The sequence below is a fragment of the Phyllostomus hastatus genome, unplaced genomic scaffold, assembly GCF_019186645.2.
Source record: "Phyllostomus hastatus isolate PE091 unplaced genomic scaffold, TTU_PhHast_1.1 phas_scaffold_216, whole genome shotgun sequence".
Lineage (NCBI taxonomy): Eukaryota > Metazoa > Chordata > Mammalia > Chiroptera > Phyllostomidae > Phyllostomus > Phyllostomus hastatus.
This window is the reverse complement of record NW_025334018.1, coordinates 3,381,770-3,647,408: the sequence shown is the minus strand read 5'-3', so window position 1 is coordinate 3,647,408 and position 265,639 is coordinate 3,381,770. Positions and strand designations below refer to the sequence as shown.

General features: G+C 54.1%; 24 protein-coding genes, 1 non-coding gene and 2 pseudogenes across 58 annotated transcripts in view; 15 read left to right on the top strand and 12 right to left on the bottom strand.

Annotated features, from left to right (window-relative positions):
• SHC1 (SHC adaptor protein 1) overlaps window positions 1-5,474 on the bottom strand; it is a 10,288-nt gene extending 4,814 nt beyond the window's left edge. The window contains exons 1-5 of one of the 3 annotated variants that reach the window (XM_045817297.1): window positions 5,217-5,474; window positions 1,605-1,772; window positions 979-1,049; window positions 390-453; window positions 113-232 (exon numbers count right to left, since the gene is read on the bottom strand). In XM_045817297.1, the coding sequence (XP_045673253.1) occupies window positions 113-232; window positions 390-453; window positions 979-1,049; window positions 1,605-1,769 (420 nt within the window). In that variant the 5' untranslated portion in view covers window positions 1,770-1,772; window positions 5,217-5,474. Of the gene's footprint in view, window positions 1-112; window positions 233-389; window positions 454-978; window positions 1,050-1,604; window positions 2,422-5,216 lie in introns of those variants that run through there. The other 2 variants (XM_045817296.1, XM_045817295.1) reach the window with 2 other exon arrangements.
• Window positions 5,475-5,591: 117 nt separating this feature from the next.
• Window positions 5,592-9,342, top strand: CKS1B (CDC28 protein kinase regulatory subunit 1B). The gene is made up of 3 exons (XM_045817301.1): window positions 5,592-5,761; window positions 7,830-7,957; window positions 8,824-9,342. The coding sequence occupies exons 1-3, from the start codon at window positions 5,703-5,705 to the stop codon at window positions 8,874-8,876; spliced, it is 240 nt and encodes a 79-aa protein (XP_045673257.1). The 5' UTR covers window positions 5,592-5,702; the 3' UTR covers window positions 8,877-9,342.
• Window positions 9,343-12,172: 2,830 nt separating this feature from the next.
• On the top strand, window positions 12,173-18,177 carry FLAD1 (flavin adenine dinucleotide synthetase 1). The gene is made up of 8 exons (XM_045817142.1): window positions 12,173-12,309; window positions 12,770-12,994; window positions 14,620-15,364; window positions 16,058-16,205; window positions 16,672-16,770; window positions 16,852-17,041; window positions 17,790-17,863; window positions 17,965-18,177. The coding sequence occupies exons 2-8, from the start codon at window positions 12,914-12,916 to the stop codon at window positions 18,098-18,100; spliced, it is 1,473 nt and encodes a 490-aa protein (XP_045673098.1). The 5' UTR covers window positions 12,173-12,309; window positions 12,770-12,913; the 3' UTR covers window positions 18,101-18,177.
• A 150-nt stretch (window positions 18,178-18,327) lies between these two features.
• Window positions 18,328-19,295, top strand: LOC123804722 (lens epithelial protein). The gene is made up of 2 exons (XM_045817143.1): window positions 18,328-18,848; window positions 18,935-19,295. The coding sequence occupies exon 1, from the start codon at window positions 18,613-18,615 to the stop codon at window positions 18,796-18,798; it is 186 nt and encodes a 61-aa protein (XP_045673099.1). The 5' UTR covers window positions 18,328-18,612; the 3' UTR covers window positions 18,799-18,848; window positions 18,935-19,295.
• Window positions 19,296-25,627: 6,332 nt separating this feature from the next.
• Window positions 25,628-41,795, top strand: ZBTB7B (zinc finger and BTB domain containing 7B). Of its 4 annotated transcripts, none has more exons than XM_045816609.1 (4): window positions 25,628-25,846; window positions 26,265-26,365; window positions 37,984-39,149; window positions 39,554-41,795. In XM_045816609.1, exons 3-4 carry the CDS (start codon window positions 37,990-37,992, stop codon window positions 40,017-40,019), a joined length of 1,626 nt encoding a protein of 541 aa, XP_045672565.1. In that variant the 5' UTR covers window positions 25,628-25,846; window positions 26,265-26,365; window positions 37,984-37,989; the 3' UTR covers window positions 40,020-41,795. The 4 variants fall into 4 exon arrangements, with proteins under 4 accessions (XP_045672565.1, XP_045672563.1, XP_045672564.1 ...); XM_045816607.1 differs by lacking the exon at window positions 25,628-25,846 and adding an exon at window positions 26,046-26,107; XM_045816608.1 differs by lacking the exon at window positions 25,628-25,846 and adding an exon at window positions 26,055-26,090.
• Window positions 41,796-41,937: 142 nt separating this feature from the next.
• DCST2 (DC-STAMP domain containing 2) lies at window positions 41,938-51,489 on the bottom strand. Its single transcript, XM_045816943.1, has 15 exons — window positions 51,222-51,489; window positions 50,884-51,054; window positions 50,490-50,591; window positions 50,025-50,222; window positions 49,634-49,699; window positions 48,940-49,153; window positions 48,694-48,851; window positions 47,881-48,045; window positions 46,871-47,038; window positions 46,638-46,738; window positions 45,866-45,996; window positions 45,406-45,533; window positions 44,964-45,057; window positions 44,724-44,864; window positions 41,938-42,019 (listed from the first exon to the last, which is right to left on the bottom strand). Exons 1-15 carry the CDS (start codon window positions 51,487-51,489, stop codon window positions 41,938-41,940), a joined length of 2,187 nt encoding a protein of 728 aa, XP_045672899.1.
• A 316-nt stretch (window positions 51,490-51,805) lies between these two features.
• On the top strand, window positions 51,806-65,678 carry DCST1 (DC-STAMP domain containing 1). 2 transcript variants are annotated; one of them, XM_045817058.1, is made up of 16 exons: window positions 51,806-51,866; window positions 52,172-52,297; window positions 52,366-52,440; window positions 56,176-56,304; window positions 56,632-56,771; window positions 57,545-57,761; window positions 57,863-58,006; window positions 58,533-58,654; window positions 59,094-59,251; window positions 61,298-61,397; window positions 61,543-61,638; window positions 61,759-61,885; window positions 62,238-62,354; window positions 62,839-62,981; window positions 63,119-63,232; window positions 65,379-65,678. In XM_045817058.1, exons 1-16 carry the CDS (start codon window positions 51,806-51,808, stop codon window positions 65,628-65,630), a joined length of 2,121 nt encoding a protein of 706 aa, XP_045673014.1. In that variant the 3' UTR covers window positions 65,631-65,678. The 2 variants fall into 2 exon arrangements, with proteins under 2 accessions (XP_045673014.1, XP_045673015.1); XM_045817059.1 differs by lacking the exon at window positions 52,366-52,440.
• Window positions 65,679-66,048: 370 nt separating this feature from the next.
• On the top strand, window positions 66,049-76,166 carry ADAM15 (ADAM metallopeptidase domain 15). 9 transcript variants are annotated; one of them, XM_045816982.1, is made up of 23 exons: window positions 66,049-66,268; window positions 67,406-67,509; window positions 68,160-68,236; window positions 68,649-68,727; window positions 68,905-68,981; window positions 69,072-69,264; window positions 70,007-70,072; window positions 70,154-70,222; window positions 70,301-70,470; window positions 70,608-70,692; window positions 71,127-71,275; window positions 71,361-71,535; window positions 71,779-71,871; window positions 72,001-72,305; window positions 72,390-72,585; window positions 72,845-72,922; window positions 73,362-73,434; window positions 73,646-73,784; window positions 74,190-74,259; window positions 74,829-74,900; window positions 75,300-75,371; window positions 75,625-75,749; window positions 75,845-76,166. In XM_045816982.1, the coding sequence occupies exons 1-23, from the start codon at window positions 66,190-66,192 to the stop codon at window positions 75,885-75,887; spliced, it is 2,589 nt and encodes an 862-aa protein (XP_045672938.1). In that variant the 5' UTR covers window positions 66,049-66,189; the 3' UTR covers window positions 75,888-76,166. The 9 variants fall into 9 exon arrangements, 7 of the variants coding, with proteins under 7 accessions (XP_045672938.1, XP_045672937.1, XP_045672941.1 ...); XM_045816981.1 differs by having other exon boundaries at window positions 74,826-74,900; XR_006783183.1 differs by lacking the exon at window positions 75,845-76,166 and adding an exon at window positions 74,976-75,046 and having other exon boundaries at window positions 66,050-66,268; window positions 75,625-75,676.
• A 1,110-nt stretch (window positions 76,167-77,276) lies between these two features.
• On the top strand, window positions 77,277-81,290 carry EFNA4 (ephrin A4). Of its 3 annotated transcripts, XM_045816782.1 has the most exons (5): window positions 77,277-77,445; window positions 79,393-79,688; window positions 80,101-80,169; window positions 80,315-80,407; window positions 80,756-80,781. In XM_045816782.1, exons 1-4 carry the CDS (start codon window positions 77,333-77,335, stop codon window positions 80,398-80,400), a joined length of 564 nt encoding a protein of 187 aa, XP_045672738.1. In that variant the 5' UTR covers window positions 77,277-77,332; the 3' UTR covers window positions 80,401-80,407; window positions 80,756-80,781. The 3 variants fall into 3 exon arrangements, with proteins under 3 accessions (XP_045672738.1, XP_045672737.1, XP_045672736.1); XM_045816781.1 differs by lacking the exon at window positions 80,315-80,407 and having other exon boundaries at window positions 80,756-81,290; XM_045816780.1 differs by lacking the exon at window positions 80,315-80,407 and having other exon boundaries at window positions 80,591-81,290.
• A 9,096-nt stretch (window positions 81,291-90,386) lies between these two features.
• Window positions 90,387-99,171, top strand: EFNA3 (ephrin A3). Of its 2 annotated transcripts, XM_045816875.1 has the most exons (5): window positions 90,387-90,611; window positions 96,784-97,073; window positions 97,481-97,546; window positions 97,733-97,810; window positions 98,061-99,171. In XM_045816875.1, the coding sequence occupies exons 1-5, from the start codon at window positions 90,481-90,483 to the stop codon at window positions 98,189-98,191; spliced, it is 696 nt and encodes a 231-aa protein (XP_045672831.1). In that variant the 5' UTR covers window positions 90,387-90,480; the 3' UTR covers window positions 98,192-99,171. The 2 variants fall into 2 exon arrangements, with proteins under 2 accessions (XP_045672831.1, XP_045672833.1); XM_045816877.1 differs by lacking the exon at window positions 97,733-97,810.
• Window positions 99,172-119,977: 20,806 nt separating this feature from the next.
• Window positions 119,978-120,243, top strand: LOC123804578 (annotated as a pseudogene).
• Window positions 120,244-140,044: 19,801 nt separating this feature from the next.
• Window positions 140,045-146,069, top strand: EFNA1 (ephrin A1). Its single transcript, XM_045817342.1, has 5 exons — window positions 140,045-140,294; window positions 143,550-143,845; window positions 144,816-144,881; window positions 145,043-145,093; window positions 145,266-146,069. The coding sequence occupies exons 1-5, from the start codon at window positions 140,203-140,205 to the stop codon at window positions 145,376-145,378; spliced, it is 618 nt and encodes a 205-aa protein (XP_045673298.1). The 5' UTR covers window positions 140,045-140,202; the 3' UTR covers window positions 145,379-146,069.
• A 1,999-nt stretch (window positions 146,070-148,068) lies between these two features.
• Window positions 148,069-150,475, top strand: SLC50A1 (solute carrier family 50 member 1). Of its 2 annotated transcripts, none has more exons than XM_045816650.1 (6): window positions 148,069-148,256; window positions 148,560-148,637; window positions 148,757-148,880; window positions 149,454-149,615; window positions 149,882-150,001; window positions 150,083-150,475. In XM_045816650.1, exons 1-6 carry the CDS (start codon window positions 148,177-148,179, stop codon window positions 150,182-150,184), a joined length of 666 nt encoding a protein of 221 aa, XP_045672606.1. In that variant the 5' UTR covers window positions 148,069-148,176; the 3' UTR covers window positions 150,185-150,475. The 2 variants fall into 2 exon arrangements, with proteins under 2 accessions (XP_045672606.1, XP_045672607.1); XM_045816651.1 differs by lacking the exon at window positions 148,069-148,256 and adding an exon at window positions 148,267-148,428.
• On the bottom strand, window positions 150,324-151,470 carry DPM3 (dolichyl-phosphate mannosyltransferase subunit 3, regulatory). The gene is made up of 2 exons (XM_045816653.1): window positions 151,421-151,470; window positions 150,324-151,261 (listed from the first exon to the last, which is right to left on the bottom strand). Exon 2 carries the CDS (start codon window positions 151,254-151,256, stop codon window positions 150,978-150,980), a length of 279 nt encoding a protein of 92 aa, XP_045672609.1. The 5' UTR covers window positions 151,257-151,261; window positions 151,421-151,470; the 3' UTR covers window positions 150,324-150,977.
• Window positions 151,471-152,628: 1,158 nt separating this feature from the next.
• On the bottom strand, window positions 152,629-153,775 carry LOC123804326 (annotated as a pseudogene).
• A 12,520-nt stretch (window positions 153,776-166,295) lies between these two features.
• KRTCAP2 (keratinocyte associated protein 2) lies at window positions 166,296-169,545 on the bottom strand. 2 transcript variants are annotated; one of them, XM_045816867.1, is made up of 5 exons: window positions 169,391-169,545; window positions 168,884-169,038; window positions 168,697-168,760; window positions 166,680-166,746; window positions 166,296-166,448 (listed from the first exon to the last, which is right to left on the bottom strand). In XM_045816867.1, the coding sequence occupies exons 1-5, from the start codon at window positions 169,392-169,394 to the stop codon at window positions 166,328-166,330; spliced, it is 411 nt and encodes a 136-aa protein (XP_045672823.1). In that variant the 5' UTR covers window positions 169,395-169,545; the 3' UTR covers window positions 166,296-166,327. The 2 variants fall into 2 exon arrangements, with proteins under 2 accessions (XP_045672823.1, XP_045672825.1); XM_045816869.1 differs by lacking the exon at window positions 169,391-169,545 and adding an exon at window positions 169,301-169,386.
• Window positions 169,546-170,133: 588 nt separating this feature from the next.
• TRIM46 (tripartite motif containing 46) lies at window positions 170,134-179,348 on the top strand. 3 transcript variants are annotated; one of them, XM_045816851.1, is made up of 10 exons: window positions 170,134-170,196; window positions 171,578-171,839; window positions 172,083-172,426; window positions 173,112-173,255; window positions 173,375-173,470; window positions 174,159-174,412; window positions 174,683-174,804; window positions 175,759-176,061; window positions 176,915-177,212; window positions 178,234-179,348. In XM_045816851.1, the coding sequence occupies exons 1-10, from the start codon at window positions 170,134-170,136 to the stop codon at window positions 178,625-178,627; spliced, it is 2,280 nt and encodes a 759-aa protein (XP_045672807.1). In that variant the 3' UTR covers window positions 178,628-179,348. The 3 variants fall into 3 exon arrangements, with proteins under 3 accessions (XP_045672807.1, XP_045672806.1, XP_045672805.1); XM_045816850.1 differs by lacking the exon at window positions 170,134-170,196 and adding an exon at window positions 170,248-170,344; XM_045816849.1 differs by lacking the exon at window positions 170,134-170,196 and adding an exon at window positions 170,753-170,801.
• Window positions 179,349-180,217: 869 nt separating this feature from the next.
• MUC1 (mucin 1, cell surface associated) lies at window positions 180,218-184,842 on the bottom strand. Its single transcript, XM_045817304.1, has 7 exons — window positions 184,673-184,842; window positions 182,388-184,231; window positions 182,238-182,293; window positions 181,972-182,105; window positions 181,695-181,816; window positions 181,462-181,611; window positions 180,218-180,547 (listed from the first exon to the last, which is right to left on the bottom strand). Exons 1-7 carry the CDS (start codon window positions 184,731-184,733, stop codon window positions 180,479-180,481), a joined length of 2,436 nt encoding a protein of 811 aa, XP_045673260.1. The 5' UTR covers window positions 184,734-184,842; the 3' UTR covers window positions 180,218-180,478.
• Window positions 184,843-187,859: 3,017 nt separating this feature from the next.
• On the bottom strand, window positions 187,860-197,759 carry THBS3 (thrombospondin 3). Of its 2 annotated transcripts, XM_045816645.1 has the most exons (23): window positions 197,659-197,759; window positions 196,401-196,607; window positions 195,570-195,826; window positions 195,385-195,487; window positions 194,526-194,552; window positions 194,227-194,309; window positions 194,087-194,138; window positions 193,813-193,961; window positions 193,335-193,475; window positions 193,029-193,106; window positions 192,582-192,734; window positions 192,267-192,377; window positions 192,073-192,180; window positions 191,601-191,760; window positions 191,167-191,285; window positions 190,991-191,043; window positions 190,512-190,705; window positions 190,145-190,323; window positions 189,988-190,036; window positions 189,616-189,812; window positions 189,238-189,410; window positions 188,253-188,392; window positions 187,860-188,162 (listed from the first exon to the last, which is right to left on the bottom strand). In XM_045816645.1, the coding sequence occupies exons 1-23, from the start codon at window positions 197,735-197,737 to the stop codon at window positions 188,104-188,106; spliced, it is 2,871 nt and encodes a 956-aa protein (XP_045672601.1). In that variant the 5' UTR covers window positions 197,738-197,759; the 3' UTR covers window positions 187,860-188,103. The 2 variants fall into 2 exon arrangements, with proteins under 2 accessions (XP_045672601.1, XP_045672602.1); XM_045816646.1 differs by lacking the exon at window positions 194,526-194,552.
• Window positions 197,760-199,039: 1,280 nt separating this feature from the next.
• MTX1 (metaxin 1) lies at window positions 199,040-203,885 on the top strand. 2 transcript variants are annotated; one of them, XM_045816506.1, is made up of 8 exons: window positions 199,040-199,151; window positions 200,384-200,453; window positions 200,587-200,666; window positions 202,184-202,276; window positions 202,456-202,638; window positions 202,765-202,841; window positions 203,284-203,438; window positions 203,538-203,885. In XM_045816506.1, exons 1-8 carry the CDS (start codon window positions 199,071-199,073, stop codon window positions 203,750-203,752), a joined length of 954 nt encoding a protein of 317 aa, XP_045672462.1. In that variant the 5' UTR covers window positions 199,040-199,070; the 3' UTR covers window positions 203,753-203,885. The 2 variants fall into 2 exon arrangements, with proteins under 2 accessions (XP_045672462.1, XP_045672461.1); XM_045816505.1 differs by having other exon boundaries at window positions 203,284-203,885.
• Window positions 203,886-204,343: 458 nt separating this feature from the next.
• Window positions 204,344-218,785, bottom strand: GBA (glucosylceramidase beta). Of its 3 annotated transcripts, none has more exons than XM_045816501.1 (13): window positions 218,638-218,785; window positions 212,077-212,229; window positions 208,767-208,847; window positions 208,180-208,267; window positions 207,745-207,936; window positions 207,477-207,623; window positions 207,028-207,161; window positions 206,637-206,809; window positions 206,204-206,441; window positions 205,646-205,870; window positions 205,090-205,253; window positions 204,605-204,721; window positions 204,344-204,513 (listed from the first exon to the last, which is right to left on the bottom strand). In XM_045816501.1, the coding sequence occupies exons 3-13, from the start codon at window positions 208,791-208,793 to the stop codon at window positions 204,408-204,410; spliced, it is 1,611 nt and encodes a 536-aa protein (XP_045672457.1). In that variant the 5' UTR covers window positions 208,794-208,847; window positions 212,077-212,229; window positions 218,638-218,785; the 3' UTR covers window positions 204,344-204,407. The 3 variants fall into 3 exon arrangements, with proteins under 3 accessions (XP_045672457.1, XP_045672458.1, XP_045672459.1); XM_045816502.1 differs by having other exon boundaries at window positions 208,767-208,824; XM_045816503.1 differs by lacking the exon at window positions 218,638-218,785 and adding an exon at window positions 218,458-218,599.
• On the top strand, window positions 212,069-212,232 carry LOC123804882. The gene has a single exon (XR_006783232.1). It is a non-coding gene; the product is annotated as a U1 spliceosomal RNA (small nuclear RNA).
• Window positions 218,786-221,240: 2,455 nt separating the features above from the next.
• FAM189B (family with sequence similarity 189 member B) lies at window positions 221,241-226,620 on the bottom strand. 4 transcript variants are annotated; one of them, XM_045817346.1, is made up of 12 exons: window positions 225,822-226,620; window positions 225,568-225,624; window positions 225,261-225,371; window positions 225,035-225,154; window positions 224,786-224,893; window positions 224,062-224,237; window positions 223,833-223,932; window positions 223,434-223,503; window positions 222,645-223,190; window positions 222,022-222,090; window positions 221,668-221,921; window positions 221,241-221,576 (listed from the first exon to the last, which is right to left on the bottom strand). In XM_045817346.1, exons 1-12 carry the CDS (start codon window positions 226,044-226,046, stop codon window positions 221,403-221,405), a joined length of 2,010 nt encoding a protein of 669 aa, XP_045673302.1. In that variant the 5' UTR covers window positions 226,047-226,620; the 3' UTR covers window positions 221,241-221,402. The 4 variants fall into 4 exon arrangements, with proteins under 4 accessions (XP_045673302.1, XP_045673304.1, XP_045673303.1 ...); XM_045817348.1 differs by having other exon boundaries at window positions 221,668-221,888; XM_045817347.1 differs by having other exon boundaries at window positions 224,062-224,234.
• Window positions 226,621-227,201: 581 nt separating this feature from the next.
• On the bottom strand, window positions 227,202-232,454 carry SCAMP3 (secretory carrier membrane protein 3). 2 transcript variants are annotated; one of them, XM_045816707.1, is made up of 9 exons: window positions 232,206-232,451; window positions 231,791-231,868; window positions 231,044-231,163; window positions 230,841-230,961; window positions 229,357-229,485; window positions 228,742-228,901; window positions 228,539-228,640; window positions 227,903-228,020; window positions 227,202-227,648 (listed from the first exon to the last, which is right to left on the bottom strand). In XM_045816707.1, the coding sequence occupies exons 1-9, from the start codon at window positions 232,269-232,271 to the stop codon at window positions 227,502-227,504; spliced, it is 1,041 nt and encodes a 346-aa protein (XP_045672663.1). In that variant the 5' UTR covers window positions 232,272-232,451; the 3' UTR covers window positions 227,202-227,501. The 2 variants fall into 2 exon arrangements, with proteins under 2 accessions (XP_045672663.1, XP_045672664.1); XM_045816708.1 differs by lacking the exon at window positions 231,791-231,868 and having other exon boundaries at window positions 232,206-232,454.
• Window positions 232,455-233,026: 572 nt separating this feature from the next.
• CLK2 (CDC like kinase 2) lies at window positions 233,027-242,466 on the bottom strand. Of its 5 annotated transcripts, none has more exons than XM_045817225.1 (13): window positions 242,178-242,466; window positions 240,200-240,369; window positions 239,074-239,302; window positions 238,301-238,388; window positions 237,884-237,950; window positions 237,595-237,711; window positions 236,378-236,544; window positions 235,519-235,613; window positions 234,779-234,908; window positions 234,593-234,675; window positions 234,353-234,432; window positions 234,082-234,172; window positions 233,027-233,531 (listed from the first exon to the last, which is right to left on the bottom strand). In XM_045817225.1, exons 2-13 carry the CDS (start codon window positions 240,367-240,369, stop codon window positions 233,346-233,348), a joined length of 1,503 nt encoding a protein of 500 aa, XP_045673181.1. In that variant the 5' UTR covers window positions 242,178-242,466; the 3' UTR covers window positions 233,027-233,345. The 5 variants fall into 5 exon arrangements, with proteins under 5 accessions (XP_045673181.1, XP_045673182.1, XP_045673183.1 ...); XM_045817226.1 differs by having other exon boundaries at window positions 238,301-238,385; XM_045817227.1 differs by having other exon boundaries at window positions 239,074-239,299.
• Window positions 242,467-244,402: 1,936 nt separating this feature from the next.
• On the top strand, window positions 244,403-255,270 carry HCN3 (hyperpolarization activated cyclic nucleotide gated potassium channel 3). The gene is made up of 8 exons (XM_045816964.1): window positions 244,403-244,805; window positions 249,065-249,494; window positions 250,368-250,529; window positions 250,966-251,184; window positions 251,589-251,735; window positions 252,305-252,545; window positions 253,373-253,537; window positions 253,989-255,270. The coding sequence occupies exons 1-8, from the start codon at window positions 244,522-244,524 to the stop codon at window positions 254,687-254,689; spliced, it is 2,349 nt and encodes a 782-aa protein (XP_045672920.1). The 5' UTR covers window positions 244,403-244,521; the 3' UTR covers window positions 254,690-255,270.
• Window positions 255,271-255,504: 234 nt separating this feature from the next.
• PKLR (pyruvate kinase L/R) lies at window positions 255,505-265,061 on the bottom strand. Its single transcript, XM_045816962.1, has 11 exons — window positions 264,974-265,061; window positions 264,218-264,400; window positions 260,451-260,542; window positions 260,226-260,357; window positions 259,899-260,085; window positions 259,263-259,533; window positions 258,990-259,140; window positions 258,556-258,708; window positions 258,295-258,461; window positions 257,404-257,585; window positions 255,505-256,788 (listed from the first exon to the last, which is right to left on the bottom strand). The coding sequence occupies exons 1-11, from the start codon at window positions 264,978-264,980 to the stop codon at window positions 256,682-256,684; spliced, it is 1,632 nt and encodes a 543-aa protein (XP_045672918.1). The 5' UTR covers window positions 264,981-265,061; the 3' UTR covers window positions 255,505-256,681.
• Between the last annotated feature and the right edge of the window lie 578 nt (window positions 265,062-265,639).

Sequence of the window (265,639 nt, the reverse complement as noted above, 5' to 3'; positions counted from 1 at the left end):
CCATGCCCTCCTAATCTCCTCCTGCCCTACTGTCCTGCTGCTCCTAGTTTCTCACCCTCCCATCAGTGTTTCTGGTCCCCCTGCCCAGCCCTGCCAACCTGTCCCCACCAACCTGTTTGCAGTCTGCGGCCATGAGGTTGAGGCTGCTGGTGGAGACGGTGAGAGTGATTGGCATTCCAGCAAATTTCAGGTTACTCCTCCCCAGAATGGAACTGAGTGGGCGGCTACAGGGCTAAGGAAGTGCCCAAGGATCTCAGAGGCTGGGAGTTCCCAACACCCAGAAACCCCCACACTCCTGCCTTTTGGCCTTCTCCCACGTGTCCCACACTCCTTTGCCCTGCCCCTCCACATCTCCCAGCAGCATCCCTAGCCCCGTCGACCCCAGGTACCTTTCTCCTTCTTGTAGCCCCCTTAGCACCTGGCACAGCCTCACACACCAGACTGATGGCCTCCCTGGGGAAAGAAGGGTACTCAGACCCAGAGCCTGCCTCTCAATCCTCTCAATCAGCTGGAGCTGCCACAAGGCTGGGGGAGGGGAAGGCCAAGCCAGACTCCAGGGGCGCTCCAGGCTCTTTGTCGTGGTGGATTGAATTAAGGGCCTTTAATATTTGATGACACTGAGAAGCCGCTTCCTGGCTGATTGGGTTAGGGCCTCAACAGACTGGCCCCACCCCCTTCCAGCTACCAAATGTCCCATTCCCTTCCCAAAGGCAGCAGCAACCTTCCATCTACCCCTATTTTCTACTCAGCCGCCAGCTGCCTCTGCCACCTCCCCCGACAACTCCCGAGGCTGGATGAGTAAGAAGGATCCAGGCCAGAGTTGCCTCTTTTCACTCAGACTCAGACTCGCTCCCCTAACTTCCCCTCAACCCCCTTTACCACCCGAAGATGAACCACCGCTAGCACCAACAGCAAGTGACCCACCCCTCCTCCCCTCATGAGCCCCAGAATGCCCACATTCTGCCCCTCCCCACTAACCTGGTGACTTGAGTTCGGGTGTTGAAGTCGAGGGCGCGCATTGACTGCAGGACCTCCACACAGCCCATGTACTGAGGGGAGGGACGGGAGGTCATGGGTCAGCCACCTCCCCCCAGGCCCTCCCCAAAGGGTCCTAGGACTTTTCTCTACATGGTCCCTAAGGGAAGCAAAGATGAAGAAGTTCTGCCACAGCCCACAACATGCAAGACAACAGGGAATGAGCAGAGGAGGAAAGAGCAAGCTGGGAGGAACTCATGCATCTGGGAAGAAAATTTGGAGGAGTGACAGTCATTGGGTGGGATAAAGTGACATCTCTAGAAAGGGGGAGGAGACTGGAGGAACAATCAAGAGTCGCTCATTCCAACACTTACTAAGGGCCTCCCATGGGTTGGGCATTGTGCTAGGCATGGCAGGGTGGGGGTGGGGTGGGGGAGTCACAAGAAGAAAAGGGGGCCCAGGCAGAAGCTGGAAGGGGCTGCAGAATCAGAAAAGAAGCAAGAGAGATTTAGGAAAAAGGACACAGAAACCAAGGGAGTTGCTGGGGGAGAGCAGGAAAAAAGAGACTCCAGCAAAGCTAGAGCAAGCAGAGGAACCAGAGGGGTCTGGGAGGGAGGATGTTCACTCACCCGAACCAAGTAGGAAACCCCAGGTCCCATGACTTTGTCGTTAGGATGCAGCCAGCCCCTCGTGGGCTTATTGACAAAGCTCCCGTGGCGGGTCCACTCCTCGCCCCCCAGCTGGCCCCCTTCCACCCGAGTCCTGCGCCCGCCGCCTCCACTCAGCTTGTTCATGTCCTGGAGGAGGGGCAGGGGGCCTGAGTCTGGCATGGCTGCCCCTATAGTCCCCTCCCCATCCTCAGCAGCCCTGCCTGGCTCCCCCTTTGGCCCCGAGCGCCCCCCAGCCGGGTTGGCCAGCTTCAGGTTGCTCATCCGGGGGAAGAAGGAGCACAGGGTAGTGGGACTATCGTCGCCAGGCAGAGGTGGCAGGATGGGTCCCAGGGAAGAGGCTGATGGGGAAGGCAGTTCCTCCGGTGGGGTGGACCCCGAAGCCCCCTCTTCCAGCGATGACAGAGACTCATTCCGAAGTGGATTGTACTTGGGCTTGGGGGGCAGGAGATCCATGGCTGGAGTGAGAGGGAGGCTGCTGCCCAGCCTGGCCCCCCTGCCAGTCAGGGCAAGGGGGCCAGGCAGGGGGCATCCCCAGGCCCTTAGCCTAATTGGCTCTTTATGGCCCAGGGATCTCAAGGGTCCTGGGAAGGAAGAGGGACAAGTGTCTCCGACTCCTCTAGCTTCCCCAGCTCAGACCCAGGCTGTCTCAAGCCCCATCCCCGCCCAGCCCGGGGCCTCTTCTCTGGCTGAGCGAAGAACAGGCTGGACCTAGAGCTGCCTGGCTCCTCCCCTGGGGCGGGGAACTAAGGGGAAAGACCAATCCCAAAGACAGTGCTGACTCACAGGCTCTGAGGGGCTGAGCCCCCACCACTGCTCCAACCTAGAACTCTTGCAGAGGTAGAGCTACCCACCCCACCCCACCCCCACCCCCACCCCCACCCCCAAACAAACTAGTATCTGGGGAGGCATAAAGTGGGGGTGGGAGGGAAGGATGGAAGAGTGAAACGGAAAGGAGCGGGATAAGAGGAGGTCTGGCTCAATCCAAACGGGACAAGGGCAGGCCAAATGGAGCAGGAAGCTGAGGGAGGGTAGGAGAGGAATGAGGGAGGAAACAGAGGCAGCTGGGGGTGGAAAAGGGAGGGAATCCTTGAGCTCAGCATTTTCCTTCCTGTTCTGGTTGAACACTCAAATTCCCCCCTCTTCCAGCCCAGGCCACCCCACCACCACCACTACTAATGTCACACAGGGCGGAAGTAGCCCCAGGGAGCCTGGGCCATTAGCAACCTCTGCTTCCACGGCTGTGGACAGAAGCTAACGAAATGGGGAAAGGAAGGAAGTGATCCTAGTGGATGAAGAGAGGGGCCAAGAGGAAGGGCACAGCTGGTGAGGTAAGGGGATAAAGTCCAACCTGGGTGGTGCATCAGGGAGAGGAGCTGGAGAGGAGAAGGCAGGCTGGTAGGGCCTTTTTCTTTATGCACGGCACCTACCATGCCAAGGGGCAGTGGCCCACAGACAAGCACTTTTCTGCCCACTTTTCCACAGGCCTAGTTTGCAAAGCCAGCTGTCAAGGGTAGAAGTAGGAGCAGAGCACTGACACCAGGGTCTGCCCCCTGGACCTGCCAGGTATGCCATTCCCCTCCTTTTGCAGTGGTGACTGGTGAGGGTGCATGTGTCCACTGGGGAACATGGTTCCTCTCACATGAGGGGTGAAGTCTGATTGGAAGAAGTGGGAGAGTGAAATAGGTGGGAGACCATGAAGGGACAGAGAGGGCAGAAGACAAATCTGTGCGAAGTAGAGGAGAAAGGGGTGCCAGGAGATGGGCTTAGGCTGGACACAAGGAAACCATCCCAAACCCATTCCTTCCACCCACAGCTTTCTGCCACAGCTCTGCTTGAGGGAGCCACAGAGGAAGTGGGAAAGTGACCAAAAAGGAAGTAGTAAAGTACATACACCCCTTAAACTCACCTTGGAATTACCTATTTGCAAATTACTTCAGAAGATAAAAAGATGCAAATAATCACTTGATGATAGTGATTAACAATACCAGCACTCAAAACCTGTTAAATATTATGCTAAGCTTTCACTTCCCCTCAGTCCTCATCAGAGGAGAGCTCTGTCATTTCACCCACCACTCATGAATTCTATCACGCCATTTCCTAAGGCTCAGCGGTCAAGCACAGAGAGCGTGAGGAGAGGGCTCAGTCATAACCTCACACCCACAACACACGCCAACACACACCAGGATGTCTTCATCTTTACAGATGGGCGTTCTGTAGGAGTCTACTGCATTCAAAGGCTGGGAATGACCGACAGGTGTGAGCATTTCTAAGCAAAGAAAGAGGAAGAAATAGGGCTCGTTCTGCAGAGAGGGAGAGGAGCTTGGCGTACTGGCAGTGGGGGTGATTGATTGGGTGTGGGGGAGAAGCTGCATGTGCCTTCTCAGACCAGCAGGGAGGAGGCAGCAAGAACTGCGGGAAGTAGCAGGAAATGTCGAAAGCCTCAGGAATGTTTCCAGAAAGGAAGGCTGGGCAAGTGGGACCAGAAGGAATGTCCACACAAGAACTCTGGTTAGGGGGAGGGTAAGAGCCAGAGAAGTGGTGGAGGCTGAGCAGCCCCTTAAAACAAACAAACAAACAAACAAAAAAGCAAAAAAGTGACTGTCCCCTACACCCACCCAAGTCACTATTTTCTGGTGGTAAAAAACGTTTGCTCCTGTCACACACCAAATCCCTTGATACAGGCATGAAACATTATAGCTGTTTCTGGGGTGGGTCGATCCTGCGAAGGAAAACTCAAGGAGTGGCACCAGAATCTATGAGCAATCTCTCTCCCACCCTCGTGCCAAACCCCAAGTCCAACCTCCATCAAGTAGCCACCCTTGGAAGGGGGTAAGGGAGAGGAAAAGGAAAAGGGATGTCTCTAATCTCTCACTCACACTTAGAGATGGGAATTTTGACTTCCCATTTGATGGAGCATGGGACACTCAGGAAAACTGAGCCCAGCGCCCGAAAGAGCAAAAGGACAGGAAAATGTGAGCAGATGGAGTTTATGGGGCTGAAGGCAAAGCTTCTGAGGTAAAGACCTGGGTTCCACAAGGATAAACCTCCTGAGGTAGGGCAATCCCCTAGGACCGACGTTTTGGAGACTTATAGGAGGCAAGGCTTCTGGACAATACGACGTGGATTAAAGAAGGGGTGGTACTTCAAGAGGGGGCGGAGCCCCTAGGAAGGTGTGGCTTCAAGAATTCGAATACTGTAGTTTTTTGAGGGGGAGGGTTTTGCCCTTTTGGGAGGTAGGCTTTCTGATAGGCAGTAGTTAGCGGAGAATCGTCGCGCTGAGGCGGAGTTTCAGGGAACTGGAAAGACTAACGTGGAATTTCTTGTACTAGGGCTTGGAAGCATGTCTAGGGGTGGGACTTCCAGGAAAGCTGGGCGACAGGGTGGGGTCAGGGACAATAAATAGAAAACAAGTCGGGGTTCAGGGAGCCCCCTGAAGCTAGAAGGTGGGACTTCCGGGGAGGGGGTCTCAGGGGGCGGGACTTATAAATGACGGCCGGAAGTAGGGTCCCGGGAGAGGGGTTCCGGGGCGAAAGAGTGGGTCACCTCAGGAGAAAAACAGTCTCAACTTACCAGGGCCTCATGGAGTCTCTGCACCGCACCGCGGGCTGATTTGGTTCTGGATCACGCCACTGCCTCCTTGGGTCGCTGCTCCAACTTTCTCCCCGGGCAGGCCTCCCTGGAGGAACTTTATTTCACTCACTTCCGGCCTTGCTAACCCCTGACCCTCTACCTCACCGTCCCTCCTTCACCCGTCCCACTTTGCGGATTCAGCCAATGGCAGTGCGATAACTCGTGCTAGCCAGTAAGAGGCCTATTTTTCACCTAAGATCGTTCTTGAGAAACGTCAGAAGTGCGCTCCAATAAGGACTTGACGAGAAGCAAATTTAAGCCAATAGGTGACTTGAAGGTGCAGTTGTCCCGCCTTAGACTGAAAGGGCCAATAGGAAGCGCAGGCGGCGCGTTTGAAAGTGAGGCCAAAGAGGGTGGGAGCGCGTGCTGCTGGGAGTTGTTTGGAGGTTGGTGGCGCGGGGCTGACGGTCTTCAGGCGGAGCGGTCATGTCGCACAAACAAATTTACTATTCGGACAAATACGACGACGAGGAATTCGAGTACCGGTTAGTGCCGGCGCGGGGGCCATGAGGAGGTCGTAAGCTTTGACAAGTGAGGGCACGAGGAGTTAGTAACCAAGACTAAAGAGACAGACTCGGCGCATGCGCAGCAGGTTAACGGGAACGGGTGATCGTTGTGAGCGTAGATCGCATGCGCGAAGCGTAGTGGTAAGCCCTTGTATAAGTATAATAGCGAATTTGGAGCAAGCCCTCTGGGGGGAGGTGTAAGTGGGAGTGGTCAGAGTGTTAAGCCTGCTGACCACCTTCACACACCTTCACCCTTGGGTCCCTGGATCTTTCTAAACTTACTGAGCAGGTTGAACTTGCCTACTTGAGACTGCTTCTATCACGGCAATACCATGGAGTCACAGAGGCAACTACGAAAAGGCAGAGGCGGGGCTCGAATGTTCCTCGTCTTAAATGCAAGGGGAATTGGAGAGCCTGAGTGTCGCTCCTTAACTCTGGGAAAAGGGGCGTGCTTCTCTGCTTCTTTTAGGAAGAGGGCTTCGAGATACTGGAAAGTGCAATAATAAAATTGGCCAGGAACATTGAGAAAAGACTTAACGTGGATCTAATGGATACCCTTCAAATGCCTGAAGGGGATTTATTTAGGAAACCAATTATGGAGTGCTTATAGGTTTCAGGTGTTCTACTAAAGTGCAAGGGTAAGCATGGTCCCCGCTTTCAACAAACTGAAAAAAAATCTGTGGAAATAGTGACAGACTTCAGAAAGAAGGTAATAATTGGTATGAGAGAGATAGATATATACAGGTTGTGGTAGGAGCACTTAGGATTTGCCAAGGATTGTGAAGAAAGGGATCCCTACAGAGTCTGCATTTGATAAATCTTAAATTCATAATTCTAGATTGGAGAATTGGGGAAGACAAGGGATTCGACAAATGTTGGCATTCCAGTAATTGTATTAAGTGTAACACTTAAGACAACCTCCTTGTTTGTATCCTCTCTACTCAACTGAAGACCATACAGTGGAATCTTGCTTGTGTGTCTTCTCTAGCCTAGTACAGGGCTCTGGGCCCTGTGGAGAATTCATTGTGTGCTGACAAATACATTAATCATCTTTATGTCAGGTCCGCTAGAAAAGACCCCAGGTTCTGCTTGGACCCAGTTAACTTTCGTTCCCTCAGCTGTTTTCCTCTACAATTGAACGAGCTAACTAAAACTATGTGCTTATGACACACTGCAGTGCTAGGGAGGAAGTCACTAGTTTTAATCCTCTAGAAGATTTGGCAGTGGCATTTAGGTTTAAGAAAATCTTTGGGTTTTTGTGGGGGTTTTTGTTTTGTTTTTTGTCTAATTAGGTATTGAAGCCAGTCTTTGTGCCAGGGGCTTGTTGGAATTTAAGTTCTTTTTAGACATTAAACTGGAATTACATTTCTGTTTAGAAAAAAATTACGTTACTAGTATGATTTCATTGAGCATGATGAAGTCTATCTAGGTTAGCCCAATTCAAATCAGAGTAATATTTCTTGGCCATGAAAGTAGACTTCGCTTGGTTAGGAAAGCATGGAGTTTCCCAAAGGAAGTCTCACGGCACATCCCTTCAGAATTAGGAAAATGAAATTGAGAATAGATTTTAAAGGCTAAGGCATTGACATTATTTCATCCTTTGTGATGGCTTTTCCACACAGCACCTCATACGAGACCTTTCTTCATAAAAATTGTTTCCCTTACCAGTCCTGTTCAAAATTACCTTTAATTATTATTAACACCATGTGTGTTGCTGAGCCCCCATTGCATTGTTTTAGGAGAATCAACTAGAAGAGTAAGTTCCAGGAAGGTAGAGGCAATGTATCAACAATGCCCAGGGAATTTAGGTGCCCATTCACTTGAATTATTCATTAATTTGTACTTTTTTATTTACTTCCTTGAAGATCTATATATGTTGGCCTTTATATCTAGCTGCCTCTACCCCAAAATAAGATTATATAAACTCCCTGACAACAAAAACTGGTTTCTCTCTTCTTTTGTGTCTCGGCTTTGTATGCAGGTACTTGTCTAACAGACTGTACCCACTGGTAACACAAATGCCCTTCTTCCCATGTTTCTGTTACAGGCATGTCATGTTGCCCAAGGACATAGCCAAGCTGGTCCCTAAAACCCATTTGATGTCTGAATCTGAATGGAGAAATCTTGGTGTTCAGCAGAGTCAGGGATGGGTCCATTATATGATCCATGAACCAGGTCAGTGCAATGGCTGAAAGAACCATGTAGGGCTGCTTCACTGAGGGAGTGATAGATCATACAACCCAAAGAAATAAGGTGAAGGCGAGAGTGGTTTACTGTTTGTTTGTTTGTTTGTTTGTTTTTATCCCACCAGTCATCTAAAAAACTAGAGTGGCCAAAAATAAGAGTAAAGTATCCGAGAAGTTCAGAGACAAACTATCACTGAAAAACCTCCTTTAATATTGAATTCACTCAACGGGTACTCTCTTTTTAAGGCCACGTATATCCTGGGAGAGATTATGGCCCCTACTTCATTCCCCATCAGAAATAGAATTCTTGGATGTGTTCCAAATAAGCCAAGAAGCCCTGGTTGGTGTGGCTCAGTGGATTGCGTGCTGGCCTGCAAACCAAAAGATCGCCGGTTTGATTCACAGTCAGGGCACATGCCTGGCGTGCAGGCCAGGTCCCAGTTTGTTAGGGGTGTATGAGAGGCTACTGATAGATGTATCTCTCGCACATCAATATTTCTCTCCCTCTCTTTTCTTTCTCCCTCCATCCCCCTCTCTCTAAAAATCTTTAAAGAACCAAATAAGCCAAAGAAAGTATACTTCCTAATGAGACACCAAGCTGCCAGACAAAACTAATAAAGCTCCCTGCTACCCCCCACTCCAACCCTTGCTTCACAAACATAGCAGAAGAACTCGTTAATAATTCTATACTTGGCAGATAAGTCAGGTGTATGGGTTCTGCTTTAGCGTATGCTTAAATCTTAATTTAGTTATCAAGATCTGAGTGGGTGATAGCTGGAAAATGGGAGTAGGGTACCCTATAAATTGTGCACAGAATGGTGGAGTTTGTCTCTTAGGTTTTACTCACTCTTTCAGAGCCTCACATCTTGCTGTTCCGGCGGCCACTGCCCAAGAAGCCAAAGAAATGAAGCTGAGGAACCACCTTTCAGCCTCAAGCTTTACACAGCTGTCCTCACTCGCTAACATCTTTCTGATAACATTATTGTGTTGCCTTCTTGTTTCTCACTTTGATATTTAAAGGATGTTTAAAATACACTGTTTGATGTGCTGGTGACTGCTTTGCTTCTTGAGCTGAGCCAGCAGCACCATGACCCAGCCAGAGGAGTGCTCTCTGGGCTGTGCAGCCTCTGCTGAGCATGACCCCAGAAACACGGTGAGCTCTGTATCCGGCAGAACACACTTGGCAGATGGAAGAAGCATCTGAGAATAAGACCATGGCTGTTACAGGGAATTGTGTAAACTTGCTGTGTTGCTTTTTTCCTGCCAGGTGTATGTGTGGTGATTTATGTTTCAATGTATTGGAAACTTTCCATTTTATTCAAGAAATATGTTTTCATGTTAAAAGCCTTGATTAAAGAGGAAGTTTTTTTATAATCTAATTCTCTTCTTGTAAAGACTTTCCCCTCTCAGGGTGAGCATCACATTCAGTATCATGGTTCTAATTATATGCCCTTCAGTAGCAAAAGCCCAGCTCTTTGCTGATAATGAGGTTTATTTCAACATTCAGGTAACTGGTTTTTAATCTAATCTTAAAAGCAGACATGCTGTCAAACATCTACTGACATATTTTGATCTAACAACTGACTGAAGATAGGCAAAGATGGAGGTTATATAGGGGTAACATCATCTCATCAAAACAAGTTAACTGTTTCCCACAGTCAGGGATGCTGTCTTTAACGTAGTCCTGATATTTGAAGGGCACATGAAAATAAATGGAAAGGTCACGAGAGTATCAGCTAGAGGAGGCTGCTACTGTTCTCCACTTCCTGCCAAGCCTAAGGCCTGGGCACATTGTTTGGGGGTTGTTTTCAGTGGTTCTCACTTTGGCTGAGCAATGGAACCACCTGGGGGGCTTTAAAAGTACTGATTCATACATCATTTCTAGAAGTGTTGACTTAATTGACCTGGATGTGGGGATTTCAAGCATTCATGTACAGGTAGTTACAGCACTAACTTTAGAGAGAATAGGTATAAATTGTAGCTGTTCAAGAAACATTTCACCAAATCATAGTTTACCCTCTACTTCAAAAAATAGTAAATACTGGCCCTGGCCAGGTAGCTAAGTTAGTTAGAGCATCATCCCAATAGGTCAAGTTTGCAGCTTTGATCCTTGGTCAGGGCACACAGAAGATTCAACCAATGAATGCATAAAGAAATAGGAAAACAAATTGATGTTTCCTTTCTCTAAAATAAAATAATAATAAAAAGATAACTGGTAGTAAGTAAGGGAGATTCATCTACCACCTTTTACCTGTCTTCCATCCATTTATTCCAAGAGCCATAGTTCAGCTGTGGTTCCTGGCCCAAAAGCATCAACATCCTCTGAAAACTCATTAGAAATGCACATTCTTGGGCCTTGGCTGGTGTGGCTCAGTGGACTGAGCACTGGCCTGCAAACCAAAATGTTATGAGTTCAATTCCTGGTCAGTGCTCATGCCTGGGTTGCCTGCCAGGTCCCCAGATCGGGGCACATAAGAAGCAACCAATTGATGTCTCTTTCTCCCTCCCTTCCCATCTCTAAAATAAAAATTAAAATATAATGCATATTCGTGGGCTCCACCCTAGACCTACTTAAAAAAGGTTGGGCCTAGTGACATTTAACAAGCTCTCCCAGTGATTCTGGTGCATACTTGAGTTTAAGCAGCCCCTGGGAAAGGACTGGACCAGAGCTGCTGATGTTCAAGTTTTGGGAATTTCACTCCCCAATATTACCATTGTTACTAATAAAGATAATAGCCCTGGCTGGTGTGGCTCAGTGATTGAGTGCTGGCTTGCAAATCAAAGGGTCACCAGTTCAATTCCCAGTCTTGGGCACATACCTGGGTTGTGGGCAGGACCCCTGGTGGGGCGAGCACAAGAGGCAACCACACATTGAGGTTTCCCTTTCCCTTACCCTCTCTAAAAAATAAATTTTTAAAAAAGACAATGGAACACATGGCTTATGTAATGAGGCAAGTAAGACTAAATAAAGTCCTTTTATTTGGAAAAACTCCATGCTTATAACTTGAGAAAGAATAATCTCAAAACCTGGGTCTTCCATTCACTTTGTGGTGGTCGTGTGACCTCCCTTCACTTTTTGGAGCCTGTTGCCCTGTGTAAAACATGTGTCATATCTATCTTAGAGGGGTTTTAGGGAAGTCAAATGAGGTCAGGCATGGTTCAGCAGTCCTCCCAGTGATGAATGAATTTTAAATCATTGCCACAGAAAACAAAGTCCACAGGCCAGTAGCATTAGCATGACTTGAGAACTTGTTAAATGCAGCTCTCAGGCCCCACCCAAGGTCCCCAGATGAGTGGTATGAAGATTAAAGTTTAAGAAGTATTTTTAGACCAAAGGCAACTGAAATGAGAGTAAGTTAGTAGAGTGGTCCAAAGTGGACACATGGCATTCCCTTGCCTCTGCCGTCACTGTACCTGCGAGAGCAGTAACTGGGAGAGGTGATGTTTAAACCAAGCATCATCAGGGGCAAGGTGGGGCAAGGGTTTACCTTGTCAAAGAGATTTAATTAGCTTTATCATCTAAAACAGACAGCCCCGGATAGTGTGGCTCCGTGGATTGAGAACCAAAGAGTTGCCAGTTTGATTCCCAGTCAGGGCACATGCCTGGGTTGTGGGCCAGGTCCCCAGTATAGGGTGTGTGAGAAGCAACCACATTGATATTTCTCCCCCTCTCTCCTCTTCCCCTCTCTCTAAAAATGAATAAAGTCTTTTCAAAAAAGAGACAAATGAAAGTTGTACACACTAAAAGCTCACCTCCAGGATCTCCCTACCCCACAGGCAACGCTGACATTTCTTGCTGTCCCTCTGCTACAATATAAAATCCCTTCTGACACCAGTAGCAGCCCCTGACCCTTTAGCCTATAGTAGAGATATGATTAATCAAAACAGCCATGCAGACTAGAATCTGAATGTAGAACGAAGGTTAGAGTCAAGCTTTTATTTCCAGCAGCAGATAGGAGCACCCAAAAATCCTTAGAGCACCTCACTGCTCCTTTCGCGCCCCAGACCTCCCGCCACCGCACTCCCTTTCACACCCTAGTCTCGTCCAACTCCCACCACCTCCCCAACCTTGGCTCGGAGCCCCGCCTCCACATTTCCGGGTGAGAAGTGACAACGTGATTGTCGCTAATAACAACCCAGCACTGTTCCCACCCCCTGACTCAGGCTCGCGAGCGACAGTCGACTTCACCAATGGACGTGTGGAGGTAGTTTGAGCGACAGCTAAAATGACCAATTAGTATGAGGTAAATGTGGGTGTAAGGCGGGACTGTGAGTACGGAAGCTGCCCTGGGACAGAAGAAAAGGAGAGAGGTAAAGACCTGCTGAAAGGGCCAAAAGCAGGTAAGAACATGAAAGAACTCGTAGTCCGGAGAGTGGTGGGAAGAGACGGGATTCCGGGCTAGCAAGGGTGCCTTCTTCTGCAGCAGAAGGTGGCTGAGTTCTGGTCGGGGTGGAGGGAAGGAACGCATTTAAAGAGGCCCAGCCCCAGGAGCAGGTAGACATTTAAAGGGACAGGTGCCCCAAAGAGAAAAGACATTTAAAGATGCAGGTGCCCAAGATAGAGCAGACCTGTGGTAACGAGCTCCGCAGACATAAGACCTTAAAAGTGGTAGCTTCTTAGAAGAGCAGGACATTTTAATAAGACTAGAGTCATGCTTAGAAAACGTTTAAAGAGGCATGGGCTGGGATTTGAGAACATTTTTATTAAAGAGGCAGGGGATAAAGGAGTTAGTTGTCAAGGACCTGGTGAGGAAGACCATGCACTCCTGCTCTGCCCTATTGTCCTTTCTGGCTCCTCTAGGTTCCCTCGACCCCGGACCCCCTGTTCCCAGGCTATGGCCCCCAGTGCCCTTTAGATCTGGCGGGACTCCCGTGCTTACGACCCCTATTTGGGGGTCTGGGTGGCTACTGGAGGGCCTTGCAGAGGGGAAGAGAAGGCAGAACCATGGCATCTAGGGCCTCTGAACCTCCCCCAGGGCGCAGCGTGACGGCGGGCATTATCATCGTTGGAGATGAGATCCTCAAGGTGTGTCTGGGACAGAAGAGGCGGGAGGGGGGTTCTTCTGCCTTTAAGAGTCTGCTTCACATTGTGTTGAAAGAGGTGAACCAAGGTGCAGGCCCCCTTGCTGCAGTAGGATCCTGGAGTGAGTTCAGTATGGTGGAGGAAAAGTGGCCTTCATCTTTTCGATTATTCTGTTGGAAAACTTACAGTAATGTCCCCACAAATTGCTAGGGTGGAGGAGAGGATTTACAGAAATGACAAGGAGTCCAATGTGCAAAGGAGGTACAGGTGCATGTATTGTTTAAGTGTTAAATCCAACCTATTGAGGAATGACCCAAGGCACTCGGCTGAGTGAATAAGTGAGATAGAAGGAAAGTACTAGAAAGGAGAAAACCCTTCTGAATGATCCGGAAGTCATGGTCGATATCAGGTTTGTACTTGTAACAGTGGCCCCTATATTTTGAGTGCTTACTAAGGCCTGGCAGTGGTCTCATTACATTACATATGTGATTTTACTGATCCTCACAACAACCCCATGGCATTGGTACTTTATTATAAATCTTAATTAATAGATTACGAGACTAAGGCCCAGAGAAGTTGAGAAAGTTGTCCAAGGTAACACAGCTAGGAAGTGGAAGATGGACTCCCAACCTGATTCTCTCTTACTCCAGAGTCACCACTCAAACCACTAAACTCTGCAGAGCAGTAGCGGAGATGGGGTTGGAAAAGAAGATTGCATACACACCATAGACAGACAGCCTCTAATATCCTGCAAAAGAATTTGAACTTTATTCTGTATACGGTTGGAAACAACAAATGGCTTTTGAGCCCAAGGGTGATGCAATCACAGTGACACATTAGGAAGGTTATTCAGGAGGCACCAGGCAGAGCACTGTGGCTGGAGGCTGGGAGCCTGGCCAGGGGGCTGTTACAACTATCCAGGTGAAAGGTGCCAAGGACCTACTTGGAGGCAGTAGAGTCAGAGGAGAGAGCAGGTGGGGAGACATTTCAGAAGTAGAGTTGACAGCATAAAGGGCCTGAGTGGCTACAGACAGTGTCCGCAGATGCCATTGACAGCCAGGGATGGGGGAAAGATTCCCAATAGGCACTTGGAGGCAGGGGACCAAGACTGTCAGGTTGGTGAGAAAGCGGAGGAGTTGTCCACATAGAATTGATAATGGAGTTAATAAGTATAGATGAGGTCAAGGTCACTGTGCAGAGATGAAGGCACGAGATATATCATCCTTGACTCCACGTGGATCTTCCCACCCTTGTGCTCCATCCAGAATTCTTGGCAGCCTGAGGGGGTATTCCCCAGAGAGCAGAGACCCCATTATCAGGCAGATGCAACTTTCTTTCTTACTTTTTTAAAAAGATTTTATTTATCGACTTTTAGAGAGAGGGGAAGGGAGGGAGAAAGAGAGGGAGAGAAACATCGTTGCCTCTCACATGCCCCCATCCAGGAACCTGGCCCCCAGCCCAGGCACGTGCCCCAGGAATCGAACCAGCGACCTTCTGGTTTTTGGTATGATGGCCAACCCACTGAGCCACACCAGTCGGGGCAAGCAGATGCAACTTCTGTCCTTGCCCCCTGTGCCCCTCATCCCACAGCACTGACATTCTCATCTTCCCCATCTCATGTCTCCCAGGGCCACACTCAGGACACTAATACCTACTTCCTGTGCCGGACACTGCGCTCCCTTGGGGTCCAGGTGTGCCGAGTCTCTGTTGTACCTGATGAAGTAGCCACCATTGCTGCTGAGGTCACCTCTTTTTCCAGCCGCTTCACCCATGTCCTCACAGCAGGGGGCATTGGTCCCACTCATGATGATGTGACCTTTGAGGCAGTAGCACAGGCCTTTGGGGATGAGCTCAAGCCACACCCTGAGCTGGAAGCAGCCATCAAAGCCCTAGGAAGGGCGGGCTCGGAGAAGTTGTCACTGGTGCCCTCCTCCGCCCGCCTGCATTATGGCACAGATCCTCACACCGGCCGCCCCTTCAGATTCCCACTGGTCTCGGTCCGCAATGTCTACCTCTTCCCAGGCATTCCAGAGCTGCTGCGGCGGGTGCTGGAGGGGCTGAAGGGACTGTTTCAAAACACAGCCGTTCAGTTCTACTTGCGGGAGCTGTATGTGGCAGCTGATGAGGCCTCGATTGCCCCCATCCTGGCTGAGGCTCAGGCCCACTTTGGACACAGGCTTGGCCTGGGCTCCTACCCTGACTGGAACAGCAACTACTATCAGGTGAAGCTGACGCTGGACTCACAGGAAGAAGCGCCCCTGGAAGAATGCGTGGCCTACCTGACTGCCCGTCTGCCTCAAGGATCACTGGTCCCCTACACACCCAATGCCATAGAGCAGGCCAGCGAGGCTGTATATAAACTCTCCAAGTCAGGTAGGGGCCTCCTGAGAGAGGGGCAGATGCGCCAGACCACAGTTCTCAGGAATGCGGGAATAGGGGGTATCCCCCAGAGAGCAGAGTGCCCCATTATCAGGCAGATGCAATTTTCTTTCTTATTTTCTTTCTGTGGGGAGGCTTCCCAAAAATCCAGGAGAAGGTAGAGGATAGCTAAGTTGATTCATTCATTCTTCCAATAAATGTTGATTGAGTACCCACTTTCACCAGCACTGTGACAGGGGGTGGGGAGATAGCTCAAGAGGGCAGATGTATGCCCTACTTGATGGACCAGTAGTTTAACAGGAAAGGTAGGCACTAAACAGGTAATCATGCGTGAGATGTCAGCAAGAGATCAGCCTTTGACTGCAGTCAGAGAAGGCTTCTCTGGGCAAGTGACATATAAGCTGTGTGATAAGGAAGATTTGGCCACACCAGGAAAGGGTATAGAAGGAATTAACAGGAGGTTTAAGGGAATGGAAGGAAACCAGGACCCCGAACGGGAGGCACTGAGATGAGGTGTGGCTGAATGGCAGGCAGGGAGCAGACTCTGCAGGCCTACTAGGCAGCATGAAGGAATCTGGACTTTATCCTGGGAACACTTTGAAGATACTGAAGGGTTTTAAACAAGGGTGCTGTGACCCCTCTGCCATATGTGTCTGTCTGATGGTCTCTCCGCTACCTGTCCGGCAGGGTCTTCTCTGGGGAAAAAGGTAGCAGGCGCCCTGCAGACCATTGAGACTGCTCTGGCTCAGTACAGCCTCACCCAGCTCTGTGTGGGCTTCAATGGGGGCAAGGACTGCACTGCCCTCCTGCACCTCTTCCACGCAGCTGTGCAGAGGTGAGCCCATCCCCTGAAAGCAAGAGCCCAGAAGTACCAGGACACCTGATCTTCCCCATCGTCTCATTCCCCATCTTAGGAAGCAGGGAGGGAAGAGGGTATCTGGGTGGGTTCTGGGGAGGGAGATAGCCACAGTGACCTCTTGGTTCCATCCCCTCACCATGTTTATTGAGCATCTGACACATGCCTGGCCCTTGAGGACATGCAAGCCACCATCCTGGACCACAGGGAGGTCCTGGTCCTACGGAGGAGGGGATTCTCACCTGGAATGGGTGTGTGCTGTAGATTTGAGAAGTGAAAGATCAGAGCAGGCTTCCCGGAGGAAGTAGGTTCTGATGGATGGGAACGACAGGAAAGGGGAGGAGGAGAAGGTGTGCATCCCAGGGGCTGTGGAGAACAGCGAGAGCTCTCTGGAGAGCATTTCCCTGCCCATGATGGCAAGCCTGTGGTTTCTCCCCGCTCCCAGGAAGCACCCTGACACTCAAGAACCCCTCCAGATCCTATATATCCGTGGCATCTCCCCTTTCCCCGAGCTGGAGCGGTTTCTACAGGACACTATCAAAAGGTACTGGGGGCCTGGTGGCCTGGGCTCCAAGATGGGCTTGGCAGATCCCATTTGTTACCCTCAGCCCTCTCCCTTCCTCAGGTACAATCTGCAGGTGCTGGAGGCTGAGGGCGACATGAAGCAGGCTCTGCGCCAGGTGCAGGCACAGCACCCCCAGCTGGAGGCCGCCCTGATGGGCACCCGCCGCACGGACCCCTACTCCCGCAGCCTCTGCCCCTTCAGCCCCACCGACCCAGGCTGGCCCTCATTCATGCGCATCAACCCACTGCTGGTACTGCAGGATAGCACTCACTGCCCTAAGTCTCATGTCCCCTGTCAGTCATTGCACCTCAGCGCTCTGAGCTGAGGACATTGGAGCCTGAGGCGAGGATGTAGGGGCCTCGTCATCTAAGGAAGGTGTACTATTTGTTCATTCAGCCCTTTGACCAATGTTTGTTGAGCTCTGATTCAGTGGCAGGCACTGTGCTGTTTATGATGGACAGAACAGTGACTTAGACCTGTGCTATCCAATATGGCAGCCGTTAGCCATTTATTTACACTCAAATCATAATTGAAATGCAAATGACTAAAAAACCCCACTGAATTGTATTTCTTAAAAGGATGAATTTCAATGGCATGTGAATTATATTCAATATCTCAATTTTTAAAATTAAACACAATTCAAAATTTAGTTCTTCAGTTGCACTAGCCACACTTCAAGTGCCTGCCTTGTTAGCACAGAAAGAGAACATTTTCATCATCATAGAAAATTCTACTGGACAGCCCTGGCTCACACAGACATGGCCCCTCCCTGTCCTCTGGGAGCCGACATGCCAGTGGCGGGCGGATTGGGGGTGGAGAGGGCACAGGATGAAGGTTTCTCTTTCTCATTGCTTGGCCTACACAGAGCAAGATGTACCAGCGAATCAGATAGCAGGGCCTCAGAGCAGAAGAGCCCTGAATGGTCCTCTTCCCAGGCAGGAGGGGGTAGAGTGGGAGAGGGCAGTATTTGTGACTCTTCTCTGACTCTGACCTCCCAGGACTGGACCTACAGAGACATCTGGGACTTTCTGCGTCAGCTGTTTGTCCCATACTGTATCCTGTATGACCAAGGGTAAGGGTGTTGGAAGAGAATGGGTGTGGGGGGAATGTGTGGGTGCTGAGATAGGGAGAGCCATCCCACCACACACTCGCCCTCTACTCTCCTGGCTCCAGCTACACGTCCCTGGGGAGCCGGGAGAACACAGTGCGGAACCCAGCCCTGAAGTGCCTGGGTCCTGGAGGACAGCCCACCTACCGTCCAGCCTATCTACTTGAGAATGAAGATGAAGAGCGGAACTCCCGCATGTGACCTGCCCACTCCAGGAGGAGTGAAGGCTGCCCTGGGTGTAACCTCTCAGTAATAAACTGTGCCCCTCCTTTCACGCGCCTGCTGCTCTGCCTGTGTCTTCCTGCTTCCAGAGGGATGGGAAAAGCAGAGTGGGCCGTGCCTTGCCGGCTCTGAGCTGGCTGTACTCACTCTGGGGCTGGAAGGGAGTCCTCATTGGTGATTCTGACTGAATGCCAACCACTGAGGGTACCTGAGGTTTCTAGGCTCAGGCTGGAAGAAGGTAGCCGAGCTGCCCTGGCTGTGGAGGATGAAAGATGGAGTGGCCAGCCAGATCCCCCTCCTAAACCCACCCCTCCTCCATCTTCATCGCAGTGCACAGGGGCTGACTCAGCCCACTCGCCTGCCCAGAACCTTCCCTGTGTTAGACCCTGGGGCCTTTGTCCCCGTAGTCATGAGGCCTGTGGGGGTGGGAACAGTGTTGATAAAAGGCACCAGCGGCAGTTCCCACACCCTTCCTCAGAGTTGCTGCCCACATGCAGGCCCGGACACAGCCCCTAGCCCAGGCCCTACCCTTCTCCTTTGGAGGGACCCTGCCAGACCCTGGGCTCCGAGTGCCTGTTGTAAAGATGGGCCCCAGGTGGGAGAGCCTGCAGCGCACCCTGAAGGAAGTTGCCTACATCCTCCTCTGCTGCTGGTGTATCAAGGAGCTGCTGGATTGATGGCGGCAGAGAACTGCCTCCCCACCAGCAGCACAGCTGGTGTCGCCCAGGTGAGCAGAGTAGGGCAAACAGACAGGAGGCATGGCTGCAGCTTCTGTGGAAGAGCCTGCCTCTCAGCTTTCTTATTTTTTTTTAGTGCTCAGCCCAAACCCCATCCAGACGCCTGCGGCCAGCTGCGCTTGACTAAGAATGGGCCACAAACAAGTGAAGTTTGGATCCTGCTTGGAGTTGGTGCCATCTGTCAGATCTGCCTCGTCTGTGGGCCTTCGCTCCCAGCCCCCACTTCTGGTGGGCCTCTGGTGGGCGGGGCCTTGGCCTGCTGGCCAGAACCCCAGTAAGACTGCTGCAGGACCTGGCACTCCTCCAAGCCTGGCACAGTGAGCCCACTGGCCCAAGTGGCTGATCTTATATCCTCGTAGTGCCAGGAATGGGCTGCCCCCTAATATCTCTGAGAATCCCTGAACTACATGTATAATAAATAGGACTTGAGGCCGAAAGTTCTGTGTCCAAAAGGGAATCAGAAAAAGTCAGCACTGGAAGGGTGTTGAAGCCAGCGTGCTGACCAGGGAGGGAAGGAGGTTGTCCTGGGTGGAACTGAGACTGAAAGTCAGGTTTCCTGACTCACTGGTGCCTGAGCAGGGGGGGTGGAAAGGCCGGGTTCCTCCCAACCTGTGGGTAGGGAGGGGTCCAGCTTAGGTGGGGTCTTTTATGAGGCCCTGTGCATTAGGGTGGGAACACAAATAAGAGATCTAGCCTAGCCAGCTCCTGCCCCTGAGGATCTTGGAGAAAGCCCTGGGCTGGTGCTAGTCCCCAGCTCATGGAGGGGTGAGGCCCTGCTCCTCCAGCTCACAGCACTGCAAGAAGGGCCACACAAGTCAGGCTTATCACAGGACACAACCAGAAGGAACAGAATCAACTCTTTACCCCCTGGAAGTCACCAACAATTGTTTTCCTTGAATTACCCCCAGTGGTAGGTACACATGAGCCATTTACACTGTCTTGCGCATGCTTACTCATGGTTACTGACATTGCCACTCACGGCCCCTTATAACCTCAGAGCCGGCTGTAGGGCCAGTTCAAAGCATCCTTGGGATCTCTACCCATCATTCCCTGGCCCTGCTTGGGGCTCAATTATTGCCCCCCTCTCTCTCCTGAAGTGTGGGCCTGGAGATGGTGTACATAGCCTTCCCCTCATTCCCAGGGACCAGCTATTCCTCAGCCTTCTTCTTAGTTAACTCTTTTTCTCTGGGATTATTTTATTTTTCTTTTTGTAAAGTTAATATATGCCTAGAGTAAGGGATTCTGATAGTAAAAAGTAAAGCTCCCTCCTACACCTATCCTCCAGCCCCCAGTTCTCCTCCCTAGAGGTAACCATGGTTACCAGATTCTTGGAGAGCATTATAGAAATAGTCTATGCATATACTGCATATTCGTTCACTTAACAAATATTAAGCATCTGCTCTCTACCAATATGGGTGCTTTGAATACAGCAATGAACAAAAGAGATCCCTGTATTCTTGGAGCTTACATTCTGGTGGGTGGATACAGAAAATAAAATATAAAAAGTTTAGAGATGTTATTAGGCAATAGCTACTATGGAAAAAGGAAAAAGTTGAGCTGAGCAGATGCAGGTCGCAGAAGACCTAGTAAACCATGGTAAGAACTTTAGACTTTAGGAGGAGTTATTGCAGGGTATTGAGCATGAACTGATTTTTCATTTAAAAGGCTCTCACTGGCTGCTGTGTTGAAAATAGACTTAGTGGGAGCAAGGGTGGCATAGGAGAGACCTGTTAGGAGGTAATGGGCACAATCCTGGCCAGAGGTGTCGGTGCCTCAGAGCAGGCTTGCAGTAGTAGCAGTGGTGAGAAGGGGCTGGGTTCTGCATATGTTTATACTTTTAGTTCATAGTATACTCCACACACAGTTCTGTACCTTGCTTTTTTCCCTTAATATGCCTCGTTCAGGATTCCACATCAGTACATTTAAAGCCTGTCCATTCTTTTTTTTTTTTTTTTTTGGCAGTATAGTACTCCAAGTCAAGGTTATTTCTTATTCCTGGCAGTTCAGTGCCTCTTTAGGCATTCAGAAAATGCAGGTCATTGCTCTTGCCTGGTCCCTTCAGATCCCTGCACTCATCCCAGGGCACATAAGTGAGAGGGGTAAGGTCCTGAGTCCAACCAGAGAGAGGTGAGTGTAGAGGTAGACACAATTTATCTTCCCACCTGAATCTGGGGCTTACAACCTGTTCACTTCCTGGCCAGCTCCAGGCCTTCCCCGGCCTTCTGCCTCCTTTTCCTTTCTTAGGCCTCACTCCCACCATGCTGAGCAGTGCCTGGAGGTGGATCCTGGAGTCTGAAGGTTATGAGCACAAGGGCCTTGGCCAAGAGAGGGGAGGTCTGCCAAAGACCACTGGCGGAGTGGTAGGTGGAGGGAGTCAGGGCCCAGGGCTATGGTCTGTGGTGAGGAGCTGAGGGAGAAGATTAGAGACTTCCAGTGGGCCCAAGTAGAGTGTCAGAGCTGAAAAGACAGCCCTGAATGTGGAAGGACTGAGAGGTATGGGGAGAATAACAAAATGCTCACATACCATTCTGAGAGCCCTTTTCATACTACAAAGTGCTTTGAGCCTTACAAAAGTCCACTTCAAAAGTAGACAGAACAAAGATAATTATCCCATTTTAACAGTGAAGGAGACAGGCCCAGAGACTTAAAGTGACCCATCCAAAGTCATACCCACAGCACACTCTGGTAGGGAAGTCGTTTAGTAAATCCAGATTTTCTCACCTCAAATTCAGGGCTTCTCTCCATTAGCCTGCCCTCTTCTGAACTGGTGCTGGGGATGGTGGCCTAGGTGGCCTCAGAGGCAGGGCCAGGCCAGCAAAAGTATGGAAGGGACTGCCACCCCCATTCTATACCCACTCCATGCTCTCCCACTTCCACTTGAACCCTAAGCTCCCCTCATTCTTGGTTTCCCAAGCTCATTTGGGGGCTCCAGCTTCCCCATTTTTACCTAACCCACACAGGCCAGGAGATGGTAAACTCCCCACTCCTGAAGAAGGAAAAAAAGATGCAGTAGCTTCCCTGAAATGTTCTCTTTCCAATTAGAGTAAGCCCAGGTTTTGAGTGTCCAAACTCCTCTTAGGAACTCTCTAGAGAGTTGCCGGGAGAGGGCAGGGGGCGCTGTAGTGGGGCAAGGGTAAAGAGAAGCAGGATGCCAAAATAGAAAGGGATGGGTAAGATCTCACCTACCCCTCTGCTCCCTGGGGCCCTCTAATGGCCATAAGGGGTAGGGGAACGGATAGGGTAAAATGGGGAGTGAAACAAGGCAGAGAGGGAAGCGACCCCCAAGGAAGACTACCTTAAGGAGGAGGAGCCGCCTGATGCCAGGATTCCAAGTTGACTTCGTAGGCTGTAAGACCCTGAATTGGTCTACAAAAAGCAGGTGGAGAGGGGTTATAGCAAAACTAGTCTGAGAAGCCACGTGCAATAAACTGGATATTACAGTAATGTCTTGGGAGGGTTTCACGATTTCTCAGCAAGGCCGTTGTACAGGAGAATGTGGCTGTTGTTTTACCAGCACCGGAGAGCAGACCCCCAAAGCCATAGGCCCTTATTTGTGTCCCTATTTGCATCTCGTTTTCATGAGTTATTTCCCCTTCAAAAGGCATTAGTCGCCAGTCCCTTTCTCAGTTACTCCCAGCTGAGGCTTTGTACTCCGGACTCTCGGGAGCATACCCATTCTCCAGGTCATTCTGTGGACGCTCTGACCTCCAGCTAACCCTTCCATATTTCGCCTTCAACTCTTACCCCAGCTTCAAGGCTGAGCCGAGCCGCACTCTTAGCTGGGTTCCAGGAACCCCGGCGACCTGCGCCACCTGGTGGCTGGCCAGAGGGAAACTGAGTGCAGAGGGGTTCTGATTAGCCATCTCTGGGACGTGGAGTTTTGGAAAATGTTCCCCCGAGCTTCCTGAAGCTAAATTTATCTCCCCTGGCCCTGAGGGGCGCAGAGATCCCAGCGATGATTAGCGCTGCGCGACAGCCCGCTCCCGCGGAGAGAGGCCCGGAATAGGCGCCGAGTTATAAATAGTGCCGCCCGCAGGTGTGGGGGGAGTCGGCGGGAGGGGGGCAACCCTTGCAGCCACGGCCCCTTCAGGTGGGTTGGGCGGTCGCGGTGGGGGCGCCGGGGGGCGGCGGGCGGGGGTGGGGTGGGGCTGCGGTCTGAGCGCCCCCAGCGGTTTCCTGGGCGGCGGGTTTTTCGAGGGAAGCGGGGGCAGCCGGGGGAAGGGGGGCAGCAGGGAAGAGGTGGGCGCCTGGCGCAGGCTGACACTCCACTTACAGCTCGGCTCCCCACATTCCAGAACAGGCCCCCAGACCCACTCACTCAGGACCCCGCCCAGGCAGAACCCGGCCTCTTCTCCCGCCAGAAGCCCTCTCTTGTCCATTTTCTTCAAGCATCTAAATCCTCTGCGGATGCCCTTTGGAGCACGTGGCCCAGCCAGCCGTCACTCAGATTCGCTGTCCCCGGCCAGCCCCAGGTATCAGTCCTCCCTAGGAGGGTTAACTTCCAGCCGGGGCTTTCATCCTTCTCTTTGATCAAACACTTCCCTCTCCGGGTATTTACCCACCCTGCTACTTTCCCCTCCAAATTAAGGTTTAGTTGGTCGCCTGAAGATGTAAGTTAGAACGTGCGTAACTGGGACGCTCCCCTATCCCCAGGAGGCCCCTGCAGGCCAGACACCTGCCCTCAGTTCCCAGTTCCAGTCTGGGCCTGGGGGCGGAGTGGGGGTGGCGGCAGGCCCCTGGGGCCCAGCCCGGGTGTTGTGGGAGGGGGCGGGGCCCCCAGTCAGCGTTTCTTGGCCGCAGCTGTCTCGGTGGTTTGGCGCGGTGAGGGCCCGGAGTTGGGGGGTAGGCGGGAATTTCAAGTAGGGGTTCCCCCCTTCGACTTCTGAGCGAGGAAGGGAGATGTGTGGAACAGCATAAGAGAAACGTGGGAGAGGATCACCGAGGAACTTTGAGAAGATTCCAGGACTGTCGAGAATCAAGTGGGGAATGACATTTCGGCCTCGGAAAGATCCGAGTTGGGTCCAGCGGGGACGTCGGACGCTATCCCCAAAGATGACAGGGAGAGCCTTAAGCATTGGGCACTCTTCTCTCATCTGTACCTTAAGTCTACTGCCAAGAAAGTCACCCGCCCTTCTATTGCCTCTGGAGGCTCTAGTTCTGCCCTCCCTAGGGCATTCTCCCACCTTCCTTTCCTTCAACTCTGCCCCTCCTCTCCGAAGTAGCCCCCCTCTCCATTTCACTGGTGCATCTGGCACCACTTTCTTGCCCCCGGCACTGCTGTTCCCCCGACTAGCACGACCCGACGGCTGGAAAAGGGAGGGAAAAAGCCTGGCCTGGACCCCACCGGCTCTGGGCCCTCACCAACCGGGATCTGACCGGCGGGGCCAAGAAGAAAACCCGGAGTAGTGACCAACTTTGGGACCCAAGGGGGATAGGGATGACAGGAAAACCCGGAGCGGATTACCCTAGCGGAAGCATCCCATGCCTGCTGCTACCCCCTCCTTCCTATAGCCACCCCCCCCCCAATTCTCCAGTGAGATAATGTCTGGGGTGGGGGGCTGTTTAGTTTGGCCTGGGCCCTCAGGGGCGCCTCACACTTTCCGCCTTTGGCTGGGACGCAGGGCAGCGGCCCCGAGGCTGAGTCACGGCCCGAGAGAGGGGAGGGAGGGACCGGACTCTGTCCCTCCCCCAGCTTGGGGATCCCGGGTCAGCCCGGGTGAGGGCCAGGGCCACCCTGGCACCGCCCATTGTGGTCCAACAGGTTGAGCTGGTGTCCCGCGGAGCCACCTGCTGGAAAGGGAGGGAGCCCCCCTGCGGAGGGGGTTGGGGAAGAGAAAACGAGTCCCACCCAGTTCGGCTGCGGGTAGCAGAACCTGGCTGGAGGTGTCCAAATCTGATTCAGTTTTACACTAATGGGAGGGGCTCTTTGGGGTATGTAGCACTGCAGGCCCAGTTGGAAGCGTCCCTCATAGGATACCTTCCTCAGTTGGGGGGCACTGAAATTCGTATCTTCGTCCCCTCCATACCCACATCTCTTAAAACACCCAGGCTCTCCTCCCCATCGGGGTCTCAGCGTATCCCAATCAAAAGGTCCATTCTTCTCAGAGACTCAGTTTCTCCACTTCAGGAACCGGTGAGACGGAGGCGGGGAGCAGGAGCGAGCGCGCCTCCCCCTCCCCCTTTGCGATTCCAGCCCCTCCCCGCTGACAATGCCAAGGCCGCAGCGGCAACGGCTGGAGCGTAGAGACTGCTTGCCCAGGGCGCCGATCCCTCCCCGCAGGGCGCCGTCACGCGTGGGGAGGGACGAAGGGTGCTCGCAGCTCAACTCCCCCGCTCCCTCTGAGGGGGGTGGGATGGGGCGAAGGAGCTGGAGCCGAGGGCCTGGTGGCTCCTCCTCCCCCTACCTCCCGGGGCCCTGACCTGATTATAGCCCCTCACGAGACCCCCCGCCTCAGTCCCCTAAGTCCCCGCCTCACCCCCACGTAGCCTATCTATCATCTCTCGTACCCTTCCCTCTTGAAGTGCTGACCCTACAGAAGCCCCTCTTGGAGGAGTGCGAGCCCTTGATGGGGGTGCTCAGTTCTCCGGCCGCTGCGGACACTACCCCCTCCCCCTTCCCCTCCTCCAGCTTTCAGGCCAGCCCCTCCGCTCCGTCCCCGCCCTAGCTGAACGCAAGGCAGGACCCAGTTGAGATGGGCAGGTGTTAAGGCCAATGGACAGACGGGGCGGAGGAGTGCCCCGGGCTGGGAGGAGCCGCGGCGGAGGGCTGGATAGGGGTCCGGGGCGGAGCTCGAGTTAAGGTGGACTGCGAGATATGGGGGCTACAGAAGAGAGGGGCTAGAGGAGAGAGAAGAAGGGGAGAGGGAGAGACAAGACAGACAGACTGACAGACACGGGGGGGAGGGACTCCCGCCGCAGGTGAAGGGAAAAAGAGAGAGAAGGAAACAGGGTGGGGAAACAGGAGGGTAGGAAAGCGTCGGAGAGCAAAGTAAGAGCTTGGACGAAGGGAGCGAAAAAGGAGGGAGGGACCCATCTGCGCCCTGCGGGGACTGGCTGGACCAAGGGGTTGAAGTTTATGTCCTTATTGGGTGGAGGGAGGGGGGCCTGGGGGGGCGGGTGAAAAACCAGGAAGTGACAGAGGGTGTTGCTAAGGGTTGAGGGGGGAGTTTGGGGGGTGGCAGGGGGCGGGGGGAGGGAGGGGAGGGATGGGGGGAAAGCAAGCAGGAGGACAGGTGAGACAGCAGGACAGGTGAGGCGGGCCCTGAGGGGGGGGCGGGTGGGAGCCAGGTGAATGTACGGTTCTCGCGGCCGAGGGGGGGGGCGGGCGGCAGGAGGAGGCAGAGGGCTGCGGAGGAGGAGCCCCCCAGCAGAGAGCGGCGAGCGACTGACCGCGGCCTTCTGACCAGGACCGGAGCAGGGCCCCAAGCCCCCGGGCCTGGCGGGGGACACGCTTCTCCCCACACACTGTGCCTCAGCAGTTCCAGCCAGCGGACCCAACGGCGGAGAGGTAAGTGTACCCCACTTTTGTCTCCTGCCTCGGGGTTCCCCAGACCCCAGAGTACCGCAGTGCCCTTCGTCCGTCCTGTAAGTAGGACCCCCCCACACACATGCATGCAGACTAGGTTCCCACCACTCCCCTTCCCAGTGCCTTCCCAATATCCCGGCTCTTTGGAATTGATTTTAACTGGGAGGAAAGGTAGAGAAGGAACTGCGGCCGCTCCCAATCCGGGGCGGAGGGTCCCCAGAAACTTTCTCTGCACTTCAGAGATCAGGCAGACTGGCGTCTCCGGGATGCCGAAAGGGCCAGGCGGCGCCGAGCGCTCCCCCAGTCTCCTTCGTGACTTTAGGGGTAGACCCCCGACCCCACTGAGTTGAGGAAATGGAAATGCTGTCGGACTCTAACTAGGACAACGCGCTCCCCCCCCCCCGCGCCCCCTGGCGCTGTGGGTTGGACCCAAGCCAGTTTCAAGGGGGGTGGGGGGAGCGCAGGAGGAGCCGCGACCGGGGGGAAAGTTACCAGCTAGACTATTCGGTTTCTTGCGCTTCCAGAGCCGCGCTCTCTCCCGTAGTGGGGCTAAGCGACAACGTCTGAGCGACACAGAACAACCCCTCTCTCCGTCGTCCCTCAATTCCACTCCCTGCCTCAGGCTCTAGTCCCGCCGCCACCTTTTCAAAGCCAGCTCATGTCCTAGAACCCAAGGGTGAGGGTGGGTGACTAGGAAGGATTCTGTCTGCTACTCGCACCCCCACCGGCTCCGGCGCACCTGCCCCTACCCAGAATAGGGGTCGCTACTGTATTGTAGAGCCTACAGTAAGCGCTACTGGAAGAGGGCTGCCATTCAAAGGAGTTGGGGGGCGCTGCTTTCCAATTCCAGCTTTCTTTCCTCTCACCCCACCCCAAGTCAGCAAGCGACGTGTCCCGGCTAGAGGGGGGGAGGGTTGGCGGGAGTGGGGGAGCGGCGTGGGCAGCGGGTTGTGCCCGGACACGTGCCTGCCCAGGCGCCCCGGCCTCGCTGGTGTTTGGAGAGAGGGCGGGTCCCCTGCCCCCCGCCCGCACAACCCCCACGTATCAAAGGGCGGCTGAGACGTGGTGAGACCTCGGGGCGCCCTGTGGGGGGGCGGGGAGCCTGGGTCCGGAGCAGGGGAGGGGCAGAGGCACTGGTGCTAGCTGACCCACAGGAAACGAGCACTGCTGACCTAGTTTGGGACACCGGAAGTGGGTGCTGGAGAGAGGGGGAGACCAGCACGCTGTCCTGGCTTCCGGGCCAGGTGGAGGGCGTTCTTGAATTGACCCCCACCCTAATGCCTTAGAGACCCTTAGCTGCAGCTGAGAATGGGAATGAGTCAGCGCAGCTATTTCCCCTTCCCCCAACTTACTCCTTGAGGAGGGAGACAGTTTATCAGGGGCAGGGCAGCCAGATTGGGCAGTGATGGGTTAAACCAGGTTGGGAACTCTCTGTTCTCTGAGGATGTGTGTGTGTGTGGGGGTGAGGCCTGGAGGATTATGGGGTTGCCTTGTGCTCCCCCACACACACCAACTGGTTTGGTCACCCCTGTACCTGCCTGGCACTGCTGGGAGAGCTGGCACGGAGTGGGCATCAGGTTGGGAGGGGAGAGTGGGCACAAGGAGTGTTGTGCTGGTCTGGGAAGGGACATATTTGTGACTGAGCTTGGGAGGTAGTTAGTGTTCTTCCTCAGTGGTGCCTGGGAAGAAGGGCAGGGGGCTCCCTCTGGAGCAGCTGATGAAACAAGAAGAAATCTCTGTCACTGCCTCCTGTCCCTGGCCCCCGGGACCCCAGCTTCCCCAGCGTGCCTCTGTTACATGGTTGCTGTGGGCACGATGCAGCCTACTGGCACCCCCAGACGCTGTCCTCTCCCATGGGTATCACACCCCCCAGCCTTAGCGCAAGGGTCAGGAAAGGGTTAATGCCAACGCAGAGGGGCTCTGGGGAAGAAAGGAGGCAGTGCCCACTAGGCTCAGGTGTCAAGGAGAGAGGCCCGCTCTAATGGAGCACTCTCATCACTGCTCGGCTCTGGCTGATGTGCGCCCCAGTGTCTGGGACAGGTGCTGACCTCCTCTCCCTTCCCTGTGGTGCCCCCTGGCACCCAGGGCCCCCGGCTCCTCCTTGGCCTAGTGCCCGCCCCAGGAGGGCGCGGCGGGCAGCGGGGGCTGGGCTAACAATGCACCATCGGGCCCTTTGTGTGCTTGCACTTGGCACCCTGGGGAGGGATGGGGGAGGGGTCCCAGCAGGCATGGGGGACGGAGTGCCCCTGAGGGGACAGTGAAGGCTGGGGGAGAGACATAGAGAATGAAAGCAGGTGGAGAGGAAAGGGAAGTAGGTCAGATAGGGTGCTAGCCCCCCATTCCAAGTCAAGGCTGAAAGAAGCAGCCTCTGATTCTATGGCAGCCCAGATGGCATTATGCTGCCTGAGGCACAGCCAAGGACTGGGCATTTGGGGTCAGAAGTCACTGCCTAGGGGACTCTTGAGATAGAAGAGGCCTGGCCTGGTACTGCCTCCTTCTTGGTGGCTGAAAGACCCAGTTCTGGCCCAAGGCCCAAGATGGGCAGTGAATGGACTCCAGGCAGGGCACTGCCCTCTGGTAGAAGCCGCTGGGCCTGCTGCAGGGCTTCCTGCCTCTGGCCCGCTCGGTTCCCTGACCTTCTGCGAGTTAGGACTGCTCTGCCACCGGGCCTCGTGGCCTATGCCTGTTTTGGCGTAGGACTGAAGAGGAGGGTGAGGGAGGAAGGTGGGGACGGATAGGACCCTGGCATGGGGTGTGCCTGCCCTGGCCTCTTCCCCCTCCTTCTGCTGAGTAAACTCGTGAGTAAACTTGACGTTTTGCCCGGACAGTTTGAAGTTGCCTCGCGGCCCCCCCACCCCCAGTCCTGCCAACACACAGGCGGCCAGGCGCCAAAGCGGGCCTGGGGGACTGGGGGGAAGGGGTTAGGACTACTGTAGTCCACCAGCAAGGGCTTCCGAGGATCAAGAAAGACCCCACCACCCAGCCAGACTCAGGTCTTGACTGGGGCCTGTAGCATCTGTCTTAGAGTCTTGGGGAGCCCAAGCACAGTGGCCTCGAAGCAGAGCCTCTGTCCACTACTGACCTCCACTCCCACTAAGGAAAGGCACCCAGCTGCCACCTGGCCCCGAGTTCCCACCTTTAATGTTCACAGGCTTCCTGGCACAGGCGGAAGCTCCCCTTAGCAAATACCACAGGGGGACCAGAGAACTGCCCCCTTCATTCTGTCCCACAGCCCGAGGTGGGTGCAAGGTTGGTGGCCTTGGCATCTCAGTCCTCTCTTTGATGAAGCCTCCGGGCTGCCGTGGTCCCCGCCCCAGAGGATAGCGCCCTCATTCGCCAGCACAGTTCCTTGGCCTCACACCTGGGCCTGACCCCATGCGCACTTCACTCACTGAACTCCCTTCGGGCCTGGCCCCGGTCTCCCCCAGCCCCTTCCTCTGCCTGCCAGCATCCCCAAACCAGGTCGGCCTTCAGAACTCCCCGGCCAGAAGAGACCAGTGCCTGGCCCAAGGGTTTGGGCGCCCCAAGGAAAGAGGGCTGGTAGCAGGCAGACTGAGCCAGTGACCCCCTCCGCACACCATTTTGCTATCACTTGATGTCACTAATTCCTCTTATGCGTCCCTAGGCCACCAGAATGGCAGGGGAAAATGCCTTCCCAGTCCCTGCCAGGCCTCCGAGTGGGACTCCACCAGGCCCTTACTTTAGACCTCATGTCTCTGGCTTTGGTTTCCTTCCTGTTTCCACTGGCCCCCCCCACTCCTCCCCACCCTTATGCCCCTTTCAACAGACATCCTCTCTTCCTTCCTTCCTCCTTTCCTCCCCCTTTGCCTGGGAGCAGGGGTCCTCTCCCCGCACCATGGGCCTCCTAGCCTGTTACCTCTTCTAAACATAATCTCCTTGGAGATCTGTGACCAGATCCTCTGCTCTGCCCTCCCACCCCATCAGTAAGGCTCTGGGAAGAGAAGAGAGAGCACACGGCTTCTCAAGGGAACTACAACTCCCAAGGTACATGCAAAGCAATTGTAGTGCATACTGGGAGTTGTAGTCCTCGATCTCTCGATTTGGTTAAGTCTGGAAATGTTTCTGCATGGGAGTAAAAGCCAGGATTGGGATGAATTGGATCATGGGTACCCTCTGCATCCGCCCCCCCACCAGGTGCCCCAACCTGGTTCTTGTCATCCTGTTCCCCTGTGACACCAAGTGCCCATGATTGACATCCGTCTCACCTGCTGAGACATGCTACCCATTGTCACCTTAGGGCCGCACCCAAGGGATCCCCACACCCTGCCCTGCTGCCCCTGGCAGGGGTGAAATTGAGGGGCCCCATGGACTCCTTCCCTGTCCCCTGCCCTCTAGGCTTGTTCCCTCCTTTATGGGGATCAAAGGGCAGACAGCAGCCCCACCCCACTCCCTCTTAGCCTTCTGGCATTAAGGCTTTCGGGAATCACAGAGACTTTGGTGCCCCAGCAAATGCTCGGGCAGGGGGAATGCTGGGAGGCTGGCGCCTGGTGGCAGGGAGAGACACTGGGCCCTACCCTGGGGAGTGGAGCCTTCAATAACTGTTCACGAGGCTGACCGTAGCCCCCTGGGCTGTCTCTGTACAGGCCCTGACCCACGTGCTGCCTCTTGAGGAGATGGCTTGAGAACAGGGTCTTCGGCCTTATCTGTAGGACCTAGGGGCCTAGGCCCGCCTGGCTGGCACCAAAGCACAGGGGTGACCCTCCCCCACCCCAGGCCCACAGTTGGCATGGGGCACTGGGAGCAGGGGGGTAGGAGGGAGAGAGGGCACGACTGCCAGCATCCTGGTGGGTAGGTGCCAACCGGGACGGGAGCTGGTGAGGGGCAGCAGGCCAGCGGCATTGAGCCAGCAGCTGTTGGGGGGAAAGGGGAAGGGATATTTCGGGGGGCATTTCTGTGGTTTCTCCCAGACCGGCAGGATTTGGGATGGCCTAGGGTTTGGGGGACACTAGGGTACCACTTACTCCAGGAATAAGAGCCCCCTGAAGTTGTTGAAGTGGGGACTTTGTGGCCCACCCATCTCTGGGCTCAGAGCCCTCCTGAGTTGCCCCTCAGGCCCAGGCGGGTCCCACCCAACCGGCCAGGGTGGCAGCAGCTTGCTTGCGCAAGGGGTGGGGCTAGGCGCGCTTCCCAGCAGATGCCCCCTCTCAGCTTCTTCCTCTTTCGGTGCCCACAGCTCCCCCCATCTGCCCACCCCCCTCGGGCCAGTTCTGTCCCCCTGATCCCCTTGGCCATTGGGGGCTGGCACAAGTGCTGCCCCCTGGCCTGGTTGGCAGGGGCTGGCGCCAGAGCAGAGAACTGTGGTATGTGAGTGGGTTTGGGGTGAGGCATGGGGAGGGCGGGGTGCTGCCTTGCCCAGCCCCTAAGGGCCCCAGCCCAGTATAGGGTGGAGAGAATTCGGCCAGCTCCCAAGGGGGCTGAGAGGCCTACTGGGGTCTGGAGGGCCTCCTTGTGGTCCCCTATCACACCACATGCCCTGAGGGGCTGGGACCTGGGCACCTGTCACCCTTGGCACTGACTGTCCAAGGTTCCCCTCCTCCCTCTTCTGGCCACTGCCGCCTTCTGTCCCCTCCCCTCCCTTCTTCCTTCTCCCCAGTCCCACCTCCAGCAGCCTCTCCCATTGCTCCTCCTCACCTCTGTCCTCCTGGACTGTCCTAGCTCCTACCTTTCCTCCTGCTCACCTTTTTCCCCTTTTAGGACTAAGGACAGGCGGGGGTAGGTACAGCTGGGGCTTCGGGCACCACAGGCAGAGACTCTAGGCCGTCTCCCACGCTACCAGCCCTCTGGTAACCCCTCCCTCCAAGCTGGGGGGAGGGGGATAGCACCCTGAGGGTTAAGGCTGTAGGGGGGAGGGGCTGGACCAGGTCGTGGGCGGCCCCTTTGAAGGAGGGAGCTGGAGCGGGGAACAGCCACCCTACCTACCCCCCAGCCTGGCCCTCCTTCACCCCTCCCCAGCTGCTCCCCCCGGGGGCCAAGAGGAGTCGGTTGCCGGCAAGGCCCCTCGGCGTTCAGGTGAGTAGGCTCTGCTCTGCCTCGGGAGGTCAGGCCCTAGGGGAGGCTTGGAGGCCTAACTTGGACAAGGGTCAGAGAGGGACTGAAAAATGGGTGAGGAAGAGAGTGTCCAGACTTCTCTGGGGAGTTTAGGGAGCCGAGGTTCTGAGGAGGTGGAGCATGGGGGAGCTTCAGCGTCTTGGGGACAGGCCCAGGAGGGCAGGAGAGCAGGAGAGAGGCCTGCAGGAGCCGCGGGAGTGCTGGGCCGGGACAGGAGGCTGGACAGGCTGGCAGGGCGCCGGGCTCCGGGGATCGAGCTGGGGTGTCCTCTGGGGCTGGGGGGCTCAGGTTTCTGCTGTCGGCTTGGCGGGTGTGGGGTTACCAGTCGGCTCAGTTACCCGGCCAGAGACACTAGGCTGGGGGAGGGGGTGGGCACAGGGCAGACCCTGGCACCTTGTGCCACCTCAGGCCGTGAGAGGAGCTGGCGCTCCCAGGCGGACCCTGCTGGGATCCCTGATGGCCGGGTCTGTCCTAGCGCACAGTGGCCCGGCTCAGGGTGGGCACCTTCTGGGGAAAGTCCAGCAGCTTCAGGGCTGGAAACTCTGACGGGCAGAGAGGCCTAGGTTGTCCTCCCCACCCCACCCCACCCCACACATCCGCTTTCACTGTACCCCCTCCACCCATCCTCCTCGACCGGCCCCCAAATTTTGGTCCTGTGCTTCATCCAGAAGGGAGGCACAGGTGCCCTGGATGCGGCCACCCCATGGCAAGGCCAGGCCTCGGCGGCGGCAGGCTGAGCTCCTTGATGTACTTCCTCTGCCCCCCTCCACACTGAGCCTGCCTGGGAAGAAGAGCAAATATCCTTGGAGCAGGGCGAACTAGAGAAAGTGGGAGAGACCTGAAAGAGAGAACTGAAAGGGAAAAGGAGAGGCAGAGACGGTTTCTAGGAGGACTCCGGACACAGACGTGGTAGAGGAGGCCTGGGCCAGGCAGCGGCCAAAGGAGGGAAAGCCGAGGATGAGTCGTGGAGAGGGGACAAGGGTCAGAGAAGGCACTAAGGGGACAGAAGAGGAAGCCAAGAAAAGGGACCAAGGGTGGAGAATGGTTGATGGGCAGGGGTCCCCCGAGATAAAGGGAAGAAGGCTGGAAAAGAGAGAGATGCCCCCATTCCCTCCTCCGCCATCTTTCCTCTCCATCATAGTTCCCTGATGCGGGCTGAGGGCCAGGGCTGGTGTCACAGGAAAGAAAATGTGGGGAAACGCTGAGGTCCCCCTCACGTCAGGAGTCTAAGCACCAGGAATTGGGGATTTTGAGGCAGGAGCAGCTTAACCCCCACAGCACCGGGAAGCAGCCAGCTCCCCTTGCCTCCTTCCCCCTTCGTGGCTTGCGGTCTCTCTTCCCCGCCTAGGCCCCCAGGAAGTGTGAGTGCTGGGGGTGGTGAGGTTAGGAGGGGGAAGCGGCATATGGGGGATGGGGAAGTCGTGCACTCACTTTGGAGGGGCTAGGATGGGGAGAGGAGGGCTCTGTGACCGCCTGGCCATCCCCAGGCGCGGTGCGTGTCCTTCGAAGCCCTTCCAGCACACCAGGGCCGTTGCCTCAGCCCTCCAGCCCACCTTCCCAACCAGCAGTCCAGATGGCTTCAGCCCCTGGGTCCCAGAGGCCCTGAGGGGTGGGAGCGGCTGGGGAACTAGGGTTCCTCGGTCCCTGAGGACTTTGGACCGGCTGTCCCGTGTCCCCAGCCCTCTGATCCAGCCACAGGCCAAAGCCCTGCCTTCGTGCAGACTCAGTTCCAAAAAAACAGGAAGAGAACCTGAGGCTAGAGTTGGGGTGGGAGTGGAGGGATAGCATGGAGAAAGAAGCGAGGGGGAGGGGTGGCTGGCCAAGGTGCCAGGGCACCAGGAGGAGCCCCAGGTCTCTCCATCACCCCTGACGGGAGGATGTCACAGCCTGGTCCTCATGCCCCCTCACCCCAAGCTGCTGCACCTGGACAAGCCTGGCCAAGCTATTCTCAGGCTCCCTGGCGGAGCCTGGGGGGGGGCGCACTCAGTGTGCCTGTGTCTCAGGCCCATATCTATTTTCTCCACTGCTAATCCTGGTTCCGCCTGCTGCCCCCCACACTAAGCCTCACTCCCCTAATCCCCAGGGTGTAGGGAAGGGGGGCCAGCTTTACTCAGCTGCCCTGTTCAGGGCCTCGTATCCCTGCTCCTCAGCTGGCTCAAGCCAGCAGTGTTGGCCTTGGTGCCCCCTGCACTGGACACTGCCTGAGGTCAGCCCTGGAAAGAGTTCCGGCCTCCTTTTCCTTGTCAAGCTAGGGCCACTGCCCTCTACCTGTGGGTTCTTGGTGGTGGACATGCCCTGGCAGGCACCCGTGGGCACCGTGGGGTGGTTGACAGTGGCTCCCACCTTCGCTTCATCCCACCTTCCTCACCCCAGAGTCCTCCCGCTACCAACCGACTATGGGGCAGGCTTGACTCAGGGCCCAGTTTCAAGAGAGCTGCCCACTGGCTTGGCCGGTCTAGCAGGCCTGACAGTGAGGGGAGCCTGGGGGGGGTGACGGACAGGGGGGGTGATGGGGCGGGGCCCCGTTCTTCCCCCTACCAGGCAAACAGACCTCGCCTGGTGCCCTGGCATAGCTGCCCCCCCAACCACACACACCCATGCCCACAAGGTCTTAGCAAGAGGGGGCATGCCAGGCTGGGTGGGGATGGGCCGCCCTCATGGGGCGTCAGGGGGCTGGGCCCTCTGGGATGCAGAGGTGGGAAGGGTGCCCAAGGTGGGGTGGGCATCCTGGCACTAGTGCCCCACCCTGGCAGAAAGAAGGGGGAGGCCTCCACCCCACCCACCCCTTCCAGATGATGGGGCTAGGAGGGCCCCCTTGGCCTGGTTGGCACCAGTATATTTCCAGGTGGCACCTAAGTTGGCATGGGTGCCAGAGCCCTGGGTAAGGGCTGGGGGAGTTTCCCAGAAGCCAGAGACCTGTACGAATACCCGCCCTTCCCATGTGTGTCCTCTGCCTCTCCCCTCCTTCACTGCTACCTGGTGGCCATGGGCACTGGAGTTGGACCTGAGGGGTTAAATACCCACCCTTGCCTAAACCCTTGTGAGCTGTGTGGTGAACCAGCCTGAGTCTCTGACCTGACAGCAGGGTCAGCCACTCAGGGCCCCTACCACAACAAGTTGCCATGGAGATTGGCCCTGGGGTGGGAGAAAGGCAGGCTTAGCAACAGGAATGGGTGGGGTGGGGAGGGAAGGAGGGAGAGGGATGGGGTGAGCCATGTGCCTTCGGTGTCCAGCTCCTGGCCAATGGACAGCGAGGGCAGCTCCGCCCATCCCCCTGTGGAGGGAGACAGATGTCTGTGCAGGCCCAGGAGGGTGCCCACTGCTGCTGAAGTGGCCATTGCCGCTGCTGCCCACTGGGGTTTTATTTGTTCCAGAGTCCAGGAGCCATTTGTCACTTGAACTATTTGTAATGTACGTGCAGGAGAACCAGCGGGAGCTGGGAGCGCTCCCACACTGCTTGGCCTCCAGGGAGAGAAGTGATTTGGGGGTTTAAGGTGGGAATGGGCGGGTTATTCCAAGGGTACTTAGGTATGGCCTACGAGCCAGGGTAGATGCAGGGTGCTGCTCACTCAAGGCCTTGGTGCAGGAGTTTTGGTGTCGCCATGAGGGTGTCAGGCAGAGAGAAAGGCACAGACAATGCGGTTCTTATTTCCTAAAGAGGAAATGTGTGGCCCTTGACTCCACCACCACCACACCGACACCGCCCCCCCTCACCACCCCCCCCCCGCCCCAAAATGCCTTTACCCATGGATGACCGGGGCTGAGTAGCTATTGGGAGTGGCATACAAAACACTAACAAAATGTCAGTGGGACTTGTCCTAAAAATCATCTAGGTCAGTCTTTAATATTACAGCTGAGGAAACAGACCTCCTTGGGGAAAAGGAAGTGACTTGTCCAAGGTCATGTAGCTGGTAGTAACCTGACTCCCTGGGGGTGACTGAGGGAGGGAGGCAGACCTGTCTCCAAGCAGTTTTCCCAGCGGAGTCCGTCTGTGCAGTGGAATCTGCCCTCAGGCACGGCCTTGCCTCTCCCTCCCAAGGCCAGAAGTTTTACCGAGGCCCTGCTCCGGGTCAGGGCTGCGCCACACTTGGTCTCATCTGACCTAGTCGCTACCACCCTAGGAATCAGCTGGCATCATTCCATGTTATAGATGAGGAAGGAGGTCCAGAGATTAAATCACTTGTTTAAGGTCACAGAGCTAATCAGTGCAGGGTGAGGATTCACACTCGAGCCTGGCCCACTGCAGAGCGCGGGTCTCTCCAGGCCCCAACTCTGTCTCCAGTGTCAAGGCTGAAGGGCTGAGCCCTTAGGGCTTCCACTCCCACCCCGTTGTACAACTAAGAAGACTGAAGCACAAAGGGAAAGACTTGCCCAAGCCCATTCAGCCGGCTAGTAGCAGAGCCGGACCTGAAGCAAATCTCTCACACCTCCAGGCCAGACTCACTCCACTACCAGTTCCCCTACCTCCACCGGCCTTGGGATTGCAGGCAGCTGGCCCTCTGCCTTTGTGGCCATGCCTTTTGGGGGAAAGCAGAGAGGTTGGAAGATGGCCTTCTGGAGTTGGGGAGGCTCACCTGTCTGGCCAGGAGTGGGAAGGGGGTGGTGGTGGTGGTGGTGGTGGTGGTGGTGGTGGCAGCAGAGGTGGAAAGGGGTGGGACTGGAACTTGGCCTATTGGCAGTGGGGGAGGGGCGGGGACGATGCTTATCTGTGCGGGGGCAGGAAGCACCCGCGCCAGCGACACCCCAGCAAAGCACTGCTTCTCCTTGGCCCCGTGGGGGAGGGAAGGATGTGTGTGGGGGGACACGGGATGCTGGGAGCTGTGTTTCCCTTTCGGCCTCTAGAAGAGGGGATACAGAAGGAGAGATGCATTTTTAGTGGAGGAGGAGGGGAAGGAGGAGGAAGAGGGTGCTAGGAAGCTGCCTCTCCTCTCTGCAGTGTTTCATGGTGCTGGTGCGAGAAATGCTTTAGGGAGATAACTTGAGTTAAAGCACCTGACATTCCTCCAGCAATGTTGGTCAAGTGTGAATCTGAGTCTCATTGGCCTCTCTCTGGGCTGATGAGTTCCATCACAGACTGTTACCCCATTTTTCAGAAGGCTGAGGCTGCCTGCCATAGCCACCCAGAGTCCTTCAGCCAGTTCTTCATGAAACCTGGATGAGGACCCAGGCATCCTCTCTCCCAGTCCAATGCTTCTTCCAGGGGATGGGGAATGGGGCAGGCGAAGCAGATGGGTCTCCAGGCAAGGGGCAGAAGATCAGGGTGCCTGCCCTTACAGAGGCTGAACAGTGGCGAGAAACACGAACTCTGGGCCCTCTGCCTGCTTTTGAACCCTGTCCTGTTTAACTTGGAAAGTCACTTCCCTTAGCCTTGTTATGTGAAATCATTGTTACTGCAGACAGTGGTGTGAGAGTAAATGAGTGTGAAGGGCTTACAAGAGTATCTGGCATCCTAAGCCTTAGCCAATGCTGGTGTTCCTTCCTTGGACCCCCTTGCAGGGCTGAGTACCCTCTCCCTCTGTTTGACCCTGCAGGAGAAGATGGGGAGCCCTGAGGACGACCTGATTGGGATTCCGTTCCCGGATCACAGCAGCGAGCTCCTGAGCTGCCTCAATGAGCAGCGCCAGCTGGGCCACCTATGTGACCTCACCATCCGGACGCAGGGCCTTGAATACCGCACCCACCGGGCCGTGCTTGCTGCTTGCAGCCACTATTTCAAGAAGCTCTTCACTGAGGGCGGTGGCGGAGCGGTCATGGGGGCTGGGGGCGGGACAGCCATTGGGGGAGCAGGGGCTGGCGTGTGTGAGCTGGACTTTGTGGGGCCAGAGGCTCTGGGTGCCCTGCTTGAGTTTGCCTATACAGCTACACTGACCACCAGCAGCGCCAACATGCCGGCAGTGCTCCAGGCTGCCCAGCTGCTGGAGATCCCCTGTGTCATCGCTGCCTGCATGGAGATCTTGCAGGGCAGTGGGCTAGAAGCTCCTAGCCCTGATGAGGATGACTGTGAGCGAGCCCGCCAGTACCTGGAGGCCTTTGCCACTGCCACAGCCTCGGGAGTTTCCAATGGTGAAGACAGCCCTCCACAGGTGCCCCTCCCACCACCACCACCGCCGCCGCCGCCACCACCACCACCTCGGCCTGTCGCCCGCCGCAGCCGCAAGCCCCGAAAAGCTTTCCTGCAGACCAAGGTGGCCCGGGCAAACCACCTAGTACCTGAAGTGTCTGCAGTACCCACCCATCCTTTAGCCTACGAGGACGAGGAGGTGGCAGGCAGAGTGGGCAGCAGTGGGCTGGGAGACAGCTACAGCCCTCCCACAGGGAATGCCTCACCCCCTGATGAGGGGTCCCTGAGCTATGAGCCCTATGAAGGTGAGGAAGAGGAGGAGGAGTTGGTATACCCCCCAGCCTATAGGCTGCCGCAGGTCAGCGGGCCCCCGCTGTCCCCAGAGGAGCTGGGCTCAGATGAGGATGCCATCGATCCTGACCTGATGGCCTACCTAAGTTCCCTGCACCAGGACGCCCTGGCACCAGGCCTGGATGGCCAAGACAAACTGGTGCGCAAGCGCCGCTCCCAGATGCCCCAGGAGTGCCCCGTCTGCCACAAGATCATCCACGGGGCAGGCAAACTGCCACGCCACATGAGGACCCACACGGGCGAGAAGCCCTTCGCCTGTGAGGTCTGCGGTGTCCGCTTTACCCGGTGAGCACCAGTGGGAAAGGGGCCTAGCAGGGCCGTGTCATGGGAGATGGAGAGGGGAGTTACGAGACCTGAGATGGGGAGGCAGGTGGTCCTGGAGGGTCTGGTGGGGTACAGTTACCAGAGTGAGGAGAGAGACCAGGACAGCAAGACCCGGAGGAAAGGAGTCAAGAGGGGTGGGTCTGAAGCATGACAGATTTGGTGTCTGAGAAGGCTGTGCTGGAGACAGGGTGGGTGGTGGCTGGGCCCAGCTAAACTGAGGACAGACCAGCAACTGTGTTCTGGGGCAATAAAGGGGGAGACAAATGTTTAGGGTGGCAGTGGGACGAGGGCTGGGAATCTGGCCAGGACGAGCCAAGGACCCCATTCTGAACACCCCTCTTGCCCCTTACCCCTGCATGTGCCAGGAATGACAAGCTGAAGATACACATGCGGAAGCACACTGGAGAGCGCCCCTACTCGTGCCCGCACTGCCCAGCCCGCTTCCTGCACAGCTACGACCTCAAGAACCACATGCACCTGCACACAGGGGACCGGCCCTATGAGTGCCACCTGTGCCACAAGGCTTTCGCCAAGGAGGACCACCTGCAGCGCCACCTCAAGGGCCAGAACTGCCTGGAGGTGCGCACCAGGCGCCGCCGTAAGGACGATGCGCCACCCCACTACCCACCGCCCTCGGCCACTACCCCTTCCCCCGCTGGCCTCGACCTCTCCAATGGCCACTTGGACACTTTACGCCTCTCTCTGGCTCGAATCTGGGAGCAGTCGGCTCCCACCGGGCAACCGGCCTCCACCCCAGGGCCCCCTGATGACGATGAGGAGGAGGGGGCACCTACAACGCCTCCGGCGGAAGGTGCCATGGAGTCCTCTTAAAGAGGGATGAATGGCCAGGCTGGAGCAGCACCGGCCGGCGCCCATGCCAAGCAGCGGGAGCCTGCAGGATGGACAGAGCTGGGGTCAGAGCCCTGAGCCTCCCTGGCATCAGAAATCAGCCCCTTCTCCCCAGAACCCTCATTCCAGTTCCAAGCTGAGAAGGTTTTGGGGCAAAGGCTCCCCAGATTGGGGTGATCTCCCAAGGAGTGATCCATATGATATTATGTACATATTTAGAGCTCTATTGTAAAGGTGGGGTCCTTGTCCCCAGCTGTGCCTGGGGAGTAGAAGCAATAATGTATTTCTGATTTGTTGGGTCCCTTTTCGGCTATGCGGGTTTCTAGGGGGTGGGGGGCTTGGGACCAAAGCCTTGCCCTGCCCCCATGCCCCTTGGGGCTTTGGCTGTGTAAGGGGGAGAAGGACTGCCCCTCCCTTCTGAGACCCCTCCTTCCTGGTTTCTGTTCCCTTTTCCTGGCAGCGAATTATGCAAAGAGGGGCGGCAAAAGAAGGGTAGGTGGGGGGAAGCAAGGTAGAATCTTGAATGGCTGGGGGACTGGACCTGTAAGGAAAGAGCCATCCCCGTCCCCCTCCGCCCTGCTCCCAGCGCTGAGTCATGGGGTCCTGGAGAAGAAGGGGGCGGGGTGGCTAGATTGGCTCGCCTTCCCCTGGGGGCAGCGGGAGGGGCCCCGCCCAGCTAGGGGTGCTGCTTTGCTGTTCTCCTCAGCCCTCTCCTCCCCTCCCCTCCCGCGTCCCCGGGCAGGGAATGTCTTGTTCCCGCCACTCCCTCCCCGGGGCCAGAGGGCAGGGCGGGCCGGGCTGCGTCCTACCCTCTCCTCCTCCCCACCTCCTCCCCGCCCAGGTGCAAGCCACTGCCGCCCCTGACTCACACCGCCCCCGGGCTGGCGCGGTGCGGGGTGTGGGACCGGGTGAGGGGTTGGGAGAGCCTCGCGGAGCGCAGGCGAGCCGGCGCCATCTGGCGGCCCCCGTGGCCGCTTCTCTGCCTTCCTCACCTCAACCATCCACCGGCGAGCCGGCCCCCTTACTAAGGCAAGGCAGATGACTTCTTGCTGGGCCACTGGGAAAGTGTGCTGTGGAGCTGTGGGAAGGGAGGCCTTTTCCCAGCACCTTGCCAGCCAGGCTCCCTTCGGGTCAGGGAGAATAATCCCCTCGCTCTTCTAAAATCCAATCTGCCCCCTCCTGTACATAGCCTCTTCTGTCGGTCTTGTTGAAATCTAGTTTTAGAATTACCCAATTCTGCTGGGGGTAGGGGTATCTCCCCCTCCCCTTCCTCGCTGGGTGCTGGACCCTCATTGCAGCCTAGGCTCTGCCTTGCACTATTTTTCCTCCCTGGCCTGGCGGCCCCTCCCCCTCCTTAAAAGGGGCAGATTCAGGGGCCCGGTGCTCTCCCTCCTTCCATGTACCCCATGCCCATTTGCACAGCTGCCCAGGTACCCCCAACTGGGAGGGGGTCACAGGAAGGGGGGTAATGGGACCAGTCCCTGTATCTATTTAAAAAGTGATAATGTAATATATTCGGGTAGGGGGAGGTCAGGTTGTCCTGGGCCTCATCTTCGCATTTCAGGTGATAGGGGAGCCCAGGGTTGGGGAGGCTTGGGGCCTGTCCCCATGGAGTGAGGGCAATGTGGCCTCCCCCCTCCCCCCTTGCGGCTTCTCCACTCAGTGCCTTATGGGGGGAGGCAACCCCCCCTCTTCCTTTCCCCTACCCCCCACCTCTGGTGTAAGCGACAGGAAGAAATAATAATAATTTAAGATTCACATTGTCCACCTTTGGTTCCTTTATTTTGGGGTAGGTGGGAGGGATCGGGGGAGAGGGAGATGAGAGACAGAGCTTGGAGTTCCAAAGCTGGGGGCGGGGGGCTGCTCTGGGGACAGAGGGCTGTGGGTGTGGGCGCTGTGGCTAAGAGGGCTTGGGGATCCTGCCAGGTGGGGACTGCAGTCTGGGCTTCTTCAGCCAAGGACCCTGTTCCTCGTCCAGGTCACTAGTGAGGCAAGGGAGAGGGTGGCCCAGTCAGTCACCAGCATTCTGTTCTCACAGGTACAGTCCCGCCCCGTCCCATCTGTTCAGATTTGCCTCCTGTCACGCACCAGCCCCCGCTGCTCTCACAGCCCCGCAGGCACACCAGCCCATGGATGTGGCCGTTTGATTCCAGGCTGGTGCTGAGAGACCAGCGGGCAATGACTTGCCCAGGGTCACATGTTAGTGAGGGCCTGCTAACAAGTAATGACCTGCTGAAGCTCAAGCTGCCCCCTCTGGCGACTCAGCTTTTAACTTCCATGAGCCCTCTGGAGCCTCTAGGAGTAAAGCTTGTCTTCCCCTGCAACCTCTCCTCTCCTTGCTACTCCCAGCCCCCTTCACACGGAATGTGCCCGCTGGACATTCCTCCCAAGTGGAGGCTGCTTGTCTCTCAAGTCCCACTGGCCAATGGCATTTTGCAAAGCCCCTGGCTGCCATGGCAGCCACACCACTAGGGCTTGGCTGTCTCCCCGGACCTTCCAGATGCACTGCCACACCTTTCCAGGGTGCTCTCTCGGACTGGTTGCTTGTGTGGCCTAGCAGCCCCCTCATTGGTGGACTCCTCCAACTCTGGCCTTTCAACCCTTGACCTCCTTGCCCTAATGACTTTCACCTCTGCTCCCACTCAGGCATGCCCCTCACCTTTGGCCACCCACTGCAGTTATTCCATATGTCTTCCCTAGCTGTGGCTCATTGTCTCCGTCCCTCCTGGCCCCTGCCCCTGCTCTAATACACCCTGACGTAGATCCTGGACTCCCCCAGAGTCTCAGGCCCTTCTCTTCCCCAAGGCCAGTCACCTCAGACACTCTCACTGAAGAATCTCAATTCTCTCGCCATGTGTTCTCCCCTGACCCACCAAGAAAAAGCTTCCGACCCTTGAACCCTGTGCATGACCACCACGTTTGCCTGAAAAAAACACGTGACCGAGCACGCCACTCAGTCATCACAGGTGATGGCTTTCAGCATCATCTAGGTCTTTAACGCTCTCTGCAAATCCTTTAATCTCCCCTCTCGGTTTCTTTGCACACTCCCCAAAGCAGGTATTTCACTTTCCACCACCTTGAAACCTCTATTCCACTCCCAACCCCTGCTTTGTTCTCTCAGCAGACGCCCTCGCCTCCTGCTCCCCGGAGAAAATCGAGGCCACCAGACTGGGGCTTGCTTCACTCTGCTCAGGGGAACACACCTCTCCCGGCCCGCCCGGGGCAAGCACGCCCCACCCAAGGCAACCCCATCCCCCTGGCTCCTGTCCCCATCTTTCGGGAGGGCCCTCTTTTTTGAGTAAATACTCAGGTCTCCCTGTCCTTGGATGAAGAAAAATCCTCTAGTGCTGGGTCCCCTTTAAGCTCCTCCTGTGCCACGTGAAGCTAACTGCCCTCTCTTCACCGTCAAGGTTCCTTGTTTAAATTCAATGATCTTTAAAAAAATATTCTCAAACTTCTTGCAACCATGATGTAGAGCCTTGCACGCTGTTTCTGTTTGCGGGCCTTCTTCTGTACCAGTCACCCCTCACACCATCACGATCCGGTCTGGGCCTCGCCGGTGCCATGGGAAGTGTTCCCACCGGCCGCTCCAGTGGTCTGTCAACCACCAAAGTCAGTGGCTGGTCCTCATCCTGCTCGATCATCTCACAGCACGTGATGTACCTGGTTCTCTTACATTCTTGAGCTTCTGTCTCTTCTTGGTTTGGGATTGAACCCCTCGGGCTTCTGTCCCTTCTTGGTTTGGGATTGAACCCCTCGGGCTTCTGTCCCCGTCCCCTTGTCCTCTCCTGCCATGCTCTCTGCCGGAATGGTCTAGAGCTCATCCTCCCCTTCCAGTCTCTAAGTCAGCAGCCGCCAAAACAGACCTCTGGCCCAGCGCCCTGCCCTTTTCCAATGGCCTGCTGGGCACCTCCAATTGGTTTCCCTAAGACGCTTCAAGGCCTTGAACTGGGCCTTTCCTCCCTCCCCAGACCCGGCCCTTCTCTCGCCCCAGCACCTGCCCGTCCCAAGCATAAAGCCCCAGTCACTCTCAGTGCCCTGGTCCCGAGGCCTCCACTGACTGCTCCTAAACTAAGGCAGCCTCCCCTCTGCCTTCTCGGCTTTTTGTCCTAAAAGCCAGATTATGAACATGTCGCTTTCTGACCAAGGATCTCCAGATGGCAAGTCTTGCCTTCTCCCCTCTCTCCCCATTTTGACTACCAGCTTCACCTGTCAACATCCTCCGAGGCCCCCACCCAGACACCGCACGCCCTTCTCCCAAGTGTCTCACACTCTCCAGATGGGCACGGGCCCCACCCCAGACCGCTCTCCTCTGCCCCTCAGCCTGAAAACCACCAGGCTGCCCCAGCCCCACCTTTATTCACCCTTCTCTGAAGCCTTCCTGCACATGCCTCCCTTCCAGATTGGTTGTTCTCCCCTCTGTCCTGCCCAGCGCCTGCTTCACTCCTTGCCTGGGGCACTCTCCACACTGTTGTCACTCATCTATCTACTTTGTCCCCCAACCCCATTCAGTGGGCTCCTGAGGGGGGCGGTGACACAGAGTGAACACTCAGCCAACCTCCAGCCCTCTCCTCTTTTCATCTCCGTCTCCTGCTCTAGCAGAGGGCCGGGCACCCAAGGAGCCCTTTGCAAATGTGAGAGAACATGCTGAGGCCCCCCAAGCCCCAGCGCCTGCTCTCTGCTCACCTGAACTCAGAGCTGGACTCCGAGGAGAAGGTCCTGCCCAGTGCTTCTCGGAGCCGTTGCCGCAGTAACTCCTCCTGCGCAGGGCCCTTTCTTCGAGCTGCAGCCAGCCACAGCCGGGGGCCCTCCTCATCACTGGAGTCCCTGAGGAAGCCTCCCGTCTCAGTGCCCACAGAGGTCCTGGGGGAAGGGTAGCTGCCCCCACAGACTCCAGCCACTGGGGAGTCCTCGCTGGGGACTCACAGCTCCAGGTCCAGTTCTCCCTGGTAGGAGAGGGGAGATGCGCACACAGAGCAGGTGTTGTCCAAGAGGCGGAAGCAGGTGGGGCAGAAGAGACCTGGAGGGGCCCAGGAGGGGAGGTTCACCTGAACTTACCCACCCTCACCCATTGTGTTCCCTGGCTCCCACCCACCCACCCCCCGCTCCTGGGGGCACATCTTTGTCAAGCGGTGCACCCAAGGAATTGCTGCTATGCCACTTGCATATAAACTCTGGCCACACGTGGGAGAATTAAGGTGAAGGTGGAGAAGTTTCCATGTAAATGAAAAGAACATGCATAGTAATGAAGGGGAGGATACGAAAGGCAGGGTATAGGAGAAGTCCCTAAAGGAAGGAGCACAGTTGACTATCATATGCAAAGGCGGTGAGTCCGGGCAGGAAGAGGCACACTGCCCAGGAATCTCACCTCGGCAGGCCGGGGTACTGCAGGACACAAAGTTCTCTGAGCCCCCCTCGTTCTGGGGCTGTCCACAGCCCAGGCAGTAGGCCTGGTGCTGCCAAAAGCGGTCGATAAATGGAACCAGACAGGAGCACCTGAGGAGAGGCGTGCTGGACCCTCAGCGGGCCGGCCCAGCCAGCCTGACCGGCCACCTCTCCAGCACTACCCCCAAACCACGGGTGGGCCTTCCTGCAGCCTAACCTTTGTCCTTCTGACTGTGGCAGCAACCTCCCTGTTTCTGGTCCTCCTCCTCCCTCCCTCCCCACCACTAAGAAAAGCCATCCCTCTCCGTGTGAGACTGGCATGGAGTGGGCCTCCTCTTCAACCAGACCCCTGGACACTTAGGAAGGACGGTGATCCATTCTGACTTCTGGCTCTTTTCTGTCCCCTCCTGCCCCACTCCTATAAGGAAGGACAGTGGGCTCACCGTCTGGCCAGGACCTGGAGGGCACTCACGTGGCCCTGGTCGGCTGCCCGCCGCCTCACCGCCCGGTTCAGGTTAGCCAGCAGGCTGGTTCGGCGGCTCAGCAGGACGTTGTAGAGGTAGGAGATCCTCGCCTTGCGGAGGGCAGACCAGGGGTAGGGCCCCCTTTATGCTGTTTCATCTGCCCGGCATGCCCTCTGCACCCATCCTCACTCCCTGCCTTTGCCTTCTGTCCAACCCCGGAGACCCTCTGGGCTTGGCTCTAAAGCCCCTTCCCTGGGAAGCCCTCCAGACACCCCTAGGTGATACCCATTCCCTCTTCTGGGTTGCCATAGCACTTCATTCACTCCTTAATAAGAACACTTGTTTACTTGTAATGTCTCCTTAAGAGCCTATCTGGCCTGCCTGGAGACTGTGAGCCCTGACTGTCTGGTGCCCCTTCACATCCTTGAGGCCAGCACAGGGACTGGCCCACAGTAAATGAATGAGCAAATGGTGAGTTTCCACGCGTACCTCCACCCACATGCCAGCACGGTCCCTTCCCCCGCGGCTTCAGCAATGCTTCGCTTGCAGTGGAGGTGAGCTCTGTCTCTGGAGGCCCTGCCCCTGGGGGCTCTATTTATCCCAGCCCCGTCTAGCATCTGGAGATCTTCAGTCTGGGTAATTTGCTTTGGTGTTCAACCAGAGGAGACTCAAAGCTCCCCCAAATCAAAACAGACAGCCATGAGCTTAGCCCCCTGGGGAGGGGGACAGGGACTGGCTGTGGGCCTCTCACCTGCTCCCGGGACGGATAGTAGGAAGCGCAGATGACCCGCCGCAGCCGACTGACATAGCTTCCAAACAGGGTGATGAAGAAGCATAGGCCATACATGATGCCTGGGGCACAGTGGGCACAGCAGCCACTGCCGGTGGGCGCAGGTGCCAGCCGCAGACGCCCTCACCGGCCTGCTGCCCTCCCGCCCTGAGTGGGGTCTATCTCCCCAGGGCCCTCAGGGGTGTGGCTGTTACCAATGAGCACGTAACCAGCGGTGTTGGGTTCCGAGGGACGCAGGAGGCAGCGCCGGGACAAGATTGTGACGTTGCCTTGCTGCAGGACATCAAATGCCGATACCAGGTCACGGTAAATCTTCCCGGCGTAGCCATTGCCTTCCACAGTTATGGACACTAGCACAGGGCCTGGCACGGAGACTCCGTGTGAGGCGCTCTGTGGCAGCGGCCACCCCACTGCGCAGGAAAGGCTGCACCTTCCGGGGGTGGAGAGTGGAGCAGTGCGGGTCTGAGGGGCGGCTCAGTGCCCTCCACAGGTGAGTGGCCTTGATGCACCTGGTGCCCAGGACTGGTTCCATGGGGCAGAGGTGGGTGGACTGGCTCCTGGTCTGCCTGCCCAGGCCACCAGATCCAAGATTGCCTTAATGGTCAGGTGAGTCCATCGCCCACCTCCACAGCTGCCTGGAAGCATTTGGTTTAAAACATTTGTTAAACACTGACTATGTATCAGGCATACACTAAGTGCTTTATTGATATGGGTGGCTTTTATTTTTTCTGTTGGTCCCCTAGTACACAGGATTAAATTCATCATATTCTGTGGTTTTCAGCACCCTCGATCAGTGGCCTGCCAGGCAGGCAACACACTCAGTCTCATTCACGCCTCGGAGTGAGGGAGAGCGGCGGCTGCCACACTATCCCACTGTCCAGACAAGGAAGCCAAGGCTCTGGGAAGTTAAACAACTTGCTCAAGGTCACCATCTGGTAAAGGGCAGAGCTGGGATTTGAACTCAGGCCATCTGACTCTAGAGCATGTGACTTTAACTTCTCTATTATGGTATGACCCTGACCTGGACATAGGGCTCACCAGGCAGAGGCTGGAGTCGGAAGAAGGGTAAAGTCGGAGGCTGGTAAGTGGCAGGGACAGGGGTGGGGGTGCAGACATTCAGGCAAACCTCTAGGGCTGGGCAGGCGGAAGGATGCAGGAGCAGGCCAAGGGGGCTGCGGTGGGGTGGGGAGGTTCAGGTGCTCACTGCGGGCCACGACCTCCCCCTGCAGCTGGTGCCGGGCCAAGTCCAGCACCCAGAAGACGGCATAGTCCAGGAAGATCAGGAGCAGCACGAGGAGGAGGTGCCGAATAAGGTGGAAGATTGCCAGGAGGTAAAAAATCTGCTCCCACCGGGACATGAAGATGGAACCTGGGTGGGGAAAGGCTGGTCAGGAGGATGCTCCCGGTAGAGCCCAGACCCTGAAGGGGTCTCTCTCCTGCCCTTGATCGCGCTGGGACCCGCATGCTCATCTGCAGGGTGTGCAGCTGTGGGGGCCCCCAGGCGGGGTGGGAAACACTGTTCAAGGGCTGGACCTCTGTGGCTAGAGGTGGAGGCCTAGCCTCTGCACCTTGGCCTGCTGGCCCGTTTCTGGGGTTCAGGAAGCCTCTCTCCCACAGCATCCCTGATCCTCATGGCCGACCCCCACCTCGGACTGCCCCCCACAAGCTGCATCTCCTCCATATTGCCACATTCACTCTTCCTGCCCACCCCCAAAGCTTTCCCAACCTCACTTTCCTGCCTCTATATCTACTCCCCACCTCTCCTTCCTTCTGTTCTGGCATCAGGTGATCCCAGAAGCACCTTCTGCCCCTTCTCTGCCTGCACACTATCAGGGGCCCTACTTTCCCCTTTCACACTGTGGGCTTTTAAGGACGGAGCCATGTCTTCCCCCTGCCTGAAATTGCCTTAAGCTCTGGGCGGTCTCTCTCCACTCTGGCCCTGCCCCAAGCCCAGCCTGTGGATGGGGTTTAAGGTCCGGGCAGGGGGTGGGGGAAGCCCAGTCCTCAAGGCCCTCACCTGGCCGGATGTAGTGTCTGGCCTCATGGGCACTGAGCGGCAGCACCGTGGGCAGTCCTGCCGCAGAGCGGACAGCCTCCATGCGCAGGAATCGGCTGGTGATGTAGATATTGTCATAACTGTCCCAGTTCAGGTAACAGTACCGGTAAAACAGGGCTCTGGTGGAGCACAAGTGGGCTCCTCAGCACCCCTGATCGGACCCCACAGGGCAGAACCCCCCCCAACCCACCCCCACCAGCGCCTCACTGGAGGTAGAGAAACACAAGCAGCAGAGGTGTGGTATAGCCCATCAGAGCCAGGGCCTCTCGGACATGGTACAGCTTCATGCTGACAGCTTCCCGGAGGTCCAGAGCAACCTGGGACAGGCTCTGAGAGGCATTGAGATCCACAGAGAAGTAGTGGGTGGCTGTCACGTTGAACTCAAACTCTTGACGCAGCCGGTTAATCAACTTCTGCACAGCTGGAGCCAACAGGTCAGCAGAGATGTGAGCAAGGACAGTTAGGAGGAGACAGAGCCTCACCTGGGGGAGGAGACCAGCACACCCAGGAGCCACACAGCTCACAGACCAGCCAGGAGCTCCCAGGGTCTGGACCTGCGGTGGACTCGGGAAAGGACAGAGACTCCACACGCTCTGCCCTTGCACTGCGTGTTCAGAACCAGCAGTCTGTTTCCACAATGACCTGCCCGAGGGCAGGAGGCCCTGGTTCTCCTCCTACTCTACAGCCCAGCTTTGATGAGGCACCTCCCCTTCACTGGGTCTCAATTTCCTAATCTGTATAGCAAAGACGTGGACCGAGGGAACCTCCTGAGAGCCTTTCCTACTCTTGCATTCTCACCCACGGACTGGGAGCGCTCCCGGGCTGACAATCGCCATGCCAGGATGAGGGGGGAGACCTCCCAGGGGCACCGCATGCAACAGGGCTCAGAAGGGGCACTTACGGGTGCCGATAGTCTTGCGCAAGAAGGGTTGGATGTACTTGGGGATGATGCAGAACACCTGGACCACTGAGAGCCCAAGACCGAATATCAGGAGGATGGAGAGATGCAGCCTGCCTCTCCTGCTCCTAACATGCTTGTTCTCACAGTGCCCTCTCAACCTTTTGCTTTTCCTATTGGCCTCAAAACCTTTGCCTCAAAACTTTCTGGCTTCTCCATATGATCCCACCTTTCCACATTGGTTTCTCACTGTCTTCCCCCTGCCCTATGCTGGGCCAGCATCCTTATTGGCCCCATATTTGTCACCCCCTGTTGGTCTCCTGGGCCCACACTCACAACGGACCCCTACACTTGCTAGCCCCCAATCCTGCCAGCGAGCCCCTGGCTCTCTCACCGCTGGCAAGTCCACAGAGCACCAGTTTGAAGGGCATGAGCACGTAACACAGGTGGTAGGCTTGTGGTATGACCTTCATGCAGCTGTCCTTGGCGTCGTCGAAGACCCGTGCACACTTCAAGTAAGGGTTGCCCAGCTCTGAGTTGCACACATCTCCGATATGCAGGAGCCAGTACCACACGTTGCGCAGGGCCCTGGCTGGGGACAGCTGCAGGGCTGGTACCCAGGGCTAGAGACCTGCAGACCTGCAGCATCTTCTCGGCTGGGGGGGTGGGGGGCACGGGGGGACACCACCAGGATAGCTCCCAGAACTGGAGAGGCCTATGGTTAGGGGCCGGGCTGTGCTGCATCATTAGGAACTAGTTAGCACCCAGGCAGAGCCTGAGAAGTCCTGGAGAAGGGTGAGGGTGGGGAGATGGGGTGAATTTCGACCCCCCCCACCCAAATAGATACATTCGTACTGACCTACATGCTTCACACCATCCATGATAGACCGAAAGAACTTGCGAACCCGGTCAGCCACCTCTTTGGCCTTTTGGGCAATGGCTTTAATCTTGTTCAGGGCACCTGAGAGGCAGGAGGCAGGGGCACTGTGGAGTCTCCTCCTTTGGGGGCTGGTTCTTCCCATTTCCCCTGGGGTAGGTAGGGAATGGAGAGGGGCTGCCCCTGGGAGGTGGGAGGACTGGATGCTCCGTCTGGGAGGCACCTAACCTGGCACTGGAGGAGGCCGGAGAGCACGGATGAGGGGGTCTAATTGGGCACTTTGAGGTCAGGGCCCGGTGCCAGCAGAGAGGAATATAGCTGGAGGACCCTAGAACACGCAGGGCAAGGGGGACAATGGGGACACGGGAAGCCTTACTGACAAGGGGCTGCTTAGCTCGCTCCAGCATTTCGGCAGTCTGGTTCAGGGCCAGCTCTGCCCCACAGGCCACGGCCTCACTGGCTTGAGTGAAGTTACGCAGGGTGTTCGCACAAGGCCCTTGCAGCACCAACCCGAAAGCAGCCACCAACATCAGCGTCCGGCCCTGCTCTGTGGGGGCAGCTTCATCAGAACCGGGACCCCAGCCGCGCACTCAGAGCTCACCCAAGTCCCTTACAGAAGCCTTCAGAGTATTTCCCTCCCTCCTCCCCCTTCACCGTCCACCCCGCCCCAGCCCCTGTCCCAGGACTGCCCTTCCCATTGGATCCCAAGCTCACTGGAGAAGGCCTGGGGCAGCAGCAGGAGGACAGTGACCCGGACCTGGCGAGAGAATCCCATGCCCAGGCTGAGGAAGGCCGCCAAAGTCAGAGTGCCCACCAGGCAGCCCCAGGGGCTTTGCCCTTCCACCAGCAGCTCCAGGAGCCCATAGGCTGTGGCTAAGGACAAGCCCAGGCTGAAGCCCCCCAGACTGCGGACCACCGCCCGCGCCATGTTTGGCTCCTCTGCTCCCAAGGGGCGCACAGCATCCTTGAGGACTGCAGGCATGGCTGCTGAGACCAAATGTTTGCCTGTCTCCAGGAAACGCCCACTGGGTTCTGCGGCTCTTACAGGGTCCTGGAATTTCTCCCTGTATTCCAAGGTTCCGGGGCTTTTACTGTGTGTATGTTGGAATCCAGTTAGGAAGGGGCAGCTAAATCTCTAATTTCCATCCCCACAGCTCTGAGCAGAGGGGGGATTGGAAGACACAGATCTCAGAGAGGTTGTGGATGAGGCAGAGGAGACAAGACAGAGCAGAATCTCAAGTCTCAGGACGATCCTTGAAGAGACTTCTGGGCTGAGAGTGGGCTCCTCAGCGCAGCCTATGGATATGAGACTTCCCCAGAGTGGAGCAAAAGGGCAGAAGAGGGGACTACCCCACACCAGTGAGTCCATCATCGGGGTTCCACCCTTCCTAGCCCCTCCAGCCCCCAATCCTCTCATTTAATCTCTCTTCTAGGACCCCCTTTCCCGGTGCTTTGGGGCCCCCAACCCTCTTGTCCAGTGCGAGCCCTTTCTTCTCCTGTCCTTCGTGTCTGCCCCACTTCCTTCCGGATCCCTCCAGTTCCTACCACCCCCATCCAGGTTCCCCCAGCTTCTACCCCCTACAAACCCTGAACCCTAAAGAACCACATGCTGGGCAGAAGAGCAAGGTACTGGCTCTGATGGGCGAAACCCTTTGACCCCTCAGCAGTGCAGAGGCTGCTGAGCTGGGCGCTGCCCACGTGCTGCAAGCGATTCCTGTGGCGCCAGCCAGGCGAGTTTCCGGTCACTGCCGTCCTCCTGGGGGCAGGCACCGGGGGGCTCCTGGCCATAGGTGAGTGTGGAGCAGAGGTCAGGGGTGGGACCCCTCTTTTGCTCTTTGGCCTGACCCTCTCCCCTTAGGTCTCTTTCAGCTCCTGGTGAACCCCATGAACATCTGCGAAGATCAGAAAATGATGACGTTGTACAGCTTGGCGGGTGAGTGCTGGGCGAAGGACGGGACATCCGGGAGGCCTGTGGAGCGTGGCCCAGTCCTGAGTGCCCAGGAAGGGGTCTGAGCTCGTTTCTTCTGTACCCAAGTGTCCCCTGTGGTCTCAGCCTTGTCTGGGGCTTCCAGGGGAGATCCGGAGGGAAGAGGCCCCGGGCTGCCGGGGAAGATGCTGCCCTCACTCACCCTGTAGGAGTCTCCCCAGTCGGAAGGACTCCCCGTTACCCACAGGATGCAGCCCACACCCCAGGGCCTTTCCTGATCCCCATCTCCCCTCACCTCTCTGGCTCCTCTCGATAAGTTCAGTCCATTCATTCAACACTAACTGCACACCTGCGGAGAGCTCAGCCTTGAACGAGACTGACAGGCACTCAGCTCCTTTGGAGTTCACACTCATGGAGAGAGTTTCATATTAAATGAACAAGACATAAGCAAGAGCATTTCTGAGAGTGACAGTGGTATGAAAAATACCTAACCGGGGGCTCTGATGGAAAGGGGCTGGGGAGCCCCCCTGGCTGGAGCAGTCAGGGAAGGCTTCTCAGAGAAGGGGACATTTGAATGTCAGGAGGTGTTAAGCTGTAAGAACAGAAAACCCACCTAAAAGTGGTTTAACCATATAGAAAATGTATTATCTCATATAATGAGTTTCAAGTTAGAGTGGAATTCGGAGTTTCGGTAACTCAGCAGTTGGGCAAACGCGCCGCCAGGGCCCAGGCTCCTTCCGCCTTTTCTCTCCGCCGCCTTCGGCCCGTTGACCACGCCTCTCCGGGCTGTGACGGGGCGGCAGCAACTCCGGCGTCACAGTCACATCTTTGTACGACAGTGTCAAAAGACCAGAGCATTCCTTCCTGTCGCCCCTTTTAAGAACAAGGAAAACTTTGCTGTAAACACCCCACCCCCACCTCCACCTCCCCAGCTCCCTCTCCTGTCTGGTTGGCCAGCACTGTGGCTCGTGCCCCTTCCCGCCCGCGCCCCAGGCCAGCAGCGCAGCGCCCAGCGCAGGCAGTGCCATCGGTCTGTCGGTCTGTCGCACGAACTCATCTCTGTGGGGCACCAACAGGAAACTATCTCTGTGGGGCACCAACAGGAAACTACTTTAGCTCTAACCACTGGACTCAAACCTGTTCTTTCACTGATGACCTTTCCTGTAGACTCTTAGTTTTCTGGTTATTTTCATTTAGAAGACCCAGTCCCACTTCAGTAATTATGACTATTTTTAGGTTTAACAGATCCAATCCAATCTATATCAAAATTTCAATCTCAAGCCTCCTCCCTCCTTCCCACCCCACCGGCTCAGGCCTGACCCCTGGTGGGGGTCCTATAGTGGGACAGGGGAGGGGGGGAAGGTTGGGGAGGCACCGCCACTCCACTACTTTTTTCTCCACTTCCTTCCCCTCTGGTTCTCTGATGTCAGAAAGGGGATTAGAAGAATTAGAGGAAAAGGGACAAAGCCTGACGTCACTGGTACTGTAATAACTCCTCTACGTGGCGGGCACTCCTACCCTGGCTGTCTTGGGGCCCGTTTTCGGTCTCTGGAGGTTCTGTGTGGACCCTGCAGGGCCAAGGTGGCTGCTGAGGGCAGTTCTACGTAGCTTCTCTTGAACAAGACTCCCCCCAGTTCCTGCAGACAGCCCACAGCCTCTTAATTTTTGGGTGCCTCCCCTAGGCGGGTGCTGTCCTGGACGGAGAAACTCACAGGTGCTTGGAGGCCTGCCACCCTCCACAATGGCCACTCGTCCCAGAGGAATCTCGGGCTCTCAGCCCTGCCACACTGGGAAAGGGGGGCACCTCGCAGCCGCCCTCTCCCCTGCCAGGAGGAGCGCATGCACGGTTCTCACTCCACGAACTCTCTCCCTAGGCTCTGCGCTCTGGTGGCAGCCTTGGTTCCGCAGCTCAGCGAGGGTCTGGTCCAGGAAGGATGACAGGGGTCCCCTGCTTGGAGCGCCAGTCTCCAAGGGTCCTCCCAGAGCCTGTCATGTGATGTGGGGAAGTGAATGTCCATCCTCTTCACAAATCACTTCATGCGTCTACCTGCTCCAACCATTCCTCTCCAATGCCAGAGAATTCCAGTTTCTGGTCTTGTCTTTGTATAGACCAGTTGGGGTGGAGGGTGGAGACTAGCTTTGCCCTTTTGGGAGTCAAGAGAGGGGGCGACAGCCCCTTGGGCTCTTTTCAGAATGCAGGACAACTCTGTCAGCTATCTTCCTCAGCTCCAGTCTTTGGCCAAAAGGCCAAGACCACAGAAAAAGCCCCTTTCAATGCTCTGTTTTACCATAATCAGGTCAGACAAATCCAGATTTACTCCCAGGGACCAGAGCAGGGAGGTCCTTGCCTTTGCACAAAACTCAGGTTACGTGAGCACGAAAGACGGCGCAGAACAAACTGCTGAGTGGCGCCCGACGGGTTCGCAGCACGCCTGTGGGATAGGTGGGGCTGGCCAGGTGGAGAATAAGGGGAGGAGTGCTTCTGGCAGGGGGGACAGCCAGGGCAAAGACCTGAGAGGAGGGATGAGCCTGGCATGTTCTAGAAACAGCAGCAAGGCCTGTGTGGGTGGCCGTGGTGGGCGAAGGGCTGAGCAGCAGGAGATCACTGCAGGAGGGGGGCAGGGGCCAGATCACAGAAGCCTGTAGACCATGTCCAGGGTGTTTGGATTCGATCCCAAGTGTGATAGGAAGTCATCAGATGGTTTGAAGCAAAAAGGGGACATATCTGATTTATGTTTTTACAAGGTCGCTCCAGCTGCCTTGTGAAATCAGAGGGAGGAAGTAGAAGGCTAGTTCGTCCCAGTGGGAGACAATGGGGATCTGTGAGGGCAGTGGGGATGGAGTGAACCATAAAGACTTGGGATTTGCTTTGGGAACCCTTGGATGAACACTCCATCAACACAGGGATTTTCTAGGTTCCCTGACCAGCTTGTGCTGTTCCTTTGGCCTGGAATGCCGTCTGTGCCTCCTAATGACACTTACTCATCTTCCAGGCCCAGCTGACACATCACCTCCTTTGTCCGGCCCTCGCAGCCCCACCCCTCCCCGCAGAAATGCCCACTCCCTCCTTTGCTCCCACAGCTCTTCATAAGCACCTCCCTGTACACCGAGCTTGTTGTGCTGTCGTCATTTGTTTACTCGTCTGTCTCTCTCCCTGGATTACGAGCTTCAAGGAGCTCACTGTCTCCTTTCACAGACCACAGGGAGACACATGTGAAACTGCTAAACTTACCAGGAGGCACATGCTTAAGGGCTAGATCAGGAACGGAGATGGCGGCGCTGCTGCAGGTGTCAGAGCATGGAGACACTGAGGCGGCCCTGACCTCACTCCTGACCGCTCAGAGTGCTAGTGTGCCCGTTTCCAGAATTTGTCTCTTGTTCTTTCTGCTCCTGCAGCACCGGGGGTTAGTGTGAGTCCAGCCTGGACATGGGAACTATTGGCCCCTTCCCTAACACAAACACACGCGTGCACACACACACACACACAGTCACCGACCGTGGCTCTTCCATTTCTAGCCATCTCCAAGCCCTTCTAGAGACTGGCATGCAGCAGAAGTCTGTCAGTGGCCGTTGGATGAGTGAATGGATGAGTGGCCTGGAAGGCCTCACACAGCAGAGACAAGAGCAGTGTGGTGTTCGTCCTGGAAGGAAGTTGGCGGGGTGGGGGGGCACCCCCGGTGAACCTGGTAAACAAACCAGCTTCCTCACTCTGCCTCCCCACCTCCTGGGCTCTCCTGACAGGCTTCGGGGCTGTGGGCTGGGGGACGTCCCCTCACATCCGTTGTGCCAGCCTCCTGCTCATACCCAAGATGCTGGGCAAAGAGGGCAGGCTCTTTGTGTTGGGATACGCCTTGGCCGCCATCTACGAGGGTGAGTGTGCCCCTGGGTACCAGTTAGTGCTACTGAAGCAGTGACCCTAGGTGGGACACCCCATGGGAGCCAGGCCTGGAGAAGGAGAAAGGGTGGGAATGTAATCTCAGCTGCTCCAACTCACTGTGCATCCCCTCTCTGGGCCTCCTGAGTTTTCGCAGGTGAAGAAATCAGGGGTTGAGTGACAGGACCTCCCGCAGGCTTCTGGGCCCCATCATAAGCAGTTCTAGAAGGCAGTCACTGCATGCAGAGTGGGAACTAGGGGTGGGCTGAAGAAAGTCGTTTAGCTCTAGAGGAAAATGACCCATCAGGGCATCTTCCCCCCAGGACCAGTGGCCAACTTGCGGCACAACCTCAATGAGGTGGTAGCGTCGCTGGGCTGCACTGTGGAACTGCAGATCAACAACACCCGTGCGGCCTGGCGTGTCTCCACAGCCCCGCTGCGCACCGTGTTCAAGGACCTGCTGGTCAGCACCCTATGTGGACAGGCCTGCCCAAGGGCCCCTCTTCCCAAGGGGCTTAGATGACTGGAACTGTGATCTGTGACGCTGGACTGACACTCTCCCAGTGGGGCTGCTATTAGCATTTTTGGAGGACTGTCCCCAAGCACTGCAGTATGTGCCCTAGTCCCTGGACACTGAATGCCAGGAGAACCTCTGCCCCAGTCATTGGGACACGCCCCACACACATTTCCAAACACCTAAGGCGAAGTTTGGAAATTTAAGTTTGCAAGTTTAAGGAGGAGGTTCTTTGGGCAGCTGAACTACAGTGTCAGAAAACTAGGGGCCTTGGCCTTGAGGATTCTGAAGATTTGAAGACCAGGGGCTTAGACAATTGAGTGTTGAAAACTGGGGGCATGGGAGGACTGGAGAGCTGAGCTGGAGAGAGGGGCTGAGGTGCTTGGGAGACAGGGACGCTGGGGCGGCACAGTGGTCTGAGAGACCAGGGATGTGGGGTGAAGTCCAGGGACCTGACTGGCAGGAATCTGGGCTGGGAGACCTGAGGAGGAGCTGGGAGCCTGGGAGGTTAGCACAGCACAAGCCCTGGGGGTGAGGAAAGGGCTCCCAGGAGCCATGAACAGTGGAGAATTTGAGGTGAGGAGCTATCTCAGGGCCTCGGCTCCTCTAGGCCTGAGGGAAGAGCCCAAAGCTTGGCCAATGGACCAGAGGAAAGGCTGTGGGGCAGCAGGAACTCTAAGCTCCCATCCCTGACCCTTTTCTGCCCTTCTCCCATACCCCAGGGCAGCAAAGAGACACTGAGAGCTGAGACTCAAAACATCTCCAACTTCTTTGAGGACCTGGATGCCCAGGTGAATAGTGACACTGGCTACACTCCCGAGGATGCCACAGGCTTGGAGGAGACAGCCCGAAGTGGGGGGACCCATCGAGCCGTGGCTTCCAGACACCGCCTCTCCACACAGAAGATGTATGAACTGAAGACCAAGCTGCGTTGCTCCAGTGAGGGGTGTCCTCGGTTTGGGTGGGGTGGGGCAGGCTGTGGGGCCAGGGCTCCAGGTCAGGGCGCGGGCACCTCAGATAGCCCTTGCCCCTCTCTGCAGACATAGTGAACCGAGCCATACTCAGCTGCCGCCGCTGGTTTGACAAAAGGCACGAACAGTGCATGCAACGTATCTGGATCCCTCTCCTCAACCACCTGCTCTGCCTACCCATGAAGTTCAAGTTCTTCTGTGGCATTGCCAAGGGTCAGCATAATGGCAGGAGGGTAGGGAGCACTGGGGAGAGGAAGCTGAGTCCTTGGGGTGCATTGGGTAGACGTAGGGCTAAAGCAACCAGTAGGGGAGGCTTTAGGCTCTGAGGACACAGTAGCCTCAGAGCCGCCCCTCCACTGACCGGCTTTGTGACCTAGAGTAAGTTACAGCCAAGCTCGGAGCTCTGTCCCCTCCTCTGAAAGATGAGCACGACAACAGTGCTTATCCCATCCAGGGTTTCTGAGAATCTCAGGAGATAACACATGTGAAGGAGGTAACAGAGCTGGCACACGAAGGAGTTGCTGCATGAATATCGACTATCTTTATTGATATTTGTTACGGTTATAGACAGCTGGAAAGTGGGGGGGAGGCAGGCCTTGTTCCTGGGAAAAAGAATCCACAGAAAGTAGAGAGGGGATAGACTCAGGTGGCAGGAAGTCACGGGCAGAGAGGAAAAGGGCAGGATGAATAGGATCACCGGAAGGGAGGCCACCCCTGACCTCGCTCTACCGCCCACCAGTGATGGAAGTTTGGTGCCACAGTCGCATCCCAGTGGAAGGCAACTTTGGGCAGACCTACGACTCCGTCAACCAGTCTGTCCGTGGCCTGTATGGGGAATTTTCAGCCACTATCAACCTTAAGGTAGGAGGCAGGGGCATGTGGAAGGGGGACAGGGAGGGGGAGGAGGGCACAGGGAATAGGGCCTGTGGAAGGGCTAGTGAGGGGGCACAGGAAAGAGGTTACCAGGTGTGAGGGAGGGGAACCAGTCGGGGAATGGCACTGGTGTTGGTGTGGGGTGACGGGGAGAGGAGCAGTGGGCCTGGGCCTACGGTGTGCATGGACTCAACTTTGGAATGGAATGGCCACCCGGGCGTGAGGTGGTGGCAGCTCGTACAGGTGCAGGGGAGCAGGACTGTGTGAAGGAGGGTGTAGAACAGCAGGAAATGGCAGTTCCCGCAGGCCCTGCGACAAGCCAGATGACAGGACATGAGTGGGGTGCCGGGGAGAGGTGCACCGAGAGGCTGGGCCTGGACCTGTGAGGCCGCAGCAGGCCGGGCCTGCGCCTGTGCCCTCCCAGCAGGAAGAGAAGCAGGCCGGGCTGCTGGGCCTCAACCCCGGCTGGGAGCACGTGAGCACCGAGGTGCGGGACTACGTGAGAGGCCAGGAGGCCAAGCTGGAGCGGGCCCTGGGGCTGCTGCACGTGCTGCTCTCCTTCACCTTCCTGCTTATCCTCCACGCGTGAGCCCCGAGCCCCCACCCCAGTACCCCTTCCTCTGCTCTGCATGGGAGCCCTGCCCTGAGGGAGGCTGTAAGAATGGGCCGTCAGAGCCCACCGGCAACTCTGAACGGAAATGTTCTTGTGCCTTTAACTTTGCTGTTTGTAAAGCTGGGTTTGTTGTTTACATAAAGTGAAAGGGAACAGGGGCATTCTGTGAGAAGAAACATTACCCATGCTCCTACCACCTTAAAAGAATGATCATCTTCATTTATCTACCTACTTCCCGCCTTTATCCCAAAGCTGACTTTTCTACATTTTGCTTTGACTTTTGATTTTTTTCTTGCCCTTCATATTCCCCTTGGTTCTGACTTTGTGCCATTTTTATCGTCCAATTCTGCTTTCATTTTCTCCCGCCTGCTGCGTTGGCAGCTACTTTCTCTCCATTTGGACCAAAGTCCTCAACCCCACCCAGCCTGGCGTCCAGCCGGGCGGCCCTGGGCCTTGCTCTCTGTCCCCTGCTGACCTCTGGACCCTCTGTTTCCTGTTTCCACCCCCAAATGCCGGAGATGGCAGAGGCTGGGCTGGGGCTGGGCAGGGACAGACACAGGGGCTCCTGCTCCGTCTGCCCCTGTTTGTGGGGCCTAGGGTGACGGCTGGGGAGTAGCTGTGTGTGAGCCTGTGGGAGGAGGAAGGCAAGGGGGCCATATTCCCACCCTCAAGGAGCTCATGGTTAAGGGCAGGCAAGAGAGGCATCTGCAAAACGGGGGTGATTCAAGGGCTGTGGGGCAGGTGTGGGAGCAGAGGGGGTGCCCCTACAAGAGCCATAAATGGTCTTCAAAAGTCTGCAGTTGGGGAACCATGGTCTCAGGGAGAAAGGGTGTTGTTCTCTTGGGCAAGGATCCTGGCATCTGGGGCGTGGAGGGCAGAGGACTAGGCGGAATGGGCAGGGCCAGGACAGTCCGGAAAGCGCTGGGCCCGGCCCGGTTTCAGATGGACTGGGGCAGACTGGAGGCAGGAGCCCGAGGTGTGTCAGAGGTTAGGGAGCCTGGCTGGACTGGGCCAAGGCAGGAAGTTGGCCTGAGAAGGGCCGGAGGAAGGGAAAGGTGTAGAAGGTCTCAGAGATAGCTTAGGGAGGGAAGAAAGGAGGCACGGAGTCAAAAGGCACTTCCAGCCTTTCAACCCGGGTGAGGTCACTCAATGAAAGGGTAGCATTGGCCAGAGGGCAGAGCCCAGGCTCCCGAGGCCTTCGCACAGTAGCAGTAGGTCATTCCACAAGGGGGCGCTCACAATCTTTGTTTGCGTTGGTAGTTATTTCTTCCTTAAAGAGAAAGATGTATGGATTTTTACAAGGTTCCAGAACCAATAGCATTGGAAGTTATGTTTCACAGTTTACAGAGATTATTTAAGCTACTTTCATAGTTTCAAACACATTTTCAATAATTAACATTTTTTCTGCAGGAAACTGAACCATTATGTGGGACCTTACAAGACAGAGAGCAGAGTTACACACACAGGCGCTCGCACACACGAAAATACTGCTGGGCTCGAGGCTGTGTCGGAAGGGACGGGAGACGGTGGTGGGACGAGTTTTGCCTGAAGGGGCGTCTAGGAGATGTTTCGAAGGCTCAGAGGAGAGGCAGGGACTCGGGGGGTCAACGTGGGAGTCATAGTGGGTCAGTCGACGCCTGCAGCCTGAAGGTTTCCCCATGTCTGTGCCTTTGCTCCTGCTGTTCCCCTGCCTGATATTCGTCCTGCAAGGTCCACGCCTGGGAAACCTTCCCCTACCTCCCGTGCACCCACGGGCACTTGCATGCCCCTCCCTCTCGGACAGGCTGAGCGCCCCCGACCCCCCACCACATCTCCTCCTCACCTCTACTATGTCTTAGCCATGAAGATGACTTTCACTGGACTGCGGGCTGATGGAGGGCAGGGCAGAGTCTTCTCCTAGGACGCAGATGGTACTCAGTGCCGGCTGGCCAGTCGGTTGAGTGATGTGCCTTAAGGAAGCCCAGGTTTGGGGGTAGGTCCAGAGAACTGGAAAGAGATGGAGGCATCCTCACGCACAGGTCCTTCTCCTACATGGACCGCTATAATGGGGACATTCGCTTTGACAACATCTACATCAGCACCTACTTTTGTCAGATTGATGAACGCAGGAGGAAACTGGTGAGTGGGCCCAGCCCTGCCCAGAGGGGCCCTGCTGTGTGCCCCGAGTGGCTTCAAGCTCCAGGAGGGCAGAGGGGGACCCTTTGGTGTTGGGTCCCCTGGAGAGGGCCCTTGATGTTCCTCACCGTGCGGACATTTTTTCCAGGGCAGACGGACACTGTTGCCGCTTCGCAAAGCTGAGAAGAAAACCGTCATCTTCCCTTATAACCCCACTATCCAGGCCTCAGAAATGAGAAATGTGGTAAGGACGGCAGGGGAGGCAGCCACAGGCACAGGTCTGAGGGGAAGGCAAAGGCATCGGAGAGGGCACCATGCCAGGCAGGTGGCGTTGCCGTGCTCCACCTCTCCCGTTCCTGGGCAGGTAAGGGAGCTAATGGGGACACTGCCTGTTCTGCTGCTGCTGCTGGTGCTGTGTGGACTGGACTGGGCTCTCTACTCCACCTTCGACACCATTCGCCACCACTCCTTTCTTCAGTACTCCTTCCACAGTGAGCCTGCCCCCCAACCCCGAGACATCCCCCCCGGAGAACACCCACTCCCGTGCAGCCATCCCGCCCCAACTCTTCCAGTTTTGTCACTTCCTTCTGGGTCTCAGCCCCTCCCTATCCTCCTCAGGATCACATCCCAGCCCTGCAACCTGACAGCTGTTACTGGGGGCCTAGGTCTCCAACCACTCTCATATCCTCAATAGGAAAGGGTTAGTACTCAGCGAAGGGGCGGAAGGTGCAGCTGAGAAGGATTTGTATGCCTGGAACTCTCCCCATCCCCTTAACTGCAACCCTTTCCTAGCATACTCCCTACCCTCACCACCCACCCCATAGCCCCCAATCCTTGCCTCAGGCAGTCATAGGTTGGAGGTGAAAGTTGGGGGAGACTCCATGCTTGCCCGGCTCCTTCGGAAAACCATTGGGGCCCTGAACACCTCCTCAGAGACGATGGTGGAATCAAACAACATGCGTGAGTGCTGGGCTTTGGGGCCAGAGAAACTCAAGGCTGAGGGGCAAGGTTCTTTCCAAGGCCAAGAGTTGCGGGGCTAGGCCTTGGGTGTGGTGAGATGGGGGTCACCTGTTTGGGTTGGGGATCAGAGCATGAAATGTCAGGTCCCAAGGGAAGAGTTGGAGGGTGACAGACTTGGGCCAGAGGAGTCTGGGGGTGGGGCCTTAGGGCCATCGGGTCCCCGCCCTCTGGAGCAGCGCTGTCAACAGTGCTTTGGACTGTGATGGAAACATTCTGCATTTGTGCTGTGCTGAGCAAATAGCCACATGGGCCTAATGGCTACAGTTTGGATGACACAGCTGTTCAGCAGGGAGGGGAAGCAGGAGTAGAGCAGGACATCAGAGACGTAACCTGCACCCTCACTGGGAGGAGGAATTCAACCAGGGCTGCCCTGTCCCTCAGCTGGTTCTGGCCAGACCCCTGACAGGTCTCGCCTCGCCCGCAGCCTGTCTGCCTCAGCCTGTGTGCCTGAATGCCAGAGCCTATCTGAGGACTGGACTACCCGTTGGCCTGCTAGTGTGTCTCTGCCTGCTCCAGGCTTTCGGCTACAGGCTCCGGAGGGTCATCGCAGCCTTCTACTTCCCCAAGGTGCGCCCTCCCCTCACCTCTCCACTCCTACAGGCAGAACTCACACACACACACACACCAGCCTGAATGCGGCTCCCCACGGGATGCCCTCCCGTCAGCCCTGTCACTGTCATTGACCCCTGTCTCCCTGGCCCCAGCGAGAGAAGAAGCGGGTCCTGTTCCTCTACAATGAGCTCCTGCGGAAAAGAGCAGCCTTCACCAAGCTGAGGAGGGCGGCCATCATAAGGCAAGCCCGGCAGCAGAGGGCTCCAGTAAGTCCAGGCCTGGGCCCCTGTGGCTCCTGCTGGGCCTGAGACCTGTGGGCAAAGGGCACCTGCTGTCGGTGCCCCAGCCCCACTGAGGTCTTAGGCCTGCCGAAGCCCAGGGAGTTCTGGCATGAGTCATGCCAAGGGCCCCAGCCATCCAGCTCCAGGAGTCAGGGCTGTGTGTCCATCTCCACACCTCAGACATCAGTCCAGCCTGAGAGACTGAGTGGACCACCAGGAAGCAGGCAGAAAAGGGGGATCAGATTTGATACAGGCTGGTCAAAGGAAAGCAAGAGGAGTTTATCAGAAAGAAGGGACCCAAGGCAATGCCACAGCTTCTCCTGAGAGGGCTGCAGACCAGGAGTTCAGTGTAATTCAGAAGGGGGTGGGGGAGGGAGGCAGGTGGGCTGGGAGTTGGGGAGACCTCATGAAGGGACGCGTGGTATATGGAAAAAGTATGCAGTTGCAAGAACCAGGTCCTAGTCCTCACTCCCTCATTAAGCTGTGTGACCTTGGCCATAGTCCTCACTGGGCCTGTTTTTTACCTCTGAAGAATGAGGAGGCTAGACAGATATGAACGGTCTGCTCATCAGTGATAGCGTGAAGGTCAGGTGCAGGACTCTGGTGCCACAGGGTCTGGGTTTAAATCTTGGTTCCTTGCCTTGTTACTATGACAGCCATGTGATTGGGAGCACTTTTTTAAGTGCCGTGCCTTGGTTTTTCTCTTCCGTAAAATGGAGTTAACTACTCCGTTTGATTGTTGGAAGGATTAAATGAGTTTTGCTCTCATGGTGCAGGCACATAGTAAGTTCTATACATGTGTCAGTTACCATCGTGTGACCCCAGGCAAGTGGCCGCCTCTCCAACAATCTATTTTCTCACCTGAAAAAGAGAATATGCTGATAATAATATCTGCCTAATACAATTATTGTTTAAATTGAGTTAATTTAATTAGTTTCTTAGTACAGGGCCCAATATTATTCTTTACTTTTTAAATATTTTATTTATTTTTAGAGAGAGGGTAAAGGAGAAAGAAAGGGAGAGAAACATCGATGAACGAGAGATACCTGGATCAGTTGCCTCTCGCATGCCCCCAGCTGGGGACCTGACTGGCAACCCAGGCCTGTGCCCTGACTGGGAACTGAATCTTCGACCTTTCACGTCACTCCCGGCACTCAATCCACTGAGCCATACCAGCCAGGGCCCAACATTAATTTTTAAAACAATGAGTAGCAGCCATTCACATTTAATCAGTCTCACCAAGCTCATAATACTGAGACTGTTTGCTTAACTTTTTCCTCCAAGTGCTCAGATCCCCCACCCCTAACACACAATAGGGTCTGAGAGGATATGGGGGGGGGAGGGCGGGATGAACATACTATGATTCCACAACCTGGTCCCAAAGTAAACTCGACTTTGATATGCAGTTTCAAATGTGAAGGTCATTCCTTCCGAGCTGAGGGAACAGAAAGCGAAAAGACTTAGAATTCAAACACAGAGAATGCCAAGTGCCTGGGCTAACCTAGGGAGACTGGCACAGGAGATGTAAAGTTTAGGGAGGGGTAAGCTGGAGCAGAGGTGAGAAAGGGACCAGACTGTGGAAGGCTATGAAAGCCAAGCCCAGGAATTCTGCCTTTGTCTGGCAGGCAGTGGGCTCCCGGAGTTTTCTGAGCAAACAGTCACCTGAGAAGGTGGTCTGTGGAGAATTCCTGGCAAATGTCTGGAGAGAGGGTGGGAGAGCGGGAAGCATAATGCACCAGGCTTCTGATTTGGAATCAGAGTACCTGGGTCCAGCCAGGTTTGATTGTTTACTATCTGTGCGCCTTTGGGAAAGTCACTTAACCGGTAAAGTGCAGAACACAATAGTAGTGGTCTTATCTGCATTACTCCTCAGCCCCACCGTGAATAAGATGATTTATAGGAAAATGCAAATGATGGTTGTTGCTGTTACTAACTAGCTGGGAGAGTCTAGGCTGCATCCTCCCACTGTCCATCATGGAGTTCGGGAGGGAAGCTCTGTAAGATCTGCTTCCTCCAACGTGAGAGCGTTACCAAGCCTTGAGATTCAGACATGAAGCGCTGTTCAGTTCCCCTCGCGCCCCTTTTCTTGCCCTCTCTTCCCAAGGAGCTCTAAACCCTCGCCTTCCAACAGCGCCACCACCTGGCGGACATCCTGCACCACCGCTGCCCTTTTTTGCGCCCCTGGCTGCGCCGGCGCTGCGTGGTGTGCCAGGCACCAGAGACCCCGGAGTCCTACGTGTGTCTCACTCCGGATTGCGAGGCCGTATACTGCAGGTCGTGCTGGGACGATATGCGACAGCGGTGCCCAGTCTGCACCCCGCGAGAGGAGCTCTCCTCCTCCGCCTGCAGCGATAGCAACGATGACGCTACCTACGCGGAGTGAAGGGGCATTCTATTCATTCTTCGCCTCGCTTCTTCCTATTTAATAAAATGCCGTGTGCACTCCTGCCACCTGCGCTTGGAAGGGGTCTGGTACCAGGGCCGGGTGTGAGCCGGGCGCTGCCTGGCAGGCAGTCGGGAGAACAGGTCAGCCTCATCGCCGCAGGGCCGGGCAGCGTACTAGAGGCAGGACGGCAGCAACGCTGCTAAGAGGTCCGGACTAGAGGCCGGGTGGAGATGCGATTCTGAAGGCGGTCGGACTGGGCCAAGGTTCCCACTCCACACAGTAGCGGGAAAGCCGCTGCTCAGAGCAGAGCGGGAGGAGCTGGAGTCCGCGACTAGGTCCCGCCTTCTTTAGCACCCGGAGCGCGACGGGGGCGGGGCCTCTCCCGGGGAGGAGCGGCGGAGAAACCGGGCCTAGCCTGGGACCCATAGAAGGGGGACGGGGCGGGGCTTGGCGGCTGCGCTGCCCCACCGACTGCGCGAGGCAGACCTGGACGCCTCCTCTCCTCCGCGCGCCGCCCAGCACCTGCTACCCTCGGCTGCCCCGGGGCGCCGCTGTCATGCGGTTAGCTCTGCTCTGGGCCTTGGGGCTCCTGGGCGCGGGCAGCCCTCTGCCCTTCCTGCCGCTTCCAGATACAGGTGAGTTCCGTCCGGGGGAAGCATTGGAAAGAGGCGCAGGGAAGTCAGGAGGCATTGGGATACAAGGGTCAGAAGGAGAGCCTGAGAGACCGCAGCCAGAACGCGGCCGGCGCTGGTCTTCTGTCCTGGGCCGAGCGCCCGGTAACTGGACGATGGAGTGAAGAAGAAAGGAGAGTCATCCTCGGCACGTCCCCGCGGACACTTCATGGCCGTGGTACCAGGCGGGTCCCTCAGGCTCGTAGGAGAGGGTCGCCGCTCCGCAGGACTGGCATCTCTCTCCTTTGAAGCCTAGCTGACTGTTTTACCCGGTGCCAGGGTGCCGAGTGTACACGCTTGTAGGGTTTGGCGAAGAGGATTCTCCCCGGCACTTCCTCCTAGGCCTGAGCGGCCAGGCACCCGTCACTGTAGTGCTGATGCCGCCACCAGAAACCTGGCTGAGCTGGAGGGGGCCCGGGATGAGCCAAGAGAGGGGAGAATTGGCCAGGAAAGAGGCTGGGACACCAACTCCTCCTTAGAACTTTCACTTCCAGCTGCTGTCTTGGGCCGGGGGGTGGGGGGGGGGCGAGAGGGCAGGCGAGGGTGGAGTGTCCGGAGGAGAGAGGGCCATTGTGCGGGGGCGGGGGGGCGGTGGTTAGGGGGAAGGGACACAGGGAGGAAGCGGAGGCTGTGGGGAATGGGTGTGCCTGACTGGGCATGAGTGGTGTTTAGGGAAGGGGTGTTTGCACTCCCCACCTAGAAATGGGCGTTACTAGCATCTTCGTTGTGAGGACAGGGGAGGGTGAGTGGGCACCCAGCCAAGAGGCTTCCCCCAGTTCTCGAGGGGGCTTTTCTGGCAGGGGGGAAAATCGGGTGGGAGTGGTCAGGGAGGAGGGTCCCTAAGAGAGCTGGGATTGGCCTGAGGGCTGTAGGGAGGGGCCATAGGCTGGGCTTGCTGAACAAGTCTCTCTGCGATTTTGGGATGGGTTGGTGGGATGAAAGCACACTATTAGGGAGAAGCCCCCAGTATTCTCCTTTAAGTCCCAGCATGCAATGCGGGAGTCCTTCAGGCAGAGGAGGGCCTTGATGTGCTGGAAACGAGGAGGGTCAGAGGGGCTGAGTCCCTCTGCACTCTCTTGGACTGTTGCGGGGACCTTGCAGGTGGCACCAAGGAGAAGGCAATTCCAGAGAGAGCCCTAGGTGGGCCCTTGCAGCCCCAGGTCCTTCAGGACAATCTCACACTCAGCCTAGCAGAGGCACTTCAGGTGAGCCTCCCTCTCCCCTGAAATAAAGAAGTACACCCCCACCACCCCACTGCCCCATCCAGTCAGGTGTCTCAAGACAAAGGTTGGCTGAAGAGCAGGCAAGCAACCCTCACTGTGGCACCACCACCTCAGGTCTGGCTGCCTCTCCCCCAGGCCCCAGCACCTGGCTTCACTTATCTCCCTCTCCCCTCCATACACATCTGTCTGCTTTGGCCCCACCCCGCCCCTTCAGGCCACTGGGAAATTCTGAGGCCAAACTTGCTTTCTTGGTCTCACTCATTAGTTTTCTCTGGGGGGGGGGGGCGCTTAGACAGAGTCAGGACCTAATCAAATGCCCTCCCCTTACCCCCAATTCCAAAGCTGAGTCAGAGGAAGGGCTGGGGCCTGCACTGGGTCCTCCATGATGCTTCCTCTCTGGGCAGGAAGCCGAGAAGGGGGCGGCTCAAGACACCTTCCTTGACCTCCCTGTACAAGCCCCCAGAACAATGCCCCAGGCCACACAGGCCTTCCTGGCCCCTTCCCCTGGGACACCCCCTCCCCACCAGTGATCTAATCATGGGTACTCTCCTAAGGTCCTAACGTTTTCTGGTCAGGAAGAATAGGAATTTCGGGCAGGGCCAGGGAGGTGACCTGCTCTCTGGTGCCCACAGACCAGTCTGCCGGAGGCTTTGCAGATCCAGTTGGAATTGGATGGTGAGAGTCACATCCTGGAGCTGCTACAGAATAGGTAATGGTAGTGATGACAATAATGATGATAATGTGGCTAACAGCTTCCATAGCATTTACATGTGTTACGTACTAAGCGCTTGAATTCATTTAATCCTCATAACAACCCTATAAGTAGGTACAATTATGTACTGTTATTGTCCTTGTTTTATATGTAAAGAAAGCAAGGCAAGAGAGGTTAAGCGACTTGCCCAAGGTCACACAGCTAGTGTGTGGCGAAAGCCTGGTTGGAACCCAGACAGCTTGGTGGAGTCTGTGGCCCAACCACTACACTCTGCTGACTCAGTGGGAAGCAGGACAGTTGGAGTATTGCCTGGCACCCAGCTACCCTTCCATCACCTTCAGGCCTTGGGCTGGCACCACACCACTCTGAGAGACAGCTGATACTGCCCTCCTCTGCCTTCACTCCACAGGGAGCTAGTCCCAAGCCAGCCAACCCTGGTGTGGTACCAACCTGATGGCACGCGGGTAGTCAGTGAGGGGCACAATCTGGTGAGTCAGGCTCTCTTGCACCCTGTTTCTGGCCTGAGGGAAGGAGGGATGGGGCAACTGAAGAGCGCCTTCCTTGGGAGACATGGGAGGGTGCTGCATATCTTACCCGCCAGATGAGCCTCCTGGGCTGAAACCCTGGCCTGCTATGCAAGCTGGCACTGTCTTTCTGTGCCACAGGAGAACTGCTGCTACCAGGGAGGCGTGCGGGGCCGTGCAGACTCCTGGGCCTCCATCTGCATGTGCTCCGGGCTCAGGTACAGGGAGTGGAGTCCATGAAGGTAGTGGGAGTGGTAGGTTATGAAAATGGAGCTGAAAAGTTGTCTGACTTCCTTCATCTTTCCTAGGGGCTTGGTGATCCTGTCCCCAGAGAAAGGCTATACCCTGGAGCTGAGGCCTGGGGACCTTCAGGGTCCTCCCATCATCTCCCGGATCCAAGACCTCCTCCTGCCAGGACACACTTGCGCCCTGAGCTGGCGTGAACCTGCGCCCACTCGGGCTTCAGCAGGGCGCCCCCTGCGACAGCCTCGCATTCATCGGGTAAGGAAGAGTGGCAGGAGGCTGGCCCCGGGGCCCTTGGGGCTGTTGGTTCAAGGCGCCAGTAGCTCCTGCTAGTGCAGAGGTCTCTGCCACCTGCCGGGCCCTTTGGGATGTCATCTCCTCCACTTTGCCCGCAGCCCGGCGAGGTGGGTGCTGTTGGGAGCTCTGTTTTACTGAGACAGGTTAAGTGATTTGCCCAAGGCCATTTGACTAGTACCTGGTACATCCAGGATTTAGAGGTAGGTACTAGACTCAAACTCCTCAAGTCTTATGATCCCATATGCAGAGAGCTCACTTGGATCTAGAAAATACATAGTTACCAATCCTAAAGCAATAAAAACCAAGTTTTCTAATTTGCAAAATAGGGAATAATAAAACTACTTACCTGATAGGGTTGCTATGAAGATTAAATAAGTCAATATATATGTAAAGTACTTAGAACTAGGCCTGGCATGTGGTAAGTATTTGATGGCCTTGGCTATTATTATTTTTTTAATTTGGAGAAAGTTCTGATTGTGGAGCCAAAAAAGTGAGGCTCTTCTCCCCACTTCCCAGCCTACTTCTTGGTCCACCTTGGGCAAGTCCCTGGCCTCTCGGGCTCAGTGGTCCATCTGTAAAAGGGGTTCTTCACTCTCCTCTGTCTGACCACACCAGGTGGGAGTGGACGCAGCTTGGTCAGCCCTACATGGCTGCCGTCAGTGTGAGCAGCCAGTGTGCCTGATGCTCTTGTTCTTGTCCACAGTGGAGGCGGGACGTGGTGACAGAAACCAAGATTATTGAGCTAGTGATTGTGGCTGATCATTCGGAGGTGAGCATGCTGGCCCCAGCGTGCCCCGCCCCAGCCCTGAGTGCCCTGCCACCTTCCATGGCCTCCTCTCTTAACCCACAGGTCCAGAGGTACCCAGACCACCAGCAGCTGCTAAACCGCACACTGGAAGTGGCCTTACTCCTGGACACAGTTAGTGTCGGGCAGGGTGGCATCCTTATGGCCCCCTAACTATGGGAACCCGTCTCCTGAGCCCTGGCCCTTTTTCAGTTCTTCCAGCCCCTGAACGTACGTGTGGTGCTGGTGGGCCTGGAGGCATGGACCCGACACGACCTGATAGAGATAAGCCAAGACCCAGGTCTCACGCTACACAACTTCCTCCACTGGCGCCGGGCCAGCTTACTGCCTCGTTTGCCCCATGATAGTGCCCAGCTGGTGACGTAAGACCCGCAGGCTCAGTCAGTAGGGCCAGCTCTGCCCTGGCCTGGCCAATTTCACAGCCCAGCTCCCTACCTGAGGCCCTGAAGCTCTGGCCCTCTGGCTTGTGGCCTTGACCTTTGACCTCTCAATCCCACAGAGCTACTTCGTTCTCTGGGCCCATGGTGGGCATGGCCATTCAGAACTCCATCTGTTCTCCTGACTTCTCAGGAGGCGTAAACATGGTGAGCTATTTCCAGGTCTCTTCCCCATTCCCAGTGAAGATCCTCCCAGCAGTGGCACCGTTTATGGACTGAAACCCCCTACAAGTTACCTACAGAACCCCGAGCTGTGGGCATAGAGGGCAAGGGTGCGTGCTGTGGCTCCCGCTGTCAGGGCGCTGTCCCTGACGGCCCACTGTTCAGTGTACAGTCTTCACCTAGGGCTTCCCGTTCGGGGCGGGGCGGCGTCTGAGCCCCGAAGAGCAGAGGTGATCTCCCTGGGCCACACAGCGAGGGAGGGGAACAGCTGAGCTAGAACCCAGGTTTTCTGCCACCCAGGCCTGGGCTCTCCTCCTGCTAAGGAGGGAGGCGGTGTCTACTGAATGTCCGAGAGGTCAGATGAGGAGAGAACAGGAGCAGTTAGGCGGGTGCTGGACCTGGGATACCCTTTCCCACAGGACCACTCCATAAGCATCCTGGGAGTTGCCTCCTCAATAGCCCATGAGTTGGGCCACAGCCTGGGCTTGGACCACGACGCACCTGGGAACAGCTGCCCCTGTCCCGGCCCAGCCCCATCCAAGACCTGCATCATGGAGGCCTCCACAGAGTGAGTGACTGCAGGATGTAGAGGGTGGATGGGCAGGGGGCAGGGAGTGGTCTACAGCCCCAACCCTCCATGCTGCCCTCCCCAGCTTCCTGCCAGGCTTGAACTTCAGCAACTGCAGCCGACAGGCCCTGGAGAAGGCCCTCTTGGATGGGATGGGCAGCTGCCTCTTTGAACAGCTGCCCCGCCTGCCCTCCATGGCTACCGTCTGTGGAAATAAGATTTCGGGGCTGAGCAAGCAGTACAACTGTGGCTTCCCAGATGTGAGCCCCTTGCCCACAGCCTTGCCCCACTTACTTCTGTGCCCTCTCCAAGACTCCTGAGCCCCTCTCCGTTTCCGAAGGGCCCTTTCCTCCCTCTCCCACCTCCCTGTCTTTGGGGACAGCACATGGATTTGGGGGCTCTAGCTTTCACTTGCTCTGGCCGTCCTTTTGGGTTCAGGCCCTGGGCGGTAGGCTCTTAGGCCACCCGCTCTGATGCACCACCCCCTGTGCCCTGGCCCACAGCACTGTACCGATCCCTGCTGTGATTCTGTCACCTGCCAGCTGAGGCCAGGAGCACAGTGTACCTCAGATGGACCCTGTTGTCAAAATTGCCAGGTGGGCACAGACTGGACAGGACTCCTAGGGCTCACCTGCCAGGGGCCAGGGGGGAAAGGGTCATTCTGACCCTCCGGTCCTGGCTGCATTTGCTCAGCACCCACACTGAAGTTCACCCACTCTCCACAGCTGCGCCCGGCGGGCTGGCAGTGCCGTCCAGCAAGAGGTGACTGTGACTTGCCTGAGTTCTGCTCAGGAGACAGCTCCGAATGCCCTCCTGACGTCAGTCTGGGGGATGGCGAGCCGTGTGCTGGTGGACAGGCGGTGTGCATGCGAGGGCGCTGTGCCTCCTATGCCCAACAGTGCCAGGCTCTCTGGGGACCTGGGGCCCAGCCTGCCACACCACTCTGCCTCCTCACTGCCAATACTCGGGGGGATGCCTTTGGGAACTGCGGGCGCAGCCCTACTGGCAGCTACGTGTCCTGCGACCCTAGGTGAGTTAGGAAGTGGCTCCTCCCCTGGGTTTGTGGGAACCTTGGCCTGACCCCACTGACCCTGTGCTTCCTCCCTCATCCTAGAGATGCCATTTGCGGGCAGCTCCAGTGTCAGGGGGGCATGGCCCAGCCTCTGCTGGGCTCAGCCCGGGATTTGCACTGGGAGACACTAGAAGCCAACGGGACCTGGCTGAATTGCAGCTGGGTACACCTGGACCTGGGCAACGATGTGGCCCAGCCCCTCCTGACTCTACCTGGCACAGCCTGTGGCCCTGGCCTGGTGAGCAACCCGGGTGAGCGAGACCAGGTTGGGAGGGATATCTGGACGTGGTGAGTAGTACCCTGGTCTCACAGTCCACCAGTGTAAAAGGCACAGCCTCTGAGGGGAATTCAGATTCTTGCGATCGAGTGAAGTCCTGCTGTCCTATGTGCCTTGGTTTTCCCACCCGTAAAAGCAGGCTGTGGCTTCAGCCACGTTGGCCTCCAGGGCTAATAAGCTCTGCAAGAACGTGATCTTCGCTCTTCTTCTCATTGGGCAGGTGTGCATTGACCGTCGGTGCCAGCCTGTGGATCTCCTGGGAGCACAGGAGTGTCGAAGCAAATGCCATGGGCACGGGGTGAGGTGGTGTGGAGAGGTGGAAGGGGAGCAGGGAGCCTCCAGGGAGGAAAAGGGGTAATGGCCTTTGGAAACAGACATCCCTAGTTCGAATCCTTGCTCCACCCCTGCCTAGCTGTGTGACCTGGGGCAGTTTATTAACCTCTCTGAGCTCAGTGTTCTCATCTGTCCAATGGCCATAACAATGGTACCCACCTCCTGAGGTACATGAGACAAGTATGAAAGCTGCTGGCCCAGTGTCCCGCACGTGGGAGGCACTCACAGGGGTGTTCCCATCTGGTCTCCTCCGGCATGGGTGAGGGCTCCCAGAGCACTGGCTCTCTGTGCCCGTTGTCCCGCACACCTGCCACTTGTGCATATCTGAGATCTTGAGAAGCAGGGGACAGGGAAACATGCCCTCAGAGTACAGAGCCACTCATTGTTCAACCTGTACCTCCTAGGTCTGTGACAGCAATAGGAACTGCCACTGCGAGGAGGGCTGGGCACCCCCTGACTGCAACGCCCGGGTCAGAGGTAGCTCGGCCTGGGGGCAGGGGCAGCTGGGAGGGCAAAGTGGCTTATCCACCCCCGTTTTCTGACCCCTCCACTGAGGGTTCCCTGACTCTGTGTGAGCCCTGGTCCCCTCACTTTCTCTGTGCACTTGATCTCACTCCCTACCCCCTGCGCCGTGCTGGGTGTGGAGTTCTCAGCCCTGCCCACCTTCAAACCTGCCTTCACTCGGCAGCCTCCAGTTCCCTGAGCACAGGGCTGCCCCTCAGCCTCCTGTTGTTGCTGATCCTGGTGCTGCTTGGTGCCAGCTACTGGCACCGTGCCCGCCTACGCCAGCGACTCTGCCAGCTCAAAGGACCCAGCTGCCAATACAGGTACCAGCGTCCTTGCTACCAGCTCCCTCCACACCTCTCTTGAGCCCTGCCCCCATCCCCTCTGCAGCCCCTGCCACCTGATTCTGACCTCGAGCCCCTTGGGCCACACCACACACCCCTCCTTTCCCCTCCATGTGCCTCGGAACTCTCCGCCTCACACACAGGCCTGTAGCCCTGAGTAGGTGCGCTGAGATGCTAGGGTCACTTCCCCTCAGAAGCCCATGTGCTGGGGAACTGGGGCCCTTGGGCTGAGCAGCTTCCCCTCCACACCCAGTCGGACCTACACTCCACACGTGCTCCTCTGCGAGGAGCTGCAAAGGGTTAGCCCCACTCTAGGGTGGCGTGTAGGTGAGGAACATGGTCTGAGGCTGGGCCCTCTCCCTTCTTGTCTTTCTCCGTGCTCAGGGCAGCCCAGTCTGGTCCCCAAGAATGCCCAGAACCCCCACAGAGGGCCCTGCTGATGCCAGGTGCCAAGGTGAGTCCTGGATGCCAGAGAAGAGGGGGCCCCACCTTGGCCAGACATCCAGCGTGGGCCCTGGGGTGGGGGTATTGAAGACTCTAGACTGAGAGAAAGACTCACGTTACCCAAGAGTCAAAAGTCCAGCTTGGAGTGGGGAGGGACAGTCACCTAGAGGAGGGTCTGCTGAGCTCTTTGAGCCAGCCAAGCTGGTGGCTTTGAGAGGTGGTCTACCCCTGCTCCCAGCAGTGGTCCCTGGATGGACCGCTAGGAAGGGTGGGGCCCAGGTTGGCCTAAGCATGTGGGGACCTGATGAAGCCCACTTCACTGTGCGTAGAGGGCTGGTGAGTGCTCCTGCCCCGAGCCCTCTGGGTGTGACGACAGGGGTGTGTGTGTGGAGGTGGTCTCCATGCCCACCCTACCACTTCTCACCCCCTCTGCATGCCACTGAATAACGGCATGCACAGCTCCACTGCCCCTGGGGTCCTGGCTGCCCCTCCCTGGGCACTAACCCCTCTCTGCCCGCATCTGTCTCTCTGCTCCCCACCCCACTCTGTGCCTGTTTGCTCTTCCTGCTCTCTCAGCAGGCTAGTGCACTTGGCTTCCTGGCTCCCCCTTCCAGGCCACTGCCTCCTGACCCTGTGTCCAGGAGACTCCAGGTAAATCTGGGCCTGGCCCAGGGCAGGTGGGAGGCTTGGTACCCAACTGCAGTTCTCATCCCTGTTCCCTGCCAGTGATGCTCTTCATTAGGGGACCAGGGTGCCCCTCAGCCTTCAGACACTATGAGCCCCAGAAGCAGCAAAGGGTGAGCCTCCTGCCTTGGTTTCTACCACCATCTGGTGGTCAGTGGCGGGACTGCAGTGGGCCAGGGACACCACAGTGACCCGTTCCTTCCTCCCCCCAGACATCTGCTAGCATGCGCCCAAGCCCTGTGCACATGTCCCCGTTCTCCTGTCCTCTGGCTGATTTTGCATGTTGACCTGAACCCCTCGGGAAAACCTCTGCATGCCCACTGCCCCTCTCTGTGCTCTCAAGCCACTGCCCTTCTCTCTGTTCAGGCTGAGCTGGCTGACCGACCCAATCCCCCCACACGCCCTCTGCCCGCTGACCCGGTGGTGAGGCACCCGAAGGTAACAGTGGGGGGAGAGAAGGTCACAGCCTCTTCCACCACCCAGGGCTGTTGTGGTGGTGGCCATAACGAGATGCCCCCTCTGTGCTTGAGGGCACATACCCTGGTGGCATCTCTAATGGTGACAGGTTTGTTTGGAAAAAAAGGTAACCTCTGGGGCTGCCCCCGCACAAGCTGGCGTTCCCCAGCACCAGTGCATCCAGGGTGGCCAACATGACACCTTTCCCAAGCTGGCCTCCTACCTTTTCTCTCAGTCTCAGGGGCCTGCCAAGCCCCCACCCCCCAGGAAGCCACTGCCTGCTGACCCCCAGGGCCGGTACCCTTCAAGTGACCTGCCTGATCCAGGAGCTGGAAACCTACCCCTAGTGGTACCCTCCAGGTGGGCAAGGAAAGGCGCTGAGAATGGGTGGGTGGGAGGAGTGGTCTGGGAAAAGGGGACTTCTCACCTTTTATTCTCTGCTTCCGGCACCCCAGGCCTGCGCCACCGCCACCAGGGATGACCTCCCTCTACCTCTGAACTCTCCTGAAGTTCTGCCTGCCTCCAGGACTTAAAGAAACATGAACAGGTTTCCTGCAGTACACCCCCACACACACCCAGCAACGATGGAAGGAGCCAGCGCCTGGACACGAAGGAGCAGGCGTCCGAAGGCACCTCCACGAGTGTCGAGCATCACCCTGGGGACCAGCCCATGCAGTTGCAGCTGGGGGTTAGGGAGCGCTGGGCCCTGGACCTAGCTGAGGGAGGTGTGCACAGCCTGTCTCTCTGCTCAGTCATAATAAATGAAAGATCTCCGGAGCATGCCTCGGTTTGTTGGCTCAGGGAAGGTTGGGTTGCCTCTGCTGCAGCTCATCTGGCCGGCAGGGGACGCTGCCCCCTCAGGTGAACACAGAACAGAGAGAACAAGAGTCCAGGGCAGGAGCAGCTTCTGTCCCCGGGATGTTCGGACGCTTGGATGCTCGTGGCTCGTTTCTGCCCAGCCTGGAATTGCTCTCTGTGCAATCCAGTACCAAAGGGAGTTGTATGCCTTTTGCCATCCTGTCACCCAGCCCTCGCCCCAACGCTTAGGGGTGACCATTCGACAAACCCACCAAGTTGTTTTACCTGCGGTCCCCACCCTCTAACTAGTGGCTGGGAAAAGTGGATCTGGCTGGTATTCTCAGAGCCCCAGAGCCGGGGCGGAGCCCGGCGGCAGCTCCCACGATCCCAAGGCCAGGCACCTGCCTCCTCCCCCGCCCCCACCTGAGGGCTCGGGAACAAAGGTGCTTTGTACAAGCCGCAACCACCTCATTACTTCGTCTTCAGGGCTGGCGCTGCGCGGGCCCCCAGCCCAGAATGGAGGTGTGGGGCGGAAAGGGACAGGAGCCAAACCCCAAGGTGGGCTTCGAGCTCACCACTGCAGGCTCAGTCGGGGAAGGGGAAGTGGGGAGGAGGGGTGCCCCGGGAGGCGGTCTGTCCCTTCCCCCAGCGCTGTCTCTAGAGGTGCAAAAAACAAAACAAAACAAGGTGATGTGCTAAGGTGGCTGGACAGGCTTCGTGGGCCCTTGCCCAGGACTCACTTTACTCTTTCTGGGCCAAGGGCCTGTGCTCCTATTTAAATCTTCCACGCTTCTAATAACACCGTCTACAGTGTACTAATGCAGACCCTAAAGATACAACCTCTTTAAAAACCGTCATGGACAGTGGAAGGCGTCCCTCCCGGCCCCTCGCAACCCTGTCCAGTCCCTGTAGGAGCCTGGCTAACCTGGCGCTGGTAACCGCTCACAGGGGGTTAACAAGAGTTGGCGCTGGAGTGGAAAGGCGGAGACGCGCTCTGATTGGCGAAAAGTTATCCAGGGGCGTGGTCGATGAGTTTCCACACCCCACCCCCTTCCCCCGCACCCCCTCTTCTCTACTTTGTACCTTTCTCGCGGCCACGGCGAAGTGGGCCGGGCCGAACCAGACCAGACTGAACCGCGGGGGCGATGCGGCTGCTGCCCCTGCTGCGGACTGTCCTCTGGGTCGCGCTCCTCGGCTCCCCTCTGCAAGGGGGCTCTGGCCTCCGTCACGACTTCTACTGGAACTCCAGTAACCCCAGGTAGCCGGGCCGAACCCGGCCAGCAGCCAGCGGGGCCTATGCACTCCCGGGCTTGGCGCGCGTCCCTCCAACTCTCCCTCTCTCTGTGACTCTCGCTGTGTGCTGGGTGCTGCCGGCACCCGGCCGGCTGCACACCAGGGCTCCTTTGTTTGAGTCGGCGGGGAGGGGGGAGGGGCGAGGCGTGCCCCAGGTCTCCCCTCAACCCGCACGTGTCGGGGGACGCTCAGAGGACCTCAGTCCCAAGTATGGTAGGTAGTATCTTAAAACCGGGAGCTGAGGGGCCTTGGCCTGCGCACTCTGAGCCCCGCCCCCCTCTCTTCTCTCCTGGTGACCCTCAGCCTCCCTCCAGCTTGAGGCAGGCGGGAGGACTTGAGAGCGAGCAAGGGGACTTTCCTCTCGTGAAGGAGCATGGGTCACTCTCCTGCTTGCCGGCCTCCCCTCTGGCACTCACTGTCTCCTGATCTCTCTCCTTTGGCAAGTCTGTTTCCGTCTCGGTCATTATCTCCTTCTATTCGTCTCTAGTCTGGGCCCTGCCCTTCTAGCTCAGTCACCTTTGGCCAAGTCTTTGACATCCCCAACTGCTGCCACCCCCTCCCCAGTTCCCCCTGCCTCTCTCTACCGTCTCCATCTGTTTTCCTTTCTGATTTTGTACCTGAGACAACCTGACTCTGCAGTTATTCACTCACTAAGAGCATCCTGTGCACCCACCGGGACCTGTGCTAGGGTGCTGGAGATCAGAGGTCCAAAAACCTAGACTCTGCCCTGTGGGGGCCCAAAGACCCCCTGGGGAGGGCAGACCAGGCGGCTGGGCAGGCCATTACAATACCAATACCGGATGATAAGAGCCATTGTTGTCTTCTAACTCAGAATTCCTCTCTCTCTGTTCCAGACCAGTGCCTCTGAATCACTTGGAGGACTTGTTAAAAATTCAGGTTTATAGCCCCCAACTCCGAGGTTTCTGGCTCATTCATTCAATCCACACATATTTATTGAGCCCTGTCCTTGTACAAGACACTTTTCCAGGCACTAAGGATGCGGTGGAAGAAAGTATACAAAGGTTTCTTGTGTTCTAGTAGGTCTGAGCTGAGCCCGGGAATGTGCATTTCTAACCAGAACTCCTGACACTGGTGCCCCTTGGACCACCCATTGAGGGACAGTTGGAGGCCTTTCCTAAGTCAAGCTGCGTTGTGTGGGTGAGAGAGTGAGTGTGTGGGGAGGGGGCGAGTGTGGTCCCTGCTGTATTTGATGCCGTGGAGGGCAGTCTGCCCCGGTCCTTCCCACGTGTACTGGCTCCCTGAGGCAGGTCCCAAGACATAGGGGTGTCCTGAGGAGGCTGAAGATTGGGCGGTATGTAGAGGGGGCTCCCTTCCACTTCTGGGGCACAAAAAGGTGGGGAGCACCCACCATCCACTCCCTCATTGACAGTCTTTTCAGCGTTGGACTGAGGTCCGAAGGGCAGTCGCCCTCTCTGTGCATCTTTAGGGAGGTTACTGTTCCTAGTCTCCATCTCTGCCTCCGTGGCTGCGCCGTGGGCCTGCATCTCTGTCCCTTGCCTCTGCCCCAGCTTCTTCGCAGCAGCCATTCACCTAACGTTCACCTGGCACAGGTGCTGTGCCAGGCCCCGGCTGGGCACTAGGGCCAGAGAGCTGTGTGGCAGCTCCAGTGCAAAGGCAGGGCATGGAGAGAGGCCTTCTAACGTTTGAGCCAGGTGGTTGTGGGTGACTCCTTCACCTCTCTGAACCTGTAGATCTGTTGCCTCATCCGTTCCTTGCACTCTGGCTCTCAAGAGTTGTCAGTCTGAAGACCTCAGGCCTTGCTGAGACGTTCCCTCTCCAGAGGGCACGGGAGAGGTGGGCAGAGACCCTTGGGGAGGAGCATCCCTGGCCTGTGTGCCCCATGTCTGCCCTGCCACGACCCCCTCAGCCCACACCCACCTTGTGCCTGCAGGCTGCTTCGAGGGGACGCCGTGGTGGAGCTGGGCCTCAACGACTACCTGGACATCTTCTGCCCACACTATGAGGGTCCAGGGCCCCCCGAGGGCCCTGAGACATTTGCTTTATACATGGTGGACTGGTCGGGCTATGAGGCCTGCCAGGCACAGGGGGCGGGTGCCTTCAAGCGCTGGGAGTGCTCCCTCCCCTTTGCTCCCTTTGGCCCTGTTAAATTCTCAGAGAAGATTCAGCGTTTCACACCCTTCTCCCTTGGCTTCGAGTTTTTACCTGGAGAGACCTACTACTACATCTGTGAGTGAGGAAGGGCACACTGGTCGCCTCTTGGGGGAGGTGAGGACAGGAATGGGGTGCCTGGCTTTGCCACCAGTCCAGGTAGAGAGTCTGAGGTGAGGGGGGAGGGTGGGACTGGGAACAAGGCCAGACCTGGGAGCGGGGAGGGGCTGTGGTCCGCGAGAGGGGTTGTAGGGGCCCTGAGTCCAGGACTGGAGAAGGGGGCATCTAGAGTGAGTCTATGCAGCGGAGGGAGAGGACCTGGGAAAGGCGGTGAAGGGCATGGGGAGGGGCCACAGATGGGCCCTGGCACGTGGTTGGGGCCCAGAAAGAAGAAAAAGCTTTCCAAGGACCTGGAGAGAAGAGAAGCTGGGAGGGTCTGAAACAGAACCTGCAAACTAGCCCGTGCTAACTTTTTCCTCCCACCACGCAGCGGTGCCAACTCCCGGGAGTCCTGGCCAGTGCTTGAGGCTCCAGGTGTCTGTCTGCTGCAAGGAGAGCAGTAAGTGGGGTGGGGAACAGGGGGCAACCCTTCTGGCTAGGGGCCCTTCTTGGGGTGGAGGGAAGGCATGGGAGAATCTGAGATCATCAGACTCAGAGGGGTCCAGGCAGGGTTATAAGCTATGACCTCTTTTCTCCCCATTGAGCCTGTGGGAGCTTCACACTGGAGCCTGTCGTGCTGGGCCAACAGAACAGCATCTCCAGGGTCAAGGCCCTTGATGGCTTTTGCTGAACTGGTGGTGTGTATTGGCAATTTGGGGGGAACTTAGAAGTTGGGGCTTACAGGAGACTCAGTGGTAGATTACAGGGAGAGAGTGGCTGATTTGAGAGACCCTAGAGAATAGGCTGGAACAGCTAATGGGCAGAGCGAATGGAAGCTGCTGGGATGGAGGACACATTGGTGCTACCCCTCCTCCTCACAGAGTCTGAGTCAGCCCATCCTGTTGGGAGCCCTGGAGAGAGTGGCACTTCAGGGTGGCAAGGCGGGGGCACCCCCAGCCCCCTCTGTCTCTTGCTGCTGCTGCTGCTTCCCATTCTTCGTCTTCTGCGAGTTCTCTGAGCCAAGTGGACCCTTCCTGCCACCCCAGGAACCAGAGCCCTCCCAAGACACCCTGGAGGAGGAGCCCCACCTGAGCTGGGAGTGTCAAGCCAGACAGACAAGATGGAGGAGTGATGGGGGAAGTCAGAGGGTCTGAGGCGACCCTTGCGGGTGCTGGCCCCCTCATCCCAGGCTGAAGAGGAATTACAGGGGAACTGCGGACAGCCCTGGACATCTAAAGCCAAGGCAAGATATACGCAGAATCTCCAACAGCTGCTTTGATGGCCTTATTGCATCTCCCAGGAAGACTGGAATTTGTTGGGACTGAATCCTTGAGCCTGCTGGGGGCCAAGGCCAAAACCTGGGACAGGTGGATTTCAGGACCAGGTCAAGGAAGCAGCCCAGGCCTGCCATCTGTGCCCAGTGCCCCGTGGGCCCCTTCCCTGGGGCGGCACTTTTCCCTCCCAGGGGGTCACTCGTCTTCTGTGAAGACAGAGACTTGCCATGAGGCTGAGTTTCATATCAGTTTGTATTTTTATAAGTGTCTGGACCAAACCTTCAATAAACCACCCATCTTTTTGTTGCTCTCCTGGACCTCTGGCTCCTCCCCTGACACCAGGACTCCCTGTGGCCTCTGCTCTCAGCCGGACTTGGCCTGACCTCCACGCTAGCTGTGCCCAGGCCATCCGTGCCAGGCCTCCGTGGGCGCCCCTCTGGGCAGTGCGGGGTGGGTGCCAGCAGCAGCTGTGGAGCTTGGCACCTTCTCCCACCTCCCTAGCTGGCTTCCTGTGTTGAGGAGGGGGTGAATGCTCCTGACAGCCCACCCATCTGGGGCACTGCCCAAACTGTGGTAGCGCAGGCAAAGCTACTAGAAAGACAGCGCCTGGGTTTCAGGGTGTCTGGGTCCCTGAGAGCTGGGCGTCTCTCCCCCTCCCAAGGGCAGTCTGGGCGGTGCCTGGCCTAGAACCGGGAAGGTGGGGTCAGATCAAAGCCTCCATCCCCAGCGGCCTCTTTGTTCTTTGCTTTTACAAGAGGGTGGGAGTGGGGGAAGGAGGGAGGGCCCCCTTTGCTCTCAGCTCCGCACTGTCTCTCCCACCTGTGGCAGAAGTGGCTATGGTCCCCCCCACCCCAAGCCCAACTGGGCCTTCCTTCTGAATGATGTCCTGGATGGAGCTGGAGGATAGGGCTCCCCTTCCCCCGAAGCTGTGCTCTACCGCCCCGGGGGCCCGCAGCCTCCACAGGCACAGCGTCGGCCTGCCTGGCACTGAGCCCGCGATCGATAGGTGGATGTTGTGCTGATTAGCTCCGCGGCTGCGGCAGCGAGAGGCGGCGTGTGAACACGCGGTGGGGCGGGGGAGGGGGGGGGCGGCTAGAGACTGACAGACTGAAATGCTGGGGATTTCTAAGCTCTCCCCCAACCCCTGTGCGCCTAGGTCAAAGCCAGGTCCCTCTCGGTAAATTCCATTGCTCTGGCTGAGGCCTGGGATGGAGGACAGCGGGGCGGGCGGAGCAGACACAAGTCAACCCCTCCCCCATATGAGGCCACTTTCAGAAAATGTCATATCCGTAGGTATGCATGTGTCAGGGCCCTCACCCCAAACGGTCTTTAATGGGTGGAGGGTAGGGACTGGAGTGCGGAGGGCGTGGAATCTGAGCTGAAGAACGAGATATGGGCTTGGTCTTCTGGTCCTGGGTTCAGGTTCTATCTCGACTGCCATCCAGGACGTATGTCCGTGGAATCCGACTGCGCTGTTACCTCCACTGGTCTCCAGCGGAACCATAGACGGGGCAGGCTGGGGGCAACTGGCTAGTAGCCCCTGCCCCTCACTGAGAACTGTAGGAGGTCTCACCGCGGGCAGCTGGCCCAGATACACCCTCTTGGCTGACCAAGCCAAGCGAGGGAGCTCCGGAGTCCGGCAGGCGCTGCCGAGATAAGAACGCCGGTGCGAAAGAGACCCAGGCCCAGTGGGCTTTGCCCGCACTCCTACAAACGCCCTCCCTCTGGGTCTCACATTTGACACAGACGGACGCACAACCTCGCGGCCCGCTCAGCTCCTTGCGAGTGCTAGGGCGAACACCTAGGCAGCCGCGCACTTGTAGGGGGCGGGGACGGGGGCGGGCGGCGGTCGCAAACTCAGGCCCTGTAGGCCGCAGGCCTCAAGCCCAGCCAGCCTTCCCTACCCTCGCTTTCCTCTCAGCCTCTGCCCTGATTCAGTCTCGGGGCATGTCCCCATGGAAAGCGAGAGCCAAGTCTGCTCCTGGGGCAGGGACGGGCTGAAGGCGCTGGGAGGTCTTCCGGTGCAAGGCCCTACCTATCCATGAGAAACCCTCCGGGCGTGTTCCGGGGCACCGTTCCAGGAGGCTTGGGCAGGTCTGCAAGTTTTGGGGCGTCACCGATCTCCCCTAAACTCAGCGGCGCTAGGCAGCCGAGGGTGGGGCCCTCAATTTGCTGGGCATGCCCTTGTCTCCCAAACAGATGCAAAAACTCCCCTCATCTTTGCCTCATTCTATCTGTGTGTTCCGAGAGCCTGAGACCCCGAGTCTCTGCTACCGGATCCTGCTCCACACTTTCCGGGATTGCAAATCTCCCTCCTTCCCTAGGAGGCTAAACCCTGAAGTTTTAGCCTTATTGGGACCCGTCCCTTTTTTCTTCTCCTTTATAAATTCCTTCCTTTCCTTATTCATTCATTCAGCAAATTGTGAGCTCCCAGCACGCCCTTCTTTCTGTGGGCCACCTGGGGCTGTGGTGGTTTGGGAGGGGAGGGGGGATCCCCAGCTGTGATGCAGCTGGAGAAGGGCACTCTGGCTTCCAAATAGCCAATAGTATTCGGGGGCCTGGGGCATGAGGTCATCAGAGGTAATGCCTATTGGTTCAGGTCTGGACGTGGGAGGGGTCCCCATAGCAACCAACGGTGAGTCCAGGCATAACCTGGAGAGTTTGAGCTTCAGTAGCCAGCTTGGGTGGTGCCTGGGGTGGGGGCGGGGAGGCCGGGGTGGCTCTCAGCTTCCCAAGTCCTGCCTTAGCCCGACCAAGTTCTTAGCTTGCTTTCTTTATCCTTTTTTAAAAAATTGATTTTAGAGAGACAGAAAAAGGGAGAGAGAAATGTCTATTTGTTGTTTCACTTAGTTGTGCATTCATTGGTTGCTTCTTGTATGTGCCCTGACCAGAAATCTAACCTACAACCTTGTTTTATGGAGAGGACGCTCTAACCAACTGAACTACCTGGCCAGGGCCTAAGCTGGCATCATTCTCACTTTGAGTGTCATGATTAGTGCCACTCAACCCAGGAAGGTCAGGAGGGCAGTACTGGCAACAGTGTTGGGGTCCTGGGTGCAGAGCCGCTGCCACCAGGAATGTTAATTCTGAGATCCTCGTGTTCATCTGCATACTGTCTGCATCTCATTTGCATTCTCTTCATTTAAGGTCAAATTGGGCAGACATCTCCACATCCTCAGCTCTGTGGCTCTATAGCCCTGTTGCTATCTATATCCCAAATCTATCCCTTAGAGTAATCTCAGTCATCCAGTTCCTTATCCCACCCCTCTTCCCAGCCTCCAGTGTCTCCAGCAGTGGGAGGGGGCACAGCTTAGCTAAAGGAGAACAGACAAGAAGTCGGCCTCCCCCTCTGAATGTTTGGCGACAGATGGGGAAGACTGGTCTGTACTGCCTAGAGACTGAGTTGGCAAAGCCAATGGTGGGGGGAGGTGCCCCCGGCTGGGCTGAGGATCTCCAGGGCCAAATCATGCACACACCTGGCGGGGTGCTGGAACAGGAGATGCCTGCCTCCAGCCAGGGGCAGGCCTACCCACCGGTCTGGTGCCAGGGCAGCTTCCTTCCTCCAATTAAACCTTAATGAGGTGTCATTAACCCTTACCTTGCCTGCCAGTCCTCAGGTGGAGCACAGACTCATGGTCTCACACTGAGTGGAGAGACAGAAGGGCCTTTGAGGAGGCTGAGAGCCCAGAAAATCAGAGGACCACAAGATAAGAAGGTGAGGCCAGAGACATGAGTAGCATGTGCTTGGTGTCCTCTGTGTGCTTCTGAGGGGTTCTGTGGAGGGGGCCCCACTGTCTGAATGTATTTATTCTTTCATTTGTCAATCCAACAATTATTTACTAAGCACCCCACCTACTCCTATTAACTGAATACCAAGCTGCATGCTAGATGCTGGGAATAACACTTGCATAAGACAAGATCCCTTCCCTTAAGAAATCTTCAGCACAGACTGGTATATCTCAGTGGATTGAGCAGTGGCCTGCAAACTGACAGGTTGCAGGTTCAATTCCCAGTCAGGGCACGTGCTTGGTTTTCAAGAGGCAACTGATGGATGTGTCTCTCACACATGTGTCTCTCTCTCTCTTTCTCCACTCCCCTTACCCTCTAAATAAATAAATAAATAAATAAATAAAATCTTTTTTAAAAAAAGAAATCTTCAGGTTGCTTGAGAAGACAAACTGGCCAAGAAGTAATTATAATGTCAAGTGCAAGTCTATTGTAAAGCTACGCACAAGTGCTACGGGAACACAGGGTAAGGGGCTGTCAGGGAAGGCTTGGGTTTTGAAGGACAAAGTTTATCCCTCAAACCCAAGGGGGTTTGGGGAGGGGATGTGGTCTGACTCAGTGTGAGTCTGTGCTTAGCTGTGTCATCAGGGCGGCTCGTGCCCGTGCCTGTGTCTGCCCTCGCAGAGCTGTGTGCTTGCATCCGTGAACATGCATATGAGTGTGTCTGTGTTCTCTGGGTCTCTCTGTGTCTGGAATCCTTTCTCTTGAACACACATGGTGGTTTTATTACAGATCAATGTTTGCTGTGAAGTTCTTCTGCAGATTAGCCCGAACCTGCCCAGCCCAGGGGAGGGGAAGTGGCGAACCTATGCTGGCTCTTTGGGAAGAGGTGGGCAGGCACCATATTCACAGCTGGGGGCCCAGACCCCTGGCTCCAAGTGGCAGCAGAATGGCCAGAGGAGGCTAAGGGCTGGGCCCTAGGCTATGGAAGGGTGTGCCTAGGCTGCAGTCCCTCTGCCCCTAGCTCCCCCAGGGGCCACAGGGGTGACAGCCACTACTCCCCACCAAGAGCTCAGACCCCCTCCCCCAACCTGTTCTTCTGTCTGAAGAGGAGCAGGCCAGCTCAGACCTGTCTGCCGTTTTCTCCCGCAGGGAGCAGATCCTTTCCAGGGGACATAAGAGGGCCAGGGAATGCTGGGGCCTACTGGAAGGCCCCAGGCCCTCCACCCTGGCCCTCTGGCTCTCTTCAGTCTGGATTCTCCCCACCCACTCTGTGGTGTCATTTCTCTGGGTTTTGCCCAGACATAGCCATCTTTGCCAGAGACTCCCTTGGCTGCTGTAGGCAGAGGGTGGGGGCTAGAGCCCTGGCAGTGAGAATAAGCATGGGGGGCAGGAAGGAGGACAAGGAGATCATGAAGGGCTCTATTCTCAGAGACCTCTGCCTTAACACCCTCTGTCTCCTTGCAGCCACTCATTAGAACGCTAAATTTTGGTGGCAGAAACGAGAAAAGAGTCTGGATTGAGGTAGAATTTTAGGGGTTAAGGAGAGGCTCTGAGGTTAAGGAGCCCTTCTTCCACACTGTCAAGGATGGGGGCCTTGTTTTTTTTGTTTGTTTGTTTGTTTGTTTTTTGCTGTAACATTTCCTGTCCCTGATTCTAATCTTTTCCCACCCATGCCCACTCCCCAAGCCCTATGATACCCCTCCCACTATGATAGCTTTTAGAGCAGCTTGGAGATGGGGGAGAAAAATGGGAAAAGAGGTTAGTCCAGCTGGGTAGTCATCGGGAGATAACCCCTTCATAACAAAGACAAGAGGCCTCCCTCCATCAGACGCTCCACAGGCCCTAACACTGCGCTAAGTGCTTCCCAGACAGGGCTCTTAATCCCCACGACAGCCAACTCCTCCAGGCAGGGCACGATCAGCGCCAGCCACTTCACAGTCTCAGAGCCGTAAAGTGACTAGCGCCGTCAGTGAGTGGTAGAACTGGAATTCAAACCCAAGCTCATCCTGTTAACTGCTCAGCCAGACTGCCTTCTTTTCAGGTCTTCTTGAAGTGCACTCAGGAGTCACACACGCCTCCGGTGAAACACCCCGGAGATGCCTCCCAGATTCAGGCTTCTCAGGTTGCTGGGCTCATTAGAGGGATCACAGCATGAGTAGTGTCAGAGGTTATTACACCCCGACCCCACCTACCAAGCCCCATTTCCTGGTCCTGGACCACACATCCGAGCACTGTGCTCCTGGCTGTCCATCGTGCATGTAGTTCCATGTCAACTCATGGACATTAGAGCTCTGCGTAGCCGTGGGGGCACACACACTCGGGAGTCGGAGGACTCATGCATTGCCCTCCTTGTTAGCACCCAGGTGTCCACGCTCGGACCACACCAACCACCTGTCTGCTCTGGGGCACACGTGGGCCCCATGCAAAGTGCAGGACCTGTGAATATTTTATATCTGGGGCTGGCAGCTGCTTTTCCCCACTCACACAAGTGTCTGATCCTCCCTCTCACTTGCTCCTTGTTTGTTTTTTTAATGAATTGTTTGTTTGTGGCCCCCCCTCATCTCGCCTCCTGGCCTCCCCCTCCTCCAGGCCCCAGCCTCCATGAGTTATTGAACACAGCTCAGCTCTCTGGTTGCCACCTGATGCACTGGAAGCCGCCTTGGGCCACACAGCCTGAGTACTCCTTCTGCCGCCGAGCTGTTCAGCTCCCTGCTTCCTTGGCCCCAGGAGGAGAGGGGTGAGGCATCATGCTCAGAGAGCTCCCAGGAGTCTGACCGCAGTGCCCCTGGAGAGAACATGGCAGCAGCAGTGTACTGGCAAGCCTGAGGGTCCGAGGGACATGAAGGCAAAACCAGCAGGAGAGGAGCACGAGGCCTGAGACCCTAGAGAGAGAGGACCAGCCCGGGGAGAGAACCCCAGGCTCAACAGAGGCCCTCACCCTACAGAGAGGTGTTGATCAAGGCCCAGGACTTAGTCCCAGTGTTTCAAACTATAGCTTGTTACCCATTAGGGGTAGTGAAATCAAGAAATCAATTGTATGGATTTCAACCGGCTTTTTATTTTTTAAAGATTTTAAAGAATAGAACAGGAGGAAAATACCCAAGTGTATCCTCTGTAGTGAAGGTGAGTATTGTTTCATTAAAATTGTTGTTGCGGTTACATGTGAGTGCGTGTGCTTGTGTGTGTGTGTGTGTTTACTGTATTGCAAGTGCAAAATATACATCTCACTGTGGCGGGTCACAGTCAGGGAAGACTTGAGTCACAGTTATAAACAGAAGCTGGTACTGCCATTGATGGGAGCCTGGATACCTCCATGACTCAGATGCCACAGAAAGAGGCCTGCACCAGGTCAGCTCCCAGGCACGTAGACAGTGGCCCAGAGGTTACACACAGAGAACCAGTCTCTGGAAAAGCCCAAGTCCCATGAGTAGAGGCCTACAGACAGGCCTAGGCATCACAGCTGGAAGTGCATGTCCTACAGTCAGAACTGACACATATAGTTGTGCATTTTGGACAGAGCACAAAGGAGCCACCTTCAGGGGTGAGTCACAGCTTACATCAGCCCAGGTTCCCTCACTAAGATGGGGAGACTCATAGGGCCACCTTCTGCTAAAGGAAGTAGCACCTTTTGTTTTTGCACGTGGGCACCACTTGCCAAGAGATGCACTCTGAGGACTGAGTCCCTTTTCTCATTTACACAAAAGACCAAATCAGGCAGCTGATTTGGATAATGGTCCAGATAGGCAAAGCACCAGATCCTATAGACAGAGCCCTAGGTCCTTGAGAGAGTATATGTAAACCCAGAGGCTTAGACCCCTAAAAAGAGCTGCTTAAATCCTATTAAGAGGGGTCCAGATTCTACAGAGAAAGGCTCAGTTATCACTGGAGGGTAGGTGTGAGAGTGCTAGTTTCTGAAGAGGAGGGTCTGGGCCCTGTAGAAAAGGACCCACATCTATAAGTGGGATCCAGATTCTACAACCAGGGATAGATCTGAAGTCCTAAACCAGCAAACTCTCAGTCCCTGAATATGGACAGCCTCTCTGCCGACTGTGAGTCCCACAGAGAGAAGCCTCCGGGTGCAGAGCAGGGAGTGTGGGCGGCAGGGAGGTGGCTGGGATTTGTGGCACCTGCAGTAGGCAGGTTAGCATCACTTGGGTGAAACAAATCTCTCTGGGAATGGGGAGTCTTGGGGGAGTGCGAACTGTTTGTAAAGTCCTCCTTCCTACCCCAAGGGGCCTAATTTATTTTCTGGCTCCCGGGAAGGGAAAGGGTATCTCTTGGGAGGACAGAGCCTGCTCCTGCCTGGCAGCAGCTAGACACAGGGCCTGCTCTGGGACGACACTGCCCCTCCCCCAAAGCTGGCACCTGAGGTGGACTCGTGGTCAGGATTCCTGTCCTGTCGAGGGTGAGTGGGTGTAGCATGCCCGCATGTTCTCTCCCATTCAGTAAAGTAGAAAAACCATCATGTTTGTTTCCACGGACACAGGTGGTTGGCCTGAGTCCTGGGAACCTGGTCTGAGACCTCGTCCTCCTGCTCATTCAATCTCAGCCTCTATGGTAGTCTGAACACACCTTAGGTCTGAATTCTAGATCCTTTTCCTCAACTTCTACTTCCTAGGAAAAGAAAGGAGAGTGCAGAAGTATGTGTGTCTGTCTGTGTGTGAGTCATGTGTGCATGTGTCTCCCTGTATCTAAATGCCCATGTTTCTACAGCTCTCTAGTTGTCCGATATTACCTTTACCTGTGGCTGTCTGTGCGCAAGCGCAAAGGGGTATCTGTGTGTCTCCATGTTGTTGGCAGCCTCTGGGTGTCTGCCTTTTCTCCTCAGTGTGTGTGTGTGTGTGTGTGTGTGTGTGTGTGTGTGACGTCTGAGCTTGGGTGTCACTGTGAGGACAATGACTGTGGTGAGGGCTGGAACACAGGGTGGTCTGCCCCTCTGCCCTCTCCTCAGCGTTGATGACAGTGGGGGTAAAGATGCCTGGGGATGCCACGGCTGCACTGGGAGGGAGCCCTGCTAGAGTGTGAGTGAGGAGTCCCAGGAAAGTCTGGTCCGTCCTCCCCCTTGGGCCCTGAACTGCCGAAGTCCCTTCCAGCCGTATTGATGTTGCTGGGGGCTGAGCTCCTCTACCGCACCTTCCAGAAAAATAAGACTCCTACTCAGGTGGGGGCTTCAGGTCAACAGCTGTCAGGTCTTGGTGCCGGCTGAGGGCTTCTCCACACCCTCTACACCCTCCTGACTCTTCATTCACATGGGAAGAGGGGCATGGAGGGAGCAAAGGACCCGACGGTTCAAAAAGGAGTGGGGTCTAGTTCTACTGATCAAGAGGTCCTGGAGTCCCAGCTTCTTTTCAAGTATCCACTCCATCCCAGAAATTAATGTGCTCACTCGAGTTCCAGACCCCTGTCTTGGCCTCCCTAATCCTCCTGGAAACTCCAAACTGGGTAGCAGAAAGGCCAGGACTGGGGTGGTAAATTAAACAGAAGAGGGCGTGGCGCGCAGGGCTCGAGTTGTTCAGGAGCCGGTATCACTGCTCCAACCTCCCACGGGCCCGCGCGCTCCAAGCCCAAGCGGGGCGGGGCCTAGCGGGAGCGCGCTAAGGGCGGGGCTTCGGGAGCGTGCCCGGGAGGGCGGAGGGAAGGGCTGGGGGCGTGGCTTGAGGCTCGGGGGCTGGCGACGGAGGCAGCAGGGAGCTGGGAAGCGAGAAGCCGGGAGCTCGGGGCTCAGTCGGGGGGCGGCGGCGGCGGTGGCGGCGGCGGCTCCTCCGGGGATGGCGGCGGCTCCGCTGCTGCTGCTGCTGCTGCTGCTCGTGCCGGTGCCGCTGCTGCCGCTGCTGGCCCAGGGGCCCGGGGGGGCTCTGGGAAACCGGCACACGGTGTACTGGAACAGCTCCAACCAGCAGTGAGTCGGGGGCGCCCAGGGAGCTCGCGCATCCCGCGTCAGTGAAGGGGGAGCTGGAGGGCCCGGGAAGTCCTGGGGGAACCTGGGATGGGAGTCCTGAAAGAGAGCACAGCTGGGTGCTGGGAGGCAAGGGAGAGGGGGACACTCCATAGGCGTCTATGAAACTGGGGTGGGGGTGTCTGAAAGAGGCTGTTGAGGTATATAGTAAGGAGGCCTTGGCCGCTCGGAGGAGGCTGCTCAGGGACCCTCCCCACCTCACCTTGGCTTTTCTCCACACTGCGTACCCTCATTGCACAGTGCCCCCATCTTCACCCCCTTCGGCAGGCTGGGGATCGGGAGCACTCGTGTGCTAGGGGTAGGCCGCCCGTACTTGGGAGAGGGGGCAGGGATGACCTGTTTTCAGTGGTGAGGGTTTCAAGAGGCTGTCTTGGACTCCTGCTTTTGAAAGCGGGTCTGGCCCTGGCTGGGTAGCTCGGTTGGTTAGAGCGTCATTCCCATACGCCAAGGTTGGGGGTTCGATCCCTGGTCAGGGCACAAACAAGAAGCAACCAATGAATATATATAAATAAGTGGGACAAATCCCTCTCTCTCTCTCTCTCTCTCTCTCTCTCTCTCAAATCAACACATACATTTTTTTAAAGTGGGGTTCAGAGCTGAGGCGGGGAGTCCCACTGAGCACCTCCTCAGAACGAAGGCGAAGGTGTTGCCCTGGCTGTGCGGACGAGCCCGGCCGGGGTGAGCTGGAGCCGGGCCGCCGCGTCGGGGGGCCCTGAGGGTGTTGCTGAGTGAGAACGGGGACGCGGGGTGCTGTGCAAGGGAAGGAAGCAGGGAGATGTCGGCTTGTCACACAGGCGCGCGCGCACGCAGCCGGGCTGGGGACGGTGTGTGGCTCTAAGTGTGAGCGGGCGTGCGCGGCTGTCAGTGCGCGTGTTTGTCTGGGTGTGTGATTTGTGTGTCTGCGTTGGCGACCGTCTGAGGATGGGAGCGGGGACGGGTCGGGGAGGGGGCTGCGGTCGTTGTCCGCGTGGCCCGCCGCGTCTGGGCTCGGTGGCTGCCGGCGCCGCCGCGGTCTGGGCGGGTGTCAGGGCGGCCCTGTGGTTTCCCGGGCGTGTAGCGCGGCGGCTGGGTGCCGGCTGCAGGGCCAGGTTCTCATTCTGCTCAGTCCTTGCTGCCCTTGTCTTCTCCTCCCGGGCGAGCCGCCGTGTGGATCACCCCGGCCGTCTCTGTGTGTGTCTGTGTGTTGGGGGGTGATCCCTGGGGATGCGGGGGTCACTGTCACACCTGCCAAGGCGGCGGCGGCCGCACTGCCTCTGGCTCCCCACCCGGGAGGCGATTCGGGAGCCATGGCGAGGCCCCAGGGGAGGGGCTCCGGAGGCCCGGCGGCTGCGACCCCCAACCTCCCGGGGGAGGGGCTGCCGCTCGCCTCTCAGCTCTTTGTTGTTTGGGGCTCCGCGCCTCCCCCTCTCTCCCTCCTCGCGCCCAGAGTGTCAGACTGGGGGTGGGGATGAGCCAGCGACGCCCCCCTCTCGCTTCCCATGGAAACCTCTGGGTGGGGATGCGGCCCCTCCTCCCCGGAGTGGGACTCGGAGAACTCCGGGGGTGCCAGGGACTGACTCCCTAGCTCTCTCTGGCTCGCCCCCCTCCCCCAGACTCACACGTCCGCCCCCTGCCCCGCTAGACTCTGACCCGGAGTGGAGAGCGTGCAGGTGAGGGGCCAGGGTGCCCTACCACCCTTGGGGCACCCCGGGGTTCTCAGCGAAGCCGGAGCCAGAGGGAAGCGGGAATGGCTGGAGGGGTGGGGGTGGGGGATGTTGTTGATCGGTTCCCTTCCCCCGCATACACCTGGGCGCAGGTGAAAGCCCAGGGAGGAGATGGGGAAAGCCTCCTTTCAGTCTTTCCCGCTCCCCTCTCGTCTGGACCAGCAGAGGTGGGAGGGGGTGCGCACCGGGCCGTGAGGCCGCCGCCGCCCCCGCCTCGCATCCTCGGCCTTTGTTGCCGCTGCGCCCGGGCTCCCCGGCTCCCTCACTGCGGCAGCCGCGGCCCCATAAATCGTGAGAGCGACGTGCTCCGTAGCCGGGAGTGGAGAGGGCCAGGGAGCTGGGGGCGGGGCCGGGCCGAGCCACAGGCTCCCGCGCCCCTTTCCCCAGTCACGTGAGCCGGGCTACTGGCTCCCACCCCTAGTCACGTGCGGAGGGTCTCTGCCCCTTGGGGTCACGTGGAAAGGGTCTTGGGACCCCTCCTCTTGGGGTCACGTGGGAGGGTGCCGGTGGGACACGTGCGGCGGCCTTCTTTGACAGACCTGGGGCCGTGCCCTCCTCGAGGCTGGGATCTCGCCCCCTGCCCCCACTCATCCCCTCTGTTCGGTCCCCTGGAATAGGCGAGACCTGCTCCCAGCCTAGTCCAGAAACGGGCTGGGAGGGCTGCACTGGGGAAGAAGCATTAGCGTGTGGGGCGGGGGGCTCAGGTCCCCGGAGTCGGGAGTGGGAGCGGGAGCGGGAGGCCGAGGGCCAGACCCATGCGCCCGGCCTGGGCTTCGTTTCCTCGCGGCCCGGAGCGGAGGTGCTGCTGTCCGCCCGACTCCTGAAGCCTCGGGAGCACCTTCCTCTAGCGGTCTCCCTCCCTGTCTCTTTATCTCTGCAATGTTTCAGTTCTGAGCTGTTTTTCATTCATACATTCACTAACAAATGTTTATTGAGCCTCTACTACGTCCACGTTGGTCGCTCTCCCTTTTCTCCTTGTCACCAAGTAGACAGACCTCGCGCCCCTTCCTTGCCCCTGGCCACCTCCTCGCGTCCGTCTCCCCTGCGTGTGTGCCTCTCTGGGCCGGCCCCTCGCCTCTCCGGGTCTCTGGGTCTCTCGGTTTTCACCCCCTTCCCCTTTCGTCTCGGCTTCCGGGCCCCTCTCTTCCCCGGGGCCCCACTCCCTCTCCCGGGTGCCTCCGCGGACCCGGGCTCTGCTCGTCTCCCTTCTCGCCGTGCGTCTCGCTCTCACTCGGTTTCTGCGTGTCTCGCTTTCGGCGGGGTTCTCGCGCTTCTCCGCCGCTGCAGATCAATAAACCTTCGCCGCCGCTGCTGTCGCAGGGAGGAGGGGCGGGATGTGGGGTGCGCTAATTCTCTCCCACCCGACGCCAGCAAGTGAAGCTTGGGGCCCAGTTCCCGGTACTGCCCGACTGTCGGGGCGGAATGCCGAGGCCGGGCGAGCCGGAGGGGTGCGGGGGTGTCGGTGCGCACTAGCCGCCCGGTGAGCATTCCCGCCACCCACCCCCACACCCCCAGCCCGGAGCGGGGGACCCCACGCCTTACACACGTGGTCGAGCCTCGCCTGCAGGAGCGAGCGGCCTCGGGAGCGCGCGCTATAGGGGAGGAGATCGGGCCGGTGTCTTCACGTCCCTCCTCCACTTCCTTAGCTCTGCATTTCCAGTTCTAGGGGTGGTGGCAGGGATTTAACAAAGCCAGGGCCCTTTAGGATCCTCTCCCTACTCCCTAGTCGTTCAGACACCCTGTTTACCTGCTCCTGCTTGCCCCGGGATGGGGGCGGAGAGGTTTGCGTCTTCCCGCTGTCCCTGCCGCCCACCCACCAGGCTCCAGCACACAGAGCACCGAAGGAGTGGAAGATCGGGGTGGGAATGCACACGGGAGGCGAAGCGGTGAGAGCCAGGAGGGACGAAGTAACAGAGTGAGGGGCCACCCCCCACAGGTGGGGTGGGTCGGCACCCGCCTTTCTTTGAGAGAGGCGGGAGGGTAGTGGAGGATGATGTGAGGAGGAATAGAGAACTGTTCGAAGGGGCAGGTACAACCTAGTCCCCAGATCGCAGCGCACCCTACCCCCTGCTGAGGGTGTGGCTTTAAGGTGGGGCGGTGTGGCCCTGGGGGAGGGGTTAGCAGTCAGCTTCCCTGGGCCTAGCGCTGCCTCCCTCTTCACTGTCAAGACCGGAAGGATGACAGATTTAATGAAAGTACCCAAGCCAGCACACACCTCGGGATTCTGGCAGTGTGGCTGGAGATTCCTGGCACCCAGTCCACCAGATCCCAGCTGGGCACAGCTCTTTACTCCACAGGCAGGACTTTTTCTCCCATGCGCCCAGCTTTGGGGGCATTTCAGGGGCTCTGCCTGCCGCCCAGCCCCAGGATAGTAAGAGATGGCTTCTCTTCACTTGCGGTCACCCAGCAACCTTTATATAAGGTTAGTCCGCACCCCGTTGGGGAAACTGAGTTACCTGTAGGAATAGCTCTGGCTTGGCTTATTCCCTGCTGGTACGGGATGTGTTGTAAGAGGAGCTGGGCAGTGCCCCTAGGGAGGGGCCACTTCAGAGCGGGGCTGGGAACCTGGGTGACGCTCAAAGACAGAGGCCCCAGTGTGGCCATGCCGCTGTTCCAGGTCTGGCCCCTACCACTGGTGGCCTCCTCCTCGAGCCCTGTGGGGGACGAACAGTCAAGTTTGGGGTTGGGGATAGAAAGGCAAACCTGGGGTGGCACCTGGGGTTAGTCCCAGTCTAACCCGTTTTCCTGCTCCCAGTGCCCCAGGCCGAGACTCCTGCCCACCTGAGTGCCAGAGCCAGGGAGTGGCCTGAATGACCCATCACTCCCGTGGGAACCGAGTGGGGCTAGTAGCATTCCTGATGACTCAAGGAAGCTGTGCCCATTCATCCCGAGGTGCCTGAGCACCAGTGCTGTCTTCTCTGCCTTGCAGCCAGGCTTGGAAGGGAATGTTCGGGGAAGGGGCGGCACAAGCAAGGCCAAAGAAGCAGGGGGAGGTGAGGAGGGACCCTCAAGGCCCCACCCCCTGCAGAAGCCTCCGAACTACTTTTCCTGTAGATCTAGTTACTGTTTGTGGCACTGGAAGATGCCTGGTGGCAACCGGCAGCCATTTCCTCCCTCGGGGAGCTCTCAGGGACCCCAGCAGTTTGACATCTTGCCAAGTACCCCATGTTTTCCTGTGTCCACCCCTCCTTCTCTCACTGCCAAGAACTGTGCATTCCTAACCGAACGAAATGAGAAACTCCCACCTCACTCTCTGAGTTTCCTTCTCCATTCAGATGTTGTTCTCATCTCCATATCATTCAGCACCACCCTGGACAGTGGTATCACCATCACTGCACTTTGGTGATGACTAGTAAGGTGGGGATTACAAGAGACCCAGCGTCCACTTCTCTGTCCCATAGGAGATTCAGGGAACCAAGAGGCACAGCCATCTTGTCTGGGCACTATGCTCACTGCTTTTCCCAGCATCACTGAGGGGCAGTGGCGCCCAGGCTGAGGAGGGAGGCATACAGGCACAGAAGTGCTGGCTGGTTGGCCATGTGGAGCCTTGACAGTGAGTCCCTCAGCTCCCTGATATGGTGCGTCACATTGGGGACTTAATTGCCCAATCCTCAGCGTGGAGGTCAGTGGGACTCAAGACACAGAGACCAGCGATTCTGTAGAGGGAGCATGTGCCAGTGTGGGGGGTGGGTGGGAAGGTACAGGGGAGCAGAGAGAAGCTTGAGATTGCAGGGTCGACGGACACTGGCATGGAAGTCCAGCACACGTACAACCGGACGTTTCTGTGTGTCTGCCCTCTATGAGTGGGTAGTGGACATATTTGTGTGTGTGCCCTATAACTATGCATGTATGTGCATGAAGCCCCCATACATGCTTGTTGAGGGCAGGTCCTGGTGGACTGGACTTGGGGTTGGACTGGCAACCACAGGAAAGCATGCAGGGAGAGGCTATGGAGGGTACCTATCTATCCTAAGTGATCCCATCCACTTCCACTCCTTCCTTCCCTACCTCAGTCCGCCCGCCCCACTGGTGAGTTATGGGGGATGGACGGAGGAAATCCGGGCCTGGGTCTGGGAGTCGCAGAGGCCTGCGCCGTTTCTGTGGTAACCAAAGCGTGCGTTCTCTACTTCCCTCCACCTTTCTCCCCGCCTCTTTTCCTTGGAGGCCGGCTGGGCTTCCCTGCGCCTTTGCTGCCCTCTGGTGGCCGCCAGGAGGACAGAACGTGGAACTCGCCGGAAGTCTAGCTCAGGGTCTGGGCGGCACTAGGGTCCTGGGGTCTGACAGGCACGGAGAAGAGAGGATGCTCGAAAGAGCCGGGAAGCTCGAGGACCCTGGGGAAGGTGTGCAGAGTGGCGAGATGGAGAGCCGGTTGGCATGGGGGCTTCTCTGTGACCCGCTGTTCATCCCCGCAGCCTGCGGCGAGAAGGCTACACGGTGCAGGTGAACGTGAACGACTATCTGGATATTTACTGCCCGCACTACAACAGTTCGGGGCCCGGCGGCGGGGCAGAGCAGTACGTGCTGTACATGGTGAGCCGCGCCGGTTACCACGCTTGCAACGCCAGCCAGGGCTTCAAGCGCTGGGAGTGCAACCGACCGCACGCGCCCCACAGCCCCATCAAGTTCTCGGAAAAGTTCCAGCGCTATAGCGCCTTCTCGCTGGGCTACGAGTTTCACGCCGGCCACGAGTACTACTACATCTGTGAGTGACAGCCAGGGGTGGGGTCCCCAGGGTCCGAGGGAGGGCGGACAGGCAGTCACCAGGTCTCCGCTGGAGTGATATTCCATACCGGGTGTGGGCACTGAGGACCTCGGGATTTCAGCTCAGGCAGGGTCTCGAGGCTGAGGGAGGTGTTTGGTGACAGTCCTAAGGTCGGGTCGCAGTCAGTTTCTGTGGGACTTCAGGGGTCCGGGTTTCTTGAGGTCTGGGACCAAAGGGGCTTCAGGGGCCGACGGCAGAACCTTGTGACCAGTGTTGCAAAGTTGGGGAGCTACTGAAGGAGACTGCCCGGGAGGGGGCAGTAGGGGTGGGTGAGTGAGGAGAGTTTTTGAATGAGGGCTAGGGGTGCAAACCCTGAGAGAGCCACTCAGGCCCTGTCTCCTCCCCAGCCACGCCCACCCACAACCTGCACTGGAAGTGTCTGAGGATGAAGGTGTTCGTCTGCTGCGCCTCCAGTGAGTATAACCGGCTCCCAGCCGAGACCTCATACTTGGCTCCCCTGCTTTGGGGCTCCCCTGGCTTCCCGGGGGTGAGGGCGGAGGGCACAGGAGAGGAGGACTCGCTCCCCAGCTGTAACAGGGGGAGGGGATCCTGGCCCTGACTCTCCCCTCCTCTCTCCCCACCCGCACCTCACCCCGCAGCATCGCACTCCGGGGAGAAGCCGGTCCCCACTCTCCCCCAGTTCACCATGGGCCCCAATGTGAAGATCAACGTACTGGGTGAGTGCGCAGCGCCCTCTGGTGGCCACTGCTGGAACCGCAGTCCCCGCCCTGGTGCCTGCTCACCTTGCATGCCTTTCCCCTGGGTACACCGATCTCTCCTACCCACGTGGGTGGCCACGTCCCCAGCTCCCTTGCTACTGCTGCTGCTACTGCTGCTGCTGCTGCTGCTGCTGTTGCTGCCGCCGCGTGCCCCCCGCCGCGGCGCGCAGCCCAGCCCTCACCGGTTGGTCTCTTCATCTATCCACAGAAGACTTTGCGGGAGAGAACCCCCAGGTGCCCAAGCTTGAGAAGAGCATCAGCGGGACCAGCCCGAAGCGGGAACACCTGCCCCTGGCGGTGGGCATCGCCTTCTTCCTTATGACACTCTTGGCCTCCTAGCTCTGTCCTCTCCCTGGACTGGGGGGAGAGATGGATGGGACTGGGCCCCACTAGGGAGACTTTGGCCTCTCCATGGAAAGCCTAGCCCAGCAGCCTAGACCCTTCCTCCGATGGCTGGAAGTGGGGTCTGCACCATACATCCGTGTCCGCCCTTCTGCCCCCTCCCTCTGTGTAGGGCACTGTACTGGACCAGGCACAGGGACAGCCACGGGTCCCAGTGGCCTTGAGGTTCCGGTAATGTTTGGTACCAAACTGGGGGGCCATAAAAGGCAGTGCTCAGGACTCCCTGCCCCCGGGTACCTTTCTCTGTCCCCTGGTGCCCTCCTCTTTTGTCCCCCCAGAGAAACAAATATGCCCCAGAGAGCAAACCGAAGCGTGGGAGACACCCCATCCCTCTCTTCCAGGGGCAGAACATGGGGAGGGGACTAGATGGGCGAGGGGATGGCATCACCTGCTACCCCTTCCCCTGTTTACAGCAATAAGCACGTCCTCCTTCCCCCATCCCCACTCCCAGGATTGTGGTTTGGACTGAATCCAAGTTTACAAGTTAGACACCCCTGGGGGGGGCAGTGGAAAAGGGTGACAGGGGTGGGCATTGGGGTGCCAGGCAGGCATGTACAGACTCTATATCTCTATATATAATGTACAGATGGACAGAGTCCCTCCTCCCTCTCCTTACCGCCCTGACCTTCCTTGACTTCCCCTTCCAACTCAGACCCCTTCCCCACCAGGCTAGGCCCCCCCACTGGGGGCCCCCTGATCCCTCTTTTGTCTTCTGTGAAGACAAGACCTATGCAACGCACAGACACTTTTGGAGACCGTGAGACAACAACACCCCTCCCCTCCAGCCCTGAGCCAGGACCCAGCTCCCAGGACCTTCCCTGCTCACCCTCTGTGGTCCCCACCCATCCTCCTGGGCCTTTTTCAAGTGCTTTGGCTGTGACTTTCATACTCTGCTCTTAGTCTAAAAAAAAAATAAACTGGAGATAAAAATACCTGAGTGTGTGTGATTTCCAGGGGCCATAAGCCTTCTGTACACTAGTTTGACCCCCCAAGTCACAGGGCCTGTGTGGGGGAGGGGTTCTAGGGCCAAAGGGACAACTGAACACCCTGTTCTGTACCGTGTCTACCTTAAGAGGGCAGCTCTGCAGCTTTGTGTGGAGGGAGCAACAGGGCTCCCCAGCCCGGCCTGGATGATGCCGGGCAACCCATCCAGCTTCCTGAGCCTCAGGCGTCTCACCAGCAAGTCTGGGTTGCATGGCGTCTCGTCTCTCTGGGGTTAGTGTAAGGGTTGAGTGGCAGGAGCAGAAGGCTCCATCTGTGACAGTTTCCTCCTTTTCTTCCCACTCCAAGTTGTGGACCTAGACAGAAAAATTTTTCATCTTTATTTTTACTCACCTGAACTGAAATTTAACATTCTCATGTGTGTTTGGGCAACAAGCCACAGTGGTAATAATGCCTGTGACTTGGTGACCGACAGAAATCACAGGTGTTTTCAGGCTGCATCGTGGGTTTTGGCGATATCTTAAAGTGTTTGCTCTTAACACTACTTTTAAATGACTGTAGTTACTAGAGCTTCCTTGTTTTTACTGTGTTAATAAAAAGCATATACAGCCCTGGCTGATGTGGCTCAGTGGATTGAGTGCTGGCCTGCGAACCAAAGGGTCACCAATTCAATTCAGACACATGCCTGGGTTGTGGGCCAGGTCCCCAGTAGGGGGCGTGCAAGAGGCAACCACACATTGATGTTTCTCTCCATACACACACACACACACACACACACACACATATATATATAGCATATACATTATTATGCCACAAAAGTAAATGTTTTAATAACCGTTTCGATAAAATTAGTTTACTTTGTAATTTTATTTTATTTGTTTAAAATATCATGGCCAAAAAGGCTGGGAGTTCGCTGGTCCTGGGGCCGCACATACTACAGCACCCTGTATCCACCGAGGGGGGCGAGAAGACAGAAGGGAAAGTGGGGCAAAGTCCAGGCTTCTGAGGAGCCGTAGCCCTGCCCAGGCTGTGTGAGGTCAGGGCTGTGCAGGTGGGCACTTCATGGGGCGTGCTGATGGGAACCAAAATCTGCCCAGCCTTTGCTTGCCCAGCTGCTCCAGGGAGGTGTGTCTTTTTTTTCATTGCCAAGCTGTGCACCCTTGGGACTCCATCTCAGCCAGGCTCTCTAATTGGCATTGTGTGGGTAGGCTGCATTCTGGGTGAGTGGCCCTCCTGGTGCCTCTGTGGCTCTTGCCAGCAGCACTGTGGGACTCCCCGGGCAGCAGAGACTGTGTCTTCTCCCCTCTGTACTCAGGGGAAATGAAATGTCAGCTGTACCCTGGAGGGTGAATAGATGTCCCCCTGGCAGAGCGTGAAGGAGTTGGGGTGGGAGGGCAGGAGGGGAAAGAACCGAGGACAGCCAGTGCACCAGTCTGAGGCTCCCTCCCCCGAGGCAAGAACTCGGCTCATTCATCCGGTCATTTGTGGAGTCAGCCCACGCGTACTGAGCACCTGCTGAGCGCTAGGCTCTACCTGTGTACTGGGGCCACAGAGAAGACAGTTGCTACCCTCACCTAAGCTCATAATAAAAAAAAAAGACTTTATTTTTTTATTTTTAGAGAGAGGGGAAGGGAGGGAGAAAGAGGGAGAGAAACATCCATGTGTGGTTGTCTCTCACGCGCCCCCCTATTGGGGACCTGTCCCACAAGCCAGGCATGTGTCCTGACTGGGAGTCAAACTGGTGACTCTGGTTCACAGGATGCCACTCAATCCAGTGAGCTACACCAGCCGGGGCATAAGCTCATAATTTTGTAAAAAGATTTTATTTATTTTTAGAGAGAGGAAGGGAGGGAGAAGGAGATAAACATCAATGTGTGGTTGCCTCTTGCACACCCCCTACTGGGGACCTGGGCTACAACCCAGGCATGTGCCCTGACTGGGAATCGAACCAGTGACCTTTCAGTTTGCAGGCTGCTACTCAGTCCACTGAGCCACACCAGCCAGGGTGACAACTCCTATGAAAATTTTTTACATCACTCTCCCTCCTGGCAATGTCCCCACACTTTTCACTTCCCCCACAAGCAGGCATCTCCTAAACTCTAAGGGACCCCATGAGACTTGCAACCAGGGGAGCAATGGGCAGCGGTAGCTCCTTCCAGGCTAACTCCCTGACCCTGTCTCCAAGGTCCCCTCCTGTCTCACTTCCCAGCGAGCTAAAACAGCCCCACCTTGGCTGACTTCTTTCCTCTGACGTTTGCAGGGAACCCAGGCAGAGCGCTGCTTAGGCTCGCTCCTGGTGCTGCCTCCGTCCCAGGCCCTTCCACATCTCACTGTCCCCAGCTTTAATAAACGTGCTCTCGAAGTAAAAGTTCTCTGCAGGTTTGGGCGTTTCTCATCTCAGCACCTACAGGGGCAGGTGCTGGAGGACGCGCTGGGCTCAGCCTGTTCTCAGGCCCAGCAGAGGAGGCCCCAGCCCACCTCCATGCCAGAATTTCTCTTCCCCCTTCCCCCTTCTCTCCCTCCCTCCTGTTCTAGATACTAAGGGGTCGGGAGTAGACTTGGGCCCAGTCCACACCTGTCCAGCCCAGAGCTACTCAGCCCCAAAGCCTTATATGTTCTCCCTCACCCTCCTTATTCTATCCAGTTGGCAAACTTGAGGCCTGGGCTGGCCTGGGGGGTCATGGTCATGGGCTGGATGTGATGGTGACAAGGCTGGGAGGGGACCAGGATTGGAATGAAGGGACATGAGCTAAGACCGGAGACATGGACTGGGATGGAGGGACACAGGTGTGGATAAAGGACATGAGCTTGATAGGGGCACAGGCTGGCATGAAGGGCAGGTGGGAGTAGTGGGGACACAAGGGCGAGGTAGCCTGGGCCCTGGATGACAGGTCAGGGAGTGCGGCGCTGACTCAGGGAATAGTCCGGGGGTGCTGGGGCCAGGCCCCCCAGAGACACTTCGGGCCTGCAGCAGGAAAAGCAGCTTTAGGCAGAACCCGGGGTTCTCCTGGCCTGGGATCTGACTTGGGGGAGCCTGGCCTCTGACTTGGGCGGGCCAGGGGGTGCAGAGAGTGCCCCTCCCCCAAAGGATCAGCACCAAATTCTTGGCTTTTACCGCAGCGTCTAGCCCAGGCTAATTACAGGGCTGTTGCCAAGCCTGGCTATAAAAGGGTGGATGAACCCGCCCAGGGACCTGGGAGAGCTCTGCTTAAGTGGCCTGGGGTCCCCCAACTGGCCCCTGAGAGACTGGTATTGGCCAGGGGCACACTTCACTTCACACCCAGTCACATAACCTCACAACCTTCCAACCCCAGGCAGTCAATCAAACTCACTGCTGGGGCAGTGGGGGGGAGGCGAGGAGAAGACAGCCCTGAAGGGGCCTCAGAAAGGAAGGCAGGGGCTTTGTTTACACAGCTGAAGTGGAAGGGGCCTCGCCAGGCCCGAGGGAGCAGCCCAGGCGCCTCAGGCTCACAGTCCACCTCCACCGCCCACACTGCGGGCAGGAACGCTGACACACCCCCTCCCCACTTCTACATACACTCACACATGCATGTTCAACGCACTTCAAAGCCACACTCACCCATCACAGGCATCAGGCACACACAGGAATGTCACAGCATCTAGCACACTCAGTAGAGGGGCTCGTAGGCACCCCAAACCACACCTGCACCCAGAGTCACACAGGATGATGATGCACTTAGGAGCTGGCATCTGACAGATGACAGCCACCAACACAGAGCATGTTCACAGTCCCACCTAAACGCACAGTGTTTGTGTCAGAAGAGCAGCAGCCAGACCTAGTGGGCAAAGTCTGGAGTCCAGGGAAGTCTAGGGGAAGGAGGAGGCGGGTGTGGGGCAGAACAGTACCGCCTCCACGCCCCCTGGGAACCGACAGGTCATGTCAACAGCCACATGGAACACAAAAACAACTCCTAGGGTGCCAAGGACGTACCCAGACACAGTTACTAACACAGGGTGAGTCAGGGGCTCCTCACTCACACCCACACGTAAGCAGAGACGGGGCCACACCAGGTGGTAGTTAAACACCATGCCCGCCAGGTCCTCCCAGGCCCCTGCAGGCCCCTCCCACCCCTGCCCTGTGCTGGTGGAGGGGGAGACCATGAAAGGGGCTGAGCTTGGGACCAGGGAGAGCCCCTTTCCATACCACAGACATGCCTGCACACACACAGACACATACACTCTGGGCCTGGGGAGGGGACCCAGGGAGAGATCGAGAGCGCTGGCCTACTCCACGTGGGGCCACGTCCCCACGTCTCCCTCTCTGGGCAGCAGCATGGCCCATTCTGAGCAGCGGCCAACAGCGCCCCTCCCACCCCCCGCCCCAGGCTCTGGTATGCAGCCCAGAATAAAAGGACCATTTGGCTGGGCCTGTGAACAGGGCTGTCAGGAAAGGATTTTGGAGAGATGAGAGGCTTGAGGGATGGTTGGCAGCTTGCCGTCTGTGTGGGTGTTGACTGGGGGGACCAGGAGCATAGACAGGCCCCTCAGAGGGATGGCATGACCAAAAGGTCAGAGGCTGTTATGTTTAGGTTTCATAATACAAGCAGTCACAAAAACATTCACACTCTCAACAGAGCACACCCTTTTCACACAGGGTGCCTTTATGCACTCCCACACCCTCCTGGGAGTCAGTCTGTGGTCTCTGAGCCGCCCTGCAGGCACCCTTCCCACAGGATCTATGTGCAGGGCGCCCTCTTGAGTTTCTCTCACACATCTGCGCTCGGACTGAGGGGCTGCCGGTTGTGGGTGCCCACAGTGAGTACCCATGGCAAGTGGACCTCTTCTTCTCGGACAGGTGGCTGGGCAGCTGGGAGCACCTTCACAGCCCTGTGTTTTCTGAGCCTGGGGAGGGCGGGGTAGCCAGGAAGACTGGTGGCCCTGGGGGCTCAAAAGAGGCCAGATCTCTCTCTTTTTTTAGAGATGGATTCTTTTCTTTCCTTCCTTCCTCCCTCCCTCCTTCCTTCCTTTCTTTCCTTTCTTTTTCTTTCTTCTCACCCGATGACATTTTTTCATTGCTAGAGAGAGAAACATCCATGTGAGAGAAACATCAGTTGGTTGCTTCTCATTCACACCCCAACCAGGGATCAAACCTGCAACCCGGGCATATTTCCTGATCTGGGATTGAACCCACACCCCTTCGGTTACAGGATGATGCCAAACAACTGAGCCACACTGTTAGGGCCAGACCAGTTCTCTTTTAGCCAAAAGCACTTAAGCAGAGGCCTGAGTTCATGGCCACCATGAACAGATCAATGTTGTTGTTACAAGTGCTGGTGAGGAAGTGGAGAAAAGGGAACCCTAGTGCACTGTTAGTGAACATGTAGACTGGTGCAGCCACTGTGGAAAACAGTATGGAGTTTCCTCAAAAAATTAAAAATAGAAATGTCTCTCCCTGGCTGGTGTAGCTCAGTGGATTGAGCTCAGGTCTGTGAACCAAGGGTTGCAGGTTTGATTCCCAGACAGGGTACATGCCTGGGCTGCAGGCCAGGTTCCCAGTGGGGGGCATGCAAGAGGCAACCACACATTGATGTTTCTCTCCCTGTCTCCTCCCTTCCCTTCCACTCTCTCTAAAAATAAGTAAATAAAACTTAAAAAAAAATAGAACTGTCTTGCCCTGACCAGTGTGGCTCAGTGGGTTGGACATCATACCACGAAGCGAAAGGTCACCAGTCCATCCCTGGTTAGGACACAAGCCTAGGTTGCAGGTTTGGTCCCTGGCTGGGGTACATGCAAGAGGCAATGTTTGACTTTGGCCAAGATGGAGGCGTAGGTAGACACACTGTGTCTCCTCGCACAACCAAAAGAAGGACAACAAATTTAAAAACAAAAACAACCAGAACAGACAGAAAATCGAACTGTATGGAAGTCTGACAACCAAGGAGTTAAAGAAGAAACATTCATCCAGACCCATGGGAAGGGGAGAGACAGGCAGCCAGGTGAAGAAGACTCTCAGATTGTGGACCGTGTGGTCCCACATTGTGCGCAGATAAACCGGGAGGAACAACTGGGGAGCGAGACAGACCGCACAACCCAGGGTCCCAGCGCAGGGAAATAAAGCCTCAAACCTCTGATTGAAAACACCTGTGGGGGGTGAGGCAGCAGCAGGAGAAACTCCCAGACTCACAGGAGAGTTCCTTGGAGAGACCCACAGGGTCCTAGATTGTACACAAGTCCACCCACTGGGAACCAGCACCAGAAGGGCCTACTTTGCTTGTGGGAAGTGGGGGAAGTGACTGAAACCAGGCACAGAGCAGAGCAAGCGCCACTGTTCCCTCTCAGACCCCTGCCCCACATACAGCACAACATCCCAGCGACATGGGTTGCCCTGCCCTGTTGAGCATCTAAGGCTCTGCCCCTCACTACGTAACAGGCACATCAAGACAAAAAAAAATGGCCCAAATGAAAGAACGTATCAAAGCTCCAGAAAAAAATAACTAAGCAACAAAGATAGCTAACATATCAGATGCACAGTTCAAAACACTGGTAATCAGGATGCTCACAGAATTGGTTGAATTTGGTCACAAATTAGATGAAAAAATGAAAGGCATGCTAAGTGAAATAAAGGAAAATGTACAGGGAACCAATAGTGATAAGAAGGAAACTGGGACTCAAATCAATGGAGTGGACCAGAAGGAAGAAAGAAACATCCAGCCAGAAAAGAATAAAGAAACAAGAATTCAAAAAGATGAGGAGAGGCTTAGGAACCTCCAGGACATCTTTAAATGTTCCAACATCCGAATTATAGGGGTACCAGAAGGAGAAGAGGAAGAGCAACAAGTAGAAAAGTTATTTGAACAAATAATAAAGGAAAACTTCCCCAATCTGGCAAAGGAAATAGACTTCCAGGAAGTCCAGGAAGCTCAGAGAGTCCCAAAGGTGGACCCAAGGAGGAACACATCAAGGCACATCATAATTACATTACCCAAGATTAAAACAAAAAAGAGAATCCTAGAAGCAGCAAGAGATAAGGAGACAGTAACCTACAAAGGAGTTCCCATCAGACTGTCAGCTGATTTCTCAAAAGAGACCTTGCAGGCAAGAAGGGGCTGGAAAGAAGTATTCCAAGTCATGAAAGGCAAGGACCTACATCCAAGATTACTCTATCCAGCAAAGCTTTCATTTAGAATGGAAGAGCAGATAAATTGCTTCTCAGATAAGGTCAAGTTAGAGGAATTCATTATCACTAAGCCCTTATTTTATGAAATGTTAAAGGGATTTATCTAAGAAAAAGAAGATAAAAAATATGAACAGTAAAATGGCAACAAACTCACAACTACAACAACTGAACCTAAAACAAAAAAGCGAACTAAGCAAATAACTAGAACAGGAACAGAACCACAGAAATGGAGATCACATGGAGGGTTATCAACAGGGGAGTGGGAGGGGGAGAGGGGGGAAAAGGTACAGAGAATAAGTACCATAGATAGTAGGTAGAAAATAAAAAGGGGGAGGGTAAGAATAATATAGGAAATGTAGAAGCCAAAGAACTTATATGCACGACCCATGGACATGAACTAAAGGGGCGGAATGTGGGTAGGAGGTGGTATGCAGGGTGGAGGGGAGTGAAGGGGGGAAATGGGACAACTGTAATAGCATAATCAATAAAATATATTTTTAAAAAGATTTAATTTATTTAGTGTTTAGAGACATGGGAAAGGAGGGAGAGAGGGAAGCATTGATGTGAGAAACATTGCCTCTTCTTGTTTGTTTTTATTTTTTAATGTTTTATTGATTATGCTGTTCCCTGTACATTTTCCTTTATTTCACTTGGCATAACCTTCATATTTTCATCTAATTTGCAACCAATTCAACCAATTCTGTGAGCATCCTGATTACCAGTGTTTTGAACTGTGCATCTGATATGTTAGCTATCTCTTTGTTGCTTAGTTATATTTTTTCTGGAGCTTTGATCTGTTCTTTCATTTGGGCCTTTTTTTTTTGTCTTGATGTGCCTATTATGTAGCGAGGGGCAGAGCCTTAGATGCTCAACAGGGCAGGGCAACCCACGTCGCTGGGATGTTGTGCTGTATGTGGGGCAGGGGTCTGAGAGGGAACAGTGGTGCTTGCTCTGCTCTGTGCCTGGTTTCAGTCACTTCCCCCACTTCCCACAAGCAAAGTGGGCCCTTCTGGTGCTGGTTCCCAGTGGGTGGACTTGTGTACAATCTAGGACCCTGTGGGTCTCTCCAAGGAACTCTCCTGTGAGTCTGGGAGTTTCTCCTGCTGCTGCCTCACCCCCCACAGGTGTTTTCAATCAGAGGTTTGAGGCTTTATTTCTCTGGGATGGGGCCCTGGGTTGCGCAGTCCATCCTGCTCCCCAGTTGTTCCTCCTAGTTTATCTGCACGCGAATGTGGAACCGCCCAGTTCGCAATCTGCTGCCTCACTGGGTCCGCCAGCCACCTTGCCCACCCTGGTCATCTAGCTGCCACCTTGCTGAGAGTCCTCTTCACCCGGCTGCTTGTCTCTGCCCCTCCTACCAGTCTGGATGAATGTGTTTTCTTTAACTTCTTTGTTGTTGAACTTCCATACAGTTCAATTTTTTGTCAGTTCTGGTTGTTTTTTGTTTTTAAATTGTTGTTGTCCTTCTTTTGGTTGTGTGAGGAGGCACGGTGTGTCTACCTACACCTCCATCTTGGCTCAAAGTCCTAAGTAAATGAAATCTTTAAAAAAATAAAAATAAAAATGGAACTGCCTTTGACCCAGCAATTCCACTTCTGGGGTTATATCCTAAAATATCTAAAACACCAGTTTGAAAGAACATACACAGCCTTATGTTCATAGCAGCATTATTTACAATAGCTAAGATCTGGAAACAGCCCAAGTACCCATCAGTAGATGAGTGGATAAAAAAGCTGTGGTCTTTTTCTTTAAAAAAAAAAAAAGATTTTATTTATTTATTTTTAGAGAGAGGGGGAAGGGAGGGAGAAAGAAAAAAGAGGGAAACATCAATGTGTGGTTGCCTCTCATGCATCCCCTACTGGGAACCTGGCCTGCAACCCAGGCATGTGCCCTGACTGGGAATCGAACCAGCAACCATTTGGTTTGCAGGTCCACACCCAATCCACTGAGCTACACCAGCCAGGGCAAAAATAGCTGTGGTATTTACACAATGGTATACTACTTGGTCATAAAAAATAAGAAATTCTTACCTTTTGCAACAGCATGGATGGACCTGGAGAATATTCTGCTAAGTGAAACAAGCCAGTAAGAGACAGACAAATACCATATGATCTCTCTCACCCATATGTGAAATCTAATGAACAACACAAACTGAGGAACAAAATAGAAACAGAGGCATGGATGCATGGAACAGACTAACAGCTGTCAAAGGGGAGCGGGGAGAGGGGGATTGGATGAAAAAAGGTGAAGGGATTAGCCAAAGAACATATATACATCGCCCATGGACAGACAGCCGTGGGGTGACAGCCATAGGGAAGGAGGATAGGAGATAGATGAAGGTGAGCCAAGGGGGGAAAATGGGGACATATGTATTAGTGTTAACAATAAAAAACAAAATACAAAATACTTAAGGTTTTTCAATTTATCCAATGTTTTCATGCCCTGGCTGGTATGGCTCAGTGGATTGAGCGCCAGTGAATTCCTGATCAGAGCACAACTCAGCCTGGGTTGCAGGCTGAGTTCCCAGTGGGGGGCGCATGAGAGGCAACTAATAGATGTATCTCTAGTACATCAGATGTTTCCCTCCCTGTAGAGGGGCTCCACCCACAGGGCCCCCTCAGCTGCCATGGGTGAGAATAAATCTACCAAGACATGGTTTGCTTGGGGAGGAAAGGCGTCCAGTCTCTCAAAGGAGAAGGGCCAGGAACCTGTTCCTCAATGGGCTTTTATTGGGTTTAATTTGCATAGGAATACAGGGTGTATATGTAAAGCTCATCATTCATTGTCAGGTAGTAATGATCAAACAATAGATAACATTCAAAGAACTCTGAGGGCTTATTCTGAGTCAGGGTCAGATAGTTAAAGGGCCATAAAACTTTGGGGAACAAACTCATTTCATGTTTGGACCCTCATCATTTAAATTGAGGGTCTTAGCAAAGCAGGTGTCATAGGATTTTATGCATTCTTCCTTAGGCCTGATTGCCCCAGGGAACCTGCCCTTTCCAGCACAGGGCTGCACCCACCTCTGGCATTGTTTCAGGCTTAAGTCAGGTGGGGGAAGTAAAGTAATCAAGAGATTAGGAGACTTCCTGCAGACAGAATGAGGACTCAGGCTATGTCAAAGCCAAGAGGCGAGGGTCCATCACCCCCTTTTTCTATAGTCCCCCAAATCCTTCCCTTAAGGCCCTTTCGTGACTGTGCCTGTCTTAGGTCATCCCTCCCTTGAGGAATCTTACCCGTCATTGGCTAACTGGTCATCGCTGGGGGCCAAGCAGGGTGAAGTAAAGGGGGCAGAGGCAGCGCCCCCTACAAGGAAGATTAACTTTGTCTCCTTAGTGGCTTATGGCTCCAAGGTCTCTCACTCAGCCTTAGCCATGGGGGGTTACAGCTTCTGAAACCAGGCAGGGCGGTTCCCAACACCTCCCCCTCTTTCTCCCTTCCTTTCCCTCTAAAAAAATTAATTAATTAAATCTTTTTAAAATTTCACCTAATGTTTTGAAACTGTCTTAAGAAGCACTTTTTAATACTGTGGCTATATAATTCCATTACAATTTTCTCCTTTTTCTTCCTTAAAATAGTTTATTAACTTGAAATTGTAAAACTTGAAAGACTGTTGAACAGGTTTTGTCATTAAATTTGAAATATGCATTCACTATCTAAATAAATAAATAAATAAAATGGGCTGGATTTGCTGCAAGAAGGTGGCAGGAGAAGGAGGTTTTTTCTGACAGCCCAGTCCAGTCTGAACGAGTGCACTGCTTATCCCACCCAAACACTTGGAGGTTCTGCAGGACCCTGGGACTGGGAACCCAGCCCAAGCTCTCTGTCTGCAGGGTGAGCAGCCGGGGTGCCTCTAAGGGTGCCTGTAAGCAGGACTCCATATTATCTCCTTTGTTAGCTTATTAAGCTGTACCTTCATTTGTTCATGGTTCCTCTAGGAGTACAGAGTGCATCTTAACTTGTCATCGTCTCTCTCCTCCAATATCACTCCGCTGTACTCAGGGTGAGCCCTCGCTCCTGTTTCCCACCTCCCGAACTGCATGCGGTTGTTGTCCTGCATTCTGTTTCTAAATGCCCTTTGAATCCCACACACATTATTATTTTTGCTTTAATCCCTCAACTCTCATTTAAAGAGAATTTTAAATAAGGAAAAAAGTCTTTTCTTTACCATTTTTGGTGCTCTGTATTCCTTTGTGTAGATGGAAATTTCCATCTGGTATCATTTTTCTTCTGCTTGAAGCACTTACAAAATTTTCTTAATGTGCAGGTTGGCTGGTGATGAATTCTTACAGCTTTTGAATGTCTGAAAGCATCTTTATTTCATCTTCAGTTTCAAAAGATATCTTCACTGAATTTTAGGTTGACAGTTTTTATCTTCTACTACCTTAAAGACATCTCTCCATGGTCTTGCATTGTTTCTGACGAGAAGTCTGTTCTCTTTTTTCTTTCCATAATGTTTTTACCTCTGGCTGCTCTGAAGATTTTCTCTTTGTCACTGGTGTTCAGCATGCAGTCTTCTTCCTATTTCATGTGCTTAGGGTTTGTTGAGCTTCTTTGTATATGAGTTTATAGTTTTCATCCAAATTAGAAAGTCTTTTTACTGTTATTTCTTCAAAAGCTTTTCCGTCTCCCCTCGCCCACCTTTCTGAGTCTCTACACAGGTACATAGGCTGGTTGGTATTATTCCACAGCTCACGGATTTCCCCTCCTCCTCCTCTTGTCTCTGTGTTGAATTTTGGATAGTTTCCATTGCTAAGTCCTCCAGTTCACCGATTTATCCACACTGTCTAATCTGCTTTCATTTCCATTCTGTACATTTTCATCTCAAACATTGTCATTTCATCTCTAGAAGTTCAATTGGGGTCTTATTTTATATCTTTCACATCTATTCTTCTCATGTTCCTGTGTTTCTTTATCTTCCTGAATATATGGAACATATTTAATAATAGCTATTTTAAATCCTTTGTTTACTATCCTCTGTGTCATTTCTGGATCTGTTTTTTCTTTTTATTTTTTAAAACTTTTTTAAAAAGATTTTATTTATTTATTTTTAGAGAGGGAAGGGAGGGAGAAAGAGAGAGAGAGAAACATCAATGTGCGGTTGCTGGGGGCCATGGCCTGCAACCCAGCATGTGCCCTGACTGGGAATCAAACCTGCGACACTTTGGTTTGTAGCCCACACTCAATCCACTGAGCTACGCCAGCCAGGGCAAAACTTTTTTTTATTGTTGTTCAAGTACAGTTGACTCGTTTTCCCTCCAAGTTTTTGGGTTGTTTTGTTTTTGTTTTTTAATCTTCACCCAAGGACATGCTTATTGATTTTAGAGCAAAGGGAAGGGAGGGAGGAAGGAGAGAGAGAAACATCAATGTGAGAGAGAAACGTCTTTAGGTTGCCTCTCACACACCCCAACTGGGGACCAAACCTGCAACCTAGACATGTGCCCTGACTGGGAATCAAACCCGCGACCTTACGGTCTACTAGATTATGCTCCAACAAGCCAACCAGGGCTGGACCTGTTTTGATGATTGATTTTTCCCCCCTAATTTTGGGTTATGCTTTCCCTCTTCTTTGCATGTGTGATAATTATCAGTAAGATGCCATGTAACACTAAACAAAAGGAAGGTTCTACTCCCTGCCACCACAAGAGCCAAACCAATGAGGCAGGTGCTGGTGCAAAAGGAAAGAGGCTTTACTCAGACGACACACGACCTGGGAGAGTGGTGGGCTCCCTTCTCAAAGACCATCTCCACCTTCCTGCTCAAGCTCCAGGTTCTCATAAGGATAGGGAGGGGAGGACTTTCTCCCTACCCAATTACCTTTCTAAAACCTTTGACCACTTGGTTTAAGAACCACCCCCTCCCCCATTTTGGCCAATGGGTGAGACTCCTCGGCGCTCCGACTGACTGTTTACAGCAACAGCCAAACATTGTGAATTTTATGTTGTTAGATGCTGAATGTTAAAAAATTGCTTTGAACATTTTTGAGCCTTGTTCAGAGACAGTTAAGTTACTTGAGACCAGATTGATCCTTTTAAGACTTGAACCTTTTCAAAAAAATTTAAAAAAAAAGGCTTGATCCTTTTAAGTGCCAATTGGCAAGACAAAAAACAGCGTTTCACTTCGGGTTAATTTGGTCTGGCCACTGAGACAATGAGCTTCGGAGGACACTGCTTGATGTCCGTGTTTCACCAGCATTCAGTCAGGAGACGGGAACCACATGGCGAGTTGAACAGGAGAAATCTGGTCTACAGAACTATGGACTGCAACAAGAGATTTGCTAGCAAGAAATAAACAGAACTTGGAGAGCCTCTAAGAAGAGCAGATAGCAGGAGCAGCCACCACTTCCAGGGCTGAGACAGCGCTCCCAGGAACAGCCCTCCCCCAGCCGCGCCTGAGAAGCTGCCTGTGCTGCATAAGCTGAGCCAGGAGAGAGCACACCAGAGCCCAGCAGGAAAACCCCTTCCTCCTGCCATGCCTCTCCAGCCACCTCCACTGACAAAACTCAACGTTGTGCCCACCGGCAAAGGAAAAGTATTTAAAGGATTCATCTCCATTTTCACAGAGCAGGCAATGAAGAATCAATTTAGTGCTGAGAAGAAATCAATTAATAACTGGCACAAAATAATGACTAGTAGGTCTTTCCATGCCAGCTGTGGGAACACAGAGTATCGCTGTCCCTGGCTGAGCCCTGAGGGTTGCCTCCTGCTTTCCTGTGGCTCTTTCCCGACATGCACACACTTCTCAGCACACAGCTGAAGACTTGAGGGGCATGCTCTGCAGATACCCAGAGTTCCCTCTCTGTGCTGCTCTCCCCTCCCCAGTGACCTGCCTGGTGAACTGTCCACCTTGGCCACTCCCCTCACCCCCCACCCCCCACCCTCTCCCCTGCACCCCAGGCTCCTAGCTTCCTCCCCTCAACACTAGGAGATCCAGGGGCTCTCAGCCTGGTGTCCTTCTCTGCACTGCATCCTGAAAATCTTCTTCAGGCAACAGCCTTGGGCAGTCACAGAGCTCACTCCGTGTGTTTCCTCTCTCTCAGGGATCCCTGCCTGTTGCCCATGTGCAAATATCATAGTTTCATATAGTCTGTTTTTTTAGTTGTTTGATTCAGTAGGATAGAGGATGGTCCCTGTTACTCCATCACAGCCAGAACCAGAAGTTGGTCTATGATTTTGGAAGAGACTTCCCTGCAAACCTGACACGTTGGCATTTCAGAAAGCCCTTATTGGGTCTTCTTCGGTCCTTTACCTAACCTTCGTCAGCTGCAGTAACTAGCACAAGCATTCCTGTATGTCACATCCATAATATCCCTTGGTTCTAAAGGGGAGGCTTTATGTTGAAATGTATAAGCCATCCCCTTTAATTGTATGTAATTTTGTTTTATCACAGTAATGTATTATGTAGTTTAAGAAGTCAGATAAGACCAAACAGCTTTTGTGAAAAATGACAGCCCCTGCCACAGCCCTCCCCAACTCCCCATCCACCCTGGTTCGCAGGGGCACCCACCCTCAGACTTTCTAGTTGCTTCTTCTGATATTGTCCTTCCTATTTCTAAATGATCTTATTTCACTGGCACTGCTGTTTTTACCTTTTTTTTTCTTTTTAATTTTAGACTTTATCTATTGCTGTCTTCCAATGACAGGTGAGGATTTAGTTCTCCCTGTCCTGCCTCTCAATGCATGAACACACTCTTCACTCTATGTTCCTAGTACAGTTAAATACAAAAGTTTAAATCAATGCTTAACATTCAGACTGTTAAGAAACTGTTAGTGTCGCAGGTTCGATTCCCAGTCAGGGCACATGCCTGGGTTGCAGGCCATAACCCCCAGAAACCACACATTGATGTTTCTCTCTCTCTCTCTCTCTATCTCCCTCCCTTCCCTCTCTAAAAATAAATAAATAAAATCGTTTTAAAAATCATATTAAAAAAAAGAAACTGTTAACAATTATTCACAATTGAGTCATATAATATAGTATGATCCATTCTATTTCTTCAAAAACTTACTTATTTTTTTAAAGATTTTATTTATTTATTTATTTATAGAGAGAAGTGAAGGGAGGGAGAGAAACATCAATGTGTGGTTGCCTCTCATGTGTCCCTTACTGGGAGCCTGGCCTGCAACCCAGGCTTGTGCCCTGACTGGGAATTGAACGCAATCATTTGCTTTGCAGGCCCACACCCAATCCACTGAGCTACAGCAGCCAGGGCTATTTACTTACTTATTTTAGAGAGGGAGAAAGAGTAGAAGAGAAACATCAATGTGTGGTTGCTTCTAGTACACCCTCTACTGGGGACTTGGCCCACAACTCAGGCATGTGCCCTGACTAGGAATTGAACCAGTGACCCTTTGATTCACAGGCCAGCAATCAACCACTGAGCCACACCAGCCAGGGATCTTCAAAAACTTTCTATTTTCCTTGTAGTTAATAATTATCTGGAAAGGCCAACAACTCAGTAGAGAAATGGCCTAAGAACACGAACATTTCACAGAAAAGAAACACGCATTGCTTTTTAATTTTTAAAAAATGCTCAATCTCACACAAAAGACAAATGAAAATTAAAACTACATTAAGCCACAGCTGATGTGGCTCAGTGGATTAAGTACCAGCCTGTCAACCAAAAGGTCGCCAGTTCGATTCCCAGTCAAGACATGCCTGGGTTGCAGTCCAGGTCCCCAGTATGGGGCATGCGAGGGGCAACCACACATTGATGTTTCTCTCCCTCTCTTTCTCCTTCCCTTCCCCTCCCTCTAAAATAAATAAATAAATAATAAAATAAAATTTAAAAAACTACATTAGGCCTGGCCCTGACCAGCCCTGACTGGCGTGGCTCACTGGTTGGGTGCCATCCCTAGAAGGAAAAGTCACTGGTTCAATTCCCAGTCGGGGCACATGCCTGGGTTGCAGGTCAGTCTCAGTTGGGGCATGTTGTAGAGGAAACCAATCCATGTTTCTTTCTCACACCAATGTTTCTCTCCCTCTCTTTTTGCCCATCTCCCTCTCTCTAAAAATAAATAAATAAAATGTTTTAAAAACTACATTAAGGTAGGATTTTACCCTTATCAGCGAGGCAAAATTCCAAGTTTACAACCCAGTCTGTTGAGGCTTCAGGGAAAAGGCGTTTTCACATATTTTGCCAGTGAGAAGAGGGAGACTTGGAGATATCAGGCAAAGTTGCAAATGAATTTACCCTTTAACCCGGCAATCTCACTTCTGAGAACTTGTCCTGCAGCTGTATCTGCACACATTTGGAATTAGCTTATATACGGTTGTTCTCCGCACAGTGGGGACTAAGCCACTAGACAAAGGAACGAGGAAGTTCTCCGCGGAAAGAGCTCAGGGTACAAGGTAAAGTGGAAACAGCAAAGTGTAGAAAAACATGTATAGAATGCAAGGAAAGTAAGAGAGTATATTCATATTTAATTGTACCTTATTAAAAAACACTGTGAAACAACGGTATGAAATGTAGTTAATACTACTGAACTGTGTACTTACAAATGGTTTTGGCCCCGGCCAGCGTGGCTCGGTTGGTTGGGGTGTTGTCCCCTTCGTTGAAAGGTTGCGGGCACACACCCAGGCGGGTTGGATCCCTGGTCAGGGCGCTGTGGGAGGCTATCAATCAGTGTTTCTCTCTCACATCGATTTTTTTTCTCTCTCTCTCCCCCTTCCTCTCTCTCTGAAAAACAATGATAAAAATGTCCTTGGGTGAGGATTCTTGAAACAAGGTTTCGATGGTAAATCTTATGTTATGCTGTGTGTTTTTAGCACAATTGAAAAAAAACAAACGGAGTCATCCATGAGAAGCTAACCTAATGGTTGCCTGCCTGGGAGGAGATTGGGTGCATGAAGTCAGTCATTTGGCTTTTTATCTCATTTTGATTTTTCAACCATGTGAACCTATTACCTATTCAAAAATGAATTTCAATGTAAAATATCCCTGAGTTCTTTTATTTCTTTATTTTCTTTTTCTTATTGCTAATTTATCCCTAAAACTCTCAGATCAACCCTTCCTCTCAACACCAGGTAGCGCAGAAGTGCCCTTGTCCTTGCAGACGCCCTTCCTGGGGGCTTCATGCCTCTGCCCGAATCTCCCTTGGTTGGTCTTTAGTTTGGGCACAGAGCTGCCGCCTCCGAGCTTCCTTTCATGTACAGTCTGGGAATTCCCTCCCCCCCTTCCTGTGTTAGAGCCTGTTTCCTGGACCCCGCGTTTCATTTTTTGTGGGTGTGTTTACTTCTCCTTTTGTGGACATACTTCCAAGAGCTTTCTGAAAAACATCGCACGGGAAGGAAATGTTTTGTGTCGTTGAATGACTCAAAGTATTCTTTATCCTCGCCCCATTCTTCACTGCTAGTTTGGCTGGGGGTGTCATTTTAGGTTAGAAACATTTTCCCTAGGGATTTTGAGGCCTCCTTATTTCCCAAGGTCGTCTAGCTTCTGCTATCGCTCTTGAGAAATCCAAGACTCAGCTGATGCCTGATCCTTTGTCTAAATGCAAATTTCTATCACTCTCAGTCTAAAATTTCCATTCTTAGAACGTTTCTTGTATCAGTTGCCATTTTCTTCTACCCCCTGCATTATTCCTATTTTCTTGTGATTTCTTTTTCTTTGTGTGCTTTAGCTCTGTCTTTTTCCTATTGGAGGCTCCCCCAAATTCCTGCTGGTCCTTGGCTATCCATTCTTATTCCAGCACAAGGCACAAACGCTGTTGGGTAACTGTATGTACAAGTCGGGTCTGTGATTGCACCACACTGGAAATTCCAGATACTAGCTCTTCAAGACAAAGGCCTATGTCAGTTTTGTTTACAGACAGAGTCTGAGCACCGAGAACATTGTCTGGCCCATAGCAGGTGCTTAACAAATATTTGTGGAAGGACAGGAGGGAGATAAAGATGGAAGGAGTGAAGGATGGAAGGGAGACATACGAGGACATCTAGTGGCTTTCTCATCTTTTCGAAATGTCGGCCTTTTCTCTGGAACCATTCTCCGGGACATTTGCCAGAATAGTCTTCTAATCTTGTTCCTTGTTCAGGAAGTAAGCAGGAAAAGGGGCTGGGGTCTCACCACTGAGCGTGCACATTGTTATTTCTATCCATGTGCTCCCTTTACCTATTTTGTTTGGTTTTCCTGAGGCTGGATCATGCCCTTCCTATTTTACAGTCCTGTTACATGCCTGGCACTGTTCTCTAGAGTAGAGAACGAAGTCCACATTCCATGAAGCTTACAATCTACAGAGTAGAAACAAAATAGATAGACTATATCTTGAAACACACACTAGATATACAGATAACTATGTATATATGTGTATATATGGATATGGGTATGGATATGTGTATATATACATAAATGTCAGGTAGTGACAAGAGCTATGAGGAAAACTAAAGCAAAATAAGCCAATGAAGGGGTACAAGAGCACATGTGTGTGCTTGCTCATACAAGCTTGTATGTGCTACAGTCATCAGACATGACTTCTCGACAGAGCGGACATTTGAATGAGTCAAGTGTATGTCTTGGGGAAGACTTTTCCGTCTAATGTGTGAAGTGCAAATTTCCCGAGGCAGGAGTATAGTTGGGAGGTCAAGGAGGATCAAGAAGGCTAATGACTAGAGAATGGTGAGTAAAAAGAAAATGACGTGAGGTCAGGTGGGGGAGGGAGAGAAGGGCCAGACCCTGTGGGGCCTGGAAGACCACAGTCAGCCCCTGAACTTCACTGGAAATGTGACTGGAAGTTATTGGAAGATTTAGCCAGAGGATATCAAGATAAAATTTACATTAAAAAGGATCTCTTGGCTGCTGTGTAAAAATAGGGTTATAGGGGTATCAGTGGGAGCTAGAAGACCTGAGGGTCCTGCCTCAGTCCAGGTGAGAGGAAGGGCGGCCCAGGTGGTAGAGGTGGAAGTGGACAGCAGGACTTGGGATGAGGCTTGGATGCTGGCTCAGAGAAAGGACAGTCAAGGAACCAGGATGGGTCCTGTTTGTCTGATGGTTTTTGAATCAACCCTATAGCTGAATCTTTGGGTTGGCTGCACAAATTCACTTAGATATCCCCTTAACGCCTCCTCTTCTTCTGTTTGTAGCATCACCGCTCTTTCTGTGCAGCTTTAGATGGTCCTGCCTTTACTCCCGTCTTGGCATCCGGCCAATGCCACATCCCAGCGCCTCTTCCTCTCCAGGGTCTCTCTCAGTCAGCCTTTCTTTCTCTCGCTCACCCTAGCACTTAGCTGAAACCAGTGTAGCACTAAGACTTCCTGCTTTGTTCTTCTTCAGGCCTGCAACACGGACTTCTCTCTAAACTATTAAAATATCCTGGACACCTGTCTTCTGGTTCCAAACTTTTTTTACGTATCAGAATAAACTTTCAAAAGTACCACATGTATAATCATTTCTCAAGACATACCTGTATCAAATCATTGTGTTGTACACCTTAAACTAATACAACGTCACATGAAAATTTAAGGGTCTGCCCTGGCTGGTGTGGCTCAGTGGATTGACTAAAGACTCCCTTCTCCAGGTTTGACTGATTTTCTAGAGGTGTTCACAGAACTCAGAGAAACATTCTATTTACTAGATTATCTGTTTCTCTCTTTTTTAAGATTTTATTTGTTTATTAACCACCGATTTCTAATAAAAGAATACAACTGAGAAACAGCCAGATGGAAGGGACACATAGGGCAAGGTGGGGAGAAAGGGCATGGGGCGTCGGTGACTTCTCTGGACAGGCCGCTGTCCCCAAACCTTCATGTGTTCGCCAACCCTGATGCTCTCCGAGCCCCGTCCCCAAGGATGACTCCTGTTTTGATTTGGGTAATGAAGGGGTGCATTTTCTAAGATGAGGGCACTGGGGAGGAATGGTCTGGGTGGAGATCCTGAGTGCATTCTGGCAAGGTTGAGCGTGGGATGCGGATCGGAGGCCCTGGCAGAGATGCCTGTTGGACAGTGGACCCGCGAGTGTGCAGACGAGGGCAGCACTTGGGCTCGATGTCGACCTGTGAGCCCTGGAGAGCCTGTGGGTGGTGCTCACAGCAGGGAGCTCCCTGAGGTCTCAGGGAGTCAGTGCGCTCAAGGCAGTGGGGGTGTCCTGAGAGTAAATGGGCTGGGGAGGTTGAGCACACACCCCCTGGGAGGCACAGGGGCGGCAAAGGCGAGCGCGCAGTGGGGGCGCCGGGCTCCCTGGAGGTGGCAGTGGGCAGGAGTGTGGTTGCTTAGTTTCTGGGCGTGCAGGAAAGACACTGGGGGCTTAGCTGCCCTAGGTGCCTCTTCCCCAATCCCATCCCCATTTCTAGTGGCTACATCCTTCCTCGAGAGAAGCCTTATCTTCCAAAATCCCAAGCTTTCCCTAGGTTCTGGGGAGCCAACAGGCTGCCTTTTGGCAAGACTTCAGTCTGCAGGCACCCCACTTAGAGCTTCTTCCTCGCTCAAAAAAATCAGTCGAGCCCTGGCTGGTGCAGCTCAGTGGACTGAGCACCAAAAGCCTGCTGCTTCGATTCCGGTCAGGGCACACGCCCGGGCTGCGGGCTCTGTCCCCAGCTGGGGACGCGTGAGAGGTGAGGGAGCACACACTGATGTGTCGCTCCCTCCCTTGACCTCTCTCTAACAATAAATAAATAGCTGCAGATGGAATTGGAACCTCAGCTTCAGCGTGACCATGTTTCTCCAGCATTACCACAGCGAACAGGGAGACGGGATCTAAACTCTGAAGGAGTCTGGCCCTCCGGGACCACAGACCGCTCGGTTCTCCCCGCCGACAAGCCCTCTAGACACGGAATCACGGTCAAGAAACGTTTCACGGTGCTGATGACCCAGCAGCCGCGCCCGTACTCTCAGGGTCCCTTAAATTTCACGTCTTTCCTGCCGCCTGCGACCCCTGGGAGACCTTCCGGAACCCAGCTCTTCACTGGGTGTGAGCCTTGAAGCCTTCTGGTCACTGTGCCTTTTGGAATCCGGTGCCGTCATCGCCTTTGATCGTGCGTGTGCGAGGCAATCAGGGCAACCTCGCCTTAGAGTTTGAATCTGTTTTTTATATTTGACTCACTGTCAGGTTATTAAAATGATTTGAAAGAGCAATAAATAAATAAATAAATAAGATCTTACAAAAATCAGTTGCTGCTCTTTTACCTCCTGTCCAGCTTCCAAAACATGTTAAATTTTTCATGTGATGTGGGCTCTTCTCCTACCCTTGGGGAAGCTATATTATTATATAATGATTCACAGGCATTTTAATGTGGTTTTGAGAAATAGACATTTGTGATTAACCCCTCATGTTTCCCCAAGTCCTTTGAAGGACAAGATCAAGTATTACCATGAAACGAGCTAAGGATTCAAAGTCAGACAGACCTGAGTTCAAGTCCCTGCTCCACCATTTACAGGTTTGGGAACCTGGAAAGGCTTCTAACTCCCACTCTGTGCCCACTGTGGGTTGGAGAGGACGCCTGCTACTTTGTCATGAGGAGGAGAGTCTGGTGCCTGCGTACTGCCCACCCTCTTTTAAAGCCAACCACCTAGAGTACATATAAATTGGAATAGGGGTGGAAACAGACAAGAGGAGACCCTGACTAGTGTGGCTCAGTTGGTTCGGTGTTGTTCTGTAAAGCAAAAGATCTCTGATTCAATTCCCAGTCAGGGCACATGCCTCGGTTGTGGGTTTGGTTCCAGCTGATTGATGTTGCTCTCCCACATTACTGTTTCTCTCCCTCTCTTTCTCTCTCCCTTTTCCTCTCTCTATATTAAAACACACACACACACACACACACACACACACACACACACACAGACAAAAGGAGGATGAGAGGAAAAGAGCCAGCCAGCTGTCAGAGACAAGGCCCGCCCTCTGGCTCAGGTGCATTTGCAGCAATACCCATTCCTTCTCATCACGGTCACTTCTTCCTGTCCCAGAACCAAACATGCTCCACAAGATGCAGTTGTCTAACTCGAAAGCACAAGCAAAGCAGTGATATTAACATGATAATTGAGGTCCAAACAACAGAAGGAGCTGCATTTCCATTTAGTGACCATAAACTTATGCTGCTCCCACCCCACGCCCAGGTCCTCTGCACCCGGGTGGAGAACATCCTCGGAGACAGACATCGGAAATAACCCCTTGGTTATGCCTAACATCTCCTCAGAGAAGGACCACAGCTTCTTTCGGCTGATTTCCAAACTCAAAGCAAAACAAAGCCATAAAAGTATGGATGTATTTGGTCCAGGCCCACCCGCCTCTCTACCACACACCGCACACATACGCTGCGTCCCACATCACGCCAGGTAACAGGCCAGGTCAGAGAGGACTGTGCTCAGGGGTGGGTTTCACAGTACTTCCAGCAGCAACGCTGGAGTTATCCACACATACAGGCAATCAGCACCTTGGAAATATGCCTTTGTCAAATGTTTAGGACTCAGGAAATGTAGTCCCCAAGTCAGCTTCAATAGTGGTGCTGCAACTGTGGAACATCACTCTCTAGAACAGAAAACCCGAGCACAGGCCACTGTGGGCGGGGCGCTGGCAAAGGCCCGAGGCGCCGGACTGGGTCCCGGCCGACCCGGAGCTGCAGCCTGCGGCTCAGAGTTCGTCTTGAACACTCGAGCCTGGAGCATGCCGCTGTGTACCGGCTGGGTGACACCGACCCTCCTTGGGCTTCCATGAGGAAACTAATTTCAGCCTTGCGGTGCTACAGTACAGGTTAATAGGACAGGTTGTATAAAGCTCCTACGTGCCTGGTACTCATACAAATGGTTACTGTTACTATTAATAATAAGTAAAAGTGGTGCTGTTTCCTGGATGTGGAACAAGTGCCAAAGTCAGGAAGGGCTACAGGAGGTCGGAGGGTGGCACTGCTACTGAGTTGACTGGGGAGGCTTTCAGGAGGAAGAACTTGACAGGGAGTTGTCAGATAAACTACAGAACTCCCTGTTGAATTTGACTTTCAGATAAACAGTAAATACTTTTTTTAGTATAAGTATTGTATGCCCTAAACATTGGGTAGGAGGTACTCATATTAAAAAGGTATCCATTGTTGACCTGAAATTCAGATTCAACTGAGCATGACTTATTTTTATTTGCTAAATCCAGTAAGCCTAAACTTGGAGACAGGGCGACATAGAGGGCTGGGAGCAGCGGGTGGGGAAACACCCCGGGCCAAGCGGAAGAGCTAACCTGCGCGTGCGCGCACATCTGCCCGACCCTGTGCTGAGCACTTTGCAAGACCACTGGGACCGCGACCCCTGTGCGGCGTGTGTTACTCCTCACGCTGTGCTTCACAGTTGAGGGAACTCAGCCTCAGACTCAAGCCCACTACTGGCTGGCATCTAAACCCCTGGTCCACCCCACCTCTATGCACCTGTTTTTTCCCTGGTGCCTCATCCTTCTTGGGGCACAGGGAGCCGGAGGAAAAGGCGCAAGTACCCACCTTTATGCGAGAGCTCACCCCAGGGTCTATGCCGACACAGCCTCACTATTTCACCCCAAAGATCTATCGTTTTTGTGTGTGTGTGACCTTTTTGTTCTCACCTGAGGACATTTTCATTTGCTTTTTTTGTTTGTTTTAAAGAGAGAGAGAAAGGCAGAGAGGAAGAGAGAGAAACATTGCTGTGAGAGGCACGTGGGCTGGTTGCCTCCACACACACCCAGGACTAGGGATCATTCACGTCTGTCTGGGCCGGGGATGAACCCGCAACCTAGGTTTGTGCCCTGACAGGGACTCGAACCTGCAACCTTTTGGTTATAGGACAATGCTCCAGCCACTGAGCCACACCAGCCAGGGTGTGAGTGACTTCTTTTTAAGAGCTTAACACAACAGCTAGACTCTTAGATTGCCCTACCCTTTAACATTCCCAGGCTGCATTTTGGACACCTTTGAATTATTCATATGAATCAAGTGGTCCTTCCAGGCCCAGTTTTGAGTTCTGAAATATCCACCCCGGAATGCACCACAGGGAACAGCACCCAGTTATTGGGGTGTCACCATCCTCCCCCAATCAAGTGTGAGGGATTTTCATAATAAAGACTAGTTTCGCACAGATTATCTTGCCCCCCCCACCAAATGCTACCCCAAACAAAAGATTTCCTAACAAGACAGACATTATGTCTATTGTGTATATATCAGAACTGAATAAAATAAAATCACATTTTCTTCAAGTTACATCTTCAATTTTATTAATTCCAAATTCAGTGCAATTACGTCAACGCTCTAAATGAGGCAAAGTTCAAAAACTGAAATAAAAAAATGTCCAAATGTATGATGGCTTTTACCAAATTAGGTCTGTGCCAGTGCAGGATCTTCATTGTCTGCAAAGTAATGCTCTTAAAAAAGTTTCATTCAGCAAGCATTGCCTGAGAGCCCACTCCGGGCAGAGCTGCAGGGAAGACCCTGACAGCCCCAATACAGTCCTCAAAGGACGTGTGACGGGGAAGGGACACACATTCAGCTAAATTTCAGAAGAGAAAACAAAGCGAACGCTGTAAAAGACAAAATGCCACCAGGGGGTTTAGCGGTGGTGATGCCGAGGAGCTGACAGGAATCAGGGGCAAGAAAAGGAGTCTGTTGTCGCTCAGGGTGTGTGTTCCAGTGTTGGAATGTGAAATGTCTTTTACAAAGTAAACATCGTAAAAGACAAAATGTCCCAGAGAGGGAGTGATTAATTTGCACTGCGGGGAGGCGGTACGGAGCCAGCGGGATGGATGACTAGGACTTGGACAGCTGGCGAAAGCCTCCCCAGCGGAGGGAAGCGCTTGAGCAGAGATAGAAGGCCAGGATGTGCGGGAGGACTAATAACCACCATCGAACTCTGCAAAACGAATACTGTGATATTCTAAGTATTATGTTGTCAAATGTTATCGCGCCTACTTGCTTCAGAAGTAAAAATCACATACCTGCATTATTGCCCCTACAGGCCTTTAACTAATGATTTATAAGTGTAGTGGTTTTTTAAAAGATGCTGATATCACAGACTAAACCTCCCTCCCAAGTCCCGGGGCCCTTTACACGCATTCCAACGCTGGAACACACACCCTGAGCCACAACACACTCCTTCTCTCTCCCCTGATTCTCGCCGGCTCCTCGGCGTCCCCACCTCCACCGCCCTCGTTAATGCACGCTCCAGGCCACACATGCACACGTGTTACCAGCTCCCCGTCCACAGTGCCAGACAGGAAACACATTTGCAGGATTTTAAACAATTTTAAAATGTGCCTTCAAATTTTACAACTTGCTTTACTTGCCCGAGGGAGGGACCAAGCCCTTTGTATAAATATCACCCAAACAGGCCTGCTCCCCATCCCACGCAGCTCTGGGGTCCTGGCTTTTCTATGTGCGGCCAGGGTGGGTTTGGGGTTTTGTTTATTTTGATTTTTTTTTTTTTTCATTTCATCTGTGTCTTCTGTGGTCACGGGCTGTTTCAGTCGGGTTTATTCCGTGTGCACTCCCAGTAGCCCGTGGAGAGGAGGAGTGTTCCTTGCTCCCCAGAGCACCAGCCTTGCAGGTCGCTCAGGACAGAACCCAGTATCAGGCTCCGGGTGCACCTGTGAGAAAACACCTCAAGGACATAGTTTTCTGGCCATGAACCCAACAGCTCCAAGAATCAGAGCAACTGTGGGCAAAGGAAAGGCCTTCTCTTCCTAGCAGGGACTGGGACACACAAAGGTGCTAAGATGGACCTGCGGCAGTTCCCCAGCCCTTGTCCCAGTGCCCTTTCCCCAGGGGGCCTTCCAGGTGTCTGTGAGGAAAAGGAGGAGAGAGTTGTGTTGAAACCCGAGCCTGGAGAGGGATGGGAACCAGGCAGAGAAAGGAAGTCCTGGTTGTGTCCCTGACAGCTACCCTGGGGCAAAAGCCAGACAACCGGTTTTGATAAGGACTTTGGAGCCTCAGGGCCTGATTCTGGGCCTTTGGTGACTGAGCCCAGCTCAACCTGCCTCTCCTCTTCCCAAGGGCCCTGTTCTGTAGGTTCTGGGAATGTGGCAGCTGCGTCCTCAGCCACCTCGCCATTGTCCTTGGCTGCTCTCACCTGCAGCAGGGCTGGTCTCTCACTTTGCCCAAGATTTCTGCAGAGGGACTGGCCAGGCTGAAGCAGGACCCTTACTAAGAGTCTAATGATGTATGTACACTGGGGTTGAAACTCACCAAGCGGCCAAGAAGGGACACCTTACAGGACCTCCTGGCTGGCGGGGCTGAGGAAGCTCCCAAATGGCTCCATGGCAAAGTCCTCATCCTCAGAGAGGACTAGAAATCCCACTATTGTACAGGAAGGTGCAACGTGCAAATCCGCGTGCAATCAAGCCCCAAGGAAGCCTGTCGGGCCTCACAGATACAAGCAGCAGTGAATGAAAACGGAAGAGCTGACACACCAAACCATCACATGTGGAAACACAAGCAGTCTCACTCGGGAACCCCCAACAGAGGTGACAGAAGGGGAGAGGAAGGTTCGTGCTGCCACACCCACCAGAAGAAGAGTGCCACACCCAGCAAAACACTCGGTGACATGCCATGAGTGGTCCACTGAAATGTCCCAGGGGGACCATCAGCAATATTTGAGGGGGACTTTGTAGGAGCCTGGAGATCTATGTCAGCAGGTAGGAGCAGGAGCCGGTTGAACAGGAATTCATTACTGTCACTGTGAGCGCTCTGCAATAAAAATCATAATAATTACAATCATAATAGCTAATCCCAAGGTCTTTCCATGTGCCAGATGCAGCAGCTTTTCTAAGTACTTTACATACATTATCTCATTTCATCCTCACCGTGATCCTTTCTGTGGGAGCTATCATTATCATCCTCGTTTCACAAATGAGAAAGCCGAGGCCCAACATCATGTCCTAGCGAGTGAGGGGACTGGACCTGGAACCCCTGCAGTCTGTTTCCGAAGCCCAAGCTCTCGGCCAGGGCCTGGGGCAGCAGGCGGCCTGGGAACAGGTTCTCCCGACTTCCTTTCACCACTTCTCAGACCTCCCCACCTCGCTACCTGCCCCTCTCTGAGATCAGTCACACCCCTTCAATAAGGCGGACTCCTAGCCTTTTGTCTGAACCCTACCTGCCTCCACACCTTCCTTCCGGGGCCTATTTCTCAGTTTCCCAAGGCATCTGCAGCCTCTCTCCAATGGGTGTCTCCCCTTTATCTACAACTAGGCCCAGATTTTGCCATTCAAAAAAAAAGAGGGGGGGCTTTCCCTCCATTCTAAACCTTCTCAAGCTACCAATGTCTCCTGGCTGACATGTGCTTGTTTACTTGTCCATCTTCCTTTTCCCCTTCCGGAGACAAAAACCCAGTTTTCCTTGGGAACCCCTCATCCTCAGTCTACCTCCCAGGTCTGGTCTCCTGAGCCCAGCCAATCCCGGTTCAGTGGCCTGAGGCCCCAGGCATGGCTTTGGGAATGGGCGTGTAGCCCACGGTAGGGCAACGAGAGTCCTCTTCAGAATCTTGCTGAAGCAATGGAGGTATTCTCCTCCTTCCAGGGTGACAGAGGTGACAGAACACCACCTGAAGACTTTCTGAAAAATTGTTGACATTAAAAACATCCAAACCTGTAGATAGTGTTTATAGGAGTTTATTTGAGCCAAACTGATGACATATGCCAGGGAGCAAGATCTCAAATACTCTAGAGAGTAACAGTTGTTTAGCTTCTTTTATGCATTTGAAATTAAGGAGGTGATGTTACACAGAGGTGGGAGAAAGCAAGGTGGAGATTGGATTACACAATAGTTTACAAGATTATTGCTCTCTTCAGGCCCAGAGACACGTGAAAAGATGCTCAGCATCACTAACCATCATAGAGATGCAAATTAAAACCACAATGAGATAGCACCTCACACTGGTCAGAATGGCCATCATAAATAAATCAACAAAATAGTGTTGGAGGGGATGGGAGAAAAGGGAACCCTAGTGCACTGTTGGTGGGAATGCAGACTGGTGCAGCCACTGTGGAAAACAGTATGGAATTTCCTGAGAAAACTAAAAATGGAACTGCCTTTTGACCTAGCAATTCTGCTGCTGGGATTATACCCTAAGAGCCCTGAAACACCAATCCAAAAGAACCTATGCACCCCAATGTTCATAGAAGCACAATTTACAATAGCCAAGTGCTGGAAGCAACCTAGATGCCCATCAGTAAATGAGTGGATAGAAAAACTATGGTACATTTACACAATGGAATTCTATACAGCAGAAAGAAAGAAGGAGCTCCTATCCTTCACAACAGCATGGATGGAACTGGAGAGCATTATGCTAAGTGAAATAAACCAGGCAGTGAGGGACAAATGCCTTATGATCGCACCTTTAACTGGAACATAATCAACACAAGAAAAAAGCAAGCGAAATATAACCAGAGTCATTGAATATAAGAACAGTCTAACAATAGCCAGAGGGGCAAGGGGAGGGGACAGTGGGGAGAAGAGTTTTCAGGAACTACTATAAGGGACACATGGACAAAACCAAGGCAGAGGGTGGGAGCAAGGGAGGGAGGTGAGTTTGGAGGGGTGGGGAGAAAATACAGACAACTGTAATTGAATGACAATAAAATAATTTAAGTAAAAATTTTTAAAAAGATTATTGCTGCTTTCAGGGGTAATATTCACTTCCAGGAAGATTACTTCTTGTACTTCCCAGGTGTGTTAGCCTGGATACACAAGAACAATGAACAGGCCGGCTTAAAACCTTTCACTAAAGAAGTAACAGGCTTGAGACGTGACTACCCACCATGACCTTCCCACTTAGGAATTTAAGATCAGATCGCCCTGTGAGATTATTTTCCATAGAACCCTCCCCCCTTTTTTTTCTGTCCACACAAAAACACCTGGTCCTCTCACTCTTTTATGATTCCCGCCCAGCTCCCTGCAGGCACTCCGTCTGCAAGCCGGCTCTCTGCTCTCTCACGGCATCCCAGGGCCTCAAACCCAGCTCCCTGCTCCCTCTCTGTATAAAGAGGACTCGGAGCACTGTCCCCAGGTCCAGCACCTGCATGCAACGTCTCAACCCATTCCCCAGGCATTTCCCAGCACTTCAACCTGCTAACGTAGATCTCCCTGTCCTCCCCCAAAATACACACTGCAATTGACTATGAAAAATAATATAAATGGAGCTACTTCAACACGGCTGCCTTCCCAGAGGAGCTGCCTTGGATGCCTTTCTCCTCAAATCTTTGGAATGTTAAAACTGGGTGAAATAACCTTGCATTGGGCCTAAAGCAGCCCTGTATCCCAAACAACTGTTTGCAGAGATAATAAGAAGGCAGATATTATGATTATAGGCCTGAAGATTTAAAGTATTTTTTAAACTGATTTGAGAGAGAGAGAGACCGATTCGCAGTCCCACTCATTTACACACTCGTCAGTGTCTTCCTGCACGTGCCCTGACCTGAGACTGAAACCGTAGCCCTGGTGTATGGGGATGGCACTCTAACAACCAACTGAGTACCCAGCCAGGGCTTAAATTTGTAGAATTAGCATCGCTATGTTAACTTATTACAGAAAATAACCTCACAGGGTGATCTGACCATAATTCCTAACTGGGCAGGGCCATGGTGGGCAGTCATGCCCCAGGCCTATAGCTGCTTCTTTTTTTTTTTCTTTTTAAGAAAACTTTCTTATTTATTTATTTATTTTTAAAGTGAGGGGAAAGGAGGGAGAAAGAGAGGGGAGGAAAACAACTATGTGAGAGAGAAACATTGATCAGATGTCTCTTATACACCCTAAACCCAAAACCCAGGCATGTGCCCTGACTGGGAATCGAACCAGTGACCTTTTGGTTCACAGACCAGCACTCAGTCCACTGAGCCACACCAGCCAGGGCAATATAGTTTATTTAGTAAAAGGTTCTTCTTTGCCTTAAGCAACCCCTGTCCCTTTTTTCTGTGCATCTTTGAAATGCCCCCTCTCAGTCTATGGCCATGCCACCTTAAATGCGCCCGATCTTGTCTGAAATGCCCCCTCTCAGACCCTCTGTATAAAGGGTGACCACCCTCTGAAAAGCACATAATCTTAACTACCCTGTAATCCAACCCCCCACCTTGCTCTCTCCCACCTTCACGTAATCTTCCCTTTTTAATCGAAAATGAATCAAAGTAATGGCATAACTATCATTCTCTGGAGCACTTGAGATTCTACTCCCTGGAGTCTGTCTTCAGTTTGGCTGAAATAAACTCATAAAAACTCTCTACAGGTTCGGACGTTTTTTACACCGATGCTTCCATTGATGTCGTCGCTCCCCCTTCTCTTTCTCATCAACTCCTCTTGCCTCCACCTCCCAACCAGAACACCGCTGGGCTTCTGCCTGAGTCAGTGCTTTCCCAATAGCTATTCTTTTGGATCCCAAAGAAATGCTTGCCGGCCGTCACACCGGCCTTCATTTTTAGGTTGACATGATCTTTTCTGTCTCCCGGGCTTTCAGTCTTGCCACCGGCACTTTGCACCAGTCTGGGTTTCATCTTGGCAGCGACAGAAACTGACTCTAGGTCACTTAAAGCAGAAAAAGGATTTGCTGGAACTCCAGTAGTTCACACAATGGATAGAAAAACCAGGAACCTACCTTGGGAGATAGGCAGGGACCGAGGTACGTGGGGCAGCCGGAAGTACAGCCCGGATCACGTGGGAAGCAAACTCTAAGCTCCCTACGTCTCTGAGTCCTTCCTTTGCATTCGGAGCCCTGAGCGGAAGCATCTGATTGACTGAGCTGTAGCAGGAAAAGCCTGGAGAGCAAGTACTTTACCTTAGGCTTTTATAGCACTGCCTCCCACCTGAGCCTCTGATGCTGAAACAACCTCACTTGCTCCCATGTCCAAATGGCTGCTGCATCCTTTAGGGAGTGTTTCCACAATGCTCTTGTGCCTCTCTGTGTCCCCAGTGACCTGCACCCCAGACTAGCATTCACCCCACTTGAGGAACAGCTAGCAGCACACCTGGAGAGTACCGTACAGTGGTTAAATCTGGACTCTCAAGCCAAATTGCCTTTAGACTACTAGCTGTGTGACCTCAGGGAAGTTACTGACTTTTCTGTGCTTTCAGAGTTTGCTCATCTATAAAATAAGGATAACAATACTATCTATCTCCTAAGTTGATTGTGAAGATAAGTGCAGCCTTGTGCGCAAAGTGCTGCAGATGAGCCTGGAATGTTCTATTAATGTAAGCTGATGTTAATATTCCCAGGGCACCTTGCCCATTATCCGCTCTTGAGTCTCCACAACTTTCTTCTCTCTCTGCCTCCCCTCGCCTGTGGTTCCCTGATGAAATACAGCCCCTTGGCTGGTCTCTTCAGCAGCCCTGGGTGGGCCCGCGGGCCCTCCTCCAGGCCCGACTGGGACGTCCTCAGCCCTTTTAAAATGGGTCTCCCCGTGAGCATCCTCCAGGATATCTGTCCCCCACACGGGGGACCCACGCCCTCAGGGGAGTTTTCTTCTGAGTCCCACAGCACGTGTGCATGTCTCCTCCAAGGCATTTACCTTCAGCAGTCTCGTCTACACCACTCAAGTACTCCGGCTACTGTATTCTGGCTACTGCATTTGTATAGTCTTGCCCCTCCTCCCAGGTGGTTCCAACCCCCTCCTTATGCACACCCCCAGGCTGTGTTGCCCTTCCCCCACCTTCACATAGTCAATTCCTATTCCTCTCTAAGACCCAGCTCAGGACCCCTAGGACCTAGCAGTGCCTGGCCCACCATCAGGGGTCATTGATGACGCCAAGGCCATGTGAAAGAAAAAGGGGCCACATACTAAACATGACAAGCTTAGGGGAGGCCTGCACGGTGGGCCTTACAAACCCAGAGGCCAACATAACCACACAGGGAAGCTGGAACTTAAAAATTCTTAAGTAGCCCCGGCTGGTGTGGCTCAGTGGATTGAGTGCCAGCCTGTTATCCAAAGGGTCACCAGTTTGATTCCCAGTCAGGGCACAAGTCTGGGTTGCAGGCCAGGTCCCCAGTGGGGGGCATGCAAGAGGCAACCACACTTTGATGTTTCTCTCCCTTTCCTTCTTCTTCCCTGACCCCCACTAAAAATAAATAAATAAAATCTTTTTTAAAAACTCCTACCTAAATGTGAGTCATGGTGAGTAGTCCCTTCCTGGGCCTGTAGCTTCCTTGACAAAGGTCAATCTTTAGATCTGCAATTGTCTATCATCTTTGCGGGTGTAAGATAGCATACCTTTGAAACATCAGAGTAATTTTGTCACCCAAACCCTTGGAGGCATGACCACAGGCGGAAGAGCACGAGACCACACTGTTATCTCGTTGCCCACACACCAGCTCTGTGGGCTGCAAATGTTAACTATCCTGCACTTGCCAATGTAAAAGGGGTGTGTGTCCCTCTGTTTTACTCTTTATCCAGTCTCAGAGATTTCCCTGCTTTGCTTTTTCCCATCCTCCCCAACCTACCACCAATGGATTTCATGTAACTCTTCTCACATCTCCTCCTTTGATTCTAATGTATAAAATAAACAACTGTAAAACTGCCATCCTCTGAAGCGTTTTCTCAGTCCATTGAGATTTTGTTTCCTGGCAATTGTCAGTTTGGCTCAAATAAACTCTTATAAGACTTTTTTTTAAAGTGGATGTTCTTTTGACAACAGCCATGAGAAAGAGAGGGAGCTGACGGGATGAGGGAGGGGGCTGTGTGGAGCCGGTGGGGATGGGGGTAAGGAACATGGAAGAGGGACATCTGAGGGGCAGATTTCCTCCCCGTCTCCTTCACTGCACACCTGCAGGTCAGAGTGCGGCCACACCATTCCTCTGCACGTGAAATGACCTTGCCTGCCTGCCCGCCCGCCCGCCCTGCCTGAGAAACCCTCAGAAGTATTTCCCCCACTCATTTCTCTGCTCCTGTGGAGCCTCAGAGCTCCTGCCTTCCATGTCGCTGGGGCATTTATCAAGGACTACCTGTTGGAATAAATATTCATGTTCCTGGGGCTCCTCCTCCCTGCCTTCCCTGTATCCTGAAGTCTTCCCCTGCTCTCCTCCAGCATCAGCACAGTCACTCCTGATGAGCCAGGGGGCCGCCAGGCCACGTAAAGAGAAACACACACCAGGGCTCGGGGACAACCTCCCCACCCCCGGGGCTTAGTGCCAGGCCCTCTCAGCTGCCATTTCATTGGATCCCTACAGCAGTTCCATGAGGAAAGTCATCCAGCCTCCATCTCACAGATTAAAAAGTGTGGGGCGGGGGGAGGCAAGGCTCAGAAAGGTTGTATAACTTCCTCAAGTTTCCTCAAGTTCAAGCTGGGACTCGAACCCACATCTCTTCCGCATTCTCTCCCCTTCGCAGGTGGCCTTAGCTGACACCCCACAGAGCCTGGCAGAGAGCCTGGCACACACGCAAACTGACCGCAGGGAAAGTTTGGTGAAAAGTGGAAAGTAAGTGGTATTGAAGGTCTCCGGTCGGCAGGGACAGGCCGGAGTGGGCCTATGCCCTCCCCAGAGGGCTGCGTCTGAGGGGCCTGTCCCTTAAACCCCCTCAAGGCCCTCTGGGACCCACCCAATCCCTGTCTCTTCTCCTCCTCCTCCCCATGGATGGGCTCTGCTGCCAGAGGAACTGCCCCTTCCCTCTCCACATACACTCCCTTCCTCTGCCCGCAGAAGACTCACACTGTGAGCCACATCTTTCCTTTACACCCAGCTCAGCTGGGCAGCCAGGTATGGAAGGACCAGCAGACACGGTGCGGCCTGCTGCTTAGTCGAAGGTACCATCTGAGCTCGGAACGCCACCACTTTTCTGAGCCTCGGTTTTGTCGTGTAGTTGGGGCGGGGGGGGGGCATAATCCCCGCCTTTGCCCACCTCACAGTGTTTAGGAGTCTATAAAGGTGAACTAGTACGTGATAGAATATGCAGCTGAAAGCCGTGGGAGATCATAAAATGTTACACAACTGTAAGGGATTCCAATCTGGCCGTAACATGGCTATTAAACTCTAACCTCTCAAAGATATTTACCATAAAAAATTACAGAGCCCTGGGGAAAGAACCAAGAAGTGTGCTTGCTTCTGGGGGATATTTATTTGTCCTCATTTGTGCTTCTCCTAGTTTTCTGCACGAGGATACATTTATTTCTTCTGTAATCAGAAAAAAAGTTATACGAAAGAAATGCTTCTGAAATAACAGTATCTAAACTCCTGCTCTCTCAATATGTTATAGTGGAAGTCGAGCCAGTGATAGGAAGGAGGTTTATCACCTGCTCTGAGAGTGAATGTCCTCTGGCCCACCCTCAGCCTCACCCAGCTGGGAAGGAGGGATTTCTCCCCACTCAAAACCAAGGTCCTACATCCACCACGTTCTTCCTCGGCACCTGGAGCATGCATTCTAGAGGAAGCCCTCCCTGTGAGCCCTGAGGTTCACCACGACATCCCCAAGGGACTATTTTCCTGCTTCCCACCTTCCTGAGCTCCAGAACCTCGTCTCCAACTGTCCCAGGGCGACTCCGCCTGGGAGTTCCACGGGCCCCACAAGTGCCGCGCGTCTGCGGCAGACGCTGTTCAGAGCTCACCCCTGCTCCCAGGCTGCCAGGCACCAGTTCTCCGGGGAACAGAGTAGATCTGTCTGGGGGAGGTGGGCCCCAGCCCTGGCCCAGCAGAACCAGTCCCTTCTCCTCCCCCACAGGTGTGAGTGTAGCAACAGACACTGAGCCAGTTCTGTCCCCTAAGGGTAGGTTGGCTGGGAAGGTCCTAGAAAATTCTTTTTCTTATCAGACAAAAGTATTCTTAAGAGGAGAGGACCTTGTGCTCCCACCCTTTCTTCCTGTGACTCCCTTAGCCACCGCCAGGACGGCACAGAGCCAAGAGGTGGAGAGCACTGGGTCTTTGACAGCACTGAGGAGCTGCTGCCCCACTTCCGAAGGGCTTTGTTATGGGAAAAAATAAAATCTCTTGTTTAAACTGCTGGTAGTTGGGCCCTGGCTACCGTGGTTCAGTTGGTTTAGTGTTGGCCCGTGAACCGAAAGGTCGCCGGTTCAATTCCAGGTCCAGGCACGTGTCTGGTTGCAGGTTCAGACCCCCATTGAGGCACGTGTGAGAGGCAACCGACTGATGATGTTTCCCTCTCTTTCTCCCTCCCATCTCCTCTCTCTATAAATAAATATATATACTTTAAACTGCTAGTAGTTGGGTATTCTGTTACCTGCAGCCCAAATCATTCCAATTTGATACAACCAAACAGCACTCTTCGTTCCTCCTTCCCAGGTCTGTTCCTCTCCTCCATTTCCTATCTGCAAGTGGCACTTCCACCCACCAAACCACCCCACACTCCTCCCTGCCTCTTGCCCACGGCTCAGGGCTCCCCCAACTCTGCTTATCCTCTGCCCTCCCTGCCTCTGCTACTCCTCAGCTTTCTGGTCCTCCTCACTCCCGCCAAACTCCTGTAGCTCAGGCCTAACCAGTCCTCCCACCTCTGAGCTCCCTCCTCTACCCACATTCTATCACCCACAGTGATTTTAATAAAATATAGATCTGATCTTTTCCTATTTAAACATCTGTGGGCTACAGAATAATGTTCAAAATCCTGAGCATGGCATTCAAGGCCCTTGGCAACAAGGCTCCCACACTGCCTTCTGCTCTCATCTCCTGTCACTCCTCCAGACTTATTCTCTAATTTTAGCTGCATCAGAGCATTCACCGCACAGACTCTCACCCCTGTGCTTTTGTTCTTTGTTTCCCAATCCTTGAATGTGAAGGCCTACTTATCCTCCAACATTTGTTTCAAATGTCCCCTCTTCTGTGAAGCCCTCCTCACCACAAAGAAACATTCCTCCCTCTGTGAGCCCACAGCCTATTGTTCCACTTATACCTGTATTATAATTCTTATCTTATATTCTAATTATATATTTGCCCATAGACTAGATTCCTTTAGGGCAAGGATATATTTCACAGTCCCCAGTACCTCCCAGTACAGTGTCTGGCATGAGCAAATAGCCAACTTTTGGTGGAGAGGCAGCAGCACAAAACACCTCCTGGAACACAGTTCCATCCTCCTCACCATCGCCCCTCCCATCTCCCACTTCCCATCCTGCTCAGACTCCTCCTCCCTGCAGGGGGCTCCCAGGGGAGAGAGTTTCACCTCTTCCCATGGAGGCTGGTCCTCTCATAGGTTGGATGTGTGGGTGGGGACAGATCCACTAGGGTATGGTCACTTTGACCCTCAGTAAAAGAACTGAACTAGCCCTGACCCATGTGGCTCAGTTTGTTGGGCATTGTTCTGCACAGTGGAAGGGTGCCAGTTCAACTCCTGGCCGGCGCACATGCCTGGCCTTCAGGGTTGGTCCCAGGGTGAGTGTGTAGGAGAAGCAACCAACGGACAAGAGGTACCCGATCGATGTTTCTCACATCAATGTTTCTTTCTGTTTCTTTCTCTGTCTCTCGCCTTCCCCTCCCTTCTCTCTAAAAATAAATAAATAAAATCTTTAAAAAAATTAAGTATTGGCCCTGGCTGGTGTGGTTCAGTGGATTGAGTGCCATCTAGGTCAACGGTTTGGTTCCCAGTCGGGCACATGCCTGTGTTGCGGGGCCAGGTCCCCGGGGGGGGGGGGGGTGCACGTGAGAGGCAACCACACAGTGATGCTTCTCTCCCTCTCTTCCTCCCTTCCTTCTCCTCTCTAAAAACAAATAAATAAAATCTTAAAAAATAAAGAACTAGACTAGACTAGTTCTAGACTAGTTTTTGACATTATAAAAATAATATCAAAAGCATTTTCCTATATCTGTGAAATTCTCCAAAATCTAGAAAAGCAGATGCCCAGATTTCACCCAAAACACAAGCTCCATGAAAACCAAGCACTCTCCTATTGTCCTCCACCAAGCCCTCAGCCCCAATCCAGAGTCCAGTCCAGAGTAGGTACTCCATAAATATTTGATGAATGAACATCAACCTCAAGTTTATTTCTAAGTTCTAAGAACCAGTGAACTAAAGTGCTCAGCAACTGAGGAGAGCCTGAGTGTGCATGTGGGTGTGTTGATCTGCACCCACCCTGCATCACTACGATGGCAAACTGAAACACTCAATGGAACGTTATGCTGCCATTAAAAATATCGTTTACAAAGAGTCTGCAACATGGAAAATGTCTTCTGTCATAAAGGGGAATAAAAGAAGTACACAATACACATTTATCACACTAGGTATTTATCACACTATGTAAAAGCATGCAACCCCCACCCTCTAACTCCCCCCCAAAATCTCACAAGCAAAAAGCTTCCAGGGAAGGAATGAAAATGTTTAGTGTCTGGTGGCTCCTCCTCCCTGTTCTCCTCTTTTGCAACTTCAAATAGGCTCCTCCTATTCTCCTGTTCTCTCTTTTGCAACTTCATACACACTATTAATAAAGTGGGAAATACATATTAATAATAAAGGGGAAGCATACAAAACATACCCTTAATTTTTTTAATTTTTAAAATATTTTATTTGTTTGTTTTTAGACAGAGGGGGAGGGAGGGAGAAAGAGAGGGAAAGAAACATCAATGTGTGGTTGCCTCTCTCATGCGCCCCCTACTGGGGACCTGGCCCACAACCCAGGCGTGTGCCCTGACTGGGAATCAAACCAGCAACCCTTTGGTTTGCAGGTGGGCACTCAATCCAGTGAGCCACACCAGCCAGGGTAAAACAAACACTTTATTTTTCAGAATGACATTGAGGGATTGGAACAATCCATTGTCTAGAGATGCCATCAGGGGCTGGGCGGGGCTAGCAGGTGCCCCAGAGCCCTGTGGCTCTCTGCCACCACAAACCACAGGGTGCTCAGAAAGAGTAGCAATCAAGCAAGCAGCTCTGCCTGTTCCAGAGTAGAAATGGCGCCTCCAGGCCGGCAGTTCCCCCACAGGTGGAGAGCACTTCCCTCCAGAGGTCAGGCCTCACCCAAGGCATTCAAAGGGTTAAACCTGTCTCGGGAATTCACAGAAAGGGCTCACGAGGGGAATTTCCAAGACAGGCAGACAGACAGACACCTCAGACTAAGCACAGATGTTTGCCTGGGGGGTAGCAGTATTGAGAGTCTTCACAAGCGCACAAGTTTGCGGTGAGCGATAACTCAATGCCAGAGCCAAGGCGAGACCAGCCTGGGCAAGCTGGGGGCTGGGGTGGGGGAGGGGACAGGACCGGGGCTGAGTTGGTCATCAGGTCGGTCTCTGAGCCGACTTTCTCTTCCGTCGTCTCTGTCTGGATTGTACAGTACCGGCAACTCTCCTCTCTGTCCAGCAGGCGTCGCAGCGGCTCTCGGAGTGTCAGGGCAGTGAGTATGCAAATTGTGGGTCAGCAATCTGTGCTGTGACACTTTAAGGCAAGTTTGTTGTATAAATAAATGATGGTTTGTCTGTTTCCCCTACTGGTCTGAAGGCTCCCCAAGGGCAGGAATTTCATTTTAGACGCAACCTTACCTTCATTGCTCATCACAACACCCGACCCTTAGGTCTCTAAACACAAAAAATATGTAGACGTAGAAAAGAAATGAGATTAAAGCCTGAAGTGAGAATGCTGGGGACAGCGCCAAGGCGGAGGAGGGTTCGGTGTCTTCGTGCCTCGAATTTCCCCCCACCTTTTCTCCACCCGGCCTGCCCCAACACTAGACGCCAGCAGGGCGGGGAACGGACGTGGCCCCGCCGGGTTGGGCCGAGCTAGCCTGAACCTGCCCGGCCCAGTGGCGCAGCCCAGGGACCCCACACGTTCCGTCCCGCAGTCCCCGCAGCCACAGAAACGGGAGAATATATCCCAAACCGTCTCCTCCAGGGGGCAACCCTGGGCCACCCTCTGTTTAGAGCTACCACCACCAATCCCCTCTCTAGCCACTCTCCTGTTTCTTCTCAGAGCAGTCTGTCGGCAGAAATCGAGTACCTTCACTGAACAGTGACGTCACCCACTCAACAAATATTTATTAATCAGCTACTACGCGTATTAAGAGCTGTTCCAGACGTTGGCAATACAGCATAGAATCAAAGTATTCCTGCCTTCGTGGAGCTTTGATTCTGTGGGACTCGTGCGCAGGGACAGGATAATCTAGCGGGGGGCGGGGGGGCAGGGGGCGCGTGATAGGCTATCGTGGATCTTGTCCGCGGGTAGACTTCGGCCCGGGTGGGAAGGGCAGGTTGTAAATCAGGTAAACTCCGGGCTGGGCACGTCGCCTGGGGCAGGTGCGCGCCAGAGGGTGGGGGCGGGAGGGGGCTGGAGCGGGCGGCGCGCAAAACCAGACTAGACTGTAGTGGGCGCTGGGTAAATATTTACGGTCCTCACAGCGAGTCAGACCTCAATCAATTTACGCCCCGGGGATGGGGGCCCGCCTGGGCTCTCCTCCGCTCCAGGCTCCTCCCCTCCGGGTCAGAGCCTGACTGGTCCTGGCGTCCGGGCCCCGCGTAATTACAGGGGCTGTCTCCAGGCCTGGCCGTAAAAGAGGAGGATGAAACGGCCTGGGAACCGGGGAAGCTGGGCCCGCGCTGGCCAGGGTCCCGGAGTCTGCGGCTTCTCGCGCTGCGCAGCCGCATGGAGAAGTGGCCGCGGGGCGGGGGGCGGCGCACACTGTCCAACACCAACTCAGCGCGCGCGCTCAAACTCGCGATCTCACACACAAACCACCAGACACCCAGGCACACAGCATTCGACCCTCTCGCGCCAGACACTCTAACCCAATCAAACACCTGCCCGCCCTCTCCACTCCGCAAGCTGGGAGGCAGACACCCACCAACCAGGCCCCCTGCACAGGACGGTAGACCCCCGCGGGGAGGGGTGCCCCCAAGAAAGAATTCCAGAGGGTTTGTTTACAGGGTGCGAGAGAGGGGAGCTGAGCTAGGTTCTGGGGCCCGATGACCGGGACACCCAGCTGCCCGGCCCCGGGACGCCACGCAAACAGTCCTGCCCCCACTCCACATTCCCTGCTCGCCTGTGCACGTTTCCCTTCCTCTTCACACAAACATTAGCATACACACGTCAAAGTTTCACACGCTCCCCACACGCGGCTGTGGTAGTACTCACAAATGCTCTCACACTTGCACGCCATCACACGTATCTGCACATGCCAGCTGTATATGTGTGGTTTGTCACCCTTCAAATGCTCAGATTCTCACAATCTATATTCAAAGCCCGTTCTCACGGTACGCACGCGTGTTCACACACACACACACACGTCCTTAGCGCCCTTTGGCGCTCCAAAAACAGGAGCGAACCCTCTCGCGGGCCCAAGATCCCAAGTGTCTCTCCCTGTCACACGCACAGAGGCATGCCCTTGCCCCCGGCCGGCCACACACAGCACACACTTGGTCACTCAGGGTCGCACTTTATTCCCGGCATCTAGGCGATGACACAGTCTCCCGAACAAAGACAACATTGACAAACCCAACAAAAACAAACAGCGTGTGTGGGGAGGGCAGCCAAGCGCAGAGTCCGGGAAGCGCTGGGGGGGTGCGGCGTCGAGGAGAATGTGGGAACGCGGCGCGGGAGCCTTGTAGTTCGAGGCTGGGGAAAGGTGCCGGACCTATCAACAACCTTGCACCGTGCAGGACCCACGAGGAAAAGTCGGATCTCGCCACCGCGTGTTCGCAGAGCTGCTGCTGGAGTTGGTGCCCCTCCGCCGCACGCGACTGCGCGGGGGAACACAGGCCCACCACCCCGCACAGCACAGAAAGCGGCACGCGGACCCACAAGAGAGCGATCACGCAGCACCGAGCGGCTCAGCCCGGGCTAGGTCGCGCGATCGGCTCCCTCCCCTGCGCATCCCTCCTCCACCTCCCCAGCCCCCAAGCCCCAGGGCAGCCGCTCGCCTCGCCGGGCGGGGCTGGGGGCGGAGCGAGGTGTCGGGCGGCCGTGGCCCAAAAGGCGGAGTCCACAGGCGCGAGAGCCAGATCAGGGAGCACTGTGCCGACTGCGCCTCGGAGAAAACCTGCGGGAACCCAGACCCCACCACGAGCCCCTCGTCCTCGCCCGGCCTAACCAGGCCCCACGCTATGGAGTTCCTCTGGGCCCCTCTCTTGGGTCTCTGCTACAGTCTGGCTGCCGCCGACCGCCACACCGTCTTCTGGAACAGTTCAAACCCCAAGTAAGCCCCGAGTCTCCGGCCAACAGCCTGGGCGTTCGGTTGGCACTGTCCCCCACCATGCTAGTTTAACTATCCAGGCCCGCCCCTGGCCGGAGTCTTAGCGAGGTGACCAGAGGCGGGAGGGATTTCTTGGATGTTCTCCCCCTCGCTTCTCGCCCCTAACTGGGAGTAGGCCACCCCAGACTAGGTGCCTGCCTGTGTCTGCTTGCACAGGCGCTGGTTCTGCTGCTTCTTTCTTTCCCTCTGGCACCTCTGCTTCTCCGAAGTGAGGAGCCAATGCTGAGCAGTCCCTGCCCCCGGCATGGACCACCCTCCTTGGCCACCACGGCTCTTATAGGTCCTTCCGCCAAGAAAGCCTGTGTGCCTCTCCTTGTCTGGCACTCGGGCACATGCCCACACTGACAGGTACCTGATGTGACATCTGGAGTAAGCAGAGTGCTCACCGTAATCCTAGAAGGACCTCTCAGGAGGGACCTGGGCTTTGGGCAATAAGCATTCATTCTGTGTTCAAGGTGACTGTGGAAAGCCCCCCCCCAAGGGATCTGTTGTGGTGACAGGAGTGAGGCACTTTGCTGTACTTGAGTAGGCTAAGGTATCACCCGTTTATGGGGTTCCAGTAGTAAAACTGAAGACACAGGGGAAGGTGGTCACGGGAAAGGTTCAGAAGGGAAGGAAGGGGTTAAAGAGTTACAAAGGGTTCTGGGAAGAAAGGGGTTAATTTCTCCTGGGCAGGTTTAGGGCTGTGAGGCAAATGGTACTGGATATAAGAAGCTCCGTGGGACTCTTTGTTCTTGCCCTTGAGTTTTCTGAAGTTATGGGAACAGTATTTGTGGAAAGACAAGAGAGGGGGTTACGAAGAAGAATGGACAGGAGGGCTGGACAGCCTGGGGTCAGGAAAAACACTATACTCAGCTGCCACCCCCAGCACTAGCGTGCCTGCTCCCCACCCCACTCGAGAAGAGCGCGGTGCCAGCTCCCTCTGATCCTGTGGCAGCCTTGCCTGGTAAGGGGTCTGTGCCTGTGGCGCGCTGGGTGGGGAGAGAGCAGCTAGCTGCCAACCCCAGAAGGCAGTGCCCTCTTGCCCTGGTTTAAAGGGGCAGCCCGGGCAGCCCTCCCCCACCCCACTCCTTGCTGCCTGCTCTTTGCTTCCTGAACCCAATCTTGTCCTAGTGAGAGAGAGAGCAAAGTCCCTGTTTATGCCCATGCCAGGTGTTGGCTGAAGGAGGAGGAGGGGACAGGAAGCCGTGAATACGGAGGGGGAACCCTGGCCTTTTCCGTTCCCAAGCTCCCAGGTTTCCTCTCTTTCAGGAAGGAGCCTCTTCCTTGCCCCCTTCCCCGCCTTCCCTGACGCCACTGCCCCCCTTTCCCAAATGCAGAGCAAGAGTCAAAAGGACCCTAAAGAGTCCTTTAATGCAGAGCAGATTATACCCCAGGAAGGGGCCGATGGGTGCCTTCACCAAGCAGAACTTCTGCCCTGTTCATCTAGCCACACCTAACCATACCCAGGGCTAAAGAGAGGCCAACCCCAAGTGGGGTCCACAGGCAGCCAGACCAGGCACAGCTCGGGGGCAAAGATGAAGTCGCAACGAGCTGGGCGAGTGTGAGGCTGGCCTGGGTGACTCAGGGTAGTGGGCATCTGCCCTGGGATCTTAGGGGAGGCAGCGTGGGAAGAAGGGTGGTACCACTGAGAGCCGGCACTGGTCTCCTTGGTGCTGGAGGGGCAAGTACTGTGCCCATTCAGACCTGCCAGCTCCCTTTGCCTGGAGGACAGTATCCTGGGCTAGTGGACACTGTGCTACCCTGGGGTCCTAGGGGGTATCCACATTCAACAAGGTGAATTTTCACAGGCTTTCATGATTGCAGGGCGGGTGGCAGAGGTGGATGAGGAATGAGTCAGTGCCCGTCACTGGAATGGGGGAAAGATGCCAGGCCCAGAGCTGAAATACCTGTTTTGAAATGGCTTCTGTGTTTATCTCTCCAGAGAGGAATTTTAAAAGCCTCTCTCTGCTTCTCTCTCTCTCTCTCTCTCTCTCTCTCTCTCCTGCCCCTCTCTCTTCCCCAGGGTGGGGGAGGGGTGCTGGTAAGCCTAGCTGGAGAACTGGCTTGCTGCAAGGCCAGGTTAGAAGTCATGCTGACTGGGCAGTGGGTGCCCACCTGAGGCCTTTAAGCCTAATTCCTGCCCCTTCTCCCATCACCCATGCCCAAGGGCTTTGGTTTGTAGCAAGTTGGCAGCCAACCATGCCGAGTGTCTAGCTGGCAGTGCTCAGGGGAATTCAGAGAGGCTGACCAGCTTGGGGAGGGAGGTGGGGAGGCACTTTTCCCCCTACTAGGACCCCACCCAGACTGGAGCCAGGTGTCTGGAGCTGGGGGGAGGAGCTGGGGGGCAGTCAGGCTGGAGCCTGTGGAGCCTGGAGGGAATGGGCTGGGGGAGGGGAGCTAGCTCCACCTTGGGAGGAGGGGAGAGGCAGCCTCAGATCTGAGAACTGCTGCATTTCTGGAGCTCACTTCACAGCTAAATATGTAGCTTTTGGAGATAAAGGGACAGTGATGTTTTGGGGTGCCTTGAGGGAAGTGGACAAGGAGAACTGAGCATCATTTTGAGGAGTTAGAAGGGAAGATTTGAGGGGAATGAATGGATTGATGACAGGGATTTAACCTAAAGGGTTCAGGCATTATCTGCGGGCTTGGGTATACTGGGGGCTTGGGGGGAAAGGAAGCAGAGAAATGTGAGACAGACTCAGTGTGGGGGGGGGTGCAAATGAAAGGAGTGAGCGCAATGAAGACATCAGATGTGTTCAGGCTGAGTGCCAGCCTGGTAAAGAGGAAGGATCCTAATAATAGAATTAGGGTCTCAGACTGAGCTCTAATAGCATGAAAAGGAGCACCTGGTGGAATAGGTTTGGGAAAATATGTGTGGCCAGGAGAGAATGGTGAGTGAGCTAAGGAAATATTTAGAAGCTCATCCTTGGGTAAATGTCAGGGGGTTATGGAAAGTGCTTTGTTACCTGAAAGATACTAAGTGGGTGGGGTTTATTGAATTACAGGAAACAATGAGGGTGGAGGGTATTTGGAGATGGTGGAAAGATATTTAGATCAAGATCAGTAAATATTGGGAGTTGAGATTGTCACAACATCTTTGTGTGGGGGTCCAGTGTGAAATGTGAGAGGTCATGTAAACCTTTGGAGACTCAAGGCTCTGGTCTGGCTTCTGAGTGACTGTTTGCTTCCTTCCCCTCTGCGTACACGCGCATGCAGGTTCCGGAGTGAAGGCTACACGGTACATGTGCAGCTAAATGACTACCTGGACATCATCTGTCCCCATTACGAAGACGACTCTGTGGCAGCCGCTGCCATGGAGCAGTATACACTGTACCTGGTAGAGCTAGAGCAGTACCAGGCGTGCCAGCCCGAGTCCAAGAGCCAGGTCCGCTGGCAGTGCAACCACCCCAACGCCAGGCATGGCCCGGAGAAGCTGTCCGAGAAGTTCCTGCGCTACACACCCTTCACCCTGGGCAAGGAGTTCAAAGAGGGACACAGCTACTACTACATCTGTGAGTGCCTTGGAGGCAGGCGCAGGCGCAGAGGTGGCCCGCACTGGGGGATGGAGCCACCTCGATGAGTGTGCCTGAGAGCGTGCTCAGTGGGGAGTCAAGCAGCAGAGGGCCTCCAATCCTGGATTCTGTTTTCATTCCTTCACGTGACAAATATGGAGTGAGCTTCTACTGTATTCTGGGAACACTGCTTGGCTGTACAGGCACAAAGAGAAATAAAACACTACAGGGCCCCTGTCCTCAAGGAAGCTGGGAAGAGACACGCATTGGTCAACAGACCGTTAGAACAGTGTAGTATGGTAGGCATGAGTGAGCACAGGGGCCCTGGAAATATGACCTTGGGACCTTCCAGATTAGGGGGTTTCAGAGAGGGCTTTCTGGCTCCCCGGAGCTTAGGACAAGCAGAGGGCTTAGCCATAAATGAAAGGACATGTGCAAAGGGAACATGACATCTTCAGGGAACTCCATATGTTTAGCCTGGCTAGGGTAGGAGGGACACTTTGAAGTGGGGAGATGGGAGCTTGGAGAGATACACAGGGCAGATCACGGAGACCTAGAAGTGCTAAGGAGTTTCTCCTTAGGGCAGTGGAGAGCCACTGGCGGGTTTACAAGAGATAAGATCAGCTTTGCATAGAATGCATCCAGACCTCACCCTTTCGATGTGCCTGGGAGGAAGAGGGTGTTCCTCAAATTTCAGCTAGGAAGAGTAAAGGATGGACTCTGAGGAGGGGACAGTGGCTACGTTCTTTTTGCCACCATCTCCAAGGCCAAGGGTTATTCCAAAGGAGGAGGTTGGACTGAACACAGGGCAGAAAGTGGGCAAACCTAAGGAAGGGAAGAATCCAGGCTTGGAAGAAAGTGGTTCCAATGAGCAGGGACTGAGAAAGCGGGGCCAGAGGCGTTTGCATTCTGTTTTCTTCCAACAAAGTTTCCTTCCCCTTCTTTAATACCTTGTGGGTATATCTTGCAGCCAAACCCATCCACCACCAAGAAGACCACTGCTTGAGGTTGAAGGTGACCGTCAATGGCAAAATCAGTGAGTGTCCCGGCCCTGTGGGCCTCCTTCCTCCCTCCCTATGATGGGCCTGGCCAATGACATGGGCTGGTAGAGAAGTTCCGCTGCCTGGCCCAGCCAGCACTCCCATCCTTCTCCCTCCCTGGTACAGTGCCTGACCTACGGCTACCCCTGTCTTTTAGCACACAGTCCTCAGGCCCATGCCAATCCACAGGAGAAGAGACTTCCAGCGGGTAAGTAGCTGGAGCAAATTGGGACTGGGGCAAACAGGAGGGCCCACTTAAGGGGTTGGACACAAGAGGAGGCTCCTTTGCCAGGCAGGGGCTGGGGCAACCTTGTTGGACTGAGGGCCAGTGTCAGTAGTGGGACTGCTCACCTGGGAGCCTTTGCCCTTCCACCTTGCAGATGACCCAGAAGTGCAAGTTCTACATAGCATCGGTCACAGTGCCGCCCCGCGCCTCTTCCCACTTGCCTGGGCTGTGCTGCTCCTGCCGTTTCTGCCACTGCAAACCCCGTGAAGCCGTATGCCACATCTGGCCTAAGGATTGAATCTGGGCTGAGGAGGCAGAGGCAGGCACCCCTCACCTGGCCTGGGGTCCCTCCCAAAGCCCCAGTCCTGGCAACCATCCAGCCACATCTATAAGCTGCCACCCAGCAGCCTCAAAATGAGTCAGTATTAAGGGTTTTAACCCAAAGGAGGTGGGCAAGCCTGGTAGTGCCGTCCCTGCCTCCACCTCAGAGGGACGGACAAAGTGGGGACGGTACTTCCCCTGCCATTCCTACCTTTAAGCCAAAAAAAACAAGCTGTGCAAATATGGACTCTTAGGAGGGACACTGTGGGAGCTGAAGAGGTGGTCTGGGGTCATGTGGGTTGGACACTGAGCTTGGCAAAGTTGCCCCTCCCACAGAGAGCCAGGATGCCAAGATGAGCTGACTGAAGGAAAAGCAAGAGACAGTTTCCTGCCTGGGAGACAGGGACCGGAGAGGTGGTGTGCTTGGGCTGACCCAGCATCTCCTGTCCTGGGGCAGTGCTCCCCAGGGCTGTGCCAACAGGGGGTACGCCAATCTATTCCTCGAGTGGAGCTGTTAGGGCAGGGCCCACATGTACAGGATCTGTATATAAGTTTGCTGTGTGTCTTTGCTGATTTCTATAACTGGCTCTTTTTTATACAATGTTGTCTGAAAATAAACCTGTTTTTTTGTACATACTCTTCTGCCTCTCCATACTAACTTACAGCCATTGAGTTCCTGCTATGGGAGATACCAGTAGCAACTGGGTTTGAATTTTTTTCCCTCTCTGGAAAGAATTCTTACCCCTCACTAACCCCTAATGTTACAGAATGGACCCATGGAGGTGGGGAATGACATACTATTATCGAATGGACCCCCCCTTCTCCCAGGGTCCCCCTGTACTAAGTTTGCCTTGCCCACTGCCAGGAAATTATAGGTCTCAGTGTCAGAGATTGGTGAAAAGGAAAGGAATTATTTATTCCAAAAGTTGTACAGACTTGAATAATGACTTAATGTCTTCATTAAGATCTCAGAGTCCCTTAAAATACCCACAAATGCACACAGTCCTTCCCCCTCTGCCCAGTCTCAGAAAAGAAATAGAAGTCTGTGGCTCAGGTCCCCCCCAGTTCTTCCCAGTAACCCATGCTCTGCTGGCTGGCCCCCCGCAGTTCCCAGCACTAACAGGCATGTCACTGGGATCTCCAGTTCTTAATCCAAATCCGCGTGGCACCTTCTCCTGGCCCACCAGCAAGAGTCCTTTCACTCCTTTCCTTCTCACAGGGTCTCTCCTGCATTCTTCCAAACTGCTAAGGGAGAGCTCTGCATCACTTCTACATCTTGCTTTCTGGCTTCCTAAGCTGAGTGACAAAGGGAGCCCCAAAGCCACGTGGCTCCCCGCTTCCTTGCCAAAGCTGCATAGTTCCCTCTCTTGCATGGCTGCCATGCCTGGGTTTCAATCCCAGTGCCAATCTTCCTCTGCAGCCCCATTTCTGACTCCTCCCACAACCAGCTACACCTGCCAGCATTCTATTTTTCCAGCTTTTCTGGGCTCCCATAATAAGTCCGGGCAGGTGTGGCCCCATGGCGAGGAGCCAATCATTTCCAAGCTCTCACACAGGCACTGTAACCAGGGAGAATTGCCTCCCAGTTACACCCTGGGTGGAAGTCACTCCCATCCCCCTGGCTCAAAGCGTGGCCACAGCTATTTAACATATCCAAGAAACCAGTTAAAAGTCATAGATATGTGAAATGATCATGCCTGAGGCTAGTTGCAAAACTGTTGCTATGCAGTACAACTCTCAATGGGCCTGCTCCATGTGCCCCATCCCCCAGTTCAGACTTGTGGGAGTGAGGATATCATATATATAAATATATATATTTATATTTATATTTCCTGGACATCCTGAGTTCTGGACCCCATTACAAATCCCTCTTTGGAGGTCCCCCTGGCTGCACCCTGTTATACCCACACAGTCTCTCTGGTTTTAGGCTAACCTCACTCTGGAAGTTCTTCCCGTTCTCACCTCTGCCCCATTCCCACCCTCGCAGCGCTGGGCTTTGGGTTTTGGCATACCATGCAAGTGCTCATAATGTTGGGTGGGTCAGGGAAGCCCTCAAGGGAACACTAGCTGAGGCATCACCCCGATCCACCAAGATATTTGGGAATCTGGGATGGGAACTTCCCTGCTATGAGTCAGGTGGGACTAAGGGGTCATCAAAGTGCTGGGCACTTCAGGTGGACCGGCCAAGTTGGTGGTGTGGCTGAATGGGGAAGACACCTGACAGAATCTGTCATTTCTGGCAATTCCTGTAATTTAGGGGAGAGACTGGGAACAGGTTTCAGCAAACTGGGAAGAAAAACCCTCCCAAGTCCTGGGCCAATGAGGTTCTGATCTGGAGCTGTGGATGGAAAGCGGGTTGAAGTCTGGCTGGATCCAGCAAGCTTTGGTTTGAGATCCACCATGTAGGCTCGTGAGTGGGCCTGTGGGGGAGTTGAGGCTGGGGGGTCTAGGTAATCTAAGGGGTAAGCAGAGAGCGGTAAGCAACGGGTACCGGGCAAGTCCGAGGAGCCCCAGGATGCTGACTGACAGAGACTCGGAGGGCGACGTCAGCCCGGGAAAGTTGGCGAGCCAGCCATGCTGGGGGGCGGGGCCTGAGTTCCCTCCTTACGTCCGGGTTCCGGTTCAGTTTCCGGGTGACAGCCGAGCGTGCCTGGGACGCGGAGGGGCGGGGCTCGGCTCGGACCCCAGCTTGCCCTGCCACCAGCTAGGCTGCCCTGCGGCGCAGGGAGCCTGCTTTGAGAGGGATGGAGACAGGCGGCGTGGCGGACACACTCCTTTCTGGAGCTTGCGTGATCTTTACCCTCGGCATGTTCTCCACTGGCCTGTGAGAGCGCTGCCGGACCGGGATAGGGCAGGACCAGAAAGTCAGGAAAGGAGCGAGAGGGGATGGAGACGTGGCTGCAGCCCCAGGCTGCTTCCGGAACCTGGGATCAAAGTGGAGTCGGGTCGAGGGGAACGGGGTACCAGAGCAAGGCTGGTCACTTGACCTGAAAAAGGCAAGGGAGCTGAGAACGGGCCCTGGGGTGTACAGTTGTTAGGGGAGGATGACAGACATTAGGGGTCTCCAATGCCCGGTAGCCTGGTTCTCCCTTCCCCTGTCATCCCTGCCTTCTCGGCTCCGTTACAGCTCCGACCTCAGGCATATGTGGATGACCCGGCGAGTGGACAATATCCAGTTCCTGCCCTTTCTCACCACGGATGTCAAGTGAGAGGGGGGAAAGCTGAGCGGAAAGACTGAGTGGGTAGGGTGAGGTGGAAGAGACCCCTCGGGTGCCCCTCCTACACTCATCCCCATGGCGAATGTCTCTCCCCTCCACCCTGCAGCAACCTGAGCTGGCTGAGTTATGGGACCTTGAAGAGAGATGGGACTCTAATCATTGTCAACGCTGTGGGTGCTGTGCTTCAGACCTCATATATCTTGGTGTATCTGCACTACTGCCCTCGGAAGGTAGGGACCCTCCCTTGCACTCACCTCTTCTGCAGCATGTCCTGCTTGCTGGCAGAGCCAGCGGTAGTTCCTAGAAGACTGGAACAGGCTGGCACTGTCAACTTTTCCTGGAAGGCCCCTCCAGCATTGCAGTCCTCCTTCCTCCTGAATGCCAGCCTTCTGATACTCACACATGGCCCCCTTTCTGGCAAGGCCGATAGCTCTGCTTACCCTGATGAGGCCTCCTTGCTGCCCAATAAGCTGAGGGTGCTTTTATCTCCCATGATTCCTTCAGAACCAGGGTCAGTGGCTGAGAATGAGGTCATTAGCTGTGTTCCCATTCAATTATACAAGCGTTTATTGAGCTCCTCTTGTGTATACCAAGCTCCCCCCAAAAGATATCTTTCCCTCTCCTAGAAACCTCCCGTGTTGTGGGTGGATCAAGTCACTGGTGGAGAAAAAGGCTGTGACAAGTGCAGTACTGGGTCAAGACAAAGAGTGGCTCCTCCACTGGTGCATGAATGAGTGAATTCCAGAAGGGATCAGAGAGGGCTTTTGGCACATGTAGAAGTCAGGCTATTCTCGCCCCTGCAGCGTGCTGTGCTCCTACAGACAGCAGCCCTGCTGGGGGTCCTTCTCCTGGGTTTTGGCTACTTTTGGCTCCTGGTGCCCAGCATTGAGGCCAGGCTTCAGCAGCTGGGCCTCTTCTGCAGTGTCTTCACCATCAGTATGTACCTGTCACCACTGACTGATTTGGTGAGTGGGGGTGTCTGTGGAGGTTGGGGAGATGAGAAGGGTTGGGTCCCGTAGCTAGAGACTGTAGCTTACACTCCAGGGGAAGGGAAGATTCAAATCCTGGGAGGAGGCAGGGCAGAAGAGGTGGGTGAATGGGAGGTAGGAGGGAAAGGCTGGGTAACAGAAAATCAGGGAGGATATTTGACCTTTTTTTCTGAGGAAATTATTAGGCAAGGTAGGAGCTTTACTGTGTCTGGGCTAGGAGTGTCTTTCATCCTTTTCCCCAGGCCAAAGTCATTCAGACTAAATCAACCCAGCGTCTCTCTTTCTCACTGACCATTGCCACCCTCCTCACCTCTGCCTCCTGGACTCTCTATGGGTTTCGGCTCAGAGATCCCTGTATCATGGTAAGCAGCGCAGGGATGGGGTGACAGATGTGCAAAGTGGAAAAGCAGCTCCTCTTCTCATCGCAGTCCTTGGGATTTCAGGTGCCCAACCTTCCAGGAATCCCCACCAGCTTCATTTGCCTCTGGCTTTTCTGGAAGTACCCTCAGGAGCAAAACAGGAACTGTCAGCTCCTACAAACCTGAGGCAGTTCACATGACCACAGGGCACCTTAATGCCAACTTGTTACCAAAGAGCTTCAGACCAACCTGTTTCAGCTGTGCCGGATGACCAGCCCCGCAGGTGCCATGGATTATGGGAAAGAAAAAGAGACAACTTTGGGAATCTGGGGACCAAGGAAAGAGCTTTACTTAGAAGATTGGATGAGACCCGGGAGACAAAGCACTTATTTTTTAGAGATTATATTTTGTAATTTTGGAGGCTGGGGGTGAAATCTTTAGAATGTGCCTTAAAATAAACTGTTCCCTACCCCTGCCCATTGAAGCTCATTCTCTATTCAGTGATTCTCAGCCTGCCTGGTTTGGCGAAGGGCAAAGGTGCACTGCATGGTCAGAGTCATCCTTGGGCTGGGAGGGCTGGCTCAGGAAAGAGAGCAACCAGAGAACCAGAGCAACCTAGGAAAGACCCAGGAAGGCCTTGGCAAGGACAGGGCTTGGATGTTATGAAGAAGACTAAATTAGGCTTCAAGAAGTACTTCCTGACAGGGTTAAAAGGACCAGAGAAGTGTAACATTTCCATCCTTAGATCTTGAGAAGGGGCCCTCGCCTCCTTTGAAATAAACAGGAGGAACACCAGCAGGATGCAAAGATAAAGGCTCAGATGACCTGAGGAAGGTGGCTGGTCGGCCTCTCACTTCTAGACAGGTGGTACACACAATCCCCAATTCCCATTCTCCATACTACGTGAAGTTAGTAAACTTGCTACTGTTTAATGGGGGATGGGAGGGAGGGGCCGTCCAGCGGGAACTGGGTCAAGGTGTCAGAAGCGCATCCCCCTGCGGGATAAGTCGGCTCTGGCCTCCTGGATCTGGCTCTGCAGCTCCCGGGCGGCGTCCTCGCAGTCGTGAAAAGTGGCCACACGATAGCCTACAGTACCCAGTGCATAGCAGCCAGCAGACACCAGCAAATAGGCAGGCAGTGGCCACAGGACCTCCCGGCAGGTCGATGGCAGCTCCAGGCCTAGGGCCCCAGTGGTCAGAGCCGCCCAGGCGGAGCCCAGGAGCGCCAGTGCCCAAAGCCACTGCGCTAATTTCGTCATGGTTGCTGGGGGAAGAGAAAGCGGAGCTGGAGATCTTTCAACCCCATTTCATTTGAGACCCATCTGTCCTCCTTCCTCACCAGCCCATTCCATCTCACTTAGGCTCAGGGCTGCGCACGCTTTCTCCCTCCGCCCAGTCCATTTGGCCCTCAACCCACACGTACCTCTGCCCCGCGTTTCCCGGTTCTGCGCGGCTCTGACGTCGTCAGCGTGCGGAACTCTTCCAGGGCTGCGCTCGCCTTTGCGCTGCTTTCTGGGAGTTGAAGTCCTAGCGGCGGCGCCTGTTGGGCTCGCGCGGCGGTCTTCGCCTCAGCGGAGTCCAGCAGTCTGTGCTCAGAAAACTGCGTCTTGGGTCGCCTGGGGGTCGCCTGGGGCTTCGGTGCTGCTTCTCTTCTCTCCTTCGGTGCCATAGAGAAAGCCACCTTGCGATATGGTTCTCCTTCAACTCCACTTATGCACAAAAATCCCTTCTGTTCATTCATTTATTCACTCGTTCGTTCGTACGTCGAGTGCCTTGATAAACTTTAGAGAAATAAAGATATCAAGACACTCGGCCTCTCCTGGGGTGGAGGGGGAAAAAGAAGTCAGGAAAACGGAAGCATTGACAACTAACCATGATGCTTTCAGATAGGTGTTAGGACAAAGGTTGTCTTTTTTTTTTTTTAACTGTAGCACTTTATTTTCCTCAAAATGACATGTTGCTAAGGCCTAATGTTCTCATATGACAATAGAAAAACAAAATTTGTCATCTCTTAAAGAATTGAGAATTGTGTGCAAAAACCTTACATAAATTAAAAGGATGAATAAATTTACAGGTGGAAATACAACCCAATTTCCAACTCAAGGCAAGTAACAACACAGATGTTCTGGCAGGAGACATCAGCTAAGAGAGGAAAATGGGTCCTGACGCTGGGAGCCTCCCAAACCCGTCAGACTGGCAGGACAGAAATGACAAGTGGTTCAAGACTCCTGCCAGCCTCTAGAGAAATCCTAGAATAGGCAGCTCCCTCATGTCAATACCCATTGGGAACCACAGTCTTGTGGATTCTCATCGAGCCACTGGATTTCTCTTGCAGAAGCATGTTCTTGTTTAGGCCACCAAGTGATCGACAGCATGTACAGGGGTTTAAATCAAAGATGCGTGCAGGGTATTAAACAAACACCAAGGGAACAGTTAACTTGAATACAAGGCCAAAATCAGCAACCAGGTCTATAATCCAGTGCTGAGATCAGATACAAGCTTCAAGAACAATTTCTGTTCGAAGGTTTATTCCAGTTTCACAAGATCAGCACAAGATGTGTACATTTGCCAGGGCAAACTTAGACTTGATCAATTCGTGCAGCAAATGCTACGGATCTGCCCACAGTCCATTTAGAAGCATTTGTGGTGGACGATAGAGGGGTCCAACTCATCTTACTTCTGCTGACTGGTCCACACCTGCTGGGAGGTGGACAGCGAGGCCAGGATAGAGCTGCCAATCCACACCAAGTACCTGAGCTCCAGCAGGGCAGATCCTGACCTTCATCATGCTGCGAGCCAGGGCCATGACCCCCTTCTGCACCCTGTTGGCGATGCCTGGATACATGGCGGTCCTACCAAACATCACTGTGTTGGCATACAGGTCCTTTCGGATGTCAACTTCACACTTCATAATGGAGTTAAATGTTGTCTGGTGGATGCTGCAGACTCCATACCAGGAGTCTACCAGAGGGCTGGAAGAGCACCTCTGGACACTGGCACTGCTTGTTGCCAATGGTGATCAGCTGCCCATCAGGCAGCTCTTAACTCTTCTCCAGGGAGGAGGAGAAGGAGGTTGTGACCATCTCCTGTTTGAAGTCCAGGGTGACAGAGAAGAGCTCTTCCTTGATGTCAACCACAATTTCCTGCTCAGTGGTGGTGGTGAAGCTGTAGCCTCGCTCCCTGAGGATCTTCATGAGGGAGTCTGTCAGGTCCCGGCCAGCCAGGTTCAGACGCAGGATGGCATGGGGGAGGGTGTAGCCCTTGTAGATGGGCACAGTGTGGGCGACCCCATCCCTAGAGTTCAATGCCAGTGGCATGGCCAGAGGCATACACAGAGGGGCGGCACAGCCTGGATGGCCACGTATATGGCAGGAGTGTTGAAGTTCCCAAACATAATCTGAGTCAAAAACAGTTTTAAAAATCACGAGCTGAGTCATCTTCTCGTGATTGGCCTTGGAGTTCAGGGGGGCCCCAGTCAGCAGCACTGGGTGCTCCTCGCAGGCCACAGCTTGTTGTAGAAGGTGTGGTGCCAGATTTTCTCCACGTCGTTCCAGTTGGTGACTGTGCTGTGCTCAGTGGGGTACTTCAGGGTCAGGATGCCACACTTGTTCTGGGCCTCATCACTTATGTAGGTATTCTGCCCCGTGTCAGGGGTGCCCTGAGGATGGAAGCAGGGAACATGGCCCAGGAAGCATCATCCCCAGCAAAGCCAGCTTTGCACATATATACCAGAGCCATTGTGGATGATGAGTGTGGTGATCTCTTCTTCCATGGCCATCTGGGAGGGTGCGGAGGAGCAGAGAAGCAAGAGAATGAGGAGTGCAGGCCAGCTGCAGTGAGAAGGTTGTCATATTTTAAATTATTATTTTTTTATCCTCACCCGAGGACTTTTCACCCCATAGCTTTTAGAGAGAGAGGAAGGGGAGATGCAGAAATGTCGATGTGAGAGAGAAACACATTGGGTTGCCTTCTCGCGTGCACCCTGATGGGATGGATCAGCAACCATGACCGGGAGTGGAACCCGAAACCTTTTGGTCCACGGGACAATGTACCAACAAACTGAGCCGCACCAGCCAAGGCAGGTTGTCATATTTTTAAAAAGAAATGAGGGGAGAAATCAGACTCTTGGAGCCAGGGGACGAGGGGCTCTAAGAGGTGCCTTTAAGGGGAAAAGTGTGGGACCAAGGAATTACCCAATGTGCTTAAGGCATTGAGAGAAGGTGTACATATCTTTCAGAGAGTTTGGGGGTGAATTCATGATAAGTATATAGAAAACCAAGTAAAAGAAAAGGTCAGGCAATTACCAACTTCAGGGAAAACAGAGTTATAAAGAGGAACATAACTGTGTGTCAGCCAGAGTCAGGTTTACCAACTTGCTGCCGTGAGAAGGAGTACAAACCAGAGGAACTACATGGAGCAGCTCATCAAAGGAAAAAGCAGCGTCACCATAGGACATGGGAAAGGCGGAATTTAGGTAATATTTAAATAAAGCAGTGTTTTGATAGATTCAAGGTAAACACGGATATAAGTGAGGGAATCCACAGCAAGCCTGGGCTGAGAAGTGGACTAAGGGTCCACTGGAAAACTACAAAATTAAGATAACTAACTTTAGATAATTATATATAACAGATAACTACATAATTAAGATAAATCTACTGTTGTGTCCCAAACCCCACCATCTGAAGTTTTGACACACAGAAGCATTCAGGGATACTTCTCTGTGTCGGAGTAACCCACGCGGCTCAGACCTCTGGGCAGGGGCGGTGTTCCACCCTCACCGATGGATTTCAAACAGCAAAATTCGTGACTGTGATTTTAGAGAACGCAGTTTCTCAGCTTAATGTGCCTTATGTTAATAAAAGCAGTTTTTACAGATTTGCAGAGTCTTAGTACAAACACTACATAGCTCAGCTGTGAAGAATATTCTCGCAGACATAATAATGTAAACGCTGTGTGAGTACTGACTTAACCAAAAGCTGGAATATGTTTTCATTGAGAGGATGGGGTGGGGAGCACATGAGGAGAGCAGGATTACAGATAACCATACCTTCATCTTCCGTGGCAGACAGTAAGTAGATTATATCTAACATATAAAGCAGAGATAACAACAAAAGCAGGTTATTTAGAAATACAGAGGCAGGTACCGGAAGCAGGGCCAAAGAACGCGCGAGTGCTTTACGCAGGAGCGTGGGTCAGTGGAGGGCGCGGCGCGGGGGTTGTTTTCAGTAAATGCGTTGTAGAACTAGTTGGCTTTTTAAACTATGCAAATGTCTTTGTTAAAGTAAGAATTAAAACAGAATAAAAACATTTTTTAAAACCTGCTGTGTGAACTTCAAAGCCCCACCCCCCAGGCCCTTCCCCATGCCCTCTTACATCCTACAGGTCGCTTGCTCAAAACCTCCCTGGTTGCAGCGACCTTCAGCACAGAGGCGGGGCTAGGCATGGATTTCGCAGAGATTCTGTTTTATTCACGCACAGTAGACCAGGCTGTGAATGATTGACACTCCCCATAAAATTTTTGGGGGAAAGATAATGAGAAGGGCTACAACACATAAAGACAGATAATAAATTATAACGTTGTAATAATCAGCAGAAGAATAAACATTCAGCTGATATTGTCACGTGTAATAGTCACGGCATGCTGCGGTAGATACCTTCATACCCGCACTGTGAGTGAGGAAACCAGAACACAGAGACAGACAGTAAAAGATAAGTAACTTGCCCAGGGTCATGCAGACACTAAGCAGCAGAGCTGTCCCATCAGCTCAAAGCTATGTGTTCAGTAATTTCAGCCTCCTGGGTCACTGGTCCAGGAATGGGCAGATAGGGATCACTGGAGTGCCTGCTGTCCTTTGGTTGATCGCTCTGTGTCGGGCGGGCGCTGCAATGAGCACTTTATGTGCATTATCTTGTTCCATCTTCACAGCCATTATGTTAATCAGGTGCTATTTTTTTAAACTAGGTGCTATTATTATCTCCATTTCACAAATGAGGGAACTGAGGCACACCCTAAATAATCTGACTTCAGAGCCTGCAAAGTTTGCCACTACAATATAATGCCTTCTTTCTGAGATCAGTGGGACAGAATAAAACATGAAAATACTAGCGCAAACACACACCAGTTTAGTATATGATAGATATGGCATCTCAAGTAAGTGAGGAAAGATGAATTATTTGAAAACCTTTTGCAACTAGCTTACCAACTGAAAAAGTAAATTTAGATTTCAACCTCTTACCTGATATGAAAATTAATTCCCAGTGGGTTAAAAAAATAATGTGAAAAGTGAAACCCTATATATGCCACAAGAATATGTGGATATAGCCCTGGCTGGTGTGGCTGAGCCGATTAAGTGCTGCCCTATGAACGACAGGGTGAGCAGTTCAGTTCTCAATCAGAGCCTGTGCTTTGGTTGCAGGCCAGGCCCCAGCAGGGGGGTACACGCGAGGCAACCAAACGTTCTCTCCCTCTCTTTCTCCCTCCTTTCCCCTTTTGGTAAACATAAATTCTTCTGTAAACATTTTGTAAAATAAATTTTTAAAGAAGATTCTCTTCATTTATTTTCAGAGAGGGAAAGAAAGGGCAAAAGAGAGGGGGAGAGAGGGAAAGAAACATCAGTGTGTGGTTGTCTCTCACGCACCCCCTACCAGGGACCTGACCCGCAACCGAGGCATGTGCCCTGACTGGGAATCGAACCAGCGACCCTTTGATTCACAGGCCGGCACTCAACCACTGAGCCACACCAGCCAGGGCATTAAAAAATTTTTTTTAACTTTTTTTTAACTCTTAAAAAAAAGTATGTGGATATATATTTCTCTCATGCTTAGTTCAAGCATCATGTCCTCCAAGCAGCCTTCCTGGGACTTGACCCTGTCTTACAGGGTTGCTCACTATCTTCCCCCTCTGAGCACCCGCTGGCTCTCTTTTATAGACAGCACTTAGCCTGTTGAGCTGTAGGGCGTTTGTTTCCTTGCTTGGTCTGCCCAGGGCCATTGTGTCTCCAGGAATAAGGACAGTGTGGCAAACCCAACAGGCCTTCTATAAATGTAAGACGAGAGACAGAGGAAAGGACAGGCTAGCATTTGATGGTCTCAGGGAAACCGGCCCAGCTTTCCTGGTCCCAGGAGACAACTACTCCAGAGACCAGTATCTTCCAGACTCGGGGTCTTTGGCCTTGGATAGCACTAGACAAAAGCCAGAAGATCTTGATGGTCTAACACCTTGCTGTCAATCTTTTTGCTGAGCATCGCCTTTCTGATACCACAGCAGGACACAATACATGTGGTTATTACAGGGCATGAGAGGCCATACAGCTTGGGGGTTAAAAATTTCGGCTTTTAGAGCCCATTTGTCCAGAGCTTGGGTCCTGGTTCTTTCCTTTACTTAGCTATGTGACCTTAGGCAAGTAACTTAACTTCTTTGAGCCTTGGTTTTCTCAGCTGTACAATGGAACCAGTAGTTGATCCTCTCGTGGGATTACACTCAAGATTAAAGGAGATCTGTAGGTGAGGTGCTTAAACCAATTCATGGCATTTGGAAAGCACATAGTGGGCGTTAGTTACCCTTGCTGTTGTTATGAACAGCTGTCATTACTTACATCTCAGGGCTGAGGATGCACCTTGGCCCCTGGAAGCACTTCCCCAGACCCCCTCCCATCAGTCCCAAACCATCTTCGGAAGTAAATTACTTCTACAGATTGATAAGCTCATGTTTGTTGGGCTTTTCTGTTTTTGCAAACTTTGGTTTCAGATCTGGGAATCTGCATTCTAAGTGCATGGAACAACCTTGGAAGGTGCCTAAGTTGGTGGGAGCATTGTCCCTGTACACCAAAATGTCACTGATTTGATTCCAGTCAGGGTACTGCCTAAGTTATGGGTTTGATCCCCAGTTGGGACACATGCAGCAGGTAGCCAATTGATGTTTCTCTCTCTCTTTCTCAAATTAATAAATATATGCTCTAGTGAGGATTCAAATAAACAAATAAATAAACATAAAGTGCACAGATGAAGAGCAAATATATGCAAAATTGCATATAACACAGAGGAGGGAAGTGATGGGTGCAGGGCGGGAAGGCTTCACAGAAGCCCTGACACCAGAGCTGATACTGGGAAGATGAGTAAGAGTTGTTCAGGTGTGGGGGGTGGGGCATGTGAGGCAAGGGAAAGTCTGAACGAAGGCACAGAGGCATGAAAATCCACGATGAGTAATCCTCTGTGGCTATTTCTGTGACAGAGACAACTTCCTGGGGGAGTGGCAGGAGAAGAGGCTGGAAAAGCAGGCCAGGCTATTAAAGACCCCTTACAAGTACTTGTGTTGGGGGGTAGGGTTGGTCCCTTAGGTCAGCGGCTTCATAACTTAAAGGACTGGGTGACCCCCACCTGTACCTGTGTGTATCATGTCAGGTAGTGGAGCTTTCCGTGTGCCCACAGGTGCCAAGGTGATTACTGGTCCTTGGCAAAGGTTCCAGGTGGTCAGACTGTGTTGACTCCATCCCTGTCCTCAGGGCACCCATAGTTCCACTGGGCAGACTGGATGGACACAATGTAGCCAACAAGAACACATAGTTAAAAAATTACAGGCAGGCTTTAGGAGGAAATGGTATATCAGAGATCCTGTTGCTGATTGGAGAAGGGGCTGGGTGAGTCGGGGTTTCCTGGAGAAGGTAAGCTAGAGGACACCTTGTCCCAAGGTGGGACAAGAAGATAGCCTGAGGGAAGAGGGACCAGGGACAGGCCTGGCAGCTGAGAGAAGCATTTGGCCGATGCTGGGGATTCAGTGATTTGGAACTGTGGCAGGGTGGAAGTTAAATTTCAGCAAAGAGATCCAAGTACGACAGTGCTGAGTTGCTAATGGGGTGAGTGAGAGTGAAAAAAAAAACACAAAAACAGAAAAATTCTCTGCTTTCAGTGAAGTACTGAGAGACAGACAAGAAACAATCAAATAAATATGTAATGTATTAAGTAATGAAAGTTCCAGTCAAAATGGAGGTGTAGGTAGACACACTTTGCTTCCCTGTGCAACCATAGGAAGAATTACAAACAGATTTCAAAACTAGTAACGCCAAGAACCAGCAGAAAACCGAGCTATATGGAAGTTGGATGACCAAGGATTTAAAGAAGTCACATTCATACAGATGGGTAGGAGGGGCGGAGTCAAGGAGACCAGGGAAAGGTGGTGTGGGGGGGGAGAGGCAGCAGTGGTGGAACAAATGGTCCCACATTCATGCATGGTGAATAAAAATTAGGAGGGATACCTTAGGAGAGAGTGATCCCAGCCTGAGGCCAGACTGCACAGACCAGGATTCCAGCACCAGGAAGATAGGTACCATTACTTCTGTCTATAAAACCAGGGGAGGTTGGGGTGGCAGAAGAAACTGCTAGAGTTTCACTGCTTAAAGGGCCTGAACAGTCTTAGAATGTATGCAAACCCACCCACTCTGAGATTCACCATAAAGGCAGTAGCTGGCAGGGGGTGAAGTGACTGGAAATGGGGTAAGTGTCAGCTGAACATCCAGAAGGCAGGTGGTAGCATTGTCCCTTCTCTGAGTGCTCCCCACATAGCACAAAGTGGGTTACCCCACCCTGGCAATTACCTAAGACTCTGCTCCACACAATTCACAGGTGCCTTTTCTACACAGGCCATACTACTAAGACAGAGAGTAAAAGCACCTCTACTTAGTACACAGAAACAAACACAGGGAGGCTGCCAAATTGAGGAGACAAAGAAAAATGGCCCAAATGAAAGAACAGAAAAACATTCAGGAAAAGAACTAAGTAAAACAGAGATAGCCAAGCTATCAGATGCAGAGTTCAAAACACTGGTGATCAGGATGCTCAGAGACCTTCTTGAGCAGGGCAAATAGTAATAATAATAATAATAGTAGTAGTAGTAGTAGAAGATATGAAGGTTACACTAGTGAAATAAAGAAAAATCTACAGAGAACCAGCAGAAAAGAGAAGGAGGCCAGGATTCAAACCAGTGATTTGGAACATAAGGAAGACATAAACATTCAACTATAACAGAAAGAAGAAACCAGAATTTAAACAAAAAAGGATAGGCTTAGGAACCTCTGGGACATCTCCAAATATGCCAACATCTGAATCACAGGAATGCCAGAAGGAGAAGGGGAAGAGCAAGAAATTGAAAACTTATTTGAAAAAATAATGAAAGAAAACTTCCGTAATTTGGTGAAGGAAATAGATGTACAAGTCCAGGAAGCTCAGAGAGTCCCAAACAAGGTGGACCCAAAGAGGAACACACCAAGACACATCACAATTAGAATGCCAAAGGTTAAAAATAAGGAAAGAATCTTTAAAAAATGTTTTAAAGATTTTATTTATTTATTTTGAGAGAGAGGGGAAGAGAAGGAGAAAGAGAGGGAGAGAAACATCAATGTGTGGTTGCCTCTTGTGCACCCCCTACTGGTGACCTGGCCCGCAACCCAGACATGTGTCCTGACTGGGAATTGAAATAGCTACCCTTCTGTTTGCAGGCCAGCACTCAATCCCCTGAGTCACACTAGCCAGGGTAAAGAGAGAATCTTTAAAGCAGCAAGAGAAAAGCAGAGAGTTACCTACAAAGAAGTTCCTGTAAGACTATCAGCTAATTTCTCAAAAGAAAATTTGCAGGCAAGAAGGGATGATGAAGTATTCAAAATGATGAAAAGCAAGGACCTACAACCTAGATTACTCTATCCAGCAAAGCTATCATTTAGAACGGAAGGGCAGATAAAGTGCTTCCCAGACAAGGTTTGGGAACTCTAAAAGAGTTCACCATCACCAGGCAATTATTACAGGAAATGTTAAAGGGACTCACCGTATTTTGCCATGTATAATGCGCTCCTGAGTGTAATGTGCACCCATATTTTTGACCCAAACTTTCAGGAAAAAATCTTTTGTTTTAATTTTTTAATTCAATTATTTATTTATATTTAGAAACAAAACCAATTATATTCCAGGGTATTATTTTGCATATGGATATCATTATTGCTTTCTAGAGTCACACTTTTAATGCATAAACATAAACAAAATAATTAAAAACACTTATAGATACAGAATTAGTACTACCCATGTACTTATGAGTATCCTTATTTGTTCCTCAAAAATTTGGGCAAAAACATGCACATTATACACCGCAAGATACAGTATTTAAGAAAAAGAAGATCAAAACCATGAACATTAAAAAGGCAACAAATTCACAGCTATCAACAACTGAATCTAAAAAACAAACAAAGAGAGCAAACAACCAGAATAGAAACAGAATCACAGAAATGGAGATCACAGGGAGGGTTACTGGCAGGGAGCGGGATGCGGGAGGATGGGGGAAAAGGTACAGAGATTACGAAGCATAATTGGTAGGAACAAAATGGACAGGGGGAGGTTAAGAATAGCATAGATGCCCTGGCTGGTATGGCTCAGTGGATTGCTGGCATATGAACAAAAGGTCACAAGTTCGATTCCTAGCTGGGGCACGGGCCTGGGTTGCAGGCCAGGTTCCCAGTAGGGGGCCTGTGACAGGCAACCAATCTAAGTTTCTCTCACATATTGATGTTTCTCTCCCTTTCTTTCTCCCTTCCTCTCCTCTCTCTGAAAATAAATAAATAAAATCTTTTAAAAAATTCGTTAAAATAAATAAAGTAATGAGAAGGAGTATGAAGAAAAAGAAAAATACAGCCAGGTGAAGGGCCAAAGGGTGACAGAGTGGCTGTGTCACACAGCACAGTCAGAAAGGCCCCCTGAGGAGACGTTTGCGAGAAAACCTCAGTGAAGGAGGGAGAAGGATTGCAGTGCAGTCCAAAGGCCTCCTGCCGAATTCCCTCTTGCTCTGGGGGGGTCGGTCGTTTGTTCGATGTGGGCCTTCAGCGGATTCGGATCCAGTGAAGCTCAGCCACACTGTGGAGAGCAATTTGCTTTACGCCGAGTCCCATTCAAAAACACCCTCACAGAAACACCCAGAATAATGTTTGACCAAACATCAGGGCACCGTGGCCCAGCCAAGCTGAGACATAAAGTTAGCCATCCCACGGAGTAAGAACAGCAATAAGGGCAGCGTGAGGGCTCAAAATGAGGACATCTGTAAATCACTAAGTACACTGACTGGCGGGTGGCAAACGTTCAATTAAAGGCATTGTTGCTGTCATCACGTAGGGAAATAGCCTCCATCAAGTGCCCAGTGGGCCAAGCACTATGCTAGGTAGGCTCTTCCACATCCTTATTGACCTTGAATCTTCCCTACCATAATTTGACATGGGTATTTTTATTCCCATTTTATAATCGAGGAATATGAAGTACAAGGAGGTCATTCAACTTGCCCAAGGACACTCACCTGTAAGGTTCAGAGCCCAAAGGAGACCTAGGTTCTTCCCACTCTTCCACATGCTGCCTAGACCCTGAGATTCATCTGGGTCAGGAGAAGGCCCTGGTCACAGAGGCTGGGAATGGGGTCTAGGGGCCGAGAGTAGAAAGGCGAGGGGTCTCCCTAACAGGTTACTCCTAGTACCTACCACAGGCGTACACACACACCTCAGACCCAGGAATTCCCTCGAAGTAGCCAGAGGTCAGCCCTTGTGGCAACTCTTGTCTCAGAAAAGGGGTGAATGGAAGGTGTTTTCTTGTGGGGTCCAGGCCTGGACTGACAGGACCATCAGTCCCTCTCGACAATGCAGCCCTCAGCCTAAATGGGTAGAGGACCTTTCCCTGCTCTTCCAGCTGGTTGGGGTGAGGGTCTCCCAGAAAATGGTTCCTCACAGGCCTCGAGGGCCACGTGGGTCAGGCCCTGTTGTCACACGGGCCTCAACTTCAGACTTCTGGCGCCATCTCCAAGTACAGTTACAGACCGCCACGCTCACTCTCTGATGGTCAGAAAGAAGGGACTTATCACACAAGAGATTTAACTTTTACTGGGCAATTTTCAAAGACGTACAAAAGTAGAAGGAATCATACAGTGAATGCGACATGCCCATCATCACAGGACTTTACATTATAAAACATGGTCCTGTAGTTCCCCACGAAGGAAAATTTCTAGAAATCCTGTGATGATCTTGTCACTAGCATATCATTACTTTATGATTTTGTGTTAAAAAGCATTAATCTGTTGAATCTAAACATTTCAAATATGCCTCAGTTTTTCTTAATTTTAAAGCCCACCCGGACGCTCCGTAGTTGAAGGGAGCTGGACCTCTCTGGATCTTTTGGTCGGAGGGCCTGTCTCCAGGGCGCAGTTGCTGAGAACTGGGGCCCGGTAGAACAGAGCTGGAAGGAAGGGCGCCAGCCTCCCCGCCCCGCGCCCTGCTCCCAGGTCCCAGGTCGCAGAGCCCGGGGTGGGAACAGCTGACTCTGCACTGCAGAGGGGAGCTCTGCACTGTGCCAGCGGGCAGGCCTGCGGCCCGGGATGGGTGCCTCACTCCAGGACCAAGCAGGGCCTCTCCCCATCTCCGCAGGAACTCAACCCCACAGCGTTAGGGTGTCTACCTCTGGCCAGTTTGCTCTCAATGATGTCTGCTGTCAGGTGGGACTGAGATCTTGGCCTGTGTCCCTGAGGAACTTCCCATCTGCTGGGAGGCAGGCAAAGAAATGTATCTGAAGCAGAGCAATTAAGTGCCACCAACTGTGCCTGCACAGTGTTTGGGTCATTGTTTGCTTAGGAGGCGGCTCTGTGGGTGATCCAAATCAAGGAGTGCACCCAGGGCAGGCCAGCCGGCAGTCCCTGAGGGCAGGGCCTCCAGCTTCCCGTTCTGCTGTGGTTCCCACAGTGCCAAGGGCCCGCAGGGCTCACAGTGAACTTCAATGCTGGCTTTTGACTGAAACCTTCCCCTTTGTATTTGTCTCGGTGTCTCCAGCATCTCTGTCTCTAATGGTCTCTGGCTTGCTCCTGTTTCCCAACATCCTTCCCGATGCCCTGGGGAGCAGGGCTGGCGAGGGGAGGCAGTGGGAATGAGACTGTGTCCTGTTCTCACCAAAGACAATAAGGGCCGGAAAGGGCTGGCCTGGCGCAGGCTCCCCTCCCTGCCTGCCCTGAGCTCCTTCACCGGCCCTGACCCCCTGCCGTGCCCTGAGTGCCAGGCACCCCTCGTGCCAGCTCCAGGGCAAGGGGAGCCTGGCCCCTGCAGGCTGGGGGGCCTTCTCGCCCTGCTCACATTCACACTGCCCTCTTGGTGGTGGTGTCACTTCCTGCCCCAGGGAATGCCCTGCTGGGCCAGCTTCCCCACTCCCCTCCCCTCCCCCATAGTGTTTACTCTTGTTTCCTGAGCGGCACGGGAGGCATGGGTGCAGGGCCTTTCGCTAGAGAGCAGGAGGCAGGAGGAAACATCTGGCTTCCCTCTGTCCTCCAGGGCTGGGACCGCCCCTCCATCGCCCAGGCCTCCGGTCTGAGGGTGGAGTAGAGCCCCAGGAGTCAAGGGGCCAAGAGGTCAGTACGTTTGCCCTTCTCACCTTCGGGTCTCCTGAAGCCAGGATACCTCCCACCCGCTTACTTAATGATGGTGATCAGGTGGCTGGGATACCTCTGCCAGGGTTAATTGGTAGGTCAGATACAGGCACCCTGCAACTAGGCACCCTAGAGATAGGCTGGGTGGAGGGCCTAGGTCGGCGCCAACCTGCCTTGTAAATGCATTCCCTGAGGAAGGGGTCATTATTTCTGGGCCACCTGCTGTCCCCGGTGCCTACACAGCGGGTACCCTGGCACCTGCTCTACAGCTCCTCCCCACCCTCCCCTAGTTTGGCCTCACCCAAGCTCTCATCTTGGGAGGTCAGCTGCCCTCAGGTGGCTAGATACCCCCAGCAGTGTCTACTGTCATCTGGCCTGGGACATGGCCCTCTGCCCACTGCTCCCACCCCAGGTCAGGACGAAGTCAGGAGTCCCAGATCCAACCCAACCTCCTCGCAGGTCCCGGGCCCATTTTGGACAACCTCCCCTCCTCCCTCTGAGGGTCCGACACACTGCAACCCCCCCAAGCATCACTAGTAAAGTTGGAGCCTAGAGCAGCTACTCCCTCTCAGCAAGGCTGTGGTCTCCACTGAACTCTTTGCCTCCCCTCCCAGCCTGAGCGAGCAAGGAGACTTCCCCCAGGCTACAGCCCTCCCAGATCAGCTAGTCCTTTGGGTCCTCTAAGGCTGGCGCCCACTGAAGATCCACACGCAATCCTCCCCAGCCCTCAGGGTGCGTTTGAAAAGGACATTGTTGCTAGCCTCCTGGAGACGTGAGCTCACGGCGCCCTCTGCAGGCCTCCTGGGTAAGACTGCATCCGACTCCCTCAGCCTGAGCACAGGAGCAAGGGTTTGGGATTCCCGCCACACACAGGGGAAGTGAGTTGGAGTGGGCCTCTAACTAGAGGAAGATGGGGAGGGGGCCTCTAATTCTTGACCAGATCTCCTTTGACTCACTTCTTCATCTTCATTAGGTCTTCCTTCCTCATTTTGGCACATCCATGTACAGGATTTTGTTCTAGAAAGGCAGGTTCTTTGAACCAAAACACCGGTCTTTAGCGCACCTTACACGGCACTGCAGAGAAAGCAACACCGACCAAGGCACTGTGCCCACCCTAGAGCCCACACCACCCAGCAGGAGGGAGGGTGCCTGTGCCCCAAAGGAAGGGTGCTCCGGACAGAGGTTCCTCACGGCAGATCGCAGACAGAATAGAACCTGGAAAGCCACATCTCTCATGCCTTCTCTCTATTGTTTTACGTACTTTGCTAAAACTTAGTAAGTCCCTAATCTCTTGGCTACTACACAGAAAAAAGTGAAGGCACCAGAACAAAGGGGATGGAGCAGTGATCAACCTCGAGAGTCTTGCCAAACACAGGCGTATGCCCATCCTGGGGCAGAAGAGGGAGGCAGCATCAGTAGGGAACCCTACCCCAGACTAGGAGAGGGGGCCAGGGGCTAGTTTGCTGAGTGGGCAACTGGGAGTAAGGAAGCCCACACCAGTGTACATGGACCCCCGTGGGGAGGTATAGGGGTGAGGAACCTTCCCTTCCCATTACTCTTCTGTTCCAAAAGCTATTCCAGTTCTGCAGAGCTTTCTTGGCCTGCACACTTTACCCCTTTTCCCAAGGTCAAGCCTGCTGATGGCTGGTGCACTTTGCTTCCACGATGAGACACAAGCCTATGCCATTCCAGTGCCTGGCAAAGTACCTGGCCACTGATGGCACTTCATAAAATATTTGGTAAAAATGAACCTTAGTGGAAGAAAAGCCCCACCACCCCCAAGTTCTAAAAACAGCAGGTACCCATGGGCCCTAAAGTTCTGTACACCGCCCCGGCATCGCAGGAGAGGGTCACAGTTTATCACAACTCCAAGAGCTACAAAGAATCAACTTTATTGGATATTCAAGGTCAGTTTCTCTTTTTGCCCTTGCCAGTGACCTTGGCCGGCGTGAGGACTGGCGCTGTCGCCTGATACAGCGCGGAGGAGATCTTGTTGATGTAGTATAGGCCGACCATGGAGAAGATGAAGCTGCGGGGCAGAGACAGAAAGGTCATGGCATCAGCGGGCACCCTGCCAGCCTGGCGCTTCCCAGGGCAGACGCTAGCATCACGGAAAGAATCCAGGCTCAGATTTAGGAAAATGGGGAAGGGCAAAAGAGGGAGAAGAGAGGGGGAGGGAGGTACAGGAAGGATGGGACCATCACAGGAGGATCGAGGGACAAAGGACAGGATATCTGTTACCTCGCTATCAGGCACTTACCAGGTGGTAACGCAGACTCGATGGATGAGGCCAGATGCAAAAAGAGCCAATAGAAGGCAAAGGAGAACTGGGGAGGCAAGAGGTGACATGCAAGGTGGAAGTCAGAATGGAAATACCAGGTATTCATATGTCAAGTCTAGGAGAAATCTGGGGCTTTCTGAATCTTGGGGAATCTGCCCGGAGGGATACGGCGTGATAACAGCAGAGCCTCAGATGGCCTTACTGATGCCCAGGACATGGAGGCAGGAGATACATGCTCATCACCAGCTCTGCCCCAGATACCATGTAACTTCCCTGTCCTGAATTTCCTCCAGAGAAAAGGAAAAGTGATGGCAGAGTCTGAAGGGCAAGGCTTGCTCCCATTTGGGGAAGAGGGTCGAGGCCTTTCCAACAGAAGCCAGCCAATGGGGATCCATTCATCAAACTGGCCAGTGGTGGAAGCCAAGGGCCTCGCTCCCTAGACACAGGTTGGAGGGCAAAGTGCCTGCATACATGTGCCCATGGGCACAGAAAAGTACCGTAGGCTGGCTGTCTAGATCGGGACTGGAGAGAAGGTGGAGGGCAAGGCAAACCCCACTGGCTGGTTGGGGAACAGCAGGGCAGGCAAAGAAGGTCAGGAACCCTGCCCCACAACAGAGTTCTTTCACAAGTTAAGTGACGACAGCTCACAGGGAAATGAGGCCGGGGTGGGGGGGGGGGCTGCCTGGTGGAGGGAGCTGCGGAAGCCTGCACAGGGCTGGGTGGGGAAAGCAAGACCCAGAGGGGAGCGGCCAACAGTGACACTCTTTGTCCCACCAAGGGCAGGCTTCGAGAGAGATGGCATCTGCTGTCAATTCTTTTTTCCTTTTTACCATTTATAAGATATACTTACTATTTTAACCTTGAAGGTTGTCTTGATTTCTTGGAAACCCATCAATCAAGAATTGATCCTTCTGAGCATCAGCAGCCATTGCTGCTCATTGGTGGCCATTGTCTGATGCGCAGAAGGATCAATTCTTGATTGGATCCATTTCCCTCTTTAAAAAACTGAGGGTTATCTCAACTGGCACAATCTTTCCACCTTTAGTGTACTTTTCAATGAGTTCACCAAACTGTGAATCTGGGATTTTCCTTTCATCATCAAGTTCTCCTACAGAAAGGTATGTGAGGCCACATTTCTGGACGATGCAGCAATGCTGGTTCCCCCTGCCAGTGCCAGGACCCACGAGGATTACAACCACCAGCTTCCTGAAGCAGTCAGGGCAGATCCAGCGGGAAGCTAAGGCCCACGATGTGCAGCAGCCTGGGCCACAGCCAATGGGGATCAATTCATCAGACTGGCCAGTCGTGGAGCTGACGGAGCTGACAGCAGCCTGACCAGCAGAAGGGAACTGCCCGGGGCGGGGCAGGGCAGGGCTCCTGGCCACCCGGTGTCTGCAGCTGAGACACCAGGAGGGGTCTCTGCCGTCAATTTTCCAGTATGTGGCATTCCTGGTATGATTGCTTTATGAACTTAATTCTACCATCAAATCTCAATTACATGTGCAATAACGAGGATCATTCCAAACAGGAAACAATCTAAGTTGTTCTAATTTGGTCAGGATTCCTGCTAACCTAGAAACTTGGTGTATTAGGCTCTTTACAATCATCTCAGATAGAATTCACTAATATTGGGTCAATTTCGTATCAGAACCCCTCAACGAAATCAATCCTTCCTGCCTGCTACTTCTGGTGGAAACAAAGAACACCTCCCCATTGGTGTAGGCAAAATAGGTCCGAACTCATCTGCTCCCTCAAATTTCCCCTGGGAACTGTGCAGAAGGCAACTGAGTTTCATGCTTTCAGAGGCCTTCTCTTCCAGCTCCAATTCCAGGCGCTAGCTGAAGTCCTGGATCCAAAGTGTCATCCGTGTCCCATCTTACAAACATATTTCCTTCTCCTAAACCACCTTTACCTTCTAAGCACCTGGAAATTCAGTACTGTGTTGGGGGAGAATAGAGGAGAGCATTCAAATTCTCCAACCCCAATTTTCACTTACTCTCAGGGAAGATCTTTGCTTGGAATCCTTTGCCGAAGAGAAGATTCTCCAGGTTATTGAAGGCCTGGGTTGAGGGAATTAAGGAGCAGGGCAGAACTCTGTGAGCAACGGGATCGGCACAAGCCTGCGGGGCCCTCCACCCTTCCCACCCTCACTCACTCTCCCCTCTCCCCCCGCAGGAGGATACAGTGAGAGAGAAGACGAAGAGCCCGGAGCCAAGCAGGCCCCCCTGGATAGTGAGCCACTCGGTGGAGGCCAGCTGGCGGCTGTACATCTGCATCCCAGCGAAGAGCAGCAGGGACAGGAGGGAGGACAACGCCAGCGAGGTGCCCGTACCCACCGCTGGAGGGGATAAAAGCGGAGACCCGCAGTCAGGACCGGTCCTCCCGGACTGGGAGCCGGTCCTCCCGGACCAGGAGCCGCAGGCAGATTCGGCAGGTCCCGGAGTTCCAGGGCCCGACCATCCAAGCACTCCCGGGCCTGCAGCCATACTCCCCAAATCCCCACACTACACGGCGACCCCCAGGAATTCCTCAGCCCAGAACGCCCGGCACCCTCCGTCAGGTCCAGTGCAAACTGGCCCGCCCCCTGGGACCCAGGACACGTCAGCTCTGACAGAAGGGGACCAGGAAAGCTGGTCCGCCCCAACCACGACCCCCACTAGTCCGTCCGGGGTATCCCGCTGGTCCGTTACCCATCACGCCCCGCCCGTGGGTCCAATAGACGTCTCCGGCCCAGAAAGACGGGAGACGAACCGGATGCGTCAGCACCTAGCGCAAACTTGCTTCCCCCACGTCTTCCTCTTTCTGCCTCTGGGCGCGTGTGCGTGGCGGCCTCTTCCGGCGGGGAGGAAATACTGCGTCAAAGAGCATCTTGAGCCACCGCCCTAGTCCCGGATCCTTACCCGCACCCTGAGCAACTTCTGCCTCTCAATGCAAGCTGGCTGCACTTAACTCTTCAAGTTACTGGGACTATGGCCCACAGCTTCTTACTCACCTCTGTCTTCTTTGTCACTTATGTCACCTCGAATGCCTGTTCTTCAAACCTCCTTCCCACTACGGGGCATTGCCTGACATGTCCCATAGACTCTCCGCCAAACCAAAATCTAGTCCTGCCATCCTGGGGCCCATCTTTCTCTAAAACTATCCTTCCGTGTCATGTGAGTAAGATTAGGAACGCGAACATAACATACGCGAACTCAAACACCATTCCATGTCACACTGCTCCCCCCACCAACGCCTTCTGAGAACCACGTGGGGAAAATGATTTCCCACCTCCTACCCTGGCTGGCGCTGGTTGAGGCTTGTCCCTGGAGCATGCGCAGTGATATTTTACCCCCACCCCTCCCCACACCCCCACCGGGCTCCTGCATTAAGCCCAGGGTTCTCAGCTGCTGCCCGGATCGGGCACCCGGGGGCGGGCGGGCAAAGTAGGGCCATGGCCGAGGGTGAGGATATGCAGACCTTCACTTCCATCATGGATGCACTGGTCCGCATCAGTGTGAGTTAAGGTGGGGTCGAGGGGAAGGGGAGGTGGAGTACAGTGGTCCAGGGCAGGCCGGGACCTCGAACAGGTGGAAATCCGGCAAGATGCTGGGATGCAGACGGGGCTGGTGATGGCAGAAAGCACTGGGAGGGTCGGGATGTAGGTATGAGAGGGTAATCCCGGGAGCAGCCGGGAGATGAGTGCCGTGAAGGCGTGCATCTGCTGGGGTGTGAGAAGCCAGGAGCTGCCCGGACGCGGCGGGTGGGCTGGGGTAGCAGCCGACGGGGCTGGGGCTGCAGAGCAATGGGGCTATCCTGTGAGGAGGGGGCGTTTGTGAACTTGGAAATTTTCCAAGAAAACCGAGGACAGGTGAAGGTGTTGAAGGATTCGCCCCAGGGTGTAGTTCTCAATTTGGACAGCTCCACGAGACCCCACCCCACCGCACCCCCACCCCGGGCTGCCTCCGCGCCTCTAGCAGTTGTCATGGCAACCCATGCCCGGCTCTCCCAGGGGCGGTGCCAACCCTGCTCTCCCCCCTCTTTCTTCCCCCTCCCTCCGTGTCCCTCCCTCCTTTGTCAGCTGCGCCCCTGACCGGGATGGCTGCGAAGAGAGGGACCAAGGTGAGGTGAGGGGGTGGGGCATAGCTTGAGGACCCTGGCCACTAAGAAAGGGAGGAGTACTTCCGGTGGGGAGGGGGCAAGTGGGCTAGGCGTTTGTTTACCCCTTGCTTGTGGAGGGGTATGCGGCTATCCCGGGTTATGCCTGGGGAGGGAGCGGAGGTCCAGATGGTGGGGGCGAAGGAAAATGGGTTAGTGTATCGGGGAACAGGAGGAGACGGCTGGGGAAGTGAAGGATGGTGGATGGAGGCTGGGGCGGCCTCGGGCCGGAGTCGCGGCAGGAAGACTGTCACGGCGAGCTGGAGGATGGAGAAAGAGCTGTGCCTCCCTTTAGCGAGGAGTCACGCGGGGTGGGGGGTGCCAGAGAAGGGGGCAGGGGTCCACACCTAGGTGTTGAATTGACTGTGTCCTTGAAAGAAGTGCCGAGGCCGTAGCAGAGGTGGGGGAGGGGGCAATGGCCAGGTGAGAGGGGCTGCAGATCCTGCTGGGCAGACGGAGTGGAGGGGGTGGGGTTTGACTCTGGAAAGCTCGAGCTCCAACCAGGAGCTCCAACCATCCCTCCTCCTCCGTAGGCCTATAGCTCTGCAGGAGGGGAAACGAGGCAAGAGACAGAGCTGGGAAGGTCTGTGAACCAGGCCTAGTCTGGTGCTGGGGGAAAGCCATAGGTAGTTTGCCTTGTCCCTTCCCAAGACCCCCTTGGGTCTCTGAGGGCAGCTGAGAGGCCTGACAAGATATGCCCAGGTGTGCAAGCTCTGACTCAGCCTCCTGGTCCTCCACAGACAAGCATGAAGAACATGGAGAAGGAACTGCTGTGTCCAGTGTGCCAAGAGATGTACAAGCAGCCACTGGTGCTGCCCTGTACCCACAACGTGTGCCAGGCCTGTGCCCGAGAGGTGCTAGGCCAGCAGGGCTATGTAGGCCATGGCGGGGACCCCAGCTCGGAACCTACCTCTCCTGCCTCCACCCCTTCCACCCGAAGTCCCCGCCTCTCTCGCAGAACTCTCCCCAAGCCAGACCGCTTGGACCGGCTGCTTAAGTCAGGTGGGCCTGGGGCCTGTGGGATGGGGATAAGGATTCTGGGATGCTTATCAAGAAGGTGAAAGGGGTGCATCCCTGGCCAGGGGCATCTGTCTGTCTTTCAGGGGGTGAAGATACTGCTCATTTAGGCTCCAATAATTCAGTTGAGCTATGTCATAGTGAAAATTAGTTTTTTAATTGAACAGACTTTCCCCACCCCTAGCCAGCTGTAATTTTCAGCTCTCTACCTCTCCTGCCCATCCGCAGGCTTTGGGACATACCCCGGGCGGAAGCGAGGAGCACTGCACCCCCAGGTGATCACGTTCCCCTGCCCAGCCTGCCAGGGCGACGTGGAGCTGGGGGAGCGAGGCCTGGCAGGCCTGTTCCGGAACCTGACCCTGGAACGTGTGGTAGAGCGCTACCGCCAGAGTGTGAGTGTGGGCGGTGCCATCCTGTGCCAGCTGTGCAAGCCCCCGCCACTAGAGGCCACCAAGGGCTGCACCGAATGCCGCGCCACCTTCTGCAATGAGTGCTTCAAGCTCTTCCACCCCTGGGGCACCCAGAAGGCCCAGCATGAGCCCACTCTGCCCACCCTCTCCTTTCGCCCCAAGGTGAGCCAGCACTTGCAGGGCTTGAGAAGGTAGCAGCATGGTGGAGCTGGGTGGGTGCAGGTGCCTGGCACTGTGGGCCTCCAAAAGCAGGTGGCCAGGAGTGCACCATTGCAAGCTCCTTTTTCTGTGACAACAAAAAACGCACTATCTCTGGCTGGTGTGGCTCAGTGGATTGAGTGCCGGCCTGGGAGCCAAAAAGTCACCAGTTTGGTTCCTAGAGAAATCTCTGAACATCTCTGAGCCTTTATCTCATCTACTGAATGAGGTGGCTACTGCGTGCCCTGCAATATCCACACCCCCAGGGCCGTTCAGAGGATCACATGATAAATACTTATCAAGCACCTAAGTGCCTAGTGCTGTTCTAGGCAGTGTGATGTGACAGGAAACAAGATGGACAAAGTTAATTATTAACCACAAGGCTGAGATTAACTGTCACCATTATTATTATTTCTACACCTTTCCTGAGGTAGACGAAGGGAGGAGCAATGCTGCTGCCTGGAGGGTGCAGGAAAGGCTCTCTTTCATGCCAGTATGTACCACCAGGTGGCACTGCGGAGCACCACCAGCTGGGCTCCCTTCCACCCCCATCTGGTCAGTGGAGGAGGGCACCAAACTGCTCAGGCCGCCGGTCCGCACCCTTATGCACACCATTGGCTGATTATGCCACTGCTCTTTCTCTTCCCAGGGCCTCATGTGCCCAGACCACAAGGAAGAGGTAACTCACTACTGCAAGACATGCCAACGGCTGGTGTGCCAACTCTGCCGGGTGAGGCGCACCCACAGTGGGCACAAGATCACACCGGTGCTCAGCGCCTACCAGGCCCTCAAGGTGAGGACCACCCCCGGCACACACCCTCAGCCCCAGGGCTTACTCACTCACACCTCCTCACACCTCTTAACTGCTGGCTTCTGGAGCCGGGTGATTGCCCACCTTTTTTCCCCCCTCAGGACAAACTGACAAAGAGCCTGACATACATCCTAGGAAACCAGGACACAGTACAGACCCAGATCTGTGAGCTGGAGGAGACCGTGAGGCACGCTGAGGTGAGGGAGGGCATCGAGGTGGCCCTTGGCCCTACCCGGGGGTGGAAGCCTCGAGGGGGCGTGGGTAGGCATGGCCCAGTCACCTGGTTGCAAGCTCAGGAAGCCAGTGTGGGTTCCATGAATGTGTCACGGTTCTGGTTAACCCAAGTTGGCAGGGACACCAGTGCCCCAGGGCAGGCTGCACCTGGAGCTACAATGGGGCCAAGGTGGCTATCGCCAGGACAGGGGATGCTTGCAAAGCCCCAGGGACACAGCTCAGATGCCCTGAAGCTCAGTTGCCTGCTGAGGATGGCACTTATTCCTGGAGCTCAGGGAAGGTGAGGGTTCTGATATCACCTTCCAGATTGAATGAGTCAGCTGACACAGGGTGGGGGGTGAAAATGGCGTGGACGCTGGTGGGTGCCAGGGCCACCCCTGTGGATGTTAGGGCACTCATGATTGCCTTTCTTTGGGGGAGTCCTTAGGGATTATGGTGTGGGCTCCAGGAAGGTTGGCACAAGTGGTCAGGAGTTGAGCCCATCTGGGTGTACAGGTGCCTTTGGAACTATAAGCCTGGCCCCACTGAAGTGGGTGGGTAGGATTTCCCCAGATTCTCTGTGTAGTCAACGGTGTAGTCATGGTGTAGTACCCTAGGAGGCTGGTGCAGGCCCTGCCTTCAAGAAGATAGTAAGTGTTGCTCTCTGGGCAGGTGAGTGGTCAGCAGGCCAAGGAAGAGGTATCCCAGCTGGTTCGGGGGCTGGGGGCTGTGCTGGAGGAGAAGAGGGCATCGCTGCTTCAGGCCATAGAGGAATGCCAGCAGGAGCGGCTGGCCCGTCTCAGCGCCCAGCTCCAGGAGCACCGGAGCCTGCTGGATGGCTCAGGTCTGGTGGGCTACGCCCAGGAGGTCCTTAAAGAAACAGACCAGCCTTGCTTTGTACAAGCAGCCAAGCAGTTACATAACAGGTACATCGGGGCACAGCTTAGGGACACAGGTTCTTGAGGGGCAGGGGCATCATGGGTGTAGCTGATGTCCAAAACAATGTCTCAAGTACCGTCCGATGGAGAGGTGGGCCCTGAGGATTTCCTCTAGGCCAAACCAATGTCCAGCTTGCCTGAAGGGTTAAGAAAAAGACCCAAAGCCAAAGCCAGGGCTCTAGGGGCAGGCAGGTGGAATCGAGGAGAAGGATGGCTGCCCAGATGGCAGTGCCTGACCCTTGGGTACCCCTCTCCCAGGATTGCCCGAGCTACAGAGGCCCTCCAGACTTTCCGGCCAGCTGCCAGCTCTTCCTTCCGCCATTGCCAGCTAGACGTGGGACGTGAGATGAAGCTGCTGACAGAGCTTAACTTCCTTCGAGGTGAGGAGATGGCCAGACCCCACGCCCACTTAGAGCCTTCCTCCCTTCTTCCCCAGCAGCGGGCCCGGGGGGCAGTGCCCACCAGGGACCTCCCAGCCTACTGCCCGGCCTGGCCAGCAGCCCCTGCCACCTAGCCCACCGGCCACCCGGTCCCACCGCGCTCAGCGCTGCTTCTCCCTCTCTTTGTTTGTAGGCCGTGGCCACCGCGGACTCTGCTCCGGAGCACCCCAGGCAAGTCAGCGGCCCGGGCCCCCTGCTCCACCCCGCAGCCCCCATGCAGCTCAGCCACCCATTCTTTGCTCCCGTCTCTGCCCTGCTTTAACCAGACTCCTGTCCTCCCCGGGGCCTGGGCCTCCCTCCGGCCTTCCTTAGGGGTTTGCCCGGTCCTTGCCCTTCTGACCTCCTGTCCTTGTGCCCTTGTCCTCTAGACTTTTCTGCTCTTTTCCTTAGCCTTGTCCCCCGCCATCAAGCTTTTGCTTGCCCTCTGTGGTCCCCCACTTTCTGTCTTGCTGACTCCGTATCTCTCTTCCTCCTACTCTGTCCCCTCCTTCCTGTTCAGGGCCCTCTTGCCTGGGTTCCAGTGGCCTTTCCCTGCAGCTCCTCTTTATTCAGAGAATAAAAAAGGTCATAGAAAGAAGCATCCCCATCTGGTCTGATGCCCTCATTTGTCAGAGGAGGAAACTGAGGCACAGAAAGGGGAAGTGACCCACCTAAGGCCAGTATGGCAGACAAGACTAGCGCCCAGGCCTCCCGCCTGCCTAGCACACACCTGCCTCTCTCCTTCTCCCTTGGGCTCCGCCTGCCCATCCGCTGCCCAGTGCCCAGATGGGTCCCTTCCCCAGTCCCCCTCACCCACACTCACCCCCCCGGCTCCCGCTGCTTTCCCTTCCCTGCCCACCCTCCGTGCGCGGCCAGCGGGCAGGCCCTGAGTGACCCCGCTCTCCCTTCCCACAGTGCCCGAGGCTCCAGTCATCGACACCCAGCGCACCTTCGCCTACGACCAGATCTTCCTGTGCTGGAGGCTGCCTCCCCACTCGCCGCCTGCCTGGCACTACACCATCGAGTTCCGGCGCACAGATGTGCCCGCCCAGCCGGGCCCCACCCGTTGGCAGCGGCGGGAGGAGGTGAGGGGCACCAGTGCCTTGCTGGAGAACCCCGACACAGGCTCTGTGTACGTGCTGCGTGTCCGTGGCTGCAACAAGGCGGGCTATGGCGAGTACAGTGAGGATGTGCACCTGCACACCCCCCCGGCGCCCGGTGAGTGGGCAGATGGTGGGCAGAGGGTGGCACAGAATGGGGCAGGGCGCTCTGGGACCCAGGCACTAACAGCTGGGGCTGGCTGAGCACGGGAGAGACTACGATGCAGTGGATCACACTAACTCCGGAGCTAGACCTCCTTGGGTCAAATCCCAGCACCACTTCTTGCCAGTTGTGTGGCTTTGGGCAAGTTATTCACCCTCTCTGAACTTCAGGTTCCTCTCCTGGAGAGGTATCTACAATACTTACCTCACAGGGTTGTTGTTGGAGTTCATTGAATTGACGATACATGTAAAGCCTTAGCCAAGTTTGCACCTCAAATAAGGGCTCAATAAATGAGAGTAAAGGGGCTCCCCAGAAAGTAGTGCGGACCCTAGGATGCAGGCGTAACAAAGGAGCATCACCCCACAGAGGGCGCAGAGAGGTGTGGGTTGGGCGTAAGGACCAGATGTGACCGCCAGAGCGTGGGCAGACAGTGTAGGCTGGCTGTGGTGGGCGGGAGTCACCACAGGGAAGGGAGCAGTGGACTGTGCAAGGGGCCAGCCACGGGCGGGGTGGAGGAAGCACTGTGAGTGTGAGTCACCTGGGCCTGGACGGCTGGTTTCTGTGGCCATCGGTCATCACTAAACTCTTCCTGGGGCCCATGTCCATCTGGAACACTCCCTCCTTTTTTCCTTACCCACCTCGCCCCTGTTCCCCAGGCCCCGTTCCCGAGGCCTCTGGCCTGTCCCCTGGCAGCTTGTGCCTGTTCTGAAGTCTCCCAGTGTCCCATGCTAAAGCCTTGCACGCAGTGCCGGGTGCTGATGTTTGGCTCTAAAGTCCTTCCTTTTGTCTCACCCCTCCCCCACTCCAGTCCTTCACTTCTTCCTGGATGGCCGCTGGGGCAGCAGCCGAGAGAGGCTGGCCATCAGCAAGGACCAGCGAGCCGTGCGGAGCGTTCCAGGGCTGCCCCTGCTCTTGGCTGCTGAGCGGCTGCTCACTGGCTGCCACCTGAGTGTGGATGTGGTCCTGGGCGACGTAGCCGTGACGCAGGGCCGCAGCTACTGGGCCTGCGCTGTGGACCCAGCCTCCTACTTGGTCAAGGTGGGCGTCGGACTGGAGAGCAAGCTTCAGGAAAGCTTCCAGGGCACCTCAGATGTGATCAGCCCCAGGTCAGGCTACTCTGGCAGGGATGGGGAGTGGGGGCCCTGGGCGTGGGGGGCTGGGGACAGGGTGGGGTGTCAGGGGGAGCGTAGACTTACTGGGGTGGAGCTGGGAGGAGGCTGGGAGGAAGCAGGAGGATAATGGAAGCCAGGCCAGGGAACCTGCGGGATCAGTGGAAGGCTTTGAGGGTTGGATTTTGGAGAGTGTGATTGGGGAAAAAGATGGCAGAAGAGGGAACCACCTCCACTTCCTTCCGTCTGCCGCTCAGGTCTGATATGCCATCTCTCCAAGCCGCGTGTCTTTCCCCTAACACCGCATTTCCAACTCCCTTTCCCCACAAACGCTTCTCTCCCACACCTTTCCAACCTTATCTTTTCTTAACCCCCTGAAATCCTTTCCTTAAACTTTCCATCTCCAAACCCTCTCATCCCTGACGTCTACTTAACACCCCCCCCCACGTTGGGGGGAAAGTTTCTTTCCCCCCAACACTTCATCCCAGCACTCCACCCCCCAGGACCCCACTTCTTCCCAATGGTTTCTGTCCCCCATCTCCCTGACATGTCTCATCGGTGACAGCGATACACCCTCATCTGTCTCCCCCCATTTCCCTTCCCAGCACCCTGTCTCTACCCTTCCTGTCACCCTGAACCTCAGTCACTAAACCGCATTCTTCCAGCAGTCTCTGCCCCACGGAGCCCTCTCCCCGCGTGGGAGCCCAAACCACACTTCCCGCCACCCTCCCACCTCGATAAGGCTGCTTTTCTTCAGTGTGCCTCATCAGTACCTCGCCTTTCTTTGCCCCAACACCTCTCTTGCCAGTGTGATGTCCCTTCAGTACCCTTTTCCTGCCAAACCAAACCCCCAACCCTATGGTCTAACTCCTGTCTCTTCGACATGTTTTTCCTCAACACTCCAAATCCGTATTGCAACTGACATTCCACACCTCCGATGTCTCAGCGCTCTGGCGCGCCGCCTCCCACCCCCTTGTTCCACCCTCCAACACCTCCTACCCAATGCGCGCTCCTGCAGGTACGACCCGGACAGTGGACACGACAGCGGGGCCGAGGACGCCACGGTGGAGGCGTCGCCACCCTTTGCTTTCCTCACCATTGGCATGGGCAAGATCCTCCTGGGGTCCGGGGCCAGCTCAAATGCAGGCCTGACCGGCAGGGATGGCCCGGCCGCCGGCTGCACAGTGCCCCTGCCGCCCCGCCTGGGCATCTGCCTGGACTACGAGCAGGGCCGGGTCTCCTTCCTGGATGCTGTGTCCTTCCGCGGGCTTCTGGAGTGCCCCCTGGACTGCTCGGGGCCCGTGTGCCCTGCCTTCTGCTTCATCGGCGGTGGTGCTGTGCAGCTGCAGGAGCCGGTGGGCACTAAGCCCGAAAGGAAAGTCACCATCGGGGGCTTCGCCAAGCTGGACTGACCGTCGCACGCCCTGCCTGGGCCCTGGCCCTGCAAGCTTCCTGGAGCCGGGTTATTCCTCCGGCAGCTTTTCCCTCAAACTCTTCCTACCGTGTGGTCCTGTCCTTCACCTCATGTCTCTGTCTTCCCAGGACCTTCTCTTGACCCAGGGACACTCCTCTGCTCACCTCTCTGGGTATCCCCCTTTTTCCCCATCTCCTGTTAGCCCAGACCGCCAACCCACCAAGTTTCTGCTCCATGCTCTGCCCTTGGTATCTCACCCAAGTCATGGAGGGAACCCCTTCTCCGGCCACTGCCTTGTGCTCCTCCTCAGGCCAGTTGGGAGAGAAGCTCCTGGAACCCTGGGCATGATCTCCAGCTGTGCCCTGCCGAGCGCCCTGCCGCACTGATGCGGACCTGCAGCCGCAGAGCCGGAGGCTCTCTGGTGGGACACCGCCCGTGCAGTCCCTGGGGAGGGGAAGGGCCCTACCCTTTGTCCATGTGGGTCCCCATGCCCTTCCGCCGCATGCCTCTGACGTTCCCCTTCCCCCTCCTGCATGCTGTACTTGCCCCGCACCCGTGCCAACCTGCCGAGTCTCCTCCTGGGGCCCTGGCGGAGACTGGATGTCCACACTGGGTTGGGCCAAGCAGGACCTCTGGTGCCCACTGCTGCCCCCTTGCAGTAAGGACTGCTAGGTCTGTGCCAAGCAACAGCTGTCGTTTTCACGGTTTATAAACAATAAACTGTGGTGCCAGGCCTGTCTCTGCCTTCCCTGAGCCAGACCATTCCTCTCACTTTCCGTGCCGGGTGTGGGCGCCCCGAGGGACCCCGGGTCTCAGCCTCTGCTCCGGGCAGGGCTACCTGGTGGGTATGGCACCTGAGGCACGGAGGTCCCCGAACCAGGTGCTCCCCAGCCTCCCACCAACCCAGCCCTGGCCAACAGGGGGCGCACAGTCACACCCCCCGCCCCCCCCCACACACACACACCAGGAGGCATCTGGGCGTGGCTCCCAGACCGGGAGGCAATGTGGGGAGGGGAAGGCACTGTGCCTGGGCCCAGAGGAGCAGGGAACCAGAACCACTTTCCCGTTCCCTGGGCGCAGGGAGCAGACCCCAGAGCCAGTGCGCAAATGGGGCAGCCCACGGCCAGGGAGGGGCGGGGCTGGCCACCAGCCCCGGATCTAACACTTATCGTGGCTGGCTGTGTTGACTCTGAGGCTGTTATCGCAGCCTAAGGACTCTCTTCACAGCTCAGAATAGAACCACCTGAGGGCATGGTGCCAAGGGGAGGGAGGTGTGGCTGTCAGCCCCCAGCTGGGGTGAAACCAGGGCCGAGCCACAGGCATGCAGGCCAGGCCGGAGCCCAGCCACCTAGGTTTCGTTTCCTCTTTCCTCTTGTGCCGCTGGCGATGGGGGAGAGGTGACTCAAAATCTTCCAGCCACCCCGGCGCCCCAATGTCATCTTTCCACGCGCCCCTGTCCCTGAAATGAACCCTGGTCCTCACCCTCTTTCCTCCCTGTCTTCTCCCCCAAAGGCCCCTTCCAGAACCCCACACACACATACATTCTGATCACCCCTCCTATCTAAGGTCACAGATGACACGTCGGAAGTTGGCAGTAAGAGCAGAGCGGGCCCACAGTTTATTCAGCCTTGTGTGCGTCCCCACCCCCATCTGGGGGCATGTTCCCCGGAGCCCTGCCAGGCTCCACTAGGGCTGGGTGGGTTAGGGAACTTGGTGGGGCCTGCGAAGGAGGCCATGAGTACCCACTCGAACTCCCAGCTAAATGGTCCAGAGGTCCAGAGCGGGGAGGGGGCGCTGGCAGTGAAGACCATGCGGGAGGCCACTGGCTGGATGCTGAGGCAACTTGCCCCTACAAGTTGGCAGAAGTGGCTGCTGGGTTCATGTAAGAGAGGCTGCTGCCACCGTTGCCTGCAGACACCTAGGTGAGGGGAGGAGGAAGCCAGGCTGAGGGGCAGAAGCTTCCCTGGGAGGAACTACCAGGGCCCCTGGATGGCGGGCACCAAAGCATGGCCCTCGAAGGGTTAATTTGGAGAGCACCTGCCGGTCAGCACCACTGGCAGCCAGGTGACTGTAAACAGGGCCCGCCCTCCTCCTCCCCTCCACTCCCTCCCCTCCACTCCTGTCAGCCCCCTCCTCTCCCCTCCTGCCCTGTCTCCCTCCATTCCTTGCCCTTCTAGCCCTAGAAGGTGTGCATGCTTATCCGTGTAAAGCTGGAGAAGGAAGTCCCAGAAAAGGGAAAATGGGGTCAAGAAAAGGAAAGTCTCCCTCCCCCACCTGGAGTTCCAGCTCCCCGTGACCAAAGTAATTATTTACTAGGACCTGCAGAGAAAGGCTGGGAGAGGAAAGAGACTCCTGAGAACCCCACCCAGGCTCACCTGGTTTGGTGAGACTTCTTCCCCTGGACGGGAGATCCTTCCCCCGCCCCAGCCTTTCTCAGTCTACCCTCCGTTCTTAGGACGACATTGGGAGCACAGGCGCTCACTCCTTGTGAGTCCTGCATGAAGGGCTCCCCCGGGCACGTCGCCCACCCATTTACCCTCTAGGCAACCCGGCCACGGCAGTGGCGCCAGTTCAGCCAAACAGTGAATGCTGTTCTGGAAAAGTTAGTAGTGGGGACACTCCCTTCTGAGGTCACCTTTCTTCCGTGGTCTCCTCCCCAGCCCTTTCCCCAAGAGCTCTTCTGACCTCTACCCCAGTTCTTGCCAGGCCCTCACTGGTTTCTTCACATCTCCTCTCAACCCTTTCAAGTTCTTTGGGCTTTCCAAGTACCCCTTCAGAACCCCTTCCCAGCCAAAGCCTCTGTCTCTCTCTACCTGTGGGACCCATCCTCACCTCCTCATGAGGACTACGCTTGGTACTGCCAGGAGCCACATAGCGCCCATGGGTGTGGTAGGTAGGGTACTCGCTCATAGGGTGGTAGGCATCTCGGGTTGGAAAGATGTCCAGCTGCCCACAGTTCTTTCGGCGGCACTGACATACAGCCTGGGGAGATAGGAGGTTATGGGGGGCCATGGAGTCCCTCCTAGCAGCGGGGCTCCGGTTTGGGCTGAAGACTGAGCACTTACCAGGGCCATGAGATAGACGATGGCCAGCGCGACCAGGATGCACACAAGCACCAGCAGGGCTATGCCCCAGCCGGGCACCCCCGGCCCAGACCGGGCAGAGGGAGGAAACGACACATCACCAGCTGAAAGGAAAAGCAGTGATCAGGGCAGTCTCCCAAAGGAGGTGGCCCTCTGGCACCTGGCGGGGGGCGGGGGAGGGGAGCAGGAATCCAGACGCTGCAGAGAGAGGGGCCCTGGAAGTGTGGTGCTGACCCAAAGCAAGCAAGAAAAGCCTCACCACTAATTCCTGAGATGTCCAGGTTGTACTGAGCTGCTTTTTGTATTTGAAGAACAAACTGTGCCTTTACGTCATTGCCACTGGTGGTGCCCTCTCGGAAGGCCAGAATGGAGTCCACCACCACAGATCCTGGCCTGCTCCCAGGGAAATGGGCCATTCAGCTGCAGACCCAGCTCTGGGCACTTGCCCCCAACCTCAAGTGTGCCAGCCCCTCCCCACAGCCACGACCGCATCCACCCACTCAGAGTCCACGCCCAGGACTGTACCTGAAATTCACATCAGAGGAGCCCAGAAAATTGTCAGGTGCATAGACCTGCAAAAACTGGGTGGGAGGGAAAGCACTGAGGATCGGCACAGGTTTGAGCAGTTCCGAAGGCCGCTGCGAGGGGGTGCGTGGCAGAAGGGCAGCTACTCACCAATTCAGTAATGTTTCTCTGCAGCTTCTGGTAGTAGTTAGTTCCGGGGTCCTCCAGGGAAGAGTTAAATGGGAGATTCAAAATACGGAAGGACAAGAAGAAAAAGGAAATCCTACGGCTGGGGAAGGTGAGGGGCACTGTGCCACCGTTAGTGCTGCTGACAGCGGTCCTGGTTCTGGGGCTGGCAGGGGTGGTACGAGTGTCAGAGGGGTGGCTGGGAACTGAGGATGGCGTGTCCTTGCCAGATGGTGTGGTGGTCGCCTTGGCAGAGGTGCCCTCGTGTAATGGAGTGGCAGCTGAGCTTGAGGAAGGACTTGTGACCGAGGAAGGGGTGGCACCATGGAGTGGAGTGGTGGCTGAGCTTGAGGCAGAGCTGGTGGCTGGGGATGAAGAGGAACCGTGGAGTGGAGTGGTGACCAAGCTTGAAGCGGAGCTAGTGGCCGGGGAAGGGGTGGCACCAGAGTCTGGAGCAGTGGCCGAGCTTGAGGCAGGGCCGGTGGCTGAAGAAGTGGTGGCACCGTGGACTGGACCAGTGGCTGAGCTTGAAGCAGAGCTGGTGGCCGGGGAAGGGGTAGCACTGGAGTCTGGATGGGTGGCCAAGCTAGAGGTAGGGCCGGTGGCCGAAAAAGGGGTGGTACCATGGACTGGAGCAGTGGCTGAGCTTGAGGCAGAACTTGTGACCAGGGATGAGGAGGAACCATGGACTGGAGCAGTGGCCGAGCTTGAGGCAGGGCTGGTGGCCGGGGAAGGGGTGGCACCTTGGTCTGGAGCAGTGGCCGAGCTTGAGGCAGGGCTGGTGGACGGGGAAGGGGTGGTACCGTGGACTGGGGTCGTGGCCGAGCTTGAGGCAGAGCTGGTGGCCAGGGCAGGGGTGGCACTGGATTCTGGATGGGTGGTCCAGCTTGATGCAGAGCTGGTGGCCGGGGCAGGGGTGGCACCTTGGTCTGGAGCGGTGGCCGAGCTTGAGGCAGAACTTGTGACCAGGGACGAGGAGGAACCATGGACTGGAGCGGTGGCAGAGTTTGAAGCAGGGCTGGTGGCCAGGGAAGGGGTGGCACCTTTGTCTGGAGCGGTGGTCGAGCTTGAGGCAGGGCTGGTGGCCGGGGCAGGGGTGGCACCTTGGTCTGGATGGGTGGCCGAGCTTGAGGCAGGGCTGGTGGCTGGGGAAGGGGTGGCACCTTGGTCTGGAGCGGTGGTCGAGCTTGAGGCAGGGCTGGTGGCTGGGGAAGGGGTGGCACCTTGGTCTGGAGCGGTGGTCGAGCTTGAGGCAGGGCTGGTGGCCGGGGCAGGGGTGGCACCTTGGTCTGGAGCGGTGGTCCAGCTTGATGCAGAGCTGGTGGCCAGGGCAGGGGTGGTACCGTGGGCTGGGGTCATGGCCGAGCTTGAGGCAGAGCTGGTGGCCGGGGCAGGGGTGGCACCTTGGTCTGGATGGGTGGCCGAGCTTGAGGCAGGGCTGGTGGCCGGGGCAGGGGTGGCACCTTGGTCTGGATGGGTGGCCGAGCTTGAGGCAGGGCTGGTGGCCGGGGCAGGGGTGGCACCTTGGTCTGGATGGGTGGCCGAGCTTGAGGCAGGGCTGGTGGCCGGGGCAGGGGTGGCACCTTGGTCTGGATGGGTGGCCGAGCTTGAGGCAGGGCTGGTGGCCGAAAAAGGGGTGGTACCATGGACTGGAGCAGTGGCTGAGCTTGAGGCAGAACTTGTGACCAGGGACGAGGAGGAACCATGGACTGGAGCAGTGGCCGAGCTTGAGGCAGGGCTGGTGGCCGGGGAAGGGGTGGCACCTTGGTCTGGAGTGGTGGTCGAGCTTGAGGCAGGGCTGGTGGCCAAGGAAGAGGTGGAACTGTGGACTGTAAGGAGTTGAGGGTTGAGTGTGGGGATAAATTAGAACAAGGAGAAAATACATCCTCTAGCATTTGGAGAAGTAATGCCAGGAGGACTTGGGGAACAAACCCCTGAGTCAGCCCTTCTCCTCCTTCCCAGCTGGCAGCCTCCCTCTCTTCCCACAGCCCTCAGCTCCGGACTGGCCATTGTCCATTCTTAAGGTTTACCTCTTCTGTCCCCTCACCCCCACCCCAGACTTCTCTTCAGGAAACGTGTGTGCCCCAGCACCCACACTCCTGAAGCAGGGGGTCATCTCTTCTTCACCTATCCTTAGCCTTTCTCCTTTACTCTGGCACAGACTAGGCCACCCGTCTGCAACTGCTGCCTCACAGGGTGCCATCTGTCAGGAAACAAAACGTACAGAAAGGCTGTGCAGAGCAGCCCCCACCCCAGCTCGTGCCCCTCACCTTCAAGCACCGGGAATAGCAGCAGCACAAGGAAGAAAGGGGCCTGGACGCCCGGAGTCATGGTGGTGCTGGGCCGGGTGGGGAGGGGGCAGGACAGACTCGGGCCGGCACTGCGTGTGAGGTGGAACAGGCACAGGCACCTGCTGCTTTATACTGGTCCTTCGCCCGCCCTAGGCTCAGCCAGAGCAGGTGACAGGTGACAAAACCCCGCCCCTTCCCCCACTCCCTACCTCCTATCTTTTCCTCCTCCTCCCCAACCATTCCTGTCCCCTCGGGTAGGGCACATGGGCTCGAATCACTCAACCCTCTGACAACCTGTTTGTTCTCCAGTTGGCCTCCCCCTTTCACCAACCACTCCTTGGCTCCAGAAGGCGGTGTGTATAGGGAGAAGTGGGGAATCTGGGACCTGGGTCCCCAAAGCTTTAGTTTTAGCCCCAGGGCTATGGCCAAGGTGAGGAAAGGAATAGAGTAAGTGGGTAAGTTAGGGCTGGGAAGTTCATATTGGTCCCCTATTACACTGCGCCCAGGGCCCCTTGAAGCCCCACTCTGGGAGCTGAGAAGAAATGAGAAGGCTTGTTCTGACTGGCATGGTCCGGTGAGATGGGCATTGTCCCACAAAGGTCTCGAGTCTCGGGTTGGTCTCGAGGTCTCGGGTTGGATTCCTGATCAGGGCACGCACCAGGTTCCCAGATAGGGACGTGTGAGAAACAACCCATCTATGTTTCTCTCCCACATTGAAGTTTCTCTCCCTCTTTCCCCCTCCCTTCTCCTCTCTCTAAAAATAAATAAATAAATATTTAAAAAGAAAAATAAATGGGAAGGCTTGATAAGGAGTCGACTAGGTGCTAGTTTTGGACCCCCACCCCCTGCCCACTTCCCGGAATAGCCCCACCTAGCTAACCGCTCCCTGTCCTGTTCTGCACGCCGTTCTACCCTGAAACCCTTGGTCTCCCCCGCGCGCCACCCCCCCACCCCGCCGGACTTTCCAGTAGCGTAAGTTCCTTCCTTGACTTTCTGCTGAGAAGGGAGTGGGAGAAAAAATTTCCACTTAACGGATGAGACCTGAGTTGCCAAACCCTAGGGTCTTTCCTTTCCAGTCTACCTGGCAATGACAGGCAGTCCGCCGGGCTGCCCATGCTCTCCTGCCCTCTAGTGGTCACCGGGAGCCTCACGGCACCTACCCGGGCTGGTTGGGACGTTGCCGCTGCGTGGGGAGAGGAGGTTGGAAGGCACTGCCTAAGTAGTGACTGAGAGAGGCTAGGAGGGGCAGCAATCCCAGCGAGACGGGTCAGTGACTTAGACCCAGAAGGGGAGGAACGCACTGTGCCATCGATGGAGAGGCTGGGAACTTATGGAGGGGAAGTTCTGGGGTGCGTGGGGTGGTGTCTGGAGGAAATGGTGCTATGCGGGTGGAGTTCTGAGGTATGTGGAAGTGTCGGCGAAGTACGTAGCAGAGCACATCGGAATGTGGGAGGTGGTGGGACAGGTTACGTATTAGGAGTGAGAGGGTTGGTAGGGCCACAGAATGGTATTGGGGGGGGCAATGAACTATCTTTCGGAGAGCAAGCGTAGTGGTATTTGGGACAGGCAGGCACGGTAGGGGTGGGGGCAAAACTATGTGAAAGTGCATAATTTAAAAAAAGGTTTATTGTATTTCTCATTTGAGAGAGCGGGGAAGGGAGAGAAACATGTATGTGAGAAAGACCAACCAGCCACCTCCTCGCGGCCCAACAGGGGGTGGAGCTAGCAACCTGGGCGTGTGCCCTCACCGGGAATGGAACTGGCGACTCTTCGGTTACGGGACAATGCTCCAACCAACTGACCCAGCCAGCCAGGACATGGGTCTGAAATGTTGGAGAACCGAGAGATATTTTGAGGGACAGAAATATTTGGGACCAGAGAAGTATATGGGGTCACAGCAGCACGTGGAGCTTAGGGTATCGGGCCCCATCCAGAGGTCCTGGGTTGCCGTATGGGCCGACAGAAGCAGTTACGTCCGCTTTAAGAAAACAGTTCCTGCCCTGGCTGGTGTAGCTCAGTGGATTGAGCCCGGGCTGCAAACCAAAGTGTCGCAGGTTCAATTCCCAGTCAGGGCACATGCCTGGGTTGCAGGCCACGGCCCCCAGCAACCGCACATTGATGTTTCTATCTCCCTCCCTTCCCTCTCTAAAAATAAATAAAATCTTAAAAAAAATAAAAAAGAAAGAAAACAATTCCTAACCCCGACAAATACAGATTGAAAGCTGAACTTTAAAAAACACTTCGGTGGGGCGAAGAGCCCGGGACCACAGCTCCTCGGCCTGCAGCTCCACCTTGTTGGTGCTGCTTTTTGTGGCGCCCGGCGGCGCCGGGCAGGGGGCGTGACGTCAGCTCGCGGGCCGAAGAGGCGGGGAAGCCCTGGACCGGCCAGCTAGAGAACACGGAGTAACTAGATGGGCGGTTTCAAAACTTCAACCCCCGCCGTTGCCAGGCAACAACCCTTTCGCTCAGTTGCTAGGATATGCACTACCATGGTTACGGCTACGCGCCAAGCAGTGGGAGTATTTAAAGAGCAAGCGCGCAGCCCGGGCGTCAGAAAGTGGCCTTCCGGGGTAGGGACGTTGCCCCTCCAGCTTTCCCCCCCTCTTCCGTACCATTCCTTTGACCCTCCACGCGCCAAGTCACTCTAGCCTCCCAGGTGAACTCAACTCCCCAGCGTACCCCGGTCTTTGGGATAATCTTGCTTCAAGCGGTGGGGAGCGGGATCCCGGGCCCCGGGCGGGCGGGAGGGACGGGACGTGGTGCAGTGTTGTTCTTTTCCCCGCCAATATTGCACTCGTCCCGGCCTCCGGCCCCTCCGGCCCCCCGGCGCCCCCACTCACCACGAGTGGGGAAGCCCCAGCTGTCCTGACTTTCGATCCCGGCAGATTTAAGATAGACTGGAGTGTCGCCGCTGCCATCGTGAGTAAGTGGGACTGGGAGGACTTTAACCACCCTCCGACCAGCCCTCTCATCCTTCACCTAACCCCCCCATCCTTTACCTAACCCTCATCCAGCACCTTCCTGTGCCCCAAACTCAGCCAAACTTTCTCTAGATCTCTAACTTCCAACCTACCAGCCCTCTCTCCCTTACCCGTCTCAGGTCCCTTCTTGCTCCCACTCTACCCCCAGAAAGTCCCTAAAATAAACAACTGCACTAGCTTAGAAAACAACTGGAACTTTATGGCAAGGTGCTGTTATCTTTCCTGGGGTTGGCGCCTGAGAAATACCCCTTGAAAACTTCCCATCTCCTCAACAGTCACCACCCTCTGAGGCTGAACTCCTGATTGGCACCAGGAGAGGGTATGTGTTTGGCTGAGGGGCTGTCGATTAGACCAGGGTGGGGGGCCTCCAGGATAGACCCCAAGGTCAGAGGGTCTAAAGTCAGGAATTTGAATCTGGTAGCCATTTCTTCACACTCTTCCCTGGAGCAGCTGCCTCCGGAATGGCTCGAAGTCCTCGGGAACTGTGTCTGAGGAAGGAGAAAGACTAAAGTCAAAGGCGTGGCTCTTCCCTGAGGGCGAGAGAGGTCAGGCTGGTGCGGGTGGGTTGAGAGCCTCACCATTGCATCGGTACTGGAGATTGGACCAAATGATGTTTTCTTGGGAGAAGCAGAATACACCAAGACGCCCCCCGCGCATGGATGTGTCAATGATCACCCCAGAATCCGCCACTAGCTGAGGACCCTCATAGAGCTTCACTCTGTCCAGGATAGGGATTCCATTGGTGCTAGGGTACCGATGGGCACTGTGCCACTATGCTGGGGCCCTGGTCATCCCCAACCCCCCTCAGCCTGAGAGAAGGAAAGAAGGAAAGGGGATGGAAGGGGGTGCTTTTCTCAGGCCTGGGGCCCCAGGCTCTTTGTCCAGCCCCCTTTGCATCTCAAAGCACCACAAAGCACCAGCCGCATTCCAGGCGAGGATTGGGTTGCCATGACGATGAGCACAATGGACTGGGGGTGAAGTCACCCGCTTCCCAGGCTTTAGTCCACCACCCCTTATATTCTGCCCTGGCGCCCCACAGCCCAGGCACCTTAAAGAGGAACCAACAACCCAAGTGCCTAGACTCTGGGCTCTGGGCCACTTCCCTTCCCTTCCCTGTCATCCCCACCAGCTAGGGAATGCAAAGTTGTGGACAAGTGCTGAACCGAGGCCTCAGCTCAGCTGCAGAGAGCTGTGAAGTTTAGGCTTTGGTGCGCATGGCAGTAAATAATGGCCCCTTCCAGGTCAGACGCCTTGAGGAGGAAGGTCCTGGGCTGTAGCAGTGAAGGGCCTGAGTTTGGAGGCTCCCAGGGGTGCCCTTATTTTAGAGAGGGGAAAGACGGAACACAGAAAAGGAAATGCCTGCCCAACAGTGCCTATCTGTCCTCTGCACCAGAGCCCAGGCCTCCTTGTCTGCGGTGAGAGGGGATGGAGAGAAGTGGTCCCGGTCCAGGCCCATGGCACCAAAGCACCAAGCAGAGGGGTCTCTGGTCAGTCCCAGCTACAGGGGAAGGAAAGACCGGGCCAGAACAAGATCCCTCAGGAGGGCTCGACCCCTCCCCTCACCGAATATAGCCAACTTGAGGCCGGTGCAGCAGCTGCCAGCGGTAGGAGGTCTTGTCACGCCAGCCCACATTCCGTGGGTCGGTCCACAGCAGTCGTACCTGATCAGGGGTATGGCCAGTATGCCACAGGGCATTCCGGAGGTGCTCACCTGGGCCAGACACTGATGTCACTGCCTGGGGGGCATTGACAAAGACAGTGGGTCAGCCACAGGTTGGTAAGTACAGGGTGGGGAAATAAGTTGAGGTGGTCAGGAGAATGTTCTGGAGCCCCAGGGAGCCAATCTCTAGGTCCAATGTCTGAGTAAGAGGGCTCCCACTCAGGTAGGGGGAGAGGTTTTGGGAAAGGGTCTGGATTGGGAAATCTGGGCAGCTGCGGGACCTTGAGCTGCAGCCCAGGCTGGGCAACAGCCCGGAAAGGCGTGGCCTGCCAGTAGGTCTGCTCTGTCTGCTTCCACATGACCACGTAGAAGCGGCCACTGTCCTGGTAGCTGAAGAGGAAGCCTGCATAGTCATCATCGGTTACTGTGTTCACATGGAAGGTTCCTTCAAAGTCCACACCATTGAAGGCTGTATATCCTAGGGGAAGATGGGCATATGGGATCAAGGTCAGGGGCAGCAAAGCTACTTGTGGCCCATTGTGCAGTGGGGGTGGGAAGGGATGCCTGCAGTATGTGTGGCCAGCTTGCCCCCCAAACTCTGCCCCTATCTGATTCCTGTTTGAAAATTATTGAACAGGGTATCCCCTACATACCAACTGCCAGGCCTGGGTCACTGTTCATGGTCTGAACGATTTCCATGCCCTGGTGATGGGCAATAAAGAAGAAAGACCTTTTCCAGGTGCACTACCCACCTTGGCCCTGCCTGGGAGTCTGGTCTGACAGTACCCACCCAGCCCACTGCCCTAGTACCTGGTTGAGCACGACCCAGTTTGGGTCAATCTGAGCATCCCCCTCAGGGTCCAGGACGACGGTCTGATAGGCCCGAAAATCCGTGAGGGTTACCTCTGCACTTTCAGGACACACATCCAGGGGGTCGACCACTGCATCATTGTCAAAGTCATCCTCACACACATCACCAATGCCATTGCCTGGGAACAGTGAGGCTAGGCACTCAGGAAGGCCCTAACCACTGCCACTAGCCAACATCACCACTTCTTGGGCCTTGCATTCCTGACCTCTCTCCCCAACACGCCCTTTCTAACTCCCCGGCAAGGACTGCCTCCTCTCCGTGAGTGAAGCCCACCCAGACCAACCTGCTGTGGGACCCCAGTCTTACCATCTGAGTCCTTCTGATTGGGATTGGGTACCAGGCGACAGTTATCAGGACCAGGAGGCACGTAATCTGGGACACCATCATTGTCATCGTCCCCATCACACTCATCTCCAAGTCCATCATTGTCCGAGTCTAGTTGGGAACTATTGGGTAGTTGTGGGCAGTTGTCCTTGGTGTCCTGATGTCCATCTCCATCACTGCCCGTGAGAACAGGCACTGAATAAAGGCTCTAAAGGTACCACATCCTTCCCTTGTCTCCTGGTTAGGAGTCTCTGAGGTACACCCTCCATTCAACCGGACCCCTTGCAGTCAGCCAGATGAGTTGAAGGTCCAGCAGTGGCAATGGAGGGTAGACTACAGGAATAACTTCCTGCTCAACCGTGGGGAAGAATTAAGGTGGAACCATAGACAGAATTGAGAATATACTAGAGGAAGGTAAAGCATCCCTTGTAAGATCTTCTATCTGTTGGCCAAGACCCTACCTGTCTTCATTGGTGTCACAGACATCCCCCACCAGGTCACTGTCTGCATCTGTCTGAGAGAGAGGGGCCTGTTCTCACCATCTCCTCTTGATAAGTGAAGAGGGTGGGTGACCTGACCACTTTCCGTCACCCATCGGCCCCCCCACCCCTTCCCTGCCCTCTCCATTCCCCTGTACCTGTGTAGGGTTACTCATTTCTGGGCAGCTGTCACAGGCATCTCCCACCCCATCCTCATCCCTATCTGTCTGTAGAGGGTTGGGGACTTTAGGGCAATTGTCCAGTCCATTGGGGATGCCTGGAAGACATGGGGACATCAGAAGGTTGTCACACTCTTCTAGGCTGGTAAAAGCCCTGAGCTCTGTCTCCCATCCAGAGGGTGGCTGTTCAGGAGACCTGCCTGTACCAGGTCTCACCCTTTGCCTGCTCTCTCCCTGCCTAGCCCTACACGCTACCGCGCACTCCCACTGCCACCTGCTGCAAGCAACCTCTCATCCAGGCTGACTTCCATAGGAACACCCTTCCCCGTTCTCAGGCCTCCCAGCCTCCTTGCTTCATTCCCACTGCGTCCAAATTCTGACGGGTCTCCCACCCCCTCAGCCCAGGTCTGCACCATCCCCATCCACGTCGTTGTCACAGGCATCCCCTTCCCCATTGCCATCTGTGTCCTTCTGGTCATTGTTGGGAACGTTGGGACAGTTGTCACAGGCATCACCAAATGAATCTGTGTCTGAGTTTTGCTGGTCTTTGTTGGGGAACAGCCGGCAATTGTCCTAGGGTGGGAGGGAAAGAGTCAGGCCTCCCTAACACCACTGGCCAGCTAGCATCCACCTTGTCTTTGTACCCCTGTCTGCGACCACCAATCCTGTGGTGGTCCACCTGCTTGGCACAGCCCCACCCACCCAACCTCCAGGTAGTCCACCTTGTCCTGGGCAGCAGGCTTATGCCTCCCTAATTTGTAGTACTGGAGCATTCCTGCAGAGTTGCCAGGGGCTGGGGGTAAGGGGAAAAGGATTATGGGGCCAGGCAACAGAGATAGGGAGGAAAGCACAGGCGCAGGGAGGATCAGGATGTCTGGGGACCACCTCGACATTCTTGATCCCATCCCCATCAGCATCGTCATCACACTGGTCCCCGACGCCGTCATTGTCAGCATCTTCCTGCCCAGAGTTGGGTGTCAAAAGGCAGTTGTCCTAAAGGTCCGGTGAGGAGATGGATGGGTGAGTTATGGCCTGCGCCGGCCTGGGGCGGCCCTGCTCACGCCCTCCTGCAGCTCTACCTGCTTGCAGTGCTTATTGTTGTCCATGCAGGGCAGCGCCTGGTCCGGGTAGCCGTCGATGTCCGTGTCAGGCCCGCACACGTTCCCGTTCCCGGCCCAGCCCACGTTACACTGGGCAGCACACAGGGTGAGAGTCAGTGGTCTGGGCTGGCTCCCCACCACCCCACCCTCTTCCCTGCTTCAAGTTCTGTTCTCACCACCCGTTCCTGAGTCCTTTCCTGTGAAGGCCCTCATCCCAAACCCTAAACATGTTCACTAGCCTTACCCCCTCCCCCAGATTCTCCCTTTTCCTTCCAAGCCCTAGGCCCAGCTCACCGAGCAGGACACTGCTCCATTACGTTCAAAGAGACAGTGAGCGTGGACATGGCAGGGGCTGTGGGCTGGGCTATGGCAGGTCCGCGCTGGGAGGCAGCCCTGGCTTTGGTTGCCCAGGAAGCCCAGGCGACAGGGACCACACTTGAAAGAGCCCTAAGAGTAAGGAAACACTGTCTCAGGAAGGAGAGTCAGCCTACCAGGCACCCTGGAGCAGCACCTGAGGGTTAGAGGGTGGGCACTCAGCTACATGCCGGGTTTGTCAGTTATCTCCTTCAGGGTAACTTGCTAAAGGTCACAGCTAGTGAGGAGCAAACCAGAATTCCAAACAGGGTCCATGTGGAACATCTACTACGTGTAGCACCCTGGGGAAGGAGGAGGAAGGAGGAAGTCTGAAGAGGGTGCTACATACTCCCACCACCCCAGATGCACTCCGGGTATTCAGCTCACCACTGTGTTGGTGCAGATAGAGTTTGGGTCACAGCCACCGTTGTTCCCGTCATTGCATTCATCAACGTCGTTGCAAACCTGAAGGGGCAGACTTCAGGTAGAACCAGACTTGTGGTGGGTCTCCTCACATACAGGAGAGGGCACTGGTATGCCCTTACCTGTGAACGTTGAAATGAAGCCCAGCCCCCCAAACCAACGCAAAGCTAGCAGATGAGCCTCATTCCATTTATCCCAAGGGCCCCATGGCCCACCCAGAAGCCCCTGCAAGGCCACACTGTCTTAGCCACACACTCCACCCAACCTGACCTGTTTGCTGGCTCGGGCATAGTCGATGCCCACACCGGACACCCGTGTGCCCTTGTAGCCTTGAGGACAGGCCTCACAGTGAAAGCCAGGCATGGTGTTGATGCAGCTCGAGCCCGGGAAACAAGGGTCAGCATGTGCACACTGGAGGCCGGACAAGAAGGAAGATGTCAGGCCCCAGCCTGTGATCCTAGAACCACGGCTCTGGCGTCCCATTTGCCGTCCTTCCCACCCAATACCACTGCTCTGAGCCCCGCCCCCAGCCTCCCTCCGGGTTCCCTCCTCACCAGACATCTCCAATTGTCCCTGCCACTCCGCCAACACCTTCCCTGTGTGGCCCTTCGGTCTCTGCCTCAGATCTTCTGCCTCTCCTAAACCCCAGGCTCCTCTGCTTCAGACCAACATTCCCCCCACCTCCTTGGGCCTCTGCTAACTCCCTCCCCACAACTTGCTGTGTCCTTTCAGATTGTACCCGCCCCACCTCATTGATGTCAGTGCAGTGGGTGCCGTTGCCCTGCAGGCCAGGTGGGCAGGGCCCACAGCGGTAGCCAGGGTACTCGTACACTTCCATGCAGTCTACACCTCGGAAGCAGGGGTTGGGACTGCAGTGGGAACGCTGCTCATGGAAGCCTGGGGAGAGGACACAGCAGAGCCACCAAGAGGTCACCATTCAAATCACCGGAACTGGAGGCCCAAATGGTGGGGTAAGAAGCACAGTGATACCACCTGGAGCCCTCCTCTACTCTCCCACTCACCGCACACCTGACACTCCATGATGGTGTTTCGGATCAGGGACATTTCCTTCACCTGGTGGACATAAGGATGGGGAGGAGCCAGCTCTTAGCATCTGCCACCTTGCCCCCGAGTCTGCTACCCTCTGAAGGCCCACTCCAACCTGGTCTCGAATGTCATCCCGCAGCTCCACCAGGATCTGGTTGAAGAGGGTGAGTTGGGTGACCAGCGCCTTGGTTTGCTCCCCTGTCAGGGGCCAGGGTGCAGAGGGGCTCAGAACTGGGACACCAGCCCTGGTCCCTCTTCAGATAATAAGCTAGCTCCCGCCACTACTGCACCACCCCCCCCCCACCTTTAAACTCCACCCTGTTCCTGGCTGCAGAGGACTTAGTCTCAGGCATCTGCCAAAGCCTGGGACCTCCCCTCCACCTTCATGCCCCTTCCTCACTGTAGCCCACTCACCTAGGATGGAGTGCAGTGCACTGGTTACTAGAGAGAAGAAAACACAATCAGAGGGTGGAGATGTGAAGGGGGGCCTGTCTCGTGAAGAGGAAGGACAGGGATGGGGAAAAAAGGACTGGAATGAAGATGGGGTGTTGGATGGTAGGAGGTCAGAGGTGACAGGCAAGCAGTCCTAGCCCTTTCCACAGGGTGCAGGACCCTGTAAGGGAGCTGCCTCAGAGGGCCAAAACCCAAACCCTTCCGGTTCCCAGGCGTGATGGTGGGAGAAGGGGTCCCAGGAAGGTGACCCAAAGCAGGGCCAGGGCTGCAACATGTTCCATCTCCTCCCTCACAAGCTCCTACCTCAACAGCACTTTCTTTGAAATATCTGGGAGAAGCGGTTGTTTTATTTAGGTAAGAGCCTCTGAACATCTGTGTCGGAAAGACCAGGCAGATGGGCAATGCTCAGAGAAACTGCTTTTAGGTGACCACCACCAACAGAGATAAAAAAGAGACCCAAGACCCTGATCTCAGGCAAAACCGAGGCCAAGCATTTAACATCCTCACCACACTCAGAGTCCTTCAGAGTTCCAGTCTCGTCTCTCGTGGTTGTGTGTTTCTGGCCACCCTGGTAGGCAGGATGGCCTGAACGGGGAGATTTTCTGACCCACATCTTTTGGTGAACCTTTTGGGATGGCTTTATTGTTTGGAGATCAGAATCAGAGGTGAAGGAGATTTGGGGTAAACAGGGTCAGAGCCCCAGGAATAGGTAAACCAAAGTAATGAGTGTTAGGGGGAGGTCAAGAAGATGCGAATCACCAAAGACCACAGGATATGGCCTGGGCTCTGGGGGTTTAGCTAACAGAAGTCTCTGAGTTACCTGCACTGTGGATGGACTCATCCCCCTGGAATGGACACTCACTCAGGGCTCCAACCCGGGCCATGGACCCGCCTAGAATCATTTTCATAGATTCCACGAAGCCCTGGGGGCATAGGAGCAGAATAGGGTGGGAGGACCTACCAACTCCTCCCACTGGTGCAAACTCTGTTTCCACAGAAACTCACCTGCATCCTCAAATAGGCCTTTTGTCCAGTCCTAATCTCCAGTCCATCGACCTCTGCTGGAGGGATCGGGGCCAGTGCCGGGAGACCAGCATGTTGATCACCCAGTTTGCAGTCCACATAGAGCTGCAGGCCAGGGCTGGGGTGGGATGGGCCTCGGAGTCGCAGGAGTGCTGTGTGTGTGCGCCCATCGGCCAGACCTGCTTGCTGTAGGTTCACTGCATGGACTTTGCCATCCTCCCGCTGGTACCGCACCAGCACTGCCCAGGAGGGGAGGTCAGTATGGGCACCGTCCCCCATCCCCTGTCTCCCAGTTGAGCCTTGGATCAACTCTTCTGGATGCCACATCTAGGGCTATTATCCTGTACTCGCTATGTACCTCTCAATACCTTGTCCACAACAGGCACACAATATATGTTCTTTTAAATTGTTTCAAAGACTAGGACTTTCTTAGTCTTCAGTGGCACCAGATCACTCAATCACCTGCAAGGTAGCAGCTGGTTCTGTACCTTCTGAACTGTCCCACGGATGTGAGGGATCTCTCTATACCCCCGCTGGGGCACAATGTCATGCCTTCCCCCTCCCCCAGGGCATCCCCAAGGACAACATCCCATCCCTACAAATATCAGGCTTCACGCTAGTGTTTTCTTGCCTGTCTTTCTGAAGCACCTCCTAAGCACCCCATACCAGGTGGCCCCTGGTGCTGGGGCACAGCCTGATAGGTCCATGGTCCCCAGTGGCGCCCAAGGAAAGTTAAGAGGGATGTGGGAGTGGGGATAAGGGAGAGTGCTCAAGGGGTTAACCCCTGCAGGAAAGGAGATGCCCACCAGTCACCTTTGTTGATCTTGCCCACAACAGAGGCCTCCAGCCATCGTGTGTTGTCCTGGCGAGAGTAAAGGCCAAAGAGGACACCGCCCTGCTTAGGAGGTAGGCGGAAAGTGGACAAGAGGTAGATGTCCCCAGCAGTGAGCAGGGCTGTCCGGATCTTCTCTGCCACAGCTACCATCTGCCGGGACTCACCCACAGTCAGCAGGTCAATCACTGGCCAGGCAGGGATTATCAAGGTTAGAGAAAGGGGTTAGATGCTAAAGCCTGTCCACTTCCCTGCACCTCCGGTCGGGTTGGAGGGGGCATCCTTCATCACTCCCTCCGCTCCCACTACCAGTGTGAGTCACCTCAAAATCCAACCCTTACTGCTATTAGAGGACAAGGTATTATGCCTTCTTTTCCCTCATCACTTGACTACTGCCATCCTCTTGGCAACCTCCAGGCTTGAGGCTCATTTGGAAACGCAGAAACAGTGCCCTACACACTTGAGATGTTCCCACCAGGTGGCGCACGGGAGTCACTGCTGATTCCAGGCAGCAGTAGCACCTGGTGCCCACAGCACAGAAATTGGAAGGCGGTTTCTCTTTACACTGCTGGCTTTGACTCATTCTACATCCTAAAGCCCCTCCTCCCATCCTGGGGGCTCAGCATACTGACTCTGGATGAGAACAGCTGCCCACTGAGGGCTCTGACCCTCCCACTGTCTGGCTCTCTCCCTAGGAAATGTAGGACCCAGCTCCTCTGCCTCCTGTGTCCTGGCCAATCTGTGGTTTCCCTCTCAGCCAGTGAAGAATCTGTGCCTGTGTCATCTGCTCCAGCTACCTCTCCCACACCCATAGGCCCATCCCACCACCAGACCTCCCGGAGAGCCCAGACCTCTGGGTCCCAACCCCCACCCTGGCCTTAGGCAGCCAGCAGCCCAGGGGACGAAGAAGCTGAGGGGACCACGCAGTGCACCCACCTTCACACCGCTCTCCCAGACTCCTGGGGGGCTTGGGGGATGCTCAGACACTGACCCAGCCAGGCAGCCCTACCATCCAGCTCCTGAGTCCTCTGCCCTGATCTCATGCTTGCTCTGGCCAGTTCCCACTCACCTATCACCCTCTGGTGTTCACTCCTTCCCACAGGGCCGTAATGCACCATTTCTTCACTCTGGCTCAATTTCAGGACTCTTCCCTTCCCCTTGCCCACATGTTCTCTGCTACTAGGCTGGGGGCAAATGGGGAGGAGGCAGAGGGGTAGAAAAGGCTGGAGACAGGCTTACCCTGCAGGTCCTGACTGGCAGATGTGAAAGTGCAGAGGAGGAGAAGAGCCAGGGCTCCCCGAAGTTCCTGTGTCTCCATACCGCTCAGCCGGCTCACTAACCCTGGCAGGCAGGCGGCTGGGAGGGGAAAAGGCTAGGCGGAGAGAGCAGGGGGGGGCGGGGGGGGGCGGAGGGACTGGAAGGGGGAGTTGAAGGGGGGCAGCAGGCCGGGTGAGGGGGGGCTGAAACAAAGAACTGCCAATCACCCTGAGGCATCCCCAGCTCCAGGAACCAAGGACACTGGGGACGAGTGTGGAGGCCTCCTTGCCTTCTGCCTCTCCCAGTGGTCCTCTCATCCTGCTGCCTCCCTCTCTTCTGACACCTCGTTGTTGGGGGCCACTACCAAATGCTGCTTTCTGGAAGTCAGTTGGGGGAAGCAGAAACCTCTGGCAGGAAAGTGCCCGACAGTGGGCATTATTCCACAGCTGGCATGATAAGAAGCCAAGGGAGTGGTGGAAACGAGATTGCTCTCGTGCCCAGAGGATGCCCACAGGGAGTGAAGTGTGCTGCTCTGACATAGCAAGTGCTCTTTATTAGGGTAAGGGTCCCCTGACATGTACCCGTGCCTCCATTTTCCCTCATTCCTAGGAAAACCTGGAAGGGTCCAATGGGAGAACTGGAAGGAAAGTCTAAAACAATGGTGAGTGAGGTCGGACTGAAGAAATCAGGTAAGAAGAAAGACAGGAGTGGATCAGGGAAACGGGGCCAGACTGGGAGCGCCAGGGGGTACTGGCTGACAGTCCATGACCCCGACGAAGCGGAGGGGCGCCTCAGTTCTGTTACCAAGGCAACAGCCCGCGAGCCCCACCTCCCCTCCCCCCACTCAGTCCCTAGCCCGGCCTCGCTCTGGCGGCTGCCACCGCCCCTGTTTTGTTTCCATGGCGACAGGCGGCGCGGGCCTGCTCCAAGCATAACGCGCTGTGGAAAACATGCGCCTCGGGGGGATTCCCCCCGCATCCCCGGCTCAGGGCCAAGGCCTGAAGGGCCCTAGAGCAGCCCAGGCCACGTGCAGATTTGCGAGACACCCCCAGGGCCAGCCCAGGCGCACGAGACCCCCTTCTCCCAGGCCTGCCACTCTTTCGGGGGTTTAGGAATCTCCTCTCGGCCCAGGCGTCTAGACCCTCCGAGGCGCCCCAGGTCGAGAGCCCCTCCCCCCTTCGGGAGCTGTCTCTGGATAAGGCGGTGGCCGCCGTCCCTAGAGGCCCTCAGCTCCGCCCCCGCCACCAGGCCTCCTCAGGGCTAGGAGAAGACACACCTCCCCTGAAGCTACCCTCAGCCCTCCTGTAGCTACTCTCGGGGCGGTAGGGGGCGGGTCCGCGCAGGGGCTGACAGAAGTGCAGAGGGAGGTGCTTCCGGGACAGAGGGCGGGCAAGATGGCGGCGCCCATGGAGCTGTTCTGCTGGTCGGGGGGCTGGGGTTTGCCGTCAGTGGACCTGGACAGCCTGGCGGTACTGGTGAGGGGTGGTGCCGGCGCCCTCTGCTGCGCCCTGGAGGACTAGGGAAGGGGCCCGAACTAGCTGGTCAACTGAATTTTGCCAGGGCGCCTCCAAACGGGCGAAGTGGGAGAAACTGAGGCAGTCAGAGCGTCCAAGGCCAGAATGGGCTCAGTGCCCTATGCCTTAGAAACCTAGGTTTTGTGTCGCCATGAAAAGAGGGCTAGGCGGGGGTTCAGGATATATGGTTTTAGTCCTTGCTTTTCCATTTACTGACTGTGTGACCTTGGGACTATTCCTTCTCCTCTCTGGGCGTTGTTTCTTCATACAGATCTTTACTAAAGCCGAACAATCTCAGGGTTCTCAGGCTTGGCATTCCTCTCTTTCTTCCTCCTCTCCTTCTTCCTCCTCCTCCTCCTCACTAAACAGTATTTATTGAGCTTATTGTTTATTGAGCCAAAAGGCCCACAGCAGGGTTCTGTAGAAAGAGCTTTGGAGTCAAACTAGTTCATTTCATTCATTCACTCCTTCATTTAACAAGCATGTATTAGCCCTCTTCCAAATACCAAACACTGCCATGCAAAAATAAGTAAGACTTGGTCCCTCTGGTATTGTTTACAGAAAGGCAGAAATGTCAGCAAATAAATGTAATAAAACATTCAGGTGCTAAGGTGTAAGTACAAACAGGCCACAGAGACTGCCCAAAAAGGGCACTGTCAGTTTTTCCAAGAAAAGGGATATACTCATTAGAAAACCTTCTGAGGATAAGTTTCACCAGGTAGATGATAGGAGAGGAGATGGATTTTCCTAGCTGACTTGTGACCATGGACAGTCCATAATCTCTGAGCCCCGTGTTGCTCGTTGTAAAGTGGGCGCAGTAAGGTTCACCTCTGTGTGTATGTGTGTATCAAGTACTAAGCATAGACCATAGCACAAAAGGTATTCAATGTTATTTCTTTTCTTTAAAAAAAAAAGATGTTTACTTATTTACTTTTAGAAGGAGGGGAAGGGAGGGAGAAAGGGAGAGAAATGTCAGTGTGTGGTTGCCTCTCGCGCACCCCCCACCAGGGACCCAACCCACAACCTAGGCATGTGCCCTGACTGGGAATTGAACCAGCAACCCTTTGGTTCGCAGGCCAGCACTCAATCCACTGAGCCGCACCAGCCAGGGCTCAATATATTATTTCTTTTCTTGATTCCCCTGTGGGGCCATGTCCCTGGCCTCTCTCTGCCTTCTGCTTCCTTCCCTGCAGACCTATGCCAGATTTACTGGTGCCCCACTCAAAGTACACAAGATCACCAACCCCTGGCGGAGCCCTTCAGGTACCCAGTGCCCAGGGGGGCGGTGAGGAAGGGAATGTATAGGGGAGAAACAGGAGACAGACAGGAATGTAGTCTAAATGTGTATGGATAGATAGCTAAGGGTTTGGTGGGCACACTTCTTTCTCAATGTCAGGGACTTTGCCTGCCCTTCGAACCAGTCATGGAGAGGTCATCTCGGTACCACACAAGATCATCACCCACCTTCGAAAAGAGGTAGGTGGCATGGCTAAGGGGGCTGCCAGGGAAAAAAGTTCAGTCAATTCAATGCAACACATTTATTGAGTACCAAGTATATACCAAGCTAGATGCAGGCGACCCAGTGCTTCAAGGAACACAATGCAGTGGGGGGAAGGGCTCACATGTTGTAGGTATGATGCTATAAGTAGTAGGCCAGAGATTAAGCTGGGGCACTTTGGGGGCATCTGGGGGCCTTCTGCTTGCCCGGTGGAGAGGGAGAGATAAACAGGCAGGTGACACAAGGAAGGAAAAGGAATATAGAAGAGAGCAGTTGGCTCCAATGAGACCCTTGCAAGTGAGACTATTGCCTTTTTTCAGGGACCAGGTCAGACAGGACATGGGGCTCAGGGTGGACAAGGCTTAGAGCCATGGCAGGGAAGCTGGAGGAGCATTACAAGAATGGGGAGGCCTAGGCTATGCCCTTCACTCTCTCTTTGACTTGTGTGACCTTCAGTGAGTCACTTAACATCTCAGAGCCCTAAGCTCCTTATTTGTAAAACGAGGGGCATTAGCTAGGATGCTTTCCAAGGGTTCTTCTAGCTTTTAGGGTCTGATTCCAAAAGGGAACATATTGTCAGAAGTGGGACCCTCTTCTTCATTTCTACTTTCCCCAAAATGAAGGAGCTGGGGAATTAATGCAGGCTTGAGAAGCATGGAGAGAGGGGATCCAGGTAAAGCCAAAGTTCCTGGCAGGGACTGGGACACTGCTGTTTACTTACATATAAGCACAACTTTTCCAGTTTTCAGAGTTTTTCCCTAACAGAGCCACATTGAGAGAAAGAGATTAGTACCCCATCCCACAGGGGAGAAAATGAGGCTTAGAGATTTAAGGATCATGCTCAGGAGGTCATCTGGGGACAAAGCTTACTCAGGATGTGGAAGGAGTTGCTAAGCAACAGATACTGGAGCCTAGAAAGATGAGGCAGCCCGAGAGCTGGGGGTACAGTTGGAATGTGTGTGTGGTGGTGGTGGGGCCTGGGCCAGAGAATGAAATAGAGGAAATAGCCAAGATGGACATTGAGAGAAGAAGCCAGAGGGCCCTGGGCCTGGCTTCACTGGGTCCCAGGAGCATGAGGATGGTGCCCCTAGTTCCTGAGGCATGGATGGAGGCCCAGCCTGCCTCTGAGCTCCACTTTGCTGGCTTTGCGGTGCCTGGATTGGGGAAGTTACCGTTAGAAAATTGCTGTCGGCAGGCATGTTGCCACCTTTCCGTGGAAACTCTGGGAGCTGCTCCTGGTTTGCGGCTAGGCCTTCTTTCCTCCCCGCAATGGGCGTAGGACCTTGACAGCCAGGAGTCTCTAAGGCCCAGGCTGTCCGCCAACAGCAACAGGCTACTAGCTGTGCCCAGGCCAAGGGGCCTCAGCAGGAAAAAAACTCCTTACTCTACCTCTGCTGCACTCAGAGGCCAGCGAGGGTGGTGCAGACAGGATGCCCCTGGGAAAGTGCCCTGGAGTCCTTCAGCTTCCACCTCATTATGGACATTTCTCCCGCAGAAGTACAATGCCGATTATGATCTGTCTGCCCGACAAGGGGCAGACACCTTGGCCTTCATGTCTCTGCTGGAGGAGAAGCTGCTCCCAGTGCTGGTAAGTGTGCCCAGACCTCCCAGTGTTCATGGCCAGTGGGGTAAGGGGCCAGGGACACACACACCCAACCCCTCACCCCCACCCACAGCCTTGGAGCAGCACGGGGATCAGAAGCCCACCCTGTCAGGTAGGTATACTAGTTCATACTTGCCTATTCCTTCCTGTGTCCCCAATCCCAGGTACATACATTTTGGATAGATGCCAAGAACTATGTGGAAGTGACCCGGAAGTGGTATGCAGAGGCCATGCCCTTTCCCCTCAACTTCTTCCTGCCTGGCCGCATGCAGCGGCAACACATGGAGCGGCTGCAGCTGCTGTGTGGGGAGCACAGGCCTGAGAATGAGGAAGAACTGGAGAAGGAGGTACCTCTGGGATAGGGAGCTATTGTATGAGACGGGCCCTGGGGCTGATGGCCAGGAGCAGGAGTGCCTGGAAGGGGAGGTGGCATGGTGCCGGAAGCCACAAGCCTACCTGTGTCCTCCCTGTAGCTGTACCAAGAGGCTCGGGAATGCCTGACCCTCCTCTCTCAGCGCCTGGGCTCTCAGAAATTCTTCTTTGGAGACGCGTGAGTCTGACTCCAGGGGAATTAGAGGTGGCTTGGAAGAAGATGAAGGTTCAGATGTAGCTGCAGGGACTGGGTGGGCTCAGCTCTGGACAAGAGGTCCTCGGGATAGACACTGGGTCCGGTCACAGTGGGGCTGTGTGTGGGGCCAGAGCCGCCTCAGTGGTACAGGAGGGTGGGAGGGCCGCCAGGCACAGGAGGGGCCTGCAGGGCTGTGGGGCGCTCAATGTGCCCTTTATGCAGCCCTAAAATAGAGTCCCATTCAGGGCCAGGCTGGCGCCACCTAGGGGCCCTCCCCACACAAGGCCCAGAACAGTGTCCTCTCCCACCCTGGTGGTCCCTGCTGCCCAGAGCCTACCTCCCAGGGCCAAATCTTCTTCCGACCATCTCTACCCACTCTGCCAAAGTCCTCCTCCTCCATTGTATCTCTCTCTTTGTGCTTCAGCCCCGCCTCCCTGGATGCCTTTGTCTTTAGCTACCTGGCCCTGCTGCTGCAGATAAAGCTGCCCAGTGGGAAGCTCCAGGCCCACCTGCGGGGGCTGCACAACCTCTGTGCCTATTGCACCCACATTCTCAGCCTCTATTTTCCCTGGGATGGAGGTAAGGGGCAGATCGAGGGCTGTGGGTGCCAGCCCTTGGGGGAGTGGGCAGGGATCCAGGCACTGGCCTCCTTGCCCACCTTTCTTCCTTGTCCCTCAGCTGAGATGCCGCCTCCACGCCAGACATCAGTAGGGTCAGAGACTGAGGAGGAGCCGTACCGGCGCCGGTACCAGATCCTATCCGTGTTGGCGGGGCTGGCGGCCATGGTGGGCTACGCCTTGCTCAGTGGCATTGTCTCTATCCAGCGGGCAGCGCCTGCCCGGACCCCAGGCACACGGGCCTTGGGCATGGCTGAGGAAGATGAGGAGGAATGATTTGCCCTCATGCTCCCAGGAGTGATTTTTCTACTGTCATGCATTCCAGAGGTCCCTGTGTCTCCCCGTTGTCAGTCCAGCCAGAAATGGGTCACCCACCCGCTCACAATAAACCTGCTCACGTTGACTGGGATCAGTCTGTCCTTTAAGGGGCCACTGTTTCCTAGCTGGGGGCTAGGGGCTCTCGGGGCACCTTGACTAATTAGCTGCCTGCGCCCTGATGCTGACATTGCTCCTGCAAGGGCCTAGTTCTGCATCTCCAGGAAAGACAAACAGTCCTCAGTTCTGGGTCCAGCTTTCCTAGTCTCTTCCTTTCCTTACCCTACCCCCACGCCCATCTTGAGTTAATACAGACAGTGAGCTCACCCTGGGCTTGGGCCCAGTTTCCACAGGCAACCAGCACAGAGCACACACACAAGCTTAGGGGTTTGGATGGGGGGTGGCACCAGGGCTTCCCAGTCCTTTCCCAAGGGACCTCCGGGCCCTGGCACCAGCTAGAGGGGAGAGTGAATCACCCAAACCACTGCTCCTGGCCTTACGTCAATTAAGCTCACCCCAACCCTTCTGTACCCTCTTTAGCCACAGACAGCATGTGAGCTGACTGTCCCTTTAATGCCCAGGTTGAGCCCAGGTGTCTGCTTGGGCATCTGCTCCATCACTGGCGACGCCACAAATAGGTGTGAATGGAGTAGGCAGGTGAGATACTCTCCAGGAAGCCTACAGCGGGATCCTTGATGGTGAGAGGCACATCCTTGGAGGAGCTGGTGAGGGGGAAGGAGAAGCTGAGTGTGACCCTGCCAAACCCACCATCCTGTCCTCAGCCCAGTCCCCAGGCCCTGCTGCCACTCTCACCGGTTTAGCACCACCACAACTGCAGAGCCGTCCGGACGCACCAGTGCCACTGTATCCAGGTCGTTCTTCTCACTAGCAGCTAGCCCCACTCTCTGGGAGCCCTCAGGAATGAACTTGCTGCAGTGGAAACAGGCATGATCAGGGACCCCAACCCAGCCCCTCTGGCCCCGAGGGTAGCTCCCATCAACTCAGAAGCCATCCCCTCCTAAACCTTGCCAAAGCTCTGCCCTCATTCTCCAGGTCTCAAGTACGGCTGCTGGCGTGCCCTGCCCTCCTGCCTCCCAGCCCCAGCGTCGGCATTCGGTGTGGCCTGTCTGATGCCATCAAGTCATTTCCTGCCCTGATGGTGCAAGAGGGACAGGTGTGCCTCTCCCAGGGTTCCCACCCTACACACCTTCCTGTCCCTCATACGGGGTGACGTAAGGCCAGGGCACGAGACGCTAGGCCTGGTGTGGAGTGGGGGTGCCCGCCCACCACTCACTCACCTGAAGTGGCCAAGGTGGTAGAACATGGGCTGTTTGTAAAACGTGTCCTTGGCGATGTCCACGATGATGGGACTGTCGACAAAGTTGCGCACCCAATTGGGTCCCCCTTCAGGATTCAGGGCGAGGTTCCAGTCAGTCCAGCCAACCACATGGTAGAGGAGATTCTAGGGCAGGAACAGGGCAGAGACAAAGGTTCCACACTGGGTCCCCAGATAATGCAGTTAATGAGACAGGTGGGCTACAGTGCCTCAGCACTGTGAGGAGTGCTCTATATCCGTAATATCTAAGGAGAGAGGTTGTGAGGAAGGAGACATCAAGAGAGAAGCTGACAAATCTGAGGCAGCTCTAACTGCTTGAGACCCAAGCATTTAGAAAAAGGGTGATGGGACGTACAGATCCGTGAAGGGAAGGCAAGATAGGGAATCATGATATCCCAAAATGTCCCCAGGAGCAAGCCAGCTGGGGAAAAGTTGGAGAGGAGGGCCTGTCTTCAGCCCCCGGTGAGACTCGGAAGAGTCAATGGCCTGCATTGCGCACAGGGACACAGGCGGCTCACCGTGATGATGCTGCGGCTGTACTGCATCCCTCGATCCCAGGAGCCTAGCCGCACACTCTGCTCCCAAAACTTGGAGCCCACACAGGCCTCAGAGGCAAAGAGCATGGTGTCAGGGAACAGGCGGTGTGTCTCCCCCAAGGTGGCTTTTGCTGGGGCCAGAAAGTCCAGATACCAATGTACAGCGATGCCATGAACATACTTAGCTGCCTCTGGGTCTGCCAGCACCTGTAAGGGAAGGGGAAGGACAACTGGGGAAAGGGAGCCACTGAACCTGACCCCTGTGCAGAGGGTTCTGGAAGAGTCACTAGGGGACCAGGGAAGTGGGCAGTGGATAGATGCAACTAGAGGAGGTCGAAGTAACAATCCCGAGGATCCCTGGGACCCTGGAGATCCAGAGGGGGTCACCACCACCCCAACACTCCAGGGGGTGGCTCCAGCCCAGGGAGCTCGAAGAATCCAACTGAGAGTTGGGGCAGGGAGGGCCTTCTGTTTGAAGCCAGTCATTGGGATTCTGAATTTGAGGGTCACTGGTGTGCCCATGGAGGTCCTGGGCCTTACCACCTGGGCCCAGCGGGGCAGCAGCAAGCGTTGGTCATCCAGCATGAGGAGACGGACATTGCGGTGTGTACTGTTGGCCAGGGCGGGACCCAGGTCTCGGGCAATGAAGTCTCGCTGGTGTTCAGGGGTAAAGCCCAGGCACTGGAAAGGGTACCCGCTAAGTAGCCCAGCGGAAGGCTCATTCTCAGCCGTTACTGCCCAGAACTTTAACTTGTGCTCAGCATAGGCATCCAGGAACCTGGCAGGGGAAGAGTATATTTGACTATGACCAAGAAAGGGAACCAAGACCCTGAGGAATAGGAGGCCCGATGAGGTGGGGAAAACTAGGGGTCCAAGTCTGAAAGGCACAGAAGGTAGAAAGGTGAGATGAGCAGGGTCAGGCTGAGACACAGACCCTGCCAATACGGATCCCACAGCCTTGCTGCTCCCTTACTTGACAAAGTATCTGGCCCAAGTCTGGTGGTAGAGGTCGCCTGGCCGACCCTTGAGCGACCCCCTCCCATTCACTGCCCCATTGGTCTTGAGCCAAGTGGGTGACGTCCAGGGACTGGCGAAGAGTGAGACAGGGCGCTGGGACATCTGTAGGGCTTGATGAATCAGGGGTATCTAGAAACAAAGGTAGTGAGGAGAGAGACACACAGAGTTGGAACATAGGCTGACTGGCCCGACCAGTGCATCAAGCCTAGCCTCCCGCCCTCCCACCCCCAGCACAAAACAGAAAGAACAGGGGCCAAGTTCTGTCTCTCTGCAGACTTCTCTAGCCTGAGGCTTTTCAAACACTGGGCATCAATGCCACCACGGCCTGAGGAAGCCAGAGTGCTCACCTTAAGCTTGACATCTTCCTCTGAAAGGCTGAAGTTGTGCAACTGGAAGTCGTCAGGGGTGTCGGCATAGGTGTAGGTGCGAATGGAGAAGTCACAGCTGGCCATGGGTACCCGAATGATGTTGTATTCGATTCCTGCAGAAAAGACCAAGGTCTGGAAGTCTGACTCAACAGAAGAACGTGGGACCTGGCCCACCACTCACCAGTCCTAAACTATGTCTGGGCTCCTGGGTTGGAGCCTGAGGTGCCAGGTGATTCTGTGTTTCACCTGGGTGAAACACAGGCCTTCTGCGCCTGCGAGTCCCCGACCACTCGGTGGAAGACGGGTAGGACAATCTCACTTATTTGAGCATTAAGAGAAGACCCAAATGTCAGGGATGGGTGTAAGTCAGGGTCCAAGGACATGTCCAAGTCAATTGCACTATGGCACCTTGTCCCTCTCCTCCTCACCTTCTTCAGAGAAGTATGATTTGAGTAGCAAATTCCGGGCAGGGGGTGACAGGGCAAGGATATTGAGAGCAGCAGCATCTGTCATGGCCCCTCCAAATCCCTTCACTTTCTGGAACTTCTGATCCGACTGCAGAGTCAGTAACAGCCCTGGGAACACAGGCAGGAAATCGAGGATGTCAGTGCACAAGGGAGAAACCCCGTGACCACTGGCATGAGTCAGCTTCAGGAGGACCCCAGCCTGGTTCAGGGTGGAGGGTGGAGTGGGTACCTGTGCCTGTTCGGTTGGCCTGGATGGTCCCGAGACTCAGCTCCATTCGGCGCCCGCTGCGTGTACTCTCATAGCGTGTGAAGGTGCCGGGGGCAGGCAGGGTCAGGGGATCAAGGGAATCACAGTACGTCGCATTGCAGACACAGACCACGGAGCTGTAGCCAAAGCTTTTAGGGCTGCAGGGGTGGGCGCCTGGGAGGGAGGGAGAGGCAAGTCTTGAATGACAAAGCTGGGGGACAACACACTGGTCAGGAGGGACTGAACATGGATTTCAAAATCCTCTTGCTGGACCCCCATCTCAAGTTCATTTCCGTCACTCAAAAGCATTTGCTGAGCACCTACTGAAGCCCACCACCAGTTTGCCAGAAGGATACCAAAGTACCATGAGGCAGAAGGGAGCCTTGGTGCTACCTCTCTCCTCCTTGACTCACTCACCTGATGCCCAAGAAACTGCCTGAAGTAGAAGCAATCCTGTGAGTCCCGCAGCCATGAAGCCTGCCCTGCCCAGGGCCTTAGGACATTCCTGGGAACAGAATGAGGAGTTCCCACCTTTATTTATTTATTTTTTAAAGATTTTATTTATTTATTTTTAGAAACGGGAAGGGAGTGGGAGGGAGAGAAACATCAATGTTTGATTGCCTCTTGCACGCCCCCTCCCAGGGACCCAGCCCACAACCCAGGCATGTAGCCTGACTGGGAATCGAAACAGCGACCCTCTGGTTCACAGGCCACACTCAATCCACTGAGCCACACCAGCCAGGGCTCCCACCTTTAATAGGGAAGGAACAGGCCCTCTGCTAGTAACAGCCTTCCCTCTAAGTGCTCTGTTAGTGATAGCCTCTGTCCACCCCACCAGGACCTTCCTACTCCCCTCTTCCCACCCATTTCTCCCTTGATCTGTCCCTCCATAAAAATGCCATGATGGCCTGAGTTGGAGGAGAATTTGTCATTCATTGAATTCCAGGACGTGGATGGCTAGGATGCCAGAAGCAGAGATCAATTGGGAGCTCTGGCCCACTCACCTTTCTGGAAGGACTTGAAAGATCCATCACCAGATGCGCAGACTACAGGGTTCCCAAGCTGCAGAGAAGACAGGGAGTCCTCTAAATAAAAATAGGGATACAGGTACCTGGGTAGCTGCAGACACGGGATTGGTCTTACTGGTTAATTCCGGCATAATAGAGTGGATGGGTCATGTGATGACTATGGGAGAGTCACATGATACAGGAAGTGAAGCAACTGCAACCATATTTGTAAAGGGCCACTGGCTTCCTCCGGCTGTTGGTAATTATACACCCTGTGAAACTCTGGAAGGCATGCGTGGATGACAACTTTAGGAAGAATTTAGATCAAAGACCTGAGTGGAGGACTGGATAGAAGCTACTGAATTCCAGAGGATGGGAACCACAGTAGGCACATTGCTTTCTTGAGAAAAAATGTTAAAGTAATACTAATAAAGTTGATACTAATAAAAGGTTCACTGCCCTGGCTGGTGTAGCTCAGTGGATTGAAGGCTGCTGGCCTGTGAACCAAAGGGTCGCCAGTGCGATTCCCAGTCAGGGCACATGCTTGGGTTGTGGGCCAGGTACCCATTAAGGGGGTGTGAGAGGCAACCACGCATTGATGTTTCTCTCCTCCTTTCTCCCTCCCTTCCCCTCTCTCTGAAAATAAATAAATAAAACCTTTTTATAAAAATGAAAAAAATAAAAGAGGTTCATTGTGCAAAATAGTGTAGCCCAAATACTAAGAGATGTTTAAAATAACCTTTGCCCTATAGAGGCTCGTGAAGCAGGGGAGTCAGACACAACCAGTAACAAGTGTGCAAGGAAGGGCCCTCCATGCTAAGGAGCTATCCTGGAAGTCTTCACCAAGGTGAAAGGGCAGGGATCATTAACCAGGGAAGTGCAGGGAGGACGGGCCCTGGGCAGAGACAGGAGTGGCGTGCCTGAAGACACTGTGTCTCTCCAGGCCTCCTTGGTTTCATCATCAGGTACTGGTTGTATTAACTGCTTTTCCTTTCTCACAGGACAGGAAGGTTGTGTAAAGTAGTTCGGAAACTGGAAAGTGCTGTATGAGCCGTATCCTTGGAGGATGTGAGAAGGAGTTAAGGGGGTTGTCCATGATGCTGCAACCACATCACAAATGATTTAGTGGGAGTGACACACACAGTTATGACTGGACCGACTCCAGCCCTCCAAGCCTATTTTCTAACTGGTAAAATGGAGGCCGTACCATCGCTTCTCAGGGTCAGTACTGGGATCAGTGAGATAAGCGCATGCCTGGCACACAGGAGGTGCGGTAACTGCCTGTTTGTTGTGTCTTTTTAAAATGATCTCAGTGAAGTCTTTTTAGACACACTCCAGGCAAAACTGATCTTTTCTTGTTCTAGGTTCCTATGGCTATTTGACCTTCAATAAATGACTTAATCACTCTAAGCCTCTTTTTCTCATCTATAAAAGGGAAATGATAGCTCCTACCTCATAGAATTGTTGTGAGTTTCTTTTTTTAAGATTTTATTTATTTTTAGAGAGAGGGGAAGGGAGGGAGGAAGAGAGGGACAGAAACATCAGTCAGTGTGGTCACCTCTCATGCACCCCCTACTGAGGACCTGGCCCACAACCCAGGCACGTGCCCTGACTGGGAATCGCACCGGTGACCCTTTGGTTCACAGGCTGGCACTCAATCCACTGAGCCACGCCAGCCAGGGTATTGTGAGGTTTAAGTACCATAGTGTGTGTGGCTAGTACGCTACTGTGCATCAAATTCGGTAATAAGTTAAGCCTTTATGAAGTTCAGTAAAGGAATGTTTTACTCATTCTGTGTAGATGTCCTGACAAGGAGTGAATAGGTGGCAAATTGTTGAACCAAATTGAACCATCATCACTATGTCAGTACCTGCCTCATCATTCAGACTTCCTGTTTTTCCAGGAAATATTGTGCACGGCTCATTCTCAGGAGGAGGGCAGGTGATACCTATACCATACTTCCTTCTAGTTAATTCATTTCTCAAATATTCATTAAGCACATAGTACATTTGCCCCTGCCTGCTCCGTTGGGTTTAGGGCCCCCTCCCCTCCCTGTTTCACTCTGTAGGAAGAGTGTTTATGAGTCTTATTTTTTCCTTTTTATCCTTCAGTTTAAAAATCTTCCAGTTGATACCACCACGTTACAGATTTCTCTCACCACATGATTTGCCCTTGAGCTTTCATATTTTATTATTTTTTTTTAATTTATTTATTTTTAGAGAGATGGGGAAGGGAGGGATAAAGAGAAGGAGTGAAACATCAATGTGTGGTTGCTTCTAGCACACCCCATACTGGGGATATGGCCTGCAACCTAGGCATGTGCCCTGACTGGGAATCACACTATATTTTATTTTTGAAATAAAGTTGGTTATAATAAGAGCTAATGCTTATTTTTTTAATTTTACGTATTCATTTTAGAGAGAGGGGAGAGGGAAGAGAGAGAGGGAGAGAGAATTTGTTGTTCCACTTATTTATGTATTCACTGGTTAATTCTTTTTGGGGGGGAGATTTTATTTATTTATTTTTAGAGAGAGGGGAAGGGAAGGAGAAAGAGAGGGAATGAAACATCCATGTGTGGTTGCCTCTGGCACCCCCCTACTGCGGACCTGGCCCGAAACCCAGGTGTGTTCCCTGACTGGGAATCAAACCAGTGACCCTTTGGTTCACACACCCATGCTCAATCCACTGAGCTACATCAGCCAGGGTTAATTCTTGTATGTGCCCTGATCAGGGATCAAACCCACATCCTTGGCGTATCAGGATGATGCTCTAACCAACTGAGCTACCCAGCCAGGGCAGGGCTAATGTTTACTGAATACTTATTCTATGCTACTTGTGTACATTAGACCCTTACTTCACTCTCATTTCATTCTCACAAGGCAGAGAGTATTATATCCCCCATTTTAGAGATGAGGAACCTAAAACTCTGAAAGGTCACTAAATTGCCTAAAGTCCCTTGGCTGCTCAGTGACAGAAACTGGATTCATACCCAGAGTCCTGTGACACACAGCGCATATGTAAACAGTGCCTCTGGTGTGCCAAACGCTATGTGAAGTGCTGGCTATTTTCAAAAGCTGCAGTGTTGATCTGCAGTGCTTGTTTTTTATTGTTTTAAAATCGTTCCTTATTTTTACAGAGGGTTCTACCTGCCCAAAGTGAAGGCCAAGTTGGCTTTTGAAGAGTTGGCTACCTGGCAACATTTCTGGATCTGTGTCCTCCAAAGGCATCAGTCAAGGGACATCACTTCAACAATGAAACAAAATCCAGAACTCCCAAGTTGACCAACAATGCTTGATTTCATACTCACCCAGCAGGGGAGATACCGTGATCACGAAGGTGGTTTTCCCGGGGTGAGGCTTATCCATTGCACTCCAGATGTGCTGACTCCAGTGATTTCCCCAAATGTGGGAAAGTCAACTGCATAATTTGTGGTAGTGGGGCACTGTGTTTGCGCTCTCCCCTGAAAAAAAAAAGGGAGAAAACAACAACAGTGCTTGATTTCAGATAGGGAGGGGCGACTCTGCCTCTGTCTCTGAGCTCCACTCTCCCCATCCTAGAGATCTCAGCCCAACAGTTTTCATGCCCCCTTTCCATAACAAGTATTTTCTAATACACTCTTTATGTCCTGAAATGAATCGGTAAACAAGGAGTACGATCCAGGACAGATCGTGTTTTTAACAGATGGTGCTGGGACAACTGGACATGTACATGCAAAAAGATAAACTTAGACCCTTACCTCACTCCATAATTGAAAAATAAAGCAAATTAGCCCTGGCTGGTGTGGCTCAGTAGATTGAGTACTGGTCTGTGAACCAAAAGGTTGCCAGTTCAATTCCCAGTTAGGATACATGCCTGGGTTGCAGACCAGGTCCTTGGTTAGGGGTGTACAAGAGCCAACTGATCAATGTTTCCCTCTGTTCCCTTCTCTTTAAAAAAATAAATAAAGTCTTTTTTTTTTAAATTAAAGCAAATTAGACCACAGACCTAAATGTAAGAGCTCAAACTAGAAAACTCCTGGGAAAAAAGCATAGGAATAAATCTTTGCAGCCTTGGATTAAGCACTAGTTGCTGTTTTTTTTTTTTTTTTTTTTTAAGCAATAACAAACATTTATTATCTCACTTAGTTTCTGTGGGTGAGGAATTCAGGGATGTCAGTCCAGATTTAGCTGGACAGTGAAGACTGGAGGTTTCTCATGAGACTGTGGCCAAGACACTGGCCAGGGCTACAGGCATCAGCAGGCCTAACTGGGCTGAGGCTCCGCTTCCAAAATGCACCACTAACTAACACAGGTGGTCAACTGGGGCTGGCTGTTGGCAGGAGGTCTCAGTTCCCCTCCATGTGGACTCATTTATAGGGCTGCCTGAGTGTCCTCACAACATGGCAGATGGCTTCCTCCACAGTGAGCAATTCAAGAGAGACCAAGGCAAAAGGCACGATGTCCTAGCCTCAGGAGTCACACACCATCATTTCCATACTATCCTATTGGTTATGCAGGTCTTTCCCATAAATGTGGTGGAGGGACTAAACCAAAGTGTGAATAGTAGGTGGGGATCATTTGGGGTCAGCTAGAAGGCAATCCACCACAGTCCACCCTCCCAATAAGTCATGTCCCTCCCACATGTAAACAATCTTACCACCTCCCAAGGTTCCCTAACAATCTCATTCTATTACAGTGAAAAGTACAGAATCTCACAGGCAATGATTTCTTACATATGATTCTAAAACACAAGTGACAGAAGAAAAAAAAAGATAAATTAGACTTCATCAAAACAAAAAGTGTTTGTGCTTCAAAGCATGCCATCAAAAAACAAAACAAACAAACAAACAAAATCCCTGGCTGGTGTGGCTCAGTGGATCGAGTGCCAGCCTGCAAACCAAAGGGTTGCTGGTTCAATTCCCAGTCAGGGTACATATCTTGGTTGCAAGCCAGGTCCCCAGTGAGGGGCCGTCAAGAGGCAACCACACATTAATGTTTCTCTCTTTCTCCCTCCCTTCCCCTCTCTCTAACAATAAATAAATAAAATTTATTTATTTATTTATTTAAATTTAATTTATTTATTTTTTAGAGAGGGGAAAAGAGGGAGAAAGAGAGGGAGAGAAACATCAATGCCTGGTTGCCTCTCACCTGCCCCCTGGTGGGGACCTGGCCCACAACCCAAGCATCTGCCCTGATTGGGAATCGAACTGGCGACACTTTGGTTCGCAGGTCAGTACTCAATCCACTGAGCCACACCAACCAGGGCCTGTTGCACACTTTTAAAAGACTTAGCTAAACACCAAGGGAGGACAACTAGGCAATAAATATTAGCAAAAGCAGGAGTTGAAAAATAGTTTGGCAGAATTCTGATCCCACTTCTGCCAGCCCTTTGCTGTGCTGTAGGCTTGGCTCAGACAGCAAATTCCTGCCCTGGAGACAGGCTCCCTGCTTTTTAGGCCTCAGATCAACTCCCCAAGGAAGATGCACCTCTCAGTCCCACTGTTACCTTCATGGTCAAGTCAAAGAGAGATACTTTCTCATTCCATGCAAAACAGAGTCGGTGCTCAAAAATACTACATCAATGAATGAATAAACCTTACCAGTCAACCTAGAACTTGTCCTTTCCGTTCTGGTTTCTGATCTGAAGACACACCAATCCTCCTGATTACTGAACCAAAAAGGACATCTTTCTCCAGTGAGACTAGACCTTTTCTGTCCCTTACTAGGGTGTGGCTTCACCCTTGAATTCATCTGATTAAACAACTCTTTTTCAACTATATTGAGATATAACTGACATATAACACTGTAAGTTTAAGGTGTATAATGTGATGATTTGATCCATGTATATACTACACAATGATTACCACTATAAAGTTAGTTTGATTAAACAACTCTTTTTTTTTTTTAGATTTTATTTATTTTTAGAGAGGGGAAGGGAGGGAGAAAGAGGGGAGAGAAACATCAATGTCTGTGTCTCTCACATGTCTCCTACCGGGACCTGGCCTGCAACCCAGGCATGTGCCCTGAATGGGAATTGAACCAGCAACCCTCTGGTTCACAGGCAACTCTCAATCAACTGAGCCACACCGGCCAGGGCTAAACAACTCTTAAACAATAACCATAGCATTCATTGTAAAGCTCAGTGCACAAGGAAAGTACCTGTACCTCATGTGCTCTCCTATATTTTTTCTCAAGTTACCAGCCAGTCTATCATGACCACTTACCACATGCATTAGCCTGACAACTCCAAGTTACAGATGAGAACACTGAGACAGAGAAGTTAAATAAGTGGCAGAGCCAAGCCTGGTTTCAAGTCTGTACTACTCTGAAGCCCGAGCAACTCTTAGTCCCCGTGCCATACAGCCTCCCAGATATTTCAGTAGTGTATTTTTAGTCTTTCTTATGTTTATAAAACTGTGGAGCAAATTTCATGATTGCTAAGTCTTTGAAACCTCAGAACTCTTCACTCAGAAGCAAGCACAGAATGGGGGTTCAGTGTGTGTTGAATGAATGAATAGGTTAAGTTACCACCCACACCAGTGTTTCAGAGACTGTCCTTGGTGTGGTTTGAGGCAAGGAGTGGTGAACTTCAGAAAGAATGAGGCTAACTCTGAAGATGATGATTATAGTTAAACTAAGACCAAATGAAGGGCACATGGCTGAAGCTACAGAAATATGGGTTTAAAGAAAATAAACAAACAAATAAATAAAGTACATACATACAGAACCTCTGTGAACCTCCTGGCACAGCCCTAACTGTTCTGACCCTCCCATGTAGGACTGTAATGAGGATCACAGACAAGAATCATGTCTGTGAAGGGACACCTTGAGAACTGTCAAGTTCCATATTGGTGGCAGGAAGTGCTATTGTTACTGTTATTCAGTGTTTATTTCTTCCCTGCAGGTAGTGGAGAGTCATCTGTCCAAGACCTCTACCTCCTGCTTTGCTTCCTCTGGCTGCTGCCATTTCTCTCCTTAAGGAGAGGCAATATGAATGGGTGTTTTAGCATGAACCAGTGCCTAAACAGAATTGAAAGCTTTGCTTCATTACTCACTAGATCTGAGGTATGGGAACTTAACTGACTTCTCTCGAGCTTCAGTTTCCTCATTTCCAAAACTCTTGCCTCGATCTCTCCCTTCTTGAAGTATTCTCCTTTGTTTCTATGACTCTACTCTCCTGGCTGGATGTCCTCCCACTTTTCCTTTTTCTTTTTTTATCCTCACCTGAGGGCATTTTCCCCCATTTGCTTTTTTCTAAATTAAAGATTTTATTTATTTATTTTTAGAGAGAGGGGAGGGAGAGAAACATCGATGTGCAAGAGATACATTGATTGGTTGCCTCTCTCATGCCCCCAGCTGGGGACCTGGCCTGGCGTGCTACCCAGGCATGTGTCGTGACTGGGAATCAAACCAGCAAGTATTGGTTTGCAGGCCAGCACTCAGTCCACTGAGCCACACCAGCTGGGGCATCCATTTGCTTTTTGAGAGAGAGGAAGGGAGAGAAACATTGATGCAAGAGAAGCATTGATGTAAGAGAAGCATCAATACAAGAGAAGCATCTATTAGTTGCACCCAGACCAGGGATTTTATGTGTCCAAACTGGGGCGGGGGGAGGGGGCGGGTCTCATGCACCCCTGCCTGGACCGGGGGTCGAACCTGCAACCTTTTGGTTATGGAACAATGCTCCAACCAACTGAGCTACACTGGCCAGGTCTGTTCTCCCACTTTTCTGTCTGTTCCTTCTCCTTTGTAGGCTTCATCTATTTCTGTCTGAGGGTGCTCCTAGGCTTTTGTCCTAGGTCTTCTCTTTTCATATGTCATGCTCTCTCCAAAGAAACAACCCCATGGCTTTGATTCTCTTCTAGTTGCTTTTGGTGCCCAAATATCCACCTCCAATCCCAATCTTCCTCCTGGGAGTGCCTATGTGACAGTCTTGACTCTGACTGCCAGAACTTTCCTCTGGGTGTCTCACGGACACCTCAGCAGGACCATCATGAGATCACAGTCTCCCCTCAGGCAAACCTGTTCTTCCTCCTATGTTTTATCTCTCCGTAAATGGAACCCCTTCCTTCCAGAATCTGGGGCTCCTTTTCTAACTTGACAAACTTTTGCTTTATTTTGGCCTTATATCTCCATGGGGCTTATTCTCCACTCTGTCCCCTCCCTGTACCCTTTTCCCCATTATTTCTCTCCTAGACTACAGAAACATTTCTCTGTCTTGCAACCTCCACTTTTGTCCTCCAGTCCATTCTCTGAGAAGAAGTGAGCAGTCTTAACTAAAATATAAATTCCGAACCTACCACTCTCCCTCCTCAACTCCTTCAAAGGCGCCACACTGCCTTTGAGAGGGCTGACAGGATGGATATGTGTTCCACCCTCATTTCCCACGTCTGCACTTGCACCTCCAGTCCCAATTCCTCTTACAGGCTACACTGCATCTTGCCCCTGCTCTCCTCCCTGCCATAAGTACTTCCTTCTCCTCTCTTGAAAAAAATGAATAACTCTTCTTTTTCATCATTACGGTCTCAGCCTTAGTATCACTGCCATCAGACCATTTTCCTGACAACTCAGCCTGGGTTAGGCACCCTTGCTATGTGCTTCCCAAATCACAGATTTCTTTTTTTTTTTTATTATTTTTAAAAATATTTTACTTATTTATTTATTTTTAGATAGAGAAGAAGGGATGGAGAGAGAGAGAGAAACATCAATATACAGGTGCCCCTCATGTGCCCCCCTACTGGGCCTGGGCCTGTAACCCAGGCATGTGCCCTGGACTGGGAATCAAACCTGCAACCCTTTGGTTCACAGGCTGGCATTCAATCCACTGAGCTACACCAGCCAGACCAACTCACACATTCAACAAATAATAACCGGGCATCTACTATGTGCCAGGCACTGTTCTAGATCCTGTGGACACAGCAGTAAGATGATAAAGTTGCTGGCTGTATGGAGTTTATGTCTTAGTGGCTGGTAGACAAAGACAAAAACAAAAAACAAAAACAAAACACATAACTTCACATGGTCATGAGCAGTAGGAAGCAAAATAAAGGGGTTGGGAGTGTTGGATATAATCAGTGATGGGGATAATTGTAAGAAGTGAATTTAGGAAAGCAAGTTGGGGGCCAGATTCTGTAGGCCTTGAGATGGAAAATCACTGGAGAGTTTGATGCAGAGAAGTGACAAGGTCAGATTTATATTTTTAAGATCATTTTGGTTGCTGTGTAGAAATAAGACGATAGGTGGGGAGGCGCCAATGACAGTCTGCCACGGACTTGCCCCTTGTTCTAAATCCATACCTCAGAGTGCTCATAAAGGCACTTCCTTCAGTATACATCACTCTTCACCTCTATTTAGCCTAGTTAATGCCTATTCACCTTTCAGAACGCATCTCAGACATCATTTTCTCCAAAAATCCTCTCCCTCTACACACAACACTCCTGCAACACAAGCTCATAGCCTTACATGTCTTTTGTAGCTGTTATCACAATTAATTGCAGAAGTGGTTTAATGTTAGTTATAGCGTTCAGTGCCCTGCTAATTATCGTTTGCCTGCTGATGGGTCAGTGCGTAAGCTCGGTAGTGTATAGCCAACTCTGTCCTCGCTCCCCTCCTATCCCCAATGGCTGTATGGCTGATGCCTAGCATAGAGACTGGTCCAGTACTCAGTGAGCGCTTGTCGAATGGCTGGAGAACAGATAAATTACACAGACCTTATTTCCGCTCCACCCCTCAATAAGCAAGTGGATAGAGGAGAATTCGAAAATTTTTATCCCCTCTTCTTCGTTAGTAAATTACGATCATGCATACAAATAATGATGATAAAAAGGTAAACGGCAAACGCCGGGAGGGGAGAGTTAAGGTCCAAATGGTGCTACATCCATTACGCCTACCGTGAGCGAAGTAAAACAGCAACCCCAACTGGAGGCGAAGGGAAATCCCACCGCAGTCTACAAAGCGGAGTGGGCGGGGCTAGAGCAGGAAGCTCTTCAGAGTCCGCGTGCGACCGAGGAACAGACCTACGACGCGCAGCCGCGCGACGCTCAGAGCCGGTGGGGCGGTGCCAGGAGGGGGCGGAGCCTCGCTTAGGAAGGTAGACCTTTAATGGTCAGGAGGCGGGACGTAGGCCTCTTCCGCACGTATTATTGGTTTTTCTAGAAACAAACGGCTCTCTCTGACCAGCCGTAACCCAGATGGCGCGCAAGCGTATTTGGGATGTACTGGGAAAGAGCGAGTCGTGAAAAGCGCAAGCGCCTCGGCGTACTTTGAAAAGCACGCAGCTTAGAGAGTGTAAGGCCGGCTGGGTGGGGTGAGGGAGAGAATTCCCTCTAGCAGTCCAGCCCGTGGAAGCTAAGCAGAATTCTTGAGCTTCCTCCTCTGGGATCCTCAGAGTAGGGAACATTCAGTGCCCAGAAACTGCCCCGTTGGGAACCCCAGACTTCACGTCTGCTATCTTATTTTGCCGTCCTGGCCACACCCCAACCTTCCCTGAGGCGGGGTTGTTAATGATGGTGAATTATTCAAGAAGCCTTGCAGCCTGACGCCATCTGTGGGCAGTGCCCCTTCCTTCCGAATCGGGTACCGCAGCCATCCCCAAAATCATAGGGTCCCGCTCTGCCACATCAGCAACTTGAGTTTGTTAAGGGCCTACTAAATGTTAGGCCCAGTGCAATAAGCAATTTGGGCCTCTTATATTCCACGGGACGACAGGCAAAAACAAAATAATTTTAGGTAGTGGTACGTGCTCAAAACAAAATGGCAATGTGATAAAATGACTGGACGTTGCTCACGAGAAGGTGGGAATAGAATGAAGACCCAAATTTGGCTTAGAGGAAGGCAATAGCCATAGGCCAGATGCTTGGCTAATGCTTGGGAAAAAGCAAGTACAAAGGCCCTTGCACAAGGCAGATCCAGGAGTACCTGACTGTGGTCTCAGAAGGAGTTTGTAGATTATTCTAAATATTAATGGGGAGACATTAGATTTTAGTGAAACCTTGATGTGTCATTTCTTTTTAAAAAGATTTTATTTATTGATTTTTAGAGAAAGGGGAAAGGAGGGAGAAAGAGAGGGAGAGAAATATGATGTGCAAGATAAATAGTGATCCGTTGCCCCTCTCAAACCCCCCACTGGAAATCTGGCCAGAGACTCAGGTATGTGCCCTGACTGGGAATTGAACCAGCAACCTTTCAGTCTGCAGGCTAGTGCTCAGTCCACTGGGCCACACCAGCCAGGGTGACATGATTTCTTATTTTGCTGAGTGGAGAATGGATTGTTAGGAAATGAGGAAATAGATAGATTCAGGTGCTGACAGAAATTGGTGGCTTGAACTAGGTACCTGGTGAGACAGGATGATTTCAGGATCGAATTAAATATGTTGGATGAGAGACAAGAGAATAGGCCAAGTCCCAAACTTTTGGAATATGCAGCTGGCTGAGTGGTGATGCCCCTTTTTGAGAAGGAACAGTGGAAAAGGACCAGGTGCTGGGAGTGGGAATCAAGACCCCAGCTGTGGCCATGTTGAAGCTGAGAGGCCCATTAGACATCCAAGCAGAGATGTCAAGTTGAAGGTTCGAGCCCATGGAGAGGTCAAGGAGGGAGTTATCCATGAACACACAGGAAGTATTTAAGCCATGGATCTTCGTAGAACCATCTAGACAGTGAAAATAGAAAAGAGCCAAGGAGAGAGCCCTGGAGGCCTCTAGTGTTAAGTAGTACAGCAGAGGTGTAAAAGCTGAAGAGGATACCGAGACAGTAAAGTGTGTGTGTGTCGGGGCGGGGGGGGGGGTGGTGGTGGTGTAGGAGAACTGGGCATCTTCAAATACAAGAGGGAAAAAGTCAAGAGGGAAGATAGTGATTTTCTGGGTAAGTGCTTCTTAGAGGTTGAGAAATGGTCACCTTTTGGTTGCTGGACACTTTATCAAGAGCAATGCCTGGGAAGAGGTAGTGGAATGGGTGAGGAAGTGCCGGGAAGAAGAGAAAATGTTCTCCCATGAAAAGGAGGAGATACAGTGTGGCAGCTAGAAAGAAATACAAGTCTTAAGAGAGTTTCATTTATGCGAGAGGCTAGAACAAAATTTCCAGAAGTGAAGGGGAAAATTGAAATTTATTGAAGGCTTACATAGTGTTAAGAGTTTTATAAACATTTGTCCTCACAATGTTTTACAAGTCAGGAAATTAAGGTTAAATAACTTGCCCAAGGTCATGCAGCTACAGGTGGCAGAGCTGAGAAGCCACCCAGAGTTTTAAGACTCTTCATGCTTCACCACCCAGTTGCACAGGCATACGGCCCTTTATGTTTAAATACCTGGGACATGCCTTGTTCTGGCCATAATGCCCCTGGCAAATCAGAGAGCTACTCTCATGCTGCGGGGAAGGACTTGATTACTTTCTTTTTCCAATGCTGTAAGCAGGGTATCTCCCCCGACAGCCTGATTACTCATGCAGTACAGGACAGAAGCTCTCCCAGGCCAGAGGAGCAAAGGCAAGCAGAAGGAGCCCCCACAGAGGTAGGAGGGAAAGGGATGATTTTGGGGTATACAGCAGGTTTCTTTTTGTGTCAGCCAGTGCAAGGGAGTGCTGGAGGCTGCTGGTCCCAACCAGCTGGTGCCTGTGGTCCAGCATTCATCTGGATCTGTTCAATGTGGCAAGAAGCCCACGTCAGAGCCCAGTTTCCCGACTGCCTCCATTGAGGCTGAGACTGTGGGGGCGGGTACCACGCTCCAGCCTGCGGGCAGACAGGAGGCGCCGCAGGGAGGAGCTGGAGCTCAGATCCCCACAGCTTCGAAGATGGAGGTTCTCTCGCCCTGGTCGTCCCCAAGGGCTCTGGGGTACCTGAAGGGGGACATAGGAGAGGACATCAATGTGGCCCAACCTGAAGTTCCAGGCTTTCCTGGGCACCTTCCCAGGCTTCCCTAATGCCTACCTGCTTATGCCCACGGGCTCCATTTCCACTGGGGTCCGGGGCTTTCCTGGACATCTGCAGGAAACGAGTGACCAAGCCCCGGCCTGGCCAGCTGCTTTTTAGGTCCCCCAGTGAGTGGGCAGGTGCAGGGCCCGAGGGCAAGGGGACTTTCTGGTAGGTGGGAACAGGTCTTCGTTTCTCGGCAGAACGGGCACGTAGCAGCTTGGGGGAAGGGCAGCGAGCTAGACGGAAGAGGCAGGCTTCAGAGCAGAGCCCTGGAGAGACAGACAGAGGCAGAGTGGGTGGGCAGGAGGCGCGGAGGGCCAGGCAGCACTCCCTCAGCTCCCAACCCCTGGGCCTAACCACACGCCTGACCTGTATCTGCAGAGGAAACCGAAGCAGCTTCTTCCTCAAGCACTTTGGTATAAAGATCCCTGAAGTCAGCTGGGGAGGAGAGGGAGCCAGGGACTGAAGGGAAGTGCCCAGTGGACACACCCACCCATCCTACCACCCTCTCCCGAGGATTCAAGCCCAGAGATGGTACAGTTCTCCAAGACGAGGACTAAGGCCGCAGCGCTCGCAGCAGCATCCTCCCCAGTACTTGGCACATAATGGTGATAATGAGTGCTTTTTGTGCTGAGCATTTTACTTGCATTACCTCACTTCCCAGTAACGTTATAGTAACTATGGTGGAAGGGCTACTGTTATAACCGTTTTACAGGTGAGAAACTGGGGCCTTGGCAACGGGCCCAAGCTGTGAGCTGTGGAATTGGTTTCACAGAGCAAATCCTCCTCTTTTAGCCACGAAGTTATTGATGTTGTTTCTAAGAGGTCAGCACTCAAGAATTGTCCACCGCAGGAGTGAACTCACCTTTCATCCTCTTCATGGACCTCAACAGTGTCCCAGATCCTGGTGGCCATCACTGGCCTTCTAACTCCTAGTGCCTGCCCTTTCCTGAACCTTGTTGGTAGTGGTGGTGGGAGGGGGTAGTGCTCACCAGTGTCGCTGGAGGTGGTGATGCCTGGGTCACTGTGGGACCGTGGCAGCAGCAGCGGTGGTGGGGGAGCCGGATGAGGAGGCCGGTGCCCCGGTGGGGTGAGGGAACCTGAGCTATCGCTGAAGCGGCGGGTCGGGGCTCTAGTGGGAGGGGCTGCAGCTGGCCGGCTGCCTCCCTTGGGGACCCTCCGCCTTAGCTCTGGGAAGCAGGGTCCCACCCAAGGCGGCCAGCCCTCCAGCCTGTGACAGCTGCGGGCAGCTGTGGGGGCACCCAGAGGGGGTGGGGCCTCCGGGGCAGAGCAGGAGTAGGAGCGGGCTGCCCTCGGGGGCCGCCGGGGCAGGGGGCTGTCCTCAAAGGGGCCGCGAAGGCCGCAGTCCAGGCTGAGGCAGTAGCCTGCGCGGCTACGCTGAATGGAGCGGAAGAGCACGTAGTCCACGGAGCGTACGGAGCCCTGCAGCTCCAGCAGGCATGAGTCCTCCGACGGGCTGGAGCCCCCCGGGAGATCGCCAATGGCCGACAGCACCAGAGACCCGCTGTCCATGGACACTGTGGGCAGCAGGGGGCGCTGGTAGCACCAGCCCAACCCAGCATAGGCAGTTCCTTTTTTGTCAGGCCCAGCCTCTGGAGGGCCACTCTGCCTCCAGTTTTATCTCAAAGGATACAGTTAAGTCCAGGATTCCAAGAAGCCACCACCCTCGCTGGACCACATGCCATCAACTCATTTTTGTCTCCCCCTTCTCTGCTGTCCCAGGCAGCCAGCCTTTGTCACCCTCCCCACTTCCTGCTCACCATCTACAATGGAGGCCACTCGCTCGCAGATGCAGGAGCCATCATGAAGCTGAGGATCAAACAGAGTGGCCTGCAGAAGACACGAAGGTCAAGGGTCCAGCCCTGCACACTGATATGGCCACCCCCACGTGCAGGACAGAACTCTGGAGGCCCAGATTCTTGTCCAGCTTTGTCCCTCTGTACAAGTCACTTATGTGGGCTTTGGTTTCCATATCTGTAAAATAGAAATGCTTCCTCCCCCACCCACCTCATCATGCTCTAGGGAAGATCAAAGATGACCGTGGGTGTGCTAGTGTTACACGATCACGAGACATGTTATCTTTACCCAATGAGCGCAGCTCACTCAGCTTTTCATGCTCCAGCCCCAGTTCCCTGGCCCAAACTAAGCCCTGCTCTCACCTGACTGTCTCCTCGTAGCCCCATGACAGCCTCATAAGAAGGGGGGCAATCGGTAGGGTACAAGGGGATTGGGCTGTCCATGGAGCCATTGTAGGTGATGCTGGTGGGGAAAGGGAGAAGGTCAAAGCCTGAGGGGAACTTCCACAAAGATCTCCCCCACTGACCCAACTGCAGCTGAAACTCCCTTCCCCTTCCTTAGTTTCCCCAGCAGGACTCCACCAGGCCTCACCTCTGAGCGTCTGTTTCTGAGCTGCAGGTGTACTCTGGGGGATAGTAGGGAGGTGGGGGCACAGGCGGTACAAATTCTTCCAAGTCCAGCATGGTGTGTAGGAGAGGGGCTGGGGGCGAGGACGTGCAGCCCAGAGGCCCCAGGGGACCTGAGACCGAGTGCTCAGGGGCCAGCTGCTGGGGAGCAAGCAGGTCAGCAAGCCTGGTTTCTGGGAATACAGTTCCCTGGCTCCCACACTCCCAGCTCAAGTACATTTTTCTGGCCCCGCCCCCTCAAAGCAGCTCAGTTCTGGTCCCTCCCTCAGCTCAAACCAGCTCCTTCTCTAACTCTGCCCCCACCCAGGACCATCTCTGGCCCTGCCCATCTAAAAATTCCCCTTCTTTATGATCCCATCTGCACCCAGAATCACCACCAGCTCCCTGTCCTCACAGGATCTTCTTGACGCCACCCCAACTTTTAATCCTACTCTCTAAAGACCCTCTCCTGGCCCCAGACTGGCATTACATACTTCTCTTACTCCCGATCATTCCCCTCCTCACCCCCTTGGAACATCCCTACAACAGCAGACATTTCTAATAGATGATCCACAACCTCTGGTGCTCAGAAGCCAGCACTGTACTCACCAACCAACCCCCTGAGCCCCAGTCCCAGCCCACACACCCCTGCTCCCTCCCATTATACCTGATTGGCTTTGACCCCAGCACCCCCCCCCCCCGCCCCTCACCGAGTGCACGAGGTCCAGGGAGAAGATTTGGATGCAGCAGATAACAGCTGAGAGGCTACAGATTATGCAGGCACAAACGGTGAGCCCACAGACACTGAAGAGCAGGTTCTGGGAATGGAAAGAGAGAAAAAGGGGTGTGAGAGGGGGCTGGGAAGGGGTAAACCCCACATGTTCTGGGCTTGTGAGGACCCCAGGAAACCAGGCGTGGGTGGGGAGGAAGGAACGGTAGAGGTAGGGGTGCATGCTCACCTTAAGCACCCCTCGGGCTTCATCACAGGTGGAGTTAGGGGCAACTTTTAGTCCCTGCCCTGACTCTGGACAGGGCCGGAGGAGGGGAATGGAGGGGCAGCACAGACAGACCTTTCCTTCCTGAGTGGGAGTGGGGAGGGTGAGGCAGACTGAGTCAGGACAGACCCAGATGTCCCTCACATCTTCCCCAACCAGCTCTCTCTGGCTCGCCCTCCTCAAATCTCACCATGGAGCAGTCTTGGAAGTCTTGGGCCAGCTGAGCATTCTTACAGGAGAGAACAGAGCCAGCCATGCTGAGCATGACACACAGTACGGAAAGCAAGGAGAAGAAGGAGATCTGGGAAAAACAAGGTGCAGATTCAGGGCTGGGACCCTCAGGAGTGGAAAGCTACCAAGGAGGAAGCCACCCTCCTTCACACACGTTCGTGCTGGACGACATGAACTGGAGAGCCAGTTCCCTTCTTGAGGGCATATGGGCATCCCTCAGGTGCTGGGCACCTGCCTCCCAGTGGGCACCAGACCCTGGCACCTACCACTAAAGTAAATGGCCGCTTCCAGGACACAATGCCAACCACCCCGGAGAACGCCAGCTGGGGACAGAGTGGGCACAGGCTCAGCCTGGCAGGGGAGGCACCTGAGTGAGCCCCTCACCACAGGGTGCACCCAGCCCTATAAGGAGGGAGAGAACCAGGAGAGGGAGGAAAGGCCAGGATTTGGACTGGCAGCTGGTGTGGAGAGGTGGAGCCCAAGGAGCCTCCCCCACCCAACAACTGTGCACCCAACTCACCGAGAATCCAGCCCAAGATGGGCAGGACCTCTTGATGCTCTCGGTGGTGGTGACGGAGGAGGATATCATGCTGAAGGTGACCACCAGGATGCCCAGGAGCACCTGGGCCAGCCCCAGCGTGAGCAGGGCCTGCAGCCAGGGTCGATGGAGGCGGAGGTGGGTAAGGCCCCAGGTACTGGGCCGGCTGGTAAGCGAGCGGCTGGAGTCACTAGGCGAGGGCATCATGCCTGCCTCCTGGTTGCCTGCGCCGCACTGGGCTCCCCCTGCCACTTGGGAGCATCTCAGAGGTGCCCAAGGCCCCGTCCTTCCTCCTCTCCACCCAATTCGCTCTAGAGCCCACCCCCTGGCTGGGTCCCCTGGGGCCTGGCCCAGGGACTCCAGCTGGGGCGGGGGCCAAGGGAAGGATGTCACAGAGGGGCCGCGGAGTGCTCCCTCCCCGCCACTGGACGGGCACCGTGCCCGGGATGGCGATGAGGACGCCGACGAGGACTCCGGGGCACAGGTTCATCGCATCTCCCTAGGGAAGAGGGGCACCGAGAAGGGCCGGTCCAGGAGTGAGGAGAGGATGGAGGTTGGGAACCCAGGAAAGGGTAGGGAGGGTAAAAATGAGAGGATGGCAAAGAAGTCTAGAGAAGAGGGAAGGGGTCGGCGTGGGTGACTCTAGAGGGGGCGGGCGATCAATGTGCCCCCGGAGTGTCCAGTGGGATCCGAGGCCAGCTGGTGGGGAGGCCACGGTGCGCTGTCTCCTGAGTCGCCTGCACCGCTCCCCTCCCCACCACGCTCCGTTCCCCTAGCTCGCTCCCGCAGCGGCGGGTTTGGAGGGGGGAGGATGGGAATGGGATGGTGTGAGGGGCGTGGCTGCGCGGTGCACCCCGGGAGTTGTAGTCATGGCCAGAGACCCTGAAGGAGGGGGAGGGCAGGAGCTGGCGATAGGGCAGGCAGGCGGATATGCCTAGAAGGTAAGGCGCTTTTCAGTCCCAGCCTTTAACTGGACCCAGGCCCGAACCAACCACCCTTTGGGCTCTGACTTGAACCACACCCAGCCTCTAAGGACCCTGGTCCTGCTGTGTTCCCGGCAGAGGCAGCGGCTCTCACCGGGTCATTAATGGAGGGATGGGGAGCAGTGCTCCCTGATTCCATGCCCAATCACGATTCCACGCCCAAGGGTGCATTCTCGCCCCCCCCCCCACTCCTGCGCCAGCCACCAGAGTCACCGGGCTCTGCTGCCCCCCCCTGGACAGCTCGCAATTCACCCTAAAGCCAGGCCCGAGCTTCCCTCTGGAATTCACACTCTGCTTCCACTCCAGTTCTTGGTGACGCTTTGCTTTCTTTTTTTCATAAGGCCTAGTTCCCAGTACGAATTCCAGAAACAGGAATGAGTTCCAGTTCCACTTTCTTTTTATTTAAATAACCGAAGCAACAGCCTTGGCACAGCAGAGGGAAGCTTGGTTGGGGTGTGTGAGGGGTGGCAGCATTGTGGCCTGACTGGGCGGCAGGGGGGTAGGTGGAGCAGTGGGCTCCCCACACCTTTAAGTCAGGTTCAGCAGTCACAACTGTGGGGCTGGGGAGCACTAAAGAGGAGACATTGGATAGTAATGTCTCACCACGTCCCAGAGACCTCAGGGATGGGGGCTAGGTCAGCCCCCTCAAGTGGCAGGGCGAGGGCATCCCAGTCAGGGGTCATGGGGCCCGGAAGGCATTTTCGGCAGCCCCAGCAGCTGCATTGGCAGCGGCGGTTCGCACGGCAGGGTTGGAGAAAACACCTGCAGCGAATTCCTGCTGGGCCTTCTGGAAGCTGGCACCTGTGCGGCGGTACAAGGAGTGGATCTGCGAGTAGAGAGCAGAGAAATCACAGCATGTTCCAGCCACTGTCAGTCCGCTCCAACCCACCACCACCACCATTTTCCAGCCTGCTGCTCTAGGTTTTCCTTCTAGGCTCCCCTCCAGCCCTGCCCCCGCCCCCCCTCACACAAACACTCCCCCTACCTCAGAGGACCATTAGCTCTGAGCCACCCATCAGTCTGGCCCCTAGAGACCCAGGATCTCATTCTCCTGGCCCCACCTTCAACACAGCCCCTCACCCGCTTTAGCATCACAATCCCCAGAACAGCGATGCTGGTGAAGAACAGAGCGACCAGCAGCATAAGCACAGCTACAGCCGTGTTGGCCTTTAGCACCACCAGAGCGGAGATCCAGCCACTGGAAAGAGACAAGCACGTGGCAGTGAGGATGGACTGTTCACAGCTGGGTCTCTGTCTTGCCAACTTTTCCAGTGGTTATGTCCCAAACCTACCCTGTTCTCACCCTTCCCATCGAGGGCCCCTCCTCTAGCAGTCTGGCAGCTTTCCACGCACTATAATCCCAGACTACATCCACTGTCTCCATAGTTTAATCCCAGCTTTTGAACCATTGGCTCCTAGCTTTCCAAGCTCTCTTCCAGACACCTTCACTCAAAACACAGACCCTTCTGTTGAAGATTCTCCCTCTCCTCTTCAACCGTGATTACATATACCTCCTCCAGTAAGCCTTCTCAGATTGGCCTTCTTCCCCTCAGTCTATGCCTGTCTCGAGCTCTGTCTGGGCTCCCTATCCTGGAAGTATGTCCTCTCTCAGGAAACTAGCACCTCCCAAGGATAAAAAATGCTCCCACCCCAGGACCATGAGTCGGTCTAGAGCAGCAGTAGGAAGGGATAAGGGTAGATGGCAGCCTTACGGACCTGAACCCCCAACCTGGGATGCCAATGGCCTGGAGGACAAAGAGCACATCCTGGGCGAAGAAAATGAAGAAGAAAACGAAGAAATTGAACGAACTGTCACTCCTGCAAGAAGAAAAGGTGGGGCAAGTGGGAGAATTAGGGATAAAGGAGTGGACTGTGGGGGTCCATTGAAACCTCCCCATCACCCTGGCCCCCCAACTTACCGGAAGGCCTTATACATGGGGCGGTACCAGCAGACGAAGGAGCAGGGAGTGAAAAGGAGGACCCAGAGGACAGAGAGCCCGAAGCCCGAGCCATTGCTGGAGTCCACACAGAAGCTGGCAAGGCAGGCGAGGAAATTCAGGAGAAGAGCCAGAGTGCTGCCTAACAGACGGAGGGACAAGATGATGGCTCCTTCTGGACTGCAACGGAAGTTCTTTCCCATATAAGCCCACCCGATAACCCTCACCAAACATGGCAGCGTAAGGAAAGGAAGATAACTTCTGCCCTTACAGAACCCTCAATTCAACAAGAAGACAGAACAAGCAAACCTCAGTCATGTGTAACCCCCTTTGCAAAGGCATTTAAAGGATTCAGAGTATGTTTATGCACAAGGACAAGGGAGGGGGAGAGAGCGAGAACACACATTCGCTGGAAGGCTGGAGAATAAGTTCTACACTGTATAAAAGGAATAACCCAGAAAGATCATATAGAAATTAGCCTTAAACTCCAATGTTAAAAAGAGGTAAAGTGTTTAGTTCTAGGTGTGTGAGCTCCAAGGCAGGAAAGTGTACAAGTTACTACCTGTACTCTCTCCAAAAAGGCCTTTCACTACTTACACATCCAGAGGTAGTACATGGTGGACACTGTCTTCTGAAATTCTTGTGGGATCTCCATGGAGATGTCCTGGAAAAAGCAGGGCTGCACTGGGCAAAAAGAAGGCAGAGGGGGCCAATTGTTCTGTCGAGCTGTAAGGCAAAAAAAAAGAGCAGGAAGTGAGGCAGAGACCAGTGAAGGAATCACTTCCCCCTCCTTCCACCCTAGATCCTCTCTTCTGTCTCCAACTTTGGGTCAAAGGAGATAAAGGAGAGGGACAGAAATAATACTGAGCCCTGACCGATGTGGCTCAATTGGTTGGGCGTTGTCCTGCAAAGTCAAAGGCTGCCAGTTCCATTCCTGGTCAGAGCGCATGCCTGGGGTATGGGCCCCGTCCCCTGATGGCACTCACAGGAGAGGCAACTGATTGATGTTTCTCTCACACATTGGCACTTCTCACCCTCTTTCTCCCTCCCTTCCCTTCTCTCTAGAGAAACATTGATGTGAAAGGAAAACATTGACTGGTTACCTCTCACATGCCTGCAACTGGGGACCTAGCCTGCAACCCAGGCATGTGCTCTGACTGGGAATGGAACCGGTGACCTTTTGGTCCCCAAGACAGAGCCCAACCCACTGAGCTATACCAGCCAGACAATAAAATCTTTGGGAAAAAAAATGAGTTTTATTACTTAAAACTTTTAAGTATTGTGCCAAGCACCATGTTTTGTCACACCTTTTTGCCTAAATTTTTAAGAGAAAGATAAGGATGCGCATTATACATGAGTAGTGCTAATTCCGTATCTACATAAATATACTTTTTAAAGATTTTATTTATTTTTAGAGAGGAAGAGAAGAAGAGAGGGAGAGAAACATCAATGTGTGGTTGCTCCTTACACACCCCCTACTGGGGACCTGGCCTGTAACCCAGGAATATGCCCTGACTGGGAATTGAACTGGCAACCCTTTGGTTTGCAGGCTGGCACTCAATTCACTGAGCTACACCAGCCAGGGCAATAAGAATGTTTTTAATTATTTTATTTCTGCTTATACATTAACAGTATACCTCTAGAAAGCAATAACGATATCCATATGCAAAATAATACCCTGGGATATGATAATAGGTTTTGCTTCTAAAAGTAAATAAAAAAGAAATCGAATTTAAAAGTTTGTAAAATGAAATTTTTTCCTGAAAGTTTGGGCCAAAAACATGGGTGCGCGTTATATATTGGAGCACATTATACACAGCAAAATACAGCACTTCCTATATGTGACCTTGTTTAACCTCCACAGCAATCTTGTCAAACAGGTACAAACATTATCCTTATTTTACAAGTATAGAAACTGAGGCACTGAATATTAAATAACTTGCCTAAGAGCTCACTATTCATAAGCGATAGCACCCAAATTCCAATTCAGCAATCTGACTCCAATGCCCATGCTCTTAGGTCTTTTTTTTCTCCTTTGAAACTGTGAGATTTCCTCCCTGCCCCGTCATGGATCCACTTACTAGATGTGCCCCCCAGGGCAGCATGCTGCAGCTCTCGCTCTCTTCGGTCCAGCTCCTCTGCCTTCTTGTTGAGCTCCTCCTGTTTCTTTAGCAGCTCTGCTCTGGCTGCTGCAGCTGAAGCCTGTCCAGTATGAGCAGAGACATGTGAGTCCTGGGCCCCAGGGATGGCCTTACTTCCCAACCGCCACCCACACACCATTTACCTGGGTGCTGTACGAGCCATAGTTCTTGGGTTCTGTGGGGCTGAGCTTTCTGGAGGACTGGGAGGGAGCTGAGGGTGGAGGCAACGGGGCAGGGACAGGAGGCTCATAGGTTGGTGGTGGCTGTTGGGTTTAAAAAGACCTTGCAGGTCATCTAGTCCATCATAACACAGGAATCCAGAGTCTGCCTGAATACCTTTAGACCTAGAACTCGTTACCTAATGCAGAACCCCCCCCACCCGCTGTTAGAAAGCTAGTTCTTATGTCAGAGAACTCCTTTACAACCTGCAGCCGCCCTGTTCACCTCTCACATCAGATTCCTTAGCCAGGACTCAAGGCACTACTTCTCTAACTTCTTAAAACTCTATTTCCTACTCCGCTGAGACAGATGTCTAGTCCTCCTCCTCAATTGCCTTCTAATTTCACACCTAAGCAGAATGTTTCCTCCTCCACTCCAACCAGCTGCATCCTTTCTTTTCTTCAAAGCCTTCCCGGACAGAGACTTGGCTATGGCCTGGCTGAGCTCCAGGTCCTACCAGGACAGGCATTTAGAGCTCCAACTGAATGGGTCGTTGGCTTGGTGTCTCCAGAAGAATTAGGCGTCCCATGACCAACTGGCCTCTCTCACGGAGCTAAGAACACGGTGTTTCTTCCTTCCTTTGAATGCAGAAAAGTACCCTGTACCTCGACAGAGTGGGCTTATTGGTATACTCTCTCCTTCCCTGTTTCTTGTGCTTTTCAGAATCTCACCTCTCGGGCCTCAAAAGGGTTGTAGACGTCAAGCGTGGCATACTGCTGGCTGGGTCGGTGCTGGATCACAGCTGGGTCCTGCGGGCAGAGACCTGGGACTCAGCAGGCACCTGACACCGCACAGGAACTCACAGGGGCCTCTTCTAAATTGCCTGTGGCTCCGAGGACTGCACCTCGGGGCTCACGTTCTCATCCCAACATTTGCTCCAAATCCTTCACCCTACACTGCCAGTAACCAGTTCCTCACAGGCGCAGAACCCGCCCCCTCAAGGGTGCTCACTGGTCTGGAGTCACCATCGCCCCCACGTGGCGGCCCTTCCATGGATTAAATGTCACGAATAGGAATATGAGTTAGCCCCATCCTCCAGAACCGAGAAGTCCACCCAGTTGCCCAAAGGAGGGCGGCGCAAGTCACCTGAAAAGGGTTGTCAAGTTCGCCGCCCTCGCCGAACGGGTTTCCATCATCTTTGCTTTGAGCCATAGTTGCAACTGCGGCCTAGGCCGCCCCCTGCCCTACGTGCCCCTACCGTGGCACTAGCGGTGGTAGCGACTCTCAGCAAACCCTCTGCTCCTCTCGGACAGCCCCGCTTCTCTGTGCTCAGATTGGCTATACCAACCGGAAGAGCCACAAGGATTCCTGCAGCAGTAGCGGGTTGCGCCTGCGTGCAGGGTAAAGGCAAAGTCGGAAGTTTCCCACGTGACACCTCTAACCCAGTCCCTCCTGCAAGTACCGCCTCTTCCCCCACGTGACACAGCTAACCCGGGCCACCTCGCAAGTACCGCCCCTCTCCCCACTAACGAACTACACCTCCCAGAAGGCTTTGCATCAGCATCGTGGTCTGTCCCAGTCTCCCGAGATGTATGACGAGAACCTTCCCACCGGTGGTAGCAGCCGCCTCAAACTACACATACCAGTTAAGCAATAATAATAAAGTTTAAACCCGTGTATCTGGCTCTATCTTGGGGTCCAACCCAGGTTCAGGTGGCTCTAGTAGTCGGACCTGTTTCCCGACCCTCATTATTCCTGATCAAAGAAGTGCCACCTTATAACCATTCTACCCTTCAAGAAACCATATCCCACTCACCACTCCCCCGCCTGAGACAAACTAGATAAACTAGTTAATTTTAGAGGGTAAGATGGGACTCACTTCATACCCAAACTCAGAAAGGCTGCCAATCTCCTTATCCCTCCAACCCAGCATTCCCACACCTCAAACTCCGGGGATGGAGGTCAGATGAAGCACGTCATTTTATTTCACAAAGACTATACAAAATTCCTTATAAAACATGGGATGGATGCCACCTGGTTACCTCATCCTGCCCCTATTCAACTGACAAGGGGCAAGTGAGGATGGGAAGAGTGTAGAATGGAAAAGCATTATGTACAAGGCAGGGTACAAGCTCTTTCATATTTACACTATTTCACATATTCACAGGTATATAGGGAGCCAAGAGGAGTGGGCTCCGGCTCTGATCTCTTGTATAAAAAAGCACCAGTGTCCTGGATTGGACACCCACTGCTGCTACACATGCAGGGGGGTCCAGGGTCTCATCGTCACCGACTGATATCCCGACTGGAGTCCCACAACTTGGAATTAGGTGGCTCAGCCCGAAGGCGGGTGAAGAAAGGATGCTGAAGGGCTTCACCCAAGGTCAGACGCTTAGCAGGTTCATATTCTAGCATGCTTTCAATCAGATCGAAGAGCTGGTGGTGTTCCTCTGCCTCTGAGGTCAGATACCGCTGGTGGTGGAGGGCAGGAAAAAGGTGAGGCACAATGCCTTACAAACCGCCTTCTTCAAGGCCCTAGCTTTCAATCTGGGAGGGTGAAGACTCCGCTTGCAACCGCAACCGTTACAAATGCTACCTTAGCATGGCTACACTGTGTCCACTTCTGATATTCCACCTTCCCTACCTTCCCACTAGCACAATTACTGCTTCATTCTCTGCAAGTTCCTTCTACTTGTGTATCTTTGTCAACTTCATGAATCTTTTTTTAGCTCCATGTGACATTAACATTTAAGCTCTTCAAAGGTAGTTTATTCTGTTGTCTGGCCTAAGGAATCCAGAACATTGCTTTGATCTCTGATTGGCTCAAGGAGGACATGGCTGCTTAATCTCCTTCCCTCCACAAAACCACTCCCTATCTTTATTCTACTAACCAAAAATGTCTTCTTTCAGCATTGCTTCCCTTCTTTCCTAACTTTGTGCTTGTGGAATACATCCCAGAAGCAAGGCACCTTAAGAAGTGACCTCTAGGTGGTGGACATTATTGATCCCCAGCCTGGCTCACCCGCAGTGGTTTGCAGTTTTCGCGAACGTAGCGCCCAGCTGATGTGTTCTCATCCCAATCCAGGCGACCCCGATAGAAATACTTCTGCTTCCTAGAGGGGAAGGGGAGGTTGAGGAATCAGGAGGTTCCTCTTATTGTGGGATAATTCCCTTATTCCCCCATCTGAGTAGCTGGGGGAGGGGAGGTGTCAAAGAAAAAAGAAAATGATGTGATATTGACCATTTGTAGAGAGAGAAGGAAAAGGGCTAAGTCCCTCCCACTCAAAGTTCACCTGGTTTTTCGGATCATCCGGGAGGGGATAGGACCCAATATCCTTTCCATCATGGCTAGATGCTCTCTGTTGTCATGGGTCTGGGAAAGAAAGCCAGAACTAAGCACAGGACTAGGAAGGGGATGCCAGGGACTCACTGCCAGGAAGATAAACAATGTAGAGGGAGGAAGTACGCAGGCAAGTCCTCGGCGGACAAAGAAATCTGGGATAAGGATGCCAGGCGGTTATGTAACCACTTACTTGGAAGAGGGTGAAGCCAACATAGTACTCAAAGATGATGCAGCCTATGCTCCACACATCACAAGGCTGTGCCCAGCCCAGCTCTATGTAGGAATGGGAGGGAAAAGGTGTTATGAGGTGTAGGGGGTGCGACCCTCACCGCCATACCCGCTTACATACTTGGACAGGTTTGTCCTTCCCCCTTACCCAGGATGACCTCTGGTGCTCGGTAATGGCGAGTGGAGACAATGGTACTATGGTGTTCATGGTCAAAGGTGGCACTGCCAAAGTCTACCACCCGCACAGCTGTGCTCTTCACACTGCGCTCATCTCGCTTCTAGGAGCAAAGCAGGAAGAGAATGACCCTCTGTACCAAAATTGAGGTTCTGACTCTATTCTCTAAAGTGCTTCTGAGTCTTAAAAAAGTGACTTTGAACTGCCTATCTGCCCCTACACACTCCAGTCTCTCGGGTCCCCCATAACCAGCAGAGTACTTTAGGAGTTTGAAAGGAAGATGATTAAGGAATAATTATGGACTAGCATGCAAGTTTCTGTGCATCTGTAAACTATACCCAAGTAACCGGGTGAAAAAAAATATATGTAACAAGTGTGGGAAGGAGAGCTTCCTTTGGTGAGATCGCCATGAGCTCCAGTTAGCCAGGGAGCTGAGCTTTCCTTACAAAAAAGAGAAGTCCAAAGCAAGAAGCTTAAAAGCATTTCCACTAGATTAGAAAGTTATCTGAGGTCCTTTTTCCAAGTTCTCTTCTAATTTAAGTCTTCTTAAATCTCTCCCTTTCAATCTATTCTGGTACTCTGGCTTTAGCCAGTCAGAACCAGACCAGGAGTAACGTGGGAGACAGCAGTAAAAAGAGGCCAGAAAGGACTGAGAGGCAGAGCGGCACAGCTGCCGCCCCCCGTGGCCAAGGGGGAGAACCCGTCCATCTTACCTTCTCTAGGTTGTAGGTGAGCTCGTAGTCTGAATTCACAAACAGAATGTTTTCAGGCTTGAGGTCCGTATGTGTCAGCTTGTTATCGTGGAGGACTGCAGGGGAAAAGGCCAGGTCAAGGTTGGTACAGGTAGCCAGGGCTAACTGGCAACAGCTGACCCCAGGCTTGGTCATCTAGCTCCAAGCTGGTGAGGAGGCAGGTTCAGAATCACTATGCTGCTCTTTGCTCTACATCCAAATGAAATGCCTGGTCTAAGACATTCTATCTTTATCCATGTAAGATACATATGTAATTCTCAATTGAAGCATAAAACTAGTTTGCCACGGCTTGTACTTTTGTACCGACTGACATACATGTGTATCTGACATCGTGTGAATTCAACTCTGCAAAACTGTACTGTCATGGACACTCAAGAGTATCTATTTACTAGTCTGGATTCCCTACCTGGCCCCTTGGCTGCGCTACTCCCTGCTTCCACCTGCTTTGCTGGGAATGAAGGGCGTCTCAGCTTAGACACGTCAACCTCTAGCCTGAGTCGTCCTTTTGTCTCTTTGTGCTTGCTGCCTGACTTACACTTCCCAAGGAAGGGAATGAGGGAAAAAAAGGTGTCAAAGTGCTTTGATTTCAAAGGCTTTGTCTTCCAGCTCCTCCTTGGTTTGATGTGAAGTACAAGCAATCAGTGATGGTGAGGACTTCCGCCAAGGAGTTACGTCAGAAGAGATGTCAACATGACAGTGAATAACGGAAGTGCAGATACTCAAGTTGACCGTTTAGGGCTCCACCAGTGCCCAACCGAGACGAAAGAGGTCCAGTGAAGGAAGGGACTGCCCCAGAGTCCACCTCGGCCCCCCCACTCACACTTGACGGCCTGGCACAGCTGGAAGGCCATGTGGCGCACTTGGTGGATGGGGTAGGGCAGGTAGTTGTTGTCTTTGAGGAAATCGAAGGTGCTAAGGCCCAGAAGCTCAAAGGAGATACACATGTGGCCATGGTAGTCAAACCAGTCAAACATCTGGACACAGAGGCTGGGAAGAGAGATGGGAAAGGGAAATGAATGCCTGATGAGCTCCCATCTGTCTCCAACAAGAAGGGGCTGCACACCTGTTGATCCCACACACTTGTGTAAAAACATACCAGCTAATGTCACCAACGAAATTCAGTTTGGCTAGGAAATGGCCTTTCTGGCAGACCTGAGAGGAGAGGTACTATCTGGAAAGATTCAAACCATTTTCCTGAAAAATTTTAAATACTTAAAATTTCTATTTGCTGAAGAGCTGTTGAGTTCCAGGCTCTAGTGTTGACCCTGAACCATCAAACTGTCACTCCTAAATCCTGACCCCACCTCCCACTCCTGAAATCTACTCACATCAGCTACCATGGGGCCCAGTTTATATTGTCGTCTTATGTCTTCACTTAAAAATCTTATTATATATTTGACTTATGAAAAAATATTACATACAAATGTCTATGACATATAAATGTCAGCATAGTTCTAGGTATTAAAAGCTCAATTTTTTTGACAAAAACGGTAATTCTCAGTCTCAGGGTCATTTCCAGAGGCCACCTTGAGCTGGAGCCGACCTACAGAGCAATCTAACTGCTTTAAAAACAAGGGAAATGAATTAGAGAACATCACAGCCCCTCCTTTCCTACTTCTAAAGTTCTACTACTCTAAGATGATGAACAAAAAAGGAATGGATGAGAAGACTCTCCTGCCTGCCTAGGCCAGGCTGGGAAGATTTTCCTGAGCAGGGGTGCAGGCTCTCAGACGCCTCACACACTCCTTTGCTGGCTTGCTTCTTCTTCTTTTTTTTTTTAATCCTCAACAGAGAACATTTTTTAAAAATTGCTTTTAAAAAGAAAGGGAGAAAGGAAGGGAGAGAGAGAAACAACGATGGTAAAATACCTACTGGTTGTCTTCCGCATGCTCCCAGGCTGGGGATCATGTGTACCCAGACCTGGGATCAAACCTGAAACCCAGGTAAGTGCCCTGACCAGGAATCAAACCCGCAACCCTTCAGTTATAGGACAATGCTCTAACCAGCTGAGCCGACACTAGTCGGGTGCTTGCTTACTTCTTGTTGTCAGGGTCCTTCTCATTGATTTTCTCCAGGACATTGATTTCAAGTCGAGCCGCTTCCTTATACTTTTCCACATTCTTAATAATCTTCAAGGCAACTCGAGCCCCACCCCTGTAGGTTGGCAGAAGAGGCTTTTGCTGGGTTCTCGAGAACATCTCAAATTGAATGGGGCTGTCTGGGCATTAAGAAATTCTACATTTGGTTAATCAGCAAATAAGCCCCAGATAACCCTCACTACCTCTTTATGCCTAGCAGGCATGGGGGTGTGATGGCTGACAATTACCTGCGATGGTCCACACATTGTACAACTCTGCCGAAGGTCCCCTCTCCCAAGGTGCTTACAATTTCATCTGAAATGAAAAAGACCAGGGTCGGGGAGAGGGAGGGAGAGAAGGTGGGGAATGAGCTGAGTTGGAAGTAAAAAGGGCACAGCAACCTGGGGTGAAATGAAGGAAGGGGGAACAGATACAGATGGTCACAGGGGAAGAAAACCCCTGCGTGATTCCCACCACCTTTAACCCAGGGGCCATGAGAGCTGGGAGTGGACAGCAGAGGTCAATTCTCAACAGCAACTCAAACCACCCAGATAAACAACACCACTGAGAAAAGGCAAAAGAGGCTGTGACTTAGGTTGGCTCGGGACGTTAGGATGGCTATAGGACCATTACAGGCTATAGGATTGTTACGATTTGGCTTGTACATCGCTCTTGTAGCCAGTCCCCGACGTGGTAGATGAGGTGGCCCTCAGCGTCGTCCTCTACACTCTTGGCTCTCCGGCTGCTGTGCTGCTGTCGGGGGGCAGGGGGGTCGGAGCAAGCCAGGTGTCGGAGCGGGGGCCGGAGGGAGACGGGGTGGGTGGTGGAGGGGCCACCGGTCACAGGCGCCCAGCCAGGGGGGACAGACGATGATGGGGGACAGTGGAAGGGAACACGTCAGATGCAGTAAGGAGGATCGGGGTGAGAAGAGAGAGCGGCGCATAATCCCAAGTCCCAAACCCAAAACAGGGACAAGGAAAGGCATGGGCAGAGAAGTGGTGTCGTTGCCAGTGTCACCCACAACCCCATGCTCTATACAATGCCCTTCCAGGCAGGCACACATCTCCCCTTTCCCCCACCCAAGCCCACCTGCTGAGGGGGCCATGGAGCCCAGGGCTTGGGGGAGAAAGGCAGTTCACAAGCCAAGTCCCCATTAGAGAGTGCAGGCCTCTGGGGTGAAGGAGCTGCTCTCAACACAGTAAGGCCAGCATGCCAGGGAGGGCACTGGGGTTCACAAACGCTCTGTGCCCATCCATCTCCACAGCAGATTGTGGGGCCCTCCACAAGTCGAAGAGCTTCCAAGAGAGCAGACAGACTCAGTGTCCACCTCAGTGTTCATGCCCCAATGCTCAGCTGAGAACAAGAATACTTCTCACTTACCAGGCTCCCAGAAGGCTGAAGAGGAGAGGGAAGAGGAAGGGCCTGGGCTGGCACTCACCGAAGATGAGCGGCTGAAAGTCCGGCTGCGCCGCCTCCGCCGTCTGTGCTTCCTTCGGCTGCTGCGCTGGCTGCGGTAACTGGTGTTCTCCCGATGGTATTCGTAGGAATGCCGGTAGTCCGTATCATAGTAGGCATCTCCCCGATCCCGGCTATAGTCATTGCGTCTATAGCTGCCACAGTATCGCCGGTCATATGCTCTCCGGTCAGACGAACGGTCATCATAGCTGCTGTTGGACAATAAACGCCCATTAGGTGCATCTGTTCAGGCCATATTCCTTGCCACATCAAGTGACAAGGTAATCCCTCAGTGAGGACAAGAGTACTGCTGGAAAAATGACTCTCAGATACCCAACAAGTCTCTGAGAGGACCAAGGACCAGACAAGTGAAGTAACTAAACACAGAGGACTTACCACCTGCGTGTCACCAAGACCTCTGGAAAGACATCCTCTGGGGGACATTTCTTCCCCGACAGTAATTTAATAGAACAAAGAGCCATTTCTTTTTCAAGCCTTTCCTGACATCCAGCTTTGTTCTAAACTATCCCTAACCCATCCTTCCCACAGAATACGCCAAGTTATTAAAACCCGAGAGACCCACCTCTGTCTTGTCTATTAGCTCATTAGGTACCTCCAGTGCCTAGTCTTCCTAAAAATGTTTTATAATTGGTTGATTTTAGAAAGAGAAAAATAATTATTGCATTTTATTTATGTATTCAGTGGTTAATCTGCATATGTGCCCTGACTGAGGATGGAACCCACAACCCTCGTGTGTCAGGATGACATTAACCAACTGAGCCATCTGGCCAGGGCCAGCCCCTAGTTCTCTGCATTTGCTTTCCCTTCACCTGGGATACTTCACCCTTACATTTCAGGCAAGCTTAGATGTCACATTCCCTGGGAAATTTTCCTTAAACTACACATCTTGTCCCAGTCCAACCAAACCTACTGGATATTCCCTCAGCTCCTTACTGCCTACTTCCTCTATGATGACACTCTTCGCACCACAGCACAAATGCCTGATTTTATCATCCATCTGAAACAGCACTTTCACCCAGATGCTTAGCATGTAACCAATAAATCTTTGTTGAACAAATGAGTAAGTGACCTTGGGTATGAGGCCTCACCTCCGAGAACGAACATGGTAGCTGTCTTCCCGTCGATGCCGCCGTGTCCGGTCACTGCTACTCGACCAGGAGCGGCTTCTTCGTCTCTTATGCTTTCGGCTTCGATAGTGTTCAAGATAACTCCCCCGGCTGCCTCGTTCTGAGGAGTGGTACCTTCGGGGATGAGGCATCTAGAAGGCAAGAAAAAGCAGAAATGGTGGGGAAAGCTCTGAGTTTTTAGAGCTTCAAAGACTGTTCCCTTCAAAGACTGGTTGCTCCAGAAGTGCTAGGCTGCTTTCTTTTATTTCTTTTTACCACCTCTGTGCTATACTTCCTCCTTAATGGAGTATATACAGTATTCACCTACTAACTCAGGCCGAAAACTAGGAAGTTTCCCCATAACCCCCTTAATCCCTTGATTACACCCCACTCAGCACTGGCACATTGTTCTACTCTGATTTTCCTGAAACATGTCTCCATACACTTTCATGTTTGAGCCACAGCTCATTACAGGTGAGAAGGTGTAACTGATGGAGAATGCCACAATTCCTCCTTGGCTGAGATCTAAGATCTGTATCATGCTGAGTTCCTCACAACTCAAAAAATAAAGCTTTAGTATACACTTACAAAAAATGTTTTAGTTATTCAGTGTATCTCATTTCCCCCAGTAAACCAACTGTGTCCTGAGGGCGTGAATCCCATTGACCAGGTTTCTACACAAGCAGTATATACCAAACATAAACAAATTCTAGGGGTCTGGGTCTGGTCCCTTGAACTGTCTTAATCATCTCTCATATCTCTGGTTAAACACCCCTTGAGAGATTTTAATACAGAGGGTCCCAAGCTGCAGTCAGCTTTCCACCTGGCCCTTCCCCTTTTGTGCTTAGGCAGTACAGAATAACTAGTTTTTAATTAATATCAGCACTACTTGGATAAGAGCCAGCCTTCTTCCAGTTATTGGAATTGGAATGGCATGCTGCACAAATCTTTCTTCCTTCAGGAAAAGATCAGTGAGAAATCACTGTCAAAACCAGGAAGATGAGAATAGGAGAGCAAACTGAAATAGGCGTAGGGACAGAAGTCTTGGTAGGGCGCAGGATTAGTTCTGAAAAAGCCAATGTTTCAAAAATCTGGCTCCCACTCTGAGCTACTTTTGTCCAACGTCCTCAAATTGAGAAGGGGAAGATTTGATTCAGTCCTGGCTTAACACGGCTTACTGGAAGTCAAGAAGATGCAAGCACAGATTCTCCCAGGTAGTTCAACATTGCTTAGCCATTTAAATGTCATCTCACTCACCACACAGAGACTGCCACCAAAGTTCCTCACAGAACTTCCCCTATAAAGCATCTCCAGCCTACAACCTTTCCCAACTTCTAAATCTTTGTTTTTCTTTTAAAAGATTTTATTTATTTATATTTAGGGAGAGGGAAAGGGAAGAAGAGAGGGAGAGAAACATCAATATGTGGTTGCCTCTCACACCCCTCTCCCCCACTGGAGACCTGACCCGCATCGTGGGCATGTGCCCCCTGACTGAGACTCTAACCCGTGACTCTTTGGTTCGCAGGCTGGCAGTGCATCCACTGAGCCACACCAGCCAGGGCTAAATCTTTATTTTTCTCTCTCACTCAGAAAATCCAGAACTAATTTCTGAGGTCAAACTCCTTCCGTATTCTTTAAGTGACACCGCGGTGTCTTCCCTCTTTTCAGCCTTGGTCCAACTTTGACATTCTACTCTTTCTCATCTTTGGAACCCCTGCTATCCCTACTCCATCGCCCCACTTTGGTCCCTCCCAAGTTTCCCATACGTTTTCCCAGATCACCTAAGGCAAGCTGATCTTCCACCCTAACTCTCTACTCACTTCTGCCGCTTCACGGGTCTCAACCCTCTTCCTCTCCTAATCTCGCCCCGGTCTCTTGCCCCCAATATAAGCCTACCCCTCCCGCCCAGCGGTCGCCATCTTTCCGCCCGGACGCGCAGCCCGCCCGCCCGCGCGCTCACCGTTCTGGCGGCGAGGCCCGTGCGCTTGTCCCACAGGAAGTCCGTGATGGCGGCGGCACTGCGGCCGGGAGTCCCGGCACCCCCGCGGCGACGAAGTGCGGCTTCACCCCCCCAACCCGAGACCCTGGGACCTCCCGCCTCGTTCCCGGGCTCCGCTCCAGTCCCGCCCGCCCCGGCTCCGTCCCCGCCCCGAGGATCCGCTGGGCGCCGCTCGCACCGCCCCCGCCCGGGGCCCGATCCCAGCTGGTTCTTCGGCTCTTGCCTCTCCGATCCGCCGCCGCCGCCACCGTGAGCGAGCACGTACGCACGCACGTCCTGCGTCGCTTCCCAGTTACCCCGGGGCCCCGCCCCCAGGGCCGCGCACGCCGCGGCGTCCTCGCCTAGCTCGGGGGCAGGCGTCCGCAGCTAGAGCTGTGGAGGTGCTGAGAGTGGAAGTTCGTGTGCACTGTGCAAGAGTCGCTGTGGCTGACCAGGCCCTCCTCGTGTTCTCCCCTATCTCTCTTCAATCTTTTGCCCCTGTCATGAGACTTCGCTGACTTAATTAGGTTTGGAGATTTAAAAAAAGGGGTTGTTCCCTGGTCGGGTGGCTCACTTGGTTAGAATGTCCTCTCCGTTTACCAAAAGATTGCAGATTCTATTCCCGATCGCGGTACATACCCAGTATGGCGCGGGCGGGAGGCAGCCCATCAATGTTTCTCACATCGATGTTTCTCTCCCCCGTCCTCGCTAAAATCAATGAACATATCCTCGGGTGGGTTGATGAAAGAAAGAAAGAAAGAGAGAGAGAGAGAGAGAGAGAGAGAGAGAGAGAGAGAGAGAGAGAGAGAGAGAGTTAGTTGTTACTTAGGGAGTGTTGACGCTCCGCAAACGTTTGAGGCTTGGTGGTGAGGTCTGACTCTTTGACCTAGCTTGAACATATCCAGTTCTTAAAGTAGTTCGGCTACCTCACCACAGCATAGAGAGACTTCCGTCTTGTGGAGTCGGGAGCATGGTCTTGAAGGAAAATTTTGGGAAATGGAGGGATGGATAATCAAGTGCCGAAAACTGTAAATGAGAACTGTAAATATACTGAATATAAAAAAGGAATTAAGATCAGGAGACCTTGAGACAAACTGGGCAGTCACAGACGCTATAGAAGGAATTGAGAAATAGAAAGGGAAATAAAAGCCTGAGGATAACTATATTAAAGTCAGAGTATCAGAGGGGAACTGGGATGGAGGATTGTCAAATGGAAATTAGATCAGTTAGCCAGAAACCGTTTAGGAAAAGTTCCCTAAAATAGAAGAGAAAGTGTAATTAAGGGCTGAAAGAACAGAATGGCAAATTTACCTCCTCCTCCAAGAACACTCCCAGATCATTCGTTCATTCGACAAGCATTTACTGAGTGTCCAATATGTGTCCAGCACTGTGCCAGAAGCAAGGCCCCTGTTTTTCAGAGCTTCACAGTCTAATGGGAGAAAAACACCTGTCAATGGATAATGGCAGCCTTGTGACAAGAGTGGTTACAGACAGTGGCGGCCTGGACACTGTTGGAAAGCTCTAAACTACACCCTACCTGGGGAAAGGAAGTTTTGAAATGTGTCTCTAGGTTTCCTAGAGGAAATGAGATCTGAACCAACTGTTGTATTCTCATCATCCACTCAGTGACGAGCAGACTCACATTTGGTGAAGGTTGGCAGAAAGAATTCAGAAAGTGAAATGCCAGGGGGAGCAGTATGGAGCACAGAAGAAAGGAATATGCCTAGAGTGCTGAGAGAAAGAAAGTGGAATACAGGGTAGTTCATAAGCGAGAGTGGGGAAGACGAATCTCCAAAGCCTCTTCCATTGGTACCTAATCCCTCGCCCTCCTTAGCTTCACCAGTTACAACCTGAGTCCGGTTTTCCCGCCACCTACACGCAGTGTCACCTTCCTGGCGCTCAAGGAATAAAAGCCTGTCAGACCTAGGCCACACCCTCTCCGTGGCTCCTCGTGCATTTCCCCTTCTCCAATTACACTTGGAGAACCGCCTCTATTCAGTAAGCCACACCCATCCCGGAATCCCTCCGTAATATCGACTTAATTGACCCCGCCCCCTAGGGGGCTGGGTCGCGGACGGCCCCGCCCCCGCATGCTCTGCCCAGCTTTCGCGCGGACCTCGCCAGGGGGCGCAGCGCAACCCGCTCACAGCTGGCGGGAGAGTCTGTCCCCCACACCCCTTCTGCCCCGCGCGCCGGCAGTTCCGAGTCGACTACGCCTATGCTCCGAGACCGCGGACTGCGCCAGCTCTGACTGTGGGAGGGTCCGGGGTGTCCGGGATGGCCGCGACAGGGTCTAGGAGGCCAAGAGTATAAGTGGTGGGGCATCATGCAGGCGGAGCCGCGGCCGACGATGGGGGCCAGCGACGGGGCGACCCCTGGGCTGGAGGCGGGGCCTCCTGCTACCCCGGTGCCTGCCACTGCCACCGCGGGACAGCTCCCCGGATCTTCATGTGGATCCGAACCCAAGAGGAGGCAGCTTGGGACACTGCTCCAGCCCACGGTCAACAAGTTCTCCCTTCGCGTATTCGGCAGCCACAAAGCAGTGGAAATCGAACAGGAGCGGGTCAAGTCAGCGGGGGCCTGGATCATCCATCCCTACAGCGACTTCCGGTACTGGGGGCTCGGCAGGGAGGGCGGGGGACACAGATACCATCCCCACAGCCGAGACCCGGGGACTGGACCCGCCCAACCCTCCACGGCCATTTCATTTCCGGCCCAGGGGTCCCCGGGTGGGATAAAAGAGTCACTTCCTCCAACCTAGCCTGGGAATTCTGAGTGACTTCTCAGGCTGGGAGCACCGGAAGAAACAAGCAGACCCGGAGACTTGGATTTCCCGTTTCAGGACCCCAGCACCCCAGTACCCCACCTGGACGACAGGGACTACTGGAATTAGGATCTTTGCCTCCTCTAGTACTTTTTGCTAGATATCTGGGCAATTATGTCATATTCCAAGGCTCAGGGTCAGTATGAGGGAGAATCCGAGCTCAACTATTTTTCCCCTGACCCCCCACTTCCACCCTCAGCACCTGCCTAGTTCAACAGGGCAAGCACCAGGAAAACCAGGGACGCTTTTTGGAGGGGTGGCGGGGGTGTACAAACAGTTCTGGTAGCTGTCCCTGGTGCTGAAGTCAGGATGTGGCAGAGCCGGGCTGGGACTCACAGCGGCGGGGGCAGCAACACCGGGGTCATGGCCACCACCAGAGAGAAGGGCGAGGGGGGGGGCGGGGCCATCTCATAGTCCCCGTCTAGCTGTACCTTTACATCAAGGGTGCTAGGGGAGGAGAGCAGCCCTGTCCTTGCGGGAAATGAAGGACAGCTATTGGATGAGGTGAGGATGTGTGCAAAGCACCTAACCTAACCTGGGAAGCAAAATGAGCTGAAAGGATGAGGTGTGAATCAGGAGTCTGGAAACACAGTTGGAGACTAAGACATCATCTTGAATCCACATTCATACACATTGCTTAAATGTTCCTTTCTCCCATTGTTTCTCCCACTCCCGTCTTCTTTACTGCCTCATTCTCACCCCACCTTGCACCCTTCCTAGTCTCCTATGGATCTCCCTCCCTTCTCCCATTTGACCTTCAGATGTGTCGCCAGAAGCAGTGTCTCCTCATTATTGTGTTTATTCTCTGTCCTCTCTGCTGAATCACCCACCAGGCTTGTGACCGTCTGTGGGTCAGGCAGTGAGGATGCTCTATGGCTAGGCAAAACCTCTTTCTCCTCCCCCAGCTCATGGTATAGGATTTCTCCAGTGGCTCAGGAGGGAGTGGGAGAGGGTCAAGGATTTGTCGTTGATTGAAAGCACACAGTCTAAGACACTGCCTGGAGACTTGGACTTGGGGACTGCCAAGCTTCTTTCAGGGGCTAAAATAATTGATTTTGCAGTCAGAGTCAGACGGAGTTGGGTCCTGGGTAGATGCTGTGATTAAGTGTGTCCTGGAGTTAAAACTATCACTGCTCATTGCAACCCTCAGATTGACCAGCAATTTTCTTTTTTGAAAGAGGGCTTCACCTAGCTTCCTCTGACGTCTTCTTCCCACAGCTTTCACTACAGCATTGTGGCTCTCCCCTGCCCATGTCCTTGCTGAGGTGCAGCAAGTCTCAGTAGACACAAGGAGGTCAGGGGAGGAAAGGACTGCAGAGCTTCAAGTCTTATTCCTTCAAGATCACCTATGGAGCTTCTCTGTATGCACAGCCCTGTCTGAGGTGCTGTGGAGGGGGAGGGGCATCCTCAAAGAGCTCAATTCAGATGGAGGCAGGCGAGATCATCCCCACTCTGGGACACAGACGAGCAGATCCCAGCAGAGAAACAGGAACCATGGGTCCAACTGTGTTGAGGAGGAGGGTTGGGGTGGGGAATGCTGGGAAAAGCGTGAAATCCCAGACCACCAAGGGAAAGATAGCTGGGAGAAGCTCCAACCTCTTCGGAAATCTCAGGATAAAGAGTGGTGAGTCATAACACAAACTAGTGCTTTTATAGCACTTTCACATCCATTGACTCAGTGCATATTTTAAAAAATATTTTATTTATTTATTTTTAGAGACAGGGGAAGGGAGGGAGAAAGAGAGGGAGAGAAACATCAATGTGTGGTTGCCTCTCGTGTGCCCCCACCACTGGGAACCTGGCCCACAACCCAAGCATGTGCCCTGACTGGGAATCAAACTGGCGACCCTTTGGTTCACAGGCTGGCACTCAGTCCACTGAGCGGCACCAGGCAGGGCTCAGTGCATATATTTTACAACAACCCTATAAAGTTAGCACAGGGTAGTTTATCTTTATTTTTAACTTTAAAAAGATTTCATAATAGTGACATAGATCATATATATATATATATACACTAAAGATATTGCATATATATTATATACAGGGTAGGGCAAAATGTAGGTTTCCAGTTGTGAGTACGTGAAACAGTTTATTCTCATATTATTATTTATTAAGTATTGCATTGTTCTCCATATAAACAACTGTAAACCTACTTTTGCCCCACTCTATATATTAAGAAAAAAAATATGTACATGTATGTGGAGATATATATGAGCATATGGAGATGTATGAATATATATGTATATATGGTATATATAGCAGATACATAGTCTGTATACCTAAACAGTAGGTATTTAGAGAGTGTAGTACACTATATAGTGAGGTATATATATGTCATTCCAGGGCACACTCCCGTGTAACAACTCTCTAGGTCAGGAGAGACTGTATTGCTGGCACCCAGAAGCCTCCCTACTGCTCTCACATTCCTTTCCCAAACCCATTATTGGAACTTCCATGGTACTCATCTCCTTATTTTTCTTCATAGTTTCACAATTTTCCTGTGAATCCTTAAATTATAGAGTTTAGTTTGGCTGTTTTGGAACTTTGTACAAGTGGAATCATCTGGTGTGTATACTTTTGTACCTTATTTTTTTGGATCAACATTAAAGTTGTGAGATTCATTCATACATAATGCAGAATGTAGCTGCAGTGGAGTGGTGTCACAGTTGTATGGTATTTCAAGGCATGGCTCTATCACAGTGTATTTATCTAATTTATCTGTATTTTTCTACTGATGGACATCGGGTTGTTTCCAGACTTAATGCTGCTATTCCTGTATATGGGTGGGGGGTGTAAAACCCCCCTTGGAATTTATTTATAAAAAATTGTGTAATTTATTCTTACATGTTTAAACTTCAGTCATCTACAAAGTAGTCTTCATTTGATGCAATACAACTATCAAGACATTTTTTTCCACTGCTCAAAACAGTTTTTTGTGGTTTTTTTTTCAAAACAGTTTTTTGAACTCATCAATTCTGATGTCTTTAAGTGCTTCTGCTGTTTTTTTATTTCACCTCTTCGACATCAACAAAACATTTCCCTTTGAGGACTTTTTTTACTCTGGGGAAGCAAATAAACAAAAATATGTCGCTCCGGGCGAGATCAGGTGAAGAGGGAGGTAGGGCACCGGGGTCATGACATTTTTGGTCAAAAACCACCTAACACTCAGTGCAGTGTGGGCAGGTGCGCTCCTAATTCCCCCATCATGAGATGGGCAAACACGTTGAAAGAGTCTTCAAAAAGAAATTCACTAGCCCTGGCTGGTGTAGCTCAGTGCATTGAGCATGGGCTGCAAACCAGTGTCGCAGGTTCAATTCCCAGTCAGGGTACATGCCTGGGTTGCAGGCCATGACCCCCAGCAACCGCACATTGATGTTTCTCTCTCTCTCTTTCTCCCTCCCTTCCCTCTCTAAAAAACAAATAAATAAAATCTTTAAAAAAAATTCACTAAAGCCAAATACAGCCTCTCACGGCCCCAGGTGGTACACTGGTACAGGTGTGTTCCTAGAACACTCACCTAGCAGAAGAAGACTGTTCTACAAGGGGTCCACCAACCCTGACGCGTAGCTCAGTGGATTGAGCACAGGCCTGCAAACCAAAGGGCCATGAGTGTGATTCCCAGTGGGAGCACATGCCTGGGTTGTAGGCCAGGTCCCCAGTGGGGAGGGAGGTGCATCAGAGGCAACCACACATTGATGTTTCTCTCCCCCTCTTTCTCCTCTTCTCTTTCTAAAAATAAATAAATAAAATATTTTAAAAGGGGGGCCCACCCTACAGAACATAATTCTGTTTTTTTGGGGGGTCCCCCCTTGTATACCCTCTCGAGTTATATAGAATTGCTGGGAATGCAAATATTTAACTTCACTAGATATTGCAAAAATATTTTCCTAAAGGGTGGTCCCAATTTACATTCCCATCTGCTATAAATGGCCATCCATGTTTTTGTACCTTTGTCCACTCTTGGCCAGGTCAGACTGCCTGCGGTTAGTTGAGGGTGTTGGCGGAATATCACTGCGGTTTTCCTCCCTACCCCACCCCACCTTAGGTTTTACTGGGACCTGATCATGCTCCTGCTGATGGTGGGGAACCTCATTGTGCTGCCCGTGGGCATCACCTTCTTCAAAGAGGAGAACTCTCCACCTTGGATCGTCTTCAACGTCCTCTCGGACACTTTTTTCCTGCTGGATCTGGTGCTCAACTTCCGCACGGGCATCGTGGTAGAGGAGGGCGCCGAGATCCTGCTGGCACCGCAGGCCATCCGCACTCGCTACCTGCGCACTTGGTTCCTGGTTGACCTCATCTCCTCTATCCCCGTGGATTACATCTTCCTGGTGGTGGAGTTGGAGCCACGACTGGACGCCGAGGTCTACAAAACAGCGCGGGCCCTACGCATAGTGCGCTTCACCAAGATCCTCAGCCTTCTGCGGCTGCTCCGCCTCTCCCGCCTCATCCGCTACATACACCAGTGGGAGGAGGTGGGGTGGGGAGGTGGGCAGGGAGGCTCACAGACTTCTCCAGGACAGTGCTATGGGTGGGACTCCTGGCGACTTTATGGGGTGGGCAGAGGTGCGGAGCTTCCAAGGGTGGGCTCTCTCCAAAGTTGGTGAGGGAGAAGCAGGAAGAGAATGAGGGTCAGGGGATGGGGTCCCCAGGTGAGGATGGTAGTGTGGAAGGGTGGAGCACAGCTGCTGCACAAATACTGGAGGGTCAGTTGGACTCTGGGGGGAAGATGTGGGAGGAGAGCTAGGAACTGCAGGGTGTGAAGGAGGCTGGAGTTTCAGCTTCCGGGCAGCAGAGTTTCGTGGTTGGGAGTGTGGGCTCTGCAATGTCATTGCCTAAGGTCAAATTCCAGCTTTACTGTTTACTATATGAGAACTCATTTCCTCTTCTATAAAATGAAGCGTTACATACACTCACGGGTGATAAGGAGTTAATATCTGTAAAGCACTTGTTCTCAGCAAATTACTTGTTATTACTGGAAGGGAAGAGGGCTGCTGCCTTTAAGCCTTATCCCCATGCCCTGGGGACGTCATGTTGTGAAATGCCACCTCTCCTCATTTCCAGGCTGCACTTTGGCAGCCTGTGCAGCAGCCTTTTCCAGTCTCTGCTGTGACACTGTGATTCTGGGCACATGATTGGCAGCAATTTTCCTATTTATAAGATGAGAGTAGTAACACAGACTACTTTGTATTAGCTATATTTGTGTGCTGAAAAGCTCCACACAATAATGGCCACTTTTTTAAATTCACGGGGCTGGGGAAATTCAGAGAGAATTTGCAAGGCTGGGAATGGAGGAGGACCGTCAGGAAGGGTTCCTGTCCACAGTGGCCCCTCCTCGGAATCCTCAGATCTTTCACATGACCTATGACCTGGCCAGTGCTGTGGTTCGCATCTTCAACCTCATCGGGATGATGCTGCTGCTCTGCCACTGGGATGGCTGTCTGCAGTTCCTGGTCCCCATGCTGCAGGACTTCCCTCCCGACTGCTGGGTGTCCATCAACCACATGGTGGTGAGATCTCCCCACAGCTCTGTCTCTCCTGGGCATTCAAAGGGCTCTCTTCTGCCTGAGTGGTGGGATGACCACAGGGGGCAAGAGGTGGGGGATGCTGGAGAGGTCGATGTCCAAGAGAGAAGACAGGAGTGAGGTGGTGGGGAAATGAGAGGAGAGGGGAGAGAGACCCAGAGGAAGTGTTTGTGTGTTGGAGGGAGAAGACAGGGAAGAAAGCCTACGCAGAAATTGAGGCCCTCAAGCTGCAAATGAGGCCCCTTCTGCCTCAGGGCTCCCCAGAGTCAAACCTAAGTGCCTCCTTGGAGGTAGATCTGAAATGAAGGGGGCAGGTAGAAGGACTGAGAGAGAGAGAGAGAGAGAGAATGAGAGAAAGGGCCAGGGGGAGAACAAGGCTCTGAGGGCCCTCTGCCCAGCTGTGCAATCCTTTGTCCTCCAGAACCACTCGTGGGGCCGCCAGTACTCCCACGCCCTGTTCAAGGCCATGAGCCACATGCTGTGCATCGGCTATGGGCAGCAGGCACCTGTCGGCATGCCTGACGTCTGGCTCACCATGCTCAGCATGATTGTGGGCGCCACCTGCTATGCCATGTTCATTGGCCATGCCACTGCCCTCATCCAGTCCTTGGACTCCTCCCGACGTCAGTACCAAGAGAAGGTCAGCAGGGACAGGAGAAGGAAGGGGAGGGCATGAAGGGGTGCTGGAGGCTGGGTAGCTGAACTTGAGGCCCATTCTGACGCATACCCTTGTTGGTTCTGTGTCCTTCCTTGCCCAATGTTCATTTGTCCCGTGCCCCTGTGTGTACCTTTTTTTTTGTTTGGACCTATACCCCTGTCCTTGGGCCCCTCCTCTGCCTGTGACTGTGCTTTGTGTCCTCCCTGTGTCCACCATCATCCATCTGTCCTTCTGTGGCCCCGTGTGTCTCCTTCTGTCTCCATGTTTCACTTTTCTGAGTGTGGCCCATGTCTGTGACCTCCCTCCATTTGCACCTGCCTCCACTGTTCTGGCCCCGCATCTGCCTCTGTGTCCTCTTGCCTGCTGGCCACTGGCTGGCCCTGCAGTACAAGCAGGTGGAGCAGTACATGTCCTTCCACAAGCTGCCAGCTGACACGCGGCAGCGCATCCACGAGTACTATGAGCACCGCTACCAGGGCAAGATGTTTGATGAGGAGAGCATCCTCGGCGAGCTGAGTGAGCCGCTGCGGGAGGTAGGACTGAGCGGGGCCCTGGTGGCTCGTCAAGGACATGGGCTTCTAGGATGCCACCTGGGGTGGAAGATACTGGTCAGCAGAGGGCCCCATGGGAGACCAGGCTTTGGGGAACTTCCAGGGGTGAAGTTCTTTCTTGAAGTTCTTTAAAACATTTTTTTTTACTAATTGATTTGAGACAGACAGACAGATAGACCGGTTGTTCCACTTACTTACGCATTCGTTGGTTGATTCTTGTGCGCGCCCTGACCGGGGATAGAATCCAAAACCATGGTGCATCGTGACATCAGTCTAAGCAACTGAGCTACATGGCCAGGGCCTTGGACTTCTTATGAGGGTGAAGTGTACATGGGAAGGGGCATCAAGGATCTGTTTTTGTGGGGATGGTCCTTCAAGGGCTCATGGGAGCACTCTGACGGCAGGAGCTTAGGGATAGTCCCAGGCCCCCAGAAGCATCCGCATCCTTGCATATCATGACCCCGGGTGGGACCTCTGGAGCCAGATGAGCTCGATGAGGGCACCTTGGGGCAGGGGGTGCAGCCTGTCTGACAGGCCCCTCCCCTTCCCAGGAGATCATTAACTTCACCTGCAGGGGCCTGGTGGCCCACATGCCGCTGTTCGCCCATGCCGACCCCAGCTTCGTCACGGCGGTGCTCACCAAGCTGCGCTTTGAGGTCTTCCAGCCGGGGGACCTCGTGGTGCGTGAGGGCTCTGTGGGCAGGAAGATGTACTTCATCCAGCACGGGCTGCTCAGCGTGCTGGCACGTGGTGCCCGGGACACCCGCCTCACTGATGGATCCTACTTTGGGGGTCAGCAGGCCTCAGGAAGGGCGGGAGGGACTGGAGCAGAGGATGAGGGCAAATGCTCCCCTGGATCAGGGTCCCTGCCTGGGCATGCTGCAGAGTCACAGAGTTCCAGTGCCACCCCAGGCTGACTTAATCAGAATCTCGGGGCCTGGGGCCTGGGGCTCTGTAATTTTAAGAAGCTTCTTAAGAGATTCCAGAGCAGAACCAGGTTGAAAATTTCTGAGCCAGTGGGCCTTTTAGAACCCATAATTCGTGAGCTCCAAAGATCCCATGAGGGACAGAGAGTAATAAAGCAGTGCTGTCCCCGGGGCTCCCTGGTGGTGTGATTCAGGGCCCCAGCCTATTGCACTGGGGGTAGTTCCACCAGCTGTTGCCTAAGGTGATTTGAAGCTCATAAAATCTCTCAGTCTCCAAACCACCCAACACCCTCCAGCATTTCCGTAGAGTTGCCCTTTGCCCTGTGGCACTGCTTTTCTCCTTCTGGGCTGTCCTTGGTGTTCGTTTGAAGGGGTGCTTCCCCAAGCCTACCCCTTGGGACAGAGCAGCGGAGGTGGGTGGAAATTAGAGTGGAGTGGAATGGCTGGGGGCGGGGCCAGCGAGACCTGCTTGAGTGTCAGCTTAAACTTCGAGAGTGAGGACGGTAACTGTGCAGGTCTGGAGAGTGGCAGGCTTGCGGGGCTTGGAGCATTCAGGGACCCCGGGGTGGGTGAGTAAACACTAGTTTCTCCCACCTGGGGAGGAGCCAGAGGATGCTGGGCCAGCTGCTGCAGGCCTGGTGAGAGGGCGTTCTGGGGACAGCGGTTCTGAAGGCCTCCTCCCAAATTTGGCAGAGATCTGTCTCCTGACTCGGGGCCGGCGCACAGCCAGCGTGCGAGCTGACACCTACTGTCGCCTCTACTCACTCAGCGTGGACCATTTCAACGCTGTGCTCGAGGAGTTCCCCATGATGCGCCGGGCCTTCGAGACCGTGGCCCTGGACCGACTGCGCCGCATCGGTGAGGCCTGTCTGCCGGGCCTTCTCTGGGTCCAACCTGGGCCCTCACCCGCATCCACAGCAAGAAGCCCCTGTTGTCCCAGGGCCCATGCTCTCCCACTCCAGTGTCCTGCCCCGGCCCACCCCAGTCCCAGTAAATGCCCCCAGAGGCCCTTCAGTGCTGTGGCTCACTGCCCTTGCAACTCAGCATGTCTTACCCCGGAGAGATCGCCCCACGTCCACATGCCCCGAGCCCTCCTTCCCTAAGCCCCTGACCTTCACCACCTGTGATACACACTCATCCCCTGACCCTCTTCCTGCACCTGCGTCTGCCCACCTCCACCTCCACGCTCTTGGCCCTTATCCCTTCCTTCGCCCACTGCCATCGCTTGACCTTCCAGTTCTTTGACATTCAATCTTTATCTTTGATTCCTTCACTATCCTTCCCTTCTCCCTCTTGGGACAACCTCTAGGTAAGAAGAATTCCATACTGCAGCGGAAGCGCTCCGAGCCAAGTCCTGGCAGCAGCGGCGGCATCATGGAGCAGCACTTGGTGCAGCATGACAGGGATATGGCTCGGGGTGTTCAGGGCCTGGCCCCGGGCACAGGAGCGCGGCTCAGCGGAAAGCCAGTGCTGTGGGAGCCGCTGGTGCATGTACCCCTGCAAGCAGCCGCTGTGACCTCCAATGTGGCCATTGCCCTAACTCACCAGCGGGGACCCCTGCCCCTCTCCCCAGACTCTCCAGCCACCCTCCTTGCTCGCTCTGCGAGGTGCTCATCAGGCTCCCCAGCTTCTCCACTGGTGCCTGTCCGACCTGGCCCTCTGCTGGTCCGAGGGCCGTGGGCATCCACCTCCCGCCTGCCTGCCCCACCTGCCAGAACTCTCCATGCTAGCCTGTCCCAGGCTGGGCGCTCCCAGGTGTCCCTGCTGGGCTCCACCCCGGGAGGAGGTGGGCGGCGACTAGGACCTCGGGGCCGCCCACTCTCAGCCTCCCAGCCCTCTCTGCCTCAGCGGGCAGTAGGTGATGGCTCTCCTGGGCGTAAGGGCTCAGGAAGTGAGCGACTGGCCCCATCAGGGCTCCTCACCAATCCTCCAGGGACAGCCCAGACCCCTAGGCCACCAGTGCCTGGGCCAGCCACCCCTAGAGGCCCCCAGCTCTCTGCCAACATGTGAAACCCTTAGGTAATTCCTCGAGTGCAGCAGTGTGTGCCTGAAGGCAGATGCCTCCTGGGAAGGCCAAGGGGGCCCGAAACACTGCCCTATGGGAATATCTCCCCTTACTGCCAAGAAGATAGTTTCCGTCCTCTCAGGCCCCTGCTGCCTCCTGACCCATTTGCCCATTCATCAGATGAGCTGAGCGCCTACCACATTCAAGGCACCGTGGTAATACTGTGTCTCCACTGCCAAATAGAAGAGACTAAGCGCTCTGACAAAGGTATTCCCCCTGCCACAGTCCTGCCAGGTGCAGGCCCGGGCTCATGATTCCACCTTATTAAGCACAAGTACTTGCCATTGCCATCACTGCCGAGTAATTAGATGTCTGTTTCCTGGCCCGGGCCTGCAGGCTCCGTAGGCTCCGCCCGGAGCGGTTACCTCCCAGTCCTCCCAGCACAGCCGGCGAGTTGCCCATGCCCATTGCTGTCCACAGATGTTTGGGGCCCCCAGTGTGGGCATCCGCCTTCACTGCTGTGTGTAGGCCCCTCCCTGTCTACGTCCTCTGAGTGGGAACATGTCTCCTGCCAAGTCCCCTCCACTCCGTCTCTGGTAGACTGTCTCTCTGTGAACCGGGAGCCACCTCCTCCCTGTGTCCCTGCCCCAGTGTGTCCTCCCGGAAGCTAAGGGACGTTTGGCACCTCCTCATTTGGTGTGCCAGCCTAGAACCCCCAGGAGAGGGGCAAGTGGCTAAATCCTTAGATGGCATGTTTTTTCTTTCCTTCCTGTCCTTTTTTATTTATTCAATTATTTAATAATTATATTTATTCATTTGCTAATTTTATTTATTATCAATGCATTTTATTGACCAATTTCTTTTTCCACCCCCTCCCATCCCCTCCCAGTAGGGAGCCAGGAAGGGGCAACGCCCCTCCCCCACACCAGTTCCCGTGGTCCTGGTCCAGCCCCAACAGCAGCAATACTGGGACCCTGTTCCTGTTTAGGTCGGGGCCGAAGGGCCACCTGAGGCAGGGGAGGTGGGGGATGTTTTAGTTTCTTTTCCCTGCTGAGTTTGCTGTTGGTGCTAGAGTAAGGTGAGGGCCCAAGGTACCTGAGCCTAGGAAAGGGCAGGCTAGCCAGTGCCCCGCCTTCTCAGGGACAACAGAACCCCTCCCCCACCCTCTGTTGCCATGCCGACTGTACAGCATCAAAGAATGTGGGGCCGGGACCCCAAAGCTCATTTTTCTTCTGGGTGTGGAGTTCTGGAATACGAGGTATGTGGGGAAAGTTTTATAATTGCTTCCAAATAGCTGGGTTTAAAAAAAGAAAATAGAGACACTCATTTCGGCTCCTGGTTTGCGTGCGGGCACAGAGAAGGAATTTCTGGGTGCAGGAGAAGGCGCCTCGCCCCACAAGACAGGAGATGGCCCTGGGAGCGGCCGGAAAGTGGTCCGCAGTCCCAGGCGAAGCTGCGAAGACAGTGACAGGCTGTGCTCCCCAGTATCCATCCGCCCTGCCTTGCCCCAGAGGGCGGCGCTTTGACATCACTATTAGCTCTAATGAGGGAAGAAGTGGCACCGTCCTTGGGAGAGAGATTACCCAGAAGGCCACGTACAAGAACGCCAGACTGCATGTGGATCTGAAATATTTCTAAAATAGTGGTTTTGTGGAGGTTGGACACGACTGCCCTGTTCTCCTCTCCCCCACCTCCAGGTGTGGGAAGCCTGGGGAAATAGAATTAACCAGTTAAGCTGGGATTAAAGGCTCAGAGCATCTTAGGGTCCAGCTGAGAGCATTGGGTGGGAGCACTGGGTGCGCCACTGGAGCTGCCAGATGGCCAGACTCTGAGGGCCTGCGTGGCGAGGGGGAAGGGGCACCGTGGAATGTGGCTAGATGGCAGACGTGGCCTCAGGTGGGGAGGACTGGGAGCAGACAAGACAGATGAAGGGTGTGGGTGGCGTGGGGAGGAGGGATGGGGTCCAGAGCTGGCTGGTTCCGAGGGGGAGGGGCATCTCAGGACACACTCAGCACTCGCATGATGTTGGTATAGCCAGAGCCAGGTCGCCAGCCTGTCACCACAATCACCAGGTCTCCAACGTGGAGTAAGCCACGAAGCTTTCCTGGGGTAGGGGAAGAAGATAACCATCAGCCACTGAGAGACCCAGGCCAGCCCTATAATGAGAACCAGCCACCACCTTCTACTCCCTCAGGGCCACCCTCCCTGCAGGGGCCTGAGGCAAACTGTGTCATGTGTACCACAGGTAGCGCCACAAGAAATGTGACCACTGCATTATTATCAGAACTACAGGTATGTCCATGGATGGCACGGGGCGGGGGGTCGCTGAGCAGCAAGTCTGTGCACCTGTGTTGCTAGGCCAGCAGGAAGAGGCAGGGCATGATCATAGCCAGTTTCAAAACAGATTTTCATTTCGGCTGCAGGGGACTAGGTCCGCTTTCTCCTTTCACCTCCTGCTCCTTACGTCACACTCAGGCACACACCCTGGTGCAGGCGACAGCTGGGCTGACTTCTTGGAAAAGGCCTTGACCTCTTTCCCTCTACCATCTTCCCCTCCGCATGCCCCATGGAGGCCAAAACATCTCTGAGTGTTTGTGAGCCTCACAGAGTAAATCCGGGACCAGAGGACAGAGGCAAAGCCCTTTGTGCGGGTATGGAAAGTGGTGGGGGGTCGTGATACAAACCCAGGGTGGGTGCGGAGGAAGTCTAGAGGACTCACCACTTTCAATGCCATATTGAACCCGGTGATCCACATCATCTGCCCAGATGGCCTCTGGAGGTTCACGGTAGAGCAAGGGAAAGACTCCTCGGCATAGGTGGGCCTGGCGGGCAGCCTGGGCAGAGCGGGTGACAGCGATGACCGCTGCCCGAGGTCGGTACCGAGACAGAAGCTGGGCTGAGCTGAAGGAGGCAGAGAAGGTCAGCCCGGAGAGTGAGAGAGCGCCGAGTCAGGAAACTAGAGTTTGGGTTCTGGTTCCAGTTGTCGGCGCCAAGCTGTGTGACCCAAGTCAGGTAAATCATATTTTTCTGGGCCTTGGTTTTTCTAGCCTGTTAAGTGGGTATAAGAATACTCCCCTTTCTTACAACACAAGAAAGATATAATGAAGGGTACATCAAATGAAGTAGTAACGAAAAACTTCTTTGAGAAACAAAACCTTTCTGAGGAGGTACCTATACACGGTACTTACCTTAAACACGTCTCTGGTTAATCCTCACAGGCCCACGAGGACGCCTGTAGAGCCTGGGCAACCTACCCAAGGTGTCATTTCAGAGCAAAGACTTGAACTCAGACCTTCTGGGCCCTTCTGCAACACCTCAGCAGGGTAAGGCTTTGTGGGCCAAATGCAAAGGACTTGCTTCTGAGCCCAGGAGCCTGAATGGCCTGGAAGCCAATGTGTCCAGTGATGTGCCTCCCCCTTCAACTGGCGCAGTCCCTGTGTGCCCCAGGTCCACCTCTCCCAGCCCCACCCCGGATCTTACAGCTACCTCTCCTCTTGCCCCAGAATAATATTTTTCATCTCCAGTGACAAAACATAACCCAAGCCTGTGACCCACCCCCACCTGCCCCTGACCCAAAGGCTTGTCTTGGTGCTCACGGAGTCCCTCTCACCGGCCAGTCGTGGTCAGCACGATGATGGCCGAAGCACAGCACTTGAAGGAAGCCTCCACAGCGCCGATGGCAGTGACTTCAGTGGGATCACGGCTCAGCGGTGCTACGCGGCGCAGCTCCTCAAACAGCTGCTGGTGGTAGACTGCGGCCTCTGCCTCCCGGGCAATCTGCAGGCACCAGGAGGTCAGGCTTGGGCAGGGGCACTGGCGCTTGCAGGGGTTTGGCTGTCCAACCCATCTGCCTTGCATTATGAGCTCCTACCGCGTGCTGCATCCTTACGGCCTCCACGGGAAATCTGCCTTTGGCAGTTTCCCCCGACAGCATGATGCAGTCTGCACCATCCAGCACAGCGTTGGCCACGTCACTCGTCTCTGCCCGTGTCGGCCGGGGCTTACTGATCATGCTCTCCAGCATCTGGGGGACAGCTGGATGTCAGAGCTGTGGGAGCCACACTCCGATCAGGGAAGCTACTTCTCTGACATCCACACTCTCAGAGTGCCCTGAAAGCCAGGGTCACAGGCACAAACTGTGTCCTTATCTGAAAATGGGGGTCCCACTATCTCTCCCTAACTTCGTTGCTTGAGGATCGAACACTGGACCGCAAAATGTGCTAGAGACCTGAGGTGCAGGTGTTCACCCTCAGGTGGCCCCCAAAGCCACAAAGAGCCCCCGCCCTCTTCAGGCTCACTCCAGACCTGTGTGGCACAGACAACTGGTTTGCCGGCCAAGTTGCAACGTCCAATCATCATCTTCTGAGCTAGGAAAACCTTCTCCGCTGGGATCTCGATGCCCAGATCACCCCGTGCCACCATGATGCCGTCGCTCACTTCCAGGATTTCATCAAACCTGGGTGGTGGGGGAGGTCAGGGCTGGGGAAGAACCGGGAGAAGCCAGGGAAAGGAGACGGGAGAAGAGGAGGAGCTACGGGGCTGTTAAGGGCCTGATAGGGAACAAAGGCCAAGCCTCACTTCTTCACGCCTTCGTGGTTCTCGATTTTGCTAATGATCTTGATGGCCTGTCCTTCTGGCCCCAGAGCAGCTCGGACCGCAGCCACATCGCTGGCTTTCCGCACGAAGGAGGCAAAGATGATGTCTACGCCATGCTCCACCCCAAAGCGCAGGTCCCGGGCGTCTTGCTCGGACAGCCCTGGCAGGTCCACCTGGGCGCCCGGCAGGTTCACGCCCTTCCGGCTGCCCAGGACGCCGCCGTTCTCCACCTCGGTCTCCAGCCCCTCTGGGCCTGTGGGCACGGAGAGAGCCAGCCGAGGGTCAGGGGTGAGGTCGGGAGCAGAGCCGCGGCGCAGGGAACAGGGGCTTGGACCCCGCAAGGGATTAGGAACCACGTCCCATTCTGTTCGTCCGTCTGCCCTCGGCCTGGGCTCCACACTGAACGGGCACGGGGCGGGGGGGGCGGACTTCTGTGGAAGAAACGGCTGCCCCGCCAGTCCAGCCCCAAGCCAGGGTGAGCCCAGGAGTCTGGATGCTGGGGGCCCCTGGGACTAGGACGCCGGCGGGGTGGGGGCGGGTGTTCGCGGCCGACGCGGGAGCCCGAGGGGAGAGCGCGCGCCCAGCTGGGCGCTGCGGGGGCGGGAGGCGCGTCCGCACCGATTTTCCTGACCACGAGGGAGATGAGCCCGTCGTCGATGTAGATGCGGCCCCCCACCGGCACGACCCTGAGGATGTTGGGGTAGTCCACCCACACGGTGTTCGCGTCTCCTCGCGTCTGGAACGTCGGGTCCACGGTCACCAGCACCTGGGAGCCCTTCACTAGCTCCACTTCCGACTCCGGGCCCTGCGGGCAGAGCCAGGGGTCCGGAGTTCGGCCCCTCCCTACGCCCCACGCCCTGGGCGTCTGCTGCCACCCCCCACCCCGCGCGCCCTGCAGCCCCCGGCTGGCCCCCGCCGACTGGACACGACGGGACCGCCTCTCACCCCCTGCAGGATCCCGGTGCGAATCTCCGGTCCTTTGGTGTCCAAAGCGATGGCCACCGGTCGGTAGCCGAGCGGGGAAGTTGCGAAGCTCTCCACCGCCTTTCGGACATTGGCGATGGACTCAGCGTGGTACTGGTGGCAGAACCGATGGAGATTTCAAGGGAGGGTGGCCACGACCTCGGGGCATCCTCTAACCCCGTCGCCTCCTGTGGCCCCTTCCCGAACCTCATGTGAGCCGTGGGAGAAGTTGAGTCGAGCAATGTTCATCCCGGCCTTGATCATCTCCTTGAGGCGCTCTACGGAGCGAGATGCCGGCCCTGGAACCAGAGATTTCCCTCAGACAACTTGCTCCCCAAACCTGAGAGACAACCGGACCCACCACCACCCTCTGAGACACCGCATGCCACAGAAGTCTTGCTACCTGACCTTTACTCCCTGACCAACCTCTGCTCACAAGTCAGAAACCACATTCCTCTCAGCAGCCCACACCTTGGGAGGCAGCCCTATGTGGAGGAGGAGGCACTTGGAAGGGAGGGTCCTCAGCCAGGTCCCAGTGAGGTAACCCTGTCTGCAGTGAAGTAAGCGCTGCAGTTTGGGGGTAACCCCAGTGTGTGAGCCAGGCACAGCAGGGGATGGGTACGGGGCTGTAGAGCTGATAGGCCTCATTCTGCCTGAGGAGAATTGAGTTGGACCCCATTTCTGCTTGTTGACAGGACAGCTGTGTAACTGAGAGCCAAGCTCTCCAGCCCCTACCTAAAGCCAATTCTTTCTTCCCTCTTCAAGAGAGGGAGGGAAACATCAATGTGCGAGAGACCCGGCCCACAACCCAGGCACGTGCCCTGACTGGGAATTGAACCACGACCTTTCAGGTCACAGGCGGGCATTCAGTCCATTGAGCCACACCAACCAGAGCTAAAGCCAATTCTTTTTTTCCCTTTTATTGATTCTGGAGAGAGAGGAAGGGAGGGAGAAAGAGAAAGAGAGAGAATCATAGATGTGAGAGAGAAACATCCATCCATCACTTCTTGCACTCACCCTGACTAGGGACTGAACCCCTAACCCGGGCATGTGCCCTGATCAGGAATCAAACCACGACCTTTTGATTTGCTGGATGACACCCAACCAGCTGAGTCACACCAGCCGAGGCTAAAGCCATGTCTTGTACTTGCACTTAGACCTCCTCCTGCTCACCTGCTCAAAGACAGATTCAGCCACTCTCCAGTCCTCTATGTCATCAGGGTTTTCCTTTTAAGTGGATCATTCTCATTGGCATGCAAACCTGCTGCTATTTCTTCCATCAAAAAAATTCTCTTATTCCCAATTCCCCCTCCAGCTGTAGTCCCATTTCTTTGCTCTCTTTTGCAGCAGAAGTTGTGAGAGCTTTCTGCCCTGGCTGCCTCCAGTCCCCCACCCTGTATTCTTTGTACCCACTCCAGTCAGGTGTCCACAGCCCCCGCCCCCTCCACTGCCTCTGCCCTTGTCAAGGTCACCAAGAATCTCAGTGTTGTTGCTAAATCTAATGGCCAATTCTCTGTCCTTATCTTGGCTGGCCTGTCAGCAGCACTGAGTATGTGTCCTTGACGTGCCTTCCTTCCTTGTCCTCTGGGACACCACGCTCTGGATGCGCTCTTGCCTCACGGGCTCTCCTTCTCAGCCTCACTTGCTCCTCCCTGCCCTTAACGTTAGATGTCCCATTCTCTCTGTCATTTCACTTTCACTCCGTCAATGGTCTCGACTAGTTTTATGGCTTTGAATACCATCTATAAGCTGACAACTTCTATCTCCAATTTTGTTTCCCAAATTTATATCTTCAGTTCAGACCTCTCTTCCACGCCCAGAGCTGTGTACTTGATTGCCTATTCTGTGTCGCAGTTGAGTGTCTAACATACATGTCAAAGTCACCTTTCCCCAAACTGAACACCTTCTCTCCTACCCCCAGCTCTCCACAACAGTCTTTCCTGCTCAGCTGATAACGCATCCTTCTAGTCCTCGAACCTAAAACCTTGGCGTCATCCTTGACTCCTTTTTCACCCTCACCCTACCCTACATTCAATCTGTTGGGAAATCCTTCAAAATGCATTCAGAATCTGACCACATCTTTTTTTAATTTAAATTTTATTTTTTAATTACAGTTTACATTCAGTAGGATCTGATGACTTCTCACCCCTCCACTGCCACTACCTGGTTTGACCTAGAAATACTGCAGGAGCAGCTTCTGCGCCTCCTTCCAAACTCACCTCTGATCTATTTTCAATATAGCAGCCAGAGTGGTTCTCTGAAAACGTAAGTAAGAGCGTGTTGTTTCCCTGCACGAAACTCTCCCGTAGTTTTCCATTTTAGTTGGAGGAACCCAACTCAAATTCTAAAAATTCTACCAAGTCCTACATGATCTTACCCTCCCCTGAAATCTCTATTTTTTCCCTACTCTTCTGTCCCTTGATGGTTTCTCACCATCCCAGCCTTCTTGACTTGGGGTCTTTGCGCCAATTGTTCCCTGTGCCTGGAGCTCTCTTCCCTACACACTTGCATCCGTCATTCTCTCATCTCCTCCACATCTTCGCTCAGGTCTGACTTTCAAAATAGTGGCTTCTCTGATTGTCTCCGACGGTAGGACTGCAGACTGCCTCCTGCCCTGGCATCTTTGATGACCTTCAGCATGCTCTATTGTTTTTTCTTTCATAGTATTAATCATTTTCTCTTATTTTGAGTATTATTGTTATTTTTATCCTCACCCAAAGACCTTTTTCATTGCTTTCAGAGAGAGAGGAAGGGAGAAGGAACATCGATATGAGAGAGAAACATCAACTGGTTGCCTCCTGTGTGCTCCTTGACTGGATGTTGGACCTGCAACCTTTTGGTTGCTGGATACTCCAACCAACTGAGCCATACCAGCCAGGTCAAAAGAAGGGGGCACCCAGAAAAACCAGAATGATCTTCTGGATGGTGGTTCCCTTGTAGTACCAACTCCCCCTGCTGGGTGAGTGAGTGTTCTAGGAACACATTTGTATTGGTGCACCACCAGGTGTTGTTAGGACAGACTGTGTTCGGCTTTAGTGAATTTTTCTGAAGACTCTTTCAACACATTTGCCCATTTCACGATGGGGGATTTACAAGTGCACCTGCCCTCACCGCGCTGAGTGTTCAGCAGTTTTTGACCAAAAAACAGCATGACCCCCGTGCCCCACCCTCCCTATTCACCCAGTCTCGCCTTCAGCTACTTTTTTTGTTTCTCTGGATGAAAAATGTCCTCAGAGGGAAACGTTTTGCTGGTGTGGAAGAGACAAAACAAACAAATGGCAGAAGCACTTAAAAGGCATCAAAATCAAAGAGTTCAAAACCCGTTTTGAGCAGTGGAGAAAACGTCTTGATAGGTGTGTTGTATCAAATGGAGAGAACTTTGAAGGTGATTGAATTAAACATGTAAGAATAAATGCACAATTTTTAAATAAATAAATTATATTTTTTGGGTCTCCCCTCTTATTTATCACTTTCTAACATATTAAGTAATTTAGTGTGCTTATTATTTATTATCTCAGCTGGCTAGATTGTCAGCTCCCCAAGAGGAGTGATTTTTGTTCATTTCACTGACCTGCTACTCCCAGGGCCCAAGACCTTATCTCCCAAGTGCTCGACAAATATTTGCAGAATGACACCCTGCCCCGTGTGGCTCCGTTGGTTGGGCCTCCTCCCACAAAGCAACGGGTCTCTAGTTCGATCTCCAGTCAGGCCACGCACCTGGGTTTCTTTCGGTGTTGTCCTGTCCGGACCCATATGAGAAGCAACAGACTGACGTTTCTCTCTCACATCAATGTTTCTCTCCCTCTCTTTCTCTCTCCCCTCCTCTCTCTCTTAAAAGAAATAAATAAAACCTTCAAAAACTTTTGCTGAATGAATGACTCACGGAGAAGTGTCAAAGGAGACAAAAGATGAGGAAGCCCCTTGAAAAACAACCGAGAAGCCTGGTGACACTTCGGGGGATGGAGGGTGCTCACCAATGGTGGCAATGATGCTGGTGCTGCGAGCAGCCACGGGCTCCGAGTCGATGTCCAGCAGGCAGAGGTGTTCCAGGAAGGTGTCTGCCATTGCGGCTGACAGCTGCTGCTTCTGAAAGAAGGCCGTGCCCAGCTCCTGGGTCAGTTGGGCTACGCTGGCCCTCCGCAGGTACCCCGCTGGCCCTGCAGTAGAAGGGGACTGCATAGGCACCTGGCTCTCCCTGCTGTATCTCAGCACGCCCTCTGTTCCTTCCCTCACCTCTCCAGTGCTTGTGGAGTACTGCTTATGAACGGAGCATTATGCGCACAGTATCTTACATAGTCACAAGGATCCTATCCAGCAAGTAGTTAAATGCTCTACAATGATTCCCATTTTACAGATAAGGAAAGAGAGAAGCTGAGAAAGATTAAATAAATTGCCCAATATCATATAGCATCTAAGTAACAGAGATGGCATTCACACCCAGGTCTGACTAACTCCAGGCTCAAGTCCGGCTATCTGGTCCCCACACTGCCTGACTTCTTGACCTTTGGCTGCTGACTTCCCTCTGCCTCAGCCTCTGCCCCTTCTTTGATACCTCACTGTTCAGGCCCAGAATCACCCAGTCCCCTTTCTAAGGTCCCTGTTGTTTTCCTTCCAATTGCTGGCTTTTCTATCCCCTCCTCTGAGTTTCCTCAGCTCCTTCAGTTTCTACTTCATCCAGGTCCTGAGGTTCTGTAGCTTAACTCAGCCCAGAGGGGCCGCTCTGGCCATACCCTCCATGCTGCAGCACGCCTGCTGGGCTCTGGCGATCTGCTCCACACCGTCAGGCTGCCGGAGGTATGAGGCCCCGCTGGGCTGGGGATTGGTTCTGCCTACTGGTTAAAGTGTCACCAGTGTCTCCCCGTCACTGAAAGCCCCGTGAACCAGGGGCCAGAGTCCAAAAACCATGCGAGTGCCCCGTGACTCCCATGCCTTGGGTTCCTCTCTGCCTTCCTCTCTGCCTGATAGAAGAGGTCCAGACCAGGGTCCATAGTTTAACACAGAGGAGACCTCAGTGAACACAGACCCTCCCCAAACTCCTCCTAGACAGCACATACACTTCTTCTGCACCCTCCGCCCCCACTCCTGATTCTATGCTCATCTTCTTCCCCCTCTTTAAAATGTTTTAATGTACTAATTTGAAAGAGAACAGGACAGCGAGCTGTTGTTCCACCCATCGATGCATCCATTGATTGATTCTTGTGCATACCCTGATAGGTGACTGAACCCGCAAACGTGGTGCATTGGGGCTGACATTCCCCCCTACTCAGCTACCTGGCCAGGGCTCTTCCCCTTCTTTTCACTGACTTCTGCTGACCCTTCTTACCTCCTGGAGCCCCAATTAGGATGGACTTTGCTAAGTCCCTTTGGGACTTAGACATCCATGACCAAAGCTGTTG

What these genes read in the sequence shown, in the direction of transcription:
- CKS1B (XM_045817301.1), top strand. Translation starts at nt 5,703, where the DNA reads ATGTCGCACAAACAAATTTACTATTCGGACAAATACGACGACGAGGAA. An exon ending in GACGAGGAATTCGAGTACCG is followed by an intron (nt 5,762 to 7,829) that starts GTTAGTGCCGGC and finishes TTTCTGTTACAG; the next exon opens with GCATGTCATGTTGCCCAAGG. An exon ending in TTATATGATCCATGAACCAG is followed by an intron (nt 7,958 to 8,823) that starts GTCAGTGCAATG and finishes TCACTCTTTCAG; the next exon opens with AGCCTCACATCTTGCTGTTC.
- FLAD1 (XM_045817142.1), top strand. Translation starts at nt 12,914, where the DNA reads ATGGCATCTAGGGCCTCTGAACCTCCCCCAGGGCGCAGCGTGACGGCG. An exon ending in ATATAAACTCTCCAAGTCAG is followed by an intron (nt 15,365 to 16,057) that starts GTAGGGGCCTCC and finishes CCTGTCCGGCAG; the next exon opens with GGTCTTCTCTGGGGAAAAAG. An exon ending in TGCGCATCAACCCACTGCTG is followed by an intron (nt 17,042 to 17,789) that starts GTACTGCAGGAT and finishes CTGACCTCCCAG; the next exon opens with GACTGGACCTACAGAGACAT.
- LOC123804722 (XM_045817143.1), top strand. Translation starts at nt 18,613, where the DNA reads ATGCAGGCCCGGACACAGCCCCTAGCCCAGGCCCTACCCTTCTCCTTT.
- ZBTB7B (XM_045816609.1), top strand. Translation starts at nt 37,990, where the DNA reads ATGGGGAGCCCTGAGGACGACCTGATTGGGATTCCGTTCCCGGATCAC. An exon ending in TGCGGTGTCCGCTTTACCCG is followed by an intron (nt 39,150 to 39,553) that starts GTGAGCACCAGT and finishes TGCATGTGCCAG; the next exon opens with GAATGACAAGCTGAAGATAC.
- DCST2 (XM_045816943.1), bottom strand. Translation starts at nt 51,489, where the DNA reads ATGCCTGCAGTCCTCAAGGATGCTGTGCGCCCCTTGGGAGCAGAGGAG. An exon ending in GCTGCCCCAGGCCTTCTCCA is followed by an intron (nt 51,055 to 51,221) that starts GTGAGCTTGGGA and finishes CTGCCCCCACAG; the next exon opens with AGCAGGGCCGGACGCTGATG. An exon ending in GGAGAACTGGACCTGGAGCT is followed by an intron (nt 44,865 to 44,963) that starts GTGAGTCCCCAG and finishes AGGCTTCCTCAG; the next exon opens with GGACTCCAGTGATGAGGAGG.
- DCST1 (XM_045817058.1), top strand. Translation starts at nt 51,806, where the DNA reads ATGGATATGAGACTTCCCCAGAGTGGAGCAAAAGGGCAGAAGAGGGGA. An exon ending in ATGAACGCAGGAGGAAACTG is followed by an intron (nt 61,398 to 61,542) that starts GTGAGTGGGCCC and finishes CATTTTTTCCAG; the next exon opens with GGCAGACGGACACTGTTGCC. An exon ending in TCTTCAGTACTCCTTCCACA is followed by an intron (nt 61,886 to 62,237) that starts GTGAGCCTGCCC and finishes TCCTTGCCTCAG; the next exon opens with GCAGTCATAGGTTGGAGGTG.
- ADAM15 (XM_045816981.1), top strand. Translation starts at nt 66,190, where the DNA reads ATGCGGTTAGCTCTGCTCTGGGCCTTGGGGCTCCTGGGCGCGGGCAGC. An exon ending in GATAGTGCCCAGCTGGTGAC is followed by an intron (nt 70,471 to 70,607) that starts GTAAGACCCGCA and finishes TCAATCCCACAG; the next exon opens with AGCTACTTCGTTCTCTGGGC. An exon ending in TCTCAGGAGGCGTAAACATG is followed by an intron (nt 70,693 to 71,126) that starts GTGAGCTATTTC and finishes CCTTTCCCACAG; the next exon opens with GACCACTCCATAAGCATCCT.
- EFNA4 (XM_045816780.1), top strand. Translation starts at nt 77,333, where the DNA reads ATGCGGCTGCTGCCCCTGCTGCGGACTGTCCTCTGGGTCGCGCTCCTC. An exon ending in TGGAACTCCAGTAACCCCAG is followed by an intron (nt 77,446 to 79,392) that starts GTAGCCGGGCCG and finishes TTGTGCCTGCAG; the next exon opens with GCTGCTTCGAGGGGACGCCG. An exon ending in AGAGACCTACTACTACATCT is followed by an intron (nt 79,689 to 80,100) that starts GTGAGTGAGGAA and finishes CCCACCACGCAG; the next exon opens with CGGTGCCAACTCCCGGGAGT.
- EFNA3 (XM_045816875.1), top strand. Translation starts at nt 90,481, where the DNA reads ATGGCGGCGGCTCCGCTGCTGCTGCTGCTGCTGCTGCTCGTGCCGGTG. An exon ending in GTTCGTCTGCTGCGCCTCCA is followed by an intron (nt 97,547 to 97,732) that starts GTGAGTATAACC and finishes CTCACCCCGCAG; the next exon opens with CATCGCACTCCGGGGAGAAG. An exon ending in TGTGAAGATCAACGTACTGG is followed by an intron (nt 97,811 to 98,060) that starts GTGAGTGCGCAG and finishes ATCTATCCACAG; the next exon opens with AAGACTTTGCGGGAGAGAAC.
- EFNA1 (XM_045817342.1), top strand. Translation starts at nt 140,203, where the DNA reads ATGGAGTTCCTCTGGGCCCCTCTCTTGGGTCTCTGCTACAGTCTGGCT. An exon ending in ACACAGCTACTACTACATCT is followed by an intron (nt 143,846 to 144,815) that starts GTGAGTGCCTTG and finishes TATATCTTGCAG; the next exon opens with CCAAACCCATCCACCACCAA. An exon ending in GGAGAAGAGACTTCCAGCGG is followed by an intron (nt 145,094 to 145,265) that starts GTAAGTAGCTGG and finishes TCCACCTTGCAG; the next exon opens with ATGACCCAGAAGTGCAAGTT.
- SLC50A1 (XM_045816650.1), top strand. Translation starts at nt 148,177, where the DNA reads ATGGAGACAGGCGGCGTGGCGGACACACTCCTTTCTGGAGCTTGCGTG. An exon ending in TTTCTCACCACGGATGTCAA is followed by an intron (nt 148,638 to 148,756) that starts GTGAGAGGGGGG and finishes TCCACCCTGCAG; the next exon opens with CAACCTGAGCTGGCTGAGTT. An exon ending in TGTCACCACTGACTGATTTG is followed by an intron (nt 149,616 to 149,881) that starts GTGAGTGGGGGT and finishes CCTTTTCCCCAG; the next exon opens with GCCAAAGTCATTCAGACTAA.
- DPM3 (XM_045816653.1), bottom strand. Translation starts at nt 151,256, where the DNA reads ATGACGAAATTAGCGCAGTGGCTTTGGGCACTGGCGCTCCTGGGCTCC.
- KRTCAP2 (XM_045816867.1), bottom strand. An exon ending in TCTTCGTCTTCTCTCTCACT is followed by an intron (nt 168,761 to 168,883) that starts GTATCCTCCTGC and finishes CCCTCAACCCAG; the next exon opens with GCCTTCAATAACCTGGAGAA. An exon ending in AGCAAAGATCTTCCCTGAGA is followed by an intron (nt 166,747 to 168,696) that starts GTAAGTGAAAAT and finishes TTGCCTCCCCAG; the next exon opens with TTCTCCTTTGCCTTCTATTG.
- TRIM46 (XM_045816851.1), top strand. Translation starts at nt 170,134, where the DNA reads ATGGCCGAGGGTGAGGATATGCAGACCTTCACTTCCATCATGGATGCA. An exon ending in GCGCCTACCAGGCCCTCAAG is followed by an intron (nt 173,256 to 173,374) that starts GTGAGGACCACC and finishes TTCCCCCCTCAG; the next exon opens with GACAAACTGACAAAGAGCCT. An exon ending in GCACACCCCCCCGGCGCCCG is followed by an intron (nt 176,062 to 176,914) that starts GTGAGTGGGCAG and finishes CCCCCACTCCAG; the next exon opens with TCCTTCACTTCTTCCTGGAT.
- MUC1 (XM_045817304.1), bottom strand. Translation starts at nt 184,733, where the DNA reads ATGACTCCGGGCGTCCAGGCCCCTTTCTTCCTTGTGCTGCTGCTATTC. An exon ending in AGAGAAACATTACTGAATTG is followed by an intron (nt 182,294 to 182,387) that starts GTGAGTAGCTGC and finishes CCTCCCACCCAG; the next exon opens with TTTTTGCAGGTCTATGCACC. An exon ending in GGACATCTCAGGAATTAGTG is followed by an intron (nt 181,817 to 181,971) that starts GTGAGGCTTTTC and finishes TTTTCCTTTCAG; the next exon opens with CTGGTGATGTGTCGTTTCCT.
- THBS3 (XM_045816645.1), bottom strand. Translation starts at nt 197,737, where the DNA reads ATGGAGACACAGGAACTTCGGGGAGCCCTGGCTCTTCTCCTCCTCTGC. An exon ending in GGGATGACATTCGAGACCAG is followed by an intron (nt 194,139 to 194,226) that starts GTTGGAGTGGGC and finishes TATGTCCACCAG; the next exon opens with GTGAAGGAAATGTCCCTGAT. An exon ending in ACTGGGTCGTGCTCAACCAG is followed by an intron (nt 190,037 to 190,144) that starts GTACTAGGGCAG and finishes GCCCATCACCAG; the next exon opens with GGCATGGAAATCGTTCAGAC.
- MTX1 (XM_045816505.1), top strand. Translation starts at nt 199,071, where the DNA reads ATGGCGGCGCCCATGGAGCTGTTCTGCTGGTCGGGGGGCTGGGGTTTG. An exon ending in AGGAAGAACTGGAGAAGGAG is followed by an intron (nt 202,639 to 202,764) that starts GTACCTCTGGGA and finishes TCCTCCCTGTAG; the next exon opens with CTGTACCAAGAGGCTCGGGA. An exon ending in AAATTCTTCTTTGGAGACGC is followed by an intron (nt 202,842 to 203,283) that starts GTGAGTCTGACT and finishes TTTGTGCTTCAG; the next exon opens with CCCCGCCTCCCTGGATGCCT.
- GBA (XM_045816501.1), bottom strand. Translation starts at nt 208,793, where the DNA reads ATGGATCTTTCAAGTCCTTCCAGAAAG. An exon ending in ATCATACTTCTCTGAAGAAG is followed by an intron (nt 207,162 to 207,476) that starts GTGAGGAGGAGA and finishes TCTTTTCTGCAG; the next exon opens with GAATCGAATACAACATCATT. An exon ending in TGCCCCGCTGGGCCCAGGTG is followed by an intron (nt 205,871 to 206,203) that starts GTAAGGCCCAGG and finishes CTTCCCTTACAG; the next exon opens with GTGCTGGCAGACCCAGAGGC.
- FAM189B (XM_045817346.1), bottom strand. Translation starts at nt 226,046, where the DNA reads ATGATGCCCTCGCCTAGTGACTCCAGCCGCTCGCTTACCAGCCGGCCC. An exon ending in CCCTGGACCTCGTGCACTCG is followed by an intron (nt 224,238 to 224,785) that starts GTGAGGGGCGGG and finishes CTTGCTCCCCAG; the next exon opens with CAGCTGGCCCCTGAGCACTC. An exon ending in GGCTACGAGGAGACAGTCAG is followed by an intron (nt 223,504 to 223,832) that starts GTGAGAGCAGGG and finishes TGTCTTCTGCAG; the next exon opens with GCCACTCTGTTTGATCCTCA.
- SCAMP3 (XM_045816707.1), bottom strand. Translation starts at nt 232,271, where the DNA reads ATGGCTCAAAGCAAAGATGATGGAAACCCGTTCGGCGAGGGCGGCGAA. An exon ending in CCCATGTATAAGGCCTTCCG is followed by an intron (nt 228,641 to 228,741) that starts GTAAGTTGGGGG and finishes TTCTTCTTGCAG; the next exon opens with GAGTGACAGTTCGTTCAATT. An exon ending in GGATTGTGATGCTAAAGCGG is followed by an intron (nt 227,649 to 227,902) that starts GTGAGGGGCTGT and finishes CTCTACTCGCAG; the next exon opens with ATCCACTCCTTGTACCGCCG.
- CLK2 (XM_045817225.1), bottom strand. Translation starts at nt 240,369, where the DNA reads ATGCCTCATCCCCGAAGGTACCACTCCTCAGAACGAGGCAGCCGGGGG. An exon ending in CGGATGATCCGAAAAACCAG is followed by an intron (nt 234,173 to 234,352) that starts GTGAACTTTGAG and finishes CTTCCCCTCTAG; the next exon opens with GAAGCAGAAGTATTTCTATC. An exon ending in AAAACTGCAAACCACTGCGG is followed by an intron (nt 233,532 to 234,081) that starts GTGAGCCAGGCT and finishes CTCCACCACCAG; the next exon opens with CGGTATCTGACCTCAGAGGC.
- HCN3 (XM_045816964.1), top strand. Translation starts at nt 244,522, where the DNA reads ATGCAGGCGGAGCCGCGGCCGACGATGGGGGCCAGCGACGGGGCGACC. An exon ending in TGTCCATCAACCACATGGTG is followed by an intron (nt 250,530 to 250,965) that starts GTGAGATCTCCC and finishes TTTGTCCTCCAG; the next exon opens with AACCACTCGTGGGGCCGCCA. An exon ending in TGAGTGAGCCGCTGCGGGAG is followed by an intron (nt 251,736 to 252,304) that starts GTAGGACTGAGC and finishes TCCCCTTCCCAG; the next exon opens with GAGATCATTAACTTCACCTG.
- PKLR (XM_045816962.1), bottom strand. An exon ending in CAGCATCATTGCCACCATTG is followed by an intron (nt 260,543 to 264,217) that starts GTGAGCACCCTC and finishes CTCTGGTTCCAG; the next exon opens with GGCCGGCATCTCGCTCCGTA. An exon ending in TCAATATGGCATTGAAAGTG is followed by an intron (nt 256,789 to 257,403) that starts GTGAGTCCTCTA and finishes CCCCTACCCCAG; the next exon opens with GAAAGCTTCGTGGCTTACTC.